General features: G+C 53.6%; 3 protein-coding genes across 6 annotated transcripts; all 3 read left to right on the top strand.

Moving 5' to 3' along the window:
• Positions 1-77,006: 77,006 nt before the first annotated feature.
• Positions 77,007-82,551, top strand: LOC123355844 (cold inducible RNA binding protein). 3 transcript variants are annotated; one of them, XM_044998613.1, is made up of 8 exons: positions 77,007-77,156; positions 78,336-78,444; positions 78,528-78,634; positions 79,122-79,263; positions 79,351-79,435; positions 79,632-79,696; positions 80,126-82,145; positions 82,395-82,551. In XM_044998613.1, exons 2-7 carry the CDS (start codon positions 78,342-78,344, stop codon positions 80,140-80,142), a joined length of 519 nt encoding a protein of 172 aa, XP_044854548.1. In that variant the 5' UTR covers positions 77,007-77,156; positions 78,336-78,341; the 3' UTR covers positions 80,143-82,145; positions 82,395-82,551. The 3 variants fall into 3 exon arrangements, with proteins under 3 accessions (XP_044854548.1, XP_044854547.1, XP_044854546.1); XM_044998612.1 differs by having other exon boundaries at positions 79,629-79,696; positions 82,398-82,551; XM_044998611.1 differs by having other exon boundaries at positions 79,629-79,696.
• Positions 82,552-89,558: 7,007 nt separating this feature from the next.
• On the top strand, positions 89,559-95,768 carry FAM174C (family with sequence similarity 174 member C). Its single transcript, XM_044998790.1, has 3 exons — positions 89,559-89,873; positions 90,917-91,033; positions 93,100-95,768. Exons 1-3 carry the CDS (start codon positions 89,608-89,610, stop codon positions 93,101-93,103), a joined length of 387 nt encoding a protein of 128 aa, XP_044854725.1. The 5' UTR covers positions 89,559-89,607; the 3' UTR covers positions 93,104-95,768.
• Positions 95,769-143,217: 47,449 nt separating this feature from the next.
• On the top strand, positions 143,218-283,313 carry EFNA2 (ephrin A2). Of its 2 annotated transcripts, XM_044999014.1 has the most exons (5): positions 143,218-143,257; positions 143,432-144,548; positions 255,321-255,613; positions 272,379-272,444; positions 279,467-283,313. In XM_044999014.1, the coding sequence occupies exons 2-5, from the start codon at positions 144,427-144,429 to the stop codon at positions 279,583-279,585; spliced, it is 600 nt and encodes a 199-aa protein (XP_044854949.1). In that variant the 5' UTR covers positions 143,218-143,257; positions 143,432-144,426; the 3' UTR covers positions 279,586-283,313. The 2 variants fall into 2 exon arrangements, with proteins under 2 accessions (XP_044854949.1, XP_044854948.1); XM_044999013.1 differs by having other exon boundaries at positions 143,218-144,548.
• Positions 283,314-283,545: the final 232 nt, after the last annotated feature.

Below are 283,545 nucleotides of genomic sequence, written 5' to 3'. Positions count from 1 at the left end.
CAAGATGGGGGCTCAATCTCCAGGGGGGCCTCTAGGGACTATGAGAATAGAAGAAAGAAGCCCTCCAGGTTACAGGCAGATCACACAGAAACTCACACACCCCGCAATCACACACCCATGCACACAGCTCACACACACAGCGATCACACACGCACACCCACGGATCACAGAGAGAGGGATTACACATACTCCTAGATCACACACACACACACACACTCCTAGATCACACAAATATACACACATTCCCAGATTATACACATTTCTCACACTCACAAATCACCCACACAAGCCCACAGCTTGAACACATTTCTCTCTCACACGCACGCACAGGTCCAGATCACACAAAGACACACACACTCCCAGATCATACACACACTCATACAGATCACACACATTTCTCACACTCACAGAGATCTCTCACATACACAGCTGACACCCAAGAAGTGTGCACACACACATAGCACTCACACTCACAGATTACGCCCAGAACTGTCACATACAGCTCACAACATACCTTGCACGCACACATGCAGCCAAAGCACACCACACACACTCCCCCATCTTGTGTTCCCCTGGGTGCAGACCCCTATAAATCTCTGGGGCCTCCCGCTCCTCCCAGCCCCTGCTCGAGCTGAGCCTTTCCGGGCGGCTGGTCTCCAGAGTGGCGGCTCCGCACACCCAGTCTAAGCTGGGGGAGTGTGTGGGGGGGCTTGTGTTTGATTTTCCTCTTGCGTCTCACTGGCAGCCCCCTGGGTAACTCCAGCAGCCCGGCCGGCCGTAGATTAGACTCTGTCGGCCTGCGTAAAATACCGGCCAGCCTTGGGGAAAGCAGGGAGACAGCGTCTCAGCACTCACGCAGCAGCTGCCTCTTGGCAGAAACGGGCCAAGTCAGGTCCATTTATGCCCTGAGCTCGGGGTGGTTCCGATCACGCAGAGCCCAGACCCAAACCAGCCCTAAGTTGTGCAAATCCCACTGGGGAGGTTTGTGCAAAAACCCAAGCCACTCCCTCCTGGTTACTGCCCAGACCCGGTTCCCGACCTGGCTCCAGCTCTCAGCTGGGGACCGTCTTTGCTGTCCGGGGTGGGGGGCAGGAGACAGGAAGGTCTGGCCAGGGGGTGGGCTGGATGCTGGTACCTGGTGGGTTTTCCAGCTGGGGTTGGGGTGCTTGGCTGTGGCAGGGGTGGGAGCTGGCAGCAGGGATGGGGTGGATCAGCGAGGGGAGCTGGAGGATTGTGGGAGGCAGGAGGAGAGGTCACAGCAGGCTGCAAAGGAGACCTGGAGTCCCAGGGCCTGTTGTGGCTGCATTGGGGGGGGGCAAGGGGGCACACCCAGGGTTGCCCCCCCAAGTCACATGACATCTATGGGGCTTTTAGGGGGTCAAGAAGCTCCATCACAGCCCCTTGAGCTCAGCAGAGCACACAGCCCCCCCCCCAAGCAGCTTCACGGGCAGGCGGTTGGGGGAACAGGTGCTGGGAGCTGCCAGGCTGCAGACCTGGGTTAGCATGGCCCTGGCATGGCAGAGAAGTTATGGAAAGGTGAGGGGCTGGGGGGCACAGATCCAGGTCCTGTGGAAGCTGGGGGGTGGGGGCATGAATCCAGGGCAGGTGGGGCCAGGGGAGGGGGTATGGGTCCTCAGAGGTGGGGGGAGCACAGATCCAGGGCAGGTGGGGCCAGGGGAAGGGGTATGGGTCCTCGGAGGTTGTGGGAGCACAGATCCAGGGCAGGTGGGGCCAGGGGAGGGGGTATGGGTCCTTGGAGGTGGGGGGAGCACAGATCCAGGGCAGGTGGGGCCAGGGGAGGGGGTATGGGTCCTCGGAGGTGGGGGGAGCACAGATCCAGGGCAGATGGGGCCAGGGGAGGGGGTATGGGTCCTCGGAGGTGGGGGGAGCACAGATCCAGGGCAGGTGGGGCAAGGGGAGGGGGTAGGGGTCCTCGGAGGTTGGGGGAGCACAGATCCAGGGCAGGTGGGGCCAGGGGAGGGGGTATGGGTCCTTGGAGGTTGGGGGAGCACAGATCCAGGGCAGGTGGGGCCAGGGGAGGGGGTATGGGTCCTTGGAAGTTGGGGGAGCACAGATCCAGGGCAGGTGGGGCCAGGGGAGGGGGTATGGGTCCTCGGAGGTGGGGGGAGCACAGATCCAGGGCAGGTGGGGCCAGGGGAGGGGGTATGGGTCCTAGGAGATGTGGGGAGCACAGATCCAGGGCAGATGGGGCCAGGGGAGGGGGTATGGGTCCTCGGAGATGGGGGGAGCACAGATCCAGGGCAGGTGGGGCCAGGGGAAGGGGTATGGGTCCTCGGAGGTGGGGGGAACACAGATCCAGGGCAGATGGGGCCAGGGGAGGGGGTATGGGTCCTCGGAGGTTGGGGGAGCACAGATCCAGGGCAGGTGGGAGCTGGGGGAGGGATAGTTCCAGGGCAGGTGGGGGCTGGGGGGGCATAGTTCCAGGGCAGGTGGGAGCTGGGGGAGGGATAGTTCCAGGGCAGGTGGGGGCTGGGGGGGCATAGTTCCATGCCGGCACAGCTCAGTTGGGTGGGGCCCATGGATCCAGAGCAGGCAGTGGGGGGAGAGGGGCTGTTTGGGACAGGACAGGGCAGGGCAGCCTGAGCGAGGCCCTCCTAGCTCATTGATCAAGTCCGGACTATCCCACCTCTGTCCGCCCTGGATTCCTGCAGGGTCAAGAGGCCGATTGCTCCCTCCAGGCTCCCGCCTCCCCCCTCTCCATCTTCCACCTTTCCGATTTGCAGGGGGCTCCACTCCCAGGTGGGCTGTGTGGCAATCACCTCCCCCTGCCCCCTCGGGTCAGTGCCGCTCACGCCCTCTGCCCCACGCCGGCTGCGGGGGGGGCCATGCCGAGACTTGCAGCCCTGCCTGCTTCGCCCAGACCTCGGAGCGCCCCATCAGCCCAGCCCGCAGCCCTGAGAGCCCCAGTGCCAGGCCCAGAGCTGGAGCTGGGGTGCGACTGGGCGCGGGAGCTGGGCCCTGGGCTCCAGGTCTGAAACCTGCTCCCCCCACTGTTTCTAGCCTGTGGGGGGATGAAGGATTCTCAGGGGAGGGGGCTGGGGGTGGGACGACCTCCTAGAGGGGATCAGATGAACCCAGATCCGACCGGCTTTAGAAAACACTCCTAGAACAAGCCTTTTCCCATTGGAACGGCCCCTCCTTCCCCCCATCTCCACCAGGCCATGCAGGCCATGTTGCTATGGAAGGGGCTGCCCGGTGAGAGGCTTCGGGGACCCATGTCTCAGAACCCCCAGGCCTGGGAAGCAGTGACTTCTGCACCGGGGCTGGGCAGTGGGGGAGCCCCTGGGGGCAGGGGCTGATGGGGTCAGTCAGAGAGGGGCCTCCTTGGACTGGGAGGGGTAATAGTGCCTGTAACTTGGTCAATTCCCTCCCCCACCACAATACTCCAGCTCCACCAGGATGGTCCCAGCCCCCCGCAATGCTCCCAGTCCCCCCCCGCAAAGCCGCCAGCCTCCCCTGTGCTGTCCCCAGCTCCCATTTCCTTTTGCTTTCAGGGTTTTCTCTTTCAGGGTTAATGATTTGTTAAGGAAAAATCCAAACCCCAGTCAGAAAGAATCCACCTCCCACACACGGCACCGCCCCCACCCCCCACCCCCAGCAGGCTGGTGCCCGTACACAGCTCGGCAGCTGCCTGGGTGCTGTGCCTGGGCACCTGGCGTCTGAGCCGGGCGATGGTGAGAGACCGGGCTGGCGCGGCTCTGCCAGACGCCGGGTGGGCGGCTGAGCTGCCAGCACGTTCCTGGCAGGAGCAGAGAACACGGCGTCTGCTTGGGAGCTCAGAAACTCTGCGTCCTTGTTGGGGTGAATTGAGTCCTGGATCGACAGCCCCCCCACCCCCCAGCCATGCTCGGAGCTGGGCTGGGGTTAACACCTCCCCATGCCCCCCTAGGAGCCTTGGCCTGTGGCTGCCCAGGATCTCTGCTTGTCCTAGGGATATGAGAGCCCGGTGGTACCTCAAAGCCTTGTGACTCAGCCAATAAACAAAACTAGTAATAGCAGAAACTCCGTTTACCAGCTTGTGGCTTCCTGGAGCTAATGGTGGCTACTAGCCACTCTCCCTTAGTCTTGTGGGCCCTACTAGGTTATGAACGCGATGGCAAATCTGTCCCCAAGCTGCATGCCTCCACCTCAGCCTGATGGGAGCTGGGCACCGGCAGCTTGTGTGTGAATGGGCTTCCCCAGGCTGCATTTCCCAAGGAAATCGCAGCCTCCTGCAGCACCAGGAGGGGAGCTGAAGGACTTGGTTGGCAGGGCAAAGGGGGGACGGGAAAGCAATGGAGGGAGCAGAGACAAGGGTGTAGGTTAAGAGGGGCCTCTGCATGGCGTGAGCAGAGCCACCCATGGCCCTCCCTGCCTTGGTGTCCCTGGGTGGGGGAGCTGGTATGTGCTATCAGAGGTTGGAGCCTGTCTGAACTCCTCCGCCCTTCACGCCCTGCCTGCTGGGAGTGGTGACTGGGGTGGGGGCTGGGAGTCAGGCCTCCTGGAATCTATCCCCAGCTCTTGGAGGGGAGGGGAGTCTAGTGGTTAGGGAGCTGGGTGCCACAATCCCTGGTTTCTGTTCCCATGTCTGATAGCCGGGTGCGTAAGGCCTAGTGGTTAGAGCATGGGGGGCTGGGAGTCAGGACACTTTGTCGTACCGCTTTGTGATTATACGGTGGATCTGGAACCACTGTTCGGCATTGGCTGGGGCGGGGAGTGTCAGGCAGCTCGCGGGGCGTGTGGGACCCCGTCACTATCCCAAGCTACCTGCCCTCTGCGTCGGCTGCAGCCCAGCGCTGACAGGGTCCCTTGGAATTGGGGGCCGAGTGCCCTGACTCCAGGTGAGGTCCATGGGCCCCGTAGGCGCTGAGCATTGACGACACTGGGGCCCCCGGTGGGTGATGCTGGGCACCCATCAGTGGCCAGCTGTGAAAACGCTCTGCCAAGCGCCTGGCTCCAGGTCAACCAGTGAGGCTGCTGGGAGATCCTGACCTTCCTCACTCAGACAGGGCCGGAGTCAGGGACAGGAGCCAGGCCCCCCCAGCTCGCTGCTCCAGGCTGCTCAGCTTCTGCTGCTGCTTTGCATCAGCTGTTTTTGTTGGGGGGTGGGGAGCATTTAAGTTCCACAAGCCCCAGCCATAGAGACGGCGCTGGGAGCAGCTTGCGCCTGACTGATCCAGCTGCTGCTTGCCAGGGTGGGCATCCCCCGGCTCTTAGATAAGAGCTGAGATGCTTATCGGAGACAGCGTCCTCCGGCTGTGACTTTTTTTTCCATGCCACCCAGTGAGTGGCTGGGACAAGGTGGATGGGTTGATCCAGAGGGCAGCTGCTCCCCGTGGGTATCGACCCCTTTGTGGCATGACTGGCTCAGGGAATACCCTAGAGAGCCCAGCTAACCAGAGACCGCATGAGCCACGACATGCCTGTCTTCTTTAAAGGGAACCTGGCCCAATGCTGAGCAGGAGGGGGCGGCAGGTCAGGACTCCTGGGTTCTACTCTGGGCTCTAGAAGGGAGGTGTTGCCGAGTGGCAAAAGCAGGGAGCTAAAAGCCAGGACTTCTAGATTTTAATCCCAACTCTTCCCCTGTATGGCATGAGGCAAGTCACTGCCCCGATTTGTGCCTCAGTTTCCCCCCGGGGGGGGAATAAACTCCAGTGTCTCTCAGAGAGCTTCCGATGTTTGTGCTGTGCTCGGCCAGCAGCTGGGAGACAGCGCGCCCGCTGGAGGAGCGCATGGGGGTTACAGCTCCCCGGTCAGTGAGGATATAGTGGGGAAGAGACCTTGGTATAATGAGCTATCTCGATAACCCGGATACGCAATGGGACGCACTGGGCGGCCCCGTGCTTGTCCACCGCCTTGCACCCAAAGCATGGGTGAAACGCTGCCCCGTCCTTGGCTTTACACAGTGTAAACAGCCGCATGAGGTGCAGGGTGAGGGAGATGCAGGCCCCGGGGGGCAGATGGTGGAGAATCGGGTGCCCGGTTCACACTTGAGAGGGGATCAGGGCCCGCGTAGTTTGGCAGGACTTTGTGGGCTGAGCACATGCCTCCTGAAACAGCACCCCCTGCTGGCGCGTCCCAAAGCAGAGAGCTGCGTGCGCCCAGGGCTAAGCACTGACCGGAGATGCGGCTTTAGCTGCATGGATCCCCAGGCCAAGCACCACGAGGAAGAATCCGGCGCTGAGCAGGATCCTCCCCCAGCCCCACTCCCAGGGGTGGAAAACGGTCCAGGAGCAGAGCCGGCCGGGGGAGCGGGTGGCAGGGCCCAGATCCAGACCTGGCTCCATGGGGCGCGGGGGACAGGTCAGTGATTGCCTGGGTGAAAGCAGCGGCCCCAGCTTGCTCCCTCCCCCCCAAGCTGGGAGGGGGCTGGTGCTCTGGCCCCTGGGAAGCAGCTTTGGAGGAGACGGGGCAGAGCCCAGTTGGGGGCAGGGCAGGGGGATTGGGAGCCCCACTCACTGCCCCCTGTGCGGGGGAGCCCAGCTGAGGGTCAAGGGTGGGCATCCTCGTTCTGAGACATCTTCAGATCTGGGAGGGGGAGCTCAGTTCCTGCCCCTTCCCACCCACCCCCCCAACTCTCCGCACAAGCTGCAATGCCCCATGTACGAGGCCAGGCAGGGCCCAGGGGGTGGCTGCGCTGGGCTCATGGCTCTGCCCTGTATTCTGCAGCCCCCCTGCCCCAGAGCCCCAGGCAGGTGCGGGGGGGGGGGCGGGGGGAGAAATGGGGGCGGGGGAGGCGGAGTCACAGATGCTCCTGCTGCACAAAGGAGCTGGGGTGGGGGGAGCTGGTTTCTTTCTTCCTTCTCTCCCTTCAAGTCATTGAGGAGCTGGGTGTGCTGGGGGGGCGGGGCAGGCCCAGACTGGAGGGGGGGTGGCAGAGACAGATGAGGAGTGAGGGGGCGGGGAGGGTAGACAGCAGGGAGGAGGCGGGAGGCCGATCCAGTGGGTGGTGGGGGAGCAGGGAGCGCAAGACAGAAGAGGGGGAAGGGAAGGAGGCTGGCTGGGGTGGGGGGGTGGGGGGGTCCCTCTCATCAGGGCACTGCGAAGAGCCCTCAGCAGGGAGTGGGGGTCGGGCATGGAGATGGGGGCTGTTCCCATCTCGGGGGGAGGGGAAGATCCCATCTCCCCAGCTGGGCGGGGCGGTGATGGGGACGCAGGGCCTGGGCGGCAGGGTCACCCCTCTCTCGTGCTCCCCATCCCAGAGTGCCCAGGCCAGGAGGGAGGAGCTGGGGAAAGGGGCCAGGTTGTCTGCCCCCGAGGGACTGAGGCCTCTGGTTACCCCTAGATCCAGCGCCCCCCACACCCTCCCTTGCCATGAGCCTCTGCGAAACAGCCTTGCCTGGAGGCTTCGGCCCTTGGCCCCATCTGGCCTCCCCGGGCCTTCGTCAGGGCAGCTGCCCGTGATGCCCCCGCGTCCCCTCCATCTGGGCCCAGCTCGGCCTCCCCATCCCCGCAGCACCCGCGGCCCCCCAGACCGCCCCGGGAGCCGCAGCAAAGGTGACAGGTTGTGCCAGGACCAGGCTGCCTGTGCCAAGGGAGCTGCAGAGCGCTCTGGCTGGGAGCCGGCAGCCCTCGCCGGGCGTGGGGAGATGGCCGGGAGCGATAGGGCTGGCACGGGGCAGGGACAGGATCATGGAATTAAAAACATTCCAGGAACTGACTTTGATAAAATAACAAACACGCCAGCTCAGACCCTCTCCCTCCCCCGCGGCTGCCCGCCCCTCCCCTCGCCGCCCCCGCAGCACCCCCGGCCTGCGCCCCTCCCTTCCCCAGCCCTCCCCACCAAACTCCCCCACTTACCCTCCCCACCGAACTCAACTCATCCTCCTTTCCCCCTGCTTTCAACCCTCCCCAGCTATCCTCCCCCTCTCTGCTCTCTCTCCCTCTGCCTCTGGATTCCCTTTGTAGCTGGGACAGGCTCCAGCCCGACCTATTCACGGGGCCCCTCCCCGACCCACGCAGGTTGGCGCAGGCCAATCTGCTCCCAGCACCGGGCATGAGTTCAAAGGCAGATGGGGTCAGTTTGGGTCAGCTGCCCCGGCCCGTGTCAAAGGGCATCTCAGCTCTGCCATCCTCCCAAGTCATCCCATTTGCACCCATGTTTGGGTGCAGGGCAGGGGGAGTCTGCATGCGTGTCACATGTGTGTGGTGGTGGGCATTGTTTCACGTTCACGTGGTGCACATGTGTGCAAGGAGCAGGTGTGCAGCCTGGATGTACTGAGTCTGCGTCCCGGAGGGTGTGGGCCACCTACCCACGTGGTGACAGTGTACATGCGCGTGGGGCTGGCGCGACGGGCTCGGGCACGCGTGTGACAGAACATGTAGGGTGCCTGCACAATGGGGGGTGTGTGTGGGCAGATGCATGGGTGGGGCATGATGCACAGGCACATGCAGGTGTGCGCAGGGAACGGGCACACATGGGGAGGCATGCAGCAGGTGCGTGTGGCGCGTATACATGCGTGATGGGCGGGATTGGGGGCAGCCTGGGTTTCGTGGGCTCCTCTGTAAATCAAGACGTGCCCAGCCCCCTCCAGCTCCACCCCAGCTGAGTCTCCTACCCCCCCCAGCACCCCTGGCTTCTGGGCTTGGTCCATGAGGGCCAAGGGGGGGTGGCAGGTGAGTTGGGGAGCAGGGTGACAAGACAGCATAAATCCCCTGGGTCCTGAATGTCCCCCGCCCCCAGGTCCAGCTGCTTCTCCCATTTGCTCCCCCCCTCCTCCCCCGCTCCCCGCCCTGCAGCCTGGCTCCCTGCGGTGGCCTCCAGCCAGCTGCCGGTCAGCGGGGAGGAGAAGCCAGCCTGGGATGCCTGGGCAGTGATATCATGGGGGAATGCGGAGCCAGGGGCAGCCAGGCCAGCCCTGCTCCCCAGGAACTGCCACGAAACCTCGGCCTGGGCGGCTGGCCCTGGCCCGAGCCTGGGCTGCCCCGGAGAGCGATGAGCTCACCGCCAGTGCTGGGAACAGGATGCTCTTTGTGCGTGGAGCCCAATGGCCCCCAGCCCGTCCCCCTGCCCCCCCTGGGAGCGGGATCAGTGCCCCAGCAGGGCCGGCTCTGGGATCGCTGGGGCTCAGGCCCAGAGTATGCTGCAGCTTCCCACACTGGGAGGCATCCGTGCCATGGTGCCCGTGGAGCCATGGCGAGCCGGGGCCCTGAACTCGCTCCACTTGCTGTGGCACCGGAGTGCCACCATTTCCCGTGGCTCGGCAGCATGCCACCCTCCCGCCTTGCTCAGCCACGTGTGCTGGGGACGCCCGGCCACGTGCCCCAGGGCCCGGGAGGGGGCTTCCGAGAACTCTCCCTCTAACGCCGCAATGGCCCTATTCCCTCACCACCCCTGGCACCCAGCCGTGCGCCCGACCTCCCCACGGCTTCCCAGCCGGGGCAGGGGGCATGGAATGGTGCCCAGGCTTGCTGGGATGGTCCCAGCCGTGCTCAGACAACGGTTGGGGGAGGGGGAAAAGGAGCAGGGGCTTGGGGGAGAGCTAGGAAAGGGGCTGGGGAGAGGGACAGGGGTCTGGGCCCATGACGGATGAATCGGGATAGAAGGTGGTTAAGGGGACTGGGAACTGCTGGTCCAGGAGGGACCCAAGGATGGGGGTGAACAATGGGCACCAAGTCGTCTGGCTTGAAGCTGCTCCATGTGGCAGGGGGCCAGGAGCAACAGGCTGGAGACTGGCAAAACATCAAGTGGGCTACCAGCCCCCACCGCGCTGCGGCTCCCGGCCACCCCAGCACCAGAACCCAAACTGCGGCCTGGGGGCTCGTCACGGGGATGCTCATTAAAGGATCAAGTCGGGCAGATGCAGGGAGGGGAATAAGGGGGGAGAGCATCCCAGCAGCTCTGAGGCCATGGATTATTGCATCCCCCCCATACACAGGCACTGTAGGGTGCAGGGCAGGAGCACTGGCGGGGTGCGAGGGGGCTTCTGGCTCCCAAAAATGATTCCCAGCCTCCTAGCGACGGGCAGCACTGGAGAGGGGGCCTGCTGGGTCCAAGGAAGTCGGGGGGGGGGGATAGGCTGGGACAGAAGCAAATGTTCTGCACTCTGGAACCCAGGTGTCCGGGGTCCCAGCCCCCATGCTCTAATTCACCAGACCCCATCCCCCTCCCAGAACCAGGGACTGACCCCAGGAATCCTGACCCTAGTACACACTCTGGATGGAGCACGAGGTTTATAGGTCTCCCCACACACGGTGTGGGGGAGGGGAGTCTTCTGCTCCCCCCCTGACTGTCAGAGACCCCCCCACCCCCGCCTTTGGACTCTGCTCCATGCGCCTCCATGCCCAGCCGCATGTGCCAAACCCGCCTCCTGGACACCACTTGCCGGGGAATGTTTGTGGTTTCCAAGAGGGAAGCCATAAACCCCGAGCAGCCCTGGCCTCATGGGCATCCCTGCTCCAGCCCCGTGTCCCCCCCTGCCGTGCCCCAGCCAGCTCCTGCTCCTTCTGTCCCCGCTGCCCCGGCCACATCACTTCCCTGCCGGGGCTTTTCCTTCTTACGAAGCGGTCGGCGTATTTTAGTGTGGCCAGCAACGTGCCAATCACGCCCCGCAGCCCCATGGTGATTCCAGCCCTCCCACCCGCAGCCCAGCCAGTGCCCCTCGATCCCGCCCCGCAGCCCCATGTTCCAGCCCTTCCACCCACAGCCCAGCCAGTGCCCCTCAATCCCACCCTGCAGCCCCATGGTGATTCCAGCCCTCCCACCCGCAGCCCAGCCGGTGCCCCTCGATCCCGCCCCGCAGCCCCATGTTCCAGCCCTCCCACCCGCAGCCCAGCCGGTGCCCCTCGATCCCGCCCCGCAGCCCCATGTTCCAGCCCTCCCACCCGCAGCCCAGCCGGTGCCCCTCGATCCCGCCCCGCAGCCCCATGTTCCAGCCCTCCCACCCGCAGCCCAGCCGGTGCCCCTCGATCCCACCCCGCAGCCCCATGGTGATTCCAGCCCTCCCACCCGCAGCCCAGCCGGTGCCCCTCAATCCCGCCCCGCAGCCCCATGTTCCAGCCCTTCCACCCGCAGCCCAGCCGGTGCCCCTCAATCCCACCCCGCAGCCCCATGGTGATTCCAGCCCTCCCACCCACAGCCCAGCCAGTGCCCCTCAATCCCGCCCCACAGCCCCATGTTCCAGCCCTTCCACCCGCAGCCCAGCCGGTGCCCCTCAAACCAACCCTGCAGCCCCATGTTCCAGCCCTCCCACCCGCAGCCCAGCCAGTGCCCCTCAATCCCACCCCGCAGCCCCATGGTGATTCCAGCCCTCCCACCCGCAGCCCAGCCGGTGCCCCTCGATCCCGCCCCGCAGCCCCATGTTCCAGCCCTCCCACCCGCAGTGCCCCTTGATCCTGTCCCGCAGCCCCCACCCTCTCCCAGCCCCTGGGCCCCTCCTGAGCAATCGCTGCTAACTCTGCACAGCTGTGTGGAAAGTCTGTGGCGTGGCCCCGGGCCAGCCGCTGGAGACAGCTCGCACTTCCCTCTCCTGTCACCCCCCCATCCCATTCCCCCCATTCCAGGTTCCAGCAGCAGGGGACGGGGGCTGATGCTGCAGCAAGGGGGCTGAATACAACCCACCCCCCCGATAACCTCTGCCCCCGACGTCTTGTCCCAGCCGGGCCAGGGGGCAGCCGGCGCGAGGGGACCCAGGGCGGCAACAGGAGAGCTGAACGGAGGCTTGGAGGCTGGGCCAGCCGAACCTCTGGCTACTAGCCAGCAGGAGGCAGAGTTGGGCAGGGTGGGGCCAGTCTTTGAGCCCCCCCCAGTACACACCCGCTCATTAGCCAGTTTGGCTGGGGGAGGCTGGGCTGTGCTCTGGCACCGGGAAAGCCAGAGCCTTGGCCCGGATTCCCCGGGTCCCTCCTTTCCAGGAACCAGCGAGGCCCATGGGGGTTTGGCACAGCCACCAAACAGCGCGTCCGTCTCTGGCCAAACACGGGACGGGGTTTGGGCAAGGACTCGGCCACGGGCTCAGGGCAGAGTCGCCCCGTGGGGGAGGATGGTGAGGTGCCAGCTGAGTGAAGCAAACAGGAAGCAAAGCCTCACGCAACATGGAGACCCATGGCAGGCCGGGGGCTGGGGGGTGCTATGCGGAGCCCCGGTGCCCAGACCCAGCCAGGGAAGGAGCAGATGTCTCACTTCACACAAGGTCCCACCAGGGCCAGGGCCAGACCTGGGCATCTGGAAACGCCTGGCGATCCAGCTCCTGGGCCCACGCACCATGTGTTACGGCAGCCCTGCCACTCCGTGTCCTAGCGCTGATGGTGCCCCCTCCCCCCGGTCTCGACCCATAGCCCCCCTGCTATCCCAGCCCTGGGCTCCCCCTACACACACCTCTGCCAATGCCCCTCAGTCCCGACCCCCAGCCCCCTGCTATCCCAGCCCTGGGCTCCCCCTACACACACCTCTGCCAATGCCCCTCAGTCCCGACCCACAGCCCCCTGCTATCCCAGCCCTGGGCTCCCCCTGCACACACCTCTGCCAATGCCTCTCAGTTCCGACCCCCAGCCCCCTGCTATCCCAGCCCTGGGCTCCCCCTACACACAACTCTGCCAATGCCCCTCAGTCCCGACCCCCAGCCCCCTGCTATCCCAGCCCTGGGCTCCCCCTACACACACCTCTGCCAATGCCCCTCAGTCCCGACACCCAGTCCCCTGCTATCCCAGCCCTGGGCTCCCCCTCCACACAGCTCTGCCAATGCCCCTCAGTCCCAGCCCCCAGCCCCCTGCTATCCCAGCCCTGGGCTCCCCCTCCACACACCTCTGCCAATGCCCCTCAGTCCCGACCCCCAGCCCCCTGCTATCCCATCCCTGGGCTCCCCCTACACACAGCTCTGCCAATGCCCCTCAGTCCCGACCCCCAGCCCCCTGCTATCCCATCCCTGGGCTCCCCCTACACACACCTCTGCCAATGCCCCTCAGTCCCGACCCCCAGCCCCTGCTATCCCAGCCCTGGGCTCCCCCTGCACACACCTCTGCCAATGCCCCGCAGTACCGACCCCAGCCCCCTGCTATCCCAGCTCTGGGCTCCCCCTATACACACCTCTGCCAATGCGCGTGAGTCCCGCCCCACAGCCCCCTGCTATCCCAGCCCTGGGTTCCCCCTACACACACCTCTGCCAATGCCCCTCAGTCCCGTCCCCCAGCCCCTTGCTATCCCAGCCCTGGGCTCCCCCTACACACACCTCTGCCAATGCCCCTCAGTCCCGACCCACAGCCCCCCTGCTATCCCAGCCCTGGGCTCCCCCTACACACACCTCTGCCAATGCCCCTCAGTCCCGACCCACAGCCGCCTGCTATCCCAGCCCTGGGCTCTGCCTCCCCCTCCCTGAGCTCTGCTGGTGCCCCTCAGTCCTGACCCACAGCCCCCTGCTATCCCAGCCCTGGGCTCCCCCGCCACACACCTCTGCCAATGCCCCTCAGTCCTGACCCACAGCCCCCTGCTATCCCAGCCCTGGGCTCCCCCTACACACACCTCTGCCAATGCCCGTAAGTCCGGACCCACAACCACATTCTATCCCAGCCCTGGGCTCACCCTACAAACACCTCTGCCAATGCCCCTCAGTCCTGACCCACAGCCCCTGCTATCCCAGCCCTGGGCTCCCCCTACACACCTCTGCCAATGCCCCTCAGTCCCGACCCCAGCCCCTGCTATCCCAGCCCTGGGCTCCCCCTACACACACCTCTGCCAATGCCCCTCAGTCCCGACCCACAGCCCCCTGCTATCCCAGCCCTGGGCTCCCCCTGCACACACCTCTGCCAATGCCCCTCAGTCCCGACCCACAGCCCCCGGCTAGCCCATCCCTGGGCTCCCCCTACACACACCTCTGCCAATGCCCCTCAGTCCCGACTCCCAGCCCCCTGCTATCCCAGCCCTGGGCTCCCCCTACACACACCTCTGCCAATGCCCCTCAGTCCCGACCCCCAGCCCCTGCTATCCCAGCCCTGGGCTCCCCTCCACACACCTCTGCCAATGCCCCTCAGTCCCGACCCCCAGCCCCCCTGCTCTCCCAGCCCTGGGCTCCCCCTACACACACCTCTGCCAATGCCCCTCAGTCCCGACCCCCAGCCCCCCTGCTATCCCAGCCCTGGGCTCCCCCTACACACACCTCTGCCAATGCCCCTCAGTCCCGACCCCCAGCCCCCTGCTATCCCAGCCCTGGGCTCCGCCTACACACACCTCTGCCAATGCCCCTCAGTCCCGACCCACAGCCCCCTGCTATCCCAGCCCTGGGCTCCCCCTACACACACCTCTGCCAATGCCCCTCAGTCCCGACCCACAGCCCCCTGCTATCCCAGCCCTGGGCTCCCCCTACACACTACTCTGCCAATGCCCCTCAGTCCCGACCCACAGCCCCCTGCTATCCCAGCCCTGGGCTCCCCCTACACACACCTCTGCCAATGCCTCTCAGTTCCGACCCATAGCCCCCCTGCTATCCCAGCCCTGGGCTCCCCCTACACACACCTCTGCCAATGCCTCTCAGTTCCGACCCATAGCCCCCCTGCTATCCCAGCCCTGGGCTCCCCCTACACACACCTCTGCCAATGCCCCTCAGTCCCAGCCCCCAGCCCCCTGCTATCCCAGCCCTGGGCTCCCCCTGCACACACCTCTGCCAATGCCCCTCAGTCCCGACCCCCAGCCCCCTGCTATCCCAGCCCTGGGCTCCCCCTACACACACCTCTGCCAATGCCCCTCAGTCCCGACCCCCAGCCCCCTGCTATCCCAGCCCTGGGCTCCCCCTACACACACCTCTGCCAATGCCCCTCAGTCCCGACCCCCAGCCCCCCTGCTATCCCAGCCCTGGGCTCCCCCTACACACACCTCTGCCAATGCCCTTCAGTCCCGACCCACAACCCCCTGCTATCCCAGCCCTGGGCTCTGCCTCCCGCTCCGCTCTGCCCGTGTAAATGTGAAAACACTGAGACACCCTGCCCCCCATCGCACTGGTGACTCCCCCCTCAGCCTATGTCTCCAGGGCAGCTCCCGGCCCCTGCCAGCACATCCGCTCTCCCATCTGGAGGCCAGGCCCGTGTCTGGGCCGCAGCTAATGCCCCCCTCTGGGAAGCGGAGGGGAATTGAACCCGGAGCTGCGGGGGGGAGGCACAGACTGCGCCGCCAGCGGCGGCTGCTGCTGCTGAACTGCCGTGACCCTCCGGCGGCGTGTGGGCGAGAGGAGCTGCCTGACTGGAGCCAGGCTGAGCGCAGCTCCAACCTGCTTCGCCAAGGAGCGGAGCCGAGACGCACGGCCCCGAGCTGCTGCTTGGCATGGGCTGAGAACGCTCCTGCTTGCGGCTGCCAGCTGTGCTGGGGGAGGGGGCGCTGCTCCACGCGGGCTAGCTGGCCAGGCCCCCTCCCCTGCATTCTTAGTTATCTACAGGGGAGACAGTACGGCCTAGTGGAGCGAGCACTGGACTGGGTCACAGCAGACCTGGCCTCTGCTGCTGGCTAACCCTGGGCCATGCATGCCTGTGCCTCAGTTTCCCCCTCTGTACAATGGGGACAATGACACTGCCCTCCTTAGGAAAGTGCTTTGAGTTTGAGAGAGGAGAAGTGCTAGATAAGAGCCGGGTGTTTTTATCTATTCATCCTTGTACGCTTCCCTCCATCCCTATTCACACCCCTCTCCCTATTCATCCCTCTAAGCACCTGTCCATCTACCACATAGTCATGCCCAATGTCCAGACCGCATTGCAGCACCAGGGTGGGTTAATAATAATCATGGCACCTCCTGTGCGAGGGTCTCAGCGCTTTCTCCTTCAGTACCTCTCACAAGCCCTTAGGGTGGTGAGCGACTTTTTATTAGACCCGTTTTGAAGATGGGGAAACTGAGACACAGGGGAGGCCATGACTAGCCCCAGGTGACACAGTGAGTCAGTGGCAGAGCCTGAGATGGAGCCCAGGAGACCTGACATCCAGCCCTCCCGGCTCCCTGACCTCAGCCCAGCTGGGCACAAGACTCTGTCCCCCGCCAGCTCTTCCCCGCGGGCAGCCATCTGCCCCCCTGCTCCAGCCCATCCCAGCTTCTCAGTACCCCCCAGGGGGATCCCTGATCAGAGAGAGGGAGTCTGTCCCCTTCCCAGTCTGGGTCGCAGGGTTACTAGCTGGGGTAGAGAGTTGCAGGGAAATCCTGGAGTGGACTTTAGTGCCCCCGGAATGGATTGCAGAACCCCCTCAATGTAGCCAGTTCCCCGCCCCCATCCCCCTGCACAGTGGTGCCATGCCCCACAGCAGGGCTATCACTGGGAACCCACCCAGCCCCCTGGTTGGCTTCAGTTTCTCCGATTTGGCTGCTCTGCAGTGTTCTCCTCTGTTAAGATGAGTGGGAGGGGCCTCCCTGGGTCCCCGGGTGTGAGAGCCCACCCACATTCCTTACCCACACGGTTTGCGGCTCCGTTTGCCACAAAGGCCACCGCCAAAACTGGACCGTGAACTGAGTGAGCTAGTCCTTCATTGGGGCATCCCAGTGTGAGCATCGGCTGAGCCTCTCAGGTTCCCCACGGGAGGGGAAACTGAGGCAGAGAGTGGGGTAGTGCCCCCCCCCCCACGGACACATAGTCAGTCTGTGACACGGCCAGGAAAAGAACCCAGGAGTCCTGAGCGTGTTCCTTTTGTAAAGGAACCAGTCAGTGCAACAAAAATAAAGTACTCACAGGGCCGCAGGCTGGGAACTTGCTGCTTTATCCAATTGCATCACAACCCAGCGTGTGGAGGGCAGAGCCCCACTAATCACAGACGGGAGGGAGGGGGTGGAGCATGGGATGGCCCTATCCCATAATGCTCTGGTGACCCAGTTAACCCTATCATGACCACCTTACTCCAGTTCCCTCCCTTTACCAACAGCTGATGAATGAACATGCGCCATCTGTGTCCACCACTCGCCCTCGGCCCCAGAGGTGCGACCCTTCCCCTTTGCGAGTCGCTGAGCTGCGCTCCTTTTCCCAGGCCATCTCCCCTGGGCCTCGGCAGGCCTGGGTTTCATTCCCTGCTCTGCAGCAGACTTGCCATGATGTTACCTGGGGCAGGTAATTACTGGGCCTGTTGTCTGCCAACTGCCCTACTTGGGGGGCAGCGTTGGGAGAAGAAACTCACTGAAGACTGTGCGGGGCTCAGATAGGCACAGATAACCACTACCGCGTTCCCAGCTGCCCGCAGAAGGCTGATGGCTCCCACTGCATTGCTGGCTCCTTCCTGACCCCTTCCCTCCCTGCCCCAGATGGCGGGGAAGGTCACCCCACGCCATGCACCAGCTCTGCTCCCCTTTGGAGCTTGTTCTCTGCCTGCTTTTCAGTAGCCCCGGGTCCATCCGCGTAGGGCAGGGAGCCCCACTCCTGTTTGGTGTCTGCTCAGTTCCCAGCACAGTGGAGCCTTCTTTGGGTACAACTTTCAAAGGCGCCTAAGTCCCCTTTTCAAAAGCGGCCAGCACTGAAAACCTAAGTCCCACTGACGTCAATGAGCCAAAGGCTCCTTCGGGCTTCAGTCGCTCGCAAATGGCACTTGAGCTGCTAAGTCACTTGGGCGCTCTTGGAAACAGCCGCCTGGTCTATATAACCCCATAGTGACCAGCTTGTGAGGCTCAGGATGCTGTGCTGAATGAATGGGCCAGTCTGTCTACTGCCCCCATGTGAGAGTCACTACAAGGGTATATGGACCAGATCACACTCCCCAATGCCCTGATCCCCGAGGGAAGGGTCAATACAGGATATATGGACCGGATCATTCTCTGGATCCTTAGAAAAGGGACACTATACAGGTGAGCAGACTGGGTTGATGACTCTGCACGACACCCCGAACCCCCACAGGTGGGGCGTTCTTGGATGGTATGGACCAGATCACTCTCCTGAATGTCCTCCCCTCCCGCCGCCTCTGGGAGAGGTCACACGCCATTCCCACCAAGACGGGAAGGGTCAAAGGCGGCTCTGCTGAATCTCACCGCTTGGAGCAGGCCCCAGGAGCTCAGGATTGTCACCGTCACCTGCTCGCGCTCGCACGGTGCATGGAGAGGGCTGCACGTTCTCGGTGCTGGCATCTTGCAGCCCATGCGCAGGGGCTGACGCAGCAGCAGCTCCAGTTAGCAACAGGACCTGGGCTCCCCGCAAGCCAAGAGGATGAAGGCGCCACCCTCCGCCCTGCAGCTCACTGGCCTTTTGTTTCACCTTGGCTCCAAGCCAGCGGGAGCTAGAGCCAGAGACCGGAGGGAGCCAGGCATGGGGCAGAGCCAGGCTGGGGCATCTCGCTGGGCAGTAGCATGGCAGAGCTGGGTAGGGGCAGGACCAGCCAGGCAGAAGCATAGTGCTCTTAGGTGGGGGCTGGAGAAGGGAAGGCCAAGCACTGACATGATGGAGTAAAGAAGGCACATGAGCCTTTGGAAATCTGGCCCCCAGGGTGGGCGAGAAGCCCCCTGCCCACCCCAGCGGAGGCCAGTGAGGTCTTTAGTTCATACAGGGCTTTGGCTGCTAATTACCAAGTGTGATTAGTGCTAATTAGCATCGGCAGTGCTTTGCCCGCCTTCACAATGCAGCCCTGTCTGGGGTGGAACACCGCCAGTGTTTAACAGCGCCCAGCAACGCCGCCCAGCACTGCGGCGTGGGAGCGGAGACCTGGTCCCATTGAAACAATAAGGGCTATTGAGGGAGGCCAAACACAGTGGTCCTGGCCGGCATTTGCCCTGGACTCCCTCCCAACGCCGCTGTGTGATCAGGGCCTCGGCCACACGGCTCCTGGGGGATGGGTGGGACTGTCTGCTCATGGGCCTTTGCAGCCCTGGTCACCAGGATGCTTCTGCAGTGGCAGGAACAGCGCTGCAGGAAGGGTTTCCAAGCCCTCTGCTCGGGGCAGGGCTGTAAGGCAGCTGGGTCTGGGGGGGAGCGTCTCACCGCAGTGCGCAGCAGGGCAGGAGGAGGAGGCAAGGACGCCTATGAGAACCACAGAGGTGTCAGAGCCCGTGCAGGGCAGAAAAACGTATAGGGGCCGGCTGTCTGTCACTGCCAGCCCCCGAGCTGGGCTGTGGCTGAGATGCCCCAGTGCCAGCAGAGGCTGCAGCGGGCATCTGGCCACCCCTGTGCAGCCCTGAATCAGTGGGCCCGATGGGAGAGAGCCTGGGTGGGAACGACGGTGCCCAGACCCCACTGGATGGCAGGGGCCCGGCTGAGCAGAACAGGGGCGTGTGGCTGGGTGCCCAGCGGGACACGTGGCCCCTTCGGGCAGACAGGCCCCGGTGCATCCCCGGTGCACCCAGCGCCAGAGAGCAGGGCAGAGGGGGGCGGAGGGAAAGAAGCCTGCAGCTCCCCCCACGCCCCCCCCACAGTCCCATCTGCGGGGCGGGGGGGAGCGGAGGTCAGCACTGGTGCGTCACCGTGTTTACAGGGACCTTGAAGAGACCTGTGACGTCCGCGTAGGCCCCTGCCAGGCCGCCCTCGCCAGCTGGCCCCGAGCCACCGCCACTTTTAGCTCCTGCTAGGGCTGCTCGTTAACCTTGGCGATTTAACGGGGCTGGCACCCAGCCACCGGGAGGCTAACCTTTCGCTGCATCTGGAGCCTGTGATTAGAGACGCCGCTGGGCTCACAGCCCTGCCGCCGATCCTAGAAATTAGCGGGGGAGGGAAGGGGAAAATAGCCCCCTCCTCTCTCGCTCCTCCCCCACTGCCCTTCTTCCCTCTACACCCCCCCTCCTCCCCCTCTCATCTGCCCCCTTCCTACTCCACCCCCCCTCCCCCCACCCATTCTTCCCCCATCCACCCCCCCTTCCTTCCTCTACATCCACCCACCTCCTCCTCCATCCTCCCCTTGATCTTCTCCTGTGTAGACAAGCAGCGGGGGCTATAAATAGCAGGCTATAAATAGTACGGCCCCACAGGTAATGATGGATCAGGGGATAGGTGTGTCATAGCCTCCCTGGTGACCGTGGTCTGTCAGCTAAAGGGGGGGGCGGGTTCTGAGACCCATTTCCTGGCTCCCTCCGCAGGGACCCTGGCTCGCAGCTCGCAGGGACCCTGGCTCGCAGCTCAGTTAAACACCCCCAGTTAACTGGGGTGTCTAACTGGGGTGTCCTGAGCTTCACGCTGCACCCAGGCAAGGGGCATAAATCCAGCCCATGCAGGGCACCTGCTTGTGCCCGCCTACAGGGTGGGCAGTGGAGCAGCCTTCTTACCCCAGAGTGCAGCCGTCCCCACTGCGTTCCTCCTCAGCAGGACCTGGGGTTGGGGGTGAGTGCACGGCACTTCCAGAGCGGGGACCCCCAGGTGCCCATCCCCACAGCCCGTCCCCAGCTTCTCCACACCAGCGTGTGCCCACAGACAAACACACAGGGCATCGAACACCACTGGGGCGTCAGCCCTCGCCCAGAGTCCATTGCGTGGGCGCCAGGACGGAGGAACCTGGGAGCCAGCGCTGCAAAGGAGCATGGCCCGTGCATGCCTGGGAGAAACCCACTATTGCCAGACTCCCAAGCCATGAGCTGCCGCCCCCACTGGAGATCAATGTAGCGGGTATAATTAGGGATCTACTAGTGGTACCAGCTAGGGGAGCTCCCCGGTGGCTCCAAAACCCGTGCCAGGAGGGTGTGAAGCTGTAGGACCCAGGTACTAGCCTAGATGTGTCCCAGCGCCCCCAGACAGGTTACTCAGCAACGTGCCCCCGGAGCGAGGCAGGAACGCAGGCTCCACGTCCCAGTGTCTCCTTGCCCACCCGCCAGGACCTGGGCTGAGACCCGTCAGACTCACCTCAGGCAGGCTGCTGAGCGGCGGTGGGGTCTGGTCATTCCCTGCCCTGGGGCAGATGGGAAGTGAAAGGCTCTGGGTCCCCTTAGCAGGCTGGCAGCCTGGTACCCACACGTGGGGCAAACACTTAGCCCCATCCAGGGGAAAAGGCAACTCTAGCTGCCCCCTGGTGGCCACCACCCTTCTGGGTAAGGGGAACTAAGAACGTAACATAAGAACAGACCCACACTGGGTCAGACCAAAGGTCCATCTAGCCCAGGATCCTGTCTACCAACACTGACCTGTGCCAGGTGCCCCAGAGGGAACAAACAGAACAGGTGATCATCCAGTGATCCATTTTCTGTTGCCCATTCCCAGCTTCTGGCAAACAGAGGCAATGGACCCCATCGCTGCCCATCCTGGCTAATAGCCATTGATGGACCTGTCCATCCTCCATGAACTTATCTAGTTCCTTTTTTTAACCCAGTTATGGTCTTGGCCTTCACAACATCCTCTAGCAAGGAGTTCCACAGGTTGAGTGTGCCTTGTGTGAACTACACTGGGTTTCAAGCAGGGTCATCTCGCTGCCCACCCCTTATCACACGGGAGCGAGCGCCTTTGTGTGTGCATTTGTTGGTGTGTGCGTCTTTGTGGACACAGGCATCTGAGGCTTGTGGATCTCTGGGTTTGTATCCGTGTCCATTGTGTCTCTGCCTCCATGCTGCAAGCTCTACCTGTGCGGCGTGCAGGCATCAACGCGTTTCTATGCGTCCCTCTGCCTGCTGCGTCGCGTGCCTGCCTCTGTGTGTGCTGTGCAGCCTAATGGCTGTGGCTGTGTGTGTGTGCAGTGCTGGGCGGTGACTCAGCTGCCAGGCAGCCCAGGAATGCCTCCCCCCCCCTCGCTCCGGAGAACCCGAGGAGCCAGCCACAGGCACGTGTGTTGCAATGCGGTTTCCTTGTTCGCCCCGTCTTGGGAACGGGACGTTCTGGGGAAGATGACGAGCGAGGCCTGACCCAGACCTTGTGGGGAAGATAATCTCAGTGGCACCCTGTCCCCCGCCCCACCCCGGCTTCTTGGAACCTGGGCTCAGCTGTTTATCAGAAGTGGGCGCTGGGAAAGGCTGGGCTGAGGTCCCTTCTCCAGCAGGGATGGAGTCAGCAAAAAGGTGGTGATGGGGGGAGGGAGGAGCTGCAGGGAATGGGATGAGGGCAGCAGTGAGATGGCGCAAGGTGGGGCAGGGTCATTATCCCCAACTCGCTGAAAGGGAAACTGAGGGATGGGGACGGTGACTCACCCACACTGCACAGCGAATCAGAGCTGGAGATAGACTCCAGCTCCCCTCCCCAACAAGTCACTGGCCCCCCCCTTTCCCACAGCAGCAGATAGAACCCAGGAGTCCTGACTCCCGGCCCCCCACAACAACTCACTGCCCCCCCCCACAGCAGGGGCTAGAACCCAGGAGTCCTGACTCCCATCCCCACCCACAACTCCTCACTGGACCCCCCCCACACACACACACAGCAGCGGATAGAACCCAGGAGTCCTGACTCCTCACCATTCCCTCCAGCACCTTCCAGCTCATCCATGCATCCCCAAGGTGCTTTGGCAATGAGCCCTGGAGGGTCCCTGTTCCCGGCTGCAGGGGAGGGAGGCCTTGCTTGTGGCCTGGCGCGGTTTCAAGAGCCAGCCTCTCTGAGGGAGCCCCACCCTGCCACGCTCTGCACGCATGACCAGGACAGGCCTGGGGGCTGCGCCCTCGTCCCCAGCCCAGACGGAGGACGTCAGAGGGACGCTGCTGCTTTATCCGAACTCTCTGGCCTTGGAAAACCCTGGGCTGGTGATTCCACAGCTGGGAGGGGGAGGAGGGCAGGGCACTTAACACACCGACACCCCCTCACCCGGCGGCTCTGGGACCAGGAAGGCGCCCAGCTGCGGCTGGGAGCCCCGGAGCCTGGGTGGCTGCCATGGAGGGGTGAAGGCCGAGGGAGGAGAGGAATCATTTAGGAGGGGGTCTGGGGGGGATGGATAATTAGAACCCAGGATGAAATAAACGAGCAGAGACAGGCCCCCAACCACCCCCCCATCACTCCGCGGCTTGAGGCTGTTTCTTTGGTCCAGCCCGGCTCTCGGGACCAATGTCCAGCTTGAGAGACCCGGGACACCAGGAGTTGCACGGGCGCTGGGGGCAGCAGAAGCGATGACCCCAGCCGCCCCCGCGGCTGGCTCCGGGGCCCCTGCCTGCAGCTCTGAGTGGCTGTGGTTGGGCCACGTCACCCGAAGCTCCTGCCATTGAGCGTGACGGGGCTGGGGGGAACCCACAAAGTGCTGCCCTCAGCAGCATTTTCCACCCAGTCGGCACTCACAGCCACCCCCACCCCCCTCCTCCTGAGCCAAAGCCACAAGCCAGCCCAGCAGGCCAGTGCACTGCGCGGTCCGGGGGATGACACACCAGCCTGCGGTGGCTTCTTTTCCATCCACTCCTGGCCTATGCACCCCAGTCCTGCTCCAGGGGGCAGGCCTGGCTCAGGTCCCCCTGCGGAGCTGCAGTGGCCACAGCTCCTTGCTGCTTATCCTCAGGCCGGTGGAAAGCAGCCAGTGGAAACCGCAAGGCCTGTGAGCCAGCACTTAGCTCACAGATCCCCAGCCTCAGGAGCAGGGGAGGGGAAGGCCCTGTTAGGAGCTGGGATGCTTCGCGTCCTGGAGGTGCCTCCATCCCGCCCAAGCAATTCCCCAGGGACACTGATGTGCACCCCAAAAAGCTCTTCCATGCACTTTGGCCAGATCTAGACGAGGAAATTCGCTTGGCAGAACCACCTCGCTCAGGGGTGTGGATTCAACTCACCTAACCCTTAGTGTCAATGGGAGAATCCAGCCCTCCACCGAGCCGCCGCCCCTCGGGGAGGTGGGGTAACTCCACCCACAGGAGCGGGTCACCCGTCAGCGCGGGCATCGTCTTCACCAAAGCGCTGCAGCGGCTTTTTAAGGCTGGGCGAGTCCTGCGAGAGACTCAGCAGTGGGGTGCAGAGTTTGAGGGGCATCCGCAGAGCTGGGATGGGGGTGAAGGCAGGGCCCTAATAGAAAGGGGGCTGCAAATTGGGATTGAGTGACACTGGCAGAGCTGGATGGGGGAATCCAGGGCCCTAAAAGAAGGCGGCTGCTAGTTGGGATTAAGGGCCAGCAGCAGGTTTAGGGCACAGGCCCTGCCGGCACCGGCTCCGGCCTCTGGCTGGTGCTGTGAGTTCTTTACTTTCCTAAGCACTAAAAATACCACTTAAAAAAGGAGGGGGAGGAGAGCTAGACTCCGTGGCAGGGAGCCAGCAGCCCTGCAGCTCATGCCCTGCCAGCACCTGTCCCCGCAGCCCCAGGGCTGATGCAGTGGCAGGTGACTTTCAGGCATTTAAAGGAGCAGTGCGCTGACGTGAGTGGCAAACACACTGCGGCCCCAGGACTGCTGACACCGCCGGCTGCAGCCAGGGCCTCAGCCAATCAGATATGGGCAGCTGTGCTCTGAACAGCTCGGGGGGGCTGCTCACTGCCCAGATGCTAAGAATACCTGCAGAGTCAGAGTGTGCCCTGAGCGCCACCCGTGTCACGTGGCAGGGAGTGGAACCCACTGGGGCTGAGCTATGGGGTGGTCCTTATGGGGCAAACCCTATGGGGAAGAGCCTGAGCCAGGGATGGTCCCTATGGGGCTGAGTTATGGGGTGGTACCAATGGGGCAGGGTTTGAGCCACGGGACAGCCCTATGGGCCTGAGACAGCTATGGGGCGAACCCTAGGGGGCTAGGGGATGAGCCTTATGGCGGTCCTGATAGGACTCAGGCAGCACTGGGGGGGGGGTCCCTCTGGGGCTGAGCTTGGAGGTGGTTTCTACGAGGCTGAGCAATGACGTTGTCCTTGCTTGGGGAAGGCCGTGCGATCGAGGCTCATCCCTGGGCCCGTCCTGCGCTTCTGGACCCTCCATTCCGAGATCCAGGCCTGCTTTTCCTCCCTGCCCGGGTGCGGGAGGGCAGCGCACGCAAGGGATCCCCGGCTCGACGGCATGAGTCAATGGGAAAACCCGGCCTGGATTTCCTGCACAGTGGAATGGAGTCACGTCTGAACAGCCCCTGCCAGGAACCTGCAGAAGTGGGGCGCTTCTCTGCCGCCTTGGGGCGGGGGCTGCGTCTGCGGTCTGCTCGGTCCTCCCTTTCCTTTATCCGTAACCCCCAGGGCACAGTGCGGGAGGGAGGCATTTCCCCCCCCCCAGCAACTGCACCCCCCCAATAGCTGCCCTCACCGGGAGACAGTCAGCTTGAAAATGGCATTGATAAATACCAGGGTGTGTATGGGGATAGGCTGATCGACTGATACATTCGCTGGCATCCCAGATCCACATCTGTGCAGGCACAAGCAGACCCACCGTCCCCTCTCTTAGGCATGGACTCTCTGCATCCCAGGGTGCCGGCCTAGGAGCAGGAATTTTGCCTCCACCTCCCTGCCCTGTTATCCCCAGCGGCTGCCCTCCGCTCCTTCCCAGAGGTGGCTGCATTTCTGCTTGGGAAAGGCCCAGCTGGGTGACGGTTTCGTTTCTCCTCCGATCCGGCTACAGCTGCCCAGGCTTTGCCTGTCACCCGCCCCCTTGATGCCAGCTCAAGACAGAAAATTCATTCATCCATCCATGCATGCATGGGAGGCCTGGCTCATTCATTCACTGCTGGGCGAAGGAGGTTGGTTGCCGTGGCAACTGCTCCCTCTCCCGCTGTGCTACTGGCAGCCCTGGGCGCTCGAGGCAGTGACAAAGGCTGGTCCTGGTGCATCTCTGCCCTGTCCTGCCCACTTGGCCGCGCTCACCTCTCCTGGTCGCTGCTGGGTCACAGGGCGAGGGCGGCCTGGGGATCGGGTGCCTTGGGACCAGCATGGCCCTGTCTCTGTCCCTGGGAGGGGCTGTCTCCCCACACACATGTACCCCCTCCCCTCCCCAGAGGGCCCTGTGCACCCCAGTAGTCTCCAGAGTCCATGAGTGTGGGCTCGGAGTGCACAGATAGGCACAGTCAGCTCTCCCCTCCCCCATCCTCCCTGCCAGCTCCCCCCTCTCCCCTTAGCAAGCTGTGATGTGTAAATGGGTCTGGGGGCAGGCAGATCACATGACACAGCAGCACACACAGGGCTGAGGAAACCATGGGCAGCCAGTCTCCATTGTTTGCTTAACGTGCATGGCTGCATGTGTGTGCCTGTGTGCAAGAACATGTGTCTGTTTGCATGCAGGGGCGCTGGAACAATGTGCAGAGTGGGGGTGCTGAGAGCCATTAAGCCAAATTGTAAACCCTGTATATGAGGGAAACCACTTCAAGCCAGGGGGTGCTGCAGCACCTCCAGTTCCAGCACCTATGTTTGCTTGTGTGCCATGTTTGAATGCCCATGCGTGTTTTGTGTGTGTGTGCGCACATGCATGTTTAATGTATGTGTGCATGTTTCATCTATCCAGAGCCGTGCTTTGCACGTGACTGCATATTCCACTGATCCACAGCCATGTCTCATATGTGCATACACAGGTATGTTTCCTATAGGAGTGCATGTGTTCTGTGTGTTTCACACGCGTGTGCATGTCTGCATACCTTGGTGCTCGTTATGGATCCTGCTGTGTGCGTGTGTCCATGCATGTGCTGGCCACATCCATGGGAGGGTGCATGTTGATGGTGGGGAGGGGCAGGGAGCTCTGGGAGGCAGCACCCGTGCTCCAGCCACACTGGGTGGGGTTCTTTTCTTGTTTACCCAGGGATTTGGCAAGCTGGGGCCAGGCGGGGAGCTGCCCAGCTGGGATCAAGGGGCTGGTTGTTTGGATCCTGCCTGCAGACTCAGCAGATAATGAGCTCAGGCCGCCCCGAGTCAGGGAGGGGAGGCTGGCGGGCAGCAGGAAGGCCCGCCAAGCGGCCCTGCCTGGGACAACAAGGACGGCCGGGGAGCCGGTGGCAGTGGAGGGGCCTGTGCCGTCATTCGCCTTGGCCCCAGTGACTGTGCCGAACAGACAAGCGCGGCCCCCTTGCCCAGGGCTGCCGGCGCTGAATTTAATCGCCTGTCAGGCCAAACCTCAGCCGGATGGTTTCGATTATAGGCCAGGCTGGGCAGGGCAGTTTTAACTCCTTCCCGCTCGGGTTCAACAGCCGGGCATCCAGTAGCTGCTAGAGAGCAGAGGCCAGACATGTGGGGAGCTCTAGGGCAGAGCCAGGCAGGCTGGCCTGGCTAAATGCCATCCATGGGGCCAGGTCGAAGGCTAGGGCCAGTGAATAGTCCCATCCCAGGCCGGGGTAAAGGAATCACAAGCCTCAACAGGGACTGAGATCACAGTTGGCAAGGAGGTTCTGACCTGTGTGTGCTCACAGGAGCATGAAGACGCATGCGCAAGTGTGGGATGAGCGTGCACCTGCTGTGAGCACAGGTGTGTATACCCGTGTGGTGTCTGGTTGCATAGGTCAGCCTGTGAGTTTGCATGTGAGCATCAGACGGGAGTGTCTGCATGGCTGCCTGCTCCAGGGGTGGGTGTGTCCAGATCCTGTATTCCTGCAGGTCATGCACATGTGGGTCCATATCACGGTGTAGATGGGGTAGTCCCTGCATGAGCCAGATTCTGCCTTCCCCAGCCTGCAAACGACTCCCATCAACCCCAGTGGCCCCAGAGCGTTGCCAGCTGCATATGAGGCTCTCTGAAGTGGGGGGCCAGTGTCTGGAGGCGGCGGGAAGGCCTTGTGCCCCCCAGTGTTCATGTGGTTTGCAGTGTGGGTGTGAGCGGAGGCTGGGAGTGGCCATGAGGCGGGTGTGGGGCTGGGCAGAGCCCTACACTGGGCAACATGCCTGCTCCAGCCCCCAGCTGGCTGCTCCCTCCCGCTCTAGAACGGGGCGAGGCTCAGAGAGTGGGGGTCTGGGGCTTGGACTCAAGTGCCAGCCTCTTCGGGGTGATGAGACATTTGCCTCCACGAGCCCCTTAGGCAGCCGGGCAACAGCGTCTCACTGGATCAGGTTCTCCTGGGCACCCCGACCCCATCCTGCTCAGCAGCCGGCGCTCGGAACGATGGGGCCAGGCGGTAAACGTACATGGATGTATGTGTCTGTACGTGGTAAGTGCAAGGGAGCGAACCTGGTTTAGTACAAGGGTACGTCTGTGCATGTGTGTGTGTGTGTGTGTGTGTGTGTGTGTGTGCGCGCGCACATGGTGCTGATCACAGCTAGACCATGCCTAACCATACGTCTCATCCCAATGGATCCCACATACTGTTTGGTACCACTGCATCCACCCCTGAAATGCGGCTACCTCTGGGGTGGGACACAGCTGCTGTTTAACAGCTGCACAGAGAAGCTGTGCCATCAGGAAGTAGGATCCTGTATCTCTCTATAATCACTAGTGGGAATTGAGAGAGGCAGGATGTAACCTGCAACGTGACCTGGGCAGCAGCGGCTAACCTCAGGAATACAGACTAACGCCTTCTCCACAAAACCTTCCTGAATAAAGCAGGCACCGGTGCACATGCCTGTTTCCGTGCACGTGAGTATGTGCATGTGATAACTTGCATGTATGTACTCACATGTGTGCATGCTATTTATGTACTCAAGCATGCAGCCATGTGTATGTGTCTGGACATGCTCGTGTGTGCTCCCGGGGGGCGGTGTTCATGCATGCACTCACACGCATGTGTGTGCTGTCAGGTGTGCGTGTCACAGGGTTGCCCTCACATGTACCAGCCTGCGCGTCGCCTTCCCTGGGGCTTCTCAGCATGGCTGGCTCCTGTGTCTCTACAGCGCTGGGAGATGACTCATGGCTTAGCAGAGGAAGCGATGACTCAGTCCCGGATTCCTGCCTCCCCCTACCTGCCACCCAGCCCCTCTCTGCGCATCAGCCCCTCACGAGCATGAGCATTACTCAGTCACATGGAGGCTGCAGGCCCTGAGCTCCAGCTTGCGATGTGCATCCGGCCAGGAATTGCTGCAGCGTCTGCCAGGCGAGAACCCCACCAGGACAGGCCCAGACCCCTTCCTGGCCTGGGGTTAGCGCTGGGGGATACGTTCCCATTCACAACTGCAGGCATAAGGAGGGTGCCATCCCCAGGGCCGCCCGGGGGGGGGGGCAAGAGGGGCAATTTGCCCCAGGCCCTGCAGGGGCCCCCACGAGAGTTTTTCAGGGCCCCTGGAGCGGGTCCCGGGCCCCCAGAGCTTATTCCGCTCCCGGTCTTCGCTGGCAGGGGGGTCCTTCCGCTCCAGGGCGGTAGGACCCCCCGCCGGCGAATTACCGCCGAAGCGGGACCCGCCGCCGAAGTGCAGCTGGGTCTTTGGCGGTAATTCGGCGGCGGGGGGCCCTTCCGTTCCGGGACCCGCCGCCAAAGTGCCCCGAAGACCCGCGGTGGGGGCCCCCCCGCTGCCGAATTACTGCCGAAGACCTGGCTGCACTTTGGCGGCGGGTCCTGCTTCTGTGGTAATTTGGCGGCTGGGGGCTCCCGCCGCGGGTCTTCGGGGCACTTCGGCGGCGGGTCCCGGAGCGGAAGGACCCCCCGCTGCCAAATTGCCGCCGAAGCGGAGGCCCCCCGCCGCCGAAGACCCCAGGCCCCCAGAATCCTCTGGGCGGCCCTGGCCATCCCCCCTTCCCTGTGCCTGCCGCGCACCGACAGAGCTGGCCTGGCCGACGTGGGGCGCAGAACGGGATGGGGTGGATCAGAAACCAAACTGGCAGGTCGGGAGCTGCGGGTCGTTATCATTGTCAGCCTAGCCCCCGTGCCACGCTGCCTCTCGCCTGGCTGCTGAGTCAGGAGCACGTGTGGCTCCGAGCCCCTCGTCGCGCCGGGTACTGCTGGTGGCACAGTGCACACACAGTGACTCACCGCAGCCTGAGCACCGGGTTCACCCTCTCGCTCTGTGGGTTGTGTTTGGGGCGGACTCAGAGTGCGTTTGTTTCCTGGAAACTCGCTGAGCCATGGGAACTCTGCCGCTGTCAGAGGGGCAGGGCACCGTGCCCTCTGCCCAAGCCCCAGGCACCCTGGCTGCCGGCTGCCGGGTTCTCACAGCCTACTTGTTAGCCAGATCCACACAAAGGGCATTTCCAGAACCAGGAGCCAGACCCTGCCACGCAGCACTGAGACAGATTAAATATTTATTTTAGGGTAGTGCCGATCTGGGTCAGGCCCCATTGTGCTGAGGGTTGTGCGCGCGCGTGCGCGCACACACACACACACACACAGAGTCCCAGCCCCAGACAGTGCAGAACGTAAGCAGTGTTTCGGGTGGCGAAGTCATTTCATTAGCACTCAGGACACCTGGGTCCTCTGGCCCAGCTCTGAAACATTCTATGAATCCCGCCCCTCCCCGTACCTCAGTTTCCCCATCTGTCGGATGGAGGGTAATGCGTGAAATGACCAGTTGGGGCCTTGCTGGCACCCAGGCGATGGCTAGTTCTTTTAGTACCATCAGCGCCCCCGAAAGGTGAGCGTGCCTGTGACAGGTTAACCCTTTCGCTGCCTCTTGACTGACTATGCTCACGCAGTGCTTTCCAGGGGTTTGTCTGCTTCAGCTCCCAAGGCCGGAGGAGACCCAGGTGCCGTGGGGGCGTCTCAGAAGGCATGTCACAGCCTGCAACTCTCGGCGCACTTTGTAAAGAAGCAATGCCGCCATCCTCCCCAGGGAGGGACAGACACGAGAATCGTTCTCCCTGCCGCGGGAATGCAGCCACCTCGGGGTTGGGAGGCAGCAGCTGTTTAACTCCACCTGCTGCCGGAATGCAGCAGCTGTTTATACAGAAATCACTCCACCTGTCCCTGGAATGCAGCCACTTCTGGGGTGGGATGCAGCAGCTGTTTACCAATCCCCCCCCAGCAATGCCATGCAATGGTTTTAGCAAAGTAGTCAAGAAAAACGCTGCATCCGGTTGAAAGTGGAAGGAGAATTTTAGGCAAAGGTGGGTACCAAGGTCAGAATCTGCTCAGTGCATGACCCCCCCAGGAAAGTGCCAAGTCGCTGTCACCCCTCACCTAGAAGGGCCCCCTCCCTGAGCGCGGACTCCGAGCCCTGCCCTGGGATGCTGACTCAGAGAGAGAAGGACACCTGCTGAAGCCCCCCGCGCCCCTCCCTGCAGCACGAGGTGGTCTCTCCCCTCCCGGTGCGGCGCAGGCCCGCACCTGCTTGCCTGGAATCAGCCAGGTGCACACGCCCGAATGACGCAGGCAGAGGGCAGCCGGGGTTCAGCAAACAGCCGGCTCTCGCCCAGCAGCTCCGCCTTCCCCGAACTCAGCCCTGCCACCGCAGCCGGCCAGCAGCTGCTCCGCGCAGCTCGCCGAGGTGTTGACAGTGTTTTGAAGAACTGGAGGCTATTCTGACTCAGAGCACGGTGGCCACCGTTCCCAGGCCCTGCTTGCCGGAGTCACTTTCACAATGACTGGGACAGTCACGGCGGCCTTCCTCCTGCCCCTTCTTTCTGCTGCTCTTGCTCTTTCTGCCTGCGTGGCCCTGCGCTCGCCCGGGCACCATCCCCTCCCGCTGGCCGCACCGTCCCCAGCGTCACCCGGGGGCCTGGGGAGGGAAACGCCAGCCCGTGGTGCTACACTGCGTACAACGCCCGGGCTCTGACTCAGGTGTGAGGCCAAGTGTCCACACACAAATCAGTCTGACCCGGGTCAGCGAGCCTGCTGCGGGGGGGAGGGGTGGGTCAGAGCCCGAGTGCCCTGCTGATTTCCAGTGTGGACGCAGCTCGAGCTGTGGACCCGGGTCAGAAGGGCTGCGCAGTGCAGGGTGGATGTGAGACCCGGGTCCAGCCACTGCAAGCCCAGGTTTACTCTGCAGTGTGGACGTCCCCTGAGGGCTTCAAGTCCCCCCCGCCAGGTCTCCAGCCCTGCAGGCCGACGGCTCCCATCCCCTGGACATCAAAACCCACCCGATCGGTTTGCCGTAGCCAAGGGCAGCATGGCCCAGTGGTGACTGTTCCCAGCTCTGTCACCGACTCCCTGTGTCCCCTCCTGCCCTTTGTCCGGCTTCTCTGCCTGGAACGCTCCGTGTGTGTGTGCAGCACCTGGCCTAACGGGCCCTGATCCAGCGTGGGCCCTGTGGGTTGCTACTGAAGTCCAGGGGACCTGACCCCTCAGCAGGTTACATGGGCACCGCTCCCGTGGACGGCTGCTGCCGCACGGCCCTGCTGCGCTCTGCCAGCTGCTCCAGCCCCGAGCCTGAGGCCCGCTCCCCGGCTGGCACAGACGCAGGTTAGATTTGGTGCCCTCCGGCCTGTCCCAGCCCCTGGAGCTGCCCCCAGGAGTGGGGCGAAGCACGTGCCAGCAGACGCAGGGGACGGGAGGACGATTTCAGCCCAAAGGAACAACACATGCAGACCCAGCCCTCTACCTGACCCGCAAGCTCCCTGCTATTCCATGCCTGGGGGCCCCGTCTCTGAGTGATGCTGCCCCTCGGTCCCAACCTTCAGCACCTCCCCCCGAAATCCTCCTGCAGAGGTGAGGCTGAGCAGCCCGTTCCCTGGCTGGGATAACAGGCTGCGGTGAGAGGGGAGCGTTAATGACACGCGGCTGTGAGCAGCAGGGGCTGGTTTGAGACCTGCAGTGACAGGCAGGGTGAGTCACTGCACACACAGGTGTGGGGGGGGAATCCAGGAATGAGTCATCTGTAAAATAAACAAACATTTGATCTCATCGGAAGCTCTATCTCCTGCCCCCCCCCCCCGCCCGGGGAACTGACACGTTAGCCAGAGAGGAGTGAACGCTCTGCACATACGTGTGAGCCTGGAAACACACGTGTGTGCATAAAGAGATGCATTCACATGCATGTGTACATGGAGACGCACATGCATGACCACGGGGACAGAGACACACATGCACACACAGATGTGTACACAGTCACAGACATACATTATTCCTCTAATATAATAATCATCATGTTTATTACAGCAGGGCTAAGGACCAACCTAGAACAGGGCCCTGGCATGCTAGGAGCTGGACAAACAGAAAATAGCAGAGAGTCTCTGCCCCAAAGCGTTTCCAGCCCAGACAGACACCAGGTGGGGCAGAGGTAGAACGCACCAGCCCAACGAACCATGTGATAGCAGCCAATGAATTTTTTGGAGGGGATGGGGAGGGGGCGTGGGGAAGAAGGCCAGGGTGGAGTGACACCGAGGGGAAGCGACTGAGGGATGGGGAGGGAGAGGGTTGGAGCACACAGCCAACCATGCAGGGCAGAGAAACTCAGGGCAAGACTGCTGAGTTTGCATGGCCAGAGGTCCCAGCTTTGGCAGGCCAGGGGTCTGCCTTACACAGATCTGCTGTGTCTGGGGGGCTGCTGGGATGAGGGGTGGCCTAGCTGGGCCCCAATGTGCCCCCTCCTCCCTAGTGCAGCACGCCCTGCTTTGGCTCTTTCTGCAGCTGCTCCTAGCAGCTGGAGTCGCTGGCTGGGGACGGTACATGTACATGGAGACACATGCATCCCCATGCAGGGGTGCATGGAGACACATGCAAACATCCGTGCATGCACACACATGAACAGAGGCACATGCATGTACCAGGAGACACACAAGCACTCAGGCATGCATGTCACCCCCCTGTACACAGAAACACCCACCTAGCTGGAGACACCCACCAGCCCAGAGACCTAGCAGGGCCCCACCTATGCCTTAGAACGACAGCTGCAGGCAGAGACCCCGAGTGCATGCTAATCTACTGGGCTGCCGGCTTCAGACCATTGCCAGCCAGGATCCCCCAAAGGGACAGACACATTCTCCCACAATGCACTGCAAAAGCACCCCTACAGTGGCGGCTGCTGGGGGGATGTGTCCCCAGAAGTCTTAGCACCAGGGTGTTGCAGCACCCCACCCAGCCCCCATGCAGCCTGACCGACCGCAGCCCCTCGTAGAGGCAAGAGGCTGGGTCCCTCCAGCCCACCCAACGCAGATGCACCCTTACTGGCCACGACCCCAACCTGGTTGGGCACTGCTGGCATCTGACTCTCTGGCTGGCTCCGCCTTGCTGCCCCTCAGTGCCCCCCCGCTGTGATAGATGGAGCCCCAAAGTGCCCGCTGTGATTCCCCTCCGCGTTCGGCTTGCTCCTGCCCTGCCGTTTGCGCTGGTGGGACCCTGCAGCCCAAATCCCAGGGCCCTGCACCTCCCTGGACACTGATCAAATGGAGAATACTGCATCCCCCCCGCCCCCCGGGAAGCCCTACATCAGGGGGTTCAGTTGCAGCTGCACAGACTTGCAAACACGTTCCCTCGCTACACCCCCCCGGGTCCCTGCACCCCCGCCCCGCTGGGCAGATACAGGGCCATCGCGCCACGCACCCGGGCAGCTGGCCATGCACACAACTGGCCAGCCCCGCCGGGAGGAAATGCACTGTGTTCTGTGCAGCCTGGATCCCCCGCACGCGCCACGCTGGGGACACGGGCGCCGAGCGTCATTCTGAACCCACTCGCACACTGCGGGGATGAAAGCCTGACCCACCCCGGGCCGTGCTGTGGAGAGGCGGAACCGAGCTGTGCATGCGTATGGCACAGGGGGTGCGGGAGGCCTGGAGGGGGTGAGGGGTGGGGTGGGGAAGGCCCTATCCCAGCTGCGGAAATGCCAGGCTCAGTGCACGAGGCTGCGGGGCTCTGAGTACAGGGTGTTGACACCCCTGGATCCCCCCGCCCAGCCAGTGGAGCAGGCAGCAAGCTGCCCCCAGACACAGCCCCACGGCTGGGAGTCCAGCCTGCAGCCATCCCGCCCCCAGGGGCTCCCATGTAGACCTACCCAGCGAGCTGTCATCTAGCTAGCGTGGGTACAGACGGCAGGAACGCCTCCCTCCCTCCCCGGATCCTGGTCCTTGCTCCGGCAGCTAGCTCGCACTGCCGTCCCTGCTGCCGCTGCTTCCCTGCTGTCAGAGCCCACTAGATCAAAGCTAGCTTGAGTACATCTACACAGGCTGCAAACACCCCTCCTACAGCAGTGTATGCATCCAGAGAGGGGAAGGCCCCGTATCCCATTCCCTGCCCCCCTGAGCCAGCCAGTTCCCCTGCCCTGGGGCCTGAGCGGAGCCAGCACCCCCTAGAGGAGGCAGCGAGGAGATGACCACCCTTCTCCCCCCAAAAAGGCCAGGGTGTTCCAGAGAGGGAGGGCAGCGGGGTGCAGGCAGGGGCTGGTCGGGAGGCCAGCAGCTGAGTTGGGACTGAGATGGCTGGGGGGAGGTGGCAGTTTCCAAAGGAAGGGATGTGAGTGTTATTCCCTGGAGTCCAGCACTTTGCCTGGCCTGGTGGGTGAGCCCACCTGGGAGAAGACAGACCCCTGAGCCCGGAGCTGGGACCCACTCCCCTAATAGGGCGACCAGGCAGCAAATGTGAAAAATCAGGACGGGGTGGGGGGTAATAGGAGCCTATATAAGGAAAAGACCCAAAAATCGGGACTGTCCCTATAAAATTGGGACATCTGGTCATCCTATAACCTGGCATTTCTAAGCAGGCTCTGCCGCCCTTCGAGGGTCGGTGGGAGGGCGGGACGCTGGACTCTGAGCTGCCACCACCGGAGGAATGATTGGATTTTCTGCTCCAAGATTTTGCTTCAAATAGGAACAGCTGCAAACTCCATCCCTCCAGCTCAGCCCTGGGACACCTCCCCTCCCCCAGTCGTTCCTTCCTGCAGGGGTAAAGGAACAGAATCCTGCCCGTCCCTGGCTTTTTAACCTTGACAAGGAACAAAAGGAATCCTGCCTGTGGCCTCGGTCCATTACCAGATGGCAGTGGTAGAATTGTCAATAATCAGGCAGACGAGGCAGGAGTGCTCAGTAAATATTTCTGTTCTGTATTTGGGAAAACGATATAGTTCTATCACAAAGAAGATGAAATACTTTCCATTCCAACAGTAACTCAGGAGGATGCTAAACACCAGCTGCTAAAGTTACACATTTTTAAATCAGCGGGTCCAGATCATTTGCATCTAAGAGTTTTAAAAGAGCAGGCCGAGGAGCTCTCCGCACCCTAAGTCTTGGAACACTGGGGACATTCCAGAGGACTGGGAGAAAGCTAACCTTGTGCCACTGTTTAAAAAGGCTAAATGGGACGACTGGGTAATTACAGACTTGGCTTCGATCCCAGGCAACGACTGATAGTGGATTCAATTAATAAAGATTTTAAAAGGAGGCGAATACAATTAATACCAATCAACGTGGGTTTATGGAAAATAGATCTTGTCAAACTAACTTGATTGCTTTTTAAATAAGATTACAAGTCTGATTGATAAAGGTCAGGGCGTCAGTGTAACCGGCTTAGACGTCTGTAAGACATTTGCGTCCGGACTGCAAGACATTTTGATTAAGAAGCTACACAGTCAACAAGGTACAGCTGAAAAGGCTGCAGAACTGGCACACGTTAACTGGATTAAAAACTGGCCAACTGATAGGTCTCAAAGTGTAATTGTAAACAGAGAATCACCGCGGAGCTGGTGTGTTTCAAGCAGGGTCCTGCAGGGATTGGTTCTTGGCTCTGGGCTGTTTACCATTTTTATCAATTACCCCAGAAGAAAACATAAAGTCATCACTGATCACGTTTGCAGATGACACGCCGCGATCTGGATCGCTTGGTAAGCTGGGACCACGCAAACAATGGGCATTTCAGTACAGCCACATGTCAAGTTACATGTCTAGGAATGCAGGCCATACCTACAGGATGGGGACTCTATCCTGGGAGCCAGCGAATCCGAAAGAGACTTGAGGTCATGGCGGGGGAATCTGCTGAACAGGACGAACAGAGCTAATGTCACCCTGGGAGGGACCAGTGGGAGTCTCAGGCAGGAAGAGGATTACCGCTGGATCTGGCACCGAGGCTGGACTACCGGGCCCAGTTCTGGCGCCCACAGTGCAAGAGGGAGGTGGATCCAATGGAGCCGGTTCAGAGAAGGCCACAAGCAGGACTACAGGGTTAGAAAACCTGCCGCCCAACGAGAGACTCCAGGAGCTGAGCCCGTGGAGCTGAACAAAGGGGTGAGGTGGCAAAGTTCTCCCCCATGGTGCCACCTGATAGCCCAACATGGCCCGACTTGCCCTGCCACAGGGTCTCCGGCGCTCACGTGCACCTCACACAGGGTCCCAGTCTGTGCAGCTAAGACGCTCTCCAGTTCCACCTCTTCCCAGGGGACAAGGAAGTGCCAAGGCAAAAGGGGATCCCCCAGCCAGCCTCTGGTGGGACCTTCCCTTCCCTTCAGGAACCATCTTCCCATGTCCAGTCAGTCTTTGCTCTCCTGGTTGCCCCCGCAAGCTTCCCTCACAGAAAGCATAGGAGGGGCTAGGTCTGATCTCCCCCGACATCAGCCACCAGCTAAACCAGGGGTCAGCAACCTACGGCACGCGTGCCAAAGGTGGCACACAAGCCGATTTTTGATGGCACGCGGCGCGGGCTGAGCCGCTCAGCCTGTCACTGCTCTGGGGTTTCCGCCGCTGGCTCCTGCCAGCCGGGGTCCCGCCGCTGGTCCCACTCAGCTTCTGCTGCCAGCCTGGGTGAAGGAACCCCAGGCTGGCAGCGGGCTGAGACCCCGGCTGGCAGGAGCCGGTGGCCAAAACCCCAGAGCGGGGCGGACTGAGCTGCTCAGTCGCGGCACTGGGGTTCCAGCTGCTGGCCATTGCCAGGGTCCCCGCTGCAGCCCCTCTCACCTCAGCTGCCGATCTGGGGTTCCAGCCAGTTAACAACCGATCACTCAGAAGCCCGTGTGCAGCTTAAAGTGTCCAAACACGCGCCAGACAGTGGAAAACTCAGCGAGGAAAAGCAAGGGCGAGGATCACACCAAACCGATCAGATCTGCATCTTAATTTAATTTTAAATAAAGCTTCTGAAACATTTTGAAAACCTTGTTTACTTTACATATAACAGTGGTTTGGTGTTATGTTATAGACTTCTACAAAACGTTAAAATGTATTACCGGTCGCGACGCCTTAAATTAGAGTGTATACATGCAGACTCGGCCCCCCACTGCTGAAAGGCTGCCGACCCCTGATCTACGCTGAGCCCTGAGAGCTCCCCTCCAGCAGGTGTAACTAGCAGGGTCGGGAGCAATGGGCCCAGGGGCCTCCCTTAACCCCCTCCTGTCCGGGGAGGGTTTGTCCATCCCACGGGATTTGTCCGGGAGGGGGGTGGGGGGACAGCACTTTGCTAGCAGGGGGCTCTTCAGTCTGGCACCCAAAGGTCTAGCGAGAACCAACGGCTGGATGGACTAGAAAGAAGGGGCATATTTCTAACGCTGAGGGTAATTAACCAGTGGGACGACTTACCAGGGGCTGCAGTGGATTCGCCATCACTGGCCATTTTAAAATCAAAATTGGAGGTTTTAGCTGAGGGGAGCTCCATGCCCTGTGTTATATAGGGGGTGTGTGTGTGGTGGGGGGTCAGACTTGATGACCTCAGATGTCCTTTCTGGCCTTGGGAAGGAGAACTCGGGAGCTGTCTGGCCAGAGGCCGCTGAGCTGGGGCTCGTGTGTGTTACTGAGCGTGTGAGCGTCTGTGGGTGTCCCCACCCCTGGCCCAAGCCAGAATGTCAGAAATAGTTTGTGGCGGTGCTGGGAAGACGGGTCAGTTCTTTTTTCTTTTTTGTTTTCAGTCTGTTTTGGTTTGTGGCTTGGCTGCAGTTCTGAGGGGTCACCGGATCCGAGTGACTGAGCAGGGTGTGTGCGTGGGCCTGGGTGTGTGCGAAGGAGCATGTGGTGGCTGAGTGTACGGCTGGGCGTGCTTGGGAAGGCTGTCAAAGTGGCTAACGGAGAGCGGAGCACGGTACAGCCCTTCCAGGAGCCAGGCACCAGAGAGGCTGCTGGGAAAATCCCCAGGCCTTCCAAAGGGGTGCCCATCACCACGGCATCCAGGCAGCACCTACAGCATAGAGGACCACGTTGCTTCTGCCCAACAAAGGACTGGAGTCCCCTCCCCCCGTTCCTGCCGCTTTCCCAGCGGGATCACTAGAGAGAGGAAAAAGGGAAAAGACCGAGGAAAACCTGCCTGATCCTTCTGGGGAGGGGGGAGGGATCTGACCCAAACCCATTTGCTCCTTCCTGGTACTGAGGTTCCCTCGGATGGGGAGAGGAGAGTGGGGAACTATGGGAGAAGATGCAGGGAAGCCAGCCAGGCTAAGAAATCATGTCTGTCTCTCCCTTTCTGCTAAAGAAAAACACACACTCCCCAAATGTCCTTCCTCCTCTCCAGCGGGATGGATCCAGATTCACTCCTGACCTTTCACGGCAGCTCAAACGCCGTCCATTCCAGACCATCCCTCCAATGGGCTGGCCTGTCATTCACAGAGCCGTACCTCTGCCCTGGCAGCAGGCTCTACTGAGTGGGACATTGGCGTGTCAAGACAGTCCCTGCCCCAAAGAGCTTCCAATCAAGGCATTTTACAGATGGGGAAACCGAGGCACAAAGCAGTGAACTGCCTTGCCCAAGGAGAGAGCCAGGAATAGACCCCCCCAATTGCCTGACCGGCCCAGGCCTGTGTTTTAACACAAAGCCAGCCTGTTCTCACCTGCCCCACCTCGGGAGAGTCCTTGATCAAACCCTGGATAATAGGGACACTGCTGCTGAGCTTTTCCCATAAACACCTGATAAGGACCCTTCCCACCTCCGCAGTAGGAGTCAGTGGAGGTTAGCAGATAAGCACAGGGAGAGGGGCAAAGTCTTGCCCTGGATTCTGTTAAGCAACAGGGAACAGGCTGCATGGGACGTGGGGGGTTAACAGCACTGGGGCATGCATTAGAAATGGCATTCTGTCAGACATTTCTAGAGAAGAGGGAGTGTTGCTTAGTGGTTGGAGCAATGGCCAGGACTCCTGGGTTCTATTCCCAGCTCTCCAAGGGACTGAGGTCTGATGGTTAGAGCAGGGAGCCAGGACTCCTGGGTTCTATTTGCAGCGCTGCCATCAAATGGCTGAGTGACCTTCGGTGAGTCGTGTCGCTCAGTGACTCAGTTTCCCCATCTGTCAAACAAGGACAATGACACTGAGACACCTCACAGGGGGCCGGGAAGCTCCATTGGTTAATATTGGTGAGGTATTTTGAGATAAGCTGATAAGAAATGCCAGAGAAGGGGCATGGTGGGGTTTTTTGGGGGGTGGGGTGGAGGAAATATGGCCAGCGAGATGATGCTACAACAGTTGGGGGGCGGTGTGGGGAAGTCACTTAGGTTAATAAAACGATGGAGGATGTTTGTTACAGTAGCACCTATAGTCTGAATAGACAAAGGGTGGGAGGGGAAACTAAGGCACAGAGCGGGGCAGGGTTCTACAATAGGTAGTGGCGGAGCCAGAGGGAACGGAGGCCTCCCAGGGCAGTGCCCTAGCTGTCTGATGACATGCAATTCAGTTCCCTCTGACACCTGTGCAGTGACTGGGACGGACTCAGGGCTCGGATCTCGGCAGCTCAGATTCCCCTGCCGCTGAGCACGTAACCTCAGAGCTGTGCAGCAGGCCAGAGGCAGGCGGATGCCCTGCCTGGAAGGGTTCACTCACCCGTCAAACACCTGGGCTGGCCAGGGGTGCTCTGACTCATCTGAGCAGCTGTCATCTCTCCAGGCAGTTTCCTTCCGGGGCCTTTAAATAGCAAGCGTTGCTGTGGGGAGAAATTGACGTTAGAATAGCGAGCACCCTGTGAACCTGCGTCCCTCTCCCCATGCACGCCGCATCCCATAATCCAGCTCTCTCCTGGCTGAGCTAAAGGAGCAGCTCCATTGACCGGTGGTGGTAGTAGGCTGTTATCCCCTATGTGGTGCTTTTCCAAGCACACCCCTGCTCTCATGGGCCAGAGGCTGCCGGGACTCTCAGCCTGCTGTGGTAGAGGGAACCTGAGGGGTCAGAGATCCCCACACGCTACAGGGCCCCTTTCATGCAGCTAATGTGGGGCTCGGGCTGGCGAAGGGGAAGGAAGGAGGGTTCACGCCTTTTAAATTAAAGTGCTGGTTGCTATAGAGATTGGGCAAACTGTTTGGGCTGAGTCATGGAAACGGTCCTGTTGTGTGCATCTTCAGGAGGGGCACTCCAGCTGTGCCGGGGGAGGGGGAGCAGTGATCCAGCTGTGCCAGGGAGGGGGAAGGGCGAGCGGGAATTCAGCTGTGCCAGGCTGCTCCTGTTACTGCCTCAGGGCTAGAAAGGGCCCCCAGGAAGCTGCCCAGCCCAACAGCCTGAGCTCTTGGCATGTTGCAGCAAGGCCTCTTGGGCAATTTCCATCCCACCCGCATCACAATGCAGTTCCCTCTGGGCTAGGACCCAGAAGCTGTTTAAGAACCTCACAAGAACGCAAGGCAATAGCTCCAGGTAGCACGTGAGAAAGGACACAAAGACTGTAATGAATCGGGGCGGGGGGGATGCCCTCTCAGCTGCCATGGAGGCCACACATCACTTCATAGCAACAGCAGGAAAAGAGCTCAGACCCTCCTGCTCCCAGAGCCCCTGCCTTGACAACCGAGCTAAAGGAGAATCCCCATCAACAGTGTGCAGTATAGGGCTAATGACACACAACACTGTCATTCTCATTCCAAGCAGCAGAGGGTGTGCACACACCCTCACCCCTTAGCCAGCTCATTGCAATACCATCCTTGGGGGAGGGGGTCTCTGAGCTTGGCAGAATATAGTTACCAGGGGCCTGATTCATAATTGCCATGAAATGACCTTTACTCCAGCTGGGGTGGTACAAAGGGGTAATCAAGATCCCCTCCACCCTAGGAATACCCCAAGCACAGAGGTCCACAGTGGGGCATGCCAGGGCACACACTGGCACACTCCCCACCCTACGAGGACACGGCCCTTCTCAGCCTCATCGGGACCTTGGCTTTATCAGCTGGCCACAATCTTTGCACCTTTTCAAATCCAGCTGCTTCGTGGGCTGGGCAGGTCCGGGGAGTGACAGGGTGTTAAAAACCAAAGTCCTGAGCCATAAAGATGATACAGCACTGACTCCTCCAGGTGCTTTTCCCCTGGGCAGACGCAACTCAGGCCAGGGCAGCCTGCTTCCCTAAGTTCCTCCTCAAAGTTTCAGCCGGAGAATTCCCTTCTGACCCCGCATGCTCCAGTTGCTGCAGCTATGTGAGAGGGCCCGAACCCCTTGCCATTTACACCAGTGTAAATCTGGAGCAGGCATGCCATTGGGCACCTGGAGGAACACGCAAATGGGGGTCACCGAGAGAATCTCCCCCCCCCACACACACACATCCAACAACATTTAGAAAGCGTTTATGAGCCATAACACGGGGCCATGCAAAGAGCGGCCCTGGATGGACTGGGACAATGGAACCCTGTTGGTGCCCCAAGCGACGTCTGGTGGCACAGGGATTCAGAAACCCAGAGCAACGCCAGCGAGGTCAGCAGGGTCACGTGTGGCTTCCCCTGGTGCCCAGGAGGTGAGAATCCATCCAGGATCTGGGGGTCCCGGCTGGAGAGAAGGTTCCGTGTAAACAGAAGGACGTTATTTATTAAGGATTAGTGCAAAATTTCAAGCTGCAGATCTTTGCATCCGGACTGAGAGACATCCTGAAATGCCTCAGTTCTGGGGGAATTCAGCTTGGGGGCGGCGGGGGGGGGGGAATCAGATTCATCTCTAGCTAATATTAGTAGTTAGTTACATTATTAGCCATTAATTATTGGGTCAAGCTCATCTCCGCCTGTTGTTCACAGTTCTTTGTATTATTAACCCTAATTAGCCAGTGTGGGCTCAGGCACATCTGGGGCTATTGTTAATTGTTAGCGATAATCATTATTATTAGCCATCAGTCCCTGGAACGGAATTAGGGCAGAAAACGACGACAAAGCTGGCCAGAGGGAAAAACCTGCAGCTACGCCAAGGGAAAGGGGCCTGATCTCCCGGTCCGAGGCAGCAGCACAGGGGACAGGGGCTGAATGAATAATAGGGCAGGTTGGGCTGGTATCTGGACAAAAGCAGAGATTCCAGACAAAGGAAACAGGGCCTGGACTTTGCCGAGAGCGGTGGCTCCATTCTTGGGGGCTGCCGGGCTCCCTGGCGGGAACCAGTGTCCGTCCGGTTGCTTTGCCGGGGATTTAAATCAGGGATTTGGGGCCTTCTGGGTTCAGACTCTGCCCCCCGCCCACCAAAATAAATTTCCCATGTGCTTTTTTTTCCCTGAAGGGGTGGCGCCCCCTAGTGGGACCTGGGGCAGGCCACAGCAGGGTGAATGCGGCACAAGCTGAGAAGGGAAGTGAGCCTGGCAGAGGGGCGGGTGAAAGAGGGATACAGAAAGGGAGGGGGAGGGATGACAGGATTTTCCTTGTTGCAGGAGGCAGAGTTCAGTCTGTCTCCCTCCTATGGAAATCTCCCCCCCCCCCGCCAGCTCAGCAATGTGCCCACGGTGCAGTCTGCAGGGTCAGAGGCCTCCGGGGATCGGCGCCTGGTGCTGTCACTTCCCCCGGGGAAGGTGGCAACTCAGCAGCATTCCACAGGGCCGCCCGGGGCGGGGGGGGGGCAAGTGCCCCCCCGCGAGAGTTTTTCGGGGCCCCTGGAGCGGGGTCCTTCTCTCGCCCAGGGGGCCCCGGAGAACTCTTGCGAGGCCCGGGCCCCCGGTGCATCTTCCACGGCAATTTGGCGGCGGGGGGGCCTTCCGCTCCGGGATCCGCCGCCGAAGACCCCAGGCCCCCTGAATCCTCTGGGCGGCCCTGGCATTCCACACCGCCAGGACCCTGGCTGGCCGTGCTGCAAAGGGCAAGCCAGTCCCAGGCAGCCTGTGCCAAGGGCAGGCAGGGCACCAGGATGGCCCGTAGTGCTTTGCCCTTACCAGAGCCTTGGGAGGGGGTCTTCCATCTGCCCCCCACCCGGTAATCGGACACAAACTCTCTGTGCCCCCCCCATTCAGTGGTTGGGGCAGCTCAGGCCTGAGAAGGGGAATGACTTGCCTGAGGCCACCCAGTGAGTCAGTGACAGAGCCAGGAATAGAACCCAGGAGTCCTGACTCATCCACCCGTGCCCTGACCACTAGGCAACACTTCCTCCCCGAGAAAGAACCCTGGAGTCCTGACACCCAATCCTGTGAATTAGCCACTCGACCGCACTCCACTTCCAGGGGCAGAGATAGAATCCAGCCTGTCCATTCACCATTGCCAGTGAGCTCACAAGCCACGGAGAGGGAAGGGAAAACAGCTTCCTGTCTGTAGCGGAATCCCCCAGCTCCAGCAGCAGGGACCCTGCGTGGCAAGGGAATGAGCCACCTACGGGCCCAATCCTGTCACGGTGCGCAGGGATGGCGGGGACTTTCCAGGCCAGCCTGGCGCCTGTCACATCCCAGCCCGGAGCCCAGCAGCCAGGAACGCTCGGGACACCACAGGCCTGGCTGGCGGAGAGGCTGAGAGCCTGCAGCTCCCATTGGCACGTGCTGGAACCGTGGATGCCTGGCACCTCTGCCAATCAGCCCGGGGGGCTGGTTTCATCCCAAGGGTAACTACACTGGGGTTACACCAGGGAGCGATTTGGCCCCCTCAAGGGTTCATTTGCACTTGAAGTGTCAAGGCCAGGTATGCTGGTCCGCAGAGCGCCCTCGGGTCCTGCCCGCATGCGGTGCCCCTCACTCCTGACCTGCAGCCAGCCCAGGGCTCCCTCCTCCCCCCACAACTCTGCTGATGCCCCCCAGATTCAACCCACAGCCCCCCAGCTATCCCCAAGCAACCCGGCTCAATCCCACCCTGCCTATTCCACTTCTAGACAACTCCTTCTGTCCTGGCATTGCCCCAGGACGCCCTCTGCCGCGGGACTCAGCCCAGGAGCTCCGGGCCCCTCTCTACTTCTTCAGCAGCAGCAGCAGCAGGGGCTGGGTTTGCTCTGTTGGGCTGATGTACACACACACACACCCCACCGCCCAGGGAGGGCCAGTGCACCTGGAGGACCGGCATTGAAGGGAACGGAGTGGGGTCAGGGGAGCGATAACAACGGGCTTTGGTCAAGAGAGGTTCATCCAACTACACAAGCGAGTGGCTCCCCCCAAAGCAACAACATCCTCGCCCATGAAACGCCAGGAAAAAGCATCGCATTCCCGAGCCAAACTCTCATTGGGTGTGCACCACCCTCCACGGGACAGCGCCCACCAATGAAACGCGAGGCAGACGCGGGCTGTCATCGGGACCGGCTTTCATTGGCTGATTGGCCAGCCCAAGGTGGAAGATCCGTAGGGACCTCACAAGCATCCCATACTCCAGCCCCACTCCAACTTCCCCATGGAATATGGTGCTGCTCGGAGGTTTCCATCGGGCACTGTTCACCCTGACTCTCAGTCTCACATTGCCAGGCAGGTCTGGAACCCCAGCACCATGATGCAGTGGGAGGGGAAGCTGGTTCCTAATGACTGACCCAATCTGGCTGTCACTAGGGACAAGAGTGAACGGATCCATGGAACACTGGGCATGGCAGGCACCCAGCGAGGAGAAGAGAAGCCAGACAAGTGTTTGTTTGCAAAATACTAACAGGTGGGGGTTAGGAAACGGTTTTCTTGCAGGGCTCATTTCCTGGCTGCTGGCGACTAGGCATCAAACGGGCCCTACAGCCCTACCCAACCTGAGCAATCCCTCTCTCCCCAGGGAGAAATATACTCAGAGGCACTGTTGCACCTGCTGCGCTAGACTGCACCTGCAGTTTAATCAGTCAGTGGGGAGGAGAAGTGAGCTGGCATCTGTGGAGCCATGTGGACAGTGCACGGCCCTCCTGAGTCTTTGTTATCCAACCCAAACAGGCTGCTTCTGCCTCACACCAGGACAGACAGGCTCAGGTCCCCTCTAATCCAGGTGTTCACCCTGTGCCCTCACTGGGGTATCCGAACACCTTGTGGGATTAAAATGGAGCTCCTGAGGCCAAGCCCAGACCTGGGGTAACTCCCCCATGGGAGGCACTGGCTTTCCACTGGGCTTAGGTTCATCCCTTTCCCCTGAATAAGTCATAGGATCGAGAGTCAAAGGGCTGCTGTTGTGAACGGGGCAGGGACACAGCCCCACGCCCTGGGTGTACACAGCCGTCTGGGCATATAGACACAGCAACAGAAACACACCCCTTCCCTGGAGCTCTGCAGCCCCTCCCTAGCTACCTTGGCGTCCCGGGCGACTCCCCGCTCTTTGGAGCTGGGCAAACACCCTTCATCCTAAGGCAGCACAGCACCTGCTCCGGTCCCCTGGCTCCCCTGGCAAGGGGAAGTAATGGGACACCCAGCTAGTGAAGGACCCTGAAAGTAACTCACCCGGAGCCACGGGCAGAGCCTGGTGAAGTTAATCTACCCAGCTGCAGCAGAGCAGCCAGAGGAGCTGCAGCTAGGGTGACCAGATGTCCCGATTTTATAGGGAAAGTCCCGATTGTTGGGTCTTTTTCTTATATAGGCTCCTATTACCCCCCACCCGCTTCCCAATTTTTCACACGTGCTGTCTGGTCGCCCTGCCTGTACAAAGGGCTGCTGGGAGTGCCATAGGCCAGCAGCTAAACATGAGGCTGCTGAGTGCGAAAGAAGCGAGACTCCCTGGGCTTTCCCCTTTCAGCGAGGCAAGGGGCTTAGAGACGGCCACGGCTCCCCCGATGCCCGCCCCCTGCGCCGCTCTGCTTGCTTGAACTGCAGGTGCCGACTAGAACACCAGTCACAACAGTGCCTCGTTGTCTTTTGTCTCCTCCCTAACACGGCCGGCCTCGTTCCCAGCCGCCCTGCACCCTGGGGAGTCATTTCCACCGGTGCAAAGCAGGAGTGCGACAATACCCAGTCAGCCTCCGCCTCGCGCTGGATCGTAGCCAAAAGGCAGCGCTGGGCACTGTCCTCTGCAGCGGGACGGAGAGGGGGTGACCGCCGGGGAGCAGAGGACGCAGGCGTCCTTTGCCAGCTCTTACGCCGATCACCACCCCAGCAGCGAGCCCCGCACTACACAGAGCGCCAGTGCTTGTGACAGACCCGCTGCACATTTCAGCCCAGCCAGCTGCATCGCTCCCTGTGGCCCCGGCCTGCCCGTCCGGATTGCTCCGCTCACGCTCCATGGCGACGGGCCGCGGTGCCCCGGGAGCGGAAACCAGAAAAGCCCAGAAAAGGGCTGCTTGGAACAGAATCAGAACCAGCTGTTAGTGTGAGGCCAAGGGATTTCCTGGGTCCAGCTGGCTCCAGCGCTTTCTCAGCCCTTGAGATGGATCTTGGTGCTTATAGGAACCTGAAAGGCGAAAGGAGAGTCTGTGGGGACCACTTCTATTCCTTGCACCCAGAGCAGCGCCCGGCTGTGGGCATCTGGGGCCGGGAGGGAGGCCCACCTCCGGCTGCACAGACACAGGGCCAAGCTGGGATCTGACTCACAGCCCCAAGCCCCCAGGGGATGCTGGGCTCGGCGCAGATAGGAAGTGCTGCTCAGCAGAGGGAGGGGGTGGGGGCAGCCAGCGATAATGGAGACAGATGAGGCCAAAGAGGACTGGGAAATGGATAGCATGTGTCTGCCTGCGCATGAACGTGCATCATCAGGGCTGGAGCCTGCACGAGCTCTCCAGGGAGAGGTAGGCAAGTGTGTGAGTGTGTCTGGGCGTGAATGTGCGCGTGAATCAGTGTGCGCAGGCGTGAGTGTATCACAGCCTGGGTCTGTGTGTCACCAGCTGAGTCAGGGCGGGTGTGTCAAGGCGCGGATCTGTGTCAGCGAGTGTGTCGTGCTGTGAGTGTGTCCGTGTGTGCCCGGGCGGCGGTGGCTCACTGTATGAATGCCTCTTGGGCGGAAGCGTGCCAGGACGCATAGGAGGATCGGAGGGTGTGTGTATGTGTGTCAGCGTGTCTCTCAGGGGTGTTCATGGTTCAGGTCTGTCTTGGGGGCAGGCGGGCGCTAGCCCAGGGCATGCGAGTGGGGCAATACCCACTCCCTGTTCACATCCGCTGTGCAGCCCGCTGCTCCGGCTCAGCCCGGCTCCTTGGGTCACTGCCTGTCAGGACTTTGCTGACTCACCCACTCCCTGGTGCAGGCTGACCCCCGGAGATACACTCCGGCAGGCAGAGGAGAGTGCCCGAGGCTGCCCCCGGCTCATGCAGGCCTCGTGAAAGCATTACAGCCCAGCCCTGCCCGGCCTGGGGGTTTGAGACAGCCCCAACCACCCAAACAGCAACAAGATTGACTTAAAAAAATATAGCGGGTTCTTTTCATTTGCTCCCTGGTTTCTGTGCCTCTAGGCTGCATTCGGGTCACCTTTTCAAGCTTTCCTCTGCAACCAGAAGCTCACTCTTATTAAAATGAAAGCTGAGATTCTCAGGGAGTCACAGGACTCCAGGAGCTGGCGCTTTAAGGAAAACATCTCATAGCCCAAGATGCACTGTGAAATCATGAGAGCTGGCCACACTGGTATACCCTGGATTTCCCTCCATGCTGGCAATTCATGCCCATGCAAGAGCGGGATTGGGCCCTTTAAGGCCCTAACACCTGCCCCCCACCCCGGGGGCAATTCCCCTGGGAATCAGTGCACAGAGGGGGAGACGGAACCACATGCTGGGAATGGGCCAGCAGGGGGAGTGTAGCAGAGCCACCTGCCCTGTCTGCCTTCAGGATAGACACTGCCTCAGTTTCCCCTCACTCAGGTTGGCTCCCCCAAGCATCCAGCATGGATGCTGCTGGGACTTGGTCCTCCAGCTAAGCCATTCAAGGAAACACTCACCCCTTCCAGGGGATCCCCACCAAAAACAAACACAAACGAATCTTCCACCTCTCGGGCCGGTCCCTCCTTCCTCAAGGTCTCCCTGTGAGAGACACTCCCATCTCTCTACCAAGCAGCAACCCCCAGGACCTCTGGCCTGTTGTCTCCCTCCTCTCTGCTTGGCTGCAGGCCTCCATCTTAGGGGCACCCCAGCAGGCCTCATGTTGCCATTTTCTGCCCCTGGGAATCCATCACAGAGAGGCTGGACCAAGCTCCCCTTAAAGGGCCGGTCACCCCATCGCTGGGAGACAGAGCAGCAGGGAGAGCTGGAGGGTCAGAGCAGATCCGGGCTTTGGTTTAACCTGGCCCAGAAAGCTGGGGGTGCAGGGAGGGATTCTGAGCTGGATGTGGGTGCAGAATCCCGGGGAGTCTGGCGCCAGGGGAGTCTGGCTGCTCCTGGGCCAGCTCCTGTTCAGGGCTGCTGCACAGACACCTTTCGACCCCAGTATCGGGCCCAGCTTTCCCTGGATCCATGTCACCCTGCTGGTGCAGAGCAGTGGCGCTGCAGCCCCGAGCTAGCAGGAGCTCCCGATGCAGGCTGCAGAGACGGGGCCCATATCAGGGACAGCTGCTGCTCTGGCTGCCCGGCTGGTCCCAGCTGGGCAGGGTAGGTTGCTTCCTGGAGGTGGCATTTTCCAAGGCACCCACTGGGGCAACTGGAATGGCCAGTGCCACCTCGGAATGGGGGTTCTGGGGGGCGGAGATCAAACCGAGCCCTCCTGGGCTGTGCCCGGTCCCTAAGCAATATGCCCGGGGCTGGGCAGGCTGCGTTCCGCTCACTGCAGCCCCTCTGGGAGGGGGCAGAACTCACAGGCTGCTTCTCTCTGGCTGTGAAGTTGAGAGGTTAAAGCAGGAGGGGGGGGGGCTGGGAGCCTTTAGTTCTAGCCCCAGCTGTAGGGGTGAAGTGATTAGAGCTGGGGACTGACCATCAGGACTCCTGGGTTCTAGCCGTGGGTCCGGGTTTGCGGTGTCGTGTTTCGAGCAGGCCAGGATTCTATTCTTGGGCAAGTCCCTTCCCTGCTGCATGCCTCAGTTTGCCTAACTCTAGCGCTGGGCTAATAACACCGCCCTGCCTCCCAGGACTGGGTTGTGAGACTCTGCTGATGTCTGCAGCCAGCTTCGTCAGCCTTGGATGAAAGACTGTGTGTTGCTAATAGCTAAAAATAGGTGTTTGGCCCCAGCTCCGGGTGTTCACTCCTCACCAGGGGTGGGAGTTGTCTTATTGCAGAGACAGACTCTGCAAAATCCAGGACTGCTTTGGAATGGGGATCCCAGCCCCCCCCACCCTTGTGATCCTCTTGAGGACCCCTCAATTATAATAATAATTCCTAGCTCTTTTCTCCTGTGGGTCTCCAACCACTTTACAAAGGAGGTTGTATCATGATCCCCATTTTACAGACGGGAAAACTGAGGCACAGATACTTGTTCCAGGGCAGCCACCAGGGCAGTGGCAGAGCTGGCACTAGAACAGAGTCTCCCAAGTCAGGCCAGTGCCCTACCCACTAGGCTGCACTAGTGAGGACAGACTATGTGTCTCCCCACCCTGGACAGTGGGGAGGCGCTTGGGGAGGCCACTGGGCACAGGAGATGCACTGGTTTGGGGGCTCCCAGATGGTTTGGGACCGACTGAGTCGACCTGGCACCAGCTTTGCGGCTTCGGCTCCAAACCAAGTGGCGCGTGGGGGCTGACTGAGGTGTGGTGCTCAAAGGCCGCTCGGGGCAGGGGGGATATGGGGCCTGACCCCCACCAGGTGAAAGCTGAAGGACACGTCTCTGGGCAATAGGGGCTGCGATGGATCTATGGGCCTGAGAAGCAGCTGGCCTGGGGGCACCCAGGGCACAGGACAGGCGGGATTGGGTGGCCCAATCCTGAGGTGCGGGGCCACTAACCCCTGGCAGGATGTGCCCTGCACAAGGCTGCCCATTGTCCTCCACTGACCCCTCTGTTTACATGCTGCCCTGGCACTGAAATCCGGTTTCCAGGAAGCCTGGGCAGGGCGGGTCTCCCTTCGGCAAAGTGCAGGCGGGAAGCTTTTAACTCTGCCTAACCTCGTCTCTATGGTAAACACCCCCGCCCGCCCCCGCCCAGCCTGTGGGTGGGATGGGGATGAGTCAGCTGTGGCAGCGCCGCTGGCTGACCAGGGCTGGTCGCCAGCCAGGCCCTGGGCTAGAGAGACGATCTGCTCCACCACTGACACCCTACTGCTGCTGCTGCTGGGGAGGCTCCTGTCTGGCAGGGGGGTGATAGAGTCAGTCTGCCCCAGCCTTTCCCTCCGGCTCTGCAGTTTGTGTCGGGGGGAGGGGGGGCAGCACCGGGCAGGCTGGCACGGCGAACACCACAGAAGCACACTAACCCCAGTGCCCAGCGCTGGGCGCCGGGGGGAATCTCAGACCAGGCCTTGAGGCCGCTCTTCGACCGTTCAAAGTCACCCATCTATCGCTGTCTCTAATGTGCCCCTCATTGTAGTATCTAGGCACCGTCGTCACTGCCTACAAAGCCTCTGCCCCACTGTTCTTTGCTGGATAAACAGGTGCCCGCTGCTTTCAGTTCCCTGCAGCCCATCAACTCTGAGCTCGGCCTATGGTTATGGGAGGAGGAGGGAGGCTTTCAGGTTGGGTGTGGTCCTCCTGGGGCCATGCGATGGGCACCTTTGCCTTGGGGCCTGTTTGCAAAGAGTGCCTGGGCTGGGTGTGTATAGATTCGTCACCCTGCAGACACAGGCATCCACAATACACCTCCCATGTACATACACCATGCACACCCACCCACACACCTATCACCCCATGCACACGCATGAACCTCATGGACACACACACATCGTGCACATATACCACATGCACGCACACACCCTGTGCACATACACACCCTGTGCACATACACACCCTGTGCACACATACACCCTGTGCACACACGCACACACCATGCACACACACACACACTGTGCACACACACACCTCGTGCACACACACACCATGCACACACACACACCCTGTGCACACACACACCATGTGCACACACACACACCCCATGCACATGTCCAGGCTACAGTCGGATCGTTCTTCCTCTCTATCATCCCCTCGCTGGGTCAGGCCCTGGCTCGACTTCCTGAAGCCGGGCAGACCCAAGCGGGAGATCCCCTGGCTCCAGATCTAGCTATCCACCCAAATGCCTCCTCTTACTCCTTGAAGCTTTTCCTTCAGTATCTCCCATTGATAAATCTGAGCTGTTTCCATGGCGACCACACCTTCCTTGGCAACCAGAGTGGAAAGAAAAGAGGAATAAACTGTCACTGTAATAACAGGTGGCGAGACAAGCGGTCCTGGCTTGGAGCCCGCCGGCCTGGCCAGAAGAGTAAAATGAGGAATTAGGAGAACGGATGAGTGCAGAGCTCCCCACTGAGAGGCACTGTGCAAACAGGAGAGGAAAGAGAAGAGGCAAGACCCCAGGGAAGGGGTGTGAGTGTGCACAGGTGTGTGAGTTTGTGCACATGGGTGCATGTGGGCATGCACAGGTGTGTGTTTGTGCATACAGGTATGCATGCCAAGCATTTGTGTGCACATGCCAAGGAATATGCATTTATGTGCAGAGCTGTGTGACCGTGCACCTGTGTGTGAGGTTGTGCACACAAGTGTGTACGTGAGCATGCACTGGTGTGACATTGCATGCAGAGTTGAGTGAGGGTGCACAGGTGTGGGTGTGGGTGTGGGTGAGTGCGTACCCTTCGTCACCTTTTCGGTTGCTATGGGCAAACCAAGGCAGACACAGCCGGTTTGCTGCGGGTGGCAGCAGATGCGGGTGTGTTTCTGAGGCTGGGAAGGCGACGCTGCTGCACTGCTGACGCCCTCGAGTTCCCCTGCTGACGTCAGGCTCTCTCTGGAGCAGAACGGTTCATCCGCTGGTGCTGGCTCCAAACGCAAAACGAGCAGAGAGGGGACGGAGCAACTCAGGCTGGATTGCAGCCTCGGGGAGGGCAGAGGGGCCCCGCCATGTGTGCGTGCATGCGTGTGTCTGTCCATGCATGTGTGTGTCCACGTGGGTGTGGGTGTTAGGGTTACCAGACAGCAACTGAAAAATCGGGACATGGGGTGGGAGGGTAATAGGCACCTATATAAGACAAAGCCCCAAATGTCAGGACTGTCCCTATAAAATCGGGACCTCTGGTCACCCTAGTGTTTGTCCCTGGGGCCTGGGAGCTCCTTAAACCAAGGCCTTGACCCGTCACAGGGAACCCCATACCTCTGAGCTTCATAGCTCACGTCCTCTCCGCCTCGGCCTTCCCCTGGGGTGGAGTAAAGCCCTGGCCAAACCAGGGGGCTCTCCCTGGGGCAGCCGCTTCCCGTTGGCTCACCTGACCTAGGGGCTGACACGGGAGCGGGGCTTGCTGGGCTCGGATGCGGGTTGTCGTCTGGGGTTACAAGCAAGCTGCTGGGACCGGAGCACTGGGTAACCCCGGATGGGGTTCAGAGAGAGCAGGGCCCGCAGCTCGCCCACGGGCACCGTCGCCCCAGCGCAGCTGCTCGTCAAGGCGAGCGTGGGAGCCCAGGCGGCTGGCAGGTTCCGGGGGGCAGAGGGGGATGTGGATTGAAGGGGATCACAGGGTGGGGGCTGGGAGGGAGGCTCAGTCTTTGAAACCTGGATCTGGCTGCAGGTCTGGCAGAAAGGGAGAAGCTAAGTGTGCTGGCTCCAAAGCACAGACACGTCTCCCGCGCCCCGGCTCTGCCAGAGCACCCCACTAGCTGGCGGCACCCCTGCTATTCCAGCCCTACCCACCACCAGCACTTCAAATGCATCTCAGTCCCTTCCTATAGCCGCCAGCTCTGCTCGATCCGGACCCACAGCCCCTGCCACGGCTTCAGCCCTCTCCTGAGCAGAGAAGCTGAGGATCATTTTGAATGGTGCAAGGATAGGCTGAGGGGGTGCCCCAGGAGTAGGGGCTCGAGCATCAAGCTCCCTCCCCTCTGCATTCAGGGTGGCCCGTTGCTTGGGGGGTGGCTCCATTCGGGGCCTAGGGGTCAGGCGGCAGAGAAAGGGCTGCCAGAAGCTGAGAGAAGAGGCCAATCTGAGATGACACGAACTCTCTGCAGCAAGAGACGAGGGTCCAGCCAGGGAAGTTTAACTCCCAGAGCCTCCCAGTTCTACAGATGGGGAAACTGAGGCAGAGAGCACACAGGAGGCCTCTGGCAGAGCTGGGGATAGAACCCAGGAGCCCTGACTCGAGTGTACGGCTACAGAACATGATCAGCAAGGCCCCTTCAGGGGTGGCTGCCAGCCTCGGGGCCCTGGGGGCAGACGGGGTGAGTGGGCCTGCAGGGAGCCTGGGCTCTGCCTCACTCCCCCAACCTCCCCGCTCTGCTGCCACTGGCCAGGCCCCGGCCCTGCTGCAAAGGGCAAACCCGGCGGGAGGGGGGCCTCCCTGGCTGGACCAAAGCCACTGAAACGTGGCAGGCACAGGCCAAGCCCTGTCCTTCCAGGGGCCAGGGCAGGGGCGGAGCGGAGGATCTGGGCCCCACAGACCTCAGCCCTGGCTGCGGTTTAAATAAAGGCTGCCGAGTAACCCCCTCCCCTAGCCCGGCTCTTCTCTAGCCCTCGGCCTCAAAGCACTTTACAAAGGTGAGTCAGTGTCGTCGGCCCCACTGCGCAGATTGGGAAACTGAGGCACGGATGGGGGGGGCCACTTGCACAGAAAGTGACTCAGGGCAGAACTGGAATCAGTCCTGTCTTCTGTTCACCTTTGCTGTTCTAACCACTAGGCTGCACTCCACCCCCCCCACCTGAGAACAGAACCCAGGAGTCCTGTGGGTCAGCGCCCTGCTCTAACCACTGGACTCCACTCCCGCCTAGAGGTAAGAACAGAACCCAGGCGTCCGGAGACCCAGCTCAGTTCAATATCGCAACCTCCTGCTCCCTCTGAGCACTGAGCTGGGATTAACTCCCACCCTCCACCCTGATAAGGAGCCTCCTCTGGCAGGTGGTGCTGCCTGGGCCCCTGGGGGCTGGTTCCCAGCTAATCACACTCCCTGGAGCCCAGCCACCTTTCACAGGCGCTGACCTGTTTCTATGAATGATGATGAGTGATTCAGGGAGGTGGGGGGCTCCCACCCACCCCTCTCCTCCCAGCAGCCCGGCTCCTGCTTGCTGCAGGCTGCCTCAAGAACCAGTTCCAGTTAACCCTCTCGCTGCTGGGACAGATCTGTGGGTCTGATTGGGTGGGCAGTGCTCTAGGCTGGGGGTTGGGCTCAGAGTGGGGGGTGTGATCTGGGACAGGGACAAAGATCCTGGACAGCATGGGGCAGCCCCTGCATCCAGGCCACCTTGCACGGCAGCCTGTGAGCTGTTACCGACCCCCCAGGCAGCTCCAGCACCAGCCCCTGGCTGACCCGCTTCTCCTGGTTTGGAGATCCCCATGGGTATGAAAGGCTCTGCTCCAGGATTGGGCTCAGGCTGGGCAGGTTGGAGCTGCTGGGTGAGCGCCAGGCAGCCGGGACCCAGCTCCCCATGAGAGGGGGAGGCCGAGCTGAGTCTGGAATGATTTACAACTGCGCTTTGGTTCCTGTATCTGCACTGACACCTACACACCGTGCTCACGCCCACGCCCACCTGGCCCACAGCTGCAGCACATCGCCCCAGTAACCCAGCGCGTGCACGTGCCAGCAGGCTCGCCTGTGTGCACGTGCACACACTGAGGCTCGTGCATGGGAATGTGTGAACGTGCAACATGCACGCACACAAACACACACACACACATTTGGTCTCGTCTGTGTGAACACGTGTGAATGTGCATGCATGTACTTGGCCTCATGCATGTGAACACAGCTGTGAACATGTACATACATGCATGCACCCACAAGCATTTGCACATATATGCACCCCTTCACATATGCACACAAAGCGCATGCATGTACACATGCACATACACATATGTGCATACAAATGTGCACAGGCCTCCAAAGACGAGTGCAGCTAGCCTTCAAATCCGTTTGGCTGCTGAGCTTCCCTGAGCCTCCCATCTTAGCGAGGGGGCGAGTGGGGAAAAGATCCCATGTGTCCCCCTCACCAGATGCAGTCCAGCTTGGGCACAGTGCATCACGACGCATGCGGGGGGCCCCGGGGGGTCACCACTAAACTCTCCCCATGCCCAAGGCAGCCGGTTCAGTGGCATTCCTTGCAGCCCGTTCTACCACCCTGCATCCCCAGGGGCATGGAGCCAGCAGATATGAGAGTGTGCCCCATGCCCTCTGGCTCTGCCCAGATAAATAACTTGCCTCTCAGCAGCTCTGCCTGCTGGGTCAGACCGAAGACCCCCTGGCAGGGTCACGGGGCCAAGGGATCGAAGCCCCTGTGGTATAGGACAGGGGTTCTCAACCTTTTTCTCCACGGCCCACCTGTGTCACAGTAAGGGGCTTTCTGGATATAAAAGCCAGGGCTGGCGTCAGGGGGTAGCAAGCAAGGCGATTGCCTGGGGCCCCACACAACAGGGGCCCCCGCAAAGCTACATTGCTCAGGCTTCGGCCTCGGGTGACGAGGCTCTGGGCCCGAGCACGAACCGCATGTGGCAGGGCTTCGGCTTTCTGCCCTGGGCACCAGCGAGTCTAATGCTGGCCCTGCTTAGCGCCCCCCCCGAATCCTGTTTGCAGCCCCCCAAGGGGCCCCGGCCCCCGGTAGAGCTCCATCGGTATAGGAGACACAGCGGACAGCCTAGTGCGATCACAGGACAGAACAAGGGAGCGTTGCTGCTCATGCAGCTGGCCCCCAGACTAGGGCAGAATTAGCCAGTGATTTTTAACCCCAGGCAGTTTCTGTTCAGTAGCATCCCAGGCACCGCTCACCCTGGGGTGGGGGGTTGCATAGACTGGCTGCTCTGCCGTGGAGACACACAGCCAAGCATTTGAGTGACACAAGGCTGCCCTCTGCTGCCCATACGCCACCAGTGTCGCGGGTTTAGAGTCCTAAGTAACCTCAGAGCCGGTGCTGCAGGTGAACTGGGAGAGGGGGAGTATGGAGCTTAGACAGACAGAGCGGAGGGCGACGGGGAGCGAGTAGGGTGACTGAGGGGCCGGTCGGAGGCTGAGGGGGGGGGTGGTGAGAGAGAGTTCGCTGGTAAGACGGGATGTTTAAGAGCAATTAATATTACTTAGCACCTTGCTTCTGCAAAGCGCTTTAAAGACACCTGCAAGGTAGGTCCAGCTTATCCCCATTCTGCAGATGGAGAAACACGGAGCACTTGAGCGACCCGTCCAGGGTCAAGCAGCCGGTTGGTGGCAGAGCTTGGGAACAGAATGTAGGATTCCTACCTCTCAGCCCCCTGCTCTAACTACTAACCCACACTCCTGCCCTTGCCGCCTGTGAAAACGACTGCCCCCGAACACCTCCCCGCTCCGCTCCGAGCTGCTTGGTCTGCAGCTGAGGTTTTGAGGCAGGCCATGCACGTTCTGCAGGCAGGGGGGCGGCGTGTGGGGGCTGCCAGGCAGCCGAGGGCCTCACAGCGAAGCGGAGCGGGAGGAAAGGGGCTGAGGGGAGCGTGGGCGTCGGAAAGCAGGTCAAGGCGCGTGTGTTCCCGGAGCAGCGATGGCAGGCGGCGATTACTGCAGCTCAGCCGGACGTAGCTCAGCCCTGCAGGCCGCTGGCTGCCGGATAACGAAGCTGGATCTCCTCATTAGAGGCCTGAGGTGCGTGGGCTCCGGCTGTGCCCGGCCTGTGGCCAGCGCATCCACACGCCAGGGCAGCAGGACCCCGCCCCCGGCTACGATTCATCCTCCAGCCGCCAAACGTGAAGGGGCTGGGAGAAGGGGGGGCTGGGGAGAGTTGCCTTTGGCCCATCCTCTCCCCACAGGCCTCATGCCCAGTGGGGTCAGGACGGAGGGTTTGGTGCCCATTCCCTGCTTCAGTCTGTGCTCAGCCTCCCACCATGCTATGGTCTGTGCCTGAGCTGAGCCCCGTCCGCCAGCCCCAGCTACTCACGCTGGCGTCCTCGGCACGGAACACCAGCTGCTTCCCCCTTCACGCTGCTCCCCTCTGAGCAGCAGGCCGGGCACAAGGGCCGTGGGGGTCTCCTCCCTGTGGCAGGGTGGGTACTCAATGCAGCACCCAGAAGACGCAGCGGCCACAGGGTGGGAGCTCGCGTGAAGTAGACACGGGGGGGATCCAGGCTGGAGAAAGGGCCAAAGTGCCCGAGTTTCCCGGGCCTGATCCCCTGCCCTGTTCCTGCAACTGATTCCGTGCGAACAGGGACTGTCCTGCAACAGAGGCTATTGTCCCACTAAACGGGGAGCGTTGCAGGCACTAGAGCTGCCCACACACACCCGCAGGTACCACTTTTTAGATGCACCTCTGGTAGCAGACCCCTCTCCTCCTGCTTCTCCCGCGCTGATGCGCAATACCCCTTGCAATCTAGCCACGGGGGCTGGGCACAGACAGACGGCATCCTCTTCTCCAGCCTTGCTAGGGGGATGAGCTGGAAGACAAATAGCACCACCTGCCCCAAACCTGAAATCCCCTCTGCGGGGTTTATCCGGGCAACCTCCCGATGGCAGTTAAATCTACAGCTGCACACGGCCTGCAGGATTCCTGGCCCCGGCCAGTCACACCCTGGGACAGGCGTTAGGAAAGGGGCCGGGTATTTGGACGAGATGTGCTGAGAGACGAGCTCCCGTGCTTCAGGGCATCAGTGGCTGGCACGTTGTGGAGTCAGGAAAGGCGTTCTCACCGCCCCACGCAGCTCTGGGCCACTGGCCAGGGGATCGCTGGTTTCCTCTTGAGCATGGGGAACTGAGCATTGCTGGGGTGAGTTTACTGGACTTGGTGGCCCAAGGGGGTGATCTGGTTTGCACAGTCCTCTCCTGCAACACACTCACACGCACACCCCATATACGCACGTGCACATCACACACAAACACACAGCACCTACACTACATGCATGCACGTACGTGCATCACACTACACGCACGCACGTACGTGCATCACAAATATATATTTGTGCACATCTCAAAACATGCAGCATCCGTGTGCATGCAGTGACCCATACCCGTCTCACACGTCGCTGTGGGCACGCACACCCCTGTGCACACTCACAGGGACACAGAGTTGCTACAAGCAGTGGAGGGGCTGACCGCCTGCACCCACGACACCCGAGCTGTACAAACCCCCATGCTGAGCAGGGGCTGAGCTGGTTCCCCCGCTGCTGCGAGCTCTGCCATTGCCTGTGCAGCTGTCCCCTGCCCCGACCCTGCGGCTGTCTCTGTGCAGGGCAGGAGGCAAGGGGCCGGGTGCTCAGGGGGGCCGTGGGCGTTAGAACAGGAACCGCCGCACCATTTCCCTTGAGCTCTATTTTTTTTCCAAAACATACACTGTGCAGGAGGGGAAGGAGGGGGAGGGGCAGCAGCAGGCATTCAAGCGGGGTGGGGTCACCTCTTTGGTCCTCCTCCCCCACCGCCCGCCTGCTCCAGCACAAAACGGGGTAAGGGGATGGGTGCAGGAGGGGAGCAGAGGGGATGGGGAGAGCAGGCCTCTCTGAACAGCTGGGTGACAGCAGGAGGCTGGGCTGAAAATCCAGCTGGGCAGAAACTGAGCCGAGGGGGGCAGCGCCCTTCTCCCTTACCTCCGTCTGCTCTCCACCATCCTGGTCAGTGCCAGTGGGATCCTCGCACAGGCACAGTCCCTGGCCAGCGTGGCCAGGGAGGGCCGGCCTGCGGGGCAGGCAATCAGGTGCCAACGTTCAGGGGTGCCAAATCCCCGGGGAGATTTGGGGGGGGGGGTTGCTCACACCATTTGGGAAGGTGGGGGCAGGGGAGACACATTCCCTGAGTGATACCACACCCAGAGCTGGCCCCGAGTATGGCTGCCACCGCCGGGCTCCTGGCTGGGAATGTTGGAAAAGCACCAGATGTCCTGATTTTATAGGGCCAGTCCCGATTTTGGGGTCTTTTTCTTATATAGGCTCCTATTACCCCCCACCCCCATCCCAGTTTTTCACATTTGCTGTCTGGTCGCCCTAGCTCGGGGAGGGAAGGAACAACTGCCTGTAACAACCATGGTGTTGCGGGGAAGCCCTGGGTCTCCCAGTGACCAGACAACGTTCCTCTGGAGACTCTAGTGAAGGGAAGGGCCTCGTGCTCACGGGACTGTCGTGGGACCTCGGGCGAGTCGCTTAGGGGTGAATTTTCACAAGCGCTCGGCCCATGGGTGGGAAGGGCTGGTCTGATCCCTCCCCACTGAAGGTGGGTCCCAGGCTGCTGCTGTCTAGCCCCCATCCCCTCACCTTACCAACTCTGAGCCTCCTGAGTAAACAACCCATCGAGTGGTCCCTCCCAGCCCCCTGTGCCAGCTCAGGGCTGTGCCCCGGGGGGAGGTTTGGGAAAAGCCCCAGAGGGCAGAGGGAAGGGGCTCCTGACTGTCCTGGGGGTGGCCCCCGCCTGCTGCCCCTGGGGAACGTCCAGCTCTCTGGGAGAAAGACAAGAGGCCCAGCGGGTGTATCGGGGCGAAGCGTCAGCTGCTCCCAAGTGTTCGTCTGCTCCCAGCTACTGCTACGGGAGGGGCTCCCAGGGGCCTGTGGGAATTCGGGGAGTTCCCATCTCCACTGCGCCTCCCGCGCTAAGCGGTTAGCTGGAGCGGGCAGGGCGATAGACGGGGGTGGGCGGGAAGAGAGGAAGGGGGTGAGGGCAGACGGATGGATGGGCCTGAGAAAGGGTAGATACACTTCTGGCGAGGAGCACTGGCCGGGGCTCCATACTCAGCCCACCCGGCTCCGTGGCTAGTCCGATTATCCCGACAGGCCGCCCCTCCCCTGCCGGCCCAGGGAGCAAGCCCAGAGTTGTGACAAATGACACCAGCTGAGCATCTGCCCTCCCGCGAACCAAACCCAAATTCCCAGTCACTGCAAAAAGCAGGGTTTGTCCGACAGGTGGCGCTTGGCAACTGCCTTTGCTTCTCTCTCCGTCCAAGTGCGGGGTCTCTGCTACCAAAGCTAGGCTCAGGCCAGGAGGGCTAACACGGGTTCACCTTGCCTTGGCGGTGAGGATGGAACTGTGCCGTCATCACCATGTTAAGGAAGCCTGCTCTGGCCCGGAGAAACATCAGAACTAGACAGCAGGTCCTTAAAGGGGCCCTGCACCATGGGTCAGACAACGGAGCGTGTGGTCTTTCATCATGATTATGAGGACTGTTTGTGATTTATTATTTGTACTGTGGCAGCGCCCCCGGCGCAGACCAAGGCCCCACTGTGCAAGGTGCTGCACAGACATAGTCCCTGTCTCAAAGAGCTGATTGCTGATTTATGGTGGATAAAGGAATGAAAGATTTTTTTTTTAAAGATGAGTGTTTGTTTCTGTATTTTTTTCTTCAGCAATAGAAATAGGGTCTTCCTGCCGGCCCTGGAGATGTGAGTTCTGATGCTGAGGAGCCTGGGGTATTGACACTTCAGCAAAAATCATCTTTCTCCCAGATGTTTATTAGACATCAGAGTTACAATAACAGAAAATAGCCCCAAATAATTTCAAATAGTTTGTCTAAAAATCCCTCTCCCTTCCAACTAATCCCTATTTCACCAGCTGTCCAGTTGCCATAGAGTTCCCCAGGGGACCCAAGATCTGGATTTCACTTTCCACTGGTGTGACACATGCTACAAAGTATAGTGTGACATAGAATCAGGTTTCTAGAGCCCACCTCTCCCCTCACTCGCACTGGTTTGCACTGATGTAACGCTCGCTTTGAGAGTCAATGGAGTTGCTCCTGATTCATGCTGGAGGAAGAGGAGAAACACGCCCGGCATTGTGGACTGGTCCATATACACACAGAACGGTTCCAGGACAGACCGAGCTCCAGACTGAGGGGAAGCGGGAGGGGTTTTCAGGTGGCTGGAGCAAGACTTGAGCAGAGGCAGTTGGGTCAGGTCCTCATGGTTCTCTGGGGCAGACAGAAGGTCATTTAAGGATCTGTCTGTGACACAGATAGAGCTGGAGGCAGAGGTGAAAGTAAGCCGCTACGCCCTGGTACGGTGTACTGGCAAGAGCCGTGTGCCGTACCGGGGCGGATCGGCTTCCCCGGCGGCAATTTAAAGGGCCTGAGGCTCCCAGCAGCGGCTGGAGCCCTGGCCCCTTTACATGGCCGCCAGAGCCCTGCTGCTGGAGCCCCGGGGAACGGGCAGTGGGGCTTGGGCGGCAATTTAAAGGGCCTGGGGCACCTGCCGCAGCTACTGCCCTGGGCCCTTTAAATCACCTCCCAAGCCGCCGGCTGCTGCTGCTATCCCAGGGCTCCGGCAGCGTGGCTCAGGTGGCGATTTAAAGGGCTCAAAGTTCCCACTGTCGCTACCCTCCGGGGCCCTTTAAATCGCCGCCCGCGCTGCACTGCCGGAGCCCTGGGGTAGTGGCGGTGGGGATCTTGCAATGATTTAAAATGCCAGGGGCTCTGGCTGCCGCTACTGCAGCGGAGCCCCGGGCCCTTTAAAGGTCTGCCAGAGGCTGGGGCCCCCTCTGATGGTGATTTAAAGTGCCCGGGGATTTAAAAGCCCCGCCTTTTCCAGTAGAGGCCACGCCCCCTCCTAAGGACTCCAGAGTACCAGTAAGTCCTTTAAGTTACTTTCACCTCTGGCTGGAGGCAGGGAGTCAAGTTACATCCTGGTCCTGGGGTCTAGTGCAGATGGGCTAAGCAAAAGCTCTGGTCATGAGCAAGGCCCCGTCCGCACGGCACATTGGATCTGTGCTTCAGCTGGGCTAGAGGCCAGCTGGGAGTGACCGTCTCCCCAGGCCTTTTGCGGTATTTTGGAGGACTGCACGGATCAGGTGGGAGAAAGCCCCAGGAAGCCTGGATGATGCAGCTACAGCAAGAAAGGGTCAGGTCACAGCCAAAGCAGAATTGGGCCAGTGCCAAATCCACTCCTAATAATTGCTGGGTCCCAGACCCAGATCCAGGAGCATATCGGCTTCCACAGCCGTGCCCACGAGGCCTTAGCCCCATCCCCAGTGGGGGGCTTTGCCCTTCGTCTCCTCATTGCCCTGGTAGTGATGGTTCTCGCTCATAAATTGGGATTGGATCAGACATGGGTGAGTGACCCACATATGTACATGAGCTGCGGGAACATCGGGGGCAGCTCTGCCGGGTAAGTGCAGATCGTCTTTCTGGGACTGGGCTCCTGAGACCCAGTTTCATACCTGAGCAGGCCATATGGGCACTTGGTTAATGAGTTATCTCCAGGCAGGGCCTGTCAGTGGGGCCCCAGGGAATTTGGCTGCACCCTATATCAGGGCGGTGGCATCTCAGTGGGCTACTGGTTTACCGTGCCGGTGCCGTAGTAAAACCATCCAGCCATTGCTCCCCTCAGAGCAGATCTCGGTCTCTTTGATGTGGTGGCCAGGCGATGCCAGTGTGTTGCTGAGACAAGGGGAGAGCAGGAGAGGAGCAGGTTCCTTTCCTTGAACATCTGCACCCTGCTCCAGGGAGCCGTCCAGCAGCAGCAGGGTTAACAGCGGCCTGGAGCTCATGTGTTTCATGATTAAGCTCTGAGCTCTCCCCACGGGGAGATAAGAGAGGGAAAAGGTTGCTCATTCCAGTGCCAAGGTACCAGCTCACATTCACCCCTGGCATCACTGCATCCAAGCCAGGGCTGCCGCAGTAGGGAGGCACCAAGCCCCAACGGAGGCCACGGTGAGGCAGCTGCCTTCTGAAAGGAGGGGAAGACAAGGGGCCGTGTTATCCCCTCTCCGCTAAGCCATGCGTGATTCATTGTCCCAATGCTGCTTGATGTGTCTTCTTTCTGGGCTGGCTCTACAGTCTGACATATATATGTCTATTTTCCCCTGGGTCGGTGCCACTCAACGCTTTCCCCTTCATGCCATTTCCTTCCCTCTTTCCCATGTTGCTGTGTAAGGTGCTGCCCTCCACCCCAGAGCTGTCTGCATTCCAGTGTGGTTTCAGCAAGCCCAGATTGGACGGGGCCAGTTCAAGGGTGTTTCTAACCCTGTCTGCACCCCTGCTGGGCAGCTGGACCATCTTGGAGTCTTGGCCCTGGGGATCACGGCCCAGAATATAGCAGAGACGGAGTGAAGCAGAGACAGATGTGGGGCAATGTATTTCTCTCCCTATGGATGCCCATCACCTTGGGATCTGGGTCCCTCTCAGCAGTTAAGACATGCGGTACTCACACTGTCTCCTGCTGCAATGTGTAGCCAGCATCACACCGAAACTCACCACCCTTGGCCTCTGGCAGCTCAGCAGCAGCACCCTGCTCCAGAGACCAACCCTAAAGTCGAAACTCGTCCTGGTGCTGGCTCTCCTGGCTAGTTCATTGCCAGGGCCCCTCCTTGGACATTTTTTTTTCTGCAGGCCCATTAACACTGCTCCACAGGAATGACCAGGGCCTGTGGGACATAGGAACTGCCAGACTGGAGCAGAGCAGGGTCCAGTGAGTCCAGTATCCCATTGCTGACCATGGCCAGTGCCAGCTGCTTCAGTGCAAGAGACCTGAAAGGAGGCAATGATGGAGTAACAGGACATTTCTTCCTAACCCCAGATATTTTGTGGTTGGCTCAAGACCTGAAGTATGAAGGTTTATGTCCGTTCTAATTTCTTTGATCCTGTCTAACATAGCTGTGGATTTTCTCATTAGCCATAAAAATGTATAATCCTTTTTAGAATCCTGTTAAGCCCTCAACCTCAGTGAGAACTTGTGGCAATGAGTTCCACAAGCTAACTGCGCATTTGTTTCACTTGCCATTTCGTCCAGCAGTTCCCGGGGGTTATAAAACCTCCTTAGCCACCCTCCCAACAAAAAAAATCCATGACATTTGAGCTTTCAAAAGCATTTAGCACCAGAGCTTTTCTGTCACTGAAAAATTCTTGGCACTTGACAGAACCCAAAAACGATCCTTTTCTGTGTCCCCCTTCACCCTCAGCTTGCTTTTGCAGGGGAGGGATTTGTATGGATTCATTTCTTTTTACAGAGGGTGGAATACAGCTAGAAGAGACACTCGCCTGTGTATGTGTGTGAAAGAGACAGTGCCCTGTTTATTTTCTTCATATCTCCCAGTGCAGCTTTACCCCTTTATCCCAGTTCCACTGCCATCCCCCTCGCATAGCGTTTCTGTGCAAACCACCGCCAGGATTACAAACCCCTTCTTTGTCTACAGAGCTTGGAGGCTCAAACAATCCCAGCTCTCTCCCTCCGCCTCGCTCCTGGGCTCCTGCCAAACGCCATCTCAAGTGAAAGCAAACAGCGTGAGAGCGCGCCTATCCGCCCAGCTCCAGGCCTGCCTCCCGCTTGACCTACTTAATGCCATATATGGCCAAGCCTAATCCACGCAAACTGCCACGGGACTGCACGAGGGGGAGGAAGGAATGGCTGCAAAAATCCCTTTTAAAATCCAATGCACCCCCGACCCATCCCTGGTCGCCTTTGCAGCTGGAAGGATATAAACCAGACTCGGTGGCTTTGGTTTTTGCGTTGCTCTTCAGCACAGCAGTGCGGGGATGGGAGGAGGGGATTTGTAGCCACCAAAAGGTTCAATTTTCCTCTCTCATCTGCTCCCCCGCACCCCCACCCGAACCACGCCTGCCCTGCCAACCCATCAGGCGTGTAAATGGCTGGTCCTTGTATCCAGGCAGAGGTAGCGTGTTACACTCCGGGCTGAGCTAGCCAATGGGGATGCTCTGACTGCGGCTCCCCCCTGCACTATTCCAAGGCGATTGTGAAGCGGGTCACGTAGAGCACAGAGCCAGGGCCTCTCTGCATGGCAGCGAGACAGAGGGAGAGCTCAGCGTCCTTGGCCTGTGTCGTTAGCAGGCCAGCCTGGGGTTTCGGGGCTTTAAGAGGCCCTGACAAAAGCGCCCCAGTTGTGGGGGGAGGGGAGGGGTTGCATTTCCATGGAAACAGCAACGGGGACTCGGCCCCCCCAAGGGCGCGGAGCCTCGTTATTATTTACGACTCGACTCGCCCTGCAGGGGAAGGAGCTCGTAAGCCAGACAGATCCTGTGACATGTGAGGGATAATGACACGAGGCCAAAGGTTTGGGATGGAGGGTGGCAGCTAGGGAAGGGAGGAGACCAACCACCGGAAGCCAGGGGCAAAGGGAGGCTGCCCCTGGGAGAGCCCTCTGCATTCGCAAAGCGGGAGAGTTTGTTTGTTTCTAATGGGAGTGGCGGCCGGGGTGGGGATAACGTGAGCCCGAGTCTCTGGCCTTGTGCAGTCGGTCACACCTGCAAAGTGGACTTGCTAATCAGAATGGGAGTGCGTCACACCTGCTTTGCACTGGTGCAGGTAACTACACAAGGAGCAAGATAACAGAATCAGGCCACTGGCCTCCTCTGGGTATCCCAGGCTCTGGGTAGTGGGGATTCTTCACAGACATCAGATCCTGCATTACTCCAAGCCTACAAACAGGACCTCGATGCCATGGAAAAACAGCCTGACATACAGCTCCAGGAGGGGTTGGGGGTGGAGTTCCCAACCATGCGTTGCAGGGGGCCCTGTATTACGACTGCAGGCCAGGCCTGCCATTTGCCATGTGGGTTTTACTAGTGACACTGAATGGGCTGATTCCATTATTGGGTTTGTATGTGAAAGGACCGTCACCCCAGAGGCAGGGAGCACAGAGATCTGAGGGGCTATCAATTGAATTGTTACCCGAAATTGGGCCAGCTAGTGAGCTTAGGGAGAACAATGACCCACCAGAGTTTGGCAGAAAGCAGCACGTTTATTATACTGACAGCTAAACTCAAAAGAATGGGGTGGGGGGTGTCACACACACCCTCGCACACTCACGCTCCCTGGACACGCACGGCACTGGAGATGTTAGGATCCTTCAAGGTAAGTGTCCCACATTGCAGCGATGGACGGGGCGATGAAGGTAAGTCTTCCCGATGGATTGCAACGCGGCGAGCCACTGGCCAGGCGGTCCGGGCGAAGGGTCTTCATGGGAGGTACAATCTTGTGAGTGCATTGCCGAGCACATGGCCCCTTCTCCTTTTAAGGACCTGCTCCTCATGGCATGTGACTAGAGATGACTTGTCCGTGTTTGTAGGGTGACAAGATTGCAAGTGCGAAAAATCGGGACAGGAGGTGGGGGGTAATAGGAACCTATATAAAAAAAAGACCCAAAAATCAAGACTGTCCCTATAAAAGCAGGACATCTGGTCATCCTACAGGTCTGGTTGGTCACATTCCACCTCAGACAGTGTCCATGCAGTGTCCATGCATTGGGAGCGTCAGTGTGTGTGACCCTCAGGGCTGGCTCCAGACCCCAGCGCGCCAAGCGCGCACTTGGGGCAGCGTCCTGCGGGAGGGCGGCAGGCGGTTCCGGTGGACCTCCCGCAGGCATGCCTGCGGAGGGGCCGCTGGTCCCGCGGCTTCGGAGGAGCATCCGCAGGCGTGCCTGCGGGAGGTCCACCGGAGCCGCGGGACCGTCAACCAGCAGAGCGCCCCCCGCGGCGTGCCGCCCTGCTTGGGGCAGCGCAATTCCTAGAGCCGCCCCTGGTGACCTTCCCCCCTTCCTCCCCGCTCACCTTCTTTTGAGCTTGCACGCACACAGCACACACACACACACACCGGCCCTGGACAACCAGCAGCCAGAATCGCAGTCCGGATCTTGTAGGGCAAGATTCTGATCTCAGCTCCATTGCTGGACATCCAGAGTTATTGCATTTCAGCCAGCATGGCTAGCCTGGATTTACAATGGAGTAACTGACATCAGAATCTAGCCTCTCATTTCCCACGGGCGCATCTCCACTGGCAGCAACCGTGACAGGCTTAGACAGTTTTACCACCCGCTCTGCTCAGGATCAGCACCTGGACACAGGGTGGGGCGTTTCAGGCAAACACGAGCCACCTGTTTCGCCCGCTTTAGGAGAACATAGGCACTTGCATCAAAAAGTTTACTGCAGGGACATAGGGCAATCAATGGTGTTAGTGCAGAGGCACATCGGTGCAGCCATGAATCTGATCCTTTGTTGCTATTTTTTAATTCCTTCTCTGTAATGAGGAGAACACCCAGAGACAGGGGCGGCTCTATGCACCAGCAAAACAAGCTGGTGCCTAGGGCGGCAAAATGTAGTGGGCGTCCCCTGCCGCCGGGGAGGGCGGGAGGCTGGGCTGGCGGACCTGCCGCAGGCATGACTGCGGAGGGGGCGCTCGTCCCGCGGCTCGGCTGGACCTCCCGCAGGCATGACTGCGGCAGGTCAACTGGAGCCGCGGGACCACGGCACCCGCCGCAGTCATGCCTGCGGCAGGTCCGCTCGTCCCGGGCTCCGGTTGACCTGCCGCAGTCATGCCTGCGGGGGCTTAACCGGAGCCGTGGGAAGAGGGGACCCGCCGCAGGACCGGGGAAGGGCGGCGCAGCGCACCGCGCTGCTTGGGGCAGCCTGATTTCTAGAGCCGCCCCTGCCCAGAGATAAACAAAAGAATGTAAGTTACAACTGGGCTTCGCTTCATGGAGAAGCGAGGAGGTGGCCTAGGAATGGGGATGGTGCAGGCTGAGATAACATTTATGGGACTAACAAATACATTATAGCAAGGGGCGCTGGAACATTCTTGGCATTCTCTGCACTTCAAGCTTCTCTGCAGTTGTGGCTGCTATCTGAAGAACCTCAGGGCTCAGTTAATTGCTCTGCTCCTTGTATAGTCATTTGCATTTGTGTAATTAGTCATAATTTATAAACCCTAATAATGATACCTAGCCATTATCATCTGTAGATCTCAAAGCACTTTATAAAGGAGGCAAATGTTACATGTTTACACATGGGGAGGCCAAAGCACAGAAAAGGGAAGTGACTTTTGTCCAAGGTCACCCAACAGCCCAGTGACGGAGCTAGGAACTGAACTGCACTGTCCCGAATCCCATTTGGGTGCTTTAGACACCAGAGTGCACTGCAGTGGGCCTGATTCTCCATTGCGCTGCGAAACCAGTGCAAAGCCTCATTCATTTCGCACAGGTGTAAGTGACTGCACAAGATGCAAGGCATTGGAGAATTGGGACCCTACATTTCCCAAGATGCCAGATTCAACTCACAGCAGCATCCGCTCAGCCTTTCATCCTTCCACCGCAGATAAACTGTGTTCCTCGCATTTTACTGTGTGAGAATTTCAGACAGCACCCTCTTAACCTGCGATCCTATGTCCACTGCATGGACACTAACAACCCTGTGGTGGTCTTTGTAACAACTGAAGTTTGCTTCTGGTGCCCTTGGTCAAAATTTCCTTGCCCTAACATTTGTTATGCTGTACACTGGTTGATTGCTGACCTCCACACCAGAGGTGGCTGCATTTCAGAGGATGTGCTTGTGACGGGTTGGATCACAGAATCCCCCTTGGGAGCTGCCACCTGATGTGCCAAGACTACTTCTACCCTTGCTTTCCCTGCCAGCTTAAGACTCCAGCACCCTGTCTTGCTGAGCCAGACACTCGCGTCTGCTACAACAAAGACCCAGGGTCTGATTACTTGCCCCAAAACTGCAGGTTTACCTGAAAGCAGCTCACCGAAGTGTGCTTGTCTTAACACCCAGATGCCCAACTCCCAGTGGGGTCTAAATCCAAATACATCAATTTTACTCTGTATAAAGCTTATGCAGGGTAAACTCATAAATTGTTTGCCCTCTATAACACTGATAGAGAGATATGCACAGTTGTTTGCTCCCCCAGGCATTAATACAAACTCTGGGTTAATTAATAAGTAAGAAGTTATTTTATTAAATACAGACAGTAGGATTTAAGTGGTTCCAAGTAGTAACAGCAGGACAAAGTAAGTCACCAAACAAAATAAAATAAAATGCGCAAATCTCTGTCTAATCAAACTGAATACAGATAATCTCACCCTCAGATGCTTCAGTAAGTTTTTCTCAGACTGGACACCTTCCAGGCCTGGGCACAATTTCCCCCCCTGGTACAGCTCTTGTTCCAGCGCAGGTGGTCGCTAGGGGATTCTTCATTATGGCTCCTCTCCTCCCTTTGTTCTGTTCCACCCCTTTATATCTCTTTTGCATAAGGCGGGAATCCTTTTGTCCCTCTCTGGGTTCCCACCTCCTCCTTCTCAATGGAAAGACACCAGATTAAAGATGGATTCCAGTTCAGGTGACATAATCACATGTCACTGCAAGACCCCAAGCCTTCACTCCTCCCAGCCTGACTCACAGGGAGGCTGCCTGCAAACAGAGCCACCCAGTCAATTGCCCTAGTTAATGGGAGTCATCAAGATTCCAAGCCACCATTAATGGCCCACACTTTGCATAATTACAATAGGCCCTCAGAGTTATATTTAATATTTCTAGTTTCACATACAAGAGTGTTACATTTATACAAATAGGATGATCACTTTCAGTAGCTTATAAGCTTTGTAACAATACCTTACAAGAGACCTTTTGCATGAAGCATATTCCAATTACATTATATTCACTCATTAGCATATTTTTATAAAGTCATATAGGCTGTAATGTCGCAGTGCTGTGCATAGTTGCAAAAGCCTTTTCAGATGAAAGGTGATATAGAAATAAATGTGAGAAATGGTTAGATGGTGGCGCAAGGTTGGGATGAGCGGTGGCTGATGTTTGTGATGATGCAACCTGGCACTTCTAAAAGGGATATTGACACACGCCCAGATGCAGGCTACAGACAATAACCTGCGTCGCCTCCCTGGGAGGCCCTAATGCCAGAACTTCAGTGTGCTGCAAGGCATCTGTGCTCTAACTACACAAAGAGCCTTGGAGAAAGGGAGCGTGGGATGTTTACCAAGATGAAATAAGATGACGTCTGATTCTGCAGGAAGCCTGGAGCCTGCCAGATGTTTCCAGGGTTCCCAAGGGGATTTGACGCCTGCACTCAGCGCACTAGGAAAGAACAACAGTTATTGCACCTCACCCTTCAGAAAGTCCTCAGACACAACCGGGGAAGATTATTGACCTGTGCTCTTTTCAAGCCCCAGAGATCGGTGCTGGTCTGAGGCAGGATTTGTGTTGCTATGCATAGAATTACTGGAGCGAGTAACGGTAGTGGACCTATACCAGCCCTTCTGGATCAGTGCTGCCTGTAGTGCTGAAATGAGAATCAAGTTGAGCTCAAACTCAATCTCTGCTCAACACAGGGGTTCAGAATCCAAAATCAGATCACCCCAGAACTTTGGGGCATTTGGAAGCCTTGGACCTGTTTCTTGGACTAGATGCAGGAGTCACGGAGCGACACTCTATGGTCTGCATAATGCAGGAGGTCAGACAATGGCTTCTCAGTGTGGGGGTGATGACCCAAGGTTTGAGGGATGGAGTGCAACCAAAATTCCTAGCTAGATAGGAGGAGGGTCCTGAAACTGATTTTGGTGGTAACATGGGGCCTTAACAGGAGCAATGGAACAATGTATTAAACAGGCAAGGATGGATGAAGAGCAGAACAGACATAAAACCCGAGCTGGCCAAAGCCAATGGGTCTTTGTGTTGACTGGAAAATGGGCTTATTTGCTAAGGCTGAGATTTTGGGTGCCTAACGCTCTCAGGCTTCTGTAAAAACCCGAGCCTAAATTGCTCCAGATGCCAGTGAATATTCTCTATAATCTTTGTTTTTCTGTCCTTATGGAGAAAGTTGCAAGTATGGCGTTTCTGATTAAAAGACAGATGGCCCAGATCTACTGCAGCTTCTTCTGAGCGGTGCCGTGGGTCTGTGTCCTTCACTGAACTGTAGCTTTGTACTGTAACTTATAAAGCACCACTCCTGGGTAAATCACAGAGGAAATGCAGCCGCAGCAACCTCTCCTGCTACAGCAACAATGTGACTGCGTCAGGGATTTTCACTCGGTAGGGCTGGGTGAACAGCTCCCCTATGAGAAATGGGGAGAGATCAAGGATTGTTTCTGTCAGTGTGCTTAGTGCCTGGCAGAATGCAGAACTGACTGAATATTTAACTGATGGTGCCTTAGATTCTGAATCCAAAGTTGGAGCTGAGAACGCCCACTGTTATGAAGGGAGAAGCCTTCATGCAGCAGGGTATAAGCCAGTCTTTACCAGATGGAGATCAGGAAGAAATGTCCCTGACAGGAAGGGGAATATTTCATCGGGAAGGAGGGGGGTTGGAACTTGTCACTGTCGGAGATGGAATATTGAACTAGATGGATCATTGGTCTGATCCAGTCCAGCATTTCCTATGTCCCTAGGGCCCAAGCAATAAAGAAAAATAACCAGGCTCATCTGTCCATGTATTTAATAGACACACCAGATCAAGGCATATTTTGTTCACATTCCCTGGTCTTCCGCCCCAAGAATGACCCTGCACCTAGTATCTGCAGTAGGACAGGTTCCGAGCACTTTACTAGTGTGTAGGGGAGGTCAATATGGGGGAAATCCACGCTAAGTAGTGGACTATGTTTTCCCTCTCTCTCCAACCGTGGAAGCATCCTGCTGTCAGAACGCTGTCCTGAATTAAAACAATGAACTCAGCAGTTACTAGCGGCTGCAGTGCGGTCTACTGGGAAGAGCAATGGAATGGATGCCATGACTCCTGAGCAAGGTATGACTCGACCACTGTGTGAGTCTGGGCAAATGGCTAAACTTGCTCAGGTCCTCCATCAAACTGGACATACCAGGGATGTCGCAAATCTTAAAGGCCTTGGTATCTTGAGATGAAAGTAGTAAATGGCTTCACTAAGAGATCCCCCACTGCCTCCAGGGAAAACTTCAGTGCTACAGGAAGCAGGGGTGGCTCCAGGCACCAGCACGCCAAGCGCGTGCCTGGGGTGGCAAGCCACGGGGGGCGCTCTGCCGGCCGAAGGCAGCCTGCCTGCCATGCTTGGGGCGGCAAAATACCTAGAGCCGCCCCGACAGGAATTGGTGTTTTTGCTTCAGTAGGTAATGCTCTTCCTTCTGAGCTCATACAGAACCAATGCCAAGTAGCCAGTGGCTACTGTTGTATTAATCTTTAGTAACTGTGACCCTAGTAACTAAGGCTAGGAAATACAGATAAGTCTTTTACTAGCATGGCTTTGCGCCAACACCCTTTATACATGTTCCATCATGACATTAATGGTTGATGAGCTTCTGGAGGATGTGTCTTTCTGATGAAAGCTTAATTATTATAGTATTATAATTGGACTGATTATTTAACATTAATAGTGTACCAAAGACAGCCTGGATCAGGAAGTCATTGTGCTAAGCACTGTAAGAACACAGATGAAAATACAGTCCCTGCTTCAAAGAGTTCATAATCTAAGAAGACCACTTGCAGTCATTATATGGCACTTTTCATCATTTTAGGGTTGTTGTGACTTTAGTAATTTCTCATAGGGAAAACAAAATACTATTTACAATTTGTTCAGCAGGGTAAGGTGAATATGCTTCATGTCTGTCCTAACCCGTGTGCTGGTGCTACTCACAGGCTGCTCACCCAGGAGATGGACACACTGCAATGGTGGGTAGTTATTTTTGCGTAGCGTACCTTCAATTCAGTTTGTACAGTGTGTTGGGAACCTGGAATGAGAAGTGCTGTAAATCTCAGCCATTGTTATAGAACCATATCTAATTACATATTATCAGCACACATGTTATGTTTCATTGCCTAATTAATTCTATGACAACATGGGAAGTTTACTGGGCCACTGGCCATCAATTACCAGGGCCGCCCAGAGGATTCAGGGGGTCTGGGGTCTTCCTGCCGCTGAATTGCCACCAAAGACCTGCCCCGGGACCCGCTGCCGAAGTGCCGGAAGGACCCCCCGCCGCGGGTCTTCGGGGCACTTCGGCAGCAGGTCCCGGAGCGGAAGGACCTCCTGCTGCCAAATTGCCAACAACGACCCGGAGCGGAAGAAGCTCCGGGGGCCCGGGCCCTGCGAGAGTTTTCCGGGGCCCCCGTAGCGAGTGAAGGACCCCGCTCCAGGGCCCTTGAAAAACTCTTGTGGGGGCCCCTGCGGGGCCTGGGGCAAATTGCCCCTCTTGCCCCCCCCGGGTGACCCCGACAATTACTGAGATACTCTCCTCATCCTGATATCAGCAGTCATGTGATAACAATTGATCAGCTTGTTGGGATGCATCCCTGATACACATTAAGAGAATTTCCTGATATGAATAATAACTCAAGGTGCCAATTGTGTGGAACAAACAAACTCGTTACAGTGCCAAGCAGGTGAAAGCTTTGCCTAGAGAATATTACTCCAGGGAGCCTCTGGTGCATCCTCCTTGTTTATGAGCCAACGTGACATATGCTGTTACTAATGCCCTGGAGATAAACTGGGTGGGAATAAGCGGCTGTGGAGCAAATTAAGCCTCTTCGGAGTGCAAGATGTGGGACAAGGAAATGGTGAGGGGCTATGAGAACCAGCCTGATTCTGATCTCACTGACTGGTATAACCCCACTGGTTTCCACAGAATTAATCTTAACTTACGCTGATATAAATCAGATCAGAATCAGGCCCTCTGCTTTTGGGCCCAATCCCAAGTCAGTGGCAGTCTTTCCATTGACTTTAAAAGAAGCTGAATCAGACCTTAGGGGCCAGATCCTCAGCTTTGGACAGAGCAACACTGATTTACAGCAACTGAGGATCTGTCCCTTGGAGCCTGGGTAGCAGCATTTTAAAGCAAAAAATGGACTGAAATTACAAATGAAAAATCAACTTTGTTACCTGAGGAACATTTAACTTGTGTCAGTTTTGTGTCGGGAACAAAAATTGCTTTTCAAAATAAAAGTGTTTGTTCCCCTTTAATATGCCCCATCTCAGAGGCCCTAGGAACAAGGATAATGATACAGCATTGCTCTTCTCCCTCCCCCCACTGCCAGAGCACCAGTGTCCTACATACAGTACAATGTTCTATAGCTCCACTTATAAAATGGCTCCACACTTCAAGGTCACTTTATCCGCTCTCATCACAAACCAGGAATGCGGATGGTAATATGTCTCTGATTTAATCAAAGCAGCCATGCTAGGAATTCAAGCTCAGGGCCAGTTTGATTGTTTTTTCTCTTCCCCTCCAAGGGCAAAAATGGATTTGCAACCCCAACCCCAACTTTTTAAATTATCATTGATTTGGATGAATGCAAAATCTTATGCAATATTCAGTAGAATTAGAAGCAATCCATGATTGTTCCATATTTTAAGCCAAGATTTGACATCACTGTATGAAAAAGGAAGTACATGACATTTAAAATCAACAACGAATGAGTTCTTTGTCTGCAATACTGTACCACTTGTTACTGCTATTTAGTTTTTATTATATGTATATAATTATATCTCATCATGTTCTTTTTAATTGTTGCTTTAATTGTATTTATTTATTTGTTGGTATTATTATCTATGTTGTTTTATTGCAAAGCATCTAGGATACATTTAAGCACTAAGACAGTGTATATAAAATATATTATTATTTTTATTAATTTGCATGAAGTACTTGGAGATTAATAAATTTTGCAAATTAATCAGTAAACAAACAAAACACAATAATAAAGGAAGGTTGATGAATCCCTAAACATTTTTGATTAGCTGTAGTTATTTTATTGAATACTTCATGCACAATATACTATATTTTGAAGAAGCAATGATGTCTTTCTTAGTACTGTCATATGAGACCTATAGACAGTGGTTTACTGTGAAAGCTTTGTTGAAAAGTAGTGAAACCACCATATTTTTGTGTGTAGATTAGGGAAGTGAAAGTTAGTGAGATTCTCCATGCATCTGAAGAAGTGATGTTTTTTTACCCACGAAAGCTTATGCCCAAATTAATGTTAGTCTTTAAGGTGCCACCGGACTCCTTGTTGTTTTTGTGGATACAGACTAACACGGCTACCCCCTAATACTTGAGATTCTACTGTATTTTATTATTACCGTACCAACATGGAAAATCTGTTTACGATATGGGACATCAAAGCAGTTGTCAGATGAGTTCCCTTTTCTTCAGTCCACAGATCCCAAAATGGGTGGGAATAACCCAATACTTTTACATAACAACGGCAGGCAGATGACTCCTTTGGATTTGATTGTGGTTCCTATTGCTGCTTTTGTTTCCACATCCATTAGGAAATCACCCAAATTACAGCAGCCCTGATCTAAATGTAAAGTAGAAAGCCTCTCAGATGTTTTTCTTCTTTCTTTGTGACTGGGAATGCTATTAACATTACAAACAGAAGGTGGTTAGGGGCTGGGGGGAGAACTCTGTGTGTATGTCTTGAGCTGAACGGCAAAGTAAAATGATGTTGAGTCTTTCTTTTGCAATAACAATCTCCATCTCATTTAAAGCTCATCTGAACACCTTCTCTTTTTTCCTTTTGCTTGTATGTCTCTGCCTCTGCTCTGTTTTTTAAGCGGCCCAGGATCACTTTATGAATCAGCATAACCCTTTTGTGTAGGGGGATGACTTGCTTTATAAATTATCTACCTAGGCACTGCCATGATGAGACTGGGGAGATGGAATTGCTTTATGGTGTTTAGACAGGGACACAAGGACATGCCCTGTAAATAGGGACAACTCCCAGTTTTCAGACATGGATGGTCACCAGAATGTGTGCGTGTTTGTGAGGGAGGGACACCACCAAGACACAGGACTGCTTGATAAATCAGCTCCCTGCGCCATGCTTCAGTGTGGGAGATGCATGATGTTTAAAGTGAACCCAAAGCAATTATGTCTCCCTTCCACAGGCATCAGCATAAAAACACTCAATTTCTGTGGTGATTTAAAATGACAGCCAGGGCAGGGCACTTGGGAGCTCATCTTCTTACCCTACCTACCCCGTTAGTGATTCTTCTCAGCCACCCTCCCAGTCCTAGCTGTAGTCTAGTCCGTTATTATTATTTATAGGGTACTGCCTAGAGGCCACAATCAGGATCCGGCCCCACTGTGATGCACCCTGCGTACCCAGCCACCCCAGGGTTCCCTACCATCTAATCAGACAAGTGAGATATGAACAGTGTAAGCGTTCAGCAGGCTGCAGTTTGGGGGTACAGGGGTATCTGGGGGCAGAAGGAACTTTGGGGGGCATGTGGGAAGTAGGTGGGGGCTGTGCTTTGGGGCACCTGGGCTGTGTGCAGGGGCTGTTTTGGGTGCACAAGGGGGTTATGTGGGGGCTGTGCTTTGGGGTGGATGGGGTGTCTGGGGGACATGGGATGTTTTGGGGGGCTGTGGAGGTTATGGGGGGGCTGTGGGAGTTATGGGGGTCTGTGCTGGGGGTGGGACATGCAGTGTCTGGGGGGACATAGGGTTATCCTGGGCTGTGCTATGGCGTTCACTAGGGCAGACAGGGCTGGTCGGGCGGTGCTGGGGGGCACCCAGGCTGGCGGGGCTACGCTGCGGACGACCAAACGGCACAGGGGCCGCGGGCGCCCTTGCGCGGCGGGCCCAGCAAGACGAGGCTCTGCCCCGCGGGGAACGGGGGGTCATGGCAACGCAAGAAGCGGCCCTCCCCCTTCCAAGATGGCGCCGCCGCCTCAGGCGGCCCCTTTGTTCCAACAGCGGCAGCGGGCGCCGCAATGCTGCGAAGGGCGCGAAACTAGGGCATCACGGCCCCGCCCCCTTCCCGGCCCGGGGTGAGTCTCTGTGCAGGGGAACGAGGGAGGGCTGCGGCTGGGGAGGCCGTAGCCAATCAACAGCTTCCACTCTCTCATCCCACAGGAACGCGTCTGGAAACTTTCTCCCCCTACCATCCAATCAGCCCTTTCCGCCGCACTCCAGCCCACGTGGGGAATACGAAGCGCGCATCACTTCCCTCTCAGCGTCTTATGAATATTAACCAGGCTATAACAAATCAGGAGGCGAGGCGGTGCTAGAACAGCGGCGGAGATACCTCATCCCGGCCAGTGTCTATTTGCATATTCATGACTAGGGCGGGGCCAGACAAGGGGCTATATAAGCAGCTGCACCGCCAGCTCTCAGCGTACATCGTGCTGGGACTTAGAAGCGCCGTGTTGCCTTTGCACTCACCGAGGACCGGTAAGGAACCCGGGGAGAGGCAGGGAAGGGCCTGGGGAGGCAATATCGCCTCAGGCGGAGTTGCCCTTTGCAAGGCGGTGCCCCATAGGAGCGGCTACTTTCCCTAGAGGGAGAAGCGGGTAGGGTCGGTCTGTCCGTGTCCAGCTTCGTATTCACCGTTGTCAACCGCTGGAGTCCCCAGCAGGGCGAAATGCACCGCTTGGGCTGTTGTTAGGGGGAAGGGCGCGCAATTAACGGCGACGCCCCTTCGGAAACAAAATGGCGCCTGGTCTCGGCCGGCGCAAAATGGCGTCTCTATATTAGTAGCGCGCACGCGCCGAATGGGCGGGGCAAGGTGGGAGGTGCTGAGGCTTGGAGGCTTGCCGCAGGACGTACGTGCGCCTGCCTCAGACCGTGGATCGTTTGCGCATGCGCCTTCCCGGGTGCCTGCAATGCCGTGAAGCTGGACCGCTCTTCCGCGGCGCGCATGCGTGCGAGGGAACGAAGTAGGCGTGGTGCGACAGGGCATCTTGGTTCTTGCCCTGGCGGCGTGCTGCTGAGGTGCGGGGACACACACAATCTAGCTACAGCCACTTCAAAGGCAGCTTCATTTCTTAAGCGGCCCGGTGCGCAGGGCGATGTTACCCCACACTAGGGTAGCCGGTTGCTGTCTGGCCTGATGTTAGAGATCAGCGCCTGAACGGGGTGGGAAGGGCTCTGCCTGATACGGACCCACTGGTGCTTGTTCTCTATGGATGGAGACTAAGGAAATGGACCATGCAGATGGATCTGGGTGATAGCGCCAGGCCTGCTGTGATGCTGTGCATTGGAGAACACACACACAGGGGTTCTGGTCCTGGGGGGAATATTGCTTGGCTGCAGGGATAAATCATGCTACTGGATAGATTACTGTCTTTGTGGTCTCCTCATTTCTGTAATCTGGCTAATTTCTTGAAATAAACGCTTTTAATCGACTTGTGTTTACATGGAGGCTGACTATCAAATAGATATCTCTAGATACAAAGCTGTGGTTCTCTTCTGTGAATTGCACTACCAGTTGTGGTATTGATATTATTATGGGCCTGGTGACACCGGTCTAGTGAATTAATCCCTTGGTCCTGCGTGATTCCTATATACTGAAGCAACAAAAATAACTTTTCATGTGAGATTTAACAGATGATGTAATGTTTTTGTTTACAGAACAAAATGGCATCAGATGAGGGAAAGCTCTTTGTTGGTGGACTGAGTTTTGATACCAATGAACAGTCACTGGAGCAAGTCTTTTCCAAATACGGACAGATATCTGAAGGTAAGAACAAAATAAGTGGGTGTGATGAGTGTTATCTTTTTATGATAGAGTGGATATGTGCCAATGGTGTCTTTGTTTTTCAGTGGTCGTGGTGAAAGACCGAGAGACCCAGCGGTCCAGAGGCTTTGGGTTTGTCACATTTGAGAACATAGATGATGCTAAAGATGCAATGATGGCCATGAATGGAAAAGTAAGGAGATCTTGTGTTCCATTTTTTCAGAGACAGTGTACAGAGCTGCAGAATCATGATCTCCAGAGTAGTAGTAGTCTGTTTTTTTAATTAAGCAGAATTAACCATTGAGGGTTTAGAATGGTGAAATCATAAATGATTCAGGAATTAAAATATTTTGACAACACAATGGAATATTAAAATTTCTAGGAGCAGCTAAAGTAATGTGCCAGTCTAAAAATATGAAGGAAACCTAGATAGGCAGACGTGCCCTCTTTCTTATTTCAAGCAATATTTTTATTTTTGAGTGCTCCGTAAATATTATTTACTGGTGGTGATTTGATTCTGGTTTTGGATATGGGGGCAAACCATTATGGACACAAATTACTGAAACTTTTTCCAATTTGTACCTTAAGTTTGGACAGCTTATTTGGCAACTGCTGTCCTGTTAAGTTTTAAAAGCATGTAAATAGCGGTATAGTTCATTTTTTTTCTGTTTTGTTTTTAGTCTGTTGATGGGCGTCAAATTAGAGTTGACCAGGCAGGTAAATCATCCGAAAACAGATCCCGTGGATATAGAGGGGGTTCATCAGGTGGCAGAGGCTTTTTCCGTGGAGGCAGAGGTCGAGGGGGCCGTGGCTTCTCTAGAGGTGAGTTAGTGTAACTGATTTTCAATAACTGACTTGAAACAGAAGTTTTTCAATGTGTTAATTGGTCCTTTATTGTGTCCATTCAAGGAGGTGGAGACAGAGGCTATGGAGGAAGCAGATTCGATTCCAGAAGTGGGGGATATAATGGGTCTAGAGACTACTATAGCAGCAGGTAAACACAATGAAAGTAGACTGTAAGAGTTCAGACTGCTGACTGTTGAGGTTTTTGTCACAACAGCCCTGAAATAACTCACTTAACTTGACTGGGATGTAAATTGGCTCAGACACAATAGTACAGCAAAAGTGTAATGTGTGTATAGATGACAGCATGTTTCATAAAACAAACATTTGTTACTTTTTACTAGCAGGAATCAAGGTGGCTATGGTGACAGGTCATCAGGAGGGTCCTACAGAGACAACTATGACAGTTACGGTAAGTTTTAGTTCAAAAGGGAACGAAGAATATACTGCCTTGGGAGCTCTCTAAATCGATTGACCTGTTGAAGTCTGGAAATACTGTAAGGCTCAGTTGGACCATATCACACTCTTTGTTCTTGCCCATAAGAACCAGTCTATTTGCAACCAGGCCTTGGAGATGTTTGCCACTTAAATTCCTAATTTTAATGCATGTGTAGGACTTGCTTGGATCTAAGGCAAAGCAAGTAGTAAATACTCACATACCTGAAGTTCGAGAATTAAGCAAAACTCCAAATGCCCTCTAACAAACTTTAATCAAGGGTGGGGGAAGTTCTCTTAAGCTCTAGTGAACTAGCACTAGCCTCTGAAATAATACAGGGAGTAAAATGCTGGAACTTGTCTATGCTTCGGTGCCTTTACAATTGTGCCTGCTTCTTGTCCTCAGCTACACACAACGAGTAAAAATCCTTCCTGACTCAAGATCGTCCTTCCAATGGCTGTATTTATAAAGATTTTTGGAGCTTCGCTGAAATCGTTATTGTGTAGTACATCTACTTGTATTTTCACTTTTGTAGTATTATCAGTTCTGATCTTGTCAAACACAGCCTGACAGCTTCTGATATAAGATGGTCTGATTAGACTTTTCTTTAAGAAAGCTCTGTTTCGAAGTGTTTTTAATCTTTTTTGAAAGCACTACGGATTTTATTTTATCCTCTGTGATAAGCCAAGGTGTTTTTTTAAAAGTTGTGAAGTTGGGGCCCTAATTCAGTTTTTTGAGATAGAAAAGGACCTTTAATTCAATGTTCACTGGAAGCTGAACAAGCTGTGGACTTTATATTTTTTTTTAAAAGTGCATTACCTTCGTCTCTTGTAACATTCCTTTAGTGTAGCAAGGTAGGCATGCAGCCTGGGTGTAAATTGGAAGGCAAACCACCTTGATATACTTAAAGAGAAACTTGCTTGTATGTTCAACCTGCATAACGGTATTTTTACTGTATGATGTAAATTACCCAGAAATAGACTCTCGCAAACTTACCATAAAAGAGGTTCTTGAAAATGTTTATTTATATTGTCCTTTTTTTACTGGAAGAAATATGCATATTCCATTGATATTGTATTTGAAGTGGTAAAGGATTCTTGTATACAGTTTTCTTTGGCTTTACGAAGCCTATTAAAAGACCGTCTGAAATGAACTCTGCTCCTGACATTTACATTTCATTGCACAACACAGTCCTTGAAGATCTTGTGAACAAACCAAGTAATAAGGAGGAGGACTCTAGAGAAGAGAGCCTAGTGATAGGAGTATTAAAGCAAGCTAGACTTACTGACCATTGGAGAGAATGTAATCTTAACTGGTCTTGACATGTGAATACTGTCAAGATGATTTCACATATGAATAGTCAAATTGTCTAGTGGCAGACTACTAAAAGTATTGTAATGACTAACTTGTTATACTTAGATCAGCAAAAGTGGAGGGAAAATACAGCTGGCCAGTTTAGTCAGAGGACAGTTCAGGATTTTCATAAAATAAGCAGACATTGAAATTTGTAGTCTGAATCAGTCTTTTGAGAACAAGTAGTTACTGGTTTGACACAGTGTTCCAAGGTAGACAAATTGACTTAATTAGCTAGCTTTGTCATTGCCTTACAAGTTCTAAGAATTCTCTGCTAGCGTATGGAAACTGCAGTGTCCTTGGAGAAAAGAAGTGTTGTGCCTCCAACAGAAACCTCTGAGACGAAAGCTGCTTTCTGGGCTAGTTCATATGTGGAAATAGTCCTGTAATTCGAGGTAACTCCTTTTGCTCATGTCCGCATCCTTCCTCTTGTTGAGAGCTCATTTGAAAGTCTAATGTACCTGTGAAATATTCCTCTGACAGTTTTGGTCAACTAATGGAAAAATTTTAAATTCATGCCTATGCAATCTTTGGTTTGTGGCACAACTTCAGTTCCACAGGTCAGAGTTGGGCATACAGTCATGTCTTGCCTAGTAGGTATGGAAGCAAGATGGGAAACAGAATTCCCTGACTTGATTTGTGTTCATCTATTGACTCTTCCTAGACTCATTAAGTCACTTAATTGTAGCTTTCTTTACCATCTTACTTGTTGCCATTAACTTTCTCCCATAGCCCACACTGTTCCTAAGCAGCCATGTCAAAGTGGTTAACTGTCTCTGCTTAAGGATCAAATGATATATATTGGCTGGCATATCAAAGGCATCAGCCAGCCCTGGAATTTCCCAGACTGTGCTTCTGTGATGTGATAGGGTTCAGCGAATGGCTTGTGAAACCCTTGTATATGATGTGACTTGTGTTTGGGGAGGTGGGTGGCAGTGTAAACACCGTGGTTGGATATGGCTAGTAACACACATTTGCTTTACCAGGTTGAAGAGAAGATGGACATTTGAGCCTGAAACAGCATTCCTGAACATTTCATGAAAGCAGTACCAACAATCAACTTCCTAAGCAGGTACCATCTACAGTGCATTCCCTTGTAAGAAATTACTGGAGTAGGGGAGAGCTCTTTTTGGAGAAGTTTGATTTTAGGTTTGGTATATGTACATGTACCAGAATTAACATTTTGCCTTGTGCTAATATCCTGAGAGAAATAAATGTGTTGATAACTTGAGTAACTCTTGGTTAGTAGTTGCAGTTTTAGATAATTTAATGTACATCTGGGTCTGCTATTTGTAGAACTCATTGTCTTGTTTTATTTCAGCAGTGAGCTGCATTGAAGAGGATTGATACAGCTGTTGACTGAGCAATGGAGTTCAAGAGCTTTGAGCAGTGTATAATATCTGATAATAGATCAAGTGAACAATCTGACTTGTAACAATTCTAACTGATAGAATAAATAATTGGATTGGAAAAAGCAATGATTTTTAATAAATTCTATAAATGCAAGAAAGATGTAGTCAAGGCACAATTTGATAGATTTTGGGTTATTTGCATAACCCAATATAAAGCGTTGGCACTGTGGAAATCTGTCCCTACTTATGAAGGTCCAATTGATCAGTAAAGAGTTAAAGATCATTGAGTGAGTCCCTGTGTAGGATTCTGAGAGGTTTGTTTGACTGGGGGGAAATGAAGGCTGTTTTTCTAAAATAATTTAGAATCTTACCATTTTAATGGCTGTTGAGCAGGTAATGATTTGGTGGTTTTACCCCTTCATGGCAAAGTCCAAGTTCAAAAAAATACAACCAAGTTTGAAGGGGGCACTATGGTCATTTGAGCAACTACATAAATGCTAGTGGTCAATATTAGTGTCTGTTCCAAACCTATTAGACGCTAATAAAACTTGGAATTTTAGAAATAAAATTTACATATTGAAATTTTTGCCTTCTAGATTAAGGTTCATGTACAATAGTCTACAGCAGGGGTCGGCAACCTTTCGGAAGTGCTGTGCCAAGTTTTCATTTATTCACTCTAATTTAAGGTTTCACATGCCAGTAATACATTTTAATGTTTTTAGAAGGTCTCTGTCTATAAGTCTATAATATAACTAAACTATTGTTGTATGTAAAGTAAATAAGGTTTTTTAAATGTTTAAGAAGCTTCATTTAAAATTAAATTAAAATGCAGAGCCCCTGGGACGGGTGGTCAGGACCTGGGCAGTGTGAGTGCCACTGGAAATCAGTTCGCATGCCGCCTTCAGCACAGGTGCCACAGGTTGCCTACCCCTGGTCTACAGGTATAATTGGCTTGCACTCTCTGCTGATGGTTGTTAAACTAATTCTAGGGGAAAGTGTCAAAATTACACTAAATTGTTTTCTAAAAGCTTTTTCTACAAAACCTCCATATTGGGTGGCAAATGAGAGCTCACTATTCTGCAACTAATTTTTGCCCATTTACCAATTCCCAGCACCAAAAAAAATTCTACCTAAGTATTGCTATTACTTACAGATTTCTCAACTGTAAAAGGAGTGTTTCTTTGCAGCTTGCCATAAATGGCTGTTTGAGACTTCTCATACTGTTAGGAGAAAAACATTCACCTTTGGGTTTGATTAAATAATTCTAATTTGAGTTTATGCTCAGATCTCTGCTAATCCTATTTTGTAAATCATCATTTACGAGTTGGGCTACTGAAGGTGACTCAGCACTAGCAAAACCTTTTCTCCCAATCCTCTGTATCCACAATATGAAATTGTCTATTGGGGCAATTGCCTAGTACTGAACTAGCTGCTTTATAGAGTCCTGACTTAATAAGGAAACTAGTACGTTGAAGCAATGCTGACCCATTAACTTGCATTTAAGTACTGCAGTCAGACAAGCTTTTCAGAAATACTTTAATGTTGGGGAACATTTTCATTACAATAGTGCTCAGAAGCCTGTTACTTTGAAGCCCCCCTAGTTTTGGTGCTGTACAAATGCCTAATTCTGTACAAAAGTTTAGAATAGGGGCTAATCTAGAGTTTTTGTACTAGTTATGTAGAAACATGAAACAGTACAACCTAATGCAGTTGTAGTTACTCTTATAAAAAGACACATACCATGTATAGATAAAAGCTTATTTTACTCAGTGCAATTCCCCTATCTAAATAAAGTTGTACAAAAACTAGACCAGCTTAAGGGATGGCCAAATGCTCCAGCTAGGAGAGGAGAAGGGTGAAGAAAAATGGTTTACAACTGTTTAAAATATATAAATGAAAAGATGCCAGTTGCCACCTTAGCAGTTGCCTTCTACCAGCTTGCTATAGGTGGCATAGAAGTGGGTTTTAATGGCTTCCTTAAAGGAGCATTCCAGGAGGACCTTCCATGCATAAGATGTGGCTCCCCAAAAAGCCTGAAGGTTTGTGGGAGAAAGACACAGATAGGATTTGGCTTAACTATCCATTTTTCTCAAAGCTTTTACGAGTGCATCAGTTTCATACTTAGCATGTACAAGTGCTTTAGAAACATTTGTCTAAAAGTATCTCAAAATGGGATCGAAAGGAATACATTGGCTACAGCCAGTAATAAACACCACCTTGAACAAAATATTGAAGACTTTTTGACTCCTGCCCCTAAAATCAGCCAACCCAATACTACCCATCTTTCCTCAAATGTGTTGACTCAACTTCTCATCTTACCAGCTTTGTGCTATTCTATTAAAGTGTTTCCTAGACATCTTTCTCAAATTCCATGTAATGGCTACCTTATGCACTCATTGGTTTTGTTTCCTTGTACTTGTTTACCTAGAAGGGTCGAAATTAAAGCCCTGTGGGGGTAAAAACATAGCTTTGCTTTCATTTGATCTGCATGCTCAAGTCATTTACTTCTGCTGCATGAACATAACTACAACTTATTCTCTCCCTTGTAGCTTCATCTTGCTGGTGCTGCTCTGAGAACTTGGGTTCAAGTGTCATTTCCCTAACTGAAACTTAAGTGAAACCTCCAATTTGTAGCTTGCTCTGTACATTGTTCCTCATCCTTGAACTTACACTGGTGCTTACTCTGACTCTGCACAAGGTGCAAAGCACTGGTAAATCAGTTATTTACAGCAGTACAAAGTGGATGTTAAAAGCTACCAGCTCAGAATTGGTAGTGTTTTCACCCACCTTGCACAGCTGTGAGTGACAACACACAGTGCAGAGCACTGGAGTTGAACACCCCAATATCTGAAATCTTCAGTCCCATATTCACATTGCACACTCTGATCAGATACTCACTACACTTTCTAATCTGCAACTAGGTGCCAACCATTTGATGAAAGTTGCTTGAAGTAGATTTAATTGCCTTTTAGTTTCATAGGATGTCTCATCTAGTCATACTATTTTTTCAAATGTAAGTGGAGCCAAACTCCCTTGCTCAGCTTCTAGAACTAAACCAACTTGAACTTGACAAACGACAAGTTGGCCTTTACAATGTGATGTCCCAGAGGTTGGCTTCAGAAACTTTTTTTTGCTAAGAAAATTATCCTGTCATTTAGCTACATTGTCTTTGTTTCCCTTACTTTTGTTTTAGCAATCTCGGCATAGAGTGCATGCTTCTGCTTTTGTTCCCCTCTTCATTTTCTTCCATTGTATTAATACAGCCCTGCTAATTAACTTAATGAAGTCAGGTGCCTTGTTTAATTCTTTCCTTTAGTTAAATTCTTAGTTTATTATTTCATGCTCTAAGATGCTTCTACCCCTCAATCAAAACCTCCTTTCCATCAAATAGTGGCTTACCTCATTTTGTCTCATTTCACTGGAACAAGATGTCATCTGGTTTCAAGAACATTGATATCCAATACCTGGCTGTGAATGTTTCCAATACATCTCTATGTAATCCAGACCTCTCCTAAGTCTCTGTCCTTGTGGCTGTCATTGCTATGTTACACCAGTGCCTTGTCATGCTTAAAAGTTGTAAACTAGAAGTTAAGCTGAGAGCAAACAGCTGGGAATAAAAAAATGCAGTTTTACCCATATTGATCTGAAGCACCCTTGTGCTGTGCACTTTCCATACTCTTGAAATATCCCTGAGTTAGAATTTAATTCTGCTATATCGACTTCAGATACCTTTTTAGTAGCCAGGGGTACTTGAAGGAAGAAGGTTCCTGAACCTCCCTATGTGTATTAAAATATGCTGATTGTGTCCTGTATCGGGTTTCTGGGAAACGGGGCGGGCAAAGCCCACCCCATGCTAATGGATCCCCCCAGCCTAAGGGGAGGTTCCACAGGGCCTCAGAAACCCACTAATTGTGGGGGGCAACTAATAAAAGAACAGGGACAGGAGTGCCCAGATTTGCTAACAAGGAACCCCCTTCCCTGTCTCACATCAAGCAAAATGCATTTGATCATATCCCAGCCTTTCTTTACATACTGCCTCATCTACCTCTCTATTGAGATTTATGGGTACTGCCAGTTATTAAATCCCATTCAAGATTAGCCTTTCCAAGAAAGTGTACAAGAATTTGTGCAACATGATGGGCTAGCGAATAGGTTACTAGACTAGGAGCCAGGAGCTATGGTTTCTATTCTTGACTGTACCACTGATCTGCTGTCTGACCTTGGGAAAGTCCCTTTTCTATGTCTGCATCTTGGACAGCTATGAAAACTTACAGGAACAATGAAAGGATTTGTGTATACACCGTGTGGCAAATCCTGACGTTTACTTATCTTGTACCCCCATCAAACTCATCAACCCCAACAAGAGTTAAAAAAACAAACCTTCAATCAGTGTGTTGCCTGATGTATTTAATAATTTCTCTGTTGGGGACTGGGTGTTCTGCATGCCCACTGAACGCAGTGCAGCATATGAACCCTAAACGGCTTGGAAGCCTTAATGGCAAATACACTCTCAAAAGTTAAAATGAATCAAATGCACACACACAAAGAATGATATGAAAAACCTGAAAAGTTCCTGATATGATGAGGCCTTTGTGCCCCAAATTACTTATGCAAATAATTGTAGGTGCAAAAATGGAGGCCTGACTAAGTTTCAGCTAAGGCATTATTGGTTTCACAAATTACAGTGAATGGATTAACGAAATGATTCCCAGAATCGGTTTGGGATGAAATAGAATTGGCTGAACCGATTTAATAAGGAGTCCCCTATTCAAAGGACTCCCAGGAAGTGGTTTTGAGATGTGGTACTATAGTGACACCTAATGGCCAGTGTGAAAAGGAAACAAGTGGCAGAAACTTCCCCAGCCTGCAAAATCTCTTAAATATTGCTGGGGGAAAACACTGCTAAGGTGAAATACGGTATTTTTTCATTCAATGGACTTTACTGAGATTTCCAATAAAACAATTAGGGCCAGATTTTCCCGAAGAGCTCAGCACTAAACAGCTCCCCATCATGACAAACCCAGATGTCCAAAAGACACCTGCATCTTAACGTGATGAGCTCTTTTCAAAATTTAGCACTGACAGCATGTGCTGAACTATTTTGAAAACCAGTTGGCAGATCCTCAGCTTGTGTAAACTGACCTAGCCACACAATGGAACCATGACAGTGTAAACTGACAGCCGCACAATGGACCTATAACAGTTCATGCCATCTTGGGATCTGCTGGTGCTTCATGTAGATTGAAGTGGTGGCTTTTGTGATGTGGTTGCTTGTTCAGCAGAAACTGAGCTGAGCCTACCAGCTACTTTAAACTGTCATTGGTAACAACTTTTAATTAGTCCGATCCTGGTCAAATTCAGACCAGTGGCCTAGAGAAGTTCCAATGTCATGTAGTCCAGGAGATCTGCAATTCTGGTTGTTTCTGCCAAGACAACCTCCGGTGCACTGTGGGGGACTCCACCACCTGCACATGAAAGTAGGGGTTGTGTAGCAGGGGCTCCGCAAGGAGGTCTGCCCCCCTCGGTGCCCACAATGGACCTGGTTGCCGATAACTGCTTCCAGGTCTGGATGAAGTCCTGGTAGAAGATCGGCAGCTTGGAGAGGTCTCGCGGAAGACCCCTCAGGTGGAGAAAAAAGAGCTGTCAGGCATATTGGAGCCCTTGGAGGTGGTGGAGGAAAGTGTACGCCAACATGCTCCATGCCGGGCTACCTGCAGCATAAAGGAGTGTCTGCAGGGCCTGAAGGCGGGAGACATGGACTTGGCTGTAGAGGCAGACCAAGCCCTGTCCTCCCTCCTCTGGGGAAAGACTCAGGACCCCTGCAGAGCCCCAGAGCAGTCCTGGCCAGAACTCCAGAGCTACACTCTGGACCCAGGCAGGAAGCCCTGGGGCCTGGCTCAGGCTGTTGAGCTGGTGCCAGAGCATGGACAGGACTAATTGGTTCAGCACCAGCGCCCTCCCCCACAGGGAGAGACACCGGAGGAGCCCAGTCGATCTCCGCAGCCGCTCACCCACCCTGGCCTCCAAATCCTGCCAGTTCTCCGGTAGAGAAGGATGTGTGGCAGAAAGGTAAATGCCGAGATAGAGCAGTGCAGCCGCGCTCCACTGAATAGCTTGAAACACAGGTGGGAGGGAGCTCGTCTGCCACCCATCCCCAACCATCAGGCCAGAGGTCTTGATGTAGTTGATCTGGGCGTAGGAGGCCGCCGAGTAGATTGCCTGGCAGGCCTCCACCCGCACCAGATCGCCCGGGTCTGAACCATGAGGAGCACGTCATCGGCATGCACTGACAGGACCAGCTGCAACTCCGGCTCACGGAGCACCAACCCTGTCAACCTCCGACGGAGGAGACAGAGGAAGGGCTCGATTGCCCGAGTATACAGCTGGCCCGATGGTGGATACCCCTGATGCACCCACCACCCAAAGCTGAGCGGCTCACTCAGGGCCCCATTGTGCCTGGCCAAACAATCCGCGGAGGTGTACAGCACCTGAGGAAAACCCACAAATTGGGGCCCCAAGCCGAACGCCTGCAGAGTGCCCAGGAGATACCCGTGGTCCATCCTGTCAAACGCCCTGCAGCCCCTAGGCGCATGGGTAGCCAGGGAGGCTCTGTGTGCTGCCCTTGCTCCAAGTGCCAGCTCCACAGCTCCCATTGGCCAGGAACCACGACCACTGGAGGCTGTGGGGTCTGGTGGCAGCTTCTGGGAGCGGAGCTAAGGCAGGGAGGCTTGCCTTAGCCCCGGCCCCCCGCTGCGCTGCCCACCGAGCCGCTAGGGTCCCTTTTTGACCGAGCCTTTCAGTCAAAAACCGGACGCCTGGCAACCCTACTGCTCCCCCATGGCCCCATACCCTGGCTTCATACCCTTCTCCACTCTGCACCCTGGAGTCCCTTTGCACCTCTCTTCTGCTTCCTGATACTCCCTGCTCCTCCTTCTCCCCTCTGCACCCTGTTTCCCCCTGTTCCCCTCTGCACCCTGGAGTCCCTTTGGGGTCCCCACTGCTCCGACACCCCTACCCTACTCTGTACCCTACCCGGAACCCTGCGTTCCCGGAACCCCGTGTGCGGGCTCCGTAGTCCCCGGCCGGACCCCAGCCAGCACTGCGCCGGGCCGGGCCATTTCCGGTGGGTTGGCCTCTCTGAGTCTGAGGCGCGCGTGTCCCGGTAGTTGCCGTGCGCCCGCCATGGTCCCGCGGGAGCTCGGTTGCCTCCTCCTCCTGCTCTTCCTGCTCGGCGCCTGCGCGGTGTCCAGCTCCCCCGGGCCGGGCGGGACCTCGCCGCCCCCGGGCACCGCCGCCAACGGGACGGGGCCGGCCGGGAACCACAGCGACAGCGGGATCCGGGGCCGGGACCTGCTGGGCGGGCGGTTCCCCGCGGTCCAACGGGCCTTCTACGTGCTCACCGGCCTCTGCGCGCTGGCCGCGCTCTACTTCCTGGTGCGGGCGCTGCGGTGAGTGGGGCGCGCTCCCGGGGGGCGGGGCTGGTGGGGGGCTGGGCTGGGGCGCTCCCGGGGGGGGCGGGGCTGGCCGGGGGCTGGGGCGCGCACCCGGGGGGCGGAGGAGTTGGGGCGCGCACCCGGGGGGCGGGGCTGGCCGGGGGCTGGGGCGCGCACCCGGGGGGCGGGGCTGGCGGGGGACAGACATGGAGCTCCCCGTATTAGGGGCCCATCCCCATGGACGGAAGCTGGTCACGAGACCCTCCCTTCTTTCCCCCTGTATTCCAAGGGATCGTCTATGGGGGTCCCTAGATCCCCGTCCCCTGGAGCACTTCCTTCACCCCATGGAGTGTCTTTGGGGGGATGTGAACAGGGGTGGGATCCTTACCCTCATTTCCCCAGGAGGTAGGCTTGGGAACCTCCGTGGCTCCTCTCCCTACCCCATGTTCCTGGGAAACAAACATGGGAACATCCTAGACTCACTTTTCCCTGGAATAAACACACACCCCCATAGGAAGGTTTCTGGGTGAGCCATAGGTTTCCCACACATAGAGAATCCACAAAGGATGTCATGTTTTTCCTTTGGACGCATTAGTCAGGGTGAGGAAATGCTGGAGCCTTTTGCAGTCCCTGAAAAGATTACGCCATGCCTTTAAACATGCCTACGTTCTTCTGTTTCTCTTGGGAACTCTGAAATCTTTCTCCTGTTGCTTAAGAAATCCTGTAATTCATGAGAAAGCGGCTTCTCAAAAACCCCACTGTCTTCTGATGAGTGTGGGCTCAGTGAAGCAGGGCCACCCGGGGGGGGGGCAAGTGGGGCAATTTGCCCCGGGCCCCTGTGGGGCCCCCACGAGAGTTTTTCGGGGCCCTGGAGCATCTTCCACGGCAATTTGGCGGCAGGGGGTCCTTCCGCTCCGGGACCCGCCGCCGAAGACCCCAGGCCCCCTGAATCCTCTGGGCGGCCCTGCAGTGAAGGTAGTAACTCTGTATTTCTGCTGTAAAAACTGAGAGGCATCTGAGGGTTGATGAGCTGTGAATGATCTCAAAACTTATTTCAGGTTGAAGAAACCTCAGCGGAAGAAATATGGTCTCCTTTCAAACTATGATGAAAATATGGAGTTGGGTTCTCTCGACAGTGATGAAGACACAGTGTTTGAAACGAGAAATCTGAGACGGTAGGTGGATGTTTACAAGTAGCTAAATGTCTCTTTCAAAAGATGCTTGGAGCTTGGGCACAAATCCTGCAGTTGGATCCACACAGGTGAAACTGTGCAGGTGCAAGAGTCCAACTGTATGGATCTGATTGCAGTGTCAGGCCTTTGAGTTCCATTAATGCTAACAGTCTCAAGAGAACAACCTTGCATAGATGGTCTTGCTTGGGATACTAACGGGCCTTTATACATGTGAATTTATTAGAGACATGGATTAGAAATTAGCTTTTACAAAACCTGAAATCAATAGAAATATTTGTTTAATTTGGGGAGGAGAGGGGGATGCTTTTTTGTAACAAGGTTTCTCCTATTGTTTGCCTCAGCTTTGTAGCATGATGCTAGGGCATGAAAACCAGCAAGTGAAACTGAATAGAAGCGTACTAACACCTTCCCTAAATGAAAATGTCTAGGATATTTTCTTCCTGGGACGGAGTGAAACACAAATAGTAAACAGATTTTAAATCCTTTGTTTTAAGACTCTACTAAAGGCTTTTTATAAGACTCTTTTTCAAATTATTTTTTACTTGGTAATTCCCTTTACTCTGCATCTCATAGTTATTCTAATTCTGCCTCCTTCCACTCTGCAATACTGGATTGTCGCGTTTCTAATCATTTTTATTATGGTTATTTCTGCAATGGACACAGTGCAGTACAATAGGTGATCTGTGTCAGATAGTTATGTCGCTCTCCTAGAGAGGTTGCAATTCAGAACAAACACAATGACCCAAGGTCACTTAGAACTGGAATTTATCATAGAACGGTCCTTTATAAAGAAGGAAAAGGGAAGGAGTTTGGTATGCGCACATTTCTCAGATTCAGTTCCAAGCATATGGAACACAGTGAAAGACACAAAGAGTAAAGGAGATGAAGAGACTGATCGCCCGGAAGTTTGGGCAGTATGTAAGAAGTGCCTGGAGTGCAGGTATTGTTTCCTGTACAAGAATATGTAAGAGGGCAAAGAGAGCTGCATGTTCTATGTCTCTGGTTTAATGTTATAGCTCCTGAAAGTGGGAGATTGAGAACAGCATTGTGGGCGGACTGCATGTGAGCTTCTCCCTGCACAGCTCTGGCATTGCATGTCCTAAAATCATCTTTTGTACCCTCCTGGCGTCTCTGCATTGTCTTCCAATCTCCTTCCATATCAAGGAATCTGCTCCTCATTTTGGCTCCTACCTTCCCTGTTCTGAGAACCAAGCAATCTTTTTGCTGCATCTAAATTAAACATTTCAGACTCCTTTGCATTTAATCAGCTAATGTCTGTAAAGCACTTTGAAGTTAAGTGTTATTCTGGTACTTGGAATTTTGCCGGGTAAAATATGTCTGACTGAACAGCTAATAAAGCAAACTTGGCTTTTAACACTGAACTCAGCTCTGCACAGTTCTACATTTGGAGGCGCATGAGTGCCTCTGTCTTCGTTCAGATATCACTTTCTCTTTGCTATGTTTTCTTCTGATCCCGTACAGGGTAGTAATAATATCTAGCTTGTTATCAGTAGCTCTAAGCACTTTACAAGGAAAGCCAGTATCAACCCCATTTTACAGATGGGGAAATAAGGACGCAGAGGTGAAGTGACTTTCCCAGCAGAGCAGTGGCAGAGCCGGGAATAAGCCAGGTCTCCTGAGTTCCCAGTCTAGTGCTCCATGCACTAGACCACACTCCCTCCTTACAGAGTGGAAGCAGTTAGTAGTCCGGTAGCCCAAACGCACACTTCCTTCGGGGAGTCAGAAATGTGTACAGTCTATTTGCTTCCCTTAGAGATTCTAAAAGCTTTCTCAGTCTTATGTGGAGGAACCAATGGTGTCCTAAGTCAAAGCTGTCTTTATCCCATTAGGACACATGTTAATTTTAGTGGGTTTGATTCCTTCAAAGTATTTTCAAAGAGGAGGAGAATCGCATGCACATGCACGCGGTCCTCCTTCATCTCCCCTTCACTCCATCTCCCTCTCCCCCCAGCCTATTTCAAGGCATGCTAAAGATCTGTCAAACCGTAAACGCTCATTCTGGTGCTTGGATGTCTTCTATTTTCCAGGTGATGTGGGACCAATGGCTCCAACTGCACAGACTGACCGAGAAGGTGCAAGTCCACCAGCAGAATCGCCTCACCAGTTCTTGGGTTTATTTTTTCTAACTGCTTAAGACTGACTGCTAGTTAACAGCACACAATTTTACAGGTGTATGGGGGAGGGATCTAAACCTGTTTCCCTTATGTAGGAGAAGGTGGAGTGATGAAATGACAAGTCCTACTGCACTAGGTGGTATCGCTCACGCAGGAAGCTTTGTAACTCTCTTGATAATGAAAATGAGACTACCTAAGGTGGGCTTTCGGTTTCTAACATTCCTAGTGATGGACTGAAGTATTGCAGCCATGTCAGCCGCCTACGAAATCTAGTCAATATCCTGTATACATGTACGTCACACCCTCTAGCAACTATTGCAATGAAACTGAAGTGGTATCAGGCGGTTGGATTCTCTTGTAGCCCACACAATGCTCTTGCAATGTTGATATAGGATTACTTTTTACTAATTGCCTCCTCATCAAGCGATATCAGTCTCTGAGGTCTGGAGCTATCCTTTGTGTTAGGTAATGGATCTGTACTGTATTACATTACTTCAGCCAGCTGGAGAACGGCTGTGGGGTGGGGAGGGAGCGGGTTAAGTGCATCAGTGTTCTTGCAGTTGCCATTAGTGCTAATGCCACAACCCAAAGATGGAAGTGATGCAGTGACAATACAAGTCATTACCTGACTTAGAGAATGAAGAAATGTGTTTACAGCTAAGAGATGTCACTGGGCCAGGAGGAGAGTCTGAAGTAGTAACAGCTTGTTTGGCTAGACTGTGGGATCAACACATGTTCAGATTCTACTCTTTTGTATTGTTGCAAACCAAAGTATCTGCAAAAGACCCCTTCGCCACAGAGGTGTTTGATATTAATCTACCAAGCTATTCGATTCAGTACAGATGGCATTGCTGTCCAAGGTCGCCAGGCATAAAAAGTTGGAAGTACTTGTCCCCAGTGCAACGCATCCAAGAACAACTGTTGGCTGGAAGAAGCGGAATAACCTTGAAGAGGAGTTGAAGCCGGATCCCTATCAACTGCAGATCTTAAGCTGAGGCAGTGCTGGTTCAAAAATAACTCTTCTTATTTGGGGGGAGCAGTTTCAGTCTATGCATTAGTGCTCTGGGATGTGCCATGGAATAAGCCCAGTGAGCTGCAGAAATGTCCTGCTGTAGCCTGGTTGTGTTGATGGTCAGTGACCCATGGTGAAGGGGCCATAGGTGAATGTACTAGAAGTGTGCAGCAAATATCTCCTTCCCTGCACCCTCATCAGGTACAGACCCCGCTTGTATTCTGGTGGAAACTGTGCTAGCGGCAATCCTGATTAAAGCACACTTCTTGCAAGCATGTGGCTTCAGTCACAGTGCAGGTGCGGGGTGCAGTTTATTTGCAAATGAATGGCCATACAGCCCTGCAATCCTGAAGATCCCACCTCTCCTTCAGGGAGAGGGTGCCATTGCTACAAGAATCCCAGCACACTCACCCTGTAAACTAGAAAATCCCCTACTGGAGAGGTGCAGCTTTAAGGCTACAGGACTGTATTTTTCTCGATGCAGATTGGACACTATGTGAAGTATCTTTGGGAGGGAAATAAGGGATAGCAGCTCCTTTCTTTCAGAAATGAATGCTGTCTTGTTAATCAGGGAGAAACTGACCCGTTAAAAAAAGAGCAGGAAGGAGAATGATAAAAATTGACAATGCTTAAATGCATTTGCTACCAGCCTGGCAGTAGAAGTGATCTCTGCGAGTTGAGCCATGCTTTGAAGTCCTGAACCAAGCCAGTGTAGAGAGCATCATGTCCCTTGGGGCTATCTACGCAACTGGCAGTATTTCTCCACACCAAGGTGTCCTGATTAGAAGTGTTGATTTCCTCTACCACCCCAGATACCCTAGCTCTTAGCCATAGGCTCCCCAGCCTGCTGAAAGAGGTGCGTACTTGTTTAAGATTGAAAAACAAAATATTTTTGAAAGGATGACTTCTGTATGATCAAACAGCACCTTGATAGTCACAGATTTCATCTCATTTGTGTCTGTTCATGTCCATTTTAGCACCTTTGTGTGTTTAACTGATGGAGAGATGACAGTGTGCTTTCTGTGTTACCTGAGCACAGCTGGAATGGCTGAGTTTGGCCACTCCTGGCCTTGGGTGATGCAGAGAGTTCGCTTGTTTTGATTCATTAGAATGGTGTTGCCTTCCACCCTCCTAGGGTGGTACTCCATAAACACACTTGGTAATGTTTCCTTAACCCTTCAGCTCCCATCACACCTCTTTTCCTGTAAAGCATCATTCACAGGTCACTTAAGTCAGATGCTGCATTGCGGTCCAGTTAGTTAACTGTTTGGCTCAGCTCTTTAACTATAATGTTCATCGGCTTTGCATTAGCTGAGGCAACTTATTTTTTCATCCCTTAAGTTCTGCTTCTCTGTTGTACTGAGTGAGTTTGCAATCTTTGATTTTCTTGGGTCTGTTGGAATGAACGGTTCTAAGACAGTATTGATTTTAATGTGTTAACGGTTTAATAATTCTGGTGAAAGAAAATGGGACCTATTTTATTTTTTGTGTGTATATGTGTGTACATATATATTTTTTTCAATTATTCAGGTACAAACTAGGGGCCTATTATTAAAATGTTTTAAGTGGAGTTTGATGTCCCCTTAGTAATTATTAAAAATCTAGGTGCGGATAGCTCTGTAGCATGTAAGCTGTGAGATACCAATTCTGCTGGTATTAAGTAGGTGGAGTAAATTAAGTAAATGGAGTAGGTGCTTAAATTTACCCCATTGTAGAGGGCTGGCATGATGCCTATGCCCCACTTTAAACCTTCAAAATAAGCTGTGCAAGGGTGAATTTTGCCCCCTGGAGAACAGAAGCAATATTTCTGTGGGTGTAAAGCGGATGCTTGCTAGCTAGGAAAAGCCTCCTAGCATTTTTTGATTTGAGTCTGTTCTGACTGGAGACAGATTTGACCTCTGGCCGATTCCATATTAAAAGCTGATGTATGTAGGCTATTTTCCCCCTTAAGCATGGGGAATGCACCTTTCATTTTGTGTCTTGGAGTTAGTACATCAGTCTGGCTTTGCACGTCACAAGCCAAGATTTTCTCCTCACATTCCTGCTCTTCGGCTTTTGGTTGCTCTAAATTATTGTTCATGTACCTTGCGGGAGGAAGTAAAATTGATGACAACAAAAATGTAGGACTCCTTTCAGTGCAGATCTGTTGCTCCATGTGGCCTTGTGCCTCCCCCAGCCTACCCGTAAGAAGCATGGGAGAGTCAGCACTGTGGGGAGAGCCGCTTCTGAGAGCGGTGGAACCGTCTTGGCAATGGACAGTTGGAGCGAGGCCAGCGCAGCCCTGGTAGGGCTATTGCTAATAATGGTGGCTTTTAAATCCTGGCTTTTATTTCCCCCAAAGAGAGGAGCTCACGCTGGGAGGCGCTTTCAATGGTTATTTGAATTATTATTATTTTTTTTAAGCATGTTTTTGGTTCTGTGCAGACACCCTGGTAGATTACTCTGCAGTATGCCCCAGGCAAAGCTTTCGGGGCCCTCCCCAGAGTGCCACTGGTAACACCTCTTTGTCTGAAAAATGGATCTGATGTGTGTCCTACTTCCTGTTCTGGGTGTGAATGTGAGAGGCCACTCGCTCTGGCTGCTGCCTCCTGCCATTGGCCTGCCCATTCTGCTCCCTCCAGACCCTTGAGCTTCAGATCCTGACTTGACAAAGGGCCCGATTCTCAGGACACCGAGCACTACAGATGTCAGTGTGAGTTGAGGATGATCAGCACCGAGATTGTGTGATCCTCCATAATGTTCACACAGACATTGACCAGCGTGTGCTCCAGCTAACCGCTGTAGAGTCTGCTTGAAACTCTTAGGGTTGTTTAGGCCAAAGGCTAATTAACAAAGTTTACATAATCTCTCTAATCTGTTTGGGGGTTTGTATCGAGTTATCCAGTACTGGCATCGAACTACTCACCGCTGAACTAATGGGCAAATCGTCTGGGGCTTCTGCTGCGGTTAATGAGATTGATTCAAAGTGATACTGGGCTGGAGCGCACTCCTGTTAATGCTGTACTCCTGTTTTATTTCATTTGCACATGACTTGACTGTGATCTGTAGCATCGAAGTGCTGAGAGATGGACCTGTGGTCTGCACAGATTGCTAGGCAGTCAATAAAAAAGCACTCTAGTGCACAGTGTTTTCCCTCCCCCTTGGATTGTGTTTATTTTTAAACAGCAGCCAATCCTGTATTGATCGTCCATTTTCCTTTTGGTCACCACTTTTCTCCACCCCTCGTATCATCAAACAAATAAAATAAAACATTCCATCTCAAGAGATTCCTCCTTTGTAGCGACGGTGACTGTGACCTTGGTTATTCTGAAAGACTGCCCAGTACACTGGGCCCAGTCTGTGCTGATCCACCAGGGGCTCTGTTCTCAAACTCTCTCTCTGCTTGAGTACTCTAAGGTTAAAAGATGTCTTACACCAACATCCCTGGCCCTTCTTGCTTGCAAGAGTGAGTGGCATGGGTTAAAGCAGGGGAGAGCACTGCTGTTTTGTCTAGCTAAGCTGTCATCTCCATAGCATGACATAGCACCTCCCAGTCACACGGATTTTGTCCATGCATCACTCCAAGAAGTATGGACGCATATCCTCATTAAATGTGGGGGATTGAGGCACAGGGTAGATTAAGTGACATGCCCAAAGTCACACCAGCACTCTGGCCGAGGTAGGTTTTCCGAGTTCCTATCCACTAGATCAGGGTTTCTCAACCTGGGGGTCAGGACCCAAAATTGGGTTGTCAGAATGTTTCAGAGGGTCGTGTGGCAGCTCCTGTCCCACATGCGTGGCTGGGCTCATCTCCCTGCTCCAGGCACTAGTTTGGCTCAGCCGTCATGATGAGGGGAGTCTGGATAGGCCAAATTTGAGTGAGTGGCACTGCAACCCCATGAGCCAGGTCACAACTCCACTCAGATTTGGTCCACGGAGGTGGGGCCAAACCTGAGTGGCACTGCTACCCCTGATGTTTCAATGCCTGGAGCTAAGAGCCAAGCCCAGCCAGCCCAGTAACACAGGAGCTGCCACTGGAGTAAGGGCTGGGCAGGATCTGACCAAAGCCACCCAGTGTCTCCACCCCAAGGCTATTTACTGGGTCATGACAGACCATCAACATTTGCAAATGGGTCCTGAGCCCAAAAAGATTGCAAACCTCTGCACTAGATTATCCTTCCTATCCTCAGCAGCCTTTTAGCCACCAAAAATGGTATGAAGGCTATAGATGTATTTTGCTTGTTAGGATTTTACCAAGCATCCTTTTACTACAACTCCTTTGTTCTGTGCTCTGCCTTTATCAGTGCCCCTCATACAGGCCCTGCTCTGTCTTGCCCATTGGTCCTCTCCACTAATGGAATTTCCTTGCACATCTCAACGTAACCTTTTCCTCGTTATAAAGATCCTCACTCCCACATTGCACCTTGTTTTCCTTTTCCTCAAATTAGCATTTATCTCTTCTCTCCCACCCCCCCCTTCATGCATATCTAATCCCCTCTCCGGGTAAGAAAGGCCTCATGGCTCTCCTTGTGCCAACTTTATTTCTTAGAACACTTGTGTTCCATCAGCTCAGCAGCGAGTCGCCGGTTTTCTCCTCAATGAGACCCGGGCAGTTGATACCCTGGTGGCTCTTTTTCCCATAGCACAACTGGGGAGTTTGCTTATCACGCCCCTGATGGAGCCCAAATATAGGAATTAGTCTGAATCCGGGCCCAGAAAAAAGGTGAAATTACTGTGGAATTTTTAAAATAAAGTAATCCACTAGGTGGCAGTCTCACACTGAGTGTGCCTAATAATGGGGGGGGGCAAGGTGTGGGAGGGAATATCTTTTATTGGACCAACTTGTGGGGGTGAGAGAGACCAGCTTTGGGGCTTACACAGAGCTGTTAATGTGTGTGGGGGGGGGTTCTGTGAGAATTTGCTACATGCTGGTGCCACTGGGTATCAGTAACTTCACTCTCCAAATGCACAAAGGCCACTCCCCGCTCCAAATAGCATTCAGCTAATTATGGCAAGACAGAGACTCCTTGAGTCTATGGTGGCGAGCGGAGTAGGCTTTTGGGCCCCATCTTGTGAGTTGAATTTTGTAATGGCTGGTTATAGGCTGGGGTTGCTGCAGCCGGTGTGGCTTTGCCCAGGTTGAGCTTTCAGGGGTAATGTTAGCTAACATGTTTTAAAAGTCTCGTGTAGACAAGCCACATGGCTTTTAATAACTGCTAAACTGGTCAAGCTAAGCCCTGGGCTCCCTGCTCATATATGCTCTCAGGGGACTTTCTACAGCAAGGGTAAAACTTGTCTGTGCAAGAGACTGAGCTGGGGGGCTGCCCGAAGTCTGTGGAAGGAACTCATGCAGGAATTAAGGGTCATCCCACACCTTCCCACTTCCTCTCCAAGTGCTTCTCTCATGGGCCTCCTGAACCATAAACCCAGAGCAACATGGTCATAAAGAACATCACCCTAGCAAGTGAGCTTTAGCTCACGAAAGCTCATGCTAAAATAAATTTGTTAGTCTTTAAGGTGCCACAAGTACTCCTGTTTTTTTTGCGGATACAGACTAACACGGCTGCTACTCTGAAAACTGCACCTGCAGTTTCCCATCTGGGGGAGGGAGAACCACAAGTGACAAGGTTAGTCATATTGTTGATGCCCGAAGGGAAGGTGCTCCGATACTGCAGTGATGCTGGTGGGATAAGAACGCGTCTGGGCTAGAACAATGCTAACTGCAGCTTTAAATTCTGGTGTAGAGAAGGCCTACGTAAGAGATGAGAGGGTAGTGGAGGGAAGGCTCAACTAGAATGGAGTGGATGAAATCTCTGTACACCCTTCCTACATATCCATGGGAGTGCTACAATCACGAGACAGCCTGTTGGGGTGGGAAGAGCCAATTGGTAGGTTGGACTCCTGAGGTCCCTTCCGACCCTGAGATTCTATGATTTTCATGTATGTATAAACCCCTACGTGGCAAGGTACACAGGATATTTGCAGGAGGCATTTGGGGCAGTTGTATTTACTCAGTTGACAGCTGCAAACATTGCTCCTGCAATGAACTGGGAGTACCAAATCTGCTCGGAAATGTTGGCTCGGTATGTATTTGTAATACAGACAGCACATTCTTCTTCAGCATAAAGATAGCTGGAAGTATTTTCAAAATCTGCTCTAGGTTGTCTGATGTCTCTTCTGTTCCACTCAACAAAGCGCCTCTCTCCAGCTAGCAAGACTCCTCTCTGTAAAAAATTAGCTTTACTTAGTTGGCTTTCAGTCTAAATTCTCTTTCTGATTTTTATTTTTCTTCCTTACAAGATGGAAAGGTGAGTGGAAGTGGCATTTCATCCACAAAGGACTCGCCCTTAGAAATGTTAATTGTTGTTTTAAAACATTTGTAAAGAAGGTGGTTTTGTAGTGTGTGCTCTCTTCTCCCCCTCCCCTACCCTACTTAAGGTGCACTGGGGAATAAAAGTATAAAGGAAAGACATGATCATAACTCCACTGGCAACTGAACAATATTTTTTTGAGTACCATAGCTAATTGAAGAAGGAATTCAGACAACAATTTTTGCAATCTGAGGAGGAGTAAACATTAAAGGGTATGCTGTACTTTTGATGCATGCTAATGAGTTTGTGTGCGCACAGAACGGAGAAGATGCCCCTAAAATTAAACTCGAGATGAATGGCTCAGATGTTACATTTTAGTCTTTTATTTCTTACATCGCCGGATCAAAGGCACAAGCCAAAGCCCACGTCCGAGAATACCTGCTGAGAGAAGAAACATCTGGTAGGCCTCACCGGTAGTGAAATCCAGCACACAACTGGAATGGGGCCTGGTTCAAACCCCATTGCAATCAATGTGGATCAGACCACTGAATGGCATAACGAAGGTCCAGTCCTGCATGTGGGCAGGCTGCTGCGCCTGCGTGGTGGTCCCTGTTGGCTGTGCTGGGGCTGCGTACGGGCTTGGGGGCCTGCCCACATGGAAGCAGGATCGGGGCCACACACCAAACTTGCACTGAATTGGCCAGAACTGTGTTTTAGATGGATTTAGTTAACCCTTGTGCTAGCCCCTGTGTGCCACGCTTTATAGGCCAGCCGTAAACCAGTGGTTCTTCTGTTGTTGGCATTTAAACGCTCCCCTGCCCTGTTTGCAACCCAAATATTCCAGCTTCCTGCTAGGTCATGAGCACCAGAAAGTGAAACTCTCTAGATCTGTAGATTTAAGGCTGATCATCTAGTCTGAGCCTCCTGCGGCGCACAGGCCAGTGATTCCTGCCTGGAGCCCAATCGTTTAAAATAAAACATCTGTTAGAAAGAACTTCAGTCTTGATTTAGAGTCTCAAGTGATGGAGAATGTACCACATCCCTTGGTCATGTGGTCCAGTGGTAAGTTACCCTCACTGTTAAAAATTTGCATTTGTAACTCGCGTAGCTTTGTCCGGGTGCACAATATAAGGACTACACGGCAAAATGTTGTTTAAACCCCTAGGGTGCTTTTAGTTACAGCACGCTAATGTGGCGTTAGTTAGCACCTGTACGGAGTTGGGGGTTTTACTTCTTGTGGAAGGAGCTCAGATGCCATGGTGATGGGTGATTAAAAATCTCGATAAATTACAGTGATCATTTAAAACTTGACAGTGACCCCTCCAATAATATCTAGTTGCATAGTCTGTGGTGTTCTTCCCCAGCAAATACAATTTTTCCATTGTAATTATTTATGATATGTATTGTGCTGATGCCTTAACACATTCCTCTCATGTCAGTGCAGTCTTTGTTAAAGCTTTTATGTGTGTCATGCTTAAATCTTTTGCCCGTATTCAAAGCGGTGTCTGGGTTCGCTTGTTGAGATCTCTTCCTGTTGTCATTGTGGCTGCATTAAGGTTTTCATGAAATGGTTTTGGAGGTGACTGAGTATTCCACATGGTTGGGCTGCTGATCTGCCATCTGCATGGCTTCTCCAGAACTGGCACTTTTTGCTCTGAATTGCAGATTTGCCTTATTTTTAGCCTTATTCTTAATAAACACTTATGTTTTTCGGCACCCAAAAGCCCCCAGTCAGGCTCAGACTCTCAGCTGCTGTACATCAGTGACTTCACTGGAGCTACCCGAATATACACCAGCCGAAGATCTGGCCCTGAGCCTCTGCCTCAGATGTCCCTGGAGGACATCTTTACTCTTCCCTATCTGCATTCACCCCTCCTATTGGGATCATCTCTATTCCAGGACGTTGTGACACCAGAGGAAGAGACCATCCAGATGAAGCAGAGTCGTTCTCCCATCCTGCCTGCCAGCCTTGAGGCGCAACCATTGGTGCCATCAGTTCCACCAGAGATAAGAGATCCGGCTTTCTCTTCAGATGAGCCGGAGACGCTGCAGGAGTCTCTGTGGCATCAGGTGGAAGTGGCATGAGACAGGAGCCCCAGAAGATTGGGGTTCTGGTCTCCAAACAGATATGATTGGCCAAGAGACAGGTGGTAACCTATGCCATGGGGTTCTCCTCCACCAGTTGATCCATCGTACTGGCTATATTGGGGACTGTGGGAGCCTTACTCTAGATTCCCTAGATTAGCGTAGGAGTGCTATTTGCCTTCGCCTGGACACCCACAACTGGTCCTGTCAAAATGTTCGGAAGGGGAAGATGAGCTGGGTCTGATGGTTCTAGGAGCAGTCTGATCATTTTCATCCAGCCTCTCCATCTCTGCTGGATGACTTTAAACAATGCCCAAGGTGACTGCAAAGCTCCCTCAAAGCCTCGAGGACAACGCTTCGCTAGATGGGCATTTATATCCCTGCTCTGAAGAGAAAACACTATAGCCAGGTAGAGGGCTAGACCGCCGCTTCAGCTGTTTTACCACTAATGTCCTTAGGAGCCACCACTCAAGAGACCGAGGGTTTTTAGACCCAGGAACCCAGCCTCTGGAGCATCCACCACATCATGCTCTAACCCCACATGAAGAGCATCTTTTGATGGGACTGTTGAGACCTGCATCCTTTTACTGATGCCGCTTCATTCCCCTCCTCTGACATTCAGAGGCCAGCTTACCCAATTTGTGAAAAACTGGAGGGCCCTAACTACAGACACATGGGTATTACAGATCATGGCAGCAATCTGATCGAGTTTCTGGTACGTCCGATCCACAAACCCCCATCCTGGTTCCTGATCCCTGATCAGGGATCAGTCTCATGAGGAGATTTTATGACAAGGGGTAAACGTCAGGGGAACCATAGAAAGGGTTTCACCTCAATATCAAGGGAAGGGATTCTATCCCCCTTAATTCCTGAACCCTGAGAAGAATAGGGAATGGAGGCCAATTCTCTATCTGAGACAGCTGAACAGGTTCTTTCAAAAACCAAAATTCTACATGATCTCCTAGATAATTCCTTCATTAGAGGAGAGCACGTGGTTCTCGGCTTTTGATACGAAAGAGACACATTTTCATATAGACAACCATCCAGCCCATAGGAGATTCCTCAGGTTCCTCTTTGATCAAGGACATTACCAATTTGGAGTCCTCTCCTTTGGTCTAGCTACAGCTCCCAGGGCGTTTACAAAGGTTTTTTCAGTAGTGGCAGCTTGGATGAGAAGAGAGGGGTTTGCAGTCTTCCCCTACCTCGGCTGGCTTCTGACGGGCATTTCCTACAAAGAAGTCCAGTGGGTGTGGGCAGCCTTTCTGCCTTCCCTAGTTGTCCGTGTCAATCACAAAAAATCTACAATAGCCCCCATGAGGTTCATACATTTTATAGGGTCACGCTGGACTCGACTACAGTTAGAACGTATCTACCCCTCGAGAGGTTTCAGGCCGCGAGTGCTCTCCTACATCAGGTCACTATCAGTGCCAGGACATTCATCAGAACTTGCCTTTCCCTCCTCGGCCACAGGGTGTCATGCACACATGCGATGCCTGGCTTCTGTCCATGTACATAAACGGCAAGGTCAAAGGGACAGTTCTGTCCAAAGTTTTAGACTCTCATCTGGCAGACAGAACTGGAGAATGGTTTGGGTGGGGATCCCTTTCCTCACACCGACTCCTGAGGCAACTTAACCGGGAACATTTCTGCATAAAGGTTACAAGAGATTACAAGAAGCAGCGGACTCCCCGTGGGAGGAAATGTTAATATGGTGGTGCCCACAACGGGCGGGAACCATCTGTTGCTGTAGCGCACTAGGATGGGGGTGAGGTGGCCTCTGGGCACCATTGTTCTATAAATGTCAAGAATGATACCTAGAAGTTACAGCAGGAGCCAGGGATCTAATCAGTTTAAATGCCAGGTACTAGTTTCTCCCCTGGACTTTTTCTTACAGGGCACCTGGGTCACTGCATTAACCCACTTCATAGCAGAGGGCAGATAAACCAATTTTTCTCTTCCACACCCAACACTCCCTATTTAAAAGGGGGGGGGCGGTGATTGGGTTCCTGCCCTTTGTGATCTGTACAGATGGCTGGAAAGGTTAGTTTTTCTCAGAGGGTTTTTAGACTCCCATCCATTGTAAATCTCAGGATTGTCAAGTCTCATGTTCTCTTTTATTGGTGGATGGCTTCTTAGCTGACTTAAATGCTTTGGGAGCTCTCTCAGCTGTTCTTAAAAGAGGCAGGGATGGTGAATCCTTAACTAAGAGCCTCCCTCCCCGCCTCCCAAGTGTTTGAGGTAGATAAGTTTTGGTGAAGACCCTCTGATTATGAATAAAATCCTTTCCTCTCCCAGTTAGGGTTATGTTACAGCAGCACCTAAAGGCTCGAACTGGATCCCAGTTCAGCTGGGCGCTGTATGGACATGGAAGACAGACCCGGCTACAGGGAGCTCACAGAGGCAGTATTATCCTTTTGTTACTCTAGACGGGGACCTGAGCCACAGAGAGATGAAGTGACTTGCCTAAGCCCCCACAGGTTGGCAATAGCAGAGCTGGGAATTAGTTGGTTTTGGTTCTGTTTTGAGCAGGGGATTGGACTAGATGATGACCTGAGGTCTCTTCCAACCCTAATCTTCTATGATTCTATTAACTGAAACCAGATCTTTTGAGTCCCAGCGCAGTGCCTTTGCCATACGACCATTCTTCCTCTTTCCAGTTCTCCAGTCACCCGCGGAGTCTCCCAGAGAAGCCAAGATCTGACTTTCTAATGTAAAATCCTCTTTTTGAGGGGCAGTCTGGGGACAGATTCAGGCCAACTTCGTATCACAGAGCAGGGGACAAAGAAAGCAGCAGCGTATTCCTCACTCTCCGTCTTAGCAGGTCACCGTTAACACAATTGGAGATGATTTTTCACCCCTTCCCCCAACGCAAACACACTGTTTTTAAAAGCACTCTGCTCTCCTCACTTTCCCACAGCCATTCTCCCAGCTTCAAAAGGTTTACTAATTACCCTAATGAGGTCAGGAGAGACCAAACGCTTCTGTCACTTAAAAGAGGGGGGGGGGAAATATCTTGACTTCTGCCCATACTGATCTGAAACCTATAAGAAGACTGTGTCTCTCTGTATCTCATAACTCATTGCCTTCAACTCCCCCCCCTCCATCTCCAAATCTCCAGCAAAAAAAGAAACTATGGACAGAAGGTCTCAAATGTATCAAACAGCTTTTAAAAAGAAATTCCTTTTGCCTGTCAAAAGAACAAACAGATACACCAAAAACTGTCAGAATTAGTGTTGGAGTAATTGCAGAAGCTCCCCAAGGTTAATGCTCCATTAGTGAGCAGCTCTCACACAGCTAAAAGCCAGGAAGAGACAGGTTGTCAAAGGCTTGTTGGAGATTAAAGAGCTGCGTTCCCAGCCTAAACTCTCTTGTGTATGTTGTGTAGGGAGGATGGGAAGATGAAGATAATAGCAACGTTGGTTTGTGCTGTGTGAAGCCACCCAAAGTATTTGACAGCAGTGTCAAGGGAGAGAGGCAGACTCAGAGCTGGATTAAGGCTCTCTCAGCCCATGACTGTCCCCCGTCCCCCCACCCCGACCCCAAAGCTCCCTGGGGCCACAGGATCATTGCAGGATCTTAGCTTAAATTTAAAAAAAAAGAATTCTCTAGCCTTCATGGATGCAAAGCTTAAAAACTTGACCCGAAGACACCTTGATGCCTGCCTGAGTTTGCAGACAGCCTGGAGGGATGGCTCCCATCAGTGTGAACTGCCCCATTTATTTGAACTTTGCAATATGCAGCTGCCCCAAAGAGCGACAGGCCCGGGCAGTGAGAGGAGGCAGAGGGGTATGCCTATGGCCCTGGATTGCATTAATTAATCCTGAAAACAGACAACATGGGTGCCACCTGAGCCTAGCGGGCTGTCTCAGTGAGCAGGGCCTCAGTTTTAAATGTCAATTCTCCTCCTGGGCCAGCTTAATGCTGTTGGTTTTAAATCCAGTTGACCTTGTGGTATTGGGGGAGAATTGTGCCCTGTCTCCCAGAGCGCAGCACCGCTGCCCCTAAATGCACTGTGCCAGGGATGGAGCAGCTGGAGCGTGGCGGGCACAGCGCCACCTATTGAGCCACCATCACCTTTTCCTGCTGCAGCCGCCGGGTTTTCAGCGGAGGTCTCCCGTCAACATGTTGGTCTCACTTAGCCTGTGAGATCTGAGCTCAGCTTGAGATGTCCCTGCTCCAGATTTGTTGCTAACACGGCAGACCAGCTCGATCTTTTGCCAGAAAGGTACCCATATGAAAATGCAGCTTGCTTGGGAGCACTTTAGCCATGGGGTGTGTGGATTTTGCATCATCCAAAGAATTGCGTCTATGAAAACAACACAGATAGACCTCAAAGCACCGTGCTACCAAACAGCCCCATTGCAGCTCGCCTTCATTTAAACGAACACGTGCTCAAAACGAAACCAGCGGACGTTCTCAGAGCTGCTGGCGAACTGAGCAGGGGTGCGTCTGGTTTGACTGGGCTCGGGGGCTGCTCCAGCACTGGGGTGGTGGATTTGGGTTTTAAATTATGTATTTGTATTATGGGAGTGCCTATTGGAGCCCCATTCTGCTGGGTGCTGTATGCACCCACAGTGAGAGAGTGTCTGCTCTGAAGAGCTTACAAGGTAGACAAAACATGTGAGGGAAAACAGGCACAACGGGTACGTCTACACTGCAAAAGAAACCCAGTGGCAGCAAGTCTCAGAGCCTGGGTCAACTGACTTGGGCTCCAGGGGCTTGCGCTACGGGTACTAAAAATAGCAGTGTTGATGTTCCCACTCATGTTGGAGACCCTCCTCCCTTGCTGGGTTTCAGAGCCTGAGCGGGAATGTCTGTGCTGCTATTTTGTGCTCCGTAGCGTGAACCCCGTCAACTGACCCAGGTTCTGAGACTTGCAGCTGCAGGGTTTCTCTTGCTGTGTAGACGTACCCAAAGAGAGGAAGTGACTTGCCAGAGTCATGTGGCAGGTCAGTGAAAGTTTAAGGAGTGACTCGATCATGGTCTAGAAGTATCTATGTAAGATGATTTCTGATAGTAAAGGGCTCTTCGGTCTAACAGACAAAGACATAACATGACCAAGTGGCTGGAAATTGAAGCTAGACAAGTTCAGACTAGAAATAAGGTTCAAATTTTAAACAGGATCAATAATCTTTGGAACAACTTACCAAGGGATGGGGTAGATTCTCCATCATACAGATAAATCAAGACTGGGTAGCTTTTTATAAGAGATGCAGGAATCACTTGGTGGAATTACTAATATTTATTATTTGCATTAGTGTAGTGTCAGGGACCAGGCCGCCACTGTGTTAGGTGCTGTACAAGCTCAGAACAAAAGACAGTCCCTGCCCCAAAGAGCTGACAATCCCTGTGGGGCTGAATCATTCTAGGTGATCATAATGGGCCTTTCTGGCTTTGAACTCGATGGGTGAAATCCTGCTCTACTGAAGTCAAATAGGACTGGGATTTCACCCTATCAACCTATGAAATAGTGAATAGAAACCAGGTCTCCTGACTCCTCGTCAGGGGGTTCCATCCGCTGCACCATGTGGCTTCTTTAAAGGGTCAGACATGAGGAGGAGGAAACAAACAATGTCATAATTAGAAAATTAAACCTTCCTCATCCTTTTGCTGTCTAGATAGAACTTGTAATTATTAGATTTAGGGTGCAGCACAGCCAGGCTGTGCAAGAATATTTTGGAACAGCAAAGCAAGACTTCTGCTCAGACTGTATTGCTTTAGTGAGTTGATTTGCATTCATAATCTTCGTTTGCGATTATTATTTTTTCCCCTTGTGCTTAGCGAGTGATATTAGCATAAAGTCCCTTTTTTCTTGTTTTCTGTTCACGCTCAAGGTCAGAGACTTAGCGAGACACCGAGGAAAACAATCTCTTCCTCACCCTCTTTTAATTCTTTGCAGAAATGCGTCCTGGGGATTTTAACATAACAATTGCTGGGAAAGGGGAAAAAAGGACTTGAACAGAGGGCCCTTTCTGTGTTGGAAACAGGAGCTGCCCCAAAAAGAGATGCAAATCCACCAGAGGAAGGGAGGCAGGCTAGATCCCAGAACAGCACCAGTCCTGTCTTATTTCTCTGACATGTGTGGGCTAAGTTAGCAATCGGAAAGGCAGGGCTCGTAGCGCTGATTTGGAGCAGACCTGAGGCTAGTGGGAGGCGCATGAGCAGCTTCTCTGTGGACAGCTTTGCTGAAGCACCTGGTTTGGAGCCCTGCCTTGCTGTTCCACTGCTAGGCTTCCCCCACTTCCACAGCGCTTTGCCCATACCCCTCAATCCCAACGCGCAGCCCTGCGCTTGCTATACCCGGTCCTGGGCTCTCTTCACCTCCCCGGCAAGCTTTGCAAATACCCCTCAATCCCAACCTGCAACCCCACTGTAGTTCCCAAGTCGCAGTCCTGGGCTCTCCCCACACACAGCTCTGCTGATGCCCCTCAATCCTGATTGAGACCTCCCCATACAACTCTCCTATCCATGAACCTTAGTCTTGACCTGCTGGTAAGACTCCACCGGATGCTTCCTGCCAGCTCCTTGTAGTTTTTTAAGGTCGATGTCTTCCTTTTGGTTCTGCTAGTGTCCACGGGGGCAGCCATTTCACTGGGGCAGAGTCCTTTGGTCTGTCCCTTTTCTCGCTCAAAGGCCTTACATCAGAGTGATCCCGGTGACCGGGAGAGGCTGAACCAGGCACTCTGGACCTTCCATCACCACACTGAGCATCGGAGCGATGGAATCAGCACCCGCTCCTCCTGCAGCCGAGCACGCTTAGCCTGCCGCTGCCAGTCCCTGCCGTTGATCCCGGATTTAAAAATGGAGGTGTGAGGTTTAGTGGTTAGAGCCAGGGCTGCTGGGTTCAGTTCCTGATTCTGGGAGGGGAGTGGGGTGGGTCTGCTGACTCGAGTCATGGGCGTCATGCCCTGCAGTAGCCCTGCTAGTGCAGAAAAGCTTATGCCCAAATAAATTTGTTAGTCTCTAAGGTGCCACAAGGACTCCCTGTTGTTTTTGCTGTTACAGACTAACACGGCTACCGCTCTGAAACCTTAAGCCGACGGGAGAGAGTTCTCCCCTCAATTACTCCAGGCCCTGTGAGCGGCGGTAGCTACGTTGGTGGGAGAAGCTCTCCCGGTGGCATAGCACTGTCCACACCGGTGCTTAGGTCAGTGTAACGTACATCGCTAAGCAGGGGTGGCTACTCACACCCCTGCACAACAAAGGTTATACCAGCGTAAGTAGTAGCGTGACATAGCCATGAACTCCTTATGTTCTTTTTGGGCTTCTGCCGTCAATTTGCTGTGTAATGCGGGGCAATTTTCATAATCTCTCTGTGCTTCAGTATCCCCGTCTATCAAACGGGGATAACAGGGATGTGCTGGGGCTTCATCATTAACGTTTGGAAAGCAATCCAAAGGCAGTAGCGTGAAAGGCAGTTTTTACCCTTTCACTGGGAAAGGGGAGGCAGCAGATGACTGAGCAGTGTTGACTGTTCCTAGTGGTTCTTGAACAGAGTCAAAAGGACAGCGTTTTCCAAGCACAGAAAATTGCCGACTCTCAATCCTGACCCTGTGCGATCCCCTAGCGCCACTTGTGCAGAAGCCGGCAGGAGACTCCTGTGTGTTGCCTCTGGGTTTGTCTACACTGCAGCTGTGCCTCCCAGCCATGGTAGATGGACACATGCTAGCTGCCCAGATCCAAGCCCATCCCGTCCACGTTACTGTTTCTAGTGCACTAGATTGAGCTGGGAGACTGTCTCCTAGCTGCATTGTAGAGGTACCCTTAGTGGCCTTTGCTGCAGGAGACAGGCCCTAATTGGAGCCACACCTTAGGGCATGGGATGTACATGTATAGCGAGGCATATTTCTTCCAGATGTTAAGTCAGAACTGTATAATCAATGAAAAGGGCAAGGAGGGAAGATTTACTTTTAATAGCTTGAGATAGCTGAGGTTCAACTTTTTTAGGGGGAGGGAAAGGGTAGGAAATTGATTCCTTTTTGTGTGGTCAGGCTGTGATGGTTTTAAAAAAGAATCTATATTTTATATAAATCTCCAGTCTTGGGTATAGACTTCAAGGCAGAGCGATTTTCTGTTAAATCAGATGTGGGGGTTGGGTTTTGGCAGGTGGCAGTTGCTTTTGCTAATGGCCCAAATGATCTGAACAATCTAACCATAGGGATATTGAGAAATTGACTGCAGAAGCTGTTAATTAAACTTCCAATGGCCAGTCTGGAAGTGGAGATGGGAGGGTTGCATGCATCTGAAAGCTCAAGTGTTGTTCCCTAGTGCTAAGAGGTTTTCATGTATATTTTCTTTTGTAGGATTAGATGGTGGGGTGCTTTTTTCAAAGGATGCTCCAGGGGGTTTAGATGTTCTGCTACGCAGTCTGAGTGTTTTCATGGCCCCTTTAATGCTCCACTAAACAGTCTGAGATGCTGTCTCTTAATGCCCTAGTCATGCCCCATATGCAGCAGAGCTGGGCAGAGCAAGCAAGAGAAATGGGAATCGATGAAAAATGAGCTCAAGAGAGGTAGAGATAGAAGGGAAGGATGGTGGGGAAAGACTGAACCGAGTCCCATTCCCTGTTGAAACAAACCAGCCAACCACTTTGTCTTGTGGGCAGAGCAGTGGAGTGCGGGTCAGCACTCCTGGGTTCTGTGCCTGACTCGGGGAGAGGATTGTTCTAGTCCACTGCTTCCCAGCTTTTTCCATGACCCCAAGTTTCGGGATCTTCTTCCCATGCAGTCATATGAACCCAAGGCTGAGAACCCACCTCCTGGTGATTAGAAGGAGGGAGCGACTTCTGTTCTGACTCTGGGAAGGCGCGTGGGCAAGTGGTTAGAGTTGGGGAATTGGGAATCTGGACTTGTGGCTTCTGTCCTGACTTTGGCAGGGCTATGCTAACCGTGTCAGGCGCTGCTATAGCGTAGATGCTTTCAGCAGCGACGGAAGGGGTTTTTCCATTGCTGTAGTTAATCCGTCTCTCCTAACAGCAGTAGCTGGGCGGAAGAATTCTCTAGCCGCATCTACCCCAGGGGTTACGGTGGCTTACCTACGCCGCTCAGGGCTGTGAATTTACCCCTGAGCGATGTAGACCTGGGCTTGTGACCTTGGGCAAGTCACGTCCCTGTTCTGTGCCTTGGTTTCCATCCCTGCGCAGTGAGCTGATCGGATGCTTGGCCTATAGGAGAGCACAGTATCATTCCTGCTTGCTCAGGGACTCAGGAGCTGTCTGCTAGGCAGGGCTATTTTGGGTGCAAATTTTTTAGAACAGAGACATTTAAAAGGTGGAGAAAGGGGGTGGGAGGAAAAAGATTAAAAGTTTTAACCTAACAAGGCAAAGTTTGTGTCTCTCCCCAATGGCAACTGAGGGGAGTTGTTGGCTCTTGTGTTGTTAATTCAAGTCATTAAATTTCCTGCACTCTGTGTATTTCTCCACAGCACCACTTGCCCTGTCTGTTTGATCTGTAAGTACCAAAAGTACAGCCTAAGGCGGCGACATCAGCAACCTCGCGGTCGCCATAGGAACCAGCGTCTCCTGCTCCCATGTGCCCAGGTCTCTTGTGGCCCAGCTCCTGAGGCTGTGCTGTAATGAGCCTGTGAAGTTTAGCTTATAAAGGCCTGACTACAAGGCCCCGGAGGCCTGCGTGCTCCGCAGCAGGCTGTTGCTAACCTGAAAGGTAGACTTCCTTTCTGAGCAGAGAAGCACAAAGGCAAAGGTTATTCGTGTCAGAGAACTTGCAGATTGAGAGGCTAAACTGCTGTAATATTCCCTTGAATATGGGGCGGGGAGGGAGCGCGGGGCCCAGCAACCTGGAGCCAGAGCCTTTTTCCTCAGGCCTCCGCCAGGGGAAGGGACCCGCCAGATGGTGAGTTATGAGCTAGAATAGGCAGGGTGGTTAGGGCCCAGGACTGGGATTCAGGAGGTCAGTGCCTGGCTCCGCCAGAGAGGCGTGACCTTTGGCAAGTCCCTGCTTCTCTCGCGTCGTCAGTGCCATGTCTGTAAAATGGGTGTAATGATCCATCCTCCCCCTCTTTGTCCGTCTCGTCTGCCTAGAGTGTGAACTCTTAGCCCTTGCCCTGTCTACTACGTATATTTAACTGTGGCTAAACTAAGGGAGTTAGGCACCCGACTTCCATTGAAGTCAGTGACCGTTTGGCACCCAACTCCCTTGGATGCCCTTGAAAGCCAGAGCCCATTTGGTTTACACTGTCTCGCTGAGGCTCTAACCAAGCTGTGCTCAGTTCTGCAGACCTGCAATAAGAGACGTTCCCGCTCCAAGGAGCTGACAGACTAAATAGACAAGACAGACAAAGGGGGCGGGGGAGAGGGACTTGCCCAAGGTCACCCAGCAGATCAGTGGCAGAGTTGGGACTAAAACCCCGTGTCTCCTGGCTCTCCCTCTAGTTCCCACAAAGGGCTTAGTCAGGAAATCAGGTCCTGATCTCAGCTGGGGCCTATGGGCACTACCATAATACAAGTCATTAATAATAATCTATATATCATGGTACGTATATATGGCCTTTGGCAGTGTAGTTTCCAAGCTCTAGAGATGGTGGAATAATATTGTCAGTAGATGAGGGGTGAATTTTTTCCATCCATGATCTAAATGAGGCAGCGTGGTCTAGTGGATAGAGCACTGGGCTGGGACTCAGGAGACCGGATTCCAGACCTGGCTGTGTGACCATGGCAAGTTTCTCTGCCTCTGTTTCTCCTCTGTTGATTTACACTGTATGCTGTTACGGGCTGCATCTGTGTCTCGCCATGTGTCTGTACAGCCCCTGGCACAGTGGGGCTCGGCTCTCGGTTGGGGCCTCTGGTATAATGGTAATACAGATGATTCCTGCTAGTGACAGTGAATAATCTCCCCTCCCATGACTTGAACCCTGTGATCGCAGACCAGGCCCTGAGCAGGGCCCTGGTGGGCTTGCAAGCCAAAGGCAGCTGTCACTCCCCTCCCTTTGAGGCAGCTGCAGGGGTGCAGTCCTCTTGGCCTCTCTCTCTCCGTGATTGACACCCCTGAGCAATCCTGACTCCCGTCTATAAACACATACACTTTCTAATTGCTGACAGTTATTTACTGTAAAGAAAGGAACGCATGCACCGTCAACCTTGACATTTCATGTCAAAACCCTGCAGGAAACAATATATATATATATTCCCCCTCTGTTCCAAACAGTCGGCTATATTTCCCCCTTCTCTTTGTCTTGTTACCTTTGACAGGTGAGCTGTGCCTTAGGGTCCCCCCCCCTTGATAAAATCCAGTCCTGGGGAGGTGCTAAGAGGGGGAGGAATCTTCCTTCTTGGCCCTCACCTGCTAAGTCCATGGCTGACTGCTCTCTGACAGATGGGTGCAAACTTACATACAGTGAATTCTAACTCACGCCTGCTTGTTTATTTGCTGTCTGTTGGACCCTCTGTGTTCAAACATAATTGGTTCTGCTCGGAGCAGTAAACAATGATGTGCAATGCATCACTAAGCCCTAAACGGCACCTACGTGCAATTAAAATAATTGGGCCCGTACCTAGGTCTGATTTCTTCCCCACCCCCTTTCCTTCTCTCTTCGTCTGCTGCTTTTCATGCTTTCATTCCATCTTGGCAATGCATCCCACAAACACGCGCCCCCTACCCTTCCTTATCCCTTTTAGCCCTCTAAACCAGGTGCTATCACTGAATCCTCTTCTGATTGGTGAGTGTGCAAGGAGGTGCATTGCAGAGCCTGGGGCAGGGGACGTGCGCGAGTGTGTGCGTGGGAGGGATGGGGGGGCGGTTTGGAGGCTTATTCAGCTTGGCCTTGACACAAGTGCAAAATGAGTTCTCGAGCAATGAGTGAGAGAAGATATTCCAGTCGAGGTCCATGAAATATAATGAAGGCCCAAGGGATTGTACCAGCTCCTTGGTTAAAAATGATGCTGTTATATTTAGACAAGGTAACTAGAGGCCCCTCTGGACACAGAGGAGTACAATTTTTTGTTTAATGATTCCATAATCTGATATAATGTTGGGCCTGTAAGACATAATGAAGACCTGGGGGAGTTTACATCTTTGCTGCTTTAAAGGGCCCGCACTGGGGGCTAAGCCAGGTGGAGGTTTGAACTTTGATGCAGTCAAACATGTTTTTCTCTGGATTTGTTTGACATGATTGAGAGAGAACCTGGCAGCTGTGGGAAGCGGGGAAGACGGCTGTAAACACAGGAGCACTTAAAACCAACCCAGGCAGCTGGTTTGCTGGCATGTGGCTACACCTGGGGTGTGTGCCTGGAATACTTGGGGGCCCAGTGTGGAGTCTCCTGACCCCTGGGTGCTTAGCAACTCACAGGATCACCATTGTTTATGGCATGGCAATGGCTCCAGCCACAACAGGGAGAAGGGATGGGGAGTGGCAATGGCTCTGCGTGGCACAGACAGGCAGAGACAGTCCCTGCTCCAAAGACTTTACAATCTAGACAGATAGGGCTGATTATCCCCATTTTACAGATGGTGAATTGAGGCACAGAGGGATTAAGGAGTTCGGCTTCACCAGGAAAGAAGGTGTGTTCTTAAGTCAAGTTAGCCAACACCTGGTAAAATCCCAGTAAAGATGAGGCAGTTTGTAGTTTTCACATGTGCTAGAGAGTTTAGGTAAGGACAAGGGGGGGACCCTTGGGGTTTGTCTCAAACTGCTCACTCCTGTGAAAATGACCAGCTGCCTTGTCTTTGCTAGGATTTTACCTCAATTTAGCTAACATGAAGTAAGGACACCCCTTTTTTCCTCAGTGAAGACCAGGCCAAAGTGACTTGATCCAGGTCGCATGCACAGTCCATGGCAAAGCCAAGAAATGGGGACCCAGGACTCCCAAGTCCCCTTCCGGTGCCTTTAAACACAAGACTACCCTTCCTTAATCAGGCCCCATGGTGGGAAGGAGCTGGAGGAGTCAATGAAAGGCATGGAACTTGGTCCTGCTGCTTGTGTTATCAGCCCATCTGTAGGGTTCCAGCCATCTCATCATTGGGCAGGGACATTCCCTCACCGTCTCTGATCAATACAAGAGATGACGGTAGGCTGGGCCTGAACCAAGTTTGGATCCAGACCCTCAAATTCGGGAGGGCTTGGAGGCAGATTTTGGGGTTGGGTTCATCTCTAGACAGGTAAGGAATCGGAGGGGAGTGGCCAGGGGCACTGCAGTGGTAGGTTATGCTGCACTTGTTACGCAGCGTCCCTGGATGGGTTGGTGTTGGGGATTGAACAGGAGTAGGAGCTGCTACTGCCTGAGCTAAAGAACCCACGGTCCATAGCTCAAAGGCGGTGGCAGACTCATGCACCTACACACATGGACTAGCTCCTAGAGCGGGACAGAAAGAGGCTGTTTACGAAGGGTGACATAGAATCTCAGGGTTGGAAGGGACCTCAGGAGGTATCTAGTCCAACCCCCTGCTCAAAACAGGACCAATCCCCAGACCCCTAAATGGCCCCCTCAAGGATTGAACTCACAATGCTGGGGGTTTAGCAGGCCAATGCTCAAACCACTGAGCTGTCCCTCCTCGCGTCACAGCAGGGATACAAAGCAGGCTCTTGGGCCGCAAGGAGACCAGGACAGGGACAAAATGGTTTGGGGAAATAGTAGTAGTGCCTTCACCCTCTAGGTGGCCAGTCTGGTTCCAGCCCAGGGCAGTGACCATTGGATAAGGGGTTGTTGGTTCTAGCTCAGTTCCTCAAGGGCCAGTGTCCATGTCGCACACAAAGATCCCCTTAGTTTGTTGGTCATCCCAGCAGAGAGGCTGAGGGCTGCCTGGGCTCCTCCCCCATCCGCAAGGGTGGTCCTTTAGTTCAGAGCTGAAGCACGATGGCAGGATGGAGCGGGCCAGGGAGCCCCGTACCAGTGGCTAAATGGAGGGCTTCAGTCTGCAGCACTGTCGGCTGGCCACCGATCACCAGCATTACGTTTGTTAAGGAAAAGCGTCTTGTTAAAAAAATATAAACAGGAAAGAGAGTGGAATCCAGGAGGGAGAGCTGGGGGAGAAGAGTTTGGGAGTCAGGATTCCTGGGTTCTCTCCCAGCTCTGGGAGGAGAACAGGAATTAGTGGTTAGAGCAGGGGGGACCAAGGAGGCAGGACTCCTGGGTTCTATTCCTGGCTCTGGGATGGGGTGTTCTCTTGTGGTTAAAGCAGGGGCTCCTTGAAGTCAGGGTGCCTGGGTTCTATTTCCAAATCTGCCACTGACTTGTATGAGCTCAGGAGAGTGATATGACCAAGTTGTGTCTGAGTTTCCCCATATTGTAAAGCAAGGATGATCTCTCCCAGGGATGTTGCACCGCACGGATGGTTTCAAAGTGCTCCAAGAGCCACAGAGAGAAGGAGCAATGTGAGTAGCCAGTAGGATGATAACAGTGGCAGGATCCTGCACAGGCAGAGCAATCCTGCACTGGGAGATAAAGATGACAAACCCTCTCTCCCCAAGCCTAATATAAACAGTCTCTGCCATCTCCCAGATCATCTCCTCCCCTCCTTGTCAGCCTGGGGAGCGGGGATTTGGAGGGACACAAGCAATGTGCAAATGGCAAAATCCCTTTGCTAGGATATACTGTGATAGAGTGAGGAGCATCTTGGAAGAAGGTGAGGCTACAGCTAAAACGTACTCCCATGGATTCTAACGGACCACCAGGTCTGCTCTAGTTAAAACCTACTTTCTGCTTAAAGCACAACTCTTTGATGTGCTCTAAAGTCCACGTGGTTACTCGGATTGCCTTGAAATTCACTTGCAGCTTCTGTTTTCCATTGACACTCGTTCTTGGGGGGCTGTATTCATTAAGCTGTTGTGCAGGGGAGCACAAGCCAGAGAAATGACAGTGATGGGCCCTCCATAAGCTAGTCAGCGATGTGGTTGTAACATAGTCCTTCCTTCACTGGATGGTCCAGGTCAGGATTTAGAGATACCTAGCGTGGGGGACTGGGCAGCATAGGCTGTGTAAATCTGGGAACCAGAGAGGACCACAGGATCTGTCCATGTCCAACAGCCTATATAAAGAATCCCCGTTATATTCGTTATCGTTGTCTGTTCTTTACTGCTGTGGATGCACCAGGACTAGATTTGCAGCAGATTCTCAGCACCTACGGCCTAATCCAATGGCTAGTGGAATCCAGGGAAAGACTCCCTTTGACTTCAATGAGCTTTGGATCAGGGCCTTGGAGATGACCGTTAATCTAGAATAATCCCCCCGCCCCTCCCCACTTTCACCAACCCCACTGATTTCAGCAAGAACCTGCTGCATGCTGGGACTGAACACACCAGGCCCTTCTGAACTCTGCGGCCCGGCTCAGGTTTCAGCATTTAGAAGATAATCTAATCTCCTTTAGGGTATATGAGAGCCTGCAGATTCCTCCACTGGGAATAGCCCCTCTGCGGGGGGGGGGGGGGGGGGAACTGTAATGAATTCCTATCATTCCAAGTTTTTCCAACACAAAGGCAGCTTGGCAGAAGATATGTGGGTCACTGACCTACCATCCCTTGGAGACATCAGTTGTATACCAGTGATTCTGCGCTCCTGACAGGCAGTAGCCCAGAGCTGCGGGGAGGTTAGTGGAGAGCGGAGAAGCGGGACACTCACTTGCTGGCTTACTTTCTTCTTCTTCTTCTTTTTTAAACTTATTTTCTGCCTAAACAAAGGTTTTTAAGTACCCGACTGGCGCTGCATTTTCCAGACCCCACTGCACATGCATTGCTCTGCTTGTGAAACTGCACCCGAGTTATCTGCTCAACATGAGGTGGAATCTCACATGCCGTGGCAAACTCATGATGATGCAGTGTGGTGCAAATTATGGTCATGTGCTGGTCTATTATTTATTTGTGTCCCAGCAGCAGCTAAATCAGGGCTCCAGGGTGCTAGATACTGTGTAGACCCAGAGTAAGAGACTGCCCTGAAGAGCCTACACTATGCGTCAGCACGGTAGGCAACAGGTGGGAAAAAGGAAGGATGCTTATAATTGTGTTACTTTGGAAGACAAGTCACTGTGTCACTCTGTGCCTCAGTTTCCCCATTTGTAAAATGGTGAGAATAATTCCTGCTTCCATGGGGCACTGTGAGGCTAAATCTGCTCCTGCTTGTAAAGTGCATTTGAGACCCTTCATTGCTATAGAACAGGGGTTCTCAATCTTCATTGCATCGTGACCCCCTTCTGACAATAAAAATTACTACATGATCCTGGAAAGGGGGACTGAAGCCCAAGCCCCTCTGCCCCGGGCAGGGGGTTCAAGGCCGAAGGCCAAGCCCTGCCCCCCTGGCGGGTGTCAAGCCGAAGCTTGAGAGCTTCAGCCCTGGGTGGGTGGGGGCTGTAACCTGAGCATCGAAGCCCTCCGGCTTTGGCCTCAGCCTTGGGCAGTGGGGCTCGGACTTTCGGTTTCGGCCCCAGCAAGTCTGACGCCAGCCCTGGTGACCCCCATCTGCTATAGAAGAACTTCCGTTTCATGCGGTCATTGGGGATTAAGGGACAGAAGCTCCTCCCTAGGCTGTTTGGAGAGAAGGCACCCGCGCGTGTCCTTGTGTTGCTGGAAAAGTTACTTCCTCTAGATCTCCAGTAAGCTCTCTGATCTGGACTCTCTTTTCAACAGCAAGGTAGTTTGATCCTTATTATACCGAGCAAACCTGCCTCAAAGGGCAAAGGAAAAAAATCAGATGCGTAATAGAGGTTGTTGGTCTGCAAAGGCTGGACATTTCTGTGGATCACAAGAGTTACAATAGTAAGGGTTAAAAGAGAAAGAAAGGGGCTATGACCCCTCCTGTTCAGGGTACAAGTCAACCTCTATGAAGAAACTGCCCCATGGGTAGGTTATTCCATAGTTGTCCACTAGGGGCCAGACTTTCAAAAGTGCTCAGCAGAAGCAATGGGAGCCAGATTTCCCCAAATGCTCAACACTTTGCTGCTCCCATTGGTTCTCACGGGAGGAAACAATGGGGATTTTCCATTGTTCTCAGTGGCGGGGGAGGGATGGTCCATTGTTCTCTCCGGGTGCAGAGCCCTTGTGAAAGTACTGAGCTGCTGGGTTTTCTTGCAGTGCTGGAGGCAGATACTGGCCAGGATAGACCCCTGGTCTGGTCCAGCATGGCACTTCCCATGTCCTGATGGACTTGATCCTGTAAGGTGCCAAGTGCACTGACATCTTTGCAACATGCAGGTCCTAAGAGTCATGAAAAATCTTGTCGAGGGCTCGCACAAACCCTGTGTCCGTGTCAGTTCGGGGGAGGGGGGATCGCATTTCCCCACATAACTTTGGGGTCACCAAGCATGTTCCTGTCAGCCAGTGAGCCCTCAGTGGATGGACCCTGGTCCCCCCCAGGGACATGCCCCCACTCACTCAGGGTTTGTTCCATGTCTCTGCTCTCCCGTTTCCTCCGTCCTTCTCCCCCCCCCCATGAAAATGAAGTAATGAAACCTGTCCCGTCAAGATGCTCTTTAATATGGTTCCATGTCTCGGGCCTGGATGTTTCACCTCAGGAGCTGCCACTCCATCTCTGTCAAGCTGTCAGATGCAATGTGTTTGCGCTTTGGCTGAAGCCGAGTTGCAATTCAAAGTGGATTAACTGTTTGGGCTGCTTCCCTCCCCCCTCCCCACTTCCAATTCCACTTGGGTGGGTTCTGGCCAAGCAGAATGTGGCTTTTCTCTTGTGGTTTCCATATTCAAGAGGCTGAAGCACAGAGTTAGACACCTGATGGGCTGATTCTGCTCTCGCTGGTGTAAATCAAGAGTGACTCCACGGCAGTCACTGCAACCCCATTTGTGTGAAAACAGCATGAACAGAATTGAGTCCCGGCAGCCTCACTCCAGCATCTCTTCTGCCCACTGTATCCTGCCTTAGTCACACACACCCACCCCATGGGCCCTAAAAATTCAGTTGGGATGCTGGCCAAGCCATTGATTACTATCCCCCCCCCCCATACATGCCAGTGAGCCTTTCGCCTCCTCCGGGGACGTTGAGCCAGATCCTCCAATGGTGTAAATGGACACAATGGATGTGCATTAATTGACACCAGCGGAGCATCTGGCCCCATGTTCCTGTCCCTCTCTCTGTACGTTGTTCCTGGAGACAGCCACACAGTCAAAAAGTTTTTGGTGCACGAACTTGATTGCATTTGGGGTGGGGATGGATTTGTGGAGGCAGCCACGAAGGGGCCATCAGGCTTCTGGGGTCAGTGCAGCGGCTGGGTCTGTCCAGGTTCATAGACTGTGTCCATCAGTGCAAGATCTGACTTGGACCTAGCCTGTTAAAAGGCACATCCCAGCCAATGGTTAGGTAAGAGCTGAGAGGGTGGCAAAGGAGCATGTCCTGCATATGTGTGTGTGTGTGTTTTGTTTTGTTTAAACCCTAACGGCCTAGGGATAGAGACCCCAGTTAAAGCTGAAACCAGGCACGTTGGAGGTTTTGCTGGCAGGCAGGAGAAAGCACTTGAAAGAGTTGGTCACCGCAGAGCAGTCTCCTTTGGTTGAAGGTGCACACCCACAATGGCTGCCGGATTCCTCACGGGCTTTCACATTGCAGTATCCACAGATAACACTTCCTACCGTCTCCGGTGGGCTAAGAGACTCCGCCCCATCTTGGTGGATGATGACCTGACCTTGGTTATATTGGCAGGCCTACACCTGGGCCCTTAGAAAACCCCACCTGGTGCAGAATGCTACAGTGCATCACGTCCATCCTCCGTGGTCTGTGCTGGTTCCCTGTAGGATGGCGAGTCAACTTCAAGCTCTCGGTCCTCATCTTCAAGACTCTGCATGGCCTGAGCCCAGGATAGCTAAAAGATCAACTAAAGCTCGGGGATGAAGACCATGTTGACAACTTTACTGCTCTGCTACAAAGGAACTCTCGGTGATACGGGGAAAGCTCCCAGAACTTCCTCTGGGGCTTGTCCAAGCCAGTGCAGTGAACTGCCCAGGCACTAAGGCCCATCGCAAACCTCCCCGCCTTCCTCTCCAAGCGCAAGACCTGCCTTCTCTGGCTTAAACATATAGCAAGGAGTGTGTCTATACCAAGTTAATAAAATCCCAAACAAAACACTCCATGTGTATGCTTCTCCGCTCCTGGCCACCCCCCCACTCCCCCGGAGAGGAGGAGGGGACAGCCACGTGACAGATGTTAGTCATATATACTAGTGGAAGGTGCTGAATGGATTTGTACCTGCAGGCAGGTGTTTAGAAAGTGGGGTTCAGGTCTCAGCCATCCCTGTCACATGGATTCCAACGTGCCCTGCTGTTCTGTGGCCTCCTTTAAACAGACCCACCAGGCTCTTTACCAGAACTCTTGAATTCTGACAATGCCCCTGTGTGCTACAGTAGATCAGTGTTATCCCCGTTTGACAGGTGAGGAGCAGAGACAGGAAGTGGTTTAAAGTGCTCATGGTCTCACTGCAGGTCAGTGTTAGCGCTGGGAATGGAATCCAGGAGTCCTGGCTCCATGTCCTCTGCTCTGCCACTGCTACAGCACCCCCCTGCCAGAGTCCTGCAGCACCAGCTTCCGTTGCTGCTCAGCCTGGGGCCTGATGCCCTGCTTCCACTGGAGGAATTCAAGCTGGAAAACTGCTATGTAGGTTTCGAATGTTAATATCCCCCTTCACAAAAGGCTTTTAGTGCCAACATGGAAGCCCACTTCCCAAACGGTGTGAAACAGGTATCTTAAAAAGTTTCCCCATAACTTTCAGTTTAGGTTTCTATAGCAAACAAATGAAATCTGCAGATGTTCGCACTTCATGGGCTGTTTGCCATGGACAAACTCAGCTTATGAGGCTGAAATTTGCATCCATAAATGCAAAAAGCCCCACGTGTGCCCCTCAGAGATTGCCGTGTCCTCCCATGCATGTGTACAAAGCTCCTCTGGACTGCAGAGAAACTCCCTTCTGAGTGAAAGGTGGGGGGTATTCTCCCAGTGAAGCAATTCTTACAAGGGGGGGGACATAACACAGAGCTGCCACTAGGGGGAAGTATTGTCTAAGCGATTGTGTATCTATCAGTTACCAGAAAACCAAGGACACACCCTTTGTCTTCAGCAGCAGCTTTGGTTAAAAAAATGAAATCAAAACTTTAGAAGAACATAACTTTGTATTTTATCTTTTGAAACAATTTAACATTACTCAGTCAGAGAATCACTTCAACTTGGCAAAGTACATTTAAAATCCAACTTTTCTTTTCTTTCTATTGTATACCTCTCACATTTTCCCTCATACATCATTTTCTACATAACTAAAACACCCCTCTCCCCTTATGAAGGAAGATCTGGATGTGTTGCTGCAGAATGAGGGAGGTGTCACAAAGTAATAGTTTGTGAAGCTCTTAAACAAGGGGGGATTCATTGTCTTCCCCTAATGACAGGATGGCAAATCCCAGTGTTCTGATTCCACCTTTTCTGCTGTATATAGTGAAGAAGAATAAAAGTGTGAGAATCCCAGACTTGCTCAGTAAATGTGGGTCTCAGAGGATGGGACAGTTGGGTTAGAGTTCAGGGATTGTTACTTCTGTTCTTTGCTTGTTCTAAGTGGCTGTTAAGAGTATCATGTAAAGAGCTGCTTGCATGAAGCCAGTGGCAAGGCACGTTTGATTGGTCCTACAAACCTCTTATCTTGAGTGCCCTGTACTGGCATCGTATGTGTTAATGTACAGGTCTACATACCTCTCTCATTTAGAGAGCACGCTCAGCACAGTGGGCAGAACTTGATATGGGACCCTCTAAATCCCAAGGGAGGTGTTTCTGCCCCCTGCCCACCGTCGGGCACTGTATTTTATCCTGGCAAGCTTCATTTGGTGCCGCTTCCTTTCAGGGACTCCTGCAGCGTCATGTGCCGCTGTAAAAGCGTCAGGCTTGCCTGCCGTTGGCCTGAGTTATGCTGGCTAAGCAGCGAGGACAGTCATTGGTTCCCTCCACATGGCAGGGAGGAAAGGCCCCATAATTCTTGCTGTCGTTAAAATTAATTGGGTTTCTTCTGCCATGGATATTCATAGTAAAACGCTCATAAAATCTCCACTTGGCTTAGGATTTATTGCTTCCCCGTTTAGAGAACCTTTTTAAAGAGGTGAGTCTAAAAAAGGCTGAGATGGCGGAGGTCTCACCCGTCCCGTTCTGCAGGCCCCTGCTCCCGAGAGCTGCCCAGAGCCTGCTGGAGAAGAGAAGCTGCGAGCAGGGTGTTAAATGGAGTGCAGGAAATGTCTGTCAGACCATAGGCCCAATGCATCTGCTACTTGGCCTTTGATAGCAGCTCCTGCCTTGTAATGAGCTTGAGTGATGGTGCCATGAAAACGGACTGCATGTGTTTTAGCATCTTCGAGTTGATCCTAAACCGGAGCAGCAGATCTGAACCCCCAGCCTTGAACTTTGGGCAAGTTTGAAGCTAGAGCACGATCAACACTTTGCAGCTTTGGACTCATCCTGTAATGGGTCAAAGTGTAACACTGACTTCCCCGCCCCAGCACCCCTGAACCTTGGGGAACTTGCAGGTCAAAGCCTCTGGGCTCTGATCCATCACTCCGTACAAGCCTGGTAGGGTATGTCTGCACTGCAATAAAAGACCCATAGAGCAAATGCTCTTGTTGCTTGCACCAGCTCCCCCCCAAAAGAGAAACTCCACCACAAAAGTAACAGCCCCATGCTCTCGCCGTTAGCCCATGTTTGAGTCTAAATCTTGGCCCTCCTTCATAGGGTCTAAATCTGGGCCCTTTTTCACCCAGCCAAGTGAGAGGCACCTGTCAGGCTTTAATGACCCACCAGAGCCATTTAGCACCGACTAAAGAGCGTGGCTCAGTGCCTCTGTCTCCCTGTTGAAATACAGTCTGAGCTGACCCCTCTGCCCTTTGTAACAGCTCAGAAGGATGTCTAAAAAGCTGCCTTCCGTGGCTCCCAGCTTCGACAGACGCTGCTGGTTCTTCTTTCCCCACATGCACCGTTCAGCACGTGGTCTTAGAAACTGCAGGACACGTTTGCTGTAGGTTTTGAAGCAGCCGCCCCATCTAGGGTGACCAGACAGCAAGTTTGAAAAATCGGGACAAGGGGGGTGGTGGTAATAGGCGCCTATATAAGATAAAGCCCCAAATATCGGGACTGTCCCTATAAAATGGGGACATCTGCTCACCCTAGCCCCATCTAACCTGGGTGGATGCAGGGATCCCTAGTTTGGAGTGCGGGCACATCCCCTGCTCACACAGGCATTGCTAGCACAGAGTTCCCAAGTCTCTTGAGTCCCCTAGTGCTGGCTTTATGGCTACGCTTTCCTCCTGCTTTAATATTTTGGGATGAAATGAAGTGTCCATACCCTGCTCTGCACCTTGTTCCTGAGCTGTAGCCCGCTCAAGCCTCTTTCCGTTCTGTGCTTCTCCTCCCGGCTCTGCTGATGCCACTCAGTCCTGTCCCTTAGCCCCTCCCATAGGTGCTGGAACAATTTTTATACTGGGGGTGCAGCAGCAGCAGCTCTGATAAGCACTCCTAGTCCCAGCATCGGTGGCCCCTCCTGCTATTCCAGCCCTGGCATCTCTGCAGAGGCCACATGGTCTGCCAAAGCACAGTAAGACGATGTGGACTAACGCTCACTAGATAAGATTACAAGAACAGTTTCACTTGTAACTTAAGCCTCATTTGAATCCCTGTCTCTGGCAGTAAGAAGGTTGCATGCAACCCCTGACCCCGTCCTCCCCACCTTACAGTCTCCTGTCTGCAGCCCTTACGACACGTGAGGCTTGAATTCCCTTTCCATCCTCGCCCATAAGAACAGGGAGGCTGATCTTTTAACAATCCCCTTTACAGAACTTTTTATAAAATCTTTGAATTAAAGGGGAAAAAAAACCCTAAACCCTCTTCAATGTTTTATGGGAATCCCTTATTGCATGGAGCAGACTGTCTGTGTGTGCAATAAAATGCCTTTTACTGTCCACCTTATTCATAATGCATTATTTTATGTCCTGGGAAAATAGACTTCAGACTGCTATAAACTTCCACTGGCAGGAAGCCTTTGGATTAGGAGCTGGCATGGTCTGGATGGAGCCTTCTAGCACAATCCATATCTGTAGGAGTGAGGCACCTTGTGTGTAGCGGTGTCACGTGGCTGCAGCTGCTGGTTTTTCGGGTTACGGTAGCACCGAGAGGCCCAGCTGAAACTGCAGCCACGTTACGCTCGGTGCTGCAGACGCCCAGTGGGGATGCTGTCGAGTTGTCTACACTCGGGTGGCTCCTCTGGAGTTAGCCTCGCTCGATGCTAGCAGCCACGCTGCGCCACAGCCCGTGAGTTGCTGCAAGCTTTGATGGAGTTACTGCCCTCACATGGGAGTCGCGGCCTGGCTTGAGGGGCACATGCCCTGGTTTGTAGCCCTGTGCAGACTGGGCTGTCCTAGGATTTCTTTCACAGTGGATCGTGGGAGGACGTGTGTGTCTTTTCTGGGCACATGGGAGGAAATGGTATCGTCCCAGGAACTCCCTCGAAGAAACTGCCTCTGGCTTGGCACACTGCAGATGTCTGTCTGCGACCTCCCATCTAACCGGCGGGTAGGCACAGCACCTACTCTGAACAAAGTCTGGTGCTCAGGGCTGGCTTTGGTAACAACCCAGGGGAGTTTCAGTTTTGGAAAAGGAGGCTGACGCAGGGCCCAAGACGCAGCGGAGGGCATTGCAATCGAACCGGAGACGAGGTTTATTATCCCCATTTCACAGAGGGGAACTGAGGCCCAGAGACATCAAGGGACAGGTTTTCCCAAAGAGATCCGCTCCCTTTTAGGCACCAACTCCAGCAAACCTAGCCCTAGGCCTCAGCTCCCATAACCTCCTTTGAGCCAGCCTAGGAGGTCTGCCCAAGATCACCCAGGAACTAAACCCAACCCTCCACAAGTCCCTTCCTCCAGCTGGAGCTCCCTCAGCTGTGGGAGAGAGGGAGGTGTAACCCTGGTAACAACAGGACTTTCCTTCCTCTGCAGCCAGCCCTGGAATTTCTCAATGGCTCCTTTAGAAACTCAAGACAAACAAACCTGGGTATATAGAAACAGGAAAGGCTCCAGAGTGTGCATCCTATGGGCAGCCAATCTGCACCCAGCAGCCCAGATTTCTCCCCCAGGTGACTTTCCTGTTAGGACGGGGCTGGATTCCTGAGCAGATCTGATCCCAGCTCTGATAAGGAAGGGTCTGGGGTTTGTCACTTGGTTGGGAAATCGGTGCTCTTAGAAATGAGGCTTTAGCTTCTGAAAGTAGCTGACCCCTCTAGGGGGTTTGCTGGCTGCCTGGACAATGCTACAGGGGTAGGAGATTTAAGAGCATTGAAGAAATGGAAGTGACTTTCATAAATAAATAAAGCCACACAGGGCTCTCTGATGGACAGCCGCAGCGCGCACAGGAAGGTGTTTTCTAGTGGTTAGAGAGCAGGACTCCTGGGTTCTCCTTCCGGCTCTGGGAAACGTGTTCTAATGGTTAGAGCAGGGGACAGGGAGTCAGCTTTGGGGCGGGAGACTACGCTAATGCATGGTGTAGAACTGAACACCAGGACTCCCAGCTCTGCTACTGTGTGACTTTGGAGGAGTTGCCTCCCTGTGCCTCAGTTTCCCCATCTGTAACAGGGGGATTAGGTATTGAATTGCACATAGAGGGTGTCAATCGCTTTCCTAGCTAGGCAATATGGGGGGGATAACTTACCTACCTCCATGGGGAGGGGCTGAGGCTTAATTAATGTTTGCCAGTTGCTCTGGGAACTGCTGCTAAGAGGGGCTGGGATATGAGCCGTGCCTGCCTGTGTTGGTGAGTGGCAAAGCTTTTTCTGAGGGAACCTCTGCTCAGCTGGAGATAAAACCCTGGTTCATTTTGCTGTGAGCTGCGCACCGTGCCGAGCCCTGTGGAAAAGGAGCTTCTGGACAAGTAAGGGGTGAGTTTGATCAGCTCCCAAGGGACCACCCTCCAGGTGTCCTGGCTGAGAAAGCTTTGGGAGGGGGCTACAGAGGCGGGGGGGCTGGCTGCAGAGTGTTGGGGGTGGGGGAAGGGGAAACCTAGAACTTCTGACCCCTTCCACTGCTGAAAATCACCTAGAAAGGTAGGTAAGTCTGGGGATCCTCTGCCAGCGGCTCCTCTCAGCTGTCCCCATTTCCGTCCATGAGCCTCTGCCCTGCCTGCCATAGGGATGGGGACCCTACACGGTATTGCCAATGCCCAGTGTTCAAAAACCATGAGTTGGGCTCACCACAAATCATGAGACTGGCTTTAAAATCATGAGATGATGTAAAGATAATAGATCTGGCGTTCTTTTTAGTTGCCTTCTGCTTTGTGAGCCTTTAGGGTCACATTTTGAAGCTTTCTCCACAGCCACGAGGGCTAGAAACGTACTTTTTTCTTTAAGAATGAAGGCTGAAATCATCACTTGACTCCAGGAGCTGGGGCTTTAAGGAAAACAAGAATGATTGTGAAACTCATGACAGACAGCAACGCCACCTACATTACCCCTTACTAAACTGAATCCCTGCTGCGTCTCCCAGCTGCCCCGTTTAGCAGAGAGGGGCTGAATTCGCCAGCTTGGAAGGAAGACCTACCACCTTCTCCTCCCAGAAGAACCCACTTCCCACCCGCCCACCAGCTGCCTGTAGACATTCTGTGCCATCCACTCTCTCAGCTGGTGCTCTTGCTGGGAAGCCCCTAGCCTGGGATAGGAACTGAACACAACAGGGATGGGATTGTGGTGAACCCCTTCACTAGGGCCTGCACTACTGATGCTTGGTTTCCTCCACAGCGATCGCCCCCTTTGGGGAGCACATGGGGTCAAACGTATCCCCATCTGACGTAAATCAGCTTTGCTCCAGTGAAAAGGTCTATGGCCTCTCTCAGCAGATGAGGGAAAGTTTTATATGCAGCTGGATTCCTAGGACTGGCATTTTAATGAGCATTGGGCAGCACAGTTGATTCCAGGTGCTGCATTCTGGGAAGAGGGAGAGCCTGGTCCTCATCCACCACACTAGGACAGCAGTGGCGTGTTTCACTTGCTTCCCTCCTCTGGCATGGAGGCAGGCCTGATGCCCCCGATTGCTGGGTCAGAGCTGGATTTTGGGGGCTTGCCTTTCTCCAGGAGGGAGAGGACAGCTTTGCAGTTCCTGTGCAGACTAGGACTCCGGAGACCTGGGTTCGAATGGCAGCTGGTGTAAGTGGCAGGGGTTTGCACTGGGGCAGATACCTACCCCTGTGGCTCAATCTCTGTGCAGACCACTTGGAGCCATTTCAGCAATAAAAAGAAAACCACAGCCCCAGTGGGTGGGTGTGAACGCTCTCTAGGGGGTGGGACAGAGAGAAGGAGGCTGCCCACCCAGCCTGCCTTGGGAAGGTCTGTTTCTTATGGCTTCTCCTGACAAACTGCAGCCAGGTGCTTTTTACTGCTGGCTGCACGGGGCTGTTGACCTTTAAGCAGAATTCCCCTCTGAAAGCTCAGATGTCAGTGGCTCAGGATGGCCGCTGGTTATTCGCTCCTAGTGCTGAGTCCTTCCTATGCAAATGTGTCTCCTGGGGAGTTTTACTGGCCAGCAGCTCTGGGTCTCAGGGAGGTGACCTGCGGGTAGAAAAGGGATTCGCTCTCTCCAGACTGCAGGAGACAGACAGATCCTGCGGCTCTCTCTGGCTTTCTAGCTCCCAGCCTGTGCTGCCTCGTGTCACCATATGGAGTCTCCCGAGGCTGGCACCCAGGTGTCATAGACAGGACGGGATTGCTCACGGGATGGGCAAAAAAGGCTTGCGAGCATTAGCGCCCCCTGCTGGCTGTCTGCGTTTTCGAGACCGCCATCTGGTCTGACCTTCTGCGTAACCCAGGCCAGAGGATTTCACTCAGTTATCCCCGTATCGAGCCCACTGACTTGTTTGACTAAAGCATCTTCCAGAAAGGCGGCCAGGGTTGATTTCAAGACTTCGAGAGATGGAGACTCCACCGCCGCTCTCGGTAGCGGGTTCCACTTGTGCTCAGCTCCTTGTTAGAAGTACGGGCCTTATTGCTGTTTGCCTTTAGGGGAGGAGGGGCAGTGGTTCTGTGCCAGCTGATCCCTCTTGAACCGGGAGCGCAGCCACTTCTCGTGCTGCCCGGTGTGGCGCGAAGCTGTTACAGTTCAGGAGCTCTGGCCCCGCAGCCCGGCGTGGCTCAGGGGAGCCGACAGGCCTGAGCTGACGGGGGATGCTAATGAGCTGGCAGTAATGTACTTGTGGTTGTTCATTACTTTGGGTTTCCTGACATTTGGGTCAGTTAATGGATTTGTCTCTTTCCCTCTCTGTATTCCTCCCCCTCCAGTGTCTGCCTGGCCTAGTTGTAAATTAGCCCTTAATTTCCCACATGTGTCTTCACTTAACTAGCAAACTCCACCCCGCCCTGGAGACATTTTTGGGTGAGTTTGGTATTCATGAAAGTGAGGGACTCAAGGCATTGGATTAAAGCCAGGCCTAGTGTGGGCAGCTGCTAGGAAAGCTCCTCCCCCACTGCCCCAAATCACACACAGCCCTGCCAGTCGCAACAGCCCCTGTTGTTTTGGTCCTGCCCTGCCGCCTCCAGCTCTGAGGATGCCCCACAGTCCTGACTGGGACCCCCTAACCCCCCCTACTATTCCGATCTTGGGTTTCCTGCGCATACCCAGCTCTGCCAATGCTCTTCAGCCCTGACCTGCTGTCTCCCTTGCCTGCTACGCTGGTGCTAGGCCTGTTCCTAATACGCCTTCCAAAACGTCTGTGTCCTGACTGCAGCCCCGCTGCTATTCCAGTTCTGATTCTCCCCCCACCCACTCTGCAAATGCCCCTCAAACCTAACCTGCCTCATCCCTGCCGTTCCCATGCTAGGCTCCCACACACAGAGCTTTGCCAATGCCCCTCAGTCCTGACCCACAGCACCCCCTGCCATTCCAGTCCTTCCCCTCCCACCGCAGCTTTGCCGGGGCACATCACTCCTGACCTTCTGCAGCCCCGGCTCTCGCAGTCCTGAATTTCTCCTGAGCAAGCTGCCAATCACGTCCCAAATCTGCAGTCATTTTATGGTGCAGATCAACTCCTCTAGAGGCCGAGGCTCCCCCCTCCCCCACTCAGACATACTCTGTCCTGCTAAGGATTTCAATCCAGGTTTGCAAAAACTCCCAGCAAGTCATAAGAGCCTCCTTTTAACTGTTGTCTCTCACAGGTAGTAGCCAGATGTGTTATTAAAGAGACCTTCATTTCTGTGCCACATTTTTGGGACCATTCAATTTTGTGCTCTTTTCAAAGGATTATCACTTTATTGGTTAAACAGGGAATTTCTTTCTTTCTTTCTTTTTCTTTTTCCCCACTAGCAAGTATTTTTCCTGCTCTCTGGACCAGCTCTGCTGAAGCTAGAGCAGAGAGGTGTAAATTACACTTCCTTACAACCAGTTCTGGCCCCTAGAGTAGCAGAAGGTTGGAGATTTGAGAACTGCCATAATTAAGGTGAGATGGGGGTGTTTTTCTTAATTAGCATCGTTACAAAGAAAGAAAGGAAAAATCATACAACATGTTTTTCTTCCAATTACCAAGAACTAGCAGAGGGGGGAAAAAAAATCAAGATATGAAAAGCTACGGCTGAGCTTTGGGCTTGACGAGGGGACACAGAGAAAGTAAAACAGAACCTCATAATAAAGTAAACATTCGTCGCTGTCAGGGGAGACTGCTAACAAGGAGAAAAGATTACCAGAGCTGTTTCTTGTGTTCTCGATGCTTCTCCTCTTACAAGCCCTTTTCCAGTAAATTTGATCCATGACTTTCCTGAACGCTTTGGCGGAGCTGGGCAACCTATCTGCCCAGGTGCGGCCTAGCAAAGCCTTCTCCAAACCAGTGTTGTCTAGTGGTTAGAGAAAAGAACTGGAAGTCAGGACTCCTGGCTTCTACTCACAGCTGTGGGAGGACAGTGTGGGGTTTAATAGTTAGAACAGGGAATCAGGACACCTGAGTCCTGTTCCCAGCCCTCGGAGGGAGTAGAGCGGGAGATTTGGCAGCAGGTCTCCTGAGTCCTATTCCTGATTCTGCCACTGACTCACTGCACAACCTTGGACAAGCTGGTTAGCCTAAACTTTCAAAACTGGCCATTAATTTTGCAAGCCTTAATTTTGGTGTCTCAGCTGGACACCCAAAACTAATGGCCACTATTGAAAATATTGATGTAAACCTCTCATTGCCTCTGAGTCTGCAGCCACAGGAAAAAAACAGATTAATCCCAAGAGATGTTGTGAGGCTTAAAGATGTATTAAGTATCATTATTAATGTCTCTGTGTAGGGTCCTGATCAATGGGAGTCTTTCCATTGACTTCCTGGGGTTTGGATCGGGCTGTAACTGCAGCTGGTACCATAGGAAGTGAAAATGTGTTGAACAATTGAGAGTCCCTGCCCCAGAGAAGTTACAGGATAAACCACAGCTGCTGTAAGAAGGTGCAAATCTGTGCATGTTCCGTGGTGTTGCACCCTCGCACGCCAGGTCTGAATTTGGCTCCCGTCTAAGGTACCAGCTGGCCCAAGGCAGAGTCCGGTGTAGCTGGACAATGGGGGTGGGGGTGGTCCTGATAGCTGGAATTCTGGGGTTGGGAGGGGGCATGTCTTGAGGAGGAAATGGAGGTCTCAGGGTGGCTGACAAATGGCCAGGTTGTCCAGGCATAGCTAACGTTAGTGTGGAGCTGGAAATGCTGGGGTGGAAGGTAGCAGTGAGACCTGGGTCTTTTCCCCACTCCCGTGTCTTTCCAGAGAGGGTTTCCCAGTTGCTAACGCCGCTGTTTATTCCTTCGGGGTCTTGGGTTACCTTCTGAGCATCACTGCTGGATTTTCTGTATTGAAACAGAACAAAGGCCTGCCCTCGCCCCCACTCTCCATTGTAACCATTAGCCAAACTCCTGCTGAAGTCAGTGGGATGAGAATTGGGCTCCAAGTCCTTTTCCTCCAGCTCTCTGTAGCCCCCCAGGAGGAGGGGGAAATGGGGCAGGTAAGGGCTGATCTGCTGCATTTCCGAGCAGCTGCTCTCCTGCCCTCAGCAAACCCTGAAGGAGCTTGGGTTTCTGCCAGGGCAGGGTTAGGCAGAGACTGACAGGCTGCGAGGCCAAGACGATTATTTAGTCTGACCTCCACGGGCCAGGGAATGTCTCCCGGCGATTCCTGCCTTGAGCCCCAGTCACTAGGGCGTGACCCAGACTGAATGTCGCGAGCCCCATCGTACAGAGCCAGAGGCCCAAACAGACCCGCCCCACCTCCAAACTGAACGGTTCTTTTAGAGCCAGCCCCGCAAAGTGAGCTCCCCCCGCAGACGCGACCTAACGCGACCAAGCAACCGGCTCCCCTCGCAGCCAGCCCTGCAGACTGCTCTCCTGTGTCCCAGCGCCAGCGTTTCCTCTCCTAACAGCTTCCTGCTGACCTCATGGCCTGCCAAAGGAACCTCTGCTCAGAGGCCCCTAAACCTACCCAGACCTGCAAAGCAGCAGGACCCGCCTTGTTCAACCCCAGCCCCAGTGACGCCCCCAAACCCACCCCTCCTTCCGCCAACACCCCCACGCTGAAATCCGCCAGCAGCACTACCCCCTCATCCCACCTCCTAGCCCGCGCTGCCCAAATGCCCCAGCAGGACGGGCCTGCAATATACAGGGGCGACAAAGCGACTAGGCCGAACTACTCAGGACCCCACTTCCTCAAAACCAGCCTTTGTTACAGTCCTCCTGGTCCAGCTGCCTTCACACGCCCCAGCGACCCCGGGGCCTCCCCCTCGGGTACTTCCCTCACCCATTGGCTGGTGGGAAATTGCTACCACGCATCCTTGTTTCCTCTCCCCCCTTTGCACTGGGTATTAGGTTCCTTCCCAAGCTGTGAGCAGTTTGCTGTGGACTCAACTGCTCTTTACCCATCTGCTTGCAGAGCACTTAGCCCTTCTCCTCTGCCTCCCAGCAGCATTTCTAGAATGGGAGCTCCTCCCAGCCAGCTCCAGGCCAGACCCAGGCGCCTAGGCCCAGGGCCCTGCTCCCCATCCCAACCACATGGTGGCTGACCACCTCTGCGGGCTTCTCCCAGACCACTGATGAGGTTCACCAAGGACACATACAGAGTCCTGCACTTAGGACGGAAGAATCCCATGTACTGCTACAGGCTGGGGACTGACTGGCTAAGCGGCAGTTCTGTAGAAAAGGACCCGGGGATTACAGTGGATGAGAAGCTGGATACGAGTCAGCAGTGTGCCCTTGTTGCCAAGAAGGCTAATGGCATATTGGGCTGCATTAGTAGGAGCACTGACAGCAGACTGAGGGAAGTGATCATTCCCCTCTATTCGGCACTGATGAGGCCTCATCTGGAGTATTGTGTCCAGTTTTGGGCCCCCCACTACAGAAGGGATGTAGACAAATTGGAGAGAGTCCAGCGGAGGGCAACGAAAATGATTAGGGGGCTGGAGCACATGCCTTACAAGGAGAGGCTGAGGGAATTGGGGTTATTTAGTCTGCAGAACAGAAGAGGGAGGGGGGATTTGATAGCAGCCTTCAACTACCTGAAGGGAGGCTCCAAAGAGGATGGATCTAGACTTTTCTCAGTGGTGGCAGATGACAGAACACGGAGCAATGGCCTCAAGTTGCAGTGGGGGAGGTCTAGGTTGGAGATTAGGAAACACTTTTTCACTAGGAGGGTGGTGAAGCACTGGAATGGGTTCCCTAGGGAGGTGGTGGAATCTCCACAACCCTGATATTCTATGATTCTATGACTCCTGGGTTCTATTCACAGCTCTGCAACTGATTTACTGTGCATCCTCAGGTAGGTCATTGGCCCTCCATGTGCCTGTTTCCTCATCTGTAAAATAGAGGTAATGGTACCTCCCCCCCGCCCCCCCCCACACGGGGCGCCAAGACTGTAATGTTGATTCAGTGCTCTGGGTATGTAAAAGCACCATAAGAAGTGCTAAGCAGTATTAGTATTGTATTCTATTTTATGTCTGGAAATTGCCGATAGGTCAGAAAAAACAAGCGGCTCTGATGTGATTTCACACCCAGCCAGGTTATTCTCCTGGCGCCCTGGCATTCTTCATCAGTCTCCGCTCATGTGACTCTCCCACTGAAGTGCCAAGTCAGCGGGTGTTCGCTTGGGTGAAAACTGAACAGGAAAATCGGTGCTGGCCTGGATCGAATAGTGACAATTCACTGGGCTGCGACCTGGAGCGGTTGGAAAGTGAAATAGTGATTATCCACAGCAGCATTATCGAAAGCACCAGCTGGCTGTTTTGGTGCCTTCGTTTTTGGGTGGCCTGGCCTGTTTCCCCCCGGGTCTGATTTTCAAAGCTGCTCAGCACTCACAACTCGAGTGGAACTCAGGAGAGGGTGGGGGGAGGGACGGGCACAGCCCCTCCACAACGAGACCCTGGGGGTTTCCAGTCGGGTGCCCAGAATCAGTGACCACTTCTGAAAACATTGTCCTGAACCTCTTCAGGCTTCGTTGCTTTATTCAAATAATTAGATGCTGCCAGGACTCCTGGGTTCTTTTCTTGATTCTGCCACTGACTCACTGAGTGATCTTGGGCAAGCCACTGATGGTCTCCAAAAGTGCTCAGCCCCCAGTGGCTCTCATTGGCCTAGATTTTCACTAGTGACGAGTGGTTTTGGTGCCTGACTTTAGGTACCATAAAGCCACCCGATTCTCAGAGGGAGGGTGCTCAGCACTTTCCAGAAACCAGGCCCCCACAGGGGGTCTCAAGTTGGTCCCCCAAAGTCATTAGCTGTTTGAACGTTTAGACAAGGGGGGGTGCTGGCTGCTGAGCACTTTTGAAAATCTGGCTGCTTCATCTAAGTGCCTAAATGGAAACTGAGCTGTTCTGGCCAGCTGGCTGTTAATCACTCTGTGCCTCAGTTTCCCCATCTGCAAAATGGGATAATAATAGTCCACTGGCTTTGGAGAGCACGTGAAAGACCTATGGATGTAAAGCACCTATAGAAAAGCTAGGGGATGGTTTCTGTCTCCAGTGTCATCCCCATATGTTGCTTTGGTGGTTTACAGGGGCCAGGGGCATGCAGGGCCCTGTGCTGCCTTCTTTACAAGCCTTGCCACAGGGCACATGCCAGGGGGAGTGAACCTAACAGGTAATGATCAAGTGATCTCTCTCCTGCTGTCCGTCCATCACCACCCCCTGACAAACAGAGGCCAGGGACCCCATTCCTTACCCATCCTGGCTAATAGCCATTTATCGACTTAACCTCCATTAATTTATACAGTTCTCTTTTAAACCTAGATTTTTAACTGCTAAGTTTCCCAGAGTTTTAGTGCACTGGGCGTGTTCCAGCTTAGGGCTGAGCAGGACTTTCCCTGCAATTGCATCTCTGGGCACCTGAACTGCATGCAGGGAGACTGTCTATCCTGTGTTCTTGATGACTCCCCTGCTGGCCCCTGCAGCAGGGAGGAGGAAGCTGTTTAATTCAAATATAGAGGAGACAAAGGCCGGACCTGCAGGGGCGGGAGCAGGGGAAGAGGGAACTTGGGACTGGGAATTTGGATGGGGAGTGAGGGGAGTGTAACCGGCTGGGCAAGGAGACTGGGCCTGGGACCCCATGGGATGGGGGAAGGAGGTGAGGCCGAGGGGTGGCAGATCTGATGAGGGGGAGGAACTGGGACTGGGTGGGCCAAGAGAGAGACTGGGACAAGAAGTGGGGGTGGGGGGGATGTTGGGAAATGAAACACACTGAGCCTGGACAAGACTCCTGGGGAGGGAAATTGGGACTGGAAGCCGGCGGGGTTTGAGAACACGAGCAGGTGGTGGTGTGGGGGGGAGAAAAACAACTAGCATGGGGAGCTGGGAGTGGGGGAGCTGGGACTGAGACTGGGGGTCTGCAGGGGTCAGAGGTGAGGACAAGAAGATCGGGACTGGGATGAGATGCCGGAGGAGTGGAAAATGGGACTGGGACGAGGAGTCCAGGCTGGGGAAGAAGGGACAGGACTGGGACAAGGACAGGTTAGCAGAGACACGGCAGAAGGGGTCAACATGGGAGGGAATGAGCAGAAGACTCTGTGCCCCCTTGAGCACGCTCCCCTCCAGGGCTTGGAATGAAACCCAAGAGTCCTGAGACTCACCCTTCCTCCGCTGCCAGCAAACATCCGTGTACCTCTCCAGCAAAGTGTCCCACCCGCCTCTCCTTGGCGGGTGCGTCCTTAGTGCCAGTAGGAGAGCTCTGTGTGGTGGCTCTGAAGGTTCCAAGCCTGCTGACGAACCATGTGGGTGTCACTATGGCCATGTCTGTACTATAAAGTTTTGCTGGCCTAGCTGTGGCGGCCAGGGGTGTGAGTCCTGACTGCCACAGCTGTGGTGATATGAGCTGGCATAGGTGCTTTTGCTGGCTTACCTGGCCCTGGGACTGAGCCCCTGCCCGTGTAACACCAACAGACACCCCCCCATTGTCAGTGGGCTGGATCGAACTTGGGACCTCTGGAGCTAAATGCACGAGCCGCTACGCCACATGGCCCTTAGCTCAGGCTGTAGCAGACTCGTTAATCTTGAAGTGGTTTCGGTGTCTCTAGATGGGACAGAGCACCACGCCCAGGAGGTGTGTGGGTTACACCAGCTTTAGGGGGAGGGAGGCAGGGCCTCGGGGCAAACACAGGCAGCAGGGCCGGCTCCAGCTTTTTTGCTGCCCCAAGCGGCGAAGCGGGAAAAAAAAAAAGAAAGATAAAGCCGCGATTGGTGGCACTTTGGCGGCAGCTCTACTGCGCCGCTTCATTCTTCGGCGGCAATTTGGCGGCAGGTCCTTCCCTCCGAGAGGGACTACGGGACCTGCCGCCAAAGACCCTGACGTACCGCTCCTTTCCATTGGCCGCCCCAGGCGCCTGCTTCCTTCGCTGGTGCCTGGAGCCGGCCCTGACGGGCAGGGCAATGGCCTGGGCTAGGAGAGGCTTAGCCTGCCCTGGTCTTTGATACCCGCTGCCCATGCTGGCTTAGCTGATTTCACACAGAGGTGTCAGGAAAGGGTTGGAATAAGCTGTGCCAACAGAACTGTAGTTTTTGAACAATGAGGAGAAAACGAAATATTGACCAGCTGTTCATTAAATCCCGTGCACTGAATGGGGCAGGGGCCCTGTGGGAAAAATAATATATGTGATCATTTAATTGAAGACTGTATCCTAATGCATGTCCACAAGTGGGCTGAGTCAATGTTGTACCCACAACCTTAATTCTGGCAGTTCCTAACTTTTGAGGGCTTGACTTTGCATCCTTAATAACGTTCCTCTAACGTAGCTTTGTGTATGCAATAGATAGGTCACCTGTGGAGCAGAAGGGAGGTACAATGCCCACCTCTGGGTCTCCATGGCTTCCTAAACTCAAAGGAGATTTGCCAAATGCAAAACACATTCCACATCAAACCCTGGATCAGAATCCCCAACATCATGGATCTTAAATCCCTGACATCATACGTGTGTGTGTGTGTGTGAGAGAGAGAGAGAGAGAGAGGGCGGCATCTGAATTTTTGCAAACAGACCCCTGCCTTACTAATGGGCTGAGTCCAAATTCCAGATCCCATTGCCAGCGACTTTGGGGTGTTTGAACTCTGGATCCACACCTGAATCCTGCTGCCTGAGCCAGTGTCCATAGATACATTTTTGGGTGCGGAGATGGGGGAAGATGATGCCGTGGAAATGTGCGGTATTGTTAATGTTCCTGGATGTCTCACAGACACACACAAAGAAGCTGGGAAATTGAAAGCTGCCGGAGTTTTGCTTCTGATGCCTAGGAAAAGGTCTCTGCCTGACCCCCTCCGAGCTCAGCTCTACCGTGTAAGTGTGATAGGACATAAGAGGAGGCCTAAATCTGTGACTGCAGACGTCAGACGGCAGGGAAACGTGTCCTTCAGCTGATGCGCTGAGAGAGACATTTAGCCTACTTTGCTGTGTCCCTCTTATCTTCCTCTGCTGGAGCTGCCTCGTTCAGCCTAGCATGCGTGGCTGCAGTCCTGTGGATCCAGCAGGGATGGGAAGTGGGGTAGTCATGGGGGGTGGGTCAGAAATGCAGGGTTTCCTTGGGAGCTAGCACCAGGAAGTTGGGAAGGACCAGCCCAGCTCAGTGGAAGGATATCTGCAGGAAACCACTGGCCCCAATCCCACCCATAGCTTTTGATCCCCCTGTCCATGTCTTGATGTGGGTCCCAACAGCATCATGGACCCAGAGCAGCGCTGGAATCGGAGTGGTAGTGAGAAGGGAATGCCATCGGCCTCCTGATGCCAAGCTGCCTGCTGGGAGATGGGGCTGTGTCCAGCATTTGGCAATCTCCTCTGAGCCCATTCTGGGCGGGCTTAGGAACGCGGGGTGACCAAGGGAAGGCTATTGCTCAGTCCCTGCTGGGACCTGTCCTTCCGGTCTGAGTGTGATCCCATCAGCTGCCACACAGGGCATCCTCCTCTTCGGGTTGTAGCTGTGGCAGGTCCTGTGCTTGCTGCAAGCCTGTTGCTTTGCATAACCTCCGTCAAGTCAGCCTGGATCCAGTTGTTGGATGAGAGACCACCCCTACATCAGTTTTGGTTGGTGCTTCAGCAGCTGGCGCTCTTCCCTCTGAGTACTGAGCCAGGGGGGCATGGGGGCTATTTTTTGGATGAGCTGTACAGCCCAGATCCTCCCCACTTGTCGCTGTCACCGACCCCGTAGCTAATAATGCTTTGCTCTGCTTTAACACCTTCCACTGAAGGATCTCAAAGTGCTTTGCAAACAGGGAATGAACCAATTCTCGCTCAGATCCATGCAGATAATGCCCTCGTCCCGCCCCATCCCGCTGTCCAGATCAGAAAACTGAGACACATCGAAAGTCTATAGCAGAGCCAGATCTCTGGTCCCTGGCCTATTGTGTGTGAGCCCCAAGAGAGGCGTTAACATGGCTGCAGGACTGAATATCAGAGCTGGAGGTTACATTCAGCCTCTCAGAATTCTCCTTCTCGTTTGGGTTGTGCTAGATACCCTCCACCCTCGGTCTGTACGCTTTTTGGCAGGCTTGCAGGTGCTCAGTTGCCGTGTTCCACCCCAGGGCAGGCTGCACCTCTGTCCTTGGCGAAGTGTTCCTCCCCGTACATATAGTACCTTGGGATCCTTCAGAATCAGGAGCCCCACACAAAAATGTGAGCTGTGTCATCGTTATTCTTTTTAGAAGATGGTGTCGCAAGGACAGGGGTAACCCGGATGGGAGCTGGCCATGAATTTAAAAGAACGCTCGCGTCGTTCTGAGAGTTCCCGTAGAGGGAAAACATTTCTCTCTGTGTTTCTGCTCTCTCGATTGTGTTTGAAGTTAAAAGTTTTTTTTATCTTAATTGGCATTTGTAAGCCTCCTGCCAGCAGCCACCATCCAGCTGGGAAGTAACATGGCCAGGCAGCCCGGTGTCAGGGAGTGGAAACCAGTCCTGAGCAGCTTTCCTGCTGGATTGACCGTGGGAGGGATTGTGCTTTTTCTCTGCCTATGGTCACACTAATCCCATCCACGTTAGGGGATCTTCTCTCTGCCCCATCAGTCAGCTCGAGGGGATCCTCCAAGAACACAAGGCTCCCCCTGTCCTCGGGTATCCCAAATTCTGATTTCCATGGGCCACCCCTTTGTGCTGCAGCTAGATGCTTGGGCAGGCCCAGGCATTGTTTTCTATTGCATTTAAAAAAGGGATCACATAGAAGCCCTGGTGTAAGCAGGTGCAAATCCTTTTGAAACCGAAGGGAGTTGAGCGGAAGGATGAGCTTATGGAATGGGACCCTTCCCAGCTCTGCCACGGACTCCCTTGGGCAAGTCACTTCATCTTTCTGGGCCTCAGTTCCCCATCTGTAAAATGGGGATGCTAATCCTTTGTCTCCCTGGTTTAGTTAGACTCTTTGGACAGGGACCATCTCTCGCCATGTGTCTGTTCACTGCCTAGCGCAGTAAGGCTCTGAGCCTGACTGAGGCCTTTAGGTGCGACCATAAACACAACCAGGAAGATGATTACCAGCCATGAAATTACACCCTGGAAGTGGTGTAACAAAGTTGTCCCCCGTATGACCAGATGCCTCCTCCTCCGGTCCAGGTCAGAATCTGTAATATACTATACCAAGCAGCCACCCTGATGTGCTTGAGCTTCCTGAGCTCTGTCTTACCCGCACTAACTTGAGAGGCTTTCTGGCCTATCAGAGAATGCTTAAGTGGCAAAAGTCATTTGCAAGTTCTCAGCCTGGGTAACTTTTCTGCCTGCTGTCCAAGCCGATCATGTTTATCCTAGGTTGTTTCTTCCTCCGGACAGAGGCTGTTGTTTGGCTCCAGCTTTTGACAGGTCAAGGTCATGAGAAGCTTCTACTCCAGTATGAAATCCCCTCTCCCCTCGTCATGGAAAGCCTGGTATCGTTATGGGTCACGTGAACACCAGTCCGGAAGCTCTAGGCCAGAGTCAACCTATTCCCAGTAGTTCTGCTTCATAAGCCCGTCTCAGGCCATGCTAAGCTATTTATGAGTGGCCAGAGTAACTCTTTAAAGAGTCCTCTCCTGGGTCCCAGCACTCCAATTCTGGGTGCTTGAAGGTCTTGGAAAAATCTCCATTCTGGCTTGGCTTGGGGACTGCTCCAGTTTTTACCAAGCCTCGAGCTCACTTCTCTTGCTCTGCTGCTTGGACACAATACGTTTTAGTGTATTTTTCCCCCCTTTGCACTGCAGGCTGCAGTTTTACACAGCCCAGCTGGCCGCAGCCTGACACTGCACCCAGGGTCGGTCCCCTCTTCCCAAATCCTTTCTCTTGCTGGCCATTGCCGCTGTGATCATACATGGCGGGACCATGTGCGAGCCCGTCGGTGTGGGGAAAAGGCTTTTAGTGGCTGGGCTTCATGAATGAAAACAAGTAAAACTGATGGACAAGTGGACAGCTTTATGATAGCTTCGTGCTGACAGGAAGAAAGATTGGTTGACAGTGGCTTGATAGAGAAATATCTTGATGGGAGTCAGGTAAGGAGATGTATAACTTTGATGACAGAGAAGTCAGTTGCACAGGAGGAGGAAGAATTCTGCCTTTATTGTTGGGGGGGGTGTAACACCCACAGTTCACTGGCGTTTTCCATTGAGATTTGCCAAATAATGATGCAAATCCATATTTTATTCATATTGCACCTACCCAGGTGCTTTATACTAGAGCTTGTTTTGTGTTAAAAAAAACCCTCCTCCAAAACTAAAACTAGCTGAGATTAAGGGCCAGATTGAAAGAGGTAAATAGGTCCCTAAACATGCCGCAAGCTGCCTCGTCAGATGTACGAAAGCGTCTGACTCCCACTGATTTCAGTGGGCACCTCGTCGTTTTTGAAAAGCCCACTAGGCACCTCTCTGCAGCTTTAGGTGCCTAAATACCTTTGTAAACCTGGTGCTTCAGTAATACTAGATCTGAGTGAGAGCTTGGCTTTGTCGGTTGAGAGGCTCACCTGGACGAGATGGAGCTGCAGGCTCAACCCTGTACCCAATCTGTACCCAATGATTGGAAAATAGCTAATGTAACGCCAATATTTAAAAAGGGCTCTAGAGATGATCCCCCCCTCCCCAGCATCAGCTTATCCTTTTGAGGTGATGATAATTTGTGCTTAGGGGTCTGAAACTATAAGGCCCTCAGCTCTCACTTGAAGTCATTGGGACTCGGGAAGTGAGGGTGCTCAGCACTTTGCAGTCTCAGGCTGTCATCTGAGGCTGGTAAGTGGCTCACCGTACACTTTACTGTGTGTGGGGCTTTTAGAAGAGACCTTAAATAACCAAGCTCCCGTCGGCCTGCTTGGGATGTAACGATCCCAGGTGTTTTTCATAGGGGTTTGCTCCTGCATTCCTGGCTAAAGAGTTCTCCTCCCTCCTGCACGGGTGTTAGAAAATTATCCTGCAGCCGTGATCTAAACCACCACCGTTTACATCAGTGATTCTGCAGGACCCGCCTTGCTCTATCCCTGCTTGAAGGTGGGTCGCTGCGTGCCAGCAGGCCGCCCCCGGCCTCGTCCAGTCTGTGCGGGGTTTGGGGATGCGTATCATGGGATAGGGCTTTGAATGCAAAGGGCTGTGTAAGTGTTATGTATTATTATAAATATGCACTATTGTCTGTCTACAAGATCTACGAAGGAAAGCGACGTATACGTGCAAACTCGCATTATCAGATTACTATTTGATTCGATCCCCTATGATCTAGAGAGAAAGAGGCCTGTATAAACGCAGGGTATTTGATCTGCTCTCTCTCCCCCCCCATGTAGCCTGCCTGGCTCCCTACCCCCTATCTGGGCCCTTTGACTGTATTTCTGTAAGGGGATCCTTGCCCGGGTCACTAAACAGACCCCCCGGCCTGCAGCCAGGGGGTGAAAAGCGCAGCCCTGAAGCCTGGTTCATGCAGCCCAGCTGCTCCGGCTCGGGGAGAGCCACTTCCAAGCCGAGATTGACTCGGCGGCGAGAGACACCCACATGCAGAGGTGGGGCCGAGCCTGGTGCCGGCCAACCAACCTTGAGCCCGGGGCTCCGCCTCTGTGAATGGGGGGCCGGGCCGCGGGTAGGGTGACCGCAAGTGGCAACAATGTAAAAAAAAAAAAATCCGTTTCATTCACTCGGGGCTTGCAACTCCCGCGAAAGAGCCGCTGAGCCGCCGCCGCCGCCGAGGGGGCAGGGAACGGGGGCAGTTTCCCTGCAACTTTGGGCTGAGGGATGGGGGGGGCATCACTGATGAGCGTGAGGCACTCGCAGTAAAACACCGGGGTGGGGGGGGGGAGGAGGGGCCGCCTGCCCCCCAGCCTCTGCCTTTTGCATTTCGTTTCGGTGCAAGGTTGGTGCCTTTGGCTGCTGCCTGTTTCAGCCTGAAGTGGAGGCGAGGGAGGGGGAGGATCCTGGCTGCGGGAGGGACGCTGCACGGGGCTGTGACCCAGGACCGCCCTGAGGAACCTGTTGGAGCCCGGAGCTGAGCCTGTTCCCCGGATCTCACCCCAGTCTGGTTTTACAGGTGTGGGGAAGGCGCCCGAAAAAAGCCCCAACTCACCGGGGAACGGAAGGGAAGAAGGAGCCTTTCAACGAAGAAGAACTTGGTGAAAAGTTTGGTTGGGGGGTGGGGGAAGAAATGATTCACGCTTGGGAATATTTCTCTCTCTCTTGCTGGGCTGTGGAATTGCCGAGGAAGACGGGGTGGCTCTAAGACCGAAGGACCCCCCCCCCTTGCATCGCTATTGCTGAGTGCGAAGTTGCCTGTTTTGTGTTTCTTGTCCTCCTCGGAAGAGGTGGGATGTGTCCGTGCGGCGCTGCTCTCGGGGAGAAGGGGACCCACAAACTCTGCCCGCTGACTTTGCTCCCCTTCGGCGAGGGCTGGGCCAGGACTGCTCAGAAATGGTAAGGGGGGGTCGCTTGCAACCTGTCGCTTGATTCCGCCGACTGCCGCTGTTCCTGGCTCTCCTTTCCCTTTACATTGGCACCGATTGGATTGAAGATATTTTCATTTTTAAAGCCATGGGATCCCTTCACTTCTCCTGCAGGGAAACCGCCTGCAGAGTTTGAGAACCAGGGACTTTGCTGGTGCAGAGAGAATGCACGAGAACAAGGCGACGGGAGAAAGTTATCGGTGAATTCTCCCCCTCACCCTCACAGGACTTTCATCCACCGCTGGATTGTTTAAAACAAAAATCCCCACAGCCCCACCTACACCCACAAAATCAGATCCTCCTGAAGACCGGCAATACTTTTGTTTCCAAAAGATCCGATTGCAACAGACTTTGCAACAAGGGGCGACTGCACACAGGAACTGCACATGCTGCCTAGCAATGATTGCAAAAGGGGAGCCGCTGCTCTGAATGAATCAGGAGTGTTTAGTTGCATCAAGAGAAAGGGCAACCAGAGGCTCTGGGAATAAACGAACCGGTTGCATTCTTGGTAAAGCGAAGCCTTGCAGATAAATCGGAAGGGGGGGGGGGGAGAGAGAAAAGAAGGAAGAAAGGACGATAAAATACGATGGTGCATTTGGAGGTGGCCGTGCTGCTGGTAGCCCTCGTCGGGGTTTGTGTCTGGACTGATGATACTGGGAAAGTTATCTCGGATCGTTATGCTGTTTATTGGAACAAGAGCAACCCCAGGTAAGGTGGAGAGAAGCCAAATGCATGCGTGCCCCCTCCACACCCGCCCCCCTTTCCATGCAACCCCAAGGCAGCATCAGAGAAAGCCAGCAGCCCTAGTAAAGAGGGAGCTGGGCTGGGGGAGGTGGGGGCGAGAATCTGGCTCACATCATCATTTTGCTGTTGTACATGTGTTTGTTTGGTGGGTGGTTGTGTTGACTGGGACATGAAGGTCCTTTATTCTCCAGGGATGCACCAAGCCTGCAACAGAGCAGTTCCTGCTGGGAGATAGATCTCTCTCTATGTATGCATGTAGGTGTGTATCTATACACACACATACACACACACACACACACACATTTCCTTCTCCCTCTCTCCTCTAAAAAGCCCAGCGGCAGTGATCAGGACAGAATGCAAACTTAATGATCCATTCAAGCTGAGTCAGGCTGAGGCGAATAAGGTGAAAGGTGCAAATCAGATGGGGCCTGGGTTTTTCTATTTGTTCATGGAGTGGGAGCAGAAAGAGCAGGATTATTATAGGCGCTGGGGAGACTATTTTATATGAAAGTTGCCACCAACTTTCCAGCTCAGCCGAGGCCTGATTTCCCGAAGAAGTGAGAGAGATGCCCACCTGGAGAGTTGCAAACAGTCTGCATTAATTTATTTGTCTTGTGTGGGTGGGTGTTATTGCTGACTTGTTGCAAAGCAGAGCATTCCTAAATAATGAATCCTGTCAATTTGCTCATTCAGACTCCTCTGTTGTAAAACTGGGAGTGGCAGAAGGACACATGCATACATGTGTATATAGACGTAGATTTGGTCTAGCTATTATTTTATTTGGCTTCACTTGCATAGTGATTTGATATCCTCAGGAAATCAGTATGTTTTATTAATAAAAGTATTGGTTGCAAAAAAAGCAATTCTGGGCAATATCCATTTGCAGTGAATAATGGATTTTTTTTTATATAATAGACGGCAGCTACCAGTAAGTCTCATATTTAACAGGAAAAAAAACCCCGACCATTATATTTTATTTTGTTTACTGCTGCTAGTTTTAAGGGGCTTTGTGAGAGTTTCACTTTTAAACTTGTAAGTCCTTGTTGAAACAAAACTGATGCAAACCCAATAGATATAGATATTAATTTTACAGCTCTGTTTTTTGGCAGACATGGTGCTGGCACCAAATATCCTTTCACCCAGAAGCCAATTCTGGGAAGTTGTGAGTCTGCTTAGCCAAGGTGAACAAATTATAGCAGTTTTCAGAACCACTGCAGACTGTAAAATCAATTACACGTCACTTAGGAACTCTTCTTGTTGAATTAAACACCCTCCCTCCGATGACAGTTGTTCATCTTTCTCTGATTACTGCCTGCTGGTTCAGGTGTATATTGGACGCAGGTAAATATGGCTCATGCAGGAATCTTTTTTTCAGTTGCCTTTTTAAAGTTTACAAATGGCTGAAGAAGAAGCCTTGTGCCTGGTATAAAGATGAGATCTCTGTGGGCAAGTAATTTTGTTATTACTTGAAGTGCAGGAGGGCTGCAGATTCGTGTGTATTTTTCAACAGTGAGGATTTCCATTTCTCAGGAAGTCAGAACCAAAAAAGGCCACATTGCCTTTAGAGATTCATATAAAGCCCAATAAGATAGCCCTGGCCTGCCCTACGGACCATACCTAGGGGCTCTGCAACCCATGGGTGTGTGTTCTTAGATTTGCCCAGTTTCTGTTGTGAGATATTTAAACTCTTCCATACTCCTTGATAATGAACTTTGGGTAAATTAAAGTTTTCCCTTCCATGCAAGATCCTGAGCTGGTATTATTTCGGGCTCTTGAAAACAGAATAGATCTTCCAGTTTGACTTTAAAAGAAAACTTAACTGTGGGAAATGTATACCGTGGAGCCATGAACATACACTGTGAGAACCCGAAATATATAACAAAAGGCATCGTGTACTGCCAATTATTGCCACATGATTATTTAGAATAAACTCCCATGGCTGCTTCAGTGGTGAGACTCGTAAATGGGTTATCTGTGTTCAGAGGCTCATAATGGCTTTTGCGAAATATTATTCAGTCTACCAGTGTCTAATAAATAGACCAGAAAACAGTGATTGCATGTGGTGTGGAAGACTCAGAATTGAGAAACAAGATTTCCCAAATACTGTAAAGGAGGGGGAAAATTTAAAGTTTTTTTTCTTTTTTCATTGCGGTTGAAAAAAATGGTATTTGGTTACTTTAATTTGTCTTTGAATTTAATTCTGTTCTTTCAAAGGTTAATTTAAACAAAACAAAACAAAGTTTCAGTTTTGTTGTAATTCTTTAAAGTCTGAATTTTTTTGGGAAAACAAAATAATTTGAGTTTTAAATCAAGATGAAATCATTGTCCCCCCCCCTCACGACTCAGGTGACTAAGACCATAAGGAATCTCCCTCTCCCCCCAAAAAACCTGCTTAAATAGACAAATATGTGGACAGTTCTGTCGAAAACCTACTTTTTACAATTAAAAAAAAAAAGTTACACTAATCTTACCAAAATCTTCTCTATACGGCACTAAATATAATTATCCCTGAGTTTGTAGGACCAATAACTGTGATAATTTTATTCACTGGGTGGTTTATATTTGCCCTTTGCTTTAGATCTTGTTTTTTTTATTTGGGTAAAAAGCGTATTTTTCGGCTATCTTCAGAACCTGCAGAGCATTAAATCCGGGCAGGTATGGAAACATGAACCTTAGCTGATCCTTATGTAAAGACCTGTGCCCCCTTGTAATAGTGAAATAGACAAATCGGTAGCGAAATAGACGAAATGTTGCTGCTGACAGGGGGAGACCTTTTGCACTTCCAGGGCTGGAGATATTCTCCCCCCCCTCTTGCTGTGGGAAAGCTCCAAGGGGAACCTTTAATAGAGAACTTTTTATTTTCCAGTTCGCTTCCTGACAGTATGAATGGACTCTTCATTCTAGTTGATCTCCAGTGAAATTTTTACATTTTATTAGAGCTCCCAACTGTATTTCAATGAGGATCTCTGTCCAAACGAGCATAGCATGATGTATGGAGGCTGGTGAGACAACTTGTGCATGGGTCTGTGATGCAAGTCGGTCTCTCTCACTAGTATGTCCCGTATATAACGTATCTATAGTCACCTATAGACTGTTAGATGCACCCAGGATTAGGAGAATGTTAAGAATCTTCCTACCAGCTTTATTTATCCAGCCATCACATGTTCTCATAAACAGGATCCTAAAATGTACAGTTTCTTCCAGCGTCGTGTCTGCGTTGCTCATACAGTAACCCTAAAGTTCGGGAATCCCATCCTTTTGTGCGTGCATCCCTGTAATGGCTTCTTTATGGGCCGATTTTGTTGCATATGGATTTTATTATCTCTCTCGCATTTTTGTGGGGGGTTGGAAAGGAGAGATTCTCCCTCCCCTTACTAAGTTTTTGGTTACAGCTTCAATTCCTTCCCAGCTTCCACGGCCTTTGCTCTTTTCTTTTGTTCTGTTAAATGCCAAACATGTGCGAGGGCCCTTCCAAGACAGAATGGATGTGGCTTTAACATATGCTATGTGACCGATCAAGGTCGTTGGAACTGGGGGACAATATCGCCAGGTATTTTGGGTCAGTTTCTGTTACTAGGTGCTCAAGGATTGTTACAATAGTACTAAAAGCTGAAATTAGTTGATGATACTTCACTCCCCCTTGATATAAAGATCTCAGTAATAACGCTTACCTTCTGTTATAAGGCTCGTGACCTTTACCTCCCAGTTTCATGAAACGCCACTAGAATTGCTCTTTTTGCCACAGCGCGTCTGTCCACGCCCCGGGGGTGGGGGTATATAGGAGGGAGTGGGGGTATTTACCACTTAAAATAATGTTTCACAAGGAAAGTGTGTCTGCAAAGAAAAAAATGGGGCCAGGGGGTGGAAAAATAGAAAGGAAAGGAAAAAAGAACAATGAAAAGGGTCAGTGGATTTTAGCGAGATGCATTAGCAGCATGTGGATCCAGTTAAAGGTGCCGAATTTTCCTGATGCGGTTGTGTCCTGCATTGTGGTGCGCCGCATGTGTATGTCTCCATTCTGCGTGACTGGGTGTGGGAAATTTCGGGCAGTTTATTAGATGTAGTAAACACAGACATTTCTGTTGTTTTCTGTTCATTTTTTTTTTTAAAACCAACAGGTGGCGTTTTTATTTATTTACCTCTAGAGAGAGCAGAGGTTTGCGTCAATTTAATTTTTGTCTTTTGTTTTCCGTTTTGATTTATGCTCTTTTCCATCTTGTTTAATAAAGGATAAACGAGAAATAGTGAAAAGGAACAAAACCATAATCCTTAAAACCCGCTCGCCCGGCTTTGCAATACAGGTTTTTCCTTTTGATTTGTACTATAATTTATACTCCATAGAAGCCAATGTTAAATCTTACGGTCCACATGATTTGTCCGGGTTGCAGTAATTCCACACTCGATAATTGTGACCAAATTAAAAATGAATTGTAAATTGAGACACTGTGGTCTACACATTCTGTACACGTTTTTAATATAGGTAGTCTCAATAGATTGAGAGAGACGTATTGATAAGACTATTGTAACCATGCATCTGGAAAATGATAGATACGTTTTATTAAATATGTCTCATATTGGGCGGTATCGAAATACCTGTAGGAGAGATTAGATATATCATGTATCTGTATCTATATCTAGCTCTCTTTCTATATATACACCCACTAATATACAACATATATACACACATTTATTTGTGTGTGCGCGCGCGGGTATGTGTGTGTAATATATACACACTAATACTTTTGTATACGCTTAAATGATGGAGGTACCAGTTGTTCTCATGAAGCTGTAAACACCCCAATCAAGCTGCATAAAATGGGCATATGTGTTTCCCATTCATAGTTGTATATCTAAAAATCTACGTCATACTATGTTACATGCATGTTGACTGGAATATCTAAAAGGAGCCACTTTCATATTGGTTCACACGAGTCATTGTATGATTGCATGCAAACCCCAACGTACAAACCATGAATGTTTAACATCTGGTGATGGGAAAGACCCCGATTTAGCGCTCCAGTCCATTGCTCGGCCAGTGCAGGATTGTTTGCCACAGTATATTTTCTAGAGTGCTGTACCGTAGAGTTTTAAAGGTCCCGAGCGTGGGGTTTTCTTATGCAGCAGCCGCATAGACATTGCATATATTTTAAATCCATTTGACAGTGTAGTGCAGGGAACCCTTATCTGTAGGGCTTGTGAGCCAGTTGGTAGAGTTTGGGTTGAATTAAAAATGTAGGGTAGGCAAAGCCGATGGAGCGCGGAGAGTTGAGTTTTGTGTGTGGAGCACGTATGTATCTCATGCCATCACTCAGAGCCAATATTGAAACTTTTCCAAAATCTGGCCTCCAACTATCTGGATCACGTTACGTCCATTGATTGGAACTCACATCTACAAACTCTGGTAGCTGCATTCGGAGGGACGGATGTTTAGTGGGAAGGAATGACTTCACTCCAAGAGGGCTCTCTGATACCGTACGGCCATAAACCCCACCAAACCCGCACTGTCCTGTGCATGATTGAAAATCTCTACAAAGGCAGAGCGAGAACCGTGGATTTAGTATTTGTCTCCATTCCCCACTCTACCTGCAACTATGTAATAGGCAGGTTATAGTAATTCTAGCATGACAGCTTTCCTGCAGCAAATGCAGGGCCTGTGTACGCAGCCATATATTTATATATTTACGGAAAGAAAGAAATGTGCAGCGTATTAGGTATTTTCTCTCTCTGTTTCCAGTACAGGTACAAACACCGTAAATGCTCTAGCGTTTACCCATGTCCTGTATTTAACTGCCAAGTCGTTTCTTTGCCTCGGAAGATTTATGTTTTGACTTTTATTGTGTTAGCACCTCTGGGGTTTCTTCTCTGCTCTCCTGCACTCCCCCAGTTTTGTGGAAGTCAGGCATCGGCAAACTGGACAAATAGTCCCCATCAGTGACACCCTCCGATGGGAAGAGCTTTCCGGGGACTGTCCAGGCACCGATTTCAGCCCTGTCTGGAGTGGGGTCGAGGTGCTCGCAGACGAGTTGGTGAGATGTCAGAGTTCGTCTTGCTGTTTGGATGCGAGTGGGGGGGGTTCCCTTCCAGACAAGGCAGGTTTGAAGGCTGATCCGCATTCCCCTGTCCCTCAGTAGGGACAAATTCCCCCAACCCGCGTATCGTGCACACACTGTTGTCTGTGTTATTTCCCCATAAACGGTGGAGTCTCCTACCTGGAAAGCAATAACTAAAGGCATCTGGAAGAGGCACCTCTTTGTACGCCAAGGCGCAGGCTGCTGGCATGGGTCGTGCTTTACCCAGGAGTTCAGTGCACAGCTGCTATGGAGGAGACCAACCTCCCGAAACTTAGCTTCCTTTGGCTATTCTGGTATTGGGATGGTTTTGCTCGTACACAGCTTAGGTGTCAACGGTTAAACTCTGATGGGCCAAATTAATCACCAGGATCTGCTGACTCAATGGAGTTGCAGCAAAGATGAATCTGGCCCAGTGAAAACACTTTTATTTAAAATATGGGAGCAAGGGGCACACGTCTTTAGTTTTCTGGGGATAGTTTGATGCCAGGTAGAGCTGATGGGGGGTTGAACAGGGTGCTTAGAGCCCTCTGGGAGAGTGAATGCATATGTGTATCCTCCCGTGAGCATTCAGTGCCAGGCTTCCAGCTGGCCTTTTCGTCAAGACCTCTGCTTGCCAGCACTTCCCGTGGGACCTTGGAGTTGGCGATGGTCCTTTTGGATCATTTCTTCCATTTCTCCGGCTCACGCCCCACACAGATTTTTCCAAGCGCTGCCCTGGGATTTTTGCACCAAGCTCTCCAAGAAAAGTGTCGAACTCTACGCTCAGACCTCTTTAAAGATCAGCATCGGCCCCCAGTTAATTTCAGAGTCCTTGACAGAGTGCAGATAATTGCCCCCTCGCTCCCTTAATGCCGTGCACTGCAGCAGTGCACTGTCTTATTTTTTGGGGGTGTGTGCGAAAAGGCTTTTTCGGGAATGCTGATTTGAGGAGCAAGAGGCCACCGTCTCAGCTGTCTCGCTCCCCTCTATTCTCCTCTATTAGCTCTTTTTATTTTTCATTTCTTTTATTTTCCTTTTATACAAATATTGTTTGCAACCCTGCCCCCACCCCCTTTCTCTCTCTTTTCCAGGCCGTTAAGCTCTGTTAGCTGTTCTTCACTCACTAAGGTCTGTAGCAAGCACAGTTAATAAACAGCAGATACAAACAGATCCAATGTCTCTGACAAGATTTTCTCTCTCTACCTGTCTCTCTCTCTTTCTAGGGATTGCAATTACATTCCCCACTGGTTGTACATTTGGTATCCAGATGCTGGCTATGCACAGAATCCTAATAGAAGGCTGGAGCTCAGAGGTTTGAGGTGGAGCGAAACTGTTTGCAGGTTCACTACTCACCTATGCACTCCACGCGTTAAACCCTCTAAGCCGTCCACCTGGTCTTAGCGCAACAGCAAAGCAATAGAGAAAGAAGCCGGAGTGGGAACGGTGGGGGGGAAAAGCCACTTTGAATTGAGACTTGAGGGCTTTATATCTCAGGCACACGTATATTCTACATCAGTATACACACACACATGTATAATCTATCTAAAGGCATGCACACATAAATCTTAGCTATATGCATTGATATATAATATATACACATTTATCTATAGGTGCACACGCATCTCTCTCTCTATAATATACACACCCGTATGTATATATAATGCACACACACACTTGTATCTATAGGCACACATGCATCTATATGTATCTGTAATGTGTATAACACACATTTATAACTGTCTGTCTATAGGCCCACATCATATCTATGGTTCGCTATAGAGGTGATACTTTCCCACACACGTCTATCTGGTTATAGAAATAGTATGTTGTATAAAGCAGCCCTTGGTCTCCGAAGGTGAAAATTTTGGCTTTTTTGCAGTAGGAGTAAAGCAGGTTTTTAGGGACTGCCTCCCGCCAGTAGAATTAAATGTATCTTTTGGCAGGCGATCACATCTGAGCATCGTCACCCTCAGCACTGAGAAGTGTTTTAACATTTTTGAGCTCATCACATCTCACCCCAGAGGCAGCCGCATTCCAAGCCCTGTGTTCCACCAGTCTCGTGCCTGTGGCTTCTTAAAAAACAACCAACCAAACCCACCTCCCAACCCACCCCCGCAGCCTTTTGTGCCTTCTTGGGTGAGGGGATGAGAGGCGCTCCTGGAAATGCCAAATACTAATATAATGGCAGCGTCGCGTAGCTGATCCTGCACATTCAAGCCCCTTGCTGCTTGGGCGCTGGCGGGCACTGTGCAGACGCAGCTAGGGAGGTAAGGTCCAAATGTATCAACATGGGGAGAGAGAAAGCAGAATTCTCCCGCAGCCTGTGACACCAGCGTATTTAATAGATGAATTTGTGGAGCGTCTCTAAAATCAGTGACCTTCTCTGAGCAGGTGTTGGGATTTACTATGGGGTGGGGTGGAGAACTCTGAACTCTTCAGCTGCGTGTTTGCTGGCGGAGCGCAGTTTGGAAAGGCCAGTCCGGAAAGGTCTGCTCCCAAAGGCTGCACCTCCTCTTAAAATCTCCCGCCGTGGCACTCCCACCGGGGCAGCGCGAGTAACTGGAGGAGTGTTAGTGCAGACGGGGCAGGGGTGACCTGGCCGTTGTAATGCTCTAGGCTGTGGGTGCGGCGGGTGGGAAATCTTAAGGAAAAAGCCTAGCATGGGCAAGACCCATGAAAGAAAGAAGGAAGAGAGGAAAGAAAGAAAGAGGAATTGTTACGGTAATGGATACACTGCCCCTGGCCTGCTTCCCTTGCTCTGAGTCATCCCAGCGCCATCCAGACAGTTAATCAGCATTTATTAGTAGGTGTTAAAAGTGGCTTCGTTTATTTATTTATTTCTCCCCTTTGGTTGTTGATGCTGTCGCTGCCAGGCTGCTAAACAGCTTCCCATTGTTCGAGAGCTAATTAGCTCTTAATGAACCTCCTTGCTCGAAAGCCAGAGCCGAATGGAGGGGTGTGCGATGGTGGGTTGTTTTTTTCCAGGCGCGTGAATTGAGGGCAAACTGTGTGTCTTGAAAAAAAGCATGGCAGGCCGTGAGTGACAGCAGCGAAGGGATCAATAGAGGGATGCCGGGGGAGGCTTGGGGGGCTCGGTCGGACTCCCCGTTGAAAGTCAAAGAGGGGCGTGCATCACCCTCCAGGATCACGCCCTTCGTCATTAAAAGGTAGGGGTTTAATTTTGCACTGATCCAGGACTGAAAAGCTCCGCACTTAAAATAGTCGTGGGGCTCATGCTGTATGTTCTGTGCTCCCGGTGCTTCAGAGCCTGTTCTCAGAGGGGAACAAGGGGAACAACTTGGCGATAAGTCACGTCCTGGGCCTTGACCTAGGTAATTTTTTTTGTTTTAACTTCTCAGCTCCAGAGTGGGTTTCAGAAAACATGTGCAGGAATCATGGGATGAGATTGGCCTGGGTGACGCGGGAGGTCAGACTAGATGTTGCTCACAATCCCTTCTGGCCTTAAGACTCTAGGACAGACTGGATCTGCAAGGAGGAAAAGAACGTTTTCAGTGATCGTCATTTGTATAGATCACTGTCGAGGGTGATCATTTAAAAATGATCCGTTGTCATTCATATGTGCAGCCGCCCAGGACGATCTGAGCAGATTGTACAATGCCTGACACAGCCGGGGCCTGTTCAGGACCAGGGCTCCTTGGCACTACAGTGATATAAATAATAGCAATAATAAGAACTTGCTTACAACGGCCTCACATGTCAGGGCAAATCCTCCCGCCATCCGTCGGTCGAAGTCAACTCGACCCAACCCTGCTTTGGTTGAGGTCGCCGAGCCGTCCTGGCATGAGAAGATCAAGCAAGGGCTGTGGTTGGAGCAATGGTTCCCTCCATTGATAGGGAAGTAGAATCAGTCGCTGAGAGTCCTGAGGAGCAGGGTTAGGGGACAATTTTTCTATAGGGTGGAGGGGGAGGGAGAGCTCAGTGGTTTGAGCATTGGCCTGCTAAACCCAGGGTTGAGTTCAATCCTTGAGGGGGCCATTTGGGGATTGGTCCTGCTTTGAGCAGGGGGTTGGACTAGATGATCTCTTCAGGTCCCTTCCAACCCTAATGATCTATGATTCTATGGTTGTGTGTGAAATAAAGGCTTTGCTGTTAGCCGGTTCCGCAGCACATGGCGAGAACGCACGTTCTCTGTGTGTGTAATATTTAGCTTGGGTATTTGAACCAGTTTCTGAGCTGTTTCACTCTTGTTAACAAAGGGAAGAGGGCAAGAACAGAATAAGGTTTTTACTGTTTGCCGTGTTCCTTTCACCCCATAACTAGGCACGTGGAGCTGGATTGAGCCACCGGAGCTCCCTACTGGTGTGAATGGGTATGGCCCGCTGTCTTTTAAAAAAAGCAGCCAAGGGGGGGCCTGATCCCACAGCCAGGGAATGCAAGTGTTGTCCCATTGAGTTGGATGGGAGGTGGATGGGGGCCTGTGTTTTCAATGATGCGACTTGTGCCAGCAAAGGAGGCAGGATCAGGGCCAGGGTGGTATATTTCTGCCAGCGAATGTACCGAGTTCCCCGAGTCCGAAGCATGCTGCCCTCTGCTGTGCCCAGGGGTCTCCCCTGTGCTGCTTCAGGAAAAGGGCTGGCACTCACGGGCAAGAGATGGCTAGCGCGCAGGGGTGCTGCTTACTACCCATAAAATAAAGTGTCTGGCCAGAGTGGCGGAAGGAATGGAGTGAGTCCCCTTCTCTCTGCTCACTGGGTGTGGAAGGGCAAACCTCGGGTACGTTCACACTGCGCCCCCGTTCAGACCGGCTCCTCTCTCCCCAACTGGTTCTGGTGGTGGGGGTTTGGGAGCAGGCACCCTGTAGCGGCTCACGCAGCTCCTCTCTGTGAGTCAGCTGGCGAGGCGGACAGGGTTGAAGCTTGGCAGACCCGATGAGAAGAAGGGTCCTCTCCAAAGCGAGCTCGGAATCCACCCCCCTTCCCCACCCACCTCCTGGTCTGATTGAAGCCGCGCTTTGTGTCCTGCTGCGCCCTGGTCTGGGGGCGGGGGTGGGTAGGAGGCGCCGAAACTTCAGACGTGGGGTGGAAGGAGTCCGAGCAACAACAATGGAAAAATAAAGGACGGAAATTGACTTGCTAGAATAATAACTAAGATGGGGAACAACTTTTTATTCTCCCGCACGGCGTGGGTAGCTCCCGGTGCTGCGGTCGGGATGTGCGGAGGGTGCGCCTTGCCTCTCCTGGACCGGACCCTACTCTCAGTCAGCCCCGTGTAAATCAGGAGTGACCCTGTTCACAGCGATGGAATTACACCAGTGGCAGCGAGACCAGATTTAGGCCCTAATCTGGGGTCGATGGGAATCTCAGGGGCTTCTTTCTAGCCCCATTTTCCCGACTTGTATGGCACGATCTGTGGAAGGGCCACACCAGCAGCTGGTTTAAATCGGCAAAGCTCTGCTGAAGTCAGCGGAACCAGGCCCGTTTACGCCAGTGCAGGATCTGGCTTTAGGCTGGATGGAGCACTGGAGTGACGGGACAGCCCTGACCCCCCCCCCCCAGGCCCTTGGGTGGGACATGGACGGGGGAGCATTTCCCACCGCTCACGCTTGCCTGGTGATGGGCAGCCTCGTGGAGATGGGTGGAGGGCCGGGGAGGTAACAGAGAGTCCTGCTGTGTGTGGATCTGACAGAATTCTGCAGCAGGGAAGGGTGTGCGGGGGCGGGCGGGGGGAGCCTGGTGTGCGTTTGATCTTTCCCCAGTTCGCATGTTAATGACTGCACCCCTGGGAGATGGGGTGGGGTGAGGGGGGCAGGGGAAGGCAGAGCTGCTGAGTTGGACAGGCCTTTCGGACCCTATAACAGGGCCCTTGGGCAGCAGGGAGGATCCCCAGTTCCCTGGGTTTACCTGGTGCTGTCCAAAAGTCCCCCTGAAGGTTCGGCGCACCCAGCTCCAGTGCTGTTGGCCGTGAGCGGCTGTCGATGCTGGGAAGCAGGGCCCTCGGCATCGCCGGCTGTATTGATCCTGGAGAGCGATTTGACATCTCACGGCCTCCAGTGAAGCCAAATCCGCATCGGGGCCAGCAAGATCTGAGCTTTCCTTTCCCAGCTCGGCTCATGTTTCCCTTCAGGTTGTTAATCAAGGGGGAGGGGGGGTGCAGCGGGAGAATGGAAAATAAGACTTTTTATACCCCACCCCACCCCACCCAGATTGGCGTTCCAGCACCATGCATCTCCCCGACATGCCAGACGAGACAGGGCGTGGTGCCACTTACGGGCAGGTTTGGGGGCAAGATGCTGATCCCCGTCCTCCCCTGCCCTGTGCTGCTCTTTCGGGAACAGTGTTAGCAAAGGCCCCCCCCAAACTTGGGTCACTGAAAATCCCCCGCTCCTCCAGGCAGGTGCCGTTCCCCAGCGTCAGGCAGCCTTGGTCTCTTTCAGTGCGTTTGCTCCACCCGATGCACCGATTTTTTCCTGCTCCTCTAAATTCTTTTTTCCCCTGGCCTTGCTCTGCGCTCGGGTGCGATACAGCAGTGACTCGGAGGAGTTCGGTATTGAAGGGCAACGTTCCAGCCGCTCCAAAAAGCCCTTCAGAATGGCCCAGGCTTCCCTTACACTCAATATTCCGCCTGGCTTACGCTATGAAATTGACAACATGCTGTACCCACCGGAGCCCATATATAAATACGCAGGTTATCTCCGCCAATGCTGCAGTAGCGTTCCTGTAAGCTGTAGCCTTTAGGACCATTCTTCACGACTCCAGGACTTTTTATTTGAGGAAGAGAGGGTTCTTTTCAGTCCTTGGTTAACAACCTCCCAAACTCCCTCTCCCCCAAGGATGAAACCTTTTTATTTCTGATTTTTTTACAAAACAAAAATCCCTGTCTTTGAATTTTATAATTTTATTTTCTAGGGGGTCCGAAATCAGCTGCTTCTGTCATTGCAGGATCTCTACCAAAGGCCTATAAATGGCAAGGCCGATTTGTAACAATCCGAGATGGAAAAGACCTTTTAGATTGTTTGGTCGGTTCTCCTTTCCGATGCATCAGAATTGTCTCCTAAGTGTGTTTTATCAGAGCATTGTCCAGTCTCATTTCAGAGAGAATATTTGCTGTTTCCCCACAAATTTGAAACTAAATGTTGTAGGATTTTTGCACAAGGGGAAAAAATATTTGTATCATCTTATTTGCTCTTTAACATTCTGTGAGGAGCAAAATAGACCCCCGTAAAAACCTCCCCATGTGCTAGGAAATAGACAAAGTGTTTGGACAATGAATCCAAATATTTCTGATCAATCGGTCCGGAAAATTTGGCTGCCAAGTGAGATTTCTTACTGTGCTTTCTAGTGGGTTTTTATTTAGGCTGGATTGGGATATTTTTTTAAAGCCCTATTTATGTTTGCAGTGAAATAAAATCCACCAAGCCTGACCCTGTAGAGAACTTGGAAAATCCCAATTCTTCCTCTTTTCAATCCCGTTTCTGCTGAGAAAAGCCGCCAGCCCTCATGCCCCACACCAAATCCAACCGCAGTGGAATTATTTCCGTGGTTGAGATTTCTGAAGCCAAAGGAACGCGTGTATGTGTTACAGGAGGCGGTTGGGGGTGTGGGGGGGTGTAGAATGGCGTCTCCTGATCTGTGGGAGGTGCGGACGTGGAGGATTCATGGGGGGAATATGCAGGGCTTTTCAGGATCTACATTCCATCTCGCCGATCTGCCTGTGAAATTCCTAGCGGGGTGGGTTGGGTGTGGAACAGGCAGCCACATAAAGGTCTTTGAGCTATAGACCGAGGTGACTAGTGCATCGTAATACACTTATCAAACCATAGTACGAAGCACGGAGAAAACACAGAGCGGCCGAGGAGATGCGGGAGTCACGATAGATTCCTCGGCGCGGGAGTTGCGGCACATTGAGCTGGGGGAGTAGGTATTTCATGGCACGAGGGAACATAGATTTCCTCCATACGGACAACCCCCACCTCGTCCTCCAGCTCTGCCGAGAGCTCTCCAGAACCCTGCCCGAGCATAGAAGGCAGGAGTCCTGCGTACTTTTAGCTCCTTTCCCCCAGATGTGTTTATCTTTGTAAAAGAAACTCTCCCATGCGTGATTTTTAAATGAAGTGGCCAAATAGATTCCATTGATTCATTCTGCCCTGCAACCCCCACCCCCCAACCTGGGGTAAAGAGGTCGGTAAAGAACCCAGTCGTGCTGTGTATAGACTGTGGCCATTCCCCCGTCTGTCTGCTCACCCTGCTTAGATCGGTGAGTTTTGGGGCTTAGGAAACATCCAGTGCTGGGCAGTTTAATGGGGGGTTTAGCTTTGTGACCTTGAGATTGTCGGGGGGAGAAGGATGGGACTGAATCAGGGGGTCCCACCAAGCCTGCGTAGCCTTAGGTACCAGTGAGGTGTCTCTCCCCGTGAGCCTCACAGCTGGGGTTGGCCTAAGCTATTCAACTAAGCCAGCTGCCAAAAAACCAAGAGATATCAGGAGCAGGGAAAGCTCTTTCCCAGCCAGCTCGATAATCCCAATTATTATCTGGTTTCTAGATCAGGATTCTTATTAAACCTGGCACTGTTGGATTTGCTGTTCCGGCCGCCTGCCTCAGCAAAGGGCTCGGAACGGATTTATCTCCCACGGATTCAGGAAGGAAATTGAGTGGAAAAAAACCCTGGGCAGCGCCCCACAGGAATGCTTGGTATTTTGGAGTAAGCAGAGAAAAAGCTGCCGGGGGGGTTGAGGTGGGGGAGTTACGAGGGGTGTTTGAATTTGGGGCTGATGGCTTCCCTCTTTTGAAGTGGCAATTGACACTGACACTGATCTGGTGATGGTATGGGAGGAAAAAGCTTTAAAATGTGCACATCTGTGTGTGTGTGTGTGCATGTGCGCATCTGTGTGTGTGTGTGCATGTGCGCATCTGTGTGTGAGCACACATCTGTGTGTGTGTGTGCATGTGCGCATCTGTGTGTGAGCACACATCTGTGTGTGTGTGTGTGCGCGCATAAAACCACATGACTACGGCCTGACTCTCGGCTGCCCTGCATCTTCTTGCAGTTATTTACACTAGTGCAAAAGGGGTGAGACAGGATCAGGCCCTGTGTGCGCACACATCTCTCTGGTAATATATGTACATGTGTGTATTTGTATTACTGTATGTGCCTGTCTGCGTATAGAAATGTTTGTGTGCCTGCATACCTATTGCAATAAGTGTATAGGTACTTATAGCTATATAATCAGGGACAGTTTTATTTCAAATAATTTTAAAAGTTTGTAAATTGAAAGAAGTTTTAAAAAACTTAGTAAAAAGTGGCCTTAAGCAGAGCGCTGTGTAGCTCGAAAGCTTGTCTCTTCCACCAGCAGGAGATCTTACCGCCCCTCACATTCTCTCTAAAAAGTTTTTCTCCGTCACTGATGAAATTATCAAATAAACCTATAGTCTGTCTGTCTGTCTCTCCCCATTGAGAACACCCCTAAACATTTTTATTTAAACAGAGTTTTCAACCGCTGTTTCCCCCGCCTTACATTATGATTTGTTTTTCAAACACATGCATCGGCCCTGTCCCCTCTGCTCATTAGCATAAGAGATTCATTTCATGACTGGTTGCAGGACCTCAGTTTTGCAGGGCGATGTGGTTTTATAAATCTGCGCCATTTATTTTGCCTCACAAGGGCCCTGGGTCCCATCCTCTGACTCACCTCTAATTCTCCGTCTGCGGGTTTTCTCTACGTGGTTCATTTGCGGTGCTGCCTTACAGACCCAAGGGTCTGAGTCCAAGCGACTGGACCACAGAGGGGACGAGTAACACGGCTGAGGGAAATGGTACAAATTGGAGAAGTTTTCCCTCTGAAGTTACTACTTGAAAATAAATCTAAATCTCCCTTCCCTGCTCCACTGAAAAACCAAGGACCTGATCCTCAGCTGGTGTGAATTGGCGTAGCTCCATAGACTTCAGTGCAGCTACACTGATCTGTTGGCTTCAGTGGAGTGACGCTGATTTACATCTGCTGGGGATCTAACCCTAAAACACCTTCTTGTTCCGGCAGCTGTGATTCCGAAATGCAGTCGAGAACGTTGTGCATTCGCCTGTAATAATGAGGCTGGCGATTCACGGCCAGATCAGAAACCGACTAGAGCAAAGCGCCCCAAAATCCTGAACCGATCCGGGCGTGGGGTGAGTGTAATTACATGATTAGCAGCGTGGCAGCAAATGCAGGCTAAGCTTCTTAGCCTGACTCATTTACAGCGCTGGCCGGCTCGCAATCGGCACCGCGAGCTGGGGCGAGCCGGGCTGCTGGTGCCGCTCAGCGCAGAGTTTTGCTAGATCCTAGGCTGGGGTATTGAATCCAGTGGGTGCAGGACCTAGGCCTGTGTTGGGTTAAATGTCGAGTCTGTTTCTCCCATGTATTGTTAGTCTCTGAGCGTGCAAAGTCTGAACCCACACACTTGGGTTTGGCCGTCCGGCCCCAGGTGAGCACTCAGGTCAGAACTGTGCCTCCGCTCCTCACCCAACTGGAGAAAATTGGGGGTGGGGGGTGGAATCCCTAGCACCTAATGTGGCGGGTTGGGTTCGGAGAGGGGGTATTGCATCCCCTTCCCTATCTGAGAATCTGAGCCTGGGCGGCGCAGCAGCCTGCAGTTCAGTGGGAGCTGGGGGCAGGCGGCACCTCTCCGGATTGTGCCCCAAAGCGGAGGAGGATTTCAAACCGGCTGCTGAAAGTCAGGGTCCGTAAATCCCCAGGTTAGGCACCCGACTCAAAGTGGCCTGGTTTGGGTTTTTTTCCCAGAGGTGCTGGGCTGCTGCTGACCCCATCAAAGCCAGTGTGAGCAAGAGGGGCTCAGCACCCCTGGGATGACCCCGGTGCTTTTCCTTCAGTGCCCAAGGAGCCGAGCTTTAGGGATGGCAAAGTTCGGCCTAGGGTTTCTGCGGTTGATGGAAATGGCCTTTGCCCCCGAGATCCTGGCTCTGGATGCCCCAGAAAGTGGACTCAGTCTCATGAAAGAAACGTCTGTGTTCCCTGCCCTGCGCTGCTCCGTCGCCACGGGCTCTCTCCTTCCGGCTTTCTCAGCAGCTGCGTTTCCATTTCCCTTCCTTTTTTAATCCTGTTTTATTCTTTCTCCTCTTCTCTCCCCTTGGTTGATTTTCATCTTCCAGTGTTTCCTCTCCTCCCCACCCTCATCCCAGGCTCCCCCCATCACCCCACTCCCTATCCCACAGTCTTTCCCTCTATATGTACCCCTTGATCCTCTCTGCCTTCTGTTCCTAGCCCCATCCTTGGGTCTGTCCTTCATCCATCCTCCTTTGGTCCTCTTGGGATGGGGGCTAGATCCCAGCCCCCCTCCGGATAGGGGCGAGGAGAGTGTTTCGGAGGGTGAGCAGGTGCCGGGATGAACTAGTCGGTCTCACCTGTCAAACGGAAGTGAGCTGACAGCCAGAGCTGGTTTCTGGCCCTTGCACTCACAGCCTAGATATGATGCGAAATATCCCTCTGCTCTGCATTGTCTGGGGCCTTGGACAGGGGATGAATTCTTAGGAGTGGGTATTTTTTTGGGTATTTTATTAAAATAAATGACTGTTATTCCCAGTCTGTTGTCTCGACGGCAACCTCACGCGTTGGGGAACGGAGGCCATCTTGAAAATCCCCAAACGTACCCCTTCCATTCCAGGTTTCCTCGAACTTAGAGGGTGCCCCGACTTACAGCTAAATGGAGTGTCTCCCCCGCCCCGCACCAAAAAAATAATTTTCTTTCCTGGCGCTCTCCTCTGCAGTGTCTGAGTGCATTGATCACTATATTTCTCTCCCCGGGAGAGGTTCCTGGGTTTGTCCATCTATTCCCTCCCACTCTCTAGATCCTTGATACAGAGGGAGTTGTGAAAGCGTCTGAACCAGAACGCCAGGTCCAAACAGCCGTCTGCCTGGGATCACAAACGAAATCCGGCTCTGTTATTCCTGGTTCTGACACTCTGGTTTGGCAGGTGCTGGACGTAGGCGTGTGACATTCGGACCCTTAGAAACCCTGGGGCCTGATTCTCTACCTGCCTTGTAGGAGCAGGCAGGTACCTTGCCTGCCCGACCCAACCGTAGCATCTCCTGGCTCTGTTCTTACTGCGTTAGGGACAGTTTGGCAGTCGAAACCTGTCTCCTGTCTCGGTGTCCTGGCTCCGGGATGAGCCGCGAACTCTCGAGCGGAGACTGACCCTACAAGTTCAGTGGGTATTGCGGGTGGGGTCAACGGGTGGGCACAGAGGGCAGGTCTGTTTCCATAGCACGGGAATGTGGTATGGGGGGGCATGTTCCTAGGGGAAGTCGGGCTATACGGGGTTGGATTTTGCGTGTACTCTCGCGCTTCTTTTTTATAAACCAGTTACTGACGATGCAGCACGCTTTGGAATTCTCATTCACTTTTTTACATTTCTTTTATAATGACCTTTTCTACCCACGCCAACTGGGCTCTGTTCCCCCTTTTCGGCTGTCCCTGTTGGGTGGTAGGTTCTCATGGGCTGCGGTTCTGAGCTTCTGCCTGCTCTGATTCTCTTTACGCCCCATGAACACCGTGCCCAGCCCCGTCTAGAACCTTCATTTCTGTTTTCACTCCAGGCCTTCGCTGATTTACACAGATTTCCTGCGAACCACAAACTTCAGGGAAAGCCACCCACTGGGACAGATCCTCCGCTGGCAGAGGTCACAACAGACCTGCATCAGTTGACACCAGCTGAGGATCTCGGCCCTGTGTCTGTGCCATAGAGAATTTTTTTAAGTTGATTAAAAATCATCATCATCTCTTTTAACCAAACCAGAAAGTGAGACTTTCAGGCAAGGAGAAAAGATGCTCGCTTGGTTAATAAAGACACAGGGCTGCAAGATTAGGTCTCCAGGGTCCTATTCCCAGCTCAGGGCATGAGCTCAGGCAAGTCACTTCTACTCTGTGTCCCCACCGTGAGAGTGAGGATTCCTCGCAGGAGGCTAAATCAATTAATTAACGTTTGCAAAGCGCGTGGCGAGCTGGAGCGGGGTGTTGCTATCCAAGTGCAGAGCGCTGCGTCAGCTGCAGAGAGTTGGTCCTTCCTGAGCAGTGTAGGTGTCTTCTTCCGTATCACGTCCTCCCACAGTTTAGACGCTGGCCAGACCTAGATTCTGTCGTCAGCACTTGGGATTCAAGATGGAGCCAGGGGGGCTGCGGTGGTTCTCTCCACAAAGCTCCAGCTGCAAGCACTGGGCTCATAGTCCCACCGGCAGCTCCAGGAATTCCACCCATCCCAGCCGGAGGGAGAAGGCTGGCTGGTGAAAATTGCTGACAGGTTTTTAAAAATACACTCTGTAAACAGCATGCTCCCCTCCCCGCCACTGTGATCCCTGCAGCCTCAGGTTCCCATGTGCACTGGAAAACTGCGGAGCCAGTTACAACACAGGGCATCGTCCGGCGCGGTTAGAACGATGGTCAGCGTAGCTGGAACCTAACTGTGTTTTACTTACTTTCCCATGCTGCTGCCTGGGACAGATCCTGCGGTTAGAGCCTCTGTAAGCTGCACGGCCGAGTGCGTTTTAACAACGGCAGGGCACAGCTCTATTAGAACTCTCCAACCCGGCCGACATTCTTGCTTTTATGGTGTAAACGGGACCTGCTTGGATCCTGGAGGGAAGAATCTGGGCTGTCCGGTTAGTGGATGAAGGTATCTGATTGTAGAGGGTCACCAGGGAGTGCCCATGTGCCAAAGGGAAAGGAGGGCACAATTACTAAAGTCCAGCCTCGGGGGTGCAGGGGAGAGGCGTCCATCTGATTTTTTTTTTAAACCTTTTAATATTTGTTTCACCTTATAAATCATCCCACCCAGCCAGCTTGCAGAGACGGGATTTATGGGCCCAGGTGTAGCTGCAAGGAGATGAACTCGGTTGCTGGCGACCAAACTGTTTTAATGTTTTTATAATGATGGCATTGCAGGAGCGATTTCGTTTAAGCGAGAGGTCTCTCCTGGCCATAAATCCTCACCCAGACAGGCTGGGAGGCACTGCCAGCTGCCCGGGGAACGTGTGAAAGGAATAGGAATCGGACTCACGGGGAGGGATGGAGTGAAATCCACCAGGCCGTATGGTTTTGCACTTAGCCTTTGTTTCCGCGCTGGAACCAGTTACGAAACTGACACCCAGACACAGCATGAGGCCATCGGGTCTTGTCCAAAGCCGGCTTCCCACCTTCCTCTGGATTCTGGGCCACCTCCCCAGTTGGTGTCAATCAGGATAGCTGCAACGGGGCCTGCACCAATCGACAGCACGGGGGCATCCAGCCATAGATTTGAAGTAGGCCAAAAACAGAGCCAATTTTCTGACTCCTGTATCCTCTGTTTTAGGGGTTTGGATCAAACAGGACCTGGATGAGAACCGGCACTGGTGGGTTATTTTTGGCTTGGCACCCTGACTGCTGGAGATTTGCAAAATCTCAAACTTCCCTCTGACTTAGTCCCACTCCTAAGTGTCTCCCAATTTATCCCCATATCCATGACGTTGGGAGCCGGATTCTCACCCGGTGTGAGTCAGTGTAGCTATGTTGAAGGACACGGCGCTGCACTGGTTTGTACCAGCCGAGCGTACTGCCCTGCGAGCTGTGACACGGATCCAGGGGGAAACAGACATAAACGTCTCTTTTAATTGTGTTTTTTGCTCTTCCCTCAGCCTTGTCCGCTAGCTGGAAAATGGCAAATTTAGGGGGAACCTGTCTGTGCTGATTGGGGTTATGAAGAAAGGGATGACAGACGCTCTGATCCCATGCTGATTATGACGCATCAGTGCCTAGACAGATAGGATTTCCTAATGGCTTCAACTTGCCCAACAAAGAATTTAGCTGGTGTAGATCGGCATTGCTCCGTTGTCCGTACTGGGCGTGACACCAGTTCACACCAGCTGAGGATCTGGCCTATTAGTGGGGTGGAAGTGTCAATGTGACTGGCTCTGTCAAATGGTACCAGGAATCCAAATGGGATGATGATTATATTTATTAACCCGGGACTGAGGCCGTTGGGAGCTCTGCATACCACTAAAGAACCAGCCATGCATAGGAGATGGAACGAGGGATGCGGGGAGGGGCTGCCGCACCCCCTGGCTTGAAGTGGTTTCCATCATACACAGGGTTTACAGTTTGGTTCAATGGCTCTCAGCCCCCCGCACTGTACAGATTGTTCCAGCCCCCCTGCAGCCGCGACGATGACTTGAACTGGGCCAGCTTCGCAGGTGGTGTAAATCAGCAGCACTGGAAGTATCCTGGGGAGGGTGGATGGATGGCCAGAGGCACGTTTGCGGGCGCGGTTGAAAAACGGGGAGCGAACGACTGGGATCTTGCTTAGAGGGCTGGAGCCCAAGGAGGGTGAGTCTCACACCAAATAAACCAAACCAGAAAGGGGCAAAATTCCTGTGAGGCAGAGAGAGGCTCAGGGGGATTTTCCCTGCGCAAAAAGTGGCTGCTACACCAGCACAAACGAACCAAGTAATTGGCGAAATTGTAACATTTCGTGCTCATTAGACAGTCGGAAGCAGCTGATGGTAAAGCAAGCCCTGTCCAAAGTGGGCAGAGGCTGGGGAGAAAAGCAGGGGGAAGGGCTCCCCCTTCCTGCACCCTGGGAATGGACTGGGTGGGAGCTGGTGGACTGGAAAATTGCAAACCTGTGGCGGTGAATACAAAGCCGCTGCAACTCCATCTGCCGGGTTGGGGGGTGAAAGTCCTGGGGTGATTTTAAATGCATGGCAATATGCAAATTGCACTTACCCCCAAGCCAAAGGGAAGGGTCCCAAACACCACACAATGCTGTGCAGAGAGGATTCCTGCAGCCACCTCTGGGGTGGAGAGGGGCAGTTAGGCAGACAGCTGTGATGCACAGGACGGAGTGGGATTGGGGAGCCCCTTGTTAAAATCCTACCACCAACTCCTAGGCGTGTGGGAGCGGATAGTGATTCCCTTCTTGCTTTCCAGTACACAGAGAGGGGTTGGGTATTTGCCCTCCCTTCTCGGGATACTGTTGAAATCCTGCTGCTGGAGGTGACCAATCCCTTGTTAAATTTTTTTTTTTTTCTGAAGCGGGTGGAATGGGCCAGATTGCACGAAGTGTCAGGTACTTTGAAATAAATTCCTGAGGGGAGGATCACCTCCCCGTGGGCTCTGTAAACCTTCCCTTCCTCCGCAAGCCAGGCACACTGAGAACCACATGTCAAGAACTCAGAATTCTTCTCGCCCAGCAAGTCACTGGGACAGAAGTTTCTTTGCTCAGTGATGGTGCTTCCTCTCCTGGGTTGTGGTTCGGGGAAAGTGCTTTCTGACTGGGAAACAGGTGATTAGAGCCATCCCTCCATTCGCACCTAGGGCTTCATCACAGGCTAAAGGGGGTTCATTTTTGTAGGCGCCCCTTGTAATATCGACAGCACCTCCCCTGCTGCCCAGCCGTTCGGAAGGAGGGAGTTTTGGCTCGCAGGAGCCGGGGAAGGCACCCTGGGGATCTATAAGGCCTCGGCTTGCCAGTTTTTAAGACTGGAGCTGAATTTGCTGGAGGAGGTTGCTGGGAGAACATCTCTGAAGCAGGGTCCAGTCTGGGAGCTTAAAAAAATCCTGATGAGCCGAACCATGAGAGCGGCTCAGTCAGTCGATTGATTTGCTAAGTGCGTAGCGCCGTTAGCCCAACCGTGCTACCGTGTGTGTGTGAGAGTGTGTTGGGGTGCGGGGGGAGGTGGTTTTTTGTTTTGTTTTTAAGCATCCCGACAGTGCAGCGGCCGCGGAGTTCAAGTGTGAGGAATCAGATCTGAGGGCTGAAGGGGAGGTGCAGGGCGCAGAGCAGAGGATTTCAGTCAGTGGCTGAGGGGCCCCGGCTGTCACTGAGCCTCTCTCCATAAAGCCGCTGGATTAAAACTTGAAACGACGATTCTCAGCCACCGGCTTTGAACTCCTCCAACCCAGGCGTGTGTTGCTGCTAGTCTCCGAGAGGGGTGTCAAGGGGACGCGTGAGATCTCAGTAGCCCCTCTTGGTCCCATCTGATTCCTGCCTTACAAAAAGAAGCAGGGCCTGATTTCCAGAGGGTGCCGAGGCCTGTAGTCTGCACTCCGGCTGCTGTGTAGCCTGGGGGATGTGGCCCGAAAGGCAGAGGAGGGAGCTACAGGTCTGGGGGGCGAAGCTGAGAGAGATTGTCCCTGTCCTGTTCACGCCAAGCCAGGGAATTGCTCCGGAAAGCTCAGCTCAGGGCTGGGGAAAGGGCTTTATTTTTCCAAGCCCGCTGGATGGAGGTGTCCTTAGCAGCTCAGGAAGCTTGGAGGGATCCCGGTGGGTGCGGGAACATCACTCGCCTCCTGGAAATGGCAAGGGGATAGGATGGGGAGATGGCGGCGCCAAGAAAGGAGAGGGGCCTGGGGGGCCGGCTGCATGGCTCTTAGGACAGCCTGTAGACAGAGAGAACAAAGGGGAAACTGACCGGAGATGAGACCTCAGTAGCTAAAGGGGAGGAGAGGGGATTTAACTTGGTGTGTCTGTCTGGTGTGGGGAGGGAGGGGTCTCCCCATTGGTTGGGGCCCAGTGAAGGCTGTGGTGGCAGGGGGAGGGGGACAGGGCAGAGCTAAGGGGGGGCCTCTCAGACCGATTTGCAGGGCAGGGGCAGTACAATGAGGGGGGCAGAGGGGTGGCCAGCGTGGAGAGCCTGGAGTTCTCCCTGGCTGGGATGCAGAGGGGTCAGAAGGAAGGGACAGCGGCTCCGGAGCTGAACTACGAGGCCTCTCGGTCTCTGTTCATGCACAGCCCCTGATCCAGCAAAGCAAGGAAGCGCCTGAGAACCTCGGGCCTTCGGTGCTTTGCAGGACCCGGGCCTGAGTCCTCCGCGGTGCCCTTGGCACTAACACCGAGAGAGGGGCCTCATCTGCGCGGCTGGGAAACGCGGGGCCTGTAACTTGCTGGCGGTGGGAGCCGCAGTGTGGGGAGGGCGCTTGGGCGTGTTCTCCCTGCGGGGCTTGAGGAAGCAGCAGTGAAACCTTCTGAGGCCTGGCCCAGCGTGGCTGCCACCAGCGGTGAGTTACGGGCCGTGCTGCCGTCCGCGTAGAGATGACTGAGAGCGTGTGAGCTTTAGGACTGTTGTTCTAGTGGCTTTATATGCTATTATCTGGATCGATGCAGCGGGATTGGGGCCATCCGGCCAGGCCCCTAATCGCCGTTAAACAGCCCAGGGTCATTTCACTTTCGCTAAAACCCCTCGGCATTTTCTATTTTAATTCTCTGATGTTCTCCCGCTTCCGCCACCAAAACCACGTGCTGCTGGGCAGGGGTTTCAGGCAGGTGTGGAGAAGTGGGTCTCTGTGCTCCCGTAGGGGGTGTGTGCGTGTAGATGGATATGGGTCGGTGAAGGGGCAGGAGATCCTGGATTGCCCTCTGGACTGCAGGGCATTGGCCCTGTTTCCTATCTCCATTACTCACTTGTTTGCCCTGGGTGGATAATGGGCCCTTCCTGGTGTTCTGTCCCTGACCCACCTAAGGAGGCAAACATGACACAAGATAACAGCATAAAACAAGGAGCGCCGAGCCCAGATCTGATAATGGCCACTTCCTTGTGCGTGAACCAAACGCTTCCCGTCGCAGCAAGACAGGAGAGCTGCGAGTGAAGCGTCCCTGGTATATTTCTGATGGGCTTGATTGCCTTCCGCCTGGTAGTTCACCGGTGTGCTGAGTTTTCTGGGTCCTCTGCAAGGCTGGGATCAGTCCTCTAGAAGAGGGGATTGGGAGCGTGGCCTCCTGCATTCTATCCCTAGCTCTGGGAGGGGAGCCGGGCATGCTGATAGGCAGGACTCCAGGGTTCGATCCCCAGCTCTGCGAGGACAGGTGGGTCTAGATGGTAGAGCCAGGGGCGTGCTGATAGGCAGGACTCCTGGGCTCTATTTCCAACTCCTACAAGTTCAGTACGTGCCTTTGGGCAAGTCGCTTTCATTGCTGCGACTCAGTTTCCCATCTGTAAGATGGGGAACCCCACCGGGGGGATTGCGGTGGCTAATTTAAGAAGTGTCTGCAAAAAGCATCCTGAGGTGCCTCAGTCATTAATGCCCCATCTGCCTGGCGCCAGCCATCACCTGTGCCTATGCCTGGATTTTACAGGCACCTTCCCGTGGAATTTTATTACAATCCCCAGTCCTGTTTCTTCCAGCCGCCCGCTTGAACTCTTTCTTCTGGCGGGGGCATTAACAAGGAAAGCCAAGGAGTGGGAGTCAGGCCCCCTGGGTTCTATTCTGAGCTCTGGGAGGGCACGTGGTCTCAGGAGTGGAAGAGGAGAGGGCTGCAGGACTCCTGGGTTCTCTTCCCAGCTTTGCCTCCGTCTTGCGGTATGACCTTGGGTGAGTCACGTCAACTCGTTTTCTGCACGTCGTTTTCTGCAGCTGTAAAACGAGGACAGTGCTACCTTCCCCACCTCGCAGAGGGGTTGGGAGGCTTAATTAGTTAATGTTCGTAAAGTGCTTTGAGGATTAATTAATACTGTGACTCTAATTTCTCCGATGGTAAAATGCAGTTTAAATATCTCAGTGACGATACGTTTTCTGTGACCCTATAAAGCGAATCCACAGAGGGGCTCGTCTCTCTGCAGGAGCCGAGTGCAGCTCGGTTTTGTTTCTCTCTGCATCATCTCCCTGGTGCCGAGCTGCGAGGCTGCTGGTGCTGGTGAAAGGGGCAGAGTCTTGCCTCAGGAGAACAACTGGGCTGAGTGCAGCAGGACGGCCCAGTCATAAACACTGCCTGAAGCTGCCCTCCCCCAGTAAGCACAGGGCCGCGCTCCCTCACGGAGCGGAGTCCTGGCTCCCTGAGATCTTCCTCCTTCCCTGCAAGGCTATCCCCTGCCATGTAAAAATTGCAACTCACAAATAAGGGACTCCACAGGTTCCTCCTCTCGGTGACTGTGCTGGGGCTCGGCGGGTGGAGCGGCTCTGGGTACCTGCTGCACCCGTCTTGTTCTGTTCGTCGTTGCAGTCACAGTCACGTCTCCTGCAGCCAGGGCTTCTGCGGTGCCACCCAAGGCTCAGAGAGATCAGAGCCCGTCCTGAGAAATCTCCGACCTAGTGGGGTTTATGGCAGGTGCAGCCGAACGGCGAACGCTTTCCCTCCATCCAGGGCTCCCGCATGTTTGTTTCTGGTTGAAATGCTGGGATGTGGATGAGCTCAGGCCCTGAAGCTCCCTGTGTGGTGCCAGTGTGGCTGCGGGTACCTCATTGGGGCATGTGGGTTGCACCCTGCACCCTGGTGCGGTCTGGCCTGTAGCTCTGTGCTGGGCCACTAGGAAAGGAAAAACCAGCTCATTAACTTTGTACCGGCATGAATCGGTCATCCTTCCCCGTGAAAACATGCTGTTGCAGACACACCTGCCTGGGAAGCTGCTGGCAGGGACAAGGAAGTGTTTTCTGGTATCTTAATTCCCATATGCTATTAGCCAGATCGCTGACTGGCAAATTTTGTTTCCTCTGAGATGATGTCACAGCTCTGCAGAGCTCTCTCCTCTGCCTGCATCCTGCTCAGGGCTCTGCCGGGTCAGGGAGCATGGGCCCACACCCGGCAAGCGACCGCTGGCTTTCTCTGTGGATCCCAGGGAGAAGGCTGGCTCCAGCAGTCCTCGGGCGAAGCTGCAAAGCCCCGATCCGGATTCAGAGGACGAAGGAGCTTCCAGTATCCAAGCCCGCATCTTCCACTCAAGGCCGCTGAGACAGCATCAGCAGTGCCCAAAGGCCTATTAATAACAGCTGCGAATGGGATGGCTGGTTCTCCTGCCCTCCCGTCTCTCAGCTCAGTTAATAATCCCGTCCCCAGCCCCCTCCGTCTGAGGAGCTCAGAGCCCTTCTGCTGAGGTTAATGAACTAAGACTGGCTGCACTCTCATTCACCCTCGTTTTCAGAGGGGGGATAGAACCCAGGTGTCCTGGGACCAGCCACAGGGCCAGCCTGGCTGTCCGACACAGAGGGTACAAAGAGCTGCGGCACAGCCGGGGCTGACGGGGGTCATCTGACTCGGGCTTGGGCTGCGGGGCTAAAAATCACTGCGTAGATGCTTAGGCTCGGGCTGGAGTCCGAGCTCTGGCACCCCCCTCCCAGGATCCCAGAGCTCAGGTGCCAGCCCGAGCCTGACCTTCTACAATGATTTTTCAGCCCCGGAGCCTGAGTCAGCTGCTCCGGGCCAACTGCAGGTTTTTTATCGCCGTGTAGACGTTCCCAGAGGCACTTGAGTTGGGACTGAGGTTTTACTGGTCTCTGTCTGCACGGGGGCCCCTGGGTTTTTCCAGCAGTTTAAGTACATGACACAAGAGGTGCTGTTTTTCGGCACACCACATGGTGATGGTCTGGACCCCTTGCAGCTAGGGGCATCAGTTGGATCTGCAATGTGGTATTCCAGGAGTTGTGATGCAGAGTCACCCATTGAGAGCACGTATGTCCCTCTGCCAGTCCCAGCTGCCCTGTAACAACGCGGACCCAGGTAGACTCCAGCTCTGCCTCTCGCGAATGTGACCTCTCAGCGCCCACAGCAGCCAGGGAAAATCTCCGGAGAGCTCTCTCACCTGGTCAGTGGCTGCCCTGACGCTGCCCTGCACCTCGTGTGGGCTTTTACGCCCAGTGCAGAGTGGGTGTAAGGCTAGGAATTGCAGCCCTTGCAATGGTGTAACAGCAGCGATGAATTGGGTCTTCTGGGGCAGATCTTCAGGGGCTCTGCGCCCACGGTCAGGGCGGATTTTCAGACGTGCTCGATGCCCTGCTTCTCCCACGCTGGCACTTGCGGCCAGAGTTTTGGAAGTGCTCAAAACCCACTCAGCACCCAGCCTGCCAAGCTCTGTTGAAAATCCAGCCTTGTATTTTTGCCCAGCAGCATGATGCAGATCTCGACGGGCAGAGTCGTACATTTCTAAGGCCAGGAAGGATTGTTTGTTAGGAATGGAGAACTCCAGCTTCCCTCCCGCCACGATCCAAATCTATTTCTCACCCAGAATTCGTATAGAAACGGGAATATTTTATAAAGGCTTTGGATCTTCCACCCGGCCTTGGTAAAACCAGAGTTTCATTGTGCGTGACCCAGGAGGCAGGTTATTATTCTTTTGTACGTGATTGTTGCTCTTGTGTTAGTATTGATCGATTTTTTTTTTTTAATGCCTCACCTTTCACCTGCCGTGAGTCCTTTCCACACCTCTAGGGGGTCACTTCGCTCACCCTCTCTGCGGTGGAAAGCAGCAGCTGCTTAACACCTCCGAGCAATGCCGCCCCACGGGAAGGAAACGTTGCATTTACTAAAGCAACGTGGGAGACGAATTTAATTCCTCGCGATTGATTTGCCCAGACTGGAATTTGGCCAGGACAACAGGCTGAATGCCCCCCAAAATGCCAGGGTGCCTCGGATGACTGAGAGTTCCGGGCCGTAGACATCTCGTATGAAATGCAGAGCCTCCAAGCAGCATTCCCTTTAACTTTTCCGTGACGGGCTCCCATAGGCAAGTTACTGAGGGGACCTGATCTTCCAAAAGCCAACGTGCCCGCAGCCCATGGCAGTGCCCGCCAAGCTCACGCTCCGGGCGGGGGGCTGGATCCAGTCTGTTATTAGGGTCAGCACGAAGTGAGTCTTTTTGCCGGTGCAGGGATCGGGGCTGTTCCAGAAGGATCAGACCAGGAAGGCGACTCGCGAGAAGCAGCGCGAGCACCGATGGAATGAATTTCTGGAGCAGAGTGGAACTTGATACCAAATAAATAAGTGACTGGAGGGGCGTTCTCCTCTCCTCCTGGGGCCCCACGTTCTCTCCGGGGTACAGAGCACTCTGCAGGCAGTGGGGACCTGGAGAAGGGTTGTGGCATGCCGGGAACGCTCACTTTTCCTGGCTGTGGGAGGGCCCCAATTCGTGATTGTTTAAACCAGCCAGATCCCTCCCTCCATCCTCCCTCCCACCCCACCCCCCAAAAAAGTGCTGAGCGAGAAAATCCTTCATCAGGAGAGGGAGAGGAGCGAGCGAACGAGCCTCGATCCATCAGAGCGGACGTCGGGCTGCTCCAGCCAAGGCCTGTGGCAAACGCAAACACACGCAAGAGGCAGGAGTTAAAGAGCGTCCGAGTAGGGGGAGGAGGGGGGCACTGGGTGGCTCTGGGGCTTGGTAACGGGAGACGGGAGTGCTTCATCTCAAGGACCCTGCTTCAGATCCAGCCCAGGGCCACGGCCGTGCCAAGGAGGCACCGGCGCCTGTGTGAAGTGAGTGTTGGGCCTCGGTTCAATAACCACTGCCCTGATTCTGCCCGTAGGCATTAATGGGACTTTCAGGGGTTTAAGGCAGGGCAGAATTTGGTGCCAAAAATGCCCCTGCCACCATGTGCGGGTCATAGCGTCGTAGGCCACTAACCCGGAACTGCTGTTGTTTTTCTGCTGTTCCCTTTGACAGCAGCATGGCCCACCCCAGGCATTCAAAAGAAAAATCAATGTTGGGTTCTCTCGTCTGGCTTTTGGGCTTCCAGGGATCGTGTTTTCAAACTTTGCTCCATAATCACGAGCACTGGAAACATACACGTTTTCTCATGAAAGCCGAGCTTTTCACTTGATCACAGGACTCCAGGAGCTGAGGGTCTAAGACAAACTCCAAATATTGCCCGAGCTGGTGACACCGGGACACGTCAGTTTCACTTTGTGTGTTTGCGGCAGATTCCAGGTACTGGTTCTTCAAGTTGATTTCTAAAGGTTACCACCCCTGTGCCCTATTACCGGTACAAGGTCAGAGCGCTGCAGAGGAGGGATGGGGAATCTAAATTCAGTTCCCCCAATTTCATTGATTTATTTTTTTAAATAGATGACTATGCTGAACCATCCTGGACCTAATTCTCTCCTGCCTTGTCCCTGAGTCACCATTTACACCTTGCAGTATGGGTGTAAACGCTCGAACCCGCATGGATGAGCGGAGAAAGTATCCAGTTTGGTGGCATTTCACGCTCCCTTTGCACTGGTGAAAGCGACTACACGGGCAACGACGGATCGGGCCCACAGAGTGCAGGCAGGGGAGAATCAGGCCCATTGGGTGCTGTTTCAGTGCCTCCTCCTGTGCATCTTTGTCCTGGAGAGATGGCAGCCCAGCTCCCCAGGTGGCAATGAAGGCACCCGAGATTCTGTCTGCGCCGTGAAGAACCAGCGTGGAGCTGAGGGTCTGAAGCCACTGGCTCGTATTTGATCATCAAGACTGCAGCACCGGGCTTTGCTGTTTGCTGTCAGCTTTGACCGTGATTTGTAGATCCTGCCTCCAGCCAGCGTGCCGTAGAGCAGCAGCCGTCTGCACTGGGAGGGACTGGCCTGCCGGTGGCACGGGTTTCGGAGGGCTGGAATGGAAACTGGTGAAACTTGGTGTTCCCAGCAAACGCCTGGTTCCAAACGCTGGGGGGGATGGATGGAACCTGTATCACTCGGCCAGATTCAGCCGGCTCAGTCCTTTGGTGGGGGAGCTAAGACAGAAGCCATCCATGGAAAATCCTGAGTATAAATAAAACTGGCAGCGAGAGGCCCTGGGATCCTGGGGGGGCTGGATGGGACACCCCTGACGTGGGGAAAGAGCCGGAGGAGCGGTTTAAAGTCACTCCCGGGGATGTTTGCAGAGATCACAAGGATCCCCAGCTCCAGTGGTCGGAACTAGATTTTCCCCGGGAGGCATCCGGGTTGGTGGGGTTGTGTCAGTCCATGCTCAGGCCAGCCCGAGGCTAGATGGCCAGGTTGCAGGAGAGTTCAGCTCCTGCTTGGGCCCCCGAATGACGCCGCCGGGTTTCCCCAAGTGCTGAGCACTCAGCAACTCCCATTCAGAACAATGGCGAATCTCCCTGTTCCCCCATAACTGAGAAGCCGGGGAGCCGTCGGGTGCTGAGCGCTTTTCAGTCTGGGCTGGTTAGCGACTTGGCAGGCTTCAGGGTAAGCTGGAAGGGCAGCCCCAGGTGAAGTTGTGGGTCCTTTCCCTGGCGCTGGGCCATGGGGTTTGACCCTTTATTTATGCTGTTTGCCCTGGGAACGCAGTCACGGGAGCAGGGGGAGATTCTCGGTTCCATGCTGCCACTCCCCATTGTATATTCAGCATGTGCGAGTCCCACGGACTTCAGGGAAATAAGAGATGAGATGCCGAGAGAAAAGGTCCCCGGAGCAGATTGACTCAAAGAGGAAGCTGCGACTTCGCGGTTGCAGAACACTCGGCTCTGCTCCCTTTGGTCCGGATGTGATCTGAGGTTGGAGCCGCGACGGGGCAGCGGGTACGTTCTCTTAGCTGCACACGGCCCGTGGGGCAGATTCATCCTCACCTGGCCCCTTGTGCGGCTGGTGGCAGCAGTGCAAAGCCGGGGCACGTTGTTACTTCTGATTCCGCAGTGATTTGAACTGGCTCGGCCCTGGCGCGAATGACCACAGGGGGTGCAGGGCCCCAGGGAATGGAGCTGCCCGTCGAGTTCTGGCTTGGCTCCCACCCAAGCTAACTCGGCCTAGCTGCGCCCAATCCAGGCTGATATTGGCCCTGGGGCTGCTGGAAACATGGGATCTCAGACCTGGACTGGAGCCATCCACTGAGCCAGCCCAAGTACCCACAAGCCCACAGCTGCAGTGATGATTGGACTCCAGGCTGGTTTCCCGAGGGTGCCTGGACTGGCTGCACTGGGGACTCCTCCTTGGAGTGTTCCAGGGAGTCTGCAGGTTTTCCCATGGGCTGGAGGCAGCTGCCTTGGTGTGAGTGCAGCATGGGAGGGCAGGGCTGGAGAGCTGTCATCGGGGTCTCTGATCTCCCCTCGGTGGGGCAGATGTTCTCTGGAGGAGCTGGGCCCACTTTGCAGACTGGAAGGCCCGCAGACAGCTCCACCAGGAACGCTGCGAGCCGTTCAGTGGGGGCAACCCTCCCCAGGCCTCAGCTGGGGCCTTTCTCCAGGAGGTGGGACTCAGTTATATCTCTGGGCTGCAGGGAAAGGACCAGAACCCCAGGAACGGTGCCGCCCCCTCTCTGGACTGTGCTGGGGCCGGAGTCACTGTTTCTGGGTCTCAGACTCAGCAGTCAGTGCCACGAAATGAGGAACAATCGTACTTTACGCTTCCGCTGGAGGAGCTTAGCGTGCATGAATTAACCCTTGCAGCACCCTGTGGGGCGGGAATAATCTCTGATTTTACAGGGTGGGAAATGACGTGGCCAAGGGCATAGAATCATAGAACGGGCAGGGACCTCGAGAGCTCATCTAGGCCAGTCCCCTGCACTCATGGCAGGACTAAGTATTATCAGACCATCCCTGACAGTTGTTTGTCCAACCTGCTCTTAAAAATCCCCAATGACGGAGATTCCACAACCTCCCTGGGCAATTTATCCCAGTGCGTAACCACCCTGACAGTTAGGGAGTTTTTCCTAATGTCCAACGTCAACTGCCCTTGCTGCAATTTAAGCCCATTGCTTCTTGTCCTGTCCTCAGAGGTTAATAAGATCAATTTTTCTTCCTCCTCCTTGTAACAACTTTTTACATACTTGAAAACTGTTCTCATGTCCCCTCTCAGTCTTCTCTTCTCCAGACTAAACAGACCCCATTTTTTTTTTCAATCTTCCCTCACAGCTCATGTTTTCTAGACCTTTAATCATTTTTGTTGCTCTTCTCTGGACTTCCTCTAATTTTTCCACATCCTTCCTGAAATGTGGCCCCCAGAACTGGACACAATACTCGAGTTGCAGCTTAATCAGAGCGGAAGAATGACTTCTCGTGTCTTGCTTACAACACGCCTGCTAATACATCCCAGAACGATGTTCACTTTTTATTCAAAAGTTTTACGTTGTTGACTCATATTTAGCTTGTGGTCCACTATGACCCCCCAGATCCCTTTCCGCAGGACTCCTTCCTAGGCCGTTATTTCCCATTCTGTATGTGTGCAACTGCTTGTTCCTTCCTAAGTGGAGCACTTTGCATTTGTCCTTATTGAATTTCATCCTATTTATTTCAGACCGTTTCTCCAGTTTGTCCAAATCATTTTGAATTTTAATCCTGTCCTCCAAAGCACTTGCAACCCCTCCCAGCTTGGTATCGTCCGCAAACTTTATGTGTGTGCTCAGTATGCTATTGTCTAAATCGTTGATGAAGTTATTGAACAGAACTGGACCCAGGACACATCCCTGCAGGACCCCACTTGTTGTGCCCTTGCAGCATGACTGTGAACCACTGATAACTACTCCCTGGGAACGATTTTCCAACCAGTTTTGCATCCACCTTATAGTAGCTCCATCTAGGTTGCATTTCCATAGTTTGTTTATGCTTGACAGTATGCGCTGACTCAGTGGGAGAGCTGAGAACGGAACCCAGAATCCCTGACTCCTGGTCCTGTGCGTTATCCACCCGATAGCGCCTCCTTCCTAGACCTGGGAATGGAACCCAGGAGTCTCCAGCTCTGCCCACTAGACAAACTCTGTCCTAGGACCCAGGAGTCCTGGCTTCCAGTTCTTTGCCCTACTCACTGGACTGCCTCCCTCCCACATCCCAGTCCTCAGCCCCCAGCTCTCTTTACTCCCTCCTGAGCCGGGGTGAGTGTTTAAGGGTGAGAGGCAGCTTCTGGGTGCAGGAGCTGAGAGAGGAAAGCCGTGGCGTCTCTGGGTTAGGTGGCTGGCAAATCGCTCGGTCCTCAGCCCCGCCACTGCTCCCTGCCTTTGCAGCGCAGGTTTCTGGAAGCGACGTGTGTGCAGATCTGAACAGCAAATGAAGTGGAACAGCTGGTTGGGGCAAGCCAGGCGGCTGGGCTGCCTGCTAGGCGGGTTAATCGAAATTTACATTGCAAAGTGGCCAGGGGATTGTCGGAGGGAGAAATCAGGGAGGCAGAAAAGGTGAGCGAGGAAGGTGACAGAGAAAGGCAAACAAATAACTCGCCTCCCCCCACCTCCGCCCTGCCGGCCAGAAGAACCCATGGCCCTGGTGTGATGCCTCGGCTCCCTCATTTGCTGGACTCAGATCTGGGAGCAGGTAGAGCCCCAAAATTGCAGACGGGGGTGGAGGGGTCTGAGGCTGCGGAGAATCTGGGAGCCGGATCTTAGATCTCAGGCCAGTCTGCAGCGCCCAGGGTTACAGTCACTGGGGAAAGCCCCTTGGTTCCAGCGATCCCTTTCCTGACCTCAGAGCGCTGCCAGCATGTGCCCTGCCCCAGGCCTGTGTCGTGTCACTTGCGGTTCTGCCAGGTTCCCGGCGGCTGGTTCTCCGGAGGGGAGCTCCACGGGCAGCAGGGCAGGGCTGCCATCACGGACTGATGTGCAGCCGCTGCTGCCCGCGGCCAAGCGGATCCCTCGGCCTGTCTGGCTTCATTTAGCCGGCAAAAGCAGGCAGCTTAATTGGGAGGTTCTTGAGCATCCATGCCCAGCAGTGGAAACCTACATCAGCCCCTGCTCCTGCCTCGCCAGGGCCTGTGCGTCCCACCGCCGGGAGGGGAGGGGCTTCTCCAGCCACGCGGCTCTTGGGCTTTGTCACCGCAGCGCTGCTGGGGCAAAAGAAGAATCTGAAGGAACAGTGAGAAGTGAAGTGGCGAGAGCTGGCGGGAGAGGGGTTGGGGGCCAGGACTCCTGGGTTCTGTTGCCGGCTCCAGTAAGAGGGAGTGCGGTGTAGTGGTGACAGCAGGGCTGGAGGGACTGGGAATCAGGACTCCTGGGTTCTGTCCCCACCCCTGCTGCTCTCTCCTGCTGGAGAACGGCTCCGGGCCTTGGTTTTCTGGCTCTTTGCAAAGGGGCCTGCTGATGCTCCCCTCCCCCGCGGGCCGGCCATGGGAACCAGCGAGGGCTGGTGAAGAAGGTTGGGGTCCTTGGATGCTAAAGGGGAACCCGCCAGCTCATGTCACGGGTGCACCCCGCCAGGAGAGCGATCAGCCGCCCTGAGCCTTCCTTTCCTGGCAGGCCCTGAGGCTGGGCATCCTGGCTGTCCTCCGGAGGGGCTGTTAGGTTCTCACTGTACCATGCTGGCGGGTGAAGAATAACCCTGCGCTGCCGTATCAGCCCGTCAGGCCTGCAGAACGCCAGGTGCCCCGAGGCCAGAGCTCCTTGGCAGAGGGCCCCGCGGCAGGAACACGCATGCCTTTGCGGGGGAGGCTGTGAAGGGGGCGCGTCGGCGCTGAGCACATCTGTAGCTGGCGTGGGGCGCCCCGGAAGGCGTCGGTGGCCGGCAGGAAGGGTGGTTCTGGCACAGGCCCTAAGGCCTCTGATCGCCCAGCTGCATTTGTGGCCGCCCGAGGGGCAGCTCCGGCCCCTCCTTCGCCCCAGCTGCAGCGGTGATGGAGGATGGGTCGGAGTCAGACGTGCCTCTCTGCCACTGGCCACCGGGGGGTGGTAAATCCCTGCAGATGTTCTGTGCCCCCCCCCCGTTCCCAAGGGGGTCAGGGGTGTTCCTCCCACCCCCCAGCGACAGGGTCTCCAACTGCCCTGCGACTGGCTGTGCCCCTATCGTCTCCCACCCCCACTCCCCATTGTCTGGCTCCGTATGGCTCTGAGGGGACCGATCAGGTGGCATCTGGTTCCGATCAAGGCTGATCGAGAGGGCTCTGGGAAGGGGGTTGAGTGGTGGCTGTTTAACGGTTCCCCCGTGGGGGGGGGGAGGGGGGAGCAGTTTCCTAGTTGATGGAGAAAACATGTGGATCCAATTGCTGGCTCCCTGTGTGGGGAAACCTCAGGTGCTGGGCTGGGGGAGGCAGGAGGGGGCCGAGGAACCATGTCCCCCTCCTCTATGGGCCAGAAAGGCATTTTATAATGGAATCGCCATGTCCTCCATGTCCCTCCTGTGCTGTCTGATGGAGGCATCTGGGTTAGGGGTCTCCCCATAATGGCACACAATGGGCACCCATCAGCCAGAGGGTGGGACCCCATCAGTCCTGTGAATGGGGTCACACCAAGAGTGGTACCCTCGCCTGGTCAGCCGGCCCGGAGCCCTGCTCTCTAACCATGCTGAGCCCCCCCCTCCCCCCACCGACCCGTCTCAAAGCCCTGCTCCCTGCCCGAGTGCCCGGCTGCCCTTCCTCTGTTTCTTCTCAGCCTCGGTGAAACTGACCTTGAGGCTGGCTGGAGAAACCCTGCAGCTGATGGCGTTTGGAGGCGCCTGGCTGCAGAGGCCCTGCCTGAGTGGCGTTAGGGAGGGGGGACGCGGCACTCCTGCTCAGGAATGGGTGTGTTTTCTCAGCTCCCCCGTCCGTGAAAGGAAAGTGACGGGTCGAGGGCTGTGGCGCCTGGGCGGGGGGAGCGGAGGGATGATCGGGGCTGGCCGGTGTCTTATCGGCTGGGCGCCGGAGTGATGCCGCTAGGAATGGGCCGTCCGCTCGCCAGATGTTGCCAGGCAAGGAGACGTTGCCGTAGCAGGGCTGGCAAGGGAGTCAGCCGCAAACTGTGTGCCAGGCTCCAGAAGGGCAGCTGGAGCCCCCTCCTGAGCAGTGGCGTTCTGCGGCTAGACAGCTCGAGTCCCCATTTCCCCTCGCCTGCAACACCTACGTGCGCACACACCCACGGGCATATACTCACAAGCGCACACGTGCAGATACACACTCGAGAACACACGTGCACACGCACAAGCAAATGCCCCCGCCCTCCAACTGCTGTAGCGGGATTCAGGGGCCTCCAGGTGGCTGCTAGATTGGTCCCTGGTTGCAGCGGTAACACACTCAGCTCTGTGGACACCTGCCAGCGCTGGGGTGGGGGGAGCTCCCTACCCCGGAACGTATAGGGACAGTGAGAATTGGGGCAGTCCTATGGGAAGGGCAGGGTGGGGGTGGGCCTTTTATACGTCTAGCTAGATCTGCCAAGTGGCGTAACTAAACCCATCGCTGCTGACCCCCTCCGCTCCCTCCATGGTGGGCTGCTCTTTTAAGGGGACTTCCAGTGAAACGATTAACAGACTGTCAGGGCAGACCGAGGCGGAACGGAATTGGGGATTAGGACTCTTGGGTTCGATTCCTGACTTTGCCACTGGCCCACGCTCGCTGTGTGACCTCAAGTGACTGCATTCCCGACCCCCCGGGTGCCTCAGTTTCCCCATCCACTAAACAGGGACCCTCCTCAGCAAAATGCGTTGGGATCGACGCATGACTAGAGCAGGAGGGGCGTGTCTGCCCTGTGTAGCTGAGTGTTAGTGTGTTGTCCCTTACAAGCCTCTCTGGGGCAGAGTGAGACAGGGATAGACCCTAGAGCCATTGAGGACAGGGAGGGGACAGGTGTGACTCTGGTTCCCCTGGTGTGGAAGCCAAAGGCCCGCCCACATGAGATGCTTGTGAGAGCCCAATCCCTCCTGCACCTTCTCTTGGGGGTCGCCCATGCCCCCTCCCCCAGCTCTCTATTGTTGGGGTCGTGCCATGGGAGCAGGTGTCACTGCTCCTCCCATCCCCCAGTGCGGAGTGAACCCACTGGGGCCACATGCATCCTGCGGGCCGGCTGGTACCGGTAGCCAGTCTCCAGCGCCGGCAGGCCTAGCGCTGCGGTTCCTCTCTCTCTCGTTAACACCCCCCCCCTCAGAAAAATGTACAGGGAAGGGGAGAAATTGTGACTTTCTGCCTGGAACCAATTAAAAGGTCTCTCCGCAGAGACGAAAGCGCCCGTGCACCTTTGTGTGCTGCTGGCGGGTGGAAGAAAGCCGAGGCAGCCTTTGAAGGGGAGAGGGAGGTCTCTCCGCTGGGACCCCTCCGGGCTTTCAAAGCCGGTGTTATTGCTTTATTTTTAAATAGCCAAATTAAAGAGGCTCCCGCTTCCTTTCCTTCCCGTTAGCAAATGGCGCGTTAGGTGCGCGGCCCCAGCGAGCTGCGGGGAATTCGGCCCTGGCGAGCTGTGGTGGCAGCGTTCGGCAGGGCTGGCGTTAGGAGACCAGCGTGGCCCAGTCGTGAGCGCTGGGGAGAGGGAGGCTGGCTGGGGGAGTGAGCCACGGGGCTGGGACTCCTTGTTCGATTCCTGGCTCTGCCACTGCCTCCCTGGGTGACCTTCAGCGAGTCACTTAGCGCCAGGGTTTCAATTGCTCAGCTGCCCTTTGGGCACCAAAATGAAGTTGAATGAGATGCTTAAATGGAAGGCGAGCTTCTCTGAAAGGCTGGATTTTAATCTGTCTGCACCTGACTTCCCCATCTGTAAAATGGGCATAACTCTCCCTTCCCCCCCCGTTGTCCAGCCGGTCTATTTCGTGTCAAAGGCAGGGCCTGGCTCTCACTAAGTGTCTGTGCAGCACCCAGCACAGTGGGGCCCTGATCTCGGAGCTACTAGGCTATAAATAACCGATAATAATAAAATCTGGGGTCTCTTCCCGGCTCTGCTACTGACTCACCGAGTGACCTCGGGCCAGTCACCAGTTGGCTTTGTGCCTCAGTTTCTCCATCTGTGCTGGGGGTGGCTGGGGCGGGGATAATGGTACTGATCCAGCTTTGTAGAGCACTTTGAGACCCCAGAAGGGGCAGTATATAAAGGCAAAGGACCTTTATAAATACCCCACCCCTGAGGGAGGCAGGCTTGGGTTTGCTCTGGTGGCCTCTGCAGTTTCTTTAGGGGCAAGGGGGGTCATGAGGAGTGGGACGGGGTCATTGGCGTGGCCGGGGAAGGCTCTGCACAGGGAGGAGGTGTGTCCTGCAGGTCCTTGCACACTGAGAGCTGGAAGGGGCTCGGCCAGTGAGGCCCCAGGGGCTCAGGTGGAGGGGCCCCGGCCTGTCCGTGGGTGGGTGAGGTAGGAGGTGCCTTGCGGGTGTGTGGGGGGTAGTGTATCAGGTGCAGCGGGGGGAGCAGAGCCTTCCCGAATGTGCAGGGATCAGCCCCTGGGTTTGCTTTTGTCCATTGCGGTGTCAAGGGGCTGTCAGCAAAATCCGGAGCCAGGTTCCAGTCCAGATTTCGGCACCCAGCCCCCTCCAAAGACCAGACCCTCCATCCTGTCTTGAGGCGTCCGGCCAGCACGGTCAGCGTCCGGCCATTGCCACTCTGCCCAGCCACGGCTTGTCCATTGACATGAGGCTTATAGGACTGACGGACGGCTCAGACAGACTGACCCCTCCCTAACCTGGGCCTGCGGCTGGGGTAATGGCACACATGCACCCTGCAGAGCCTGGTGGCTTTGACAGACGCTTCCTCCTCCCCTGGGCTGCCTGAGCGCACCAGCTCCTTGAACTCAACCAGCCGAATGGATGAGTGGGTTTCTTCAAAGGGACCCCCTTAAAGATCTCCCTCCCCTCCCTGCCCGCCTCCCTTGTCCCCCCACGCCACCTCCTTAAGACTTCAGTGAAAAGGCGACCAGAACAAAGCACAGGAAGGATTTAAGGTGGTTTCCGCACAAACCTGAATATCAGATTGTTCAAGAGAAGAAAAAAAGTCTCACAAGCTGGAACTCTTTCATCCTTTGGCAGGAGTCTGGCCAATGGGGCGAAGGGGGGAGAGATCGGAACCCCCCCCAACCCTTCCTGACACCCCCTACCCCCCAACTCCATTCTTTTCTTTTCTTTTCTTTTCTAATATATAGTCTCAGATTTATTTTTCCACAGTATAATTCTGAAAGACAGCGAAGTATGAATTATTCATTGGCCCCTAACTGCCTTTGCATACAATCCCGGGCTGGGGAGAGTGCCCGTGTCGAATGCATTTGTGTGCTGAGTAGGGCCCCGTTGAATTTCAATCATTTTTGTAAGTTTGGTGGTGGGTGTTTGCTGTAAGGAGGGCCATGGGCATGGGGCGCTTAACGCAGTCGGGTGGGGGAGAAGTCGAGAAGTTTGGAGACGGTGGAATTTAATGCACAACTTTCCTCCGTCCGTCCGTCCCCTCCCGCGGGTCCCTCTTTTTGCCAGAGACAGTTTCATTCCCACCCTAAAGATTCCCTTCTGTAGGGTCTTGTTGTTTTTAAAAAAATGGGAAGTTGCAAGGCCTAGCTGGCCTTACATGGAAAATACGAGCCCTGGGTTCCCAGGGATAAACTGGGGGAGGGGGGGTGACCCTGGGAATATTGATTTGGAGGTGGGCACTGTCAAAGAGGGGGTGTGGATCTCCTGCTATCTGGCTGGTTATTCTCCCCAGAAATTCCCCATGGCCGCAAGAGGCCCCTCCGCCTGTTCACCTGGGGGTCTGGCCACTGAATTGGCACTGAGCCCCGCCTGGCCTTCAAGCAGCCATCGCCCTTACCCTGGTCTGGAGCCGAGCCAGCTGCTTAGCGGCGAAAGGCACCCCGTGTGCAACGCTCCTCTGCCGAGCCTCTCGGAAGTTGAGTCTTTTGGGCCCTGCTGAAGGGACCTCTAGGTGAAACGGAACCAGGGACAGAGAGACGGGAGGGAGGCGAGACAGCCCAACAGGCAGAGAGGGATGGGGCTAACCTGGTCTCTCCCCAGCAATAGACCCCTTCTCGCTTTGGCCCAGGAAAGCCCAGACTCCGTCATGCCCCCGCACTGGAATCCCGAGGCCAGAGACCCGGTTGGCTCGTCTAGCTGTTAGAACAGAAGCTTCCCCCCCCGCCCCCCACTCCCAACGCTAGTGGGTTGATTTATTTGCTGCTGGTGCCAGAGTCCCAGCTGGCGAGGGGAGAGCAGAGCCACGAGGAAGTTGGCGGGGTTAAGGTCACAGCCTCAGCTATTTCTGCTTCTAAGGAAGCAGCCTGTAGCATTCAGCTCGGAGCAGTTTGGTCGAGGGCAGCTGCTGGGGAGCGAACGCTTCTGTCTGGCGAAAACTCCTCTTGGGTGGAAAAAAAAATCCTTTTTCCTACGGTTCTTCTGTTCTTAGATGATCCTTTAGCCTGACTTGAAATGTGAAACATCGCTGAAAAGAGGGGAGGTATTCCCCAAAGAGAGAGTGCTGGGCTTCAGGAGAGGGCTGGCAGCCTGGCTTGCTTGCTTTTCTTTTCTTTCTCATTGTCGCTACCTCCCTTTGCTGTACTTTACTGATGCCCTCTGGGCACTCATGGCCCATCCCCCATGTCTTGGTTGGCATAGGCCCATTCCAAGCAGCACCAGCTTCCTACCCTCTTCCCCCGGCAGTCCCCCAACCCTGTGGCCCCCCCCCCGCCCAACGGGGTCAGCCCAGGCATGCTCCGCGGTGGACCCTGTTCCCAAGGGGATGCAGACAGGGTAAGGAAGGATGAGGTTGCACCTCGAAGCTGAAGGAGCTCTGGCTGCCGGGGGGGGATGCGGGGGGGTGCAAAGACAGAGCCAGCGAGCGCGCACCTTTTGGAAAGTCTTTAATCTGATTAGCCTTTGAGTGAATGGAGAAAGCGAAAAGACTTAAACCCCAGAGAAAGGAGCAGGGAGGGGGGCTCGGCTGCTGTTGTGTCCTGGGAAGGGGAGACCCCGAGAGATCACGCCAAATTAGGTCCGATTTGGCTGGGGGATCATGAGGGGAAGAAATGAAAAAGGCCGGAGAAGAAATAAGTGTGTTTCTGCTGGCCCTGCTGACCTCCGCCCAGCTGTGGCCCGGGCCAGGGAGCAGGGCGGAAAGTGCAAACGCAGACCGTGGCGTCTCTCTTCTGGTGGGGCAGACACTGTGAGCAGGGGCTGCCTCGCCTCTGGCCTTGGCAAGCCGGGCCCCCCTGTGAACGGGCTTTTGCGGCTCGTTCAGGCCCGGAATGGCCAACATTGCAAGGAGCGAAACTCCCCTTCTCCTCTGTCTGCGCCCCCAATTTATTAGCCTTGTTAATTAATTGGCACAAGAGGAGTGGCTTCCCTTTCTCTCGCCCTCCTCCCAGCCCTGATCCCCAGCCCAGGGGTTGCCAAAAGGAACATAGGAGTAACTGGGCCGATAGCGCTCTCAGGCGGAAGCCGTGGAAGAAATGCTCCTTGGCTTTCGGTGGGAGCGGGACCAGGGCTTGCTGAACCAAGCGAAGTGATTCCAGACCTGGGCAGAAGCTGCAGGAAAAGGAAATGATTTTTTGAGCCTCTGGAAGAGTTGGGGACGGGGGAGGTTGAGTTTCAGGGAGAGTTAAGCGCCAAAGTCGTGGCTGGCATTTTGTTTCCGCTGAGCCCGTAGGAACTTGCTGAGCGAGGAGAGCGGTTGCTGCTTCCGGAGAGGAACATCGGTTGGTAAAAACCAAAGCAGCAGATCGCTCCGTGAGGAATGATCCTGTGGTCAGGATGCATGAAACAGACCCCTCACCTCTCGGCAGGCGGCTGCTTTGAACAGGGGATGTTCTAGCCACAGATCAGCCTGGGGAATTGGGAAAACAAACCGCGTATCTGCTCACCGCTTATTGATTTCTCATGCTGAAATACGAAGCCTCCTAACCCCGCCGCTCACGCGCTCTTTGTGCCACATGGATCTGTCGCGTCCTATTTTTCTTATGCATATGACAAGAACACCCCAAACCGAGCTCAGCTCCCCGTTGTGTTAGGTGCTGCACACACGAACAGAGCCCTGCCCAAAGGGTACGTCTACACGGCAGTCAGAGGGGTGGGTACGAGCAGCAGTGGAGCCGAAGCAGCACAAGCCAGCCAGGGAGCCTGGGTACGTAGTCAGGCAGCCAGGGCTGCTGTGGCTTCCCTGCCCTTGCTACCCGAACTACCCAGATCAAAGCTAGCTCGGAGGTGTCCACCCCTCTGACTGCAGTGTAGACGTACCCGTAGAGCGTGCAATCCAAAGAGAGAAGACAGACAAAGGCCCGGGGAGGGGAAACTGAGGCACAACGCAGGGAAATGACTTGCCCCAGGTCACCCAGCAGAGCCAGGAATAGCACCTTATCCACTAGCCCATTATGGTATGTGGCTCGTTTTACAATAGACTGATCTGTTATAAGGGCACCGCGGAGGTTGGCAAGGGAAGGACATTGCCTATGCCTGCATTCCTTCCTGGAGCCGTGCTGGTGGCTAGCAGCGGGGTACCGGTTATACTACGGACAAGGTATTTCAGATCCACCAGCTGATGTCGCCCTGGGTTGAGGAGCCAGGCAAGGCTTGGCTTTAGTTTCATGGTCAATTTAATCTCTTCCAAGGCCAGAAAGCACCATTCGCGGGTCTAGTCTGACCTCCTGCCTAACCCGGGCCGGGGGATTTCCCCCCGTTACGCCTGCGTTGAGCCCAGTCGCTTGTGTTTGACTAAAGCAAACGCTCAGCCAAAGCTGGGGGGAATCCTGCATTGTCCCGTTTTAACCAAGGTTGGGTGCTGTTGGCTTTGCTCTCCTAAGGCCGTGTCAAACCTGGCAGCCTGCCTGCCCACCCGCCTTCCCCCTCGCCCCCCCAGGCAGCAAAGTGTCAGTGCTCAAGGACAGCAGAGCCCAGGGCTGCGGGGGGGTCCCCTGGCGGTTGCAGCCCTGGGTTCAAATTTCTGCCCGAGTTGTCACCCTCCCTTTAATTATTACCTATTGTATTGATCCCGCCCCTGATCAATGAGCCTTTCTGTTCAGGGAGGGGGGGCGGGGCTGGGGGGGGGGAGGGAGTGAGAAATGACTTTTTGAAAAGCCTTGAACCGGTTCCAGCATCGATCACTAGGCGAGAGAAGACGCCCGTCGGAGATCAATTAGGCCAGTCATTAGCCGTGTCCAAAGGTGGAACCATAAGTCTTGCTTGTGTTTTAAAAGAGAGAGAGAAAAGAGTTTAAGGGATGGATGGTGTAGGAGGGACTCCAGCTGGCAAGGGGAGGCGGCCGGGGAGATGGGAGAATGGGTGACTGGCTCTGCCTTGTTAGCCGCACGGGGGCAGGGGGACGTCTCAGGAAGACCGTGGCCATTGTGGCTGGTGAGGTCAGTGTGCCAGGTTCTCAGCTGGCCTAGATCAGCACAGCTCCGGTCGGCTCATTGGAGCGAAGCTGAGCGGCGACACTGGTTACCTTTCCCAGACCTGAGGAAGAGCTCTGTGGAGCGCAAATGTCTCTCTCACCAACAGAGGTGGGTCCAAGAAAAGATGTTCCCTCCCCCACCGTGTCGCTCTCATGTCCTGGCTGGGACCTACGTGGCTACAACCATGCTGCCGCCATCGTTCAGAGTTGTTAAATGACGGCGCTGGTCCCTCGGGGAGAAAGGGCAGCCCAGTGAATAGGGGGCTGGCCTGTGATTCAGGAGAGCTGGGCTCAGTTCTTAGCTCCAGCCCAGATAATCTTGGGCTTAGTTTCTCTCTGCCTCAGTTCCCCACCTGTACAATGAGGATGACAGCCCGGCCTCTACGTGCATTAGTGTGTGCGATGCACGGATGCGGCGTGAACAGGTGCTGCCTAGGCTCTTTGGTAGCCGTCACCAGTACCCGTGGCACTTTGTGCTGGGCGTGAGCCCTGGCCTCGCGGTCAGATTCCACTTGACATCATCCCATTCTCCCGGCAGTTACAGAGCAGTGTGGGTGAGGCTCTTAAACTCTGGCTGCTTTCCACCCCAGAGGAGGCTGCCCTGCCGCGTGGGCAAAGTGCCCAATCAATAGTGGTTAGAAAGCACTTTGGGAGCCGTGCGGATGGAAGGATCTGCATCACCGGCAGGTACCTCTCATGAGTACAGCAGCTGCAGAGGCGCAGGGAGGGGATGGCAACCAGGGGAGTTTTTCTCCCATTTTCTAGTAGCGGGAGTTGACAATTAAGGCCCTGATGCGGCTCACAGTCAGACACGTGCCCAATAGAGATCAGCAGGTCTGCAGCCTGTTTGTAGTTCAGGGGCTACGTGAACACTGCCTGGCCACGGGCTTGTGGAATAAAAACACCACAAAGTGCCACTGGCCCCCTTTAATAGATGGGGAAGGTGAGGGTTGGGCCCACTCTCCCAGTGCAGGAATTGAACCTGTCTGTACTGTAGCCCAAGGCTGTTCATTGGCCAGTGGGCCACACTGCACATGGGGAATGCTGTGATTTGGTACGTGGATTGGACACTCCTGTACTGCAAAAACAATGAAAAGTTTAGAGGGGAGACAGGACCAGTGTCATCTTCAAGGGTTTTATTTTTTCAGTCTGAAAACAGAGGTGGGTTGGAAGCTGCTAACATTTCTGCAAGGACACATGCGCCTCCCTTATTAAAAAATGCTCCTCTCTTAAAAATACCAGAGAACTACATCTGTAGTCAATGATTCTGCAAGGTTACAGAAGTAAATACCCTGTCAGATTTTTAATGCACATTGAAATAGGTAGCAAGGAGGAAAAACAACCTATGGAATTAGTACTGTAATTTTGATCATGCTTGTATTACAGGAAAGATGGTTGGTGAGGGCTCCAGTGACCCACATCCCTGGCGCTGCTCGACCCCCTGTGTGACCTTGGCCAAGTCACTGCATCTCTCTGGACCTCAGGTCCCCATCTACAACATGCCCCTTCCTTTACTATTATCTGTATTGCAGTAGCACCTGGAAGCCTCAGTACAGCACCCCACTGTGCATGGTGCTGCACAAACCCAGGACAGAACAGTCCCTGCCTCAAGGAGCTTTGCTGGTCAATTCTGTTTTGATTGTAATCGCTTTCTGGGAGAGATTTGGGGGTTTTGTACTATATGTGTGTGCAGCGCCTGGCACAATGGTTCCTGATCGCCGTCTGAGCCGCTGTGCACTACTGTAATATGAATAATAATATCTGTTCTCTGTTAATATCACTACTGAATAAATAATCTCTGTTACCTGTGGGTTTTCTACAGTGCAGATCACAATAGTACTTAAGCACTTTACTTACACAGTGGCAAAATCTCACGTTGTTAAGTATATAGTAAAAATACCGCCGTGATCTGTAGTTAAAAAACCCCCAGAGTATTAAGTATATAATAAAAGAATAAAACAGGGTAGAGTATGTAGTGAAAATGGTCCTGTAGTGGCTCAGATCCTGCCGTGACACTAATGTGAGCTGTAGTGTTTGCATTGCTGTAGTATTTTTTGAAGGACTCATCTCACCAGTGATTACTTATCCAAGTGCTCAGCCTGTGTACGTTGGCCCGGACTATCTCAGCACGATGCTGATGTAGATCAGCTGACGGCTTGGTCTGCAGTGTCCTTTCACTGGGGAGGCTCCCGACTGGAACTCGTTGGGATTTTTCGATTACATTTTTGTTGTTGAGAAGTGGCCTCTTTCAGAAAATGGAAAAATGTTTGTGTGTTTTCCCAAACTTTCAGCATTTTTACAATGAAAACAGAAACCGCGTCAGGTTTTGGTTTTTCCTTTTTAGCCCTTTCTCCCCTCCCCTCTTGAGTGGCAAAAAGGGGAAGAAAGGGTCAAAAAGCAGAACCCCCAGTGTTTTGAACCAGTTGGTTTTACTGTGAATCTCTGGCCGCAGTTAGTATTAGGGCTTATCGCATGCCTGCGGACCAGCCACTAGGGGGCAGCATGATCTCTCGCACCCGCAGCACGTTACGCCCTGGGCTCAGGAGAGTCAGGTGGCGGTAGAATTGGAGCAGGGGAGAATAAGCTGCAGAAGCCCCCTCAGCGCTCCTGAACCCAGGAGTCCCGACTCTGGTCCACTTCTCAACCCCCTAGAACAGCCCTTCCCAACCTTTTCAGGCTCAGGACCCATGATGATGGGGGGGAGGGCGGTGGAGGGATGGCTGGGCCAAATTGGTGTGGGTGGAGTTGCAACGTGGAGCGTGGGGTTGCGATGCCGTTCCACCAAATTTGGCCCAGGCGGCCCCACATCATCATGATGGAGCGGTGGCTGGGCCAAAGCTGAGAGCCCCGCGGGACCAGAGCCGCAGTGGCCCTCTGCAGGGTGAATGTAGGGTGGGCTCTGCGATTCCCCTCCATCCCAGGGCCCCGACCCCAACCTCCCACATCACCCTTTGACACATTCTGGGGAGCCAGTTCCGGCTTCCAACCCACGGGCTGAGAAACCCTGAGCTGGGACAGAGCCCAGGAGTCCTGACCCCAGCCCTCCTCCTCCAGCTGCAGCGGTTAGCCAGCGTGTGCCTGGGTGGACTGATTTAAGCCCAAGCGATTTAAATCACCAAGTGGAAAGTCTCGGTTGAAATCATGGATTTGAATCAACTTTTCCATTTGTACTTCAGTTATTTTCTAAAGAAAGGTGCATTCTCCTGGGTTGAGATAATCATTTGAACATGTTGATTTATAACTAAATAGAGCCTTTTGGTACATCTATTTGCTCTCTACACTCTAACTATATACGTCTGTTTAAGCAATTATTTAGCTTAGCATTTTCAGATTCTTTGAATTGTACATTTTTAGAAGATGGTAAATGATATATTGTTTACTTATCAGCTAGTTAACTTTTTCCTCATGATCTGTGTCAAGCTGCATTAGGATGGTAACTGGAATTTAATTCAACCCACAAAACCGCATATAAACTTATTTTTATTAAACAAAATAACCTCAAATGTTTTGGATACATAAACTGCTCTTTGCAAAGCATGTTTCACATTTACAGCTAAATTGTACTGAGTTTAGGCCTTAACATGTTTGGAGTCAAATTCAGATTTCATTTTAAGCAGGCTGATTTTTAAAAAGAAAAACTCACGATTGTTTAAATAAAATTAAAAAATGGGATTGGTTTTTTGGAACAAATCACCAATTTTTATCCACCCTGCTTGTGCCCGGAGACCCCTGCCTGTCATGCTCTCCAGGACAGTCCCTGAGTTTCCTCGGACTCCCCCGCTGATCCGTTGTCTCTTGTCTTATGCTTAGACTGGAAGCTCTCGTGGGCAGACAGTGGCTTTTTGTTGTGTGTCTGTACAGCACCTAGCGCAGTGCGGGCCTGGGCTGCGACCGAGTGCTACGATAAGAAGAATAGAGCACTCTACCCCTCTTCAGTGCAGATCGGTAAAGCACAGAAGGGATTAAACGGGAGAAATGGAAGGCAACGTGGCCTGGAGGAATGGCCTCTGATACAGACAATCCTGCCGTCTGCTCCCAAGCCCTACCACTGACTTGTCAACCTCAGGCAAGTCACTTCTCCCTTCTGACCCTCGGTTTCCCCCTAGAAGGCAGGCTGGTAAGTTCCCCTTGTGCGGATGAATGAGTTCGAATGGCATTTTAAACACGCTAGGGGATATTAAGTGGGACACACGGCAGCAGAGGCGGAAATAAACATACTCGAGAACTGGAGGGACAATAAACATTCCTGCGTGAAGGGGCGTGGAACCAGCAGGGTACTGGGTTCAAAATCCACCTTGCGTGCTGCTGCCCTGCAATCCTTTCTAGTTCTTTAGTCAAAACCCAGCTGGAGAGCCAAGCAAAACACAACAGGCCCCTGGGTTAGGAGAGAAAGAACCCAGAGCAGGAACCTTCAGTGACATCAGCCTGCTGCCCGGGAGCTTCAGCTTCCAAGAAACAGAAAATGAGGTTTAAAAAAAAAAATACGTTCCCCGATTACATCTGGTGAAGTGACAAATCTGCCAGGCAGGTGATTATTCTGTGTACAGACGTGCTGTACACAGATGCTGGAAGGATTAAAGGGGAAGGGAGGAGGGGGGAGGAAAACCCACCCTGTTAAACCAACACCTGATAGAAGAAGAAACCAGGCAGAGGAGTAAATTGCCTGCACTGGCAAGGTCACGCGCTCCGAGATGCCGCCGCTGTTCTGCGAAGTGGGGGTTCTGAGCTTGCTAACCACCTTTGCCCCCGGCTGCAAGCCGGCAGACAAAAAAACACCGCATCCTCGCCCCCGGCCCCTCTCCACCCCTGGCATTCCCACTCTGAGTTCCCTTCCTTCCCCCAAACCACCCTCAGTACCCGGCATGCCCTGGGCTCGCTGGTTACTTTCCAAGCACGTACCGGGCATCCCCCTGGGACGACGCAGAAAATTAACAGCAGTTCAGATCTGAGGAACTTTATGACACGTGTATGATAGGACTGAACCAGGGCATAATTGAATGACGGATGAGCTTCCAAGAGCCACATTTCCAGGGAGTAATGAAAAATAGAACTGATATTGACTAAAGGAGCTTTAACTGGCTGCTCTGCGCTGGGCTGGGATGAGCAGGCTGCCGGCAGGGGGAATGCATCAATACAGCAAGTAATAGCTCAGTTATTATAACTCTGAAAATGTCATTCAGGCCTAACCAGAGAACACTAGCTATTAACCAGCCTTAAACAGAAAGGACAAGGGCGGGGGGGGAGCCGGGAGCTCTCCGTAATTATTTTAGTTTTGTTCGCAGCTCATCAACCCATTTTCTTCCCCGTGTCCCAACAGGGGCCTAATGGTCCCTTGGCCTTCCGCAGAGACCACTGCCTGCTCCCTCTGGGGGTGTAAGCAGAGTTCACACCCCTCCGTCCGTGCGCAGCTCCCGCCATGTGTCGGATCCGTGCCAGAGCAGCCCGCACTGTTCTTATGCCCCTCCGCGAACGTGTGCTGGGCGCCGTTCGCCTCTCTCTTTGCGCCACTGGCTTTGCGGGGATTGACTGCTGATTTACACCGCGGCATGGGACAGGAGGAACCAAGCCGCCTTGTCACTCCTTGCTGCCCCATGGCTCATCTAGCACCGACCTTCTCCTTGCGCCTCCCTGCTCTGGGCACAAGAGCCTTCTCCTTTGCAGCCCCGTGAGCCCTGGATCAGCCTTGCTGTTCCCCTCCTCCTTGGCCCTCTCTTTAGCTTTTACAACTTCTGGTGTATCCCGCCTGTCTTCCTAGCGCTGGGGAGCACTCGGGGGGGCCACGCGGAGTGACAGAGGGTAGGCAAAAGAAAACCACCCGCGTGTTGTGTGGTCCCATGTCAGTGCAGGGGGCTAGTCTATAACACGTGTGACTCATAGGATGTTCCCAAATCCCTGTGCAGGTCAGTGCACGCTGTTTCCTGCACTGCATCAGAGCTCGATGCCTTTCGTCCTGCAATGTGCATCCAGCCGACGCCCGACGCTCTAGCAAGAGGCAAGGTGTGTTCCTTCACTCCACCCGCACACATAACGCACCGGGCCAATGGATTAAGGCTGGGGGTGTTCCTTCCTGACGGCTACAGGGGATGGGTTTGACCTGGAAGCATGGCATTTCCCTAGCCAAGTCAGTGCCATTACATTCAGATCCGGGTCCAGACTCCTCCAGAGGTTCATGGTGTTTGGATCCAGGGTCCTGGTTCTCTCGTTGTTACTGACCCCCCAGTTATCCAGGCCTCTTGTTTAGATTATGGGAAACCCTCCTTCCCAGGAGGGCCGGGGTCTCCTTTGTGGGCAGAAGTGTGAGTCCGTCTCCCTGTCAAGGTAGTTCGCTCCCCGCACCCACCTGCCCTGTGCCGAAGGTGCCGGCGTTACCAGCCAGACGCCATCCGTAATGGACCGGCTCTGGCGTTTCTTTCAGGCGAGCAGGGCATGTGCCGGACCCCAGTGGGATATTAATGTTGCTTTCGCCTCCTACGGCTGCGAGTTTAGGGCTAAAAACACCACTTTAGCCACAACAGGCAGGTTCTGCTTCCCTCTCGAGCCTCTGCAGAGAGACAGATAAACGGTGGAGATTTGATCTGGGATTGCACAGTTTACCCATATCAGGGTATAGTGCACTGCGGACCCCTGAGGTGTAATGAAAGCCTGTGGGGAGAGTATCGAGTGAACCTAAATGGATTTTCTCCATTAACACAGACCTATCATCCAGTTATCAGCTCCTCAGCACAGTGCGCCAGACCTGCGGGCTGGCTGGCTGGCTGGCGGTTAAAGCACTCTGCCGTGGTGCAGCAAACTGCACCTCTTCTCCCACACTCAGCCCCTCTCTCTCCCACTCACGTTCTCACCCTGCTTCATACGTGCAAATGCACCGGATCCCACACGGATACACACCCGTGTGCCCTCCCACGCTCATCTCACACCTGTACCCACGCACAGTCTCAGACATATACACACACCATTCTCACCCGTGCACGCTCACACGCACCCACCGATGCACATACACGCACATGCCGATGTTCTGGTGCACGCTGCCCTGTCCGCACGTTCAGTTCAGCAAACTTTGAGCTGACTTTTTTGGGGTTACGGGAACAGCGGCTGATGCCAGGCTGACCCCAAAGGGCCGTGTGTTGGCTCACGACCAGCCGACTGACAGGGGCGATGGGGTGGGAGGTGGCATCTGTTATTCCTCCTTTGCGGGTAGTAAGAGGTGACAGCAACGTGGTTTGGAGTCAGTAACAAAGGGCTCGGCTTCTGCTGCTCGTGGTGCCCTGTGGGTCTCTGGGACAGACTGTGTCAGACGTACAGATGGAGGGGAAATATTCTAGGATCCAGTGTCGTTCGGGGTTGCAAACTCCAGTGACATATGGCCAACCTCCCCCCTTGCTTACTAACAACCCCACCCTCACATGCCTGGAGGCTTCGGTTTCACCAACCCTTAGATAACTCCCTAAGTGTGGCTGGGGGAGGGCAGGTGTGGGCAGGAAGTCAGGGCACGGAGGGGCAGGGAGACGGGGAGGGAGGCAAAGGAAACTGGCATCGTTCCTTCACGCAGCCGCTACCTGCTTTGCAAGTCAGAGTTCATCATTAGCCAGGAAATAATTAATTGTCGGGCAGACAAAAGACATCGCTCAGCCCCCCCCCCGCCCCCGGGACCCCGTCAAAGGGAGCTGTCAGGGGCTGGCCTGACAAATTACGTCTCCTTTGGCTGTGCAGTGCATCAACATCAGGGCTCGGAAGCAAGTCTCACATTGTCCTTTGGATTTGGGGGTCATCCGGGCTCAGATCACTTCCCCTTCGGGATGCAAGGGAGGCCGGTGGGGTGCGGTGGAGGGACAGCTGAAGGGTGTGCCGCTGGAGTAGCACGGGGCATGGAGATGGGGGAGTGGGGGGGGGGTGCCCAGCTCTGGGCCGCCAGGCTCTGTGGTGGGAGGGAGCGGGGAGGAGGGATCGTGATGATGGAGTTGTCTAGGGCAGGGGTCGGCAACCTTTCAGAAGTGCTGTGCCGAGTCTTCATTTATTCACTGTAATTTGAGGTTTCACGTGCCAGTCATGCATTTTACCGTTTTTAGAAGGTCTCTTTCTATAGAACTAAACTATTGTTGTATGGAAAGTAAATAAGGTTTTTAAAATGTTTAAGAAGCTTCATTTAAAATAAAATTAAAATGCAGAGTCCCCCGGACCGGTGGCCAGGCCCCGGGCAGTGGGAGTGCCACTGGAAATCAGCTCGCGTGCCGCCTTTGGCACACGTGCCATAGGTTGCCTGCCCCTGGTCTAGGGCATGGAAAGGGCCCCCGTGAGCGTCTTGGGCAGCGGAGGCCAGTGTGAGGGGGGTTTCTGCCCTGTTTGATGCTCCAGGGGCCTTGCAGGTGTAACGAAAGCCCCTGGGACGTCACCGCCTCACTCACACCCAGCTTGTCTCCCCGGGGCGGGTCGAGCACTGAGAACCGACAGGGCAGATGTGGGAGGGGGTGGAAGCCTTCTGCCCCCCCCTGCGAATAGTTCATGGGGGCGGAGATCCCGGCGAGACCTCGCCAGCCTGGGAAGCATGCGGGGTGTGTGTGTGTGTGTGTGCTGCGGTGGGGTCTCGCCCAGGCCTCTCATCTCTCCAATGCCAGCCCCATGGGACCCCAGGGCATGAGGGGAGAGGCCTTAGTGCCAGTAACCGGCTGGGACTATAGAGAGGGGGAGAGATGAGACGAGCCAGCGAGCCAGCCGTGTCCCTGAGAGCAGCAGCTCCAGGGGATGGGGACACATAACGGTGGTAGGGGAGCACAGATGCCCTCCCCCCTCTGCTTTGAGTAGAGGGACGCTCCCCCTCCTCTCCTCAGCTGCGGTAGGAGGGGCTGCCCCGTAGCTCCCCCTCCCGGCTGGTGTGCTCCCCCCTCCTGTCTCAGTCTGTGTAACTCTGAGTTGCCAAGCACGAGGCCTGCAACACCAGGCTGCTCTGCCCGAGGAGGGGGTGTTGAGCTTGGGAGGGACGATCCTACTCTTCCCACAGTGCCCTGCAGGGAGGCTTGCAACCTCTGTGAGCTCAGGGGATGGGGAGGGGGCTCGGCAGCATGGGCCTTGCTCCATAAAACACAGCTGGACCGGACAGGAAAAGAAGGGGGAGGAGCTGATTGCAAGAGGGGTGCAGGTCAGGAAGGGATGCCACTGCCTGCGCCCAGGGAGAAAATTGCACCATTGGAGCCCATTCCTGATAGGCTCTGAGTGCTACCAACTCCCACTGACTGACAGACAGACAAGCTATCTGTCATCCACGTGCATCTATCTAGTTATCATAAATACAGACGTATATTACCGTCTGTCTGTCTGTCTATCATACATACCCCGCTATCTGTCCCTCCACTTATCTAGCCACTGAACAACCCATTTAGCTAGCTCCATCAGCTCCCATTGACATAACCACGCCTTGCTAGGCAGAGCCTTTAGGCAGCTGATTTCCACGTCTGAGGCGTGATTGCAAAGCTCTGGGCCCGGGATGGCTTTCTCTGTTTCCTGCCGATCAAGTTACCGCAGGGTGCGTTTGACGGCCAACACATTTAGAAACCGCTCCTGTCGCTCCTTTGAAATTCCCTTCGAATTAAAGTGTTACAAGGTTAAAATGTCACCCGTGAAACACGCGGCCCCCTCCGCCTCCCACAGTGACCAACCGTGACAAAAGACCTCCCGACAATAAAGAAACCAGCAAATGAAATAATCAAAAATGAAAAGCAGCATCAGCCAGTGGAGAGCAATCGCCGCGCGTCCCTAACAGCTTAGTCTGTAATGGGAGCATCTTATCTGTGTCGTATCCACTAACATGGACGAAAACAAATGGTTCACTCTCAGGGAGAGACCCAAATTCAATCAGTAGCTCAGAGGCCAAATAAGTATGAAGAAGGCCATTGGATCAGCCTCGATAAACCCCACACGCTCTCAGCTGTGTTAGTTTATGTGCTTAAAACAAAGCGAGATGGAATACGGTTACTTATTCTTCGTATTAGGGTAGTGCCCGACCTAGATTGAGGCCCCACGGTGCCGAATGCTGCACAGACATACAGTGAGAGACAGTCCCTGTCCCAAAGAGCTCACCGTCTGTATAGATGAGACAGAGAAAAGGTCAGAGGGGAAACTGAGGCACAGAACAGGGCAGTGACTGGACCAGGGTCATCGGCAGAGCAGGGATTAGAACCCAGGTCTCCTGGGTCAAAGTAGGAGCTATATCTGTTCGTTGCCATAAATGGATCCAAATCCCACTTCATCCTAGGGTGGAGGTCGTTTTTACCCAGGGATCCAGTCAGGAGGATATTTTTTTAAATTCCTTTAGAGGATCCAGAACATCAGTGGGATGGCCAGGCCGCTTCTGAGACCCGTACGCTACTAACCTGTACCGTCGCACCCCTCTCCCCAGCTACTTCGATCTCTCCCCTCTTGTCTGCGTTACTCAGTAAGCCCTGATTCAGCAAGTGTGTAAGTGACTTCAGTGGGGTAGGGGCTTACGCCTCGGCTGAATGTTAAGCACAGGCTTAAGTGCTTTGCTGAATCAGGGCCCTGGTGCCTACTATCTAAATCCTAAACTGTGAGCTCTTTGGGGCAGGGTCTGTCTCTGGGTTGCCTGTATGTACAGCTCCGAGCACACTGAGACCATAGACAGATCAGTGCATCCTGGCTTCTCCCTTTCTGCTTGCTCCCCAAGGTTGCTGTTAGTTGGAGCGAACACAGAGGAGCTGGCATGGCTGGGGCATTGGCATTGCTGAATGAGGGGAACGTGGTCATGACGTGCCTGGGAGGGCCGTGATTTCTCCCTGGATCTGCTGGGCCCTGGGTGATGGGTTATAGGTGGGCTGCTGTGGGGACCGGAGGACAGAGGTCAGGTCCGGGACTCAGGAACTCCCTCTAGCTGTCTGGGTGCCGCGCTGTATTTCCCTTCCCTATGCACACGTGGCTCTACAGTTTTGTTGTGTGTGGGTGGCATTGCCAGCCTCACCCGCCTGCCCATCCCTGCCTATGCCCCCGGCCCACGCTGGGGCCGCCGCTGCGTCTCTGGCTCAGTGTCTCTGCAGCGGTTGGCAAAGAGCTTTGGCCGTGTCGCCAGGCGGTGCTTTGCTTTTCCAGCCTGCTGGGGAGATCAGAGATGGCTTGGCAGGGGCCCAGGGCCAGCAGTGGCCCAGCGTCCATGAGATCCCTCCTCTGGTGTCTGCGTCCCCCTCCCAATCCAGGAGCCCTGCACCTGCTAACGTTGCTGCGAGTCCAAATAGCCGATGGGCTCCGCATTGCCAGGGATCGTCCCAGCAGGGCACTAGCTTTGGAGCTTCAGGGATGGGCCCGTTAGAGCAGCATCAACGAGGGCAGCCCCTGTCTTGGGGCACTAATTATTGATTTCCAGCGGGACTGTTTACCTGTGGGGTCACCCCCCCACCCCTTTTTGGACAGTCCCAAAACCTGCTCCCTTATCTCCCTTTCCCGATGGATTCCTAGTGAGATGCTGCTCGGTGCTGAGCAGCTGTGGCCAGGAGGGGACCCCCGCCTGCCTCCGGTAGATAAAGTCCAGCGGCTCCCAGCCGGTGCCAGCTCTCAGCGCCCGCCTGCATTGCCAGACATGCTAATTAGGGCAGGCAGCATGGAGAAGCTGGGCCGAGCCAGTACGGAGGCTGGGGAGGGGTGGTGATGGGGCGGGCATGGATCAGACATACCCTCGAGACCCGTTCTCTGCCCTAGATGCAGATGAGGGGGCCAGAATGCAGGGAAGAGCTGGGAACATGTGGTCCATACCGGGGCTACTCCGGATCTCACGGGTGAAGCCTGAAATTGACCAGTCCTGTCACTGATATGTCCAGCTGTCTGTCCCCGGATCTTCCTTGGGGTGAGGCCCTCTGCCGCTTTCCAGGCTGAGCAGCAGTGGGGGCCGTGTGCTCAGGCAGCCGGGTGCGGGCGTGGTCCAGCGGCAGTGCCCTTGCAGCGCATCCGGGCTGCGTGCATGTGCGGGCGCCACACCTGTGAGCGTGTGCGGACAGGGGCGTGAGTATGTGTGTGCCTGGCCTTGGGAGCCTGCCCCTGGTTGCGGCCACCCTTGCAAAGGCATGAGCCTGTGTGCGGGGGGGTGGGCCGGGGCACGTGTACAAGCGTGCACGTGCGAGGGGTGCGCGTGAAGGTGCATGCACCTACGGGAGGGTATTTGTGCGGGTGTGCGAGCATGTGTATGTGTGGGTGCAAGTGCACATGGAGGCGTGTGTGCATGTGTCCTGGGGCAAGCGGGTTGCCCCTTCCCCCCCCACCACTCAGCCCCCGGCCCAGCCCTCTCCCTAACCCTTGCAGTCAGCTGCCACAGTAAACACCTTCTGCTGCCTCAGTCCCTGTCCTCTCCTGAGCCACCTGCTTTTGCACCGTCCCCTGCCCCTTGCCACGTCTGAGCCATTCCCCTCGCTGGCAGCGCACCCGCCCTGCTCCACCTTGCCCAGGGGATGCGCTGCAAGACACTGCTCTCCAGCCGCAGTTCGGCCTGTCTAGCCCCCCTGCGCAGGAATAGCCGGACCCGGGAGTTCCTGCTTCCCCGGCTCTCACCACTGCCTCACGCTGCTCTGGGAGCTGCATCTCTCTCGCCCTGTGCCTTGTCCCGTCCCTCTGGCCATCTCGGACTCTCTAGCAATGGCAGGGGGACGAGGAGACGCAGCTGACGGCGCTAACACAATTATCATTAAACTTCCCAGCCGCCGTCTTTCTGACAATGAATTTCTGATCTGATTCAATTTGCAAGGCTCTCGACTTCCCATACAAATGGCTGATGCCATCCTCTGAGCAAGTCAGCCTGGATCCCCCCCCAGCATTATCGACAGAGCCTGGCCCCGGCCCCGGACTATGGGCATGGTGGAGTGAGGTGTCAGCGAGGTAGAGGGGCAACACGGGGTGGCATTTGTAATCCCTAGAGCCTTTCGCTCCCGAGGAGGAAAATAAACAACAACGTTTTCCTCTGCGAGCTGGACTGACACGGGCCAGCAATACTGTATTTACAATTAGAGAGAGAAGCAGCTCCTTGTGTGTAGTTATACTGGTGTTGTTCCAAGTCACCGGTAACATGAGTGAGATCAGTTTGGCCGGCTGGGTAGGGAGAGCTGCCCAGTGGTACCCTCCTGGCAGGAGCAGCCGCCTGAGCCTTACGGGTCAGTGGCGGAAAGCAATACCCGTAGTCTGCTGTCGGCTGGTGCTTCATAATCCAACGGAGCGACTCACAGGTCAGTAAAGAATGGAGGTGGTGCGGGGGACAGCACTGAATTGACTGGCCACGAACTGGATACAATGATTTAGATTGTTCGTGGGTTCGGAGCCCCCAGGGGATCTGGGGATGGCGCATGTATGAATGGTTAAAAATACGGGGAAAAAATGGGAAGTGCCCCAGGAGGATCTAAAATGGGAGGCGAGTTGCAGGGGATACCGGTCACAGTGTCTGGGGAATTGGCCGAGAGCCCAGGGGTGGGGTTGGGGTGCAGGTCGCAGTTAAGGGACATCGGTGTGCGGGAGAGCCCGGGATGGAACAGCAGAAGTGAGGCACAATGGTGGATCTGGGGTCGGGGAGCCCAGGGTTGGAATAACACAGAGTGAGGGCAGCAGAGCTGGCGGCAGCCGAGCAGGGGGGTTGTGGGTCAGGATTGAGGTGCATCGCAGGGGACTGAGGGGCGGGACAGTGTGGCCTAATGGAAACCCCTTTGCCCAGGCTATGCCTGACCACGCGGCTGGTATGACCCGGTGGTCGCCATGGGCAGCTGCCCAGGGAGTTGCCTGAGTTGTGGACCCAGCTGCTCATCGCTATCCCCTCCAACTCCAACAACAAAAGAGGGGGAGGCCTTTATTCCCCAGCACAGCCAGTGTGTGCCAGCCCCTGTCCATTCTCTGTGCCCATTGAGACGGCACCGTGCCCGGGCCCGGCCTCACCCCCGACTCCTAAAAGCTGATTGCACGTATCACTCAATTGTCAGCTAGTCAAGCAATATTTATAGACGGGATTAGCTGGGGAGGGGGAAAAAGCCTCTCCGCCGCCTTGCTTTATTACTGAGTTTAACCTACAGGCTTCCTTACATGCCACAGTGCCCGAAACTAGTGCAGAGGCTGCTTTTATGTGCAAATGAGCCTTTTTTTTGGGTAATCTTTGACAGAGGATGTGCTGTGTTTACATAACAGAGAGCCCTGGTACTCTGGAGAGGGCCACTGACAGCACTGGCAGGAGATGTTAAGAAAGATCTAACATTTCTGATCTCTGTGTAGCCAGGGGCTGTAAGAGGCAGCCAGGGAGGGTGGGGGAGAGGCGACTCTGTAGCTTGGTGCCTTCCTGGATTGAGGTGGAGGTCCCAGGATTTCTGGGCTGGGGTCGGTGGTCCCTGTCTGTGGCACTCTGGGCGTGGAAAGGGCCACAGGAAGGATGAGGAATGACAAATCTGCAAGACCTCTCTCCAGAGCAGGGGTAAAATCTGCCCCTCTTGGGGGGTGTTGTGTTCCTAGGGTCTCAAAGCAGGGTGCAGACGGAAATGAATTAAGCCTCACAACCTCCACTCTCACCCCAGGACAGTGTCATTATCTCTGTTTTATAGATGGGGATCAGTGAAGCCCAGACAGGAGACAGACAGAGCATGCACCCGATGAAGTGGGTTTTAGCCCACGAAAGCTTATGCTCAAATAAATTTGTTAGTCTCTAAGGTGCCACAAGGACTCCTCGTTCTTTTTGCAGATACAGACTAACATGGCTGCCCCTCTGAGACAGGCGAAAGTTTCAGAGCAAATCAGTGGTAGCATCAAGATTACAACCCAGGAGTCCTGGCTCATGAGCTTTACCCACTAGGGCAGATGTTAGCAGCTGCAGAGCCTGTGTCCACTGGGATGTTCCTCCCTTGGCACAGGAACTCTGAGGTCCTGGCTTTTGGTTGCTTGTGGTGTCTGGGTTGGATGGTGCCCGGAGGTGCAGGAGCAGCTGGCGACCAAAGGCCGAAGCTGGATTTAGCGAAGCATTAGGAGATTTGGGCTCTTTTTAGCTCCATTTGAAATACGGAGCCTGGACCTTTCCGAGATGAGTAAACACCTGAGCTCTCCTGGCTTCCATGGCAGCTCTTTGCAGCAGGGCCCGATCTCGATTGGGTTTTGCTTTAGCTGCCTCTTCCTCATCCACATGCCAGGGCGTTGGAACAATGTGGGGGGCGGGGGCTGAGAGCCATTGAACCAAACTGTAAACCCTGCATATGATGGAAACTGCTTCAAGCCAGCACCCCCCACACCTCCAGTTCCATCATCTGTGTCCCCATGCCGCTCTGGGCAGGGCACTGAGACAGCTGGGTGCCCGGGATGTTATCCTGGGCTGTGAGTGACAGGAAGAGGTGTGTGTCATCTGCATGCTATTGACATTTGAGCCTGGGGTTTCTCACCATTGCTGCTAGCGGCTGCACAGACCAGTAGCTGTTGCATGGAAGGGAACAAGGGAGGGAATGGATTCTTGTGATATTCTGCAAGTGAAGAGTCTGGGGGCAGAAATCCAGTTTCTCATCATTACCCTTCCAGGAAGGCCCCAAGAGGAAAGGTGGTTGTCAGGCACTGGACTGAGATAGACCCAGTCTGATCCAGTATGGCAGTTCCTACGTTCCCCAGTGCCTCATGGAGCCACACTGCAAGCCAGGAGGAGCGGGGCTCCGATTTGTACCTTGTGGGTCTGTGTACCGGCCTGTCGCTTGGCAGGGCTGGATTTGTGGGAGAAGGCAACCAGATGGACTGTCGGTGACAAGAGCTTGCTATCACCTTGTCCAGAGACCAGGTCTAAGGGGAAGACATAAGCGCATCAGACCATAAGGGCCTGCTATACAGAATGGAAATCTCATGCACCAGGGCATAAACCCCTTGCTACAGGGGTCAGGAAGGAATCTTTTAGTCGCTGAGTGTGAGCCCTGCCAGCCCGAGTCAGTTGACCGAAGCTCTGAGACTTGCCGTGTGCCCGTACTCTGAGAGGGCAGCAATCCGAGCTAGGAATTTACGGCAACATAGGTTGGGAAAGGGAAAAAATAACCCTTTTTCGTGATCCTAAGGCCTGCCAGGTTAGAATGCGTTAATTCAGGATAGTTCGTTAATGGCAGTATTGATTAGTCTCAGTGCTTGGCTAACGAGCATCCATGTTAATGAAGGGTGAGTGGTGTGAATTACAGCAGCTGGTACAATTCCAGGGAGCTTTGATTATGGGGGCTAATGATAGCTCAACTCAGAGAGGGGCTGCAGCTTCAATTACCATATTTGTGTGGCCTCTTATAGATTTTCCACCTTCTTGGGAAGAAAAGAGTAAACAGGGTGTGTGTGTGTGTGTGGTGGTGGTGGGGAGGGGACGGGGACGGGACGGGGACGGGGACGGCAGAGAGAAATGGTTAAAAAGCCAGTGATTGGCTAAAGGAACTTGGACACATTTGGGGTTTTGAGAGAAATGTTTGGCATTTGGGAGGCTGATTATTTTTGCCCAAAAAATTAGTTTGGGTTTTGTTTCTGATTTTTTCATAGTGAAGCAGGCAACCTTATGAGACAGAGGAAAACCAGTATCTGTCTGTCATGAGCAATATACCCACTATCTGTGCACACGCCCATCTATTTTATACTGTGCCGTTACAGCGGTATTGGACGACAGTCTGATCAGGGCTTGTGTTAAAGGATCTGTGCTGCCACATCAAGTTGGGCCCCGAAATATGTTTTGTTTTAAAAAAAACTTAAGTTTTTATGGAACTTTAGACCAATGGAAATATTTCCATTAATTTAAATCCAGTGGGAAGGGATTTCTTTCTGTCTTAAAACTAAAACCAAAACCAACTATTCCCCTGGAAAAGTGTGCAGCCCAAATACTGCAGCATGATGCTAATGCAAGAGGCTCAAGATGTGAAACTAAGCTTGACGCTGATTTAAAAAAATAACAACAGAAGCCAATGAGGCTGTTTTCATGATATTCAAAAATGTGAATGATGAGCATTAAGGTAAAACCACCATTAGCTTTCACAAGTCCTTTCCTGGTTAATAATCAGAGCTCAGGCTAGGGAGGCAGTGTTGTTTGGTGGCCTGGGCACTGGGCTGGGAGCCAGGAGATGGGGTTCTTGTCCTTTTGTGAAAGTGTTGTCTGTCTTTGGGCAAGTCTGTCTACCTTCCCCCCACCCCTTGGTTAATTTAGCCCCTGAGCTTGCAAACTCTTGTGCATCTGCTTAACTTTACCGCTGTGAATAGTTCCCTTGAATTCAAGGGGGCAGGGGGCTACTCCCAAGAGTAAAATGGAGGACTTCACTCTGGGACAAGGACTGGCTCTCACAATGGGCTGGTTGCCATGTATTTTTTGTTCTGGTACAACTGGTGATTAGGAGTGTTTAACCAAAATAGTTAAACTGGTTTGGAAGCAGTTTTATCTCTGGGGGTGCCTCCTACCAGTATAGCGTATTGCCCTTCCCTCACGGGACTAGCTGGAGCGGTATAAGCACAATTATACCAGTATAGCAGCATCCACACCAGGGCAGGGCCGCCCGGGGGAGGGGCGGGGGGAAGTGGGGCAATTTGCCCCAGGCCCCCACGAGAGTTTTTCGGGGCCCCTGGAGTGGAGTCCTTCACTCGGTCCACAGGCCCCGGAAAACTCTCGCAGGGCCCGGGCCCCCGGAGCTTCTTTCGCTCCCGGTCTTCGCCGGTGGGGGGTCCTTCTGCTCTGGAGCGGAAGGACCCGCTGCTGCCGTATTACCGCCGAAGCGGGACCCGCCGCCGAAGTGCAGCCGGGTCTTCGGCGGTAATTTGACAGCGGGGGGTCCTTCTGTTCCGGGACCCGCCGCCGAAGTGCCCCGAAGACCCGCTGCCGGGGCCCCCCCGCCGCTGAATTACTGCGGAAGACCCGGCTGCACTTCGGCAGCGGGTCCCACTTCGGCAGTAATTTGTCGGCGGGGGGTCCCCACCGCAGGTCTTCGGGGCACTTTGAAGGCGGGTCCTGAAGCGGAAGGACCCCCCGCTGTCGAATTACCGCCGAAGTGGGGGCCCCCCGCCACCGAAGACCCCAGGCCCCCGGAATCCTCTGGGCGGCCCGGCACTAGGGGAGTTGCATCATTTGATCTACACAAATGGAGTAAGAGCAGTCCAGCTTTTGTGGGTAGACAAGGCCTGCGTGTCTGTAGCAGAACTGGTCAAAGCTGTTTTCCTATGACAAGTGGGGGTTCCCGCTCCCCCAACCGAAAATTGTAATGAAAAGCTTTTGGGTTTTTAACATTTTACAGTTTTTCTTCAAAACAGAAAATTTTCAGTTTTTTTGACATTTGAGATTTTTCTTTTTTTGTTGTTTCCCGCTTCCCCGCTTCTATCCTTTATGTCTCCTCCCCACCGAATGCCACTGAATGAGGTATGCCTGGCTTCGTGGGCCCCCCCTTTCATTATTTCCTTTTTCCTCCCCCCGCTTTGGATAAGTTTGAAGTGGCAAAAGGAAGAAGGAAAGTCTGTGACTCAGCCATGCTGTAACATTGAAAAATCAAAATTTAAAAATCTGAAAATTTGAAATTTTTCTCACACACACACACACACTCTCTCTCTCTCTCTCTCACAAAAAAACACATTTGTTCTGTTTTGAACCGGTGCAAAATGGGGGTGGGGGGGCCTTCAATTTTTTGATTTTTTTCACAAAATTGTTTTGTCATTTTTTCACCAGCTCTGGTCTGTCTGGCTCCTGGGCCCATGACTTTGTTCGTGGCTGGGGGTCTCTCAGGCAGAGTGATCTAAAGGAATAAAGAATTTTCTAAGAGGTTTCTGATTTCTCAATATAGGACCTGATCCTGCAAACACTTAAGCATCTGCTTAACTTTACTACCGAGGCCAGGTGGGTGAGGCAGTACTTGGTATTGGACCACAAGCTGTTGGTGAAAGAGGCCAGCGTTGGAGCTTCTCGGCGTAAGCTCAGAGGCGTGTCTCTTTCACCAAGAAGATACCACCTCACCCACCTTGTCTCTAATATCCTGGGACCCACGCGGCTACAGCAACACTGCAGATACTTTCACTACTCTGAGCTCTCCTGCTGAAATGAACGGAACTGCTCATGGAAGTTAAGCCTGAGCACAAAAGCATGTGCCGGATCGGGACCTCAACCCCCAGAGAAGAGTTTCTGGACAATTCTGAAGCATGGAGATGAGCAGAAAGCCCAGCTCCCCCTGCAGCGCTCAGGATCTCTGTTAGGGCCTGTATTGCAGACCCACTCACCAGATAGGCACATGCTTTGCATTGTGGGTCAGACATCCCCCAGCAGTGCACGCTTTCTGCCCCCGCATTTCGAAGGGGCAAAGCTGCAGCTCCGGGGACGCTTACTGTGAACCCCAAGGGATTTTGGAAAACATGTCGGCCCAGTTAGCTTCGTGCTCATTGGGCTGTTAAAGCGAAAGGCTCTGACGCTGCAGCACGTCAAAGTAGCGGGAGGGATGGGACTGCGGGGCTGGGACAGAGTATGTCGGGATGCTTGGAAGTGCCCAGGACAGAAGCAAGGGCCGGGGCAGGGAGGCCATGCCCCCCCCTTGCCTCCCACTGGCACGGCTGACAGAACTACGCACAGACTCTTGGTTGCTGCTCGAATTCAGCACCACCAGTTTGCAGACTCCTCCTTCCACTTCGCTTCCCTCTGCACCTCCTGCCCAAGGCTCGCTCAGCACTTTACAACCATTAAAGCCTCCAAACCCCCACGTGAGGCGAATTATTATCACTTTCCCCATTGTACAGAGAGGGGAAGAAGTGTCCAAGATCGTGGCTATGAGCCACTGGAGACACCTCCCTCTCCCAAGCTGGGAATAGAACCCAGGAGTCCCGACTCCTAGTCCCACATTGAAACCCTAGACTCCCCGCTTCCCTCCTTGTGGTGGGAATAGACCCCAAGAGTGTCTCCCCAGCCCATGCAGGAAGCACTAGGCCACACTCCCTTTCCAGGACTGAGAATAAAATCTAGGACTTCCAGTCCCCCACTCTAGTTCCCGGAGCAGTGGTTCTCGACCCGGGGTCTGTGAGCCCAGAGCCCCAAGGCTCCCCCTCCACTGGACCCTGGAGTTTTTATAGCACGTTGGGCGGGGCGGGGCGGGGGGGTCATTCAGAAAGAAAAAGGTTGAGAGCCCCTGTCCAGCTTGGGTCAGGAACAGAACCCAGGAGTCCTGGCTTGTAGCCCAGGCTCTAAGCTCCCTCCTGTAGCCTGGAAACCAGTCCTGAGGGAAGAGACTCCATTGGTGGTGGGTTACGCCTTGGGGTGCCCGTGGATTTATTTCAGGATGGACTATGGCCGAGGAGTCTCGCTCCATCAGCCATCATGCTGGCTGTGTCTGAATTGAAGGAGGAATAATATATGTATAAAAGCCCATTGGAAGAGTTGTTCCATCCAAGTCACTTTGTAGTTTGTCTCATACATCCAGAGCTGGTCTGCATGATTCAGCTCCAAATTAATATGTACGGTTGAGGGCACATCTTATCAGATAAGTGCGTCGTCTGGAGAGCATTTGAGATGTGAGAACGGCTGAGTGCTTCTCTGGGCGAATGAGACCATAGGCCCCGCCTGGAATTGTTTAGATTCTGCCTTATTATCAATCACTGCAGATTGCCTTGGGGTTGTTTTTGTGTAAAGAGCCCTGTGGGTTGGGAAGGGCTGTTTACTTCTGTGGCAAGAGAACTGGTGACCTGTGACACCTTCAAGAAATGCAAGAGCTTAGGGTTGGTTTACATTTCAAAGTTACATCGACATAGCTACAGTGGTGGGGTGTGAAAAACATACACCCCGACCCACCTAGCTAAGGGTATGTCTACACTACCCGTTGTAGTGATCGATCTATTGGGGATCGATTTATCGCGTCTAGTGTAGACGCGATAAAATCGATTCCCGATCACTCTGCCGTCGACTCCGGAACTCCACTGCGCGCAAGAGGCGGAAGTGGAGTTGACGGGGGAGTGGCAGCGGTTGACTCGCCGCTGTTCTCAGGGCCAGGTAAATCGACCTAAGATATGCCAACTTCAGCTACGCTATTCGCAAAGCTGAAGTTGTATATCTGAGGTCTACTCCCCACAAGTGTAGACCTAGCTTAAGCCAACAAAACCCACAGTGTAGACGCAGCTATGTCCACTTAAAAGGGCTCCTGTGAGGCTTGGTCTACACTACAGAGTTAGGTTGATGCAAGGCAGCTTACGTCAGTCTAACGATGGAAGTGTCTACACTTAACATCTCACTCCCGCTGACGTAATAACTCCACCTCCAGGAGTGGTGTAGAGTCCAGGTCTGTAGTTAGGTCGACGCAGTGTCAGTGTAGACCCTGCATTGCTTCTGTTGACTGTTCCTGGCTTTCAGGAGCCTTCCCACAATGCCCCACACTGACAGTACAATCGATATAAGCGCTCCTAGTGAGGACGCGCACCGCTGACACAAGGAGCAACGCGTAAACACGCACAAGGGATGGCATTACCGCAGCGGCTGTACGCTGACATAAGTTGACTTCATTTTGCAGTGTAGACGTGGCTTGAGTGTAGCTAACGTCGTCCAGGGAGGTGGTGTTCCTACACCAACAGAAAATGGTGTTGGCTGGGTCTAGGCTAGGGGAAGACGTAGGTGCAGGCTGTGAAGACATCGCCTTAAGCTGGGTTGGTGGAACAAGGTGCTGAGTACCTTGTTCCAGGTGTCCCAAGCCACCTGGGGATGGAGAACATGGAACTGATAGAATCCTACAGGAGTGACCTGGCCCGTTACCAAGCGGTGTGTCTACACTGCGGAAAAGTTGTGTTCTTAACTCAGGTTCAAATAGCAGTGAAGACACGGCAGCTCAGGTCACTGCAGACTTGAACTCAAGTGGCAGAGCTGAGTTAAAAGCCAAGTTGCTGTGACTTCTCTGCTATTTTAAGCCGAGTTAAAAATGCACTCCCCTCCCCCCACCACAGCGTAGATATTTCCTCTGACAGAGTCGGGGTGCGGGGGGGGGGTGTACGACTGAGACACAGCAAGACCTCTGCCTTTCAGTCACAGATTCTGAATCGGTACCTGACCTGTAAGTGAATCTGATTGGTTCTCTGGAGCCCAACAAGCTGCTCCTGGGATGCTCAGACTTTTCCAGTGAGCCCCACAGATCATGTACAGTTTAAGTTTTCATTTCAACAAAATGTAACTTTGTAGCCCTTTTGGCTGGGAAGGAGACCTGAGCACGACAGATACAGGGCTGTCTTCCTAGGACTGCCAACAATAGCTCTGGGAGATGTGAACAGCTTCTCTCTGGCTTTTCTTTTTCTATTGTAGCATATAAGCGTCTCCCAAAAGATGAGGCTGAAAATGAAATGTCAGTTGGGGCATTAGCTCTGGAGTGTAATGATGACAATTTAAGGCCAGCCTTAATTGTTCCACCACATCCAGCCCCTGTGAGACCACGGACAAAGCTTCTGTGAAGTTGCCTTCACTCTGTTTTCTTTGCTCTGCTTTTCCTTGCAAGTCATTTCCTCTTTTTGTAAAAGTCTGTGTCAAAATCGAATGGCCTCTCAGGGGCACGGCTGAGCCGGCCTAGCACTGGCCTGGTGCTGGTAAAAACGGAATGCAAAGGGGGTCTGAAGGGGGCCAGCAGGACTCATGTGCTAGTATGAGGGGACAGAAATTGGGCTAAGTTGCATGATTAATGAATGCTCATAGGGAACTTCCAGTGCAAGGCAGGACTTTACCAGCCACATTCAGGATCGGGACATTTTTCTATCCTCTGATAAGATTTCACTTTTTTATTGCTTGTTTGGGGGTGAGGGAGGGGGATCGGGAAAAGCATGACCCACCGCCAGATCCTTCAATGTCCCCTCATCTGGTTCATTGCCCCCCTCACTGATCCCTGGGTGGCAGTTTTCGTACAGATTTCCTTGAAATTTTGCACGGGTGGGCTGAAAGTGATTACCTTCAGCTTGGGAAAGTAATCACCAGCAGCCGAGTGTCAGTTCTGCATGATAATTTGCATACCATTACCCACAATCCCCTGCCCCTTCCAATTCTACTTTGAAAGTGTGTGCGTGTGCTTTTTTTTTTTTTTTGCTCAGGCTCGCCATAACCTCATTGTGTCAGTGCTAGATAGCTGATGGCATTTATATCACCCACTGGAAACTTTAAAAAGCAATTTAAAAAAAAGTAAATTTAGGAAGGGGGGGAAAAGAAACCATTCCTCGCCACAAGCCATATGTTTGTGAGTGGTGCATGGAGTGACCCACTGCCTGAAGGTGCTGGCCTGGGGATATGTACGTTATACAGCCAGCCTGCCAAAGACAGCCAGCTCTGCATTGCAAGCTTCCTTTGCTGAGGATGTCCTAAGAATCTGTGTAGCGGAGGGAAGGTGGAAGCGCTAACACTTGACTTTCAAGGCCAAGATTTCCAGCCCGCTCCAGAGGATGGTTGGCTTGTGGTTAAGGCATGGGACTGTGCCTCATTGTGTGAGTTGTGTCCACCAGCGACCTTGAACAAGTCCCTTTGGCCACCAAGCAGCCCAGTGATCTTGGGTGGCCTGATTCTGTGAAGTACAGAGCACCTGCTCTCTGGGCAGCAGGACCCTCTAAGGTGTCTCCAGTTGGGCACCTGCAATTGCCAGTTGCTTTTGAAGATCTCAGCCCGTAATTGCAACATAGAATGGGGGGAGGGGAATTTCCTGCTCTCTCCTTTCTCCCCTCTCTTGAGATGTCACATTGAGATGCAGTTTCTTGCTATCTTTCTAAGCTGGCGTTGCCTGAGGCGTGAATGCTAGAGAAACTCTCAAGTATGCTGGGAGAGAAGTAGCAAGGCAACCAGGGGGGATGGCTTAGTGGTCTAAGTGTCTCATTTACCATCCTAATGCTGCCTGGAAATGGAGGTTCAGATCCTATGTCAGCCATTTTTTTAAAAACAACTTCTGCCTGTGAATAACGAGGGGCGCAGGCAGTTTGAGGGTCAGTTTCTCAGCACTTCTGCATGAACCGCAGGGCTCTGTTTGTCAGAATAGGGGATTGAGGGATCAATATTCCCCTCTTTCCCACACTGGCACGTCCCCCTCAGATGGGGGCACTGTGTCTCAGTGGGGCGATCCTCGAGGGTGGCAGGCAGCTTTCTGTTATTTCTAGCTACGTAAACTAAGCTAACAAGGAGAATGGAAATCTCATGCACCAGGGCATAAACTCCTTGCTACAGGGGTCAGGAAGGAATCTTTTCCCCTATGTGCATAATTATCCAAGTGCTTATGGGATTTTGGAGGGGTTGTTTTTATTCTCCTCCAAAGCATCCATTCCCGACTACTGCTGGAGGCAGGATGGTCGGGTAGATGGACCAATGTTTCGATGTGGTCTGGCAGATCCTTTGTTACCAGAGAGTGCGCGAGGGCAGGGCCTGCGAAAACTGCTGACTGCAGAGCGTCCAGACTCTTGTCTTTTTCACTTAATCACCCGGTGCTGCCTGCGCGTCTGCTTCTAGGATGCTTTGCACACACCCCCAGTTGGGTCAGGTCTCAGGGCTGCCTAGGGTGCTGGGAGCCTGAGGCAGATGTGGCATGGGGCTTGGGCAGCTGGGATCCCGGCAGCAAGCAGGTGATACAAATAACAGGCAGAAAGTCGAGATGGCCCTGGGCCCTGAAAAACCCAGGCCTGGCTCTGTCCGAACCACTTTGCAAACTCCATCTTTAATGAGATTAACGAGGCAATGGGGACATGCTGCTCACAGCAGCAGCCTGGTGGCATCTTCTTGATACGCAAGGGCCCAGAGGAACCAAGCCAGAGGCTTTCGCCTTGGATACTGGAGCAAGCAGATCTCTCTTTCCGGCCTGGTCCCCTCTGCAACTGCAGGGAAGGAAGCAGCTAATTCCTGGATGCTGAGTCCTTGTCATCATCATTGTGCCTCGGAGGGCCTGCGTAGGGTGAGCAGCCCCACCTTGCTATGCAGCTGTGCTCCGCAGGAGACCCGTCTGCACTGTGACACGCGTCTTGTGGGAGAGGCTGGGAAACCCGGGCGGGCTGGTGCATTGCAACGGTGCAGATGCCCAGGTAACACACTCGCCCCCTGCACATACAGGACACAGGCTACGGGATACAGCAGCCTTGGACATGCTGCAGGAGGAGCCTCACAACAGCCTAAGATTCAGCCTCACCTCCTGGTCCCCAGGAGAACTCCCCAGCTCCCTGGCTGTGCATATCGAGGAGGACAAGCCACAGCTGTGCAGAGCTGGAAGCAGGATGAGGCAGGAAACAGCAAGTGTATATTGCCTAGATCTTAAAGCAGGTGGCTGGGGGGCAGGACTCCTGGGTTCTATTTGCAGCTCTGCTACCGACTCACTGTTTGACCTTGAGCAAGTCACTCCCTTGCCTCAGTTTCCCCATCTGTAGAGCAGACACAGTGATGCTCAGTCCCACACTGGGGTGTTCCGAGACGCTATTACTAGTTTTTAAAAGGACGCTGGGACCCCGTGGAGTAAGGAGCCATCTGAGCGTTGTTACTCGAAAGCAGCCTGGATCCTGCAGCCAAGAGTTCATTTTGCCTTTGGATGCCGGATGGAAAAACAACACACTAATGCTGAATCCATTCATGATTTACTGATACTGAAGCGCGTCGTCCCTGCAGGCTGCACAGGATGGGATCGAGGAATGAATCACAAAGGGAGGAAGCAGATTCTGAAGCCGAGCTGGGGCACGTCAGGCCGACCCTTGTGAGTAATGAGATGAGCATGGCCCTGGGAACAAGAGTCCAGGACCTGGAGCATGTTGTAGCAGGCAAGGTTGGGGCAGGCCCATCCACACAGCTCAGAGCAGAGAGAGAGAATGGGAGGGATGTGGAGGAGGAGGAGAGAAAGGGATCAGGACTCGAGAGTGAATGTGCCAGAGGCTCTAGGCAGGGCAAGAAGGATGAGAAGAAACTCAAGGTGATAGATACGAACTTCTGGGGAGGAAACACAACATATTACAATTGTAGGTGTCCATAAGCTGTGGGACCCATTCATTCCAAGGCCAGAAAAGACCATTCTGATCATCTAGTCTGACCACCCGCTGAGCACACGTGTGGCGGTGTATGCACACCCCATCACCCGCCAGGGTGGACAGTGGGTGTGTGGATACCATGGTTACCATCTACCCGACTGTCTTGGACCTCATCACACTGAGGGTTCAAGGGTCATAGCGAAAGCAGTGGTCCTTGGGTCTGGGGTTGCGTGGCCTAAATCAATACAACAGCCCTCAGATACAGGGCAGTGTGGCCTAGTGACCAATACCCAAGGGCCGCCACCACGTGGGTGGTGGCCCAGGTAGGGGGGCCTGGGCCCACCCAACTCCACTGGGCCCCTGACCAAGGGTCTTATCAGTGGCAGAGTGGTCCTTCACTGGGTCAGCAGGGAATCCCACTGAAACATGCTGACCTCACATGGGTTAAGATACCACTCGTTCACCCTCCGTGGGTCACTTCCGTGCTTCCTGAAGCTGCAGTCCATGGGGTATCGGGGTCACCAGGTTCCTCAGCATGGGCAATTCCCTGGGGCTCCATTGGCCACAGATCTCTAGTCCGGTTCTTGGGATCTCCAGCTCCCGCAGGCAAGTGCTGTGATGGCTCCTCAGCTGGAGACTCCACCAAAGGTCCTCCCTCTCCAGCAGTCAGCCCAGACTGAGCTGGGCTGCTCCCTTTTATACTAGCATAGCACTTGCCCAGTACGGTCTGAGGGGCGGGACTTCCTCCACCCATAGTGTGGTGTTAAACCGCTTCCGGCCCAGCACAGGGTATCCACACCCTGTCACAACAGGCCATTGTATTTCACCCAGAGATCTCTGCGGCCAGCCCAGTAACTGGTGGCTGAACAGGAGCGTATCTCTGAGAAGGGCGTCCAGCCTGGATCTGAGAACTCTGAGCCACGGGGAATCCACGGAGGGAGATGGCTGAAAAAATTCCCTCTAAGTGCTTTGGAAACTGGCTTTTTGAGAAAAAAAGACATTTTATTGAAAAATACGTTTTTGTCAAATATTATTGGGTTTTCCTAGAAAAAACAATTTTTTTTTCAGTTTACAGTTTTTTGACAAATACTTCAAAAATGTCATTTAGACAAAACCTAAATGATTTTTGCTGAATTTTTTTCATGGGGGGAGAAAAATCACTTCCCACCCTGCTCTATCTTGGTTGGCTGTCCCAGTGGCTAATTAACCTCACTGGAAAAAATGGCCCTTAATTCCACTTCGAATTTTGCTGAATTCAGCTCCCAGACACTGGACCTTTTTATGCCTTTGTCTGCTAAGCTAAAGAGCCTATTACTATCAGACATCTCCTCCTTCCGTAGGCTGAGATCAAGTTGCCTTTTAACCTTCTCTTTGATAAGCTAAATACACTACGGTTCTTAAGTCTCTCATTATGTTTTCCAGCCTCAGATCATTCTTGTAGCTCTTGTAGGGGCAGTATTAAACGATAGATAGATAGATAGATAGATGTGTATGGGCGGGAGATAGAGAGAGAGGCAGAATTCCAGGAGTATCTAACTACCTGTGTGGCTACTGAGTCAATATCAAAGACCTCAGAATTCGATCTGTCATAAACCAAATGCCAGATCCGCAATGGTTTCTAGTTAAGATGTTGCTGGTCCATCATTTCTCAGCCTTTGTGAATCCACCACTGCTTAGGCCAGTGGTTCTCAGCCATCTGCTTAGTGTGACCTCATGTTACAAGAGGAAAAAAAATTCAGGGCCCCTCCTGCCCCCTGAGGTTCCAAGCTGAGTGCCCAGGACACGTGCCCACAGGAGCGGAGAGGTGTCGTCCGTGGGTTTGGTAAGTGTGCACGCGCTTTTCCCCGCTCGGCCCTTACAGGTGGCTGTGATGGCGAGAGGCTGGCATGTATTTAGAAGCGTTGGGGGGAGAACAGGTGTTATGCCGACGAGTCATTGTGCCTGTGGATTTATCCTGCCCTGTCAGGGAACACGACGCCCTGTGGGATTGTTAAAGCTTTACCTGAATGACTTGCCCAGAGTGGAAGTCAATGCAGCGTCCTTGCATTAGTGCCATGGGGTGTTTCCTACTCCCTCTAGGGTCCATTCCAACGCCGTTCCGGTTCTTCTCTTCTCAAGAACTCAAACTGGACTCTAGTGGTGGCCACAGAAATCCAGGTCAGGATCTTTGCTTCGGGGATCCATTTGCTTCCCAGAATCCATTGCAGTAGCAGCACCTTCCTCCTCTCAGAGGCGTTACCTCGTGTCCATCCAAGGTGGGCACAGAAATTCTGGTTATTCTTTTGCTCTTGCATGGGACCCGGAATCCCTAGCGGCGGGGCACTGCAATCACTTTGGGTTCTGCCCTGCTCTGAACCCAGGGCCTGATTCTCAGTGGCTCTGTTCCTGTGTTAGGGGAAGTGATGGAGGGGAGGAATCAGGGGAATGTTAGGGTGGCTTTAAGCTACCTTTGCACTCCTGTATTCTGAGGCTGGGCAGGTACCTGCCTGGTGTAACTGGAGGAGCCTCCAGGCTGCTGTAAGGTATTCTCTGCACCCCATTGCCTCCTAGGGGTGCTGGCCGGCAGAGCATAGCCAGAGAGCAGTGCACCATGGACACCCCCTCACCTGCCTGGTGCCCCTCTACTCTGTAGGGTGGGTGTGTAGCTCCACGCAGGCCAGGGAAGCCCCCTGCACAGGGCGGATTTTCAGGGGGCCACTTCCACCCATTTTAAGGCTCCTTCAGGCCTTACGGGCTACCAAAGGAGGCCTCAGCATCATCACTGAGAATCAGCCCCGCCCCAGGGCCTATTCCAGCAGGGCCTGGATGGCCAGTCCCAGCTCTCCTGAGCCTCCGGGAGCTGGCAGAAGGCAGCGGCCTGTCCCCGGCTGGCTCCATAGAAGCCCTTTCACCCAGGCCGGGGTTATTTATTTATTTACCGAGCGATTCCCTGGAACCGGTGCTGTCTGGCTCCGGTTGCACTGCGCAGCGCTCCTGGCCATGGGCTGCAGCAGGCCTGTCAAACAGCATTAAGCCCAAACTAACCTCCCATCTATAGACGCCGTCACAATCATTCCAGATAACTGTAATCGAGTTGCTGAATATGTAGCTGGGATCAGAGTTTTGTGGTTGAGATAAATATTGATATTAAAGCTGTCAGGGCTGGGGAAGGAACGCTTGACACGGGCTCTGCAGGCGTCTAATCGCCTGACCCTGCCTGTCAGCTTCCTCCAGGCCAGCTGGCTGAATGGCACCAGCTTCCCCCCAACTATAGGGAGCAGGACATTTGGGGCCCATCTTTCTTCCCAGAGCAGCCCCCCGTTTCTCCCATCCTTTCCCTTTGCGTGACCCCACAGCTGCTGAGATCATCTGAAGCAAGGGTCTGCCTCCTATCTAAGGTTTAAACGGGAAGATGTCTGCTTCCCGGTGATGGCCTGAAATTGATGTCACTGGTGTGTTTCTCCAGGCACAAAGCAGAATGACCCTTTATTATAAGACTGAGGACCTGATTCAAAGCCCAGCAGACAGAACAGAAGTATAGTCTCCATGAGAGTGAGAGCACAGTGTGTGTCTCTCCTCTCTTACAATCTGCACTGTGCCATGCACAAAATGGTTACATGGCTTCCCCAGATGGAACGATCCATAAAGATTTAAAGGGATAGTACCCTGGACAACATTAAAGCCTAAATTACACGTCACACAGCGAAATACAGCAAAATTGCCAGACTTGTCTCTTTCCAACGGGAAAGTTCTGTGTTGTCAACTCTTGTGATTTTACTACGTCTCACAAGATTTAGTGTTTTTCTTAAAGCCTCAGCTGCTGGACTCAAGAGACAGCCTGAGTATCTCGGTCTTCATTTAAAAAATAAGTACGTTTCTAGCTTACATGTAGAGGAAAGCTTGAACATGGGGACCTGGCTGCATTCTAAAGGCTCGGACACAAGAAGGCTAGTAAAAAGAAATCTATTATTTAAAAAAATTCTCATGAGTTTTGAGCAAAGCTTGAGATTTTGGGGGGCCTGACCTGCCAATTTTTGAAAGTTTGGAGTTGTAGGACTGAGGAGGAGGGTGGGAATTTCATTGTTGGAGCATCAGTTGTGGTTTTAATCCAGGTACCTAACCCATTAGATTTTTGAATGAGTTTATATTTGCAGTGGCTCATACATGGGTGTTTATACAGGCGTGAGATTTTAGAAATAAAAATTAAATCATAAAAGGGCTTCTTTCTTTCTATTAATATTAATCAGCAGATTTGCTGACCTGCTTTAAAATTGTTTTTCAAATTTCAAATTAAAATTCCCCCATCCCATAAGAAACATCATGAGACAAACTTAGCAGGCTTTTCCTAAACTCCCTCTCACTCCCCTCCCACTTGGGTTAAAACCCAAACAACGTATGTACGTGTGTGTGTGTGTGTGAGAGTGTGAGAGAGAGAGACCCTCTATTACTTCCGGCCTTTCCCGAGGAGGGGACTTTACACGTGGCTTTCTGTCCTCCTATTTTGATTCCATTTCCCCATCCAGACACCTGTTTTCTCTCTCTGTCTCTTTGTCCCACTGTCTCTCTCATTCTTTATTTTTTTAATTAGCTGATTTGCTATCTCATGTCGAACCGCATTTCCAGGCACTGCACTCAGGAAACCTCATTAACACAGATCAAAAGCAGCTTTTAATGATTTATAAAGGTGCAGCAGTTTGGAGAAATTAAATAATTTACGTGGAGTGTGTACGGCAGGTCCCTCAAGACCACATTACAGACTTGCTGTGAGATCCAGCTGCACATTGATTTCCCTGTCTCCCTCCGCCTGCCCCAACGTCCCCTTTTCCCCGCCCCTCGTGCCGCACCTCTCACCCTATGACTGCCTCGGCAAGGCAGTGTCGTGCTGATTGACAGCTTGCCTGGCAAATCCTTGGGTGAGCATCAGGCTGATGAGTGGCATTCTGGGAAATTCCTGCATTCATCCCATTCTGATCCTGGAGGCACGAGGCCAAATCCATCCCTTGGCTTTGATGGCATGTGTGTTATGGTGGTGCCTCAAGACTGGAGCTCATTGCGCGAGGCGCTGTGCATCCGCATAGAGGAAGGCCCACAGCCTAAACAGACAAGGCAGAAAGGAAGGATTATTGTTCCCATTTTACAGGTGGGGACACGAGGTATCAGAGAGATGAAGTGACTTGCCCAAGGTTATTCAGGGAGGCTGTGGCAGAGCTAGGAATTGCGCTTCGCTCTCCTAAATTCCCAGCCGGTGTCTTAATCACAGGGCCAGCTTTCCTCTTCAGTGTGAAATGGCTTCCAGTGGAGACGTGCAGCTCAGCCCCCTTTCCCAGTACTCGCAGGGGCCGGGCCTGCCTCTTCCAAAATGCCTGCACAGCACCCAGCATAAAAAGGCCCCGACCTGGGGTTGGGACTTCGAGGTGTTACCGTAGCACACCTGATAAACTACAGTCGGTTTTATTCAGACCTCAGTGACGCTACTGTCAATCCGGAGTAACTCCTGGGACTCCCGTGGGATTACTCCAGATTGACACCCATTTAACTGGAATCAAAGCCCTCCTCCCCCCCGCCTCATCTTGATCCATAACCCAAGGCAGGGAATAGTAACAATCAATGTTGTTATTGTGCCTGGAGGCCCGAAGCGAGGTCGGCGTGCCCCATTGTGCTAGGTGCGGTACGTACACACAGTGAGAGACAGCTGTAAACATGGTCAATTGAGCTGGTTTCTTCAGGATTCTGTTTGCAGCCAAGTGTATCTATAGCTGGACACTGAAAATGGAAGGAATATTCACTCCACTTCCAGTGTCACACCCGTGCTGAGAGGATGGAGGAGAGTAATAACTTCACTCGCAGGGTGCAGTTTGAATCTGGATTGGGTTCCTAGAGCCTCTGCTAAGCAGTCCCACGAGCCCTGTGATTTCTGTCTGCTGTGCCCTGGGTGCCCATTGTAATGGTGATACCCCTTCCACATCCCCCAAAGACGAGGCTGCGCCCGGAGAATCCATCCTGGCTTTTAGACAGAGTGCAGGGCCGGCTGGGGCAGGGCTGGGGGAGGTTAGCCAGTGCCCCCCTCCCTGTCCTCCAGTGGGAGCCTACACCTGATGTTTCCAAGGAAACTCTCCTGGGCCCTGGTTAACAGGGCAGTTGTGCAGCACTGTGTGCGTGTGAATCAATCCCTCGGGCAATGAGCGTACACAATACAGCAAGCAGCCCGATCATCCCTATTGCAACACGGACAGCTACACACATGGTTATTGCTCATGTAACCACCCAGCCGTGTCTACAAACCTGACCCCCGGTATCTGACTCTCCGAGCGCCTGGGGTTGTGCGGTCCCTCCACCTTTACCAGTCATCAATTTCACTCAGCAGCTCCTTGGATCTTAGACGCTCTGTGCCACCTTCCCCCCTGTTTCGCTTCCCCTTCAGACTACAGACATTCCTGGCCCCTTTAAATACAGTCGTGGGGCCTGATTCTCTGCTCTCTGGTTTGTTACCCCTGGTGGTTCTGTTAGGAGCCTCGTTCTCTGGTGCCCGGCAGCGTGGTTAGTTATTTCCACCAGTGCAGATCAGAAGAGCAGCGGGTTTATACCTGCTTGGCGGCGGGACAGGCCACCTCACGAGCGACAGGAGAATGGAGAGGCAGCCCCACGGACTTCAGTGGCATTCGTTACTCCTGATTGAGTCCCGGTGCAAGTGGATCCCCCACCCCCTTTTTTTTTTACTTCTATTGCTTTTGTCTTTAATGCTCAGTCTGAGCCAGTTTCTGCCCTTTGATACAGGCCTCCCATTAGCTTCCGAGGGCAGGGAAAGCCCCTGCAGAGCCAGCAGCAGTTCTGTTGTTTGGTCAGGACTCCGAGAGCCCAATAGGAAAGACGCAGGGTTCTCATTTACCCGGCTTTGTGGGGTCCTTGCTGTGACGGAGAACGAGGGGAAATCGTCCTATTCCCCTCTCCTCCCCCGTCCGGCCTCCCCACCTCCCTGTGTTGTTGCTGTAGGAGGCGTAGGAATAACTGTGGTAATTCACTGAAGCGCATTGCTGCCAGCGGCTACAAAATAGCATTTCAGCAGGAGGTTCAAAGGCATTTACAGGAGCTGCAGTGGAACTAGAGAAACCTTCCCAGGTAGGAGGAATAATAACAACGCTTTCCCTTTGTATCGTGCATTTCATCCAGGTGCCTCAAACGTGGAAAAAATAAACCTCGGTCCCCGTGAGGCAGGTTGCTGTGATCACCCCATTTTACAGATGGGGAAATGAGGGCAAAGTCAGGAATGAGACCCCTGATTGCTAGACTCCTGCACTAACCACACTCCCTCCCGGAGCAAGGAAGAGAACCCAGAGTCCTGATGCCCAGGCTGCTGCTTCATCTCACTCAGAGCAGAACCCAGGAGTCCTGACTTCCAGCTCTGCCTCTATCCACTAGACCACACTCTCTCCCAGAGCCAGAATAAAGGCTGATTTCCAGCCTCTGTTCTGAACACTAGCCCATACACCCCTCCCTTTCCTGGTGAAGCAAAATTAACTATTAAGCAAAGAACATTAATCTGTATCCAGGGTATTTTCATAAATACAGAACTAAAATTTAAAAAAATTGACTCAGTGTAACCTTAATGGGTTCCGACTGCCTCCTGTTGTCTATGCAGCAGCATTAGCATTGCCCACAGACACAGGATTTAGCTTCACACAGGACAGGGCTCCAATCCGAGGCATTTTAATACAGACCGTCCAAGGAGAAAAAGAAACAGATGGGATAACTAGCTTAAATGTTCCCGGCATGAAGTCCATTGCGAGCTATGGACATGCCAGGAACCGACAGAGCGACAGGATTAATGGAGGAAAAAAGCCTTAATATTTCAGAAAGAAAACACACGCACATACCTCCTCCTGCGGGAGTCATTCCCGTGCAGTCCCACATAAGAAATGAGGAGCTGGATTTTGCATACTTACTTGGGGGCGGGGGTGGAATGCGACATAAGCCGGGGTGTTATCTCGCATTTTCATTTTCATCAGGGTATGTTTAAAAGATGGCCAGAGTGAGAGTGTGTGTGTGGGGGGGTGTATGTGTGTGTTTTATTTTGCTTTACAATAGGCTTATTACCCACGATCAAGCTGTGACAATTTGAATGAGGGAGATTTCTGGAAAGGCAAGTGTAGGTCAGATTTTTAAGTGTCTCAGTGAAAGATGTAGCAGAATCCACGGGTAGAGGGGGCTGCTTGGAAGGAAAAAACTGTCTTATTTAACCCTTGGGCCACTGGCTAATCCTGTGGGGTTTAACGAGGGACCAGGAGACTGCCACCCAGTGTTCAGGTAGCATGTTTTATCTTCAGTGTCCCAAAGTGCTTTTTGTTATTCCTTGTTTTACAAAGGGGGAAACTGAGGCCTATAGCCGGGAAGTGACTTCTTTCTTTAACCATGAGTCCATACGCCCTTCAGCAGAAGGGAAGCAGAACCAGGTGTCCTAACTGTGTCTTCCAGACCTATGACAAAGAGATTGTGTTTGGATCTGGAGCAGGCAAGGGTGCAGGGCGCTGATTTATGGCCAAAGCAGGGTTCACATTTGAGCATGGATTCAGTGGGGCTAGTGGGAAGAGAGATGGGGCCCCATCCCCAGGACAGGGAGGGCCAGTGGCAGGGAAGAGGGAGGATTAGGGTTAGAGACTGTGTAGGAAAGCCATTGATCCTCCATGGGATGCCTTCTGCCTAGTCGCTGATTGTGAGGGAATCCCAGGTGCTGGCGGACTGACCCTTCCTGTTGCTGTTGGGAGAAAGGTTCTTTACTGGGGTTCACGCCGACTCTCTGGACCCTTTGTTTGGTTTTGAAGCTGCTTCCTGGTGCTCGGAGCCAGCTGGAGATTTTTCGACCAAATGTTTTTCCGTTGGGGAAGGGAATGCACCTTTGTTGAACAAGAATGGCTCCTTCCAGATTAACAGTGACCACAGCAAATGGCACCGTGCGTGGGTGTGTACATATGGAATAAGCCACTGAACACAATCAGGACCTAGTGGCAGAAGGGAGGAGGAAGCAGGGCTTGGAGGGAAGCAGTATCAGCAAAGAGATTTAAACCTGATCTGCACTGGGGATTTGCCCGAATTCCAGGCTTTGGTGCCGACCCTCAGTGTAGACAGGGTAAACCACTGTTTGCACCTCTGCATAAAACTTAAGGTGCATATCGTGGCTTGCACTAAGGTGGGTTGCACTGATGCAGCTCCCTTGGTTGCAAACCCACCCTGCGGACAGAGCGTTAGACAGGGAGATGAGCCTAACCGTGTTTTGCAACCCGTCCTCAGTCAGGCTTTTAGTTTGCAAAGTTAAACCCCAGGCCAGGGATTGGATCCCAGTGTAGCCAACTTCTCTGTTGGCTACCAGCAGGCTCAGGCTTGGGCTTGTCTCTGCTTTGAGAAGTAATTGATAAATGGATCAGCTGTCCACGGACCCATCGTCATCACTGGAGGTCTGATTTCTTCTGCGCCTGCTGGCCTTGTCCTTTGTTTGATGAGAATGACGTTCTGTTTTTAGAAAGTGAGTGGTGTGTTCCCCTTTCTCTTTGCACACAAACATTTCTGATTCAGTGCAGACCCAATGCTGTGTTGGGCAAAGAGGCGGCTTCCCTCTGCAGATCATTGCAGGGGCAGTATGAGCGCCTGATGACAAGTGCATTTCATTTTCGATTTCCTGAGCTGGTCGGGGAGTGTGTGCCGGACGCTCTCTTGCTCAGGTCATTTTAGGTTCAAAATGTGGGTTTTGTTAAAAATAAATAAATACAATTTTGCTCAAACGAGTAGGAGCCAAAATGCTTAAACCTTCCCCTGGGCCCGGAGGAATCCCAAACGTTGGCTGGGAACTGGGAAGGGAAACCCAGCAGATTGGAGTCACTAATAACTGGTTGCTTTTCATCCATAGCACTTAACAAAAGGGGTGAGCATCATTATGCGCATGCTAATTCCATATGTTCAAAAATCATGACTCGGGCCTCCCAAAGATCACGAGACTAGAAAAAATACATTGGATTCTTTTTCTTTGCCTTGTGGCTTTTGAGCCTGTCGGGGTCACTTTTTCAAACTTTCAGCTGCAGCCACGAAGGCCAACTTAGTTGTTTTTTTTTAAAATGTGAGTCTTGCATAAATCACATGACTCCGGAAGCTGGGGCTTTATGAAAAACACCAGCTGTCAGCAAACTCCATTATCCTAACAGATGGGGAAGTAAGCTGCCCTGAAGTCACACAGCAGAGCTGTAGAGGAGCTGACAATAGAACCTAAGAGTCCTGATTTCCAATCTCCTGTTTTAACCATTTCTTCCCGGACGCAGCATTAAAACTCCAGTATGGTGGCTCTTAAGCCAATGCCGTACATACCAGACCATGCCGCCTCTTAGAGTAGTTTGCTACATTGTAAACCAAAGGTGCAAAATGAATGGGATTTTTTTTTAAGGCCTTTCCTGTTTCAATCACAGTAGCACGTGTGGCCTCGTTCTGGTCCCCTCAAAGCCAACGGCAAAACTCGCTTTGGTGGTGCAGGATCAGGCCCTCTAGGTGATACTTTTTAGCGTAACCCTTTTAAAAAATCACGGCTGTTGCTTTCCCGGAGACTTGGTTCCATTCGCCGAGTCAGAGAAGTCATTATTATGACCGAGGAAGAGTCAGACGCGATCCAGACTCTTGCCAGAATTACTGCGAGCAACCGCTGAGAATGGAGGGTTCTTTCAAACAAATTGGAAGTAGATGGAATATTTATTTTCTCAGGGTATTTAAAAAAAAATAAAAGCCTGTGAAAAAAATATTGAGAGCCGGTTTGAGCAAAATATCCCACGAGGGGCTTGTATAATAGGAAATGTTCTTAGAAGACTTCTCTCTCTCTCTTTTTTTTTTTTTTGGTGAATATCTGAGAGTTAAAAACGTTGGAAGTTAAAAGCTCACCAAGCAATCCCCGAAGAGGAGTTAATTTCCTGCCCTGAGTTTAACACGGGGCTGGCATATAAAGAGGCAACTGTCAAAGGTTGTGTGTAGCGGGGTGGGTTGGGGTGGACCAGGGAAGGGCGAGCAAAGTCGGTTCATTAGTTCTGATATTTTATTCCAGGCAATTTTCAGTCCAATAGATTTCCGCTCTTGTCTGCCAAAGGGGGGAGGCACGTGACAGCTGGGCCCGGCGCAGGGAAAGTTATCTCAGCGGGACAGGCTGAAGTTGCCCCGGAGAGGTTAGAACAGACTCGAATGCCGCAGCGAGTGCCCTTAGCGTCCCAGCTGACGGCCGCAGACCTGCGGGGGAGAGGTTTGCATGTTGAGGGTGTGGCATACCTCATAATGCAACCCTTGGTTCTGGGGCATCTTTTGTGCAAACGGTGGGGCTGGATTTATCCCTGGTGTCGCTCCAGGGGGGGTCTCAGCAGGTTGCACTGGGGTGGGGGGGTCCCCATGGCCTGCAGTGGGAAGGGGCCAAAGAAGTAATTACAAATGCGATGAAGAGTCAATCCGGGGGGGAATACCTGTTATTTCATGGCTGCTGTCTCTTTCTGATGCAGCCTTCTGGTTGCACAGTCCCTGTGTACTGTAGCAAACTAGCATATATGGCCAACAATCAGAACTGCACAGCTGTGTGTCATAAGCCCTACACTGTGCAGCTAGCATTGATTTTCCCTTAGCTCAGGTGGTAGGAGCCTGTGCTTTTGGAACAGGAAGATCTGAGCTCTGGCTGTGCTGTTGCTGTGAAGTCTTGTCAGTTGGGTAGAGCTGGGAACGGGTAATCAGGACACGCCAGTCGCAATCCTGGTCCAGCTGCAGACTTGCTTTGTGACTATGGATTGGCTGTGCCTCAGTTTCCCCATCTGTAAAGTGGGGGTAGTAACACGGACCCCACTCCAGGGAGGAGGGTCATGAAACTGAATTCATTAATGTCTGTAAAGTGCTGTGAGATCCCCTGGTAAAAAGCCCTGTCAAACTCAGAGGATTATATCCACCTCAAAGCAGCGTTCTGTGTCCTTCAGAAACCCGAGTGGGTCTGTAGTCAGCCTTTACTCTGTACACGTTCCTCCCCAGACATGGCCGCAACACTGGAGAACAGAGTTAAAATCAGCTAAAAGCCCAGATGAAGCCCAAAGGGAACTATCCGTAGCTGATTCCCTTGCTGGGGAGAATGATGTGCCCACACCCGCCTCAGCTGCCATCTCCATCCCAGCTTGATTCTTTTAAATGGAGACTCTGGCAAGTTGGATGCCCTCCAGTTTATTGATTTATATGGTCGTTTCTTTCGTCCCCATCAGACTCCCAGCTGGCGTAAATCAGCGTCGCTCCACTGACTTCACTTTACACCAGCTTTGCACCAGCTGAGGATCTGGGTCCATAAAAGGGTCCCAGGAATTTGGATGGTTTCCTGGGGATAAAAAGTAACCCAACAGTTCCGAAAAAAGCCGCTTGGCCACATGTTTGTTGTACCATGTCCTGTGGGTGGCCACACCCTGCCCACTCCCAGGACACAAGCCCCCGGGCAAGATAACCCAGGCCAGGTGACTGTGGCTATTTCAGCCCTGGCGTAACTGAGCCAGAACCAAGGGGGCTGCGTAAGGGGTATTAAGGGGGGGGTAATGCTGCCCCCAGGATAGGCTGAGCTGTCTGCTCCCATCATGGCGATCCCTTCCCCTCCCCCCGGTCCCAGGCCACCTGGAGGAACGTGATTAGAAAGTTTAGTGCATGTCAACATCCTGGCTGCTGCACCGAGGCCGAGCTGGGGATTATTTAATAAAACAGCTGGAAAGCTGCCACGGGGCGGGGGGGGGGGCAGAGAAGAGAGGGCTCATTAATAAAGCCATGAGGCGCACGGGCCAACGTCCTTCGTGCCTTCCCGACCCCACCCGAGAGGGGCCTTGGCAGCCAGCTCCTGAGCAAGGCAAGGGAGGAAAATCGGGCCCCACGGGAAAGGCTGCGATGCCAATGCCAACAACCTCCAGCGGCGAGACAGCCTCCCGCCGGGGCTGGCTGTGACGAGGCTGCTTTGATTCGGCTCTCGTCCGGATCGAAAGCCGCTGCTCGCCGCGCGCACTTCACTTCGTCGCGTGCTGCAGCCTCTGCTCTCCACAGGTGCAGCCCGAGCGACAGACAAGCTCTCCCCGTGCCGCTAAAGCGCTGGAGAAATGGGAGTAACAATCTAGGACGGACAAGCCTTTCTTATGGACCGGGCCTCGGGAAATCTGCTAGGGGATCCCCCACGTGAATTTGGGCGAGTTGCCTCAAGCCAGAGGTTTCTGGGTGCTGAGCTCTCTTGAAAATCTGACTGGCAGTGTCACAGTGGCAGCTGAGCCATCTCCCCTGGAAAGTGGGCAGTTTCATTGGCCTCCATTGTACAGATTGGGAAACTGAGGCACGGAGCGGGAAGTGACTTGCCTAGGGTGACACACTGAATCAGTACCAGAACTGGGAATAGAACCCAGGCATCCTGATGGGTGGTCTCCAGCTCTAACCAGTAGACATCCCTCTCCAAGCCAGTGATAGAACCCAGGAGTTCTGAATCCCAGTCCCCAGCTCTCACACTCCCTCCCAGATCTAGGACTAGAACCCAGGTGTCGTGAACCCCAACACCTTGTTCTTGCCACCAGACCATCTTCCCTTCCAGGAAAAGAGCCCCGGCATCACTGGAAGAGAGGAATTGCCAGACTGAACCTGGTCCTTCAAGTCCAGGAGCCCACAGTGACCCCACCAGATGTCTCAGAGGAAGGTCCACAACCCAGCAGGAGGCAGACGTGGGATAAGCTGCTCCTGCGAAGGTCTCGTCCTAACTCCAAATAGTTAGAATTTGGCTTAAGCCCTGAAGCTCGAGGGGCAATTTTAATCCTTCCTGAAACTTTCTGAGCATCAGCTATTATAGTTCTGGAAATTCTTGTTATTCCTAGAAACGCCCAGCCTGTCTTCAAATCGTACTTATGTTCTTGACATCAGCAACATCCTGTGGCAATGAGTTCCACAGTCCAGTTATCCATTGAGTGACTATTTCCTTTCCTGATTCCCAATCCTTTGCTCTCACCGCTAGACCACGTTGCACCATAAAGTTGGGGGCTAGGGTGGGTGACACAGACATGCCTCAATGAGATAGGTGGAGAACCCTTCCTTCCTGGATGAGACCTGTGCAGGGGAGCTGGAGGGATGGCTTCATTCCTTCAGCTTAACGGACATACACGGGGGAAGATGTGGGGGAGGGACACATGACATAGTGACTTACCTGCCCTCAGTCCTCGAAACGCTGCCCAGCTTGGATCTGACCCAGCGCTGTCTGAAACGCAAGCTGCACATGGTTAGAATGGGTCCGGGTGCCTCCAGGGGGCTCCGGAGAGTTTTAACGCCCCAGGATTGCATTGCATTGTCTAGGGATGTCAGGAGGGGTGGATTTCCTCCAGATTACAGCCCCTGGGTCCCCTGGCCGGTATGGGGGGACGTCGTCTAATGGACCTGGGCACGGAGGGAAGGGATTAAAAGCATCAGGAGCTGGTCCTGGTCTCCATCCTACAGGGGAGGGAGAGAGGCCTGGTTGTCAGCGGGCAGTAACAGTAAAGAATGCCCCTAATGAAGCACCCAATTAGCCAGGCTCCCAGCCTTAATGGTAGCTGACAGAGCTGAAAGCTGCGAGTAGTCAATTGTCAAGCGGAACATCCCGTTGGAGTGAAATGTGGAGGCTGCTCCATTCATCTCTGCCAGGAAAAACAAAGCCGTACACGTTAACCCCTCGAGCCCCTGCCGGAGGGGCTGCTCTGGGGCCTGGCCATCGGGGTGGCGGAACAGGGCTCCGGGAACCTGCAGCAGGCCAGGGCAGCTAAGGCCCGTCCTTCGCAGGGAGATTGGCTGCGTCCCACGCAGCCTGTGGGCGTCTCAGTTCAGACCATAAAAGGTAGGGCCCCGTCTGCTCTGGGTGGACATTAAAGATCCCAGGCTGTTTTCCATAGGAGCACGGGTCTGTCCTGAGCGGCTTGACCCAGACTAGCCCTGCCTTTGCTCGTGCGGTGCAGTGAAGGGGGCGCCTGAATCATGAGGCCTAGTCAGAAATCAAGCACAGTGACCCCTGACTCAATCAGGAGCTATCTAGTGTCCACCAAATGCCTTGCCCCAGGTCCTGCAGCGCATCAGTAGCAGAGCTGGTTCTAGGAACCTGGCAGCTTTGACTACTGCTTCACTGCTCTAACCACTAGACAGCACGCCCTCTCAGGGCCAGGCGTAGAACCAAGGGGTCCTTATGGGATTTGATCCCCAGACCATCCTTCCTGCCTTGCGTCCAGTCGCACTACGGTGACGACACTAGCAACGTTTGGACCCATGGCTCCCTACTGCAGATGAGTCTCAGCTGCTTCTCCCGCCCTGTCGTCTGACCCTGCTCTCCACGAGTCAGTCCACCAGGGCTACCACCATGGCAGGGTGACGGCTCCTGATTTTCCTAGCGGATACGGGGCCCAATTCCTTCCTCAGTTCCCAGGCGAGACGGTGTGTGGAGTGAGACCCAGCCCAGGAATGTCAGGGGTCCTGTCTCCCCATCCACTCCTGAGGACAGAACATCACTTTGTGGACAGCCCCCAGGCATCTCTGCGCTGAGGACATGCGACAGATGTGCCACAGGGCGGTCCAAGGCGATTCCAGCGTGGGATGCTGCCGAGCTGAGCTCCGCCGCTGTGATTCAGAGTCACCCTGTTCTACATCGGGCTGGATCACAGCCACTGTCCGTCTTCCATCCCCGTCTAGGGGGAGTGCTTCCGATAGAGGTGCCTTTAGAGGTAATTATTATACCCAGATCTTACACTGGTAGATTGCAAAGCACTTGACAAAGGTCATCAGACTCATTTCCCCGCTTTTGCAGAGGGGGAAACTGAGGCACAGAGCAGACGTGAGTTGCCCAAGGCCACCCAGCAGGCCAGGGGAACGGCTGGGAATACAGCCCTGGTCTAGTGCACTATCCATTAGGCCACACCGTTTTTCAGTGCATTTGGCCCTGTGTGTTGTGTCACTCGCCCGGGGCTAGCGTGCTGCGTAAACTGTCCAATCCGACGCCCTGCTGTCGTTCGTGGCGACGCCCCGCGCTGCAGTGAGTGGACGGCCTGCCCCGTTTTCCCCCTCGCTGGTACTGCGGGGCCCGCGATGTGCTGTCCTGCTCCAGCAGCACGAGGCCAGGAACAAGGAGCCTTTTCTCTTTTGATTTCTCCGTGTGTCTCACAGGGAGTAACTAGCAGGCAGCTGCCCCCCGGAGTTGGAGGGACCACGGGCCGGGGGAGCAGGAGATGTTAGCTCAGTGGAGCCTCATTCATCCATCCAGGTACAGGGGACTCCCCTAGCAGCAGCTCTACCTTGTGTCCCCTCCTGCAAAGCCCTTTACCGTAGGGAGGCAGGTCTGCCCCAGCCACACCCCCTGCCCCCTCAGGGCTCCTCCGAAGGTGGCAGAGGGGTGTATTCCCTGCTTGGGGAGGGGCAGCTTACATTTGTTTTGTGGACCCCTTTGCACCAGCCTTTCTAGTGCCGCTGGGCACGGCGGCGGAGAAAGCACCACGCCAGTCGTGGCTCTGAATGCGCTCAGTGCTACAGTGCGGAGGGGGGCATGGGACCCTGCAGGGAAGTTCTCATCCCGTCTTCATCCTTGTGCAAAGTGGGGGCAAAACACCCCAGGCAGAGATTCTGCAAACTCCTTTTGCAGAGGCAGGTAACGAATTCCAGACCCCCCCGAGCCCACCCTGGATTTGAACCAGTGACCTAGAGATGAAAAGCCCCCTCTTCCATGGCTAGTCCCCCAGGCCACTCACCTCCCCTATAAGCGTCTGACTTTATTGGTGTAAGATAGAGATAATCATCTTCATTGTACAACAGCGCAGGAGCGGCTCCATTGTCAAATGTGGCCTGCGCAGATCCCCACACAGGGGCTGTGGGGGAAGCTTTGGTTTCCATGGCCAAATGAAAATCCCAAGAAGCCATGGACTGGACCTGATTCCTTGGAAACACAGGGGCTGGGCAGTGTTTCCCCATAGCTTTCATTCACTTGTAGCCGGTAGCAGTGTTCTTAATGCTCCTGTATTCTAGCAATATCCTCATGCAACCATGTCATGAGAAAATTCCTTCTCGAAGTCGTGAGGTTTGTGTTATTAGAACTCTAGCCATACAAATAATACTTTAATTAACTGGTGTGTGTGAGTGCGTATCTCATGGCCGTCTGCTGGAGGGAATCAGAACTATTTTATAGTGTGTCATATGCCCTATACTGCTGATAACTAAGGAAGATTCTCCTTCAGCTCACGTGGAAGGGGCTTGTGCTTTTGTAGTAGGACAGTTTGAGTTCTTTCCCTGCTGTCACTCTGTGGTGGCCCCAGGATACATCAGGGTGACAGCTGTGAAGTCTTAATTGACCTCAATTTGTTACAATAACAATATGTCCTTCCTCAGGCTGAGGATCTCAAAGCACTTTACAAACATTAATGGGATAAGCCTCACGACCCCCCACTGTGAGGCTGAAAAATATTATTATCCTCATTTTACCGATGAGGAAACACGCACAAAGAAGAGCAGGTGACTCACCCGAGGTGGCACCGTGAGTGAGTAGCAGAGCTGGGAAAAGAACCCAGCCATTCTGGTGCTAGAGGTGGCGAACAGCAGACTGCTCTACCTCTAAATGCAGCCGTAGATGGGAGAGCTGGGGGTATTTACTCTTCCTCTATGAGAATTACACGGTTCTCCTGTTCAGTTAACAGGTCAGCGGTAGCAAGCAGCTCGGTAATTCACCGTTGCGAGAAATCTTGTCATTCAGGGGTGCAGCGGCGCAAGGTTAGCTGGACATGCTAAAAAAAAATGGTTATTGAAGTGAAAGCGCAGGATGCAGCCGCGCGTCCAGCCGGGCTGTGATTAAAGACGGGGGGAGCATTTGTAAGAAGGGTGGATACGGTTCCATTCTCGAGTCACCGGGCCAGCTCTTCAACTGGTGTAAATCGACGTAGCTCTTCAGTGGAGCTGGGCCGATTTACGCCATCCGGACTTGGCTCCAATGGAGACGTGTTGCTTTACACCAGCTAAGGATCTAACCCTCTAAGTTGCTTTTCTGCTGCTGAAATATTCCCCCCCACCCCCATTGACGCGTGCGGTTGGTTTCTAGGTAGCAGGAAGAAACACACTGAAAGTCTTGAGTAGGTTATTACCGTCTGGGATCCCATTAGCCTTATCGCAGGGCACTTGAGCTTCGCCCAGGTCCTTTATAGCATTATCTGCCTCCCCACAAACCTGAGCAGCTCTAAGCTTTCAACCAGCAGCTCCCTGTCCATTAGTCCAGACTCTCCAAAATTCAGGTACGTGCCATTCGTGGAACCAAATGACTATATAATAATTTGCCGTTCTCTAGTGCATTACGCCAAGGAGCGCAAAGTGCCTGGTAAATAGTGATGATTTAAATCACGCGGTTATTATTTAAATCACCAGGATAGGTCACGTCATCTCCATTTTGTAGAGGCGGCGACCGGTTGGAGAAGGAACATATACGAGGAAGGGCACTGGGCTGGGACTCAGGAGATCTGCTGCTCATTCCCTGTAAAAGGGGATAATAATAATTCCTTTATCGGCCGTGTCTGTTTCGAGTGTAAGCTCTTCGGGGCGGGGACTGGCGCCCATTATGCATCTGTACAGTGGGTCCTCTAGGTACTACTGCACTACACAGTCATACGAGGACGAGATCTCTCCGAGGTCGGGACTAGAACCCAGGTGTCCCGCCAGCGTCCCACGACGAGCTCCCCTCCCATCAGCTGGGGCGGCTGTTTTTTCCTGTGCTAACTGAGATCCCCACCTGGGCTGGTGGGCGCGTGCTGCGCGAAGCGCACTGCTCCTGGAAAACAATTAGAGTCCCCTTGAGTCGTTGCAGGCTGACCCGTGGAGAGATTATAACCCTGTTTTCAGCACATCCTCTGGAACACACGTTATTTCTGTTTTCACGAGCGTTTAGCTCGCACCGTTGAGGGGCCGGTAATTACACCTTAACTGCTGGCGGGAGCAAGAGATAATTACCTCGCCGCTTTCTGGAGTTGCGCAGACCTGCATAGCAATTGCAGCTCCGTGGGGCCGCGGTGCGGAGGGACGGCGTGTGGGGAATGTGCCCCTGTGCTCTCCCTGGGGGCCAGCTGCATTTCTGGGGTGCGGAGGGTCCCCCACTTCCTGGAGTGGGACTTGAGAACTTGCCCCACCCTCACCCCGTCAATAGACGCCTGCAAGGTCCTCGCCCCAGCAGAGAGCGCCAAGAGAGTAACTTAGAGGGAGTGTTCTCTAGTGGTTACGGGAGTGGGGTGGTGGGGAGGTGTCAGGACTCCTGGGTTCTGTTCTCAGTTCTGAGGAAGAATGTGGCCTAAGAGAGAAAGTAGGGGGTGCTGGGAGCCTATTTCCAGCTCTGTGGTCGAGGGGGTTAGAGCAGTAGCGGGGTTAGGCGTCAGGACTCCTGGGTTCCATGCCAGCTCTGAGAAGAGGGTGGGGGCTCTAGTGGGAGTCAGGACTCCTGGATCCTCTGTCCAGCGGTTAGAGCAGTTTGGGGGGGGGGCAGGAGTCCTGGATTCTGGCCAGATCACCGTACAGGGGGACAAGCAGACCCTTCCCCATGGGGCTCAGTCCTGCATGGAGTGCAGACTAGTCTCTGCAGGTTTTATTTTTTCACCCACATTTACCAGCGGATGTGGCTCCCCCAGCCCTGAGTGCAGTCAGAAGAAGCCGTCCCTTCAGGCCCAGCTTGTGCAGGGCTCCACCTGAGCCGGGAGGCAAAGCTCAGCTCCCTTTGTGTAACCCGGGCAGACCCCGTTCTCCGGCCGGGCCCCTGTCTGCGAGAGCCGGGAGCCCGGGCCGACCAGGCACAGAGCAAAGGGAGGCCCTGTGTGGTGGCCTTTGGTAGCCGGTGTATTTGGGGTGCCAGATAGGATTGATCTCCGCCTGCCCCGACACGACTGTTAGCCCGACTGGTCCCCACGGTTACATTCATTGTTATTAAAAATTAAAGCCGTTTCTCTCCTTGGGGAGCTGGGGAAAAGTCTTTTGGCAGAAACACAATGCTGAGGGGGCAGAACGGCACCTGGATGGGCTCTGCACGTCCTGCCCCCCCCCCCCCCCGAGATAAACCACACGGCACCAGAAAAGAACGGCCCAGCATCTCGCAGGAGGGCGGGGGGAGTTGTGTGTGGGAGAGAGACGGGTTGTGTGTCCCGATGAGACACAGAATGTATGTGGGGGGTGGGGGGGGAGGCTGTGTGTGTCAGGGGGGTTGCGGGGATGTGTCTGTGATACAGTGATTGCTAAAGGAAGGCCCAGGCTGGTCCATGTCCCCATGCAGATGCCTGAGTGCCCTGATCTCGTGTCTCTCAGTGCCTCTACTAGGCAAAATTAGAAAACAACGATTAAACAAAACAGCCGCGTGCAGGCTGGCGTGGTGCCAGCCGAGGCCCCTCCCAGCCCGCTGGCTAGCCCCCCACCCTGCCTGAGAAAGCCCAGGACACTGGCCCGGCTTTGCAGCGTCATCAGACCTGGCCACTGACCAACAGGGAGGGCAGGAGATTCCTGCCAGAAGCCCCCCTCCCTGTAAGCCAGCGGCTCTCAAACTTTTGTACTGGTGACCCCTTTCACACAGCAAGCCTCTGAGTGCGACCCCCCCCCTATACATTAAAAACATTTTTTAATATATTAAACACCAATATAAATTCTGGCAGCAAAGCGGGGTTTGGGGTGGGGGTTAGGGTGACCAGACAGCAAGGGGGAAAAATCGGGACGGGGGTGGGGGAGTAATAGGGACTGTCCCTATAAAATTGGGACATCTGGTCACCCTGGTGGAGGCTGACAGCTCGTGACCCCCCCATGTAATAACCTCGCAACCCTCTGAGGGGTCCCGACCCCCAGTTCGAGAACCCCTGCTGTAAGCCATGGGGCCACAGGTTAGTGGCAAGTGTGGAAAGTGCACTTGTGAGAATGTGTGCCTGGGCACGAGGGTGTGTGTTCATCCTTCGCTGCATGGCTCATGCATGTGCGTAAGTGTGTGGGGGTGCGGAAGTGTGTGCGCATGGTGCCTGCAGAACTGGGTGGGTGTGTTTCTGGGCGTGTACGGACGTGTACACGTGGGCTCAGGATTGCCTCCGTGGTCCTTGAATGACTGTGCGTGTGTGCTCGGGGCCAGTCAGCGAAACTCACCAGGCTCCAGGCTTGGTCATACCCCACACGGCAGACCAAATTCCCCCCACCGTTTGCAAACGGCAGGAGAACGGGGGGCTGGGGCCAGAGCAACCTTGGGCTGATATTAGGGTGACCAGACAGCAAGTGTGAAAAATCGGGATGGGGGTTGGAGGTAATAGGAGCCTATATAAGAAAAAGACCCCAAAATCGGGACCATCCCTATAAAATCAGGACATCTGGTCAGCCTAGCTGATATTTTGGTTTCACGGGAGCAGAATCTGGTGTTTGCTTCAGCTGCCTTTCCCTTCACCCAGGGGAGCTGGACCAACATGTGACCAGCGACCCCTCTGGGAAGGGGTCCCACCCCCAGCTTGTTGGGCAGAGCTGAGGAGCTGGCGTTTGGGAATCAACCGAGGGAAACAAATGAAGAGTGAAGAAGAAATTATTAGGCGGAGAGTGGGGAGGAAAAGTTTGCATCCATCAGCTCAGGGAGGAGCCGAGACGTTCCTGTCGCTGGCAGGGAGGGAGAGGTTTGCTGCTTCATGGGGTGTTTTTCTGGGTTTGTTTTTTTCTTGTAAAGGAGCTAAGTGGCGTGAGATTTATGAAGCCCAGACAGGGGAACGCTCTCGCTCGCTCTCTCCCTCGCTCCTTCCAAAGTGCTCCCTAATCACAGGTTGTAGCTCTGCTCTGGACGAGGCTGCATCTCAGCTGCTTGATAAAATGCAGCCCCGAGACAGCGCCCCGGCTAACCCGGCCCCGATGGCAGATAATAGAGGGGCCATTTGACAAAAGGCTGCCGCAATCCCGGCAGCACAATCAGTCACTTTCGCTGCCCGGGATGGCCATGCGGGATGTGCATGTGTGGACGTGGAGGAGTGCATGTAAAAGCGTGTGTGTTCACCTAGGTGCATGCACATGTGAACACGTGTGTGGGTGCATGGGGGCACACATAGCCTGCATGTTTTCGCTGGTACGTGTGCGTGCATACATGTGTATAAACGGGTGTGTAAACCTGTGTGTGTGCATGTTTACACGATTGCATGTGTGTGTACATGTGTGCACATATATGACTTTGTGCGTGCATGAGTGCATATAGCTGGAAATCTGTGTTCATGCCTGTTCACATGGCTACCTCTGAATGTGTACGCTCGCATGTGCTTGACCGACACACCCGACTCTGCAGCTTGGGGACTGGAGAAGGGGGAGCCTTTATCTTGCCAGACAGGCTTTGGGGAAGTAAAAACACCAGAAGGGGAATCAAACTGGGAAGTGAATTCCATCCCCGCTCGGGGCGCCGGCTCTGGGGGAGGGAAGATGTGTCAGGAATCACCCGTTCCCCAGGGATTGAGGTGGCCCCCCCTTCCCTCCCCACCCCCACATTCCTCCTGGCAGAGGAGGGGTCAGGGAGTGTTGCGCCCTGTCCTCAGTGGGGCAGACTCTGGTCACCCCCCGTTAGAGCAGATCACAGCACTGAGCCGACGGCTGGCGTGTCCGGCAAGCGAGCTGTCATGCAGAGAGCGGTGATAGGCCCTTGGGGAATGGACGAAGGCAGTTTATGCCCTTGCTCCAGCATCTCCCTTTGCATTGTCCCAGCTCCTCCTCAGACACTGAAATGCAACAATCTACATTGCTTGGTCTGCCCTCAGTGAGGCGAATGGAGGGGCGTGTGCACCTCGTGAGGGGGCCAGAATTCCTTAGTATGCGTCCCCCCCTAACTAGCAGGAACATGGGCCAGTAGTTACAGCAGGGAACCAGGACAGCTGGGTTCTATTTGCAACTCCAAGAGGGGAGGGTGGGCCAGTGGTTAGAGCAGTGTCCCTGGGGTTTCTGTTCCTGCCCTCGGGCGGTGAGTGTGGGCTAGTAGTTAGCAAACTCACTGGTAGCTCAGGACTCCTGGGTTCTTTTTGCAGTGGTGCCTCAGACCCCCCTACCCCCCATCTGTAAATTTGGGGTAACAATATAGAATTGTAGGACTGGACAGGACCTCGAGAGGTCATCTAGTCCAGTTCCCTACGCTCATGGTAGGACTAAATATTACCTAGACCATCCCTGACAGGTGTTTGTCATAGAGTCACAGACTTTAAGGTCAGAAGGGACCATTATGAGAGTCTAGCCTGACCTCCTGCACAACGCAGGCCACAGAATCTCACCCACCCACTCCCACAACAAACCCCTAACCTATGTCTGAGCCATTGAAGTCCTCAAATCATGGTTTAAAGACTTCAAGGTGCAGAGAATCCTCCAGCAAGTGACCCGTGCCCCAGGCTGCAGAGGAAGGTGAAAAACCTTCAGGGCCTCTGCCAATCTGCCCTGGAGGAAAATTCCTTCCCGACCCCAAATATGGCGATCAGCTAAAGCCCGAGCATGTGGGCAAGACTCACCAGCCAGAGACCCAGGAAAGAATTCTCTGTGGTAACTCAGATCCCACCCCATCATCCCATCACAGACCACTGGGCATATTTACTGCTAATAGTCAAAGATCAGTTTATTGCCAGAATTAGGCTATCCCGTCATCCCATCCCCTCCATAAACTTATCAAGCTTAGTCTTGAAGCCGGATATGTCTTTTGCGCCCACTGCTCCCCTTGGAAGGCTGTCCCAGAACTTCACTCCTCTGATGGTTAGATTGTCCAACCTGTTCTTAAAAGTCTCCAATGATGGAGATACCACAGCCTCCCTGAGCAATTTATTCCAGTGCGAAACCACCCAGTTAGGAAGTTTTTCCTAATGTCCAACCTAAACCGCCCTTGCTGCAATTTAAGCCCATTGTTTCTTGTCCTGTCCTTGAGGTTAAAGGGAACAATTTTCTCCCTCCTCCTTGTAACAACTTTTCATGTACCTGAAACCTGTTATCACATCCCCTCTCAGTCTTGTCTTCTCCAGACTAAACAAACCCAATTTTTTCAATCTCATAGGTCATGTTTTCTAGACCTTTAATCATTTCTGTTGCTCTTCTCTGGACTTTCTCCAATTTGTCCACATCCTTCCTGAAATGTGGCCCCCAGAACTGGACACAATACCCCAGTGGCGGCCTAATCAGTGCGGAGTAGAGCGGAAGGATTACCTCTCGTGTCTGGCTTATAACGCATATTCCGACACCTTTCCCACCGCAGCACTGAGATGCAGCCACCTCTGGGCTGGAGCCGTGGCACAGCAAGCGCTTGGCCAAGACATCGAGACAAACCTCTGGTGCCCAGCGTCCAGTGTGCCCAACCCGGGCCGAGGCCCCATTGTATAGCTTAGTCAGTGAGTGCACAGGTCCTTGGGAGCCGTGGCTGAAAGGGGCAACGGAAGGGCAGAGAATTACCCTCGCGTTATGCTGCAGAGAGGAAGGACAGGTTTGCGGGTGCTGGCCTGAGGGTCAGGAGTTTGGCGTTCCAGTTGTAGCTCTGCCACAAGGTTTCTGGGGGACCTGGGGCAAGTCCCTTCCGCTCCGGTTTTCAATAGCTCAGTTCCACCAAGGTACAGAGCCAGGCTTTCAGAAGAGCTCCGGGAGCTGGCTCAGGAGCTGTAAGTGTCCCACTGAGCTGGGGTGCTGAGTGGTTGAAAATCTGGCCTGTAAACCACCCCCGCAGCCTCAGTTTCCCTATCTGTAAAATGGGAATAACATCCTTTTCTTTGTCTACTTAGCCTGTAGGTCCTTTGGAGCAGGACCTGTCTCTCCCTCTCTGTGCACAGGGCCCTGACCTGGGTCAGGAACTACAGTGATGCTGTTACCGGCAGTGTTTTTAAGCTAGCCAGATCAGGACATTTGGAAACCGGAAGAATAGAGCGGGAATTCCCCCTCCCCTCCCCCTGCCAGTCCCAGCCCCAGCTCCACCCTGTTCTCATTCCTCCTGGCTGAGCTTTAAAGCAGGGTTTTTCTTAGCAGACGAATTAGTGATGTGCCTCATTGAGACAGTTCAAATCCCACTCATTTTAATTATCGCAGCCTGGCAGCCCTGCTGTGGGTATCACACGGGGCGACGGGGAGCTTGCCAGGTGGGGGTTTTATATTAAACGCTTTTGACATTTTACGAACTGAATGACTTAAATGATAACAAATTAACAGACGGCTCCGTGCGTGCGGGTGAGGCTGTGTCTGTCTGTCTCTGTGTGTGTCTCTGCGTGCGGGTGTGAGTTTGAGTCTGTGTGTGTCTCTCTCCCTCTGTGTCTGTTGCTCTGGGTGTTTGTGGCTGAGTATGTGAGTTTGTGTGTGTCTGTATGGTTGTGTTTTTCTCTATGTATGTGTGTCTCTCTCTGTCTCCGTGTGTATATACGCACGTGTGTGTGTGTTTCCGTGTGTGTCTCTGGGTGTGTCTCTCTCTCTGTATCAGTTTGAGTGTGTGTGTGTCTGTCACTCTCTGTGTTTGTGCATTTGTGTGTCTATGTTCCTCTGTATCTCTGTGTGTGTCTCTGCCTCTGTGTTTGTGCATTTGTGTGTGTGTTTGTGTGTCTCTGCCTCTCTCTGTGTTTGTGCATTCACATCTGTCTCTCTGTATGTGCTTTCATTTGTGTGTCTGTGTGTGTGTGTGTCCGTCTGGTTGTGTGTGACTTTCTGTGGCCTGGAAGGTGCTGAGCTCTAGGCAGGCAGCACGGATCCCGTTCTTTCTCCTTGTCGCTGCAGCATTAGGGTCCCGGTGTCATTGCCGACTTCGCTCCTCTAACAAGCTCTGACGGTGCCTTCCAAACAGCAATCAAAAGTGCAGTGAGGTTATTTCATACACACAGACAATCTGGGTAATAAATCCGAGAGTTTCAGGAGTGGAGCTGAAGAAGAAGAAAGCTTTTCAATCCTCTGGGGGACCCAGAGATCAGACAGGCTAGAAAGGTCCAGGGCATGATCCCCCTTGTTGCAAACTGATCCGATAGTCACCTTTCTGCCATGCAAACGGCACAGAGCTCTATCGGGAAGTCTGCAGAGTCCACGCTGCACAGGCCCTGGCTGAGCATATGACAAATGCAGCCGTATCAGCTCTTCCTCACTTCGTTGCACCCTGGCAAGAACACTGGTCGTCGGTGGGACCTTAGGGCGTGCTGCGCTGAATGGCCCTGGGAGTTTGTTCACAGTGGTTAATGCCAGAGTAACGCGGAGTATTAGTGTATCTCCCCGGGTATACGTTATGCCAGAGTAACATGGAGTATTAGTGTATCTCCCTGGGTATTCCAGCCAGACATACGTTATGCCAGAGTAACGCGGAGTATTAGTGTATCTCCCCGGGTATTGCAGCCAGACATACGTTATGCCAGAGTAACACGGCATATTAGCGTATCTTCCAGTGTGCTCCAGCCAGAGTGACATGGAGTATTAGTGTATCTCCCTGTGTATTCCAGATAAAGGTACTTAATGATGGAGTAACATAGAGTATTAGTGTCACCTCTGGTATACTCCAGATAAAGGTACTTAGTGCCAGAGGAACATGAAGTATTAGTGAATCATCCAGTATGCTCCATGCCAGAGTAGCATGGCCTATTAGCATGCCGACAAGTATACTCCAGCCAAATGTACTTAATGCTAAAGTAAGTGAGAGTATTGTATCGTCTGGTGTACTCCAGCAAAAAGTACTTAATACTGGAATAATATGGGGTGTTAGTGTATCTTCTGGTATATTCCAGAGTAACTGGGAGTATTGATGTGCCTTCCAGTGTACCCCAGCTAACGGTACTAAATGCCACGGTATTGCAGAGTATTAATGTGTCAGTGTCTGAGTAACAGGAAGTGTCACTGGATCTCCCAGGACTCCTTGGCCTGATACAGCTCATGCTGGAGCAGTGTGAAGTGTAACTGGAGATGAAGGTGGAGTAACAGGAAGTATTAGTGTCTCCTCAGGTATGCGCTGATTCATTTGGATTTGTTGGCGGGGGCTGATGACTGATGGTCACCCCGGCTCTGTTCTGGTCTCAGAGGGAGCCGGGTTCTAAGCTGCCTGGGATCCGCAGGACGCTGGTCCCATGAGATACTGGTTTTCCATGTGCTGCTCCTCTTGGTGGCCAGCGGGAGGTGCTGGAGACACCATCCCATGTGGTGCTAAGATAGCTCAGCTCTGCAGGTCCTTTCAGTGCACCAGCTGGGCTTCTCATGAGCTGCTGCGGCTAGTGGCCGGTCTGACTGTCTGGATCTTCTCCATCCGCAGGAGCTTCCAAGCATGTTGGTGCTTCCCGAGGCTCCTGTGGGGGAGCCTTGACATCAGTATTCGGTGCCATGCTCGGTAGCCTGGGTTAGACCCGAGGCCTGGACGCTGCATTCTTTACTTTTGCCCTTTGCTCCCAGGTGAGCAGGGAAGCAGCGGAGCTCGAGGATCAGGCACAGGCCGCATGCACACACGCAGACACACTCATGCATACACAGACATACCCACACACACAGAGGCAAAGAGAGAAACTGCTTTAAAAACCAATTGGGCCTCTGGAATGTGCTTATTGCAGCGTTCAGCAAAGCCATCGGGAGGGAATATTTGATCAGGCAGAAATGTAATATTTATAGGAGGGGGCGAATCAGCAGGGGGAAACAGATACATAAATAAAAATGCGCTGGCAAAGATAAGCCAGGACAGACACGCTGAGACAAAGCCGTTTGGGGGCCTTGGAGATCATGCACACAACCCTGGGGAGGTCCCCACAGGAACATCGCCTCTCCAGCCTCAAAAACTCCTGCAGCGATCGGGGTGCCCTGCTCAGACGGAGCCCATCTTTGGTCTCCGTAGCACGTTCTGGCTTTCAGGGATGCTCAGCACCTGGCAGCTCCCGCTGAGAACAATGGAGCATATCCCTCGCTTATGGGATGTTTCTAATGCAACAGGCTGGGAGGGGTGGATTGGACCCGCAAGTAGCTGTGATAAGCTTTGAGCACGTGCAAGGTACGGGAGCCACGGGGCAGCCCTGCGGGTCTGATGCATGGCCCGTTGCCCTTGGGGCGTGCTGTCCATCCGTCCTGCCGTTCCAATGGTTGATGGTCCAGCCAGGCATGCTAACAACTGGAGAACAGGGGTGGCTGGGGCTGCTTGAGAGGGGGCATCGTGTTCACCAAGCCACACCTCACATCCTGGTGCCTCTGATGTGGCCTGACTTCCCAGCACTGGGGGGACATGGTTCAGGCGAGCCCCTGGCCCGCATGACTACCTGTGCTTAAGGACCTCTCTGTAGCTCTCTAGAGGCTCACGTTGCAGCGGTTCTCATGGGGACTGAGTGCCCGTTGGAGCTGGGCAGCTGGCTCGTCGCTTGCGTCCGCATGGATTCCTGCCGGGCGACCCAGGCTGTGCTTTGGGCAGTGCGTCCCCGGGAACAGCGGAGTTGGTTTGCAGCAGGGAGGGGTGATCCAGGGAGCTGAGGATGAGGTTGCCAAGGTGTAATTTGCTGGGAAGCTTAATCAATCCTCTCTACTGTACTTTATCATGACGTCCCAAGAGGCCAATTAATGTGTCTCAACATCCCAAACCAATACGAAACATTTCAAAGCCACCTGGACGCCATCTGCCACTCAGAGCCCCGCGCCATGGGTCAATACCGCCTGTCAATCCCCAGCAAACGGGGTATCCCGGCTGATGGGCCAGGGGGCAGGGTACGGAGAGGGGCACATTTGCTGGGGTTGGACTTAATAAATAATAATAATGTACCTGGCTGGGTCCTTACGTGGTGTAAATTGGTGCAGAGCCACTGAAGTCAATTGAGTTATGCTGTTTCCCATCAGCGGGGATCTGACCCATTGACTCCCATGGAGCTGGGTTGACTCATGCTACCCGGTGATCTGAGCCCTTGACTCCAGCGGAGCTGGCCTGGTTTACACCATCTGGGGATCTGGCCCCATTCTGCCTTTCACCGGAGGATCCGGACTCCTTTTTTAAGTAAGGTTTAAGTATCATTATTCCCCATGTATGTTTCAGTGGCGGTGAAATGACTCGCCAAAGGATCGGGGAATAGAAACCCACATCTCCTGAGACGCGGTCCCTGCCTCTAACCAGAAGACCGCGCTGCCTGGAAGCCTGGTGACCTTTCCCTAAAGCAGCTGGGGCATTTAGGCTGTGTTCTTATAGAGAGCAACTCTGGAAGAGCCCCGCAGTGATCCCGGGTGTGGGGAAGGAGGGTGAGAGTTGCACACACTGGGCTCCGGGAAGACGAACCCCAGCATAAGGGGGAAGCTTTCGGATCGACGCTGAAGCCTATAGGAAGGCTGGGCTTGTGGCTGAATTACTGCTTTGGGCTCTGAAGCGTTAGGGGGCAGTTCCCAGCCCTGTCACAGATTTCCTGTGTGACCTCGGGCAAGTTGCATCGCCTCTCTGTGCCTCCACTTCCCATCTGTGAAATGGGGCCAACCCAGCCTTTATCTGGACTGCAAGCTCATTAGGGCAGGGACTATCTCTTAGTCAGGCGTGGTGGGTGCCTAGCGCCCTGGGGGCCTGATCTCAATTGCGCTGCTGTAAAATAAACCCTCCTGAAGCCCAGCTGACATCTGGAAGCCAGCCCCCGGAGCACTGGAGAGAGGCTCTCTGCTGTGCTGAGCCAGAAGTACGGCATTCCTTGGCCCCGTTCGCGGTCCCTGGGAAGAAAGGAGCGAGCCGCAGTAGAACAGGCTGGGCAGCTGCCTCTGTCAGTCCCACCCCAGCTTTGCCCCGTTAGTCCTGGGAGATCCTGGCTGCTCCCATCCTGGAAGCCATCGGGGTTCAAAGTTAGGGCAGGGACTTCGCTTAAATGCTCCCACTGCTGCGGGACCGCGTCGGGACCGGAGGACTGGCAGTTACCTATGAAATCGGCATGTTACGGAGATCGTGCTGGAATGGGATGGAAACGCCCACATTTGGGTGTCCTTCCATGGCTGGAAAATCAGCGAACTTGATTTCCAGGGCTTCCACCCCCAGGTGGAGGACTGGGTCCCATAACCCAGAGCCGCTGCTATGCTCAAGATCCGTAGCCGTGAGAGGCCAGGCAGGGAACCCAGGTTAGGAGACACTTGGAACACAGGTGACCTTAAAGTCAGGGAGAGAAAACCAGTGTGTGGCACTCCCCTTGCTGGCTGATTCGCACACTGCAAGGGCGTAGCTCCCCGAAGCCTCTCCAGAGGAAAAGGCCTTGAGAGAGACATCCAAAGGGCCAAACGCAACACATGGGCGTAGGGAGCACGTGCAGGTGTAAGTCACAAGTGCACTTGGCTTATATGCAACCTAGCACGTACATGGCGTGGCAAACCGCGGGCTTTTATTTGTGCGAAGGGATGTCAGAAGCCAATAGCTGGGGGAATGGGTTGTGTGATGTCCGGAATGATAGACAAGGCCTCGTTTTTATGCCTAACGTACAGGGCTTAGATCATCCTTTCGCTCTTCCTTGCTGTCGTACCGGCGCACTGGCAGGATTTATGAGGTTGGGAGGTATTATTCCTGTTTTGCAGAATGGGGAAACTGAGGCACAGAGCGGGACGACCTGCCCAACCCAAGGCAATGACAGAACCAGGAAGAGACGCCAGGAGTCCTGAGTTCTTGTGCCTTTTGGAAGTCAAAGAGCTTGCTACAGACAGGGTCTCCCCTTGGAGGCAGGGGCTAGGGGACCAGTGGCTGACCAGATCCCTTCTGCGGGCCGTATGTGTCCGTCCCAGATGCCTGCTGGGAGTGAATGGAAATGGTGCCAAGATCAGGACGGGGTGGCTCAGGCTAGGTGGGATGGTGTCTCACCTCTGAATCACTGCCCCAGCTCCTGCCCATGGTGGAGTGACTAGGAACTGTTCCCATCTGGTGACAGGTTGGGGGGATGGGGGCATGGTCTCAATCCAGCTTCTAGTGGGCACTGAAAGCATCATCTGACTTGGCATGAACTGCCCCTCCACACACCATGTGCCCTGTCTTAGCAGAAGGGACCGAGAAGGCCTTGGATGCTATTCCATGCAGCAGGGTCCTTCCAACTCAGCCGTGGCTGGGAGAGATCTGCAGGTGCGGGGGCACCAGCCCGCTTGCCGCCTCAGGGGCAGCACGGCTTCCTGATTGTGGTGCTCGCCTTCCCCTGGACTCCCCAGGCAAGACGCAGGCCCTGTGTGCCTGCCTCTGGGTTTCTGCAGCTTCCTTTCCCAAAGGGGGGGGGCTTCACCCTGGAATGTCAATGTGCAAAGGGAAAAAAACCCCAGCCCAACAGCCAAGGGCTCCGTGCCACTGACCCGCTCATGTGGAGAACCAGACAATGGGCTGCCTGTTGTCAGTGTGGTTTCAGGCTCAGATCCCAGCTGCAAGATACAGGCTATACAAGGCGGGGAAGAATGTTATCGGGCGGCTATCTGCTGGCTACACTGAAATGTAATCCTAGTTTGGGGTGTTGTAAGAGACATGAATAGAGGCTGAGCGAGGGAAAGGACAGAGCTTACCGAGCGCTGGGAAATTTCAGAGATTCACCGTTTCTCTCTCCTGCGGCGCGCAGGGCAGACATTAGATGCATGCTGCCGACTATCGGTTAATAAAGACAAGTGCAAAATACTACACTTAGGAAAGGAAGACTCAAACGCACAGCTACAAACGGGGGACAAACTGGCTAGGTGGGGGTTCTGCAGAAATGGGGCTCCTCGTGGATCACAGATTGAATCTGAGGCAACAGTGGGTTGCAGCTGGGAAAAAGGCTAAACACACCCCAGCGTGATATAACAGGGGTGTCATGTGTCAGACCTGGGAGGTGATCCCCCCCCTGCACGCACTGCTGAGGCTCAGCCAGAGTCCTGTGCCCAGGTCTGGGTGCCGGGCGTCAGGGAAGATGTGGACAAATTGGAGAAGTTCAGAGGAGAGCAACAAAAATGATCAGAACCTGGGCTCTGAGGAAAGGTTTAAAAAAACTAGGCATGTTCAGTCTTGAGAAAAGAAGACCGAGGAGGGACCTGATAGCCGTCTGCACACGCATTGAGGGCTGTTATCAAGAGGACGGTGAGGTCTCCATGTCCGCTGTCAGTAGGACTAGAAGCAATGGGCTTAATCTACAACAAGGACGATTCAGGTTCGATGTTAGGAATAAGGGGGCTCTGGAACAGACTGCAGAGGGAGGTGGTGGGATTCCTGTCACCGGAGATTTATAAGAATAGGTTGGACAACCCTGGTCAGGGATGATGTAGGGTTACTTGGTCCTGCCGCGTTGCAGAAGGCTGGACGCGCTGACCTCCCGAGGCCCCTTCCAGCCCAACATTTCGGTGATTCTGCGCTCAGATGCTGGCAGGTGTCCTTTCCCTCGCTCCGACTCTATTCATGTCGCTTGCAACTGAGTGAGGATGGAGCGACTACTGGTTTGCTCCCGCTTTGGCCGCCTCACTCCAGATGCAGTTGGGTCCGTTTAAGACCCCAAGCAGCCCCAAATCCATAGCATGCTGCTAGTCAGGGCAGAAAGCCTCCTGCTGGGGGGAGCGTTTGGCAAGGGGGGCTGGAGAGAAGCAGGGTGGGGGGAGTCCAGGGAGGGACTAGCCTTCGGCTACCTAAGCAAAGGAGCAGCGAGTCTCCTTCTCATTGTGTTAGTCCAGGACAAACAACCTCTCTCACTCATCCCTCAAATCCCCCCGGCCCCCTCCAAACCGCTCATTGCCTCATTGAATATCATTCTACTGCCTGCTGCGGGATGGGGCCCTTCCTTCTCCGTCTCATTCGGATAGTGGAGAGGAAGGAGGGCACTGGCATGGGACTTAGGGGATCTGGGTTTGGATGCCCCGTGTGACCCCGAGCTCATTCCACCTCTCCGGGCCTCAGTCTCCCCATCTGTAGCATGGGGACAACGATCCTTCCTTTCCCTCTCAGCTCTTTGAGGCCGGAACCATCTTTGTTTGCACCTCGCCCAGTCTGTGATTGGGGCATTTAGGCACTACTGTAATACATCTAATAAATCCTCCTCCTCGTAATCTTATAAAGTGCGGTAGAGGAAGGCAGTGTAGCCTAATGGGTAGGGCCCTGGGAGTCAGGGGGCCTGGGCCGAATTCCCAGCTCTGCCGGGTGACATTGGGCCAGTCCCTTCCCCGGACCGTGCCACCACTTCGCCCTCTGTAAAATGTGCAGCGTGACCCCCGCATTTGTAACATGCATTGAGTCCTATGTGTGGAGCGTGCTAGAGAAGCCCCGAGTGTTATATTAGTGAGCGACACCACTCCAGGGGGTGGTTCTTGGTACATTGTCGAAACACCAGAGAGCCGCGGGGAAGAGAGAAAGAGCCGCCCCCTCCTCTCCCCCCCGTGCACTCACCTCTCCAGCAACCTAACGTGTTGTGTGATGGAGCAGGTGCACCGTCTGCCTCCAGGGAGCCGGGGTTTGGAAACCCAGCGCCGGGTGGCACGTCCCCCACCGCTGGTTTCTAAGGTTGGGGCCCGTCTCTCTTTTGTTTTTAAAGCCTTGAAATGGTCCAAGAAACCAATGTCAGGGGGAGGGGGGGAGAATATCCTTGGCTAAGCCTGGCTCCCAGTCCTGCAGCCTTCATCACCCCTTTGAACCCTCCGGGAGCCCACACAGAGGTCTGGCCAAACCGATCAGATTGCAGGGGACCCCGCTCCTGCTGCCGGCTCTGCTCTGCCGGTGTGGTGCCTCATTGAAATCAAAGGATCTTTGCACAGGGGACCCCCACTCCTCAGAGCCAGCTGCAGGATGGCCTTCGTCAAGCCATGGCCCCTCCCTGTGCCTCAGTTTCCCCCCTGTAAAAATGAGGCGCATGCTGCTGAGTTGCTGTGCGAAGCCCCTTTGAGATCCACGGATGAAAAGCTCTAGATAAGAGCCAGGGATTACTGTTATTATCACTTGGCGATTTCATCACCTCCACCTCGGAGCCGAAAGCTAAACCTTTCACTCCCCCCCCCATACCCATCAAATCCTCTCATCCGCCCCCCCATTTATCACAGCTGATCGGTTCTAATTCAGCAGCTTTTCATCCAGCAAAGGCCCTCCGAGTTAGTTGGGTTTTTTTTTCCAAAAGACCCATAATAATAATTATTCCCCTGATAATCCTGTTTTCTCTCTCTCTCTCTCTCTCTTTTCTTAGGCTTTAATAACAATCATAAAAATAAATAAATAAATATCTTACAAAAAAACAAAGGGAGGAGAGGAGAGGTGGTTTTTTTCCCTTTATTGTGTGCGCGCATTTGAAAATTGGTGCCCGGTGAATCACGGCCCTCGGTATTAATTTTACATTTTAAAATGTTACCTTGCCAGGGGCAGGGCTGGCATGACTGAATCGGAAAAGGAGAGAAGAGAGAGAGAAACCCCTTCTCCTTAATTAGCGTATTTCACTGTGTGATCAGAGTGCTTATGAAGCGAGTAATGAGGTGCATAGTAGCTTAAAGATTGCAAGAGAGCTGCTTCAGTGATATTCAGGGAAGAGCCTTCCCCTTTCCTGCTCTCCATTTGTTCTCTCCTTCCTCCTTTCTTTTCATTCCCTTCTTCCCTTTGTGACGACTGCATGTCTTTTGTGTCATCCTCTTGAATCCCCTGCTATGTTTCCTGGTGGTTTGGGGGGTTGCATCAGTGTTTTTCTTTATTTCACACACACACACACACACACACACACACACACACCCCTATCATTGTCTGTACATTTCATTTTTTCTTACCCTGCCAAGGCTGTGGGAATCGCAGTGTCGCCGACTATCTTGCCAGTCTATCAGTAGTTGCGCGGTGTTTGGTGCTTTCCTTAAAGCCCCACCTCCTGGAGTCATGAGATTTTCACAAGCACCTCAGCTTTCACTTACATTTTCTAGTTGTCTGAGTTGCAGAGCTTAAAAATGCCTTTGAGTGTGTGCATGCCAGAGAGAGCAAAAGGTATGGCGTGTGTGCGCACTCGTGTGTGTCTGAGTGTGTGCATTTTCTCTGTGTCTGTGTGTGCGCATTGTGCACAAGCGTGTGCATATGCCTTTGTGTGTGTATGCCTGAGCGTATGCATAGTCTGTGTGTGTGTGCATTGTGCACGAGCATGGGCAAGGGTCTGTGTATATACCTGTAGGTGCGCATTGTCTGTGTGTGCGCATCAGAGGGAGAGAATGGGGGGTATATGCCTCTGAGTGTCAGAGTGAGTGACTCTGTGTATTGGGGGGGCTCTCAGCAACAAGAGAGAGAGTGTGTGTGTGTGTGTGTGTGCGCGTGCGTGTTGTGTCTCCCTGCTGCCCCATAGAACTGACCCCTGCTACTGCCTGGATTTCCACGACACACATAAATCAGCCAGACACACGTTTGTGCAGACAGCAGGGCCAGCCAGGAGAGCTCCACTCGCCTCCTGCTGCAGGCTGACCGCTGGGCCAACATCTCCCCCACACCCTGCCCTGGGAGAGGGAGGGGGGCCCCTCCCTTCAAACCCTCCCACTGACTGGCCTCCATTGGCATGCGGCCCCTCTCCCTCCCCCTGCCTGGCTGTATTACACACACAGCAGTGTGTGCTTGGCTCACAAGCAGGCCAGGGGCTTGGAGAAGGAAGCCCATCCCACAGCGCTGAATTACCACTTAGAGACCCCGTGGGGCTGTGTCTGTCCACCGGGCCAGCTCCATCTAAATGGAGATGTGGCTGTATCTCCCCCACACGAGAGGGGACGTGATTTGTCGATTTGGGGGGCGGGGGGGATATGAATTTTCCTCTGAAACGGAGGCTCTTTAACCAGACACTGCACAGCGGCCACCTTCCTGCACCTCCCACCATGCGCACCCCGGGGCACAGCGCGGGGGGGTGGGGGGACCCACCCTCAGGGAGATGCGGGGAGCGGAGATGCAAAATTCAGAACCAGGTCCGGCTCCTGCAGCTCAGATACTGCAGGGAGAGGTAGGAGGAGAGATTTCATACTCCAGGGTATGGGGGGCAGAGGCCTGGGGCTTTCGTTCAGGCCCATTGTAAAGCTGGGAGGCCACTTGCAAAATTCAGATCTGGGTCCGGATCCAAATTTCGAACCTCCTCAGACTTGGGAGTGCTTGGATCTGGGGTAGAGCTCCTGGCCTGTGTGTAAACAGCTCTGGGGGCTCAGTCCCACCACTTGATGGTCCCCCCCCACCCCATCTTCCCTGACACTTCCACCCCCACCTCCCAATCAGTAACTGTGTGTGTGGTTGATGGCTCCCATGGGATGAGTTTGATGGGTCCCAGCCCAGCTCCCTGCAGCACAGGGGCCGGATCGCAGTATCCACTCTTGCATTCAGCGCTCACAGCACGCAGGGTGTGAATCTTCCACCCCTCTGATTGGCCTAGCAAAATGTAGACCAGGGCTCAGGCCTCCTCTTCACTGCAGACTTAACATGGATTCAAACATGGGTTTTGCCTTTAACCCATTCCACATTCACACACTGATGTCTCTGTCCTTCCCCCACAACAAAGCAGCCCTCATGCCCTGAGCTACTGGGCAGACGCCGAGTTCGCTCATCCTGCGTGTTGCTAACCTGAGATAACTGCAGTGAGAACGTGCAGCCACGGACACTCACAGGAATCAGTACCGATGGTCCTCCAGTCCCTTCCACGGTCCTCCAAGAGGCCCGTTCCCATGAACTTCCTTGCTCGGACCCCTGACGGAAGCAGGCTGCCTTCATGTGCCGCTGCTCAGCATCCTCGCTCCCACCCTGCTCGCGGTTTCTTTAGGGCTAGCAGGGGGAGGGGTCCTTGAAACTCATGGAGGGAGCCCCGAAAGTTTTCTGTTGTTCCACAGGCCACAGTCTGGATAATAGGGAGACACCCAGGTTGTTAGCTCCTAAAGAACTATGGGCCAGATCCCTGGCTGACATAAACTGGGCAGTGGAGTGACGCTGACTGAACCCGGCAGAGAATATGGGTTTATAATCTGGGTTGGTTTCCCACAGCTCTGGTCCCCCTTGGCAGCCGAGCGCCGTGGCTCAGTAGTGTTGGGCACATGGTTCTCAGGTGGCCCTGGCCCAGCTGTTGGCCGCGTTCCACCAGTCCCGGTACCAATTCACCAGCCGCCTCCTGGCTCCGGGGCTGCACCAGGCATGCACTGCAGCGGGGCACAGGCTGGACTCACACACACACACACCCTGCCACTCACGCCGCCCTCCCCCTCCACTCACAACCCCCCAAACTTTTGTTGTGTGTCTTTTAAGGCTCCCCCATCCGGCGTTCATGAATAATTCCTCTTTCGGCTGCCGGAGTGTCAGTGACCTGCCTGCTGCCTTCGCAGAGGGGTGTCTGCCCGCGTTTTTGTCTGCAGTGTTTTAAAGAGAGACTGACAGCTGACAAGGCTCCCCGTAGTGCCCAGCCCCCTCCCGTCCCTCGCACAACAGGGGGCCCATGTACTGCTGTCAGTCTCGCCTGACGGGGAGTCCTGGGGCGGGAGGAGAGCAGGCCTGAAGGGCTACAGTGGGGTCTGTTCTTGGCCTGCTCGTTGCTTCGGGGGGGCCCTAGGGGTTCTGTGAGAGGGGAGCAAACCCAGCATCACGCTGAGCTCTTAGTGCCCCGGGCATGAGCCCCTTCATACCCCTCACCCTGGTATCTGGTACCGTCCTGACAAGGGAAATCTTCACTGGTGCCAGGACAGCGATGTAGCAGGACAGGCGCGAACTCCTAACGGAGACACGCTGTGCTAGTCCTTCTCGGGCTCAGTAGCATCAGTGCAGCGTGTTTACACTGGAGGGGCTTGCACTGGAGTGGCTACTTCAGTGAAAATCCCCCCCCCTCTCCTCCCACACACACCATAGACCAGACGGGGGAAGTGACTCACCCAGGGTCACACAGCTGGGCAGTGGCAGAGCCAGGGAGAGAGCCCAAGAGGCCCGGTTCCCTGGCGCCCGTCACCGCGTGCAGTCAGTTACATCAGTGCAAAGAGCCACGGGGGGCACTGATTTTGGCCTGCTTCAGATGACTGCAACTTGCCCTTGGTGGCTGTCAAAGCTCTTTGAGCACCGTTGTGCCCAGTGGGGAGACTGAGTCCCAGAGTGGTGGAGCCGGGGATAGAACGCAAGCACCCTGACCTCTCCCCGGCCCTGTGCTCCGTGCCCTAAGACACACCTGCCTTTCTGCAAGAGGATTCTTACTGTCGACGTCAGTGCGCTTCGGATCAGGCCCCTAAGCTGGTGTTTTCCACAGGCATCGGCACGATACAATATGTCGTCAGAGCCTGGCCGAAAAGGCACAGAGATCCCACCGTGTCTGGAAATCTCATCACGTAACCAAAATATAAGCAGAAGGAGGAACGGTTTTATGTTAAGTGTCTCCTGGCATCTCGTGAATGCCCGTGTGTGTACACACACACACACACACACACACACACACACAGAGCCCCATTTTTATTCCAGGTGTTCCGTGCTCTCTCAGCAACTTGGAAGTGAATCAGTCCCGCAAACCTGCCCTAGCCTTGCTGATGCCGGCAAGAGAATTTCTATTTGAGGGCAAGTGCCTCTGTAGGAATTTCAAATTAATTAGTAGAGAAAACCCATTCGGTGTGGGGAGAAGTCAGGATCGCTCCTGAGGGGCTCGTGCATTTGACTGAGGAGGCCTCGTCAAACGCGAGGGCCAATCAAATCTACGCAGTAAGTTATTTTAAATGTCCCCAGAAGGCGGGCGTGGGTTTGGAAAGTGGCAAACGGAGCTGGCTAGTCTTAGGGGACTGTGGTGTATCGAGGTCTAAAATGGGACTTGCCGAGGTATTGTAGAGTCATTTTCCAGCTCTGCTAATCCCTTAATCTCTCAGATAATCAGTACCAAAAACCATAAATTACAATAGGATTGGAGTGCACATCTGCAGTAATACCAAAAGGGTTTGATGGTATCGCAATGCATAATGATTTTTTGTTACTTATTACCAAGTGTCGCCAGTTTATTCCTCTTAAAACAATGAGGTCCTGGATTTAATCTTGCAGCGCGAACGCGGATTCGGAGGGTTTGACTGGTGGTGAGGTCAGAGGACCTGTGCGTCGGGATTCCTGGTTTCTGCGCCCGGTTTTGGAAGGGAGAGTGGTCTAGTGGTTAAAGTAAAGGGGAGTATGAGTCAGAAATCCCGGGGGGGGGTTGGATGGCAGCTGTGGCCTGTGAAACGGGCTCAGACTAGACGATCTGGTGGGTCCCTTCCAGACTTAAACTCTATTCCCAGGTATGTCACTAATCTGCTGTCTGGGCTTTTAGACAAGTTGCTGAATGTCTCTGTGCCTTAGTTTTCCTTCTGTAAAATAGGGTTAGTCAAACCCCCCTTCCTGGGGCTTTTCGCAGGTTCCATTAACTGATGTTTGTAACGTGCTTTGAACTCTAGGTTGGGAAGCGCTGGATAAGGGCAAAACTCTTGTACTGTCTGTTTCCCTTTGTAACAATGCTGGTTCTGGTGGGGCCCAACTGAGAGTAGCAATTCAGGACAAATTGCTTAAAGCAGGGCAGTCACCACCCAAGGCTGGGGGTCCTTTACTAATGAGGCAACCCAAAGCAGCCAAATAGAAAAGACTTCAGTTTTGCCCCCACTGGCTAACCACAAGTGATTCCCTTAGACACTCCAGTTGCCCAGTATCACCACCAGGGCCACTTGTTATGGGGACAAATGGTTATGAAAACCAAGGCCCCAGTAAAAGAAAAAAGGTTCTCTCGATCCCAAAGGACCAGACCCAGGTCAATATACACATCAGATCTTAGGCACAAATCACGCTGTTGCCAGTCCTTTAGAATTTAAAATCTAAACGTTTATTCATAAAAGGAAAAAGCTATAGATGAGCGCTAGAATTGGTTAAATGGAATGAAGCAATTACACACAGTAATGGCAACGTTCTTGGTTCAGGCTTGTAGTAGTGATGGAATAAACTGCAGGCACAAATCAAGTCTCTGGAGTACATCCATTCAGCCCTTTGTTCAAAGCTTCAGTTTGTAGCAAAGTTCCTCCAGAGATATGAAGCAGGATTGAAGAAAGATGGAGTTTTCAGGGCCTTTTTATATTCTCTGCCTGTGGGAGGACATCTCTTTGTTCTTCCTGTGGAAAATCCCAGCAGCAAGATGGAGTCTGGAGTCACATGGGCAAGTCACATGTCCATGCTTGACTCAGTTTGCAGGCCAAAGCCATTGTTTGTTTCCAGGAAAGCTTAGATGTGGATCGGCCTCTCCCAAAATCCACAGTTAAGTGTTTCTTGATTGGGCACTTAAGTTGCAAATTCCTTTCTCAAGAAGCTGGCCAATTGCTTTACTGAGGCTATTTAGAATCAAAACACATTGATATACAAGTACAGAGCCAATATTCATAACTTCAACTACAAAAATGGCACAGAGCATAATCATACCCAGCAAATCATAACCTTCCATAGACACCTCACAGGACAACCTTTGCACAATATTTGCTGCAAATATATGAGTGGTTGCAACAGTGATCTATACGGTTACAGATTACGTCACTAACGTCACACCCTTATTCTCTGTATAGGGGGTGGTTGGTTTGACACAGCGAAGGGCAGAATCAGAAAAGAAGAGATGGGTTCTCTGTGCTTGTTACAGGTACCAAAAAGGAAGAGGGAAATATGTAGGGCCCAGTTCTCCCAGGCTTGGCCCCATGTGCTGTTGTTTATATTGGGTTAGTGTGATATGAATCAGCATGGTTGTGTTCTACATTCACTTTGCACAGCTGCCAGTGCCTGTCGAAGGAGAAGAGTAGCAGAGAGTCAGGACTTAAGGTCTAGCTTTTTACGAGTGGCTAGTGATTTTTACGAGTGGCTAGTGATTTTTTGGTGCCCAGTTTGAGATACCGAAAGGGGGCTGTGATTTTCAGAGGGTGGGACCTTGGCATTGTCTAGAAATCAGGCTCCTGGAGTCACTAGTCACTTCCCATGACTCATTGCATGGACTCCACAAAACGAAGCATTGGCAAGGCGTGTCATCCGCTGCTTCATGGGAGCCAGGACTCCTGGGTCTTCTTCCTGGCTCTGCTGCTGACTTGCTGTGCAGCATTGGGCGTGTGGCTTAACCTAGAAATCTTTCAGAAGTGCATACTGCTCAGAGGGGCAGAAGGATTACACTGCTTTGGGTTGGTCTGCTTGAGCCCCTTAGGGGTCTGAGAGTCACAGGTACTAAGCACCCCCAGTGCCACGCAGGTACATCCAAAGCTGTGCTGCCGAGGGCACCCGAGCTCTCATCGTGCAGAGAACCTGGTGCTCTGGCTGACACGTATCAGGCTGGCCAGTCCGCCGCGGTCCTTCCCTGCTTCTCACCCCCGCTTTCTCCTGCCGTTCCCCGCAGGTTCCATCGGGGGGACTACACGGTGGAAGTGAGCATCAACGACTACCTGGATATCTACTGCCCTCACTATGAGGACCCCTTCCCGGCGGACAAGATGGAGCGGTATATCCTGTACATGGTCAATTACGAGGGTCACGCTTCCTGCGACCACCGGCAGAAAGGCTTCAAGCGCTGGGAGTGCAACAGGCCCGACTCCCCCAACGGGCCCCTGAAGTTCTCAGAGAAGTTCCAGCTCTTCACTCCCTTCTCTCTAGGATTTGAGTTCAGACCAGGGCACGAGTATTACTACATCTGTGAGTATCCCACGCTGCAGGCTGGCTGCACCCTGCCCCCTCGCGGGGAACGGCCCCTGGCCGCGGTGCATTCCTGTTCCTAATCGGGTGAGGGTGACGTGAAAATCCAGGTGGAAGGCCTAGTGCAGAACGTGCAAATTTGCACGGGGAGCGGTTAACAGCTCAGTGCGAGCGTCTCGCTTAGCAGCCGCGTGAAGCACATTGAAATGAGCTGGAGGGTGGGTATGTGCAACGCTGCCCTCTACTGGATACAGTCAGAACCGTTCTGCTGTGTGTCCCGTCTAGCAGCTCTGGTGGCGGGGGGCTGTAGGTTTGGAATAGGACAATTCGAGCTCTGTCCCTGTGAAGTTTCAGGTGGCTTCTGTGTGCCGGGGAGTCACAGCCATGACGCCGCAAGCTGGCTGTGGTTTGCGACGATGTTAAGTTTCCTTGCTGACTCGGGGCTTTATGAAATCGCTTGTAAAGCCACAACATGAACCATGCAAAGATTCATGTAGGGCTGGGCCAGTTTGCTCCAGGTAGAAATGTCCACTGAAAAACATACCTATGCCAACAGAAAAACACACTGCTAAGGCAGAGGTGGGGCTACAGGCTCGTGTCTGTATGTTAATGAATAATACTGTTCAAGAACCGTAGAGATCAAATAATCAGGAAGTGACCCCATCACATGAGGAACCCAGGTGCTCTTGTCAAACCAGGAGCTCATAGCGCTTTAACTCCGCCCCCGTGAGAGGCCAGCTGGCCACCTGCCTTCCTTTGCATTGGAAGCTTGGCCCATGCACGTGTCTCCAACTCTCAGCTTTGTCACAGCACTCCCCTTTGCCTTGATTTTGCTGTCCAGATGGGCTGGCTCTGGGTCGAATGACACTTAGAGCACTGGCTGCCACATGGAATCCCAGGCCCGGATCCCTTGAGAGCACCTCCTCTGAGGTACTCAGTTCTCTCAGCATCTCCCAGGATAGGGCCCTCCGGGCTCCATCCTGCCAGGTGCTGAACACTGGCGCTGTCCCAGCAAAGCACGTAGGGACACGTTGAACTTCAAGCACATGGGAAATCCTATTGACTTGGGGGTGAAGCCTTTAAAGCGAAGCCCTTGCTTGATCAGGGAACTGTTCGTTGTGAATGGATAAGGAGTTTTGGATCTTCCCAAGACATAGCTGTGGAGGCAGAGCACAAGGATGGGGATAGCATTGCAGGGAAGCTAGCAGCATTGTGGTTAAATCCTGTCATTTGGGCCTCTTCCCTCCTGCAAGGCTAAAATTCCCCCCTTTTTTTTCTAAACACCACCAGAAAATACACGGTCTGAACAGTAAGCAGGAGCCAGGTTCTGCTGGACGCGCGCTGTCTGCTCTGTGCCGCTCCGGTGATTCAAAGCAGCTGTGAAGCCATCTTAAGCGGCCTTTTCTAAACCCTGCTTTGTGGCTGCGTTGCAATACCAGAGGTGTGCAAAGGAGCCGGAGTGCGCCGGGCGAATCTGGCTCCAAGTGTCTCAGATGAAATCTGGAATAACTCCGGGTGCTTTTCACTGTCAGAGCACTTGGATAGCCCTTTGCGGGGAGACTGGCAGAACTACGCACCCAAAGTCACAGCCAGTATCAGAGGTCAAGGATCAGTGGCTCCCCAGCCCAATATTCATACCTCCACTGGACTAGAAATCTGGGTCACATTAAAACCTAGGGGGCTGGTCCAATGGGAGCCTTCTCATTAACTTCAACGGGCTGGGCTCAGGTGAAGGCCCAGGGTGAGGTCTGAGTGGACCCGTCCTTAGCATTCTAGGAGGAATTCTGAATGATTCCCTGGTCTGCTGGCTGTAATCCCAGACCTAAAATCTTTCTGGGGATCTTCCTTTCCCTTCAGGATGGGGCCTTCCTTATTTCCATGCGCCGGACTCTGCTGTGTCGGTGTGCTAAGAGCATGTCAGTTGCCCCTGGGACCAGCGTAACCTCTGCCTGCTTGGATCTGCAGAGGTCCTGAAACAAGAACCCCAAGAGGTGTGAACTGCCCCAGGGCTTGGCTACACTTGCAAGTTGCAGCGCTGGTAGAGGCTTTCCAGTGCTGCAATTAGTAACCGTCCACACCTGCAAGGCACATCCAGCGCTGCAACTCCCTGGCTGCGGCGCTGGCTGTACACCTGGCCAGGTTGGGGTGTAGCGATTGCAGCGCTGGTGATCCAGCGCTGCTCATCAAGTGTGGACACACACCAGCGCTTTTATTGGCCTCCAGGGAATAAGGAGATATCCCAGAATGCTTTTAACTAAATTACTCTTTGTTTTGTTATGCAGCCTCTCTTTGTTTTGTTGTGAACTCCGATTGAACTGCTTATCTAAAAAACAAACACTGATCACAGCAAACAGGAGCTATCTGTACCTGGCTGTGAACGATCAAATGAGAGGCAAGCAGTTTGCTTGACAGAGAAACAGCGTTGGATGCAGGCTGTTTGCAATTAAGACTAAGGGTTTGCGAACATTTTGTGATTTTCCAATCCAGGAAGCTAACACACAGTGTTGGCTCCAAAAATCCACTCTCTCTATCTTCCCCGCTCCCTGTCACAGTACACCACCCTCCACCCCCCTCTTTTGAAAAGCACGTTGTTGCCACTTGAATGCTGAGATAGCTGCCCATAAAGCAGCACTCCCAACAGCGCTGTAAATGCTGCAAATGTGGCCACACACCAGCGCTGGCCCTGCACAGCTGCACGACCAGCGCTGTAACTCCCAGCGCTGCAACTTTCAAGTGTAGCCAAGCCCCCAGTCTTCTTAACTCTGGGCACAGCTGCGGGTGCACATGCCTACGGTCCTCCGGTTGCCTTCATTCTGCCTCTCCCAGGACACAGCAGCTTTCCATGCAGTGAGTAATACCCAGCTCTTGCATAGCACTTTTCATCAGTAAACCCGAATGTGCTTTACAAAGGTGGGCAGTACCATTAGCCTCATATTACAGATGTGGAAACTGAGGCACAGAGGAAGAAAGCAATTTACCCAGGGCCACCCAGCAGGCCAGTAGCTGAGCCACGCCTAAAACCTAGGTCACCTGAGTTACAGTCCAGCACTCCAGCCACAAGGCTACACTGCTGGTCAGAACAAAGCTCACTCTTTTTTGTTGGGTGACGGAGGGTTTATTGTGGTTTAAAGCAGCAACTCCATTTACTCTCCATTGATCATGCCAGAATCTGAGACACTAAAGCTGGCATTAACTGAGCCTTCGTGTAAGACCCGGGCCAGCTGAGTGCTCAGAAAAATAGTAAACCAAACCCAAACACACAGAGAGGCTCCTGGGTGAGCCGATGTTTCCTCCCCTGAGAAGCCAGGGATGAGAGCATTAGAGTTCATTCTGCTCCCGCCCCATGGACCATTCGCCTTGTAAAGAGCTCAATCTGCCTGGGGGGTCTCCCCTGCCGTGGGCTTCCAGCAAGCAAAAATAATCAAGTGACTGTAATTACCCGCCCGACCACCCAATGGGGAGGCTGGTTTACGTCTCTGTTTTAACAGAGCCCCATTCATCTTGATTAGAAGCAGGGCTTTTATCCTGCGTTTCTTTTAGGGTCGCGGAGAGGGACACCTAGCCAAACTGAAGGCACTGCCCTTGGGGCTAGGACGGAGGAGAAGGCTCCATCCAGGCCTCCTCGCTCGGAGGGGAAGGCGGAGGGCCTGGGCGAGGGGGGAAGGCCGCTGAGTCCCTAGTTCGGTTGGCAGAACTCATCCCTGCTGGAAGTCCATTGATTCCAGCCTGGGAAATTCCATCTGCAGATGGAGTCTGAGTCAAAAGTGTCCGTTGGGTCTAGTTCCGAACCAGCCCCCCCATCTCATATTCCCCAGTGCTGTCACGGCTGGTGGGGTCTCTAAGGACCAGGAGATGGGGGTACGGCCTCACAGGGACGTATTTGGGCTTTGAGAAGGCAGGGGAGGCTGATCTTCCCCCTTGGCCAGAGCTGCGGAGTTTTGGCGGATACAGAGAGGCCAAGGCCTTGGTTTCCAGGAGAGGGTGAAGGGTCAAAGGGTTATGTGGCTCCCCCCTGTCTGTCGTCAAGGCGGTGGTAGTAAGGGCTGTCTCTCGCCTTCCTCCTGTCCCTTCCCTTCAGGGGTGCCGAGAGCCATTAAGCCTGTATATAATGGAAACCACGTCAAGCCAGGGGGGGCTGTAGCACCCCCCAGTTCCAGCACTTATGCTTCCCTTGGATTAGATGCACGTGGCTGATAGCAGATTTCAGCTCACCGGTGCCTCTGGCGCCTGTTTCTTCAGGGCCAGGGCATCTACTGTAATTCACCCCATTGTAAAAAAAGAACCAGTGCTCAGTGCAAAATCTGCCCGCCCCCCCCCCCCCGCACAAGCCACCTGGGCTGCACCTCCGGCACTTGTGCATCCTCACCTGTTCGCATGCACAGCTCGGGGAGCCAGTTCCACCACTCTGGATATCTCTGCTGCAGCTGGGAGGGAGCCTCCCGGGGTGGGGCGACAGACGTGCGCTAGTGGAGTTGGAGCTAGCATGCTAAAACAGCGGGGGGGGGACACCACAGGCCTCGGGTCCACCCCGCACCCGGGGTCCGAGCTCAGGTGGCCAGCCCGAGGCTCTGCCAGAGCCACGACGGCCACACGGCTAGTTTTAGTGCATGAGTCTCTCTGCCCAGCTGCAGTGTAGACGTACCTTCAGAAGCTTCAGCAGGCACCCAGCGCAGTATCCTACCAGCCGTGCCGTAGCGGTTTGACCTGCACTGACCGGTTCATCCCCTTCCGAGGACAACTCACAATGGCAGCAGCTACTTACAGGGACTTTCATGGTCTGTGAAAACATTTTCAAGGAAAATGCTTATATCACTCAATTGTTAATTAGAAAAAATTCATTTATTTTATTTAATAATTTGGAGGTTCCTCCCCTTTTTCTCCCTCCCCCCCCCCCTGTTTTTTTCCCCCTGGGGCTCAGAAAATGAAAACTGAAAATTTGTCATTTTCACACACAAAAAATATCAAAAACCTTAACTGAACCATTTCCAATGAAATTAGGGTGTTTGGGGTGGGAGCTACCTACCATTTCCCAACCAGCCCTATAGAGAGCACAGCTGATTTAGGGACCGCTCTCGCCCTACACACCACAGGAATGGCTGAGACCAGCTGAGGCTGCATTGGCTTGTGACACTGGGAGCACGTGCTTGGGGACTGGAGTGAGGCCATTTTAACAGAGCATCCTAGATGTGAAACTTTTTAGCTAAGGATATAAATCCTCATGCTTCAGGGCATGAGCCAGCCTAGCTAAAAGGGTCAGGAGGGAACTTTCTATGGGGACAGGTTATCCCCTCACTGCCTCCTGCAGGATTTCTTACACCTTCCTTTGAAGCATCTGGTGCTACCCATTGTCAGAGAGAAGACACTGGGCTAGGTGGACCTCAGGTCTGATCCTGTCTGGCAGTTCCTACGGTCTCGTGAATCTCACTCCTTTTGGAGGTCTGGCCACCTCTGGAGTTACAGCCTAGCCCAGTTTCCAGCAGTTAGCACCCTGACAGGCCCTTTACAAACAGCCCACAGAGTTACTCCTGATCCTTCAAGTCTTTAACCACATGCAGAATTTTACTCACGCGACTTAACTGAAGTGCACAGGGCGACTCCCGTTCTTAAAGCCAAGCATACGTGTACAGGATTGGGCCCCAAGCAAGAGGAGAATCGGGCCCATTTTAAATTTTCAGCCTCCTGAATGGATGGACACAAGACAAAAATCAAATAGGGAAAAAGTTGCATTATGGGGCCTGAGCGCAAGCAGATTGGAGCCGGTGAAACAATTTCAGCAGCTTTGGATCAGACCCCAGGAGTTTTGCAATTAAAGGTTAAAATTAAAAAAATTAAAAAAATCATGACCCAAAAGCACTGGATGGTGTCATTTGAAGCCAGACGCCCTTCTCCTCTTGTGTGGGAACTACCAGCCCCGTTATCTTTCTTATTATTTTTCCCCTTTTTCTAAAGCATCTGTTTGGAAACCACTTAATTTGTTCCTTTTATCTAGATTAAATTACCATTCTCCCCTCCCCCATAAAATGTCACTCGTGAAGTCACTGCGTCTACAACTCTCTTTTCTTATTCTGTTTTTTTTATTATTATTTTATTTTTTAATGTCGTTAGGGAGAGATTACACAGGAGTAAATGGTGAAACTGATCATTGCTAAACCAGTTAGAATTCATGTCATGCGGAACATTAGAAATTATGCCTCTTTGAGGAACCGTATTTAGCAGACATGAAAGAAAAGAAATTACCTCCTTCTAGAGCTCACAAATTGGAATTCCATTAACCTCGCAGGCAGAGAGACGAAGCTTTGTGTTCCCAGTTCTGGGTCAAGGTTAAGAGCCGGCGCTGGGGACATGAGCAAATGGTGAGACCCATTTGCCGATTCGTATTGGATCAGAATTTACAGCTGGGTTCTGAAGATCTGGAACTGGGTTACTGGTCTTTCCCCAGCTCAGGAGGTTAGTTCATGATCGGGGTGCAGCACAATCAAGACAATGTGCTGTATCATTCCTTGGGGAAAAAAACCATTATGCCTGGGAATCAGAGTGGAGTCTAGAGCAGAGATCAGATGCTTCAGGATTTCAGCCCCCTGTTGGTTTGAGTTTAGGATACCTGTTAATCCGTTTAAAACAAAGATCCGTGGGTAAGGAGAGAAGAGCTGGAGAGACTGACACATCTTTCCCAGTCGGAGACGGGTACTTGGATGAAGTAATCAGGTTGTTAAGCCAAAGGAAGGTGATTTGGGAGCCCAGGGAGAGAAAATGATATGTGGGCTGAAATAGGAAAGTCAAGTTAATGGGGAACTTTGCAAGATTGGGGGAGACCAGACATGTGACCTGACTCCCACGCTAAACATTATGGTTAATTATTTGGCCCCAACCTAGATCAGAACCCCATTATGTTGGATGCTTCACAGACTCATAGGGAGAGGGAGTCCCTGCTGCAGAGCAATCTGAATAGACAATGGGTGGGCGGGGAAACTGAGGCACAGAGAGGGGAAGGACCTCACCCAAGGTCACACAGCAGGTCAGAAGCAGAGCTGGGAAGAGAACCCAGGTGTTCTGAGTCCCAGCCCTTATCCACTAGATCAGATCCCCTGGAAGCTGCAACGAATTTATTTGCTGAAAACAGATAAACGACATGAGACGTGCTGGACCCCGTAACAAGAAAGCAGCAAGCGGGGGCCTGGCAGGTACGTTACAGATGAGCACTGTCTGCGCTGGCAGGTACATTACAAATGAGCACTAAGAACTGGAGCTCTCGGTAACATTTCACTCTCCCGCCTGCAAACAAGCCTCTGGAGCAGACAGGCCCGGCAGGGGGTGGACGGGAACATGCATACGCACTCACACACACACACAATTACAGAAACGGCAAGTAGGATGCTGCTTGGTGTCTTACGAAGCAAGGCTGCGTCCCTTTAGGCTGTGGAGTTAAGAAATAGCCAGTGACTCGGAGTCTTTGTCTGGGCCGGGGATTTCAGCCATCGACGGCCAGTTCTCAGTGTAGCTGCCTGATTGCAAATCCCTAGCGTGGCTAGACAAAGCTGCTACAAGCCACATTTCGCCCTGGTGCTCTGGCCCCAGCCTGTCTGCACTAGAGGTTTGCACTGACACTGCTAAGCCAGAGGCTGGCTACCGATGGCTGTGACAAGGGCAAATTCCCAGCGTAGATAAGGGCTAAAAGTTCAGTCTGCAGGGCCTTCTACTCCTTCCCTCGTTCCGCGATTGCAGTTTGGATGCAGGGGTGGAGGCCAGGCTGCATATCAAAGAGACGGTCACGAGTCCCAGAATTCAACGGTGGGACTCTAAGCAAACAGAGATTATCCATGCAGCTGGGGCAGGCTGTGGACACTCCATCTGGGACCCACCCCCCTCCAGGCACCCTGCCACCTACCAGCATGTGGCTCCCACCTGAACCTTCCTTCTCCAGGTTTTGAGGCTCCACAGCATCTTGCGACACCCCCAGGTGGCAGCTGGGCAGAGGGCAGCAGTGGAGGAATGAACTAATTGGATCTATTCCCAGCTCTGCCACTGACCTGCTGGGTGACTTGGGCACATCACTTGGCCTCTCGGTACCTCTGTGTCCCTTCTGCCCTGATCTCCCCTGGAGCCTGTAGGTCCTCCTGTAGTACAATAATAATGGATGTGAACAGGGTGAGAGCACCGGAACTTGGCCCAGCACGAGAGGAGATCCAGAGGGAAGAACAGAACCAGGGGGCAGAGAAGATGGCTGGACAGGACTGTCAGGGTACGTCTGCACTGCAGTTGGGAGGTGTGATTGTGGCATGTGTAGACACACCCGAGTTAGCTTTGATCTAGCTAGCCTGCAGCTTGAGTATGTACCCAGTATTCCGGGTGGGCTTATACTTAGGTGGCTAGTTCATATTGTCGCCCATGCGGCCACGGCTTGGCCATTGGTTTTAGGAAGCTGGCTGGATCAAAGCTAGCTTGGCTTTGCCTACATGTGCAGCAGTCACACCTCTGATTGCAGTGTAGACGTACCCTCAACAGCACTGTGTATGTTCTGAGTGTGTGCACGGGTGTGTCTGAGTGGGCAGATCCCCAGGTTGTGTGGACAGAGTGGTGGAACTGCTCGTTTGTCTCCTCCATGTCTTGTCTTTCAGACTATAAGCTCTTTGGGGCAGGGTCATTGGGTCACCAAGTCTTGCGATAATTTGGGGCTCTTCTTAAAGCTCCAGCTCCTGGAGTCACGTGAGAATCTCAGCTTTTAAAAAAAACAAAAGTATGTGTCTATCTGTTGTGACTCCAGACAAATGCTTGAAAACACGACGCCTTAAAGGTAATAAAATCCAGAGGACAAATAGAAAAGAGTCCAACCTTTAAAAAAAAAAACTTACAATTTTTAAACCAGTCTTGTGATTTTGGGGAACCCAGCTCAGGATTGTTGAAAAAGTTGAGTGAAAGATAGTGGGACAGCCATTGACTATAAGTATCTACAGCACCTCGCGTAACGGGGCCCAACCTCGCTGACTTCTAGGCGGTACTGTAAGAGATGTTCAATGATAACCACTAACAATTATAAACAATACTCCCTCTTCCCCATCAGATTACTCATAAACCTGCTATTTATTAATTCATAGTTATCAGCAAGCATGCCCAGTGCACACAAGACAACCGTTAAACCAGTCCTTGCAGCCCAGAGCTTACCACCCCAGCTAGCCAGCCTTAGCACAGGCTGGGAGTATGGTCATGTCTGCAATAAGATACCATTTTTAAAGAGCGCTTGGAAAATTATATTGTGGCTCGAATGGAGAGAGTGCCTGGCAGGACGTAACAAGGGAAGGGAATTAAGATGGGCTGCGTGTCTGCTGCTGAACAATGAAATCACCAAGGGGTAGTAATGATTTTGAGCAGTTTCTCTGGAGTGAGGGGAGGTGGGCAGAGGGCCCAGTTCTGAGCTCACCGACCGCAAGTTTAGATCAGTCAATCGAGTCGCTTCTGAATGATACTGGGCTGATGGAGATCAGCCCCAGGCCCAGAGACAGGATGGCGGGGGGGCGGATCCAGAACCTCAGCCCTGGCAGCCAAGGCCCGGTCCCTGGTGGGACGCCCTGGCAGACGGGGTCAGGGGGTGCATGAGTGGGGATTGCTCTGAGTACATGGAGCAGGAGGAGGCGATCTGGAGGACAGCCAGGGGCCTGTGCTATTAAAAGCTTTCAGAGCCACTGGGGAGAAATGAAAATCAACCTAGCACTTTGTGGGCAGCTGGCACAGAGCTAAGAGGGCAGGAACACTGCCCCAGCTGCCCCCGCCGGAGACGGGATGCTGCAGCACGAGCAAGTTGTGGATGGGCAGCTGCGGCCGGTGGCACGTCCCGAGCCGTGCAACGCTTGGGATGTTCGGCCAGGGTTGTCGGGTCCCCTCCCTAACAGCTGGCGGCTGCCAAGCCCGGGTTAGTTCACCCTTGCAAACAGGGAGGGGCACTCGGAGCTGTTTTCCTCATCCAAGTTGGGGCCGGGGAGTCCCTTTGGAGAGGAGAGGGGTGTGGTTGTGTGGCCTAGAGGTGTCTGTCCCCACCTAGAAGGACGTGGGGGGATCCATCAGGGGGGTATGTCTCCCCCCGTCCCCATTTGGAGAGGAGAGGATTGTGTGAGCAGGGGTGGGACATAAGAGGCCCATTAACATTAGCAATTGGGAGAATCACACCTCCTAGTTCCCCCTGCTTTAACTTTTAAATTAAACTTTATTGAGAATAATTTTCTCCTTCCCTTTTTAATTAAAAAATAAATAAGTTCTTTTTAAAATGCACATAAAAAAATTCCATTTTCCATTTGGAGAGGGGAGTTTTGCCGAGATAATTATTGCAATTACGCCTTTTATCTCTCCCAATGAGTATTATTTTTATTACATGCTTTTATCTTCGTGTTCCCTGTTAAGGGGGAAAGGCACACAGACCGCCACTCAGAACAGACAACAGCATGAAGCCCCCCCAGGACTCGCTGCAGTGGTCGAGTTCTCTCACCTCCTAAAGGGAAGCCCCTCCCTGCTACAGGCGCCTGAAGGGCTGGGAGGGGATGATGATGCTCTTCTATTGTTAATAAGTGTCATTGTAAATGATCAGTGTCACCGAGCAGGACGCTGAACAGTATTGAAAGGTACTGGCAACAGCTGGCTCTGGTCACGTCACACAGAGGGATCCATGTCGGCCCAGCCAGACCCGCACGCTCTGCTCTAAGCAGGATGCTTTGCAAAAATGCAGACTGATGAAGCTTTTCCATCACCACCACATTCACACATCAGCAGCTTCCCCTCCACTGCAGGGGACACTAAAATTGGGGTGATGAATGAGGGAGGAGGACAGGTCACTGCTGCGGAGTGACATGCAGGGCTTGATAAGCTGGGCCCAAGCAAACAGGGTGTGTGTTTTAGTAAATGTAAATATACACCTCTAGAAACAAAAAGACATCGGCCACGCTTAGAGGACGGGGAACTCTCTCCTGGGAGGCAGTGACTCAAAAAGATGTTGGTATTGTGGTGAATAATCAGCTGAACGTAAACTCCCAGTGCAATGCTGGTCAAAAGAGCTAATGTGATCCTTGGACACAAACAAATCTGGAGGAGGAGAGAGGTTATTTTACCTCTGTATTTAGCACTAGTGCAACTGCTGCCAGAATACTGTGGCTCGTGCCAGTGTCCACAGTTCCAGGAGACTGTTTATAAATCAGAGGCGGTTCAGAGAAGAGCCAGGAGAATGAGTAAAGGGTTAGAAAACCTGCCTTATAGCAAGAGACTCCAGGAGCTCAATCTATTTAGCTTAACAAAGAGAAGGTTAAGGGGTGACTTGATCACACTCTGTTAGTACAAACATGGGGAATAAATATTTGATAAATGCAGGACTCTTCAACCTAGCAGCCACAGGGTGAAGATCCAGTGAAGTTGAAGTTGAAGCTACCCAAATTCAGCCTGGAAATAAAGCTTTAACTAGCAAACCACATTCATCTAGACTCCCTTATAGCCACAGCAGGAAAATGTTTTGTGTATTTTCCACTACAGCCCTTAATAGCAGCCTAATCACTGCAGCCCACAACCCCACCCCGCAGCAGAAACCTGGCTGTAGCTAGAGCCAGCTTTTTATAGCTTGTCTCTGGAAGTGGGTGTGGTCTGAGGCATGACTCCACCCCCCTGCTTCCTCCCTATATAATGGCATTTGCACAGGGCCTCTGGCTCTCTAGGGATGGCTATTTAGAATTTGTAGGCAGGCTGTATCCCAGGCACAGTCCTGGCTTCTCTCTCTGGGAGCTGGGTGGGTTTTGGGGGCCTAAGAATCCGCTCCTGTGTTTCCTCAAGCAGCTGGTGTTTCCTCAGGGCTCCTGGCCCGAAGGCGCTGGCTGCTGTTTCCTGGGTATTAGATCACATTGCAAACCTCAGGCCGAGCTGCCCTCCAGGCTCTATGGGAGCCAGCGCAGCGCCTGCCTTTCCCAGAGCAAACAAAGAGCTTGGCACTCGAGTGCCTCTCCTGCTAGCACTGCAGAGCTGCTCTGGTAGCTGCATTTTCAGGGTCTCAGCTCTCCCCTTGGAGCCTTGGTTCAGGGAGCGATGAGCAAACCATGCCCCAAACACACCTAGGTTCTGATTTCTCTTAACCCCTTGTTACCAGAGGGGGCCTTTCATTCCCTCCCCGCCCCAAGATCTTTGGGGGAATTTGACTAACCTGTTCCTGCTAAGCTGCCTTTTGGGGGGCTGCCCTCCCCTGAAATGCTCCTGTCAGGGCTTGGGGAGGGGAGGGGAGGGAGGGAGTTAGGGGGGCTGTCTGGTCCCCACCCAACTCTGTTTCTATTGTTGCTGCCTTGGTCCTTTGATCCACTCCTATACCCTGAGTTACAACATCCTGCACAAACCTCGTGGGGGCAGTGGCTTCCACCCCCATGTGCCAGGAGAAAGTGGGACAAGCATGTCCCAGGTTGCACCTCGGGCCGGCTGGAAGGGCTGTAGGCAGAGTTAATGCCTGCAAAATATTTGCAAGACTCCCCAGGCCCTTAAGGGGAGCCCCCTTTGGGGCCCCTCCCTGGCGTTCCCAGTCTCTGGCTCCTACCCCTGCTGGGTTGGGAGGGAGCCGGGGAGACGGAGGGGAGCTCCTGCCGCTGCGAACTGGGCTGCTTGGTCTTCCCAGACTCTGCATGTGTCATCCCCAAGCCAAGGTGACGGTGCATCAGCAGGCCCAAGCGCCCACGCAGACCCAGTCCTCTCACCTTTTTCTGTGGGCTCTGATTATGATGTTCCGGGCAGCTGCTTGTTCCTCTCCCCTCGGCGTGAAACGCGCAGTGCCGGCTCCCGGCTTTCAGGCCCGCACAATGGAGAAACACGGGTCATTTCCTGCCTGTCTCGATGCCAGCTCCCTCCCCTGGCACAGAGCAGGGACCGGGGAAGGGCGCGCACACACACACACACACACACACACACACACACACGTCGTTAACGGAGCTCTCGGGGAGGCCGCAGTGGCTTGGCAGCGCCGCTCGTGGGGGGAGCCCATGGGTATAGCGTGGCGAGGGAGGAATGGCATTCGTTAGGGGCTGAACATGCATCACAGAGTCAGCTGCCTCCTGCCCTCTCCAGGCTGGGATCGCAGCAGCGTAGGCCTGGGAGCAGTGCAAGACCCCATCCCAGCTGGGCCACAGACTCCCAGCATGACCTTGGGCAAGTCCCTTGTGTCTCTGTTCCCCAGCAGTCAAATGGGGATAATAGCACTTCTCACCCTCTCAGGGACGAACTGACCAATGTGTAAAAAGCGTTTAGATGCTGTGGTGAATGTAGATAGAGACATACATAAAAACATCATCTTCAGTTAGTCCCATGGTATTAATGCGATCCTGCTTGGGTCAGTGTTTGTTTTCTGCACACAGCACACAGTTCAACCTGTGGAACTCCTTGCCAGAGGATGCTGTGAAGGCCAAGACACTAACAGGGTTCAACTAGATAAGTTCATGGAGGACAGGTCCATCAATGACTATTAGCCAGGATGGACAGGGATGGTGTCCCCAGCCTCTGTTTGCCAGAAGATGTGAATTGGTGACAGGGGATGGATCACTTGATGATTCCATGTTCTGTTCACTCCTGCTGAAGCACCTGGCACTGGTCACTGTCAGAAGACAGGATATTGGGCTAGATAGACTTTTGGTCTGACCCAGCACGGCCATTCTTATGTTTCTGGGCTCCAGAAAGATATTGACAAAGTGCTCAGAGAAGAGCAGTGAAAATGATCGGAGGGGTAGATTACAAGGCTCATGTCTCTGGCAGTGTGTTATGCAAACAATTCCCTTCCTGGTTGAGGCTGGGCCTGGGGATCTCAGGGGTGTGGGCCAGGTGCAGAGAGGACAGTCCTGGTCCTGGTGGGAGGAATGTCTGTACTCAAGGGCCCTGCCCCCCTGGTGAACATACTCACACTCAATGGTTCAAGCGGCTTTAACATTTATTTGAGATGACCCCGAGAGGCGGCTTTTCTCATCAGCACAGCCGGGGTCGGGGCTGTCAGAGAGGATCAGTCTCAGAGCGAGTTAAAAACCCACCTTACCTTGTTTGATTCTCACCCTCCCCCCCACACCAACACACTCCGGCTTAGCCGCCTCCCCAACCTAATCTCTTCTCTTCCCACCCCCATGCTTTTCACATGGCACCCTTTTAATTGCAAACTGTTCCCCTTCAACAGCCGCTCAGGCAGACTTCAACGAGGCTTTGAGGTGCCCCTGTACCCACTGTGCCTGTAGTTCTCTCGCAGCAGGGGTTTCACACACAACCCCCCGGCCCCCCTTCCCTTCCTTCGGATTGAAGGAGTCTGTAACAAGCATGAAATCTGGCTTGGCAGACATTTTTTTGCAGTTAGAACATGTATCCAGGGACAGTCCGGCAGAAAGGCACAGCCCGGGGTCGGGCAACTTTTGACACCAGTTAAGTGTTGATCAAAGAGGCGGTTTAAGTGGCAGGGATCACTTCAATAATGCAATTGATGCCTTCAAACTTTTAAGCTCCTTAAAGGGAGCTGGGAGCAGCTGGAGGTCAAGCAGAGATGGCTGGATGTGCATTCTCTCTCCCAGACTAGCTTGTCTCCCCTTTAATAGCCACGGATTCCAACCCATATGGAAGCTCAGTAGGAAGCCCCATTATCTCAGCGACTTGAGAGCCAAGTAGGTTAGAACTGGGAAAGCACAAGGGAGAGACCGGACCTTGCTTCTGAGAAGTGTTACATTCTACTGCCAGTAACCTCTCTGGAGCTGCAGACGCGACAGCTGCTGTGATGACACCAAGGCTAAAAAAGATCAAGTCAAAAATTAAACCCAGTGAAAGATTTCACTGCTGCATGCGCAAAAAGCATGGCAGGGACCCAGGGACTAACATACCAGTGCACACCAGCGCTCAGTCTGGCTGACCTGTCTCCAGCAGTACCAGAAGCTTCAGAGCAAGAAATCCCATAATGGAACAAGCTGCCCCGGTGAGGCAGTTGTTGATCCATCCTCTGAGCTTGAGGATTTGTGCCCCTTTTTACATTTTCAGGCTATGCAATAAAATTGTGGATGTTGTTTATTATCCGTACAAATGTCAAATCCCCTTTGGAATCCCACTAAGCCTCCATAATATCATGTGGCAATGAGTTCCACTGGCTGATCAGGCATTGGGTAGAACAAATCAAGTATTTTGCTTCATCCGTTTTTAATTCATTGCCTTTTGAGGGCAAGTTCCACCTAGGAGACCCCACATGTCCTTCTCCACTCAGTAAAAAGCCACAGAAAAGGCACTTCTTACACACCCACCCTTTGCAGTAGCTTTGCAAGGGGCAGTTTTAAAGGAAAGTGGCACCCGGTTTTGTATAGTGCAGAGAACCTCAGATCATGAGCAGCGTCCCTGGATAGTCCGTAAACTGCCAGATATGTGAAATGTGAGATGCTGGCCCTAGAGATCCCAGCGGCGATCACGGCCTCGTCGAGCTAGGCGCTGCACAGACACAGAATGAGAGACAGCCCCTGCCCAAGGGGTTGGGGAAAGGAACGACTTTTACCCCCACTTGACAAATGAGAAATTTAGGGAGATCGAGTGATTTGCCCAAAATCACACAGGGGAATTGGCGGCAGGTCCAGGCCTCCAGAATCCCAGTCCCCAAGACCCCATGTCTGACGGGTGCTCAAAGGCCCCTGTGTGGAATGAGTTTGATGGGCCTCAGCCCATTTCCCAGGGCGCCAGCTGTCCACCTCGCAAAAACCGCCACCCAAAGGAGCACAGGCACCCGCAGCAGAGAGGCCAGGGCTGGGAAAGGGGGGATCGCTGGCATCCAGGGACCTCAGCCCCAGTTTATTCGAGGTCTGGGCTGAGTCGTGTTAATGAGGTGGAGTGAGGGAAGTGGGCCGTGCTCTAAGCCATGTGTGGGTGACTATATTTCCTGAGCTGCTCGCCCGAGCCTCCTCCTCTCCCCCCACCTCGCACGCAAGGCTGGGGCCGCTGCTGGTGCGGAAGCTCTGTCCTGGGGACTCCACCCGCCCGAAACGCTAGCAGCACCGGAGACAGGGCTAACATTCTGTCCTGCTTGAATACGGGCGTAGCGACCTGGTTGCTAAATATTGAACAGAAAAGGGTCCGCTGAGAGTCCCGGGGAGAGTATAGATTCCCCACCTCCCAGCTGTGATCCGAAGCAACAGTGGCAGCTCAGCAGTTGCCATAGAAGGAAAACCTGTGTGCTTAGCTGGAACTGCTATTTATAGGCGAATTCAGGAGGGCTTAGAAATAGATCAATGATCCTTCAGGCTACTGCCCTCTGCAAATATCTCCCCCACGCCCAGCTCTGAGGAGATGCCTATAAGAAATCAGCCAATTTACACTGGCTTGAGGGGCAGCCCTCCTTGGTTGAAAAATTGCAATGACCCATGTGTCTATGAAAATCGCACCTGCCTGACCCTCTCCCTCCTCCACCCACACCCCTCATATGTCGCACGTCTGCTTAGGATGTAAAGATCTTTGGCGCAGAGGCCATGTCTTTATATGTGTTGGTCACACTCCCAGTTCAACACGGCCCTGACCCTGAGTTGTGCCTCTGGGCACGATAGTTGGGAGTTGCAAAAGTGCCTAAGGGAGTTAGGTGCCCTTCTGGCCTATACTGTCGTCCTCAATAAACTGGCTCGTGTTCAGCCTGCCGCGAGCCGGGGGAGCTGCAGTGAGAGATGCTGCTGGTTTAGCAGGTAGCACTGTGCTGGTCTTTGCTAAGGCAAATGTCACGCTCCTCTTCTAACACCACTGTGTTTTCTGTCTCTCTCCTTTGTGTTTCTTCCAGCTGCTTCTCCCCCTAACATGGTGGACAGGCCCTGCCTAAAGCTGAAGGTTTATGTTCGACCAACGAGTAAGTAGCTCAAGTGTGTTGCCTGCTCCCAAGCGGGCGATGGGAGCTGGGAAGCTGCGTGTTCAGGAGGGGAGAACGCGTCGTGCAGAGCTTAGAACCCAGGGGTTCTCGACATAGAACCGGGCCCGGAGCTTCCCGTTCCATGTGGCTAGGGCGAAATGCAAGCTCTGAGCAGCTGCGAGTTTATTCATGGTGTTTCCCCAACCAGGCTAGGAGCAGGGTGGGAATCTGCCAGTCAGTGATCTTTTGAGTTTGCCCAGCGTGGAACGCTGAGGGGGTGGGGATATTACTAATTAAATTTCCCTTCAAGTACAATGGCTTAAACGAAGGGGAAAAAGATTTGGCAAAACCCCCATGCTAGAGACGGAACTGAGCCAAGCGCTCGGATCTAAACAGCCCTAAACGTTGCGCAAGTTCTGACCCAGCCCCAACCATGATGGCTCTGTCCCACGTCACCCCAATGACCATTGGCTCCTCCAATCCCGGCTTCGTTTGCCCATGCTCTTTGGGGGCAAAGTCCCTTTGAGGGGTGCATGATCCACGCCAGGACTTACGGAGACCCCCTGTGTGGTAACATTGGGCGGCCCAGGTGGGAGCTAGAGGGGACCGCATGGTGGGTCTCTATGCAGCAGCCTCGATAAAAGAATCTCTGTCATGTTCAATGCACCGGAGCCCTGTCTCTTCCCTGCAGTGTGGTGCAGGGTGGCTACTGCTAGCTGGAGGATCTTGCTCCCTGGGAGATGCTGATCTGGCCCCTTGTACCAGCACAGAAACACACTCAGGAAATACTGCAGAGGATCCTGAGAAGAGTCTGATTAACCGCCCCGCCATTCTGATGCGCGGGAAACCTGCCCAGTGGCGTAGCCAGGTTCTAACATCAGCGGGAGCGAACACATATGCATATCGAATGACTGATTACATACTTCTAAATTCGTTATACGGGATTCCTGCCTTCCTGGGTCAGATCCACCTCTCATGTAAATCAGTGCTGATTTCAGTGGCGTTACACGGGTTGATGCCAGCTGAGGAGCTTGGCAAGCCCTAGGCACAACGGGTGCTTTGCTCTGCATCCGTTTGCTCTTCCTGGTTTCATTTGCAAGGTAAAAAAAATCCCACAGTTCTTCAGGGCAGCCTTAAAAATATTTGAAGGTGGTGGTGAGAATAAAGCCATCCCCATACATCGAACTTGTGCCCACGGATCACTCGCCCGCAGTGGGTTAAAACCCTGGCTATTGTCACAGCTTTGAAGGCGCACTGACGTCAACCTTTTGCCAGGATTTTTGTGTAGGACGAACGCTCCGCGGGAGCTCCCCTACCAGCTGAATGGCACCTGAATTCCTAGCACACCAGCCCTGCCAAAGCCTGCGGGAGGCTGCGTGGTACCTCGAGTCATGCCAGGCGCATAACCTGCAAGATGGACGTTTGCCGCTGAGTTTCAAATGAGGGGAAAAAAACAATAATCTCGGCACAGTGGCGACTTTTCAGAATCAAATAACTCAGGCGTTTCAAAAAACAAATTAATAATTTTCTTCTCCTGTTAACGTGTAATTAGTGCGTGGCAGCAGCTCTCGCTGGGGAAGTGAGGGATCGGCTGCACTGGTGAAAAGGACGTCGTTCCTTTGTCATTCGAGCGGCTTTAAAATAAAACCCCAAATAATGAAGCCACCTAAAAACACGTTCTTGGTTTCGGGCGACTTTTGTAGGATGAAAAAAATCTCGATCGATATTGTTAGTGTTTTATGACGCTGCCGCCAGGCAGCTTCAGCTGAGATCGGGGACCGCAGCATGCTAGGCGTTATAGCGGGACTCAGTAGGAGATTCCCATTGACTTCAGTGGGCTTTGGGTCAGGCGCTAAGTCCACCCTTTTGGTTATTGTTAAGTGAGATCAAATGAGGATCTGAACCGCCAGCTTGTGCCATGGGGTCCTGATCCCAGCAGGAGGATACTGAGCCCCTGTATTTTCAAAAGCGGCCATGAAGTCTTTGAATGCTTCTGTTTTCTGGGAGTCCGACTCGAGAGAGGGCGTGGGCTTCATTTTTGCAGCGGGGCTGAGCTCCAGAATGTCCCCCCTCCCGCTGATTTCAGGTGGCGTTATGGGGGCTCAACATGCCATACGTCCTGGGCAGCCCAAAACTTCATGAATGCTCCCAACTAAGTGGCAGTTTGCAGGGCAAGGGGAGTACTCAGTGCCGCGCAGGACCAGCACCCCGCTGCACGATGACCTGCAGACTCATGGAGGAAGACCCTGCTACAAGGTGTCTGTGCAGCACCTAGCACATTGGGGCCCTGATCGTGCATGGAACCTGGAGGCGCTACTGCAACCCGAACATGAATGGCACAGGTGTGTAAAACACTGCAAAAGAGCAGCAGCAAAGGAAGAAGAGCAGATGAAAAGAAAAGACACAAGAGAGGGAGGGAAATAGGACAGGCAGGAGCAGGAGAAAATTGCACCAACGGCCAGGGGAAAGCTCTGCTTTTCCTGGCTTCAGGTCCATAAGATCCTTAATCCAGTAATAAACAGAAGAGAGCGGAGCCCAGGGAACACGTTAACAGCTTTAGTCGCAATTTAACTTATTCCCTTGAATGAATCTTGCTTTGCTGCCGGATTAGGGTTTTGGATGCCCGATTATTGGATTGTTATTAAGCAATTGCCCTTTGACCTCCCAAATGTTGGTCCAACTCCAGCTCTGGCCAGAATTACAGGGCGTGAGTCTCCCAGGCTGCTTACAAGTTGGCAACAGCGGTCGGATCTAATCCATCTCGCACAATACCACCCGCATATTTGGCATACTCGGCTGTCAGGGAGAGGCTTAGGAGAGAATCGGGATGAAATGCCTTCTAATCCCATTTACAGAGCAATAACCTTACCCCTACCCCCAGGGTCAGCGCGGGGAGCTCCCGGCCCCCTCTGCTACACTGCACAGCTGCTGGGAACAAGAGCAGATAAGAGCATGTCCCGGGATTCAAACCCCAAGAATTTGCCTCCCGTTTACCTGTTATTCCAGCTGCTGTTTATACGACAATAAAACATGTGGGAAAGACGGATGCCTCATACTGCGTGTGAAATACAGACAGACGCAGGGAGAGAGAGAATGGAAATGGAGGGCTGGAAGGGGTCATCTAGTCCAACCGCTTGTGCGGAGGCAGGATGAAATAACCCTAGACCATCCCTGACAAGTGTCTGTTCTGAAATCCTCCAATGACAGGGATGCCGTAACCTCTTTAGGTAACCTGGTCCGGTGCTTCACTTTCCTGACAGTTCGCAAGTTTTCCCTACTATCCGATTGTGTCGTGAGCAGTTACCTCATATGTTTGGGGAGGTGGGCGGTGGTCCGGTTGTGGCTTTTTCTCAAGTCACCAGACTGACAGTCCAAAACCCAAGACCCAGTTGGACACCTCTGGGTCCCAGCCAGCTTTTGAAGAACTCCTTCGGCTTCGAGCTCCGTGGGGCTATCGGGGACTTCATTCCGAAAGGCTCACTGTGCAGGCAGGCAGCTGTTCCCATGGGTCTGTCAGCCTGGTTTTAACGAAGCAGAACAAAAACCTCCTGCACCGCACGCCTTGAGAACATCAGCCCATAAAAGCAGCAGCAGCAGCGCCCGGACAGGGCTGAGCTTTCACACCTGCCCAGCAGGTATTTTCATTTCACATCATTCTCTCCAAGCCTTGCTGAGTCCCCCACTTTCACTGTCCTTTTGCTGCTGGCTGCAAACAGCCTCTAAACTCAGCGGCTGGAGTTCCTCGCTGTGGTTTAACCAAGACAGCTTAGCTCTCCCGTCTGGGCCAATGCGCACAGAACTCCCTTTGCAAGGGCCCATGTTTTGTCTTGGAACTGGGGGTTCCTGTGCAACCCAGCATTGCTGCCGGGACTGCACAAGAGTAGGACTGGGTTTCTGCTTCGCTGCACCGTGAGCCCAATTCAAAGCCCGTATGAGGAGAGGATAATAAGACTGGGACTTTTCAGCTTGGAAAAGAAACGACTAAGGGGGGACATGGTAGAGGTCTGTAAAATCATGAAAGGTGTGGAGAAAGTGAATAAGGAAGTGTGACTGATTCCTTCACGTAACCCAAGAACCAGGGGTCACCCAGTGAAATTAACAGGCAGCAGGTTGAACAAACAGAATGAAGTACTTCACACAACACACAGTCAACCTGTGGAACTCATTGCCAGGGGATATTGTGAAGCCAAAGGTATAACAAAGTTAAAAAAAGAATTAGATAAGTTCATGGAGGATAGGTCCATCAATGGCTATTGGCCACGTGGACAGGGATTCAACAGCATGCTTCGAGTGTCCCATAACCTCTGAGTCTTCAAACCACAATAACTCAGACATAGGTTAGGGGTTTGTTACAGGAGTGGGTGGGTGAGATTCTGTGGCCTGCGTTGTGCAGGAGGTCAGACTAGATGATCATAATGGTCCCTTATGACCTTAAAGTCGATGAGTCTATGAGTCTGTTGCCAGAAACTGGGACCGGACAACAAGGGATGGATCGCTTGATAATTTCCTTGTTCTGTTAATTCCCTCTGAAGCACCTAGTACCAGCTACTGGCAGAAGACAGGATACTGGGCTAGATGGACCATTGATCTGACCCAGTCTGGCCGTTCTTATGCCCATGGGCTTCTTTGGGCTTTGGATCAGGCCTCACCTCAGAGGCTTTGCAGAACCTGGTTGCGTGGGGAATTAAGCAGCCAGGATGACTACAAACACATGGACTACGATGCAGAAGGAACCGTTAGCATTCAGTGACAGTGCCCAAGTGCTAGGCAGAGCCTGTCTCTACCAGATGCTATCTCCCATTCAGCTGACAAGGCGCCAGGGACTCACGGCATTTTTACCCGCATCTCAATTAAAGGGAACTGCTCATGGGAGAAAAGTTACTCAGCTGCTTAAGCGTCCCCAAGATCAGGGCCAGAGCTATTTTCTGGACCAGCATTTGCCAGGTCCACGTTTGCAGCTCCCTTGATTTTCTGTGTCTGTGGGCCAGGTTTTGCCACCTTTCCTCAAGCTCAATAGACCCTTCCTGGCTGAGCGAGGATGTCAGATCTGGCCACATTGTTTCCCCTCTTGGGTCTCATTGCTGGTGCCGGGAAGGCTGCCCAGAGGATTCAGGGGGTCCGGGGCAAAGCAATTTCAGGGACCCCTTCCATAAAAAAAAGTTGCAATACTCTAGAATACTAGATTCTCGTGGGGGCCCCTGCAGGGCCTGGGGCAAAACCCTCTGGGCGGCCCTGGTGCCAGGCTCTTCCTATGGAATTGCCTTTCCATTTCTTTGATCCCGCACTGTCTGCCCTCACGATTTTACCACCAGGCTCACAGTGTCTTGAGGTTTTTCTTATTCAGCAATTCCTAGGCCAGAAGGGATCATTGTGATACTAAAATCCGGCCTCCTGCGTCTAACCCAGGCCATGGGACTTCCCTGAATGAATTCCTGTTTGGTAAGTTGCTAGTGCGGTAAATTACTCCAGGTGTCATCAAAACCAACCACAAGAAAACCAACCGAAAGACCCGAAAGACTTCTGCAGCCCCGGTGGTGGCAGAAGAAAACTGAAAGACGGGACCTGGAAAGTTTCGGACACCAGAGGGCAGGTTAAAAAAGGGCCCAACGTGCTTGATTCTTTTTTTAAATCTTAAGATTTTGAAGCCAGTCTCGTGACTTCTGAAGGCCTCGCTCTAGAGTTTTGAATGCGTGAGGTTGACGCTGTTCTTGCTCTAATCACTTCCCCCCATACTGGCTGCACATTCCCGTTCCCTTTGTTGGTGTTTCTATGGATATAATCAATCAAATGAAACAAAGAACAATCATCACTTACCAAAGGAAACCAAGAGAAAGTGGCAGGCGAATGAGGGAGGCTCCATTGAAATTAAATGCAGGGGGAGGAAGTATCAAGGTTTAAGCAGCTCTAAAATGCAGCTGCTGTATTTTCTCTCCTTTTTTATAGTGAGTTTAGTTTCCCGGTGTGGATCTGATCTGGAACGCCCTGTGTCTGGAGCTCTTGAAGACAACAAAATCAGTTGGGAAGAAGTTTTCTTTTGATGTGCCCAAGAAGAAAGGATTAGAAACGACAGTGTCTTATGCACACAGCTAGCTACTGACCTTCCTAGATGAAGAGCACGTCTTTGATTATGCAAATTGATTAATGACACCAAAAATTTCTGAAGGGACCTTCAGGCTTCAGGGCTTAAGACAGTCGCTAACTATCAGAGATCAAGGTGGGACCTGATGTAGGGAGCAGATTATCCCACATCATTAACCCATGTCTGGGTTCTTACATCTTCCTCTTAGTGTCTGGTATCGGCCACTGTGGGAGACAGGATACTGGGCTAGCTGGCTCTTGGATCTCATCCTCTCTCGCAGTTCCTATGTTCCTATTAGGCTGGTTTATTCTTTCACGGCATCCATAAGTATGTTCTAGGCCCCTCCCCGAGCAGCTAGAAATGCTCGTAATCCCAGCTCCAAAGAGCTTTACAATCTCAGACACCAATCCTGCAATCTCAGTGTTGAGTTTATCGCCACTCTTCTAATATTTGGTGGGTTGCTTTAAAGCCCCAGTTCCTGGAGTCATGTGATTAGGCAAGGCTCTCAGCTCTCATTTAAACCCCCTAATAAAGTTCGGTTCTCACGTTGCTGGCTACGGAGAAAAAAGCTTGTAAATGTGACCACCCCAAGGAGGCAAATAAAATCCAGAAAGCAAATGGAAAAAGAACCTAATAGTTGTTACTTTAAAATTTCATGATTTTTTCGGGGGATGGGAGGTGGGTGCTCATGATTTCAGAACCCAGGGGGTTGACAACCTTGCAGTTGGCTCAGACCTCTTCAGGCACCACAGATATTTAATCCAATGCAGGACCGCAGCATAGACCCCCAGTCGGCCTGATCCTGGGAGAGACCCAAACAATTCTGTGAGGTGCTAAGCGCCCCTTGTTGACCATGCTCAGCACATTACAGGATCAGGCCCTACAGCTTCCCAGGTGGGCATTTTGTGGTCTGACACCTGTCTTTTTTCCTCCCCCTTCACAGATGACTCCCTGTACGAATCTCCGGAGCCTATTTTCACCAGCAATAACTCCTGCTGCAGCCTCAGGGTCCCGCACCTCATCCTCGTGGTGCCGGTGATTTGGACTGTTCTCACTTCCTAGCCCCGAGAGGAGAAAACAAAGGAAGAGGGGAGCGGTTTGGCAGGGAGAGGAGGAGAGAGACCGACACACGCAGGAGAAGAGACGTGTTCTGTCTGCCTCCGGGGAGAAGGAACCCTCTCGAGCCAGCCTTTGGCTTTGTTTTTTTAAAAAGTTTTCTCTTTCACGATAACCTTTGAGCTGCGACTCCTGAGCCGGGAGGTGGGGTTGGGCAGGGGACACGAGGAAGGATTTTTTCCCTATCCCGGCCTTACTCCCAGCTCGGAGCATTTCTGTTCCTGGCGTGGATTCGCTTGGAAGAAGGCTGCAAAATTTCTACCGATGTACAAAATATCACACCCCTGCCCCGCGCCTCGGCAGTCTGGTTTGGGGGTGGGGGCGGGGAATGACAAAATAACAGCGGAAAAGAGCCGCGTGGGATCGGCGCTGCTTTCCTGCTTCCGGGACGGCCCCCTTTCATGGTGCTGGGCTCAGCTCGCTTTGACCCTCCTTGTAGGATTTTGCTTTTGAAATTTCTAGACCAAATATTAGAATCCTTTTATTATTATATTTTTGGTGTGCGTTTCTTGCACTTCTCGAGACTTAGCCACAAAACGAGACCCCCCCCCCCCCGTCCGTGGTTCAGAAATCTCCGTGAGCAGCATTCCCCTTCCAAGCCGTCATGGGAATGCAGGATCAGGGGCTAGCTTGGGCTTTCCTTCCCGGGTTTTCCACGATGCTCAGACAGATTCAGTCCCTGGCTCAAAGCAGGGGAGGTTGGTGGCTGGCGAACAAACAAGGTGCCCGGACTCTGGGACGTGCCGGATCCGGGCCGAGAACGACAGTGCTCACTGCTTTTTTGTTTTGGAGACTAGCCCAACTGTTTGCCATTGCTGGTACCACTGGACTCAGCGCCACCTGGGCAGAGCGGTGCCAACACCTTAATGCTCCTTTCAGGGCCTGTGTTTTGGAGGCAGGGGGCCAGATGGAAACAGGCCATCAGAGGCTTTTTGGAGGAGCGCTGACCTGGCTTGGTTGTCAGAACCTTGTGGGACGACTGTACGGTTTTCATGGATATGTGGGTGGTTTCTTTGGGCGGGGGGAGGGTCGGCTTTCTTGGGGGAGGGATGGGAAGGTATACAAATAAGCCAGCCAAATGTAATTGACCTGGCAATTGACATCCTTGGAGAAGCCAGGAGCAACGCCTGCGGAAGGGTTCCTGGGCCCAGTGAAGGCAGTGGGAGAATGTGTGGGGAGGGGGCTTTGCCACTGAGGTCACCGCGAGCAGGATCAAAAATCGAGTTTGGGAGAGTTGAGCAGGAAGGCTGGAGGGGAAGGGGGTTTAATGTCAGGAATGTCACCGCTCTGCTGGCCCGTGACAGCTGCGCGACTAGTGTAGGGGCCGGGGCTGGACTTTAGAAGGGGCTCTGGCTGGTTACCACCTCCCCATGGAGCAAAGGGGAATTCAGTGGGCAGGGGATGCAGAGGGAGCCTAGGTCCTTCGGAGGGCAGCTGGGTTAAACTCCCTCCTGGGCACAGCCCTTCCGTGGACCACGCAAGCCACTAAACTAGGCCGTGCGCAGGTGAAATTCACCCTCCCAAAGCTAAAAATTCCGCCGGTTGAAATCCGCATCGCTCCACGGACTTACATCCGTTTACACCAGCTGAGGATCCGGCCCCAAATCTCTGCCCAGTACCTTCCTCCTCTCTCATAGCCGACCCCGTCCTTGGGTTTTTAATTCGCTGCCAGCGCTGACGGCAACCTTCCCCTCCCTCCTTCCCCCAAGTCCCTTCGAGAAAGCAGTGCCCCTGCCTACATAACCCCGCTGATCCCAACACGGATCCACGTCACCAGCCCTGCCATTCCAATTCCCCCTCCTGTGGCCACTGCTTCCAGACACGTGGAGCAGAGCAGCCCCGTCTGTCTTGTTCTTACCACCGCCCTGCGCAGCTCAGTGAGCCCCGGCTGTATTACAGATGCAAGCGAGCTGCTAATCAGGCTGCGACAGCAGGAAAGAGAATGAAGCTGACCTGAGGGGGTGGATCTCTATGAAGTTTTCCCCGGGCACCGTTCCTTCCCTTTACGAGTCTCCTTCGATCCTGCACATCCCGATGGCTTGTTCCTCCAGTGCGCTGTTACTGGCTTGGAGTAACTGCTGGCTTGGCTTTCTTTGCTTCCTTCTGCGCTTTAAAATAAAGCCGCCGATTGGCCCCACACTTTGGAATTCAGATGATTAAACGGGGCCCATTTTGCAAAATTCAGATCCCCATCCAAGCCTGGATCTCAACCCCTCCTGTCCTTACATCCCGGGGACAGTCTGCATCTAGTGTTTTGGCACAAACCCATCTCCAGATAAAACCCCACTTCCTGATTTCTGCCCCTTCTCCTCTGCTCCAACCCCCGTTGGAGGATTTTGGTGATAAAAGGAAGTTACATTCCAGGGAAAAAGAACTAAGAAAGCGGGACAAGCAAAGGGACATGGCAAAGGTGGTGGTGGGAAAGCGAATGGCTGATTCTTCCTTGCACATACCTGTGCCCATTAGAGAGGAGTCCAGCAAGGTGCTGGCAGAATGCTAGTCTCTCTCCAAGGGATGCAGTGGATGGGTTTGTGGTGGGGGAAAGAGTCTTTGGCTGGGGAGGAGGGGCTGGGGGTGAGACTTGCATCATCTTGTAAAGCAGGAGCCCTGTCTGCGTGAGGGCAGAACTCGAGTTGTCTCCTCGCTCCCGGAAATAAAGCGTAGCTTTAAAATCACAAGCCTAGTAGTAGTACAGAAACCGGCCTTTCCGCGGATGCCTTTTTCAAACGCGCACAGAAACCGTCAGCTTCTCCAGCATCTGTCCGTGAGCCCCAGGGAGCGAACCGGCCCTGGTCCTTCTGTAAATATAGCCAGCAGGCGTTATACTGTGACAGGGGGTGGGGGGTTTTCTTTTAATGTATCGTTGAGAATGAATTTTATGGAAGGTTTTATGTTAATTTTATTTGGTTTTTATTTTTTAGACTAGGAAGCTAAAAACTCGCAATAAGCTCATCTCGATTATCAGCAATTCCAGCTCTGCTTCCCCTCCCTCCCCGGCCCCCCCTGGGATCTAGACCAGGGAACGGTTTCGTAAAGGCAGACGAAAGCACCACTTTTATACGAGCGTCACCCTCCTCCCTGTCCGGAGGGGGGGCCAGACTTTGCTTCCTTGGCTCAACTCGAGTCGCCTTGCTCCAGGAGTGGGCCAATGGAGTAAAGCGGTAAGGGAGGCTGGCCTGGCACCCTTTGGACCGGATTCAGCAAGGGACGGAAACACACGAGTGATCCTGGAGGTCAATGGAACGACTCTGGTGCCCGTGTTTAAATAATTGGCCGACTCAGCGGGGATTTTCAAAGGAGCCTGAAGGATTTTAAGTGCCCGTGGACAGTCCGTGCCTCCTTTGAAAATTCCAGCGTCAGCCCCCCAGCTGGTAATAATACTTCCTTTGTCTGTCTTGTCGGGTGGGGCTCGATCCTGGACACCCAGAGCCCGCTTCCAGGACAAGGGGCTTAGACTGTAAACTCGTGGGGGCAGGGACTGTGAATGTACAATGTCGGCCCCAATAAAGCCCCCGTCTTGGTTGGCTCCCGTAATATAAATCATCTCGGTATCGCAGGCAGTGGAGCAGTGGCGAAATCGGGCCTTTGGTCTGTGGTATATATGTTATATATATATAGTACAGCGACTGAGAGAAGAAAGAAAAAGCAACTAAGGAAGCAGCATTTTAAAAAGTGGGGGCTGGGGGGGGTTGTTTGTTTGGGGGGTTTTTGGTTTGGTCTGGGGGGTTTTTGGTTTTCCATTCGGGGATGAACCCATCTTCCGGGAACTGTTTTTCGCTTGTGGGTCTCAGCTCAGCCTAGCTTGGTTCTTAGACGTGCAGCTTTCGTTCTAGACGTCGTGCTGATGGGAAACCCAATCACAACTTCATTTGGAGTCTGTATTTTTTTATAATAAAATGAAAATAA

This window comes from Mauremys mutica, chromosome 24, assembly GCF_020497125.1.
Source record: "Mauremys mutica isolate MM-2020 ecotype Southern chromosome 24, ASM2049712v1, whole genome shotgun sequence".
Taxonomy (NCBI): domain Eukaryota; kingdom Metazoa; phylum Chordata; order Testudines; family Geoemydidae; genus Mauremys; species Mauremys mutica.
The sequence above is the reverse complement of the archived record's forward strand: the minus strand, read 5'-3'. Positions and strand labels throughout refer to the sequence as shown.

Coding starts and splice junctions, on each gene's coding strand:
- LOC123355844 (XM_044998612.1), top strand. CDS start 78,342: ATGGCATCAGATGAGGGAAAGCTCTTTGTTGGTGGACTGAGTTTTGAT. Junction 78,445..78,527: donor ATACGGACAGATATCTGAAG/GTAAGAACAAAA, acceptor TTTGTTTTTCAG/TGGTCGTGGTGAAAGACCGA. Junction 78,635..79,121: donor TGATGGCCATGAATGGAAAA/GTAAGGAGATCT, acceptor TTTTGTTTTTAG/TCTGTTGATGGGCGTCAAAT.
- FAM174C (XM_044998790.1), top strand. CDS start 89,608: ATGGTCCCGCGGGAGCTCGGTTGCCTCCTCCTCCTGCTCTTCCTGCTC. Junction 89,874..90,916: donor TTCCTGGTGCGGGCGCTGCG/GTGAGTGGGGCG, acceptor AACTTATTTCAG/GTTGAAGAAACCTCAGCGGA.
- EFNA2 (XM_044999014.1), top strand. CDS start 144,427: ATGGTGCATTTGGAGGTGGCCGTGCTGCTGGTAGCCCTCGTCGGGGTT. Junction 255,614..272,378: donor GCACGAGTATTACTACATCT/GTGAGTATCCCA, acceptor TGTTTCTTCCAG/CTGCTTCTCCCCCTAACATG. Junction 272,445..279,466: donor GGTTTATGTTCGACCAACGA/GTAAGTAGCTCA, acceptor CCCCCTTCACAG/ATGACTCCCTGTACGAATCT.